General features: G+C 40.0%; 2 protein-coding genes across 21 annotated transcripts; one reads left to right on the top strand and one right to left on the bottom strand.

The window, feature by feature from the left end:
* The first annotated feature begins 1,516 nt into the window (after window positions 1-1,516).
* On the top strand, window positions 1,517-70,500 carry FIP1L1 (factor interacting with PAPOLA and CPSF1). Of its 19 annotated transcripts, none has more exons than XM_060109831.1 (19): window positions 1,517-1,852; window positions 3,034-3,078; window positions 3,182-3,221; window positions 6,724-6,781; window positions 7,895-7,998; window positions 12,794-12,858; window positions 13,401-13,511; window positions 14,205-14,335; window positions 14,627-14,695; window positions 21,609-21,712; window positions 28,577-28,684; window positions 35,885-35,978; window positions 37,938-38,094; window positions 47,577-47,603; window positions 49,634-49,688; window positions 51,082-51,137; window positions 58,827-59,040; window positions 66,791-66,928; window positions 67,677-69,149. In XM_060109831.1, the coding sequence occupies exons 1-19, from the start codon at window positions 1,768-1,770 to the stop codon at window positions 67,822-67,824; spliced, it is 1,809 nt and encodes a 602-aa protein (XP_059965814.1). In that variant the 5' UTR covers window positions 1,517-1,767; the 3' UTR covers window positions 67,825-69,149. The 19 variants fall into 19 exon arrangements, with proteins under 19 accessions (XP_059965814.1, XP_059965823.1, XP_059965796.1 ...); XM_060109840.1 differs by having other exon boundaries at window positions 13,404-13,511; window positions 67,677-69,148; XM_060109813.1 differs by having other exon boundaries at window positions 21,603-21,712; window positions 67,677-69,146.
* LNX1 (ligand of numb-protein X 1) lies at window positions 69,278-197,046 on the bottom strand. 2 transcript variants are annotated; one of them, XM_060109790.1, is made up of 10 exons: window positions 196,655-197,046; window positions 116,602-116,840; window positions 115,945-116,097; window positions 110,057-110,259; window positions 106,994-107,365; window positions 85,892-86,026; window positions 79,639-79,816; window positions 77,626-77,857; window positions 69,810-69,968; window positions 69,278-69,413 (listed from the first exon to the last, which is right to left on the bottom strand). In XM_060109790.1, exons 1-10 carry the CDS (start codon window positions 197,044-197,046, stop codon window positions 69,278-69,280), a joined length of 2,199 nt encoding a protein of 732 aa, XP_059965773.1. The 2 variants fall into 2 exon arrangements, with proteins under 2 accessions (XP_059965773.1, XP_059965782.1); XM_060109799.1 differs by lacking the exon at window positions 196,655-197,046 and adding an exon at window positions 182,397-182,488.
* Between the last annotated feature and the right edge of the window lie 46,747 nt (window positions 197,047-243,793).

Raw genomic sequence — 243,793 nt, 5'->3', positions numbered from 1 at the left:
TCATCTGTATATCCTCTCTCTCCCTCACTCCACTCCAGCTACATTTGGGTTCTTTGAATGCTCCAAGTACGCTTCTGCCTCCGGGTTTTTGCACTTCCTATTCTCTCCACCTGATAGGGCTTCTCCCAGAAATCCACAACGGTTTACTTCTCTCCATTCAGGTCTCTACTTTTGTACTACCTCATTAGAGTGGCTTTCCCCGGCCACTTGATATAAAATTGCATCCTATCCCTCTTCATCACTTTGCTCGGGGTCCCCCTTTCCTGCTTACACTACTTTATAATCCTTATCACTATCTGACATACTGTACACTTATATGTTTATTGTCTGTCTCCCTTTCATTAGAATGAAAGCTTCACGAGAGGAAGGACTTTGTTTTACTCATTGCTGAATCTACATAGTTTAGAAGCGTCCTTGGCACTTGGTAGACCCTCCATAAGTATTTATAGAATAAATAAAGAACTGGGGTTCAGGAAAGATTTCAAAAGTTGACTATATCTCAACAGACTTTAGAAATACGCAAGGGATTATCCTCTTCAGATAAAGGAGGCTGAGAATAGCAGTGGAGGAATGTTCAAAGGTTAGGGAGATTAAAACCACATGATTTGTTTAAATAGCATGAGATGGTGTGGCATTGGTGGTATAAAAACACTTTGTGCTCCTATTAAGACCCACTTTTCCCTTGTAGGTGAGTTAATTGTTTACCACCTTTCTGCCTTTCTCAATAAATTGAGAGCTCTCAAGGGCAGGGGCTGTGCTTTTATTTCCCAAGTTCTTAAGCAGCAGATATTCAATAACTGTTAAATAAACGAAAAAATATGATGAAGCACTTAAAAAATGAACATAGTTTGACATACACAAATATGGAAAGGACCTCCAAGACACTGCTGAGGAAAAAAACAAACCAACCAATCAAATAAAAAAATCTACACAATGATACATACAATATTGTACCCCTTAAGACTCATTAATCTCAGGTTCTTTCACCAAAACAATACACGTGTAGCAAATATGTATAAAATTTCATAATGCTGCACGTGAAACAGAAAAACAAGGGCTACTTCTGGAAAGGAGGGTAGTGGATGAGAAGGTCTTTGACTTTTTGACAACGAGAATGCATTATTCATTTTTTAGTTTGGCTTTTGTTTGCTGTTAAAATTAATTTTTCAGGAAAGTGGGCATGAATTATGATTTCTTCTCTAAGGAGAAACAGGGACTGATAAGGCAACGATTCTGGATCAAGTCTGATACAAGTAAAGAATGAAACAAGGCCTTCCGGAAGATTTAATAAAAACAAAACAAAACGAGAAAGCAAGCAACACACGCAGAAAGTAACCACGGTACACTCTCCAGCAAAAGCAATACAGGTTATCAGAAGGAACGTTGGGGGAGGGGAATCGTAGCCTACGTAGGACGTCACAGGAGAAAGCCACGCTAAAATGCAAGCGAGATCCCGTGGGGGCGGGGCCAACTACGGTGCGCAGGCGCAACCAGGCTCAGGTGGCCGCCGCCGCGGAAGCGAAGCCACCTAGAGACTCCGAGCTGCTTGGGTGCTGCTGCGCGTGCGTGTGCGCGGGCGGCGCGGCGCCGGAGTCGTGTTCTTTGCCGCCTCCGCCGCCGGGGCCATCTACCCCGGATTTGAGTCTCGCGCCTTCTTCGTTCGCTCGCCGGCGGGTTCGCGCCCCTCTCGAAACCCCGGGCAGCGAGGCTGGGGAAGGGTTGGAGGGGGCTGTTGATCGCCGCCTTTAAGTTGTGCTCGGGGCGGCCATGTCGGCCGGCGAGGTCGAGCGCCTAGTGTCGGAGCTGAGCGGCGGGACCGGAGGGGATGAGGAGGAAGAGTGGCTCTATGGCGGTACGGAACTTCCTGTCCCTTCTCTCTCTCCCGGGTTCTCTCAGGCCTCCCTTCCCGGCCCGCAAACGGCCGGCGTCCTGGGGCCCTCACACCGCCGCCTGGGGCCTCTTGCATGGGGCCTCATGCGGCCTGACTTAGGCCGAGCGCGGCGTGCGCGTCCCCCGCCCCCCTTGCCTCCTCCCGTTCAGCCCACGCCCCCAACACGCACCCACCAGGTGGCGGCTGGGACCCTGCTGGGCAGGGGGCTAGGGGCCGGGCCCCCAGCCTCGCCGTCCACTCCACCCGGGCTTTTCGGCCGCCTCGCCTCTGTGCTCTTTCCTCTTGTTTTCTTATATCGATTCTAAGCTGTGTTGGTGTGTCTCTTGCCCCTTGACTGTGGGATGCCCTTCCTGTCCCAGGAACAGTCATTCTGTAATAATAGATAAATAAAGTTGATGATGTAAAACTAACGTCTTGTTTCTTGATGGTCAGTTTGTATGGAATGCACCTGCAAGGGTACCTCCTTGTGTGAAAGTCGTGCTTTAAAAATAATTAATTAAAAGAGAGAGAAAGAAAGAGATGGAATACATTATGGCCCATAAAGAAAACCCCGAATGTCTCCTGTTATTAAGGTGAAGTTTTTCTTTTTTAAGAGACTGCGTTTTAACCCACATAGAAGTACCTCATGTCCCTTAGGTTCATGGATTTCAGTATCACCTCGTGTATATCTTTTTCATAAAATAAGTTTATTCATCTCTTACTTCCCCCTTGAAAGGGAGTTGTTTGACATCTGGCTTTTAACATCCATGAAGTCACAGTCCCTTCTTGTCTGTTGCCGGTACTAGATTTGAAAGTCAATGTTTGTTCCTTGCCTAAAATGCGTATTCTTGATTGTCTTTAGGATAGTTTAGTAAAAGTGCACGTTTGGGCACCACGCAGCTCCTTGATGATGTGACTTCGACAAACTTTGATTTTGATAAACTTGTAAAATACGTTATCTTTGGCGGCAAGATTTAGCATTTGTAGTACTGTTTGAAATGTAAATGTATAGGGTTTCTTTTACAAAGGTCTAGAAATCTTTAATATTTCTTAAGTTTATTTTTATAGAAGTAAAGTCTGATTTTTAAAATTTCTTTATTTTTCATAAAAGACATATCTCGTTAAGTCATTATAAGGTGATCTAACTTTGGATGTGCTTATAGGCCCATGGGACGTGCATGTGCACAGTGATTTGGCAAAGGACCTAGGTTAGTGCTTGTGATGATCACTTCAGATTTTCATAATACTGGTTTCTTTAAGAGTGGTTTGTTTGTTAATTTTATTTATTTATTTATGTTTTTTTTTTGGTAGATGAAAATGAAGTTGAAAGGCCAGAAGAAGAAAATGCCAGGTTAGTGAAATTTCTTGTTGATGCTTTTGCAGATTGTGCGGTACAGTGGTTCTGTCAACAGATCGTCAGAATTACTTTGTTATAATCATTGGCTTGATTACATTTTGACAAAGATAGCAAGACACTGAGTCCTTTATAGTTTATTACTATTTCAGGATGTAATCTTATACCAATTCTGTTTATTTGCTAGTAGCCCAGGGGACAAAATGTTTTTGAAGTACGGGTTTGGATGTTTTTCACTATTAAGTAACTTTGTACTCTTAAATGAGCTCAGTAGTGGAGTATACAGTATAACCATCAGACTACTAAGAAAAAAAGTTTTAACTTAAAAATTTTTTTTAAATAAAGAATTCCTTGGGTAACTACTTTTACAGCTTAATATTTTTGATGGTGTAATGCATTGTGGTTATAATTTCAATGTTTCGTATTTATTTAAAATTCGAAGTGGAATTAATGAATTTGTTATAGGATTGATTGCCTCTGTTAGATTACTAGAAAGGTCTGAGTATCATTTACAGAACATATCAGGGAGCCAGAAACTTATTCTAAATTTCAGAATAGCTCATGGATACAAGTACATGGATATGCTGACATCACTGACCAGATGCCTTAGTGTCTTATAACGGGGGAGGCGTGATTACAAAAAGGGCTTTTAAAGAATATTTGGGTTTAAAAAGAGGAAGAAATACGACTTCACACCCACTAGGATGGCTGTAATCAAACAGACAGATAGTTAACAGGTGCTTGTGAAGATAGGGAGGAATTGGAACCCTTAGACACTGACGGTAGGATTGTAAAATGGTGCAACTATTATGGAAGACAGTCTGATAGTTCCTCTAAAGGTTAAACGTAGAGCTACCATATATAGCAGCATTCTTCATAATAGCCAAAAAATGGAAATAACCCAAGTGTCCATCAAATGGATAGATTTAGAAAAGTGGTATATCCATACAGTGAAATACTATTGGGCAGTAAAAAGAAATTAAGTACTGATATGTGTTACAACATGGATGAACCTTGAAAACATGCTAAATGAAAGAAGCCGGTCACAAAGAACTACATATTGTATTTCTTATTATATTAGATGTACACAATAGGTACATCCGAAGAGACAGAAAGTAGTAGTTACCAGGACAGGGGAAAATGGAGAGCAACTACAAATATATAAGGTTTCTTTTTAGGGTGATGAAGATGTTCTGGAATTAGATACATACATACATACATACATACATACATACACTATTCTGTAAATATACTTAAAAACCTTTCAATGGACTGTGAGTGGTATAAACCTTCAAATGAGTGGATTGTGTGGTACATGAATTGTATCTCAAAGCTCTTATTTTTTAAAAAGTTAATGGAGGGAAGAAGTGAGAAGTGGAAACAGCTCAGGGGGTGCTGAGATTATTGTTCCTCGCTTAAAAATACCACTATGTTGGAAGATTTTTTTTTGTTTTTACTTATTTGTTTGGTTTGTTTTTTCTTTTATTCATTGCTGTATCATCTGAAATCTTGTCATTTAGGGTTTTTTGTTTTTTGTTTTTGTCCACCTTTGGTGGCATGTGGAACATCCCCCTGGGATCGAACCCCCACCCTCTGCAGTGGAAGCTTGGAGTCTTAACCACTGGACCACTAAGGAAGCCCTTGTCATTTAGTTTTGAAATGGATGTATCCAACCCAGTTCCTAACCCTACTCTCAGTTAACCACAGAGTTGGGATTTGTGTAGTTTAATAGTTATGAAAGTAATATTTCTTCATACCCTGTTTTTTCAGTTGATCAAGAAATTAATGATAACAATCAGATACACATTTTTGTGAACTAATTTTTATTTTACTTTGTTAATATTAGTTCTTGGCTACAATTCTTGAAGCTTGTTTTCTGATTAAGTATTCCTTAATTCCTCAATACACAGCTTGATTAAATTGATTGGAGAGGAACCCTTCTCCCTTCCCTATCACTGTCAAAATGTCTTCATATTCCTTATTAACACTTTATCTGGAAAGCTATTAAGTTTATTTCATCCAAAGGAAAAGATCTACCCTTAAAATGTTATTTTTCTAGATAAAGCTTATAATTTTATCATGTTTTAGTGTTTTAATGGTGATAGAGAATTAAAACTTTAAAAAGTCTATTGGGGAAGAGAGCTCTGCCAAACCTGTGTTCTGCTACACAGTGCGGTACCTACTTCGTTGCCCTAACTGAGCCGAGTCTTTGCTATTAGAGTTTTCCCCAGCTTCTTTGTGATTAGCCCATCGTTAAAACTGTTCTTAACCATTGCACTGTGCTGTCTCTGATTGTCTTGTTATATATCCAAGTTGTGGCTAAACATACTGTTTTGTGACATAAAGAACAAGCTCAACTTACATCTGAGAAATGTACTGTATAATTATAATTGCATTTTTGGGGGGGGGGTCAAGCAGTAGAACTCTGAAAATTTAACAGATAAGTTTTCAGGTTTTGTCCTTCATTTTGATTTGTTTGGAGATTGTGTTACAGAATACCACTATAGAGTTTAAATTGGTTTATATAGAAACTGCTTGACAAAAAGTGAAGTTTAGAAGAGATAAGCAGAAACCCAGTGAAAAGAGCTTTGAACTATATCAACATCTAGACATTTTTCCTAGAAATGCTACTAAATAATTGTCAGTGGCCTTGTATTTCAATTTCTTTATCTATAAAATGAGGTTAATGGTTAATTCCCACTTTCAAAATCATAATTATTAAAAATATAAGGAACCATTTGCACCGTGGTACTAGAAGTTTTATTTCATGGTTAATGGCCATATGCTTGAGTCTCTTGAGAATAAGTGTTTATTGTTATATGTCAATTTTGTTGTAACAAGGCAAATTCAAGTATTAACTGGCTTTTAAAAAGTAATTATTTTTTAATGCATCAAAATTAGGTCTGGAGCTCCTTAGTGTCAAATTGGAAGGCAGTCTTTACATGAAAGTAAACTTTTTTTTAAATCTTAAAATTTGTTTTTTATACAACAAAGGACATATATCCAATAAGACTGATGAAACAGAAAACTAGGAAGAAGCATGTGTGTTAACTCAGTACTGAGTTAACGTCATCATACCGCACATCTGAGTTCCTTGGGCACCAGGGAGAAGAGGAAACCGTGTGTGTTACATAGCCTTTGGCAATTCCTAGAGTACCTTGAAGTTCAGTGTAGCTTTAGGATAAATAATATTGATTAAGTATGATGCATATTTTAAAAATGTAAAAACTCAAATTATACCCCACCGTCAAATTGCAAATTTGGCATCATTAACAAATTGTGGAGGCAATTCCATTCTACTTCCAGTGTTGAGTGTACACATTTTATGTAGGGCATTAGGAATAGCAGAATAGGACAGGCAGTTTTTACCATCTTTTTTCGTCTCTGGTGGAGACAGTGATTTCAGGAAACTATCAGACATAGATTAAAAATACTAATACGCTCCATCTGTACTTCAGAAAAGTAATACCAGTTGTGTACTTATTTTTGTTGTTTGTAGTGCTAATCCTCCATCGGGAATTGAAGATGAAACTCCTGAAAATGGCGTACCTAAACCGGTAACATAAAGCTTTGAGATCTGGTTACTTATCTGTTTAAAATCTTTATCAATAGCTTCCCGTTCACTTAGGAAGAAAACCAAAATTTAACATGACTGCCAGTATTTTGTATGATCGGGCCCCTTTTATATCTCCTGTGTCATCTGGTGCCGTCAAAAAAGTGTAACCATGAGAAGAAATAGTGGGAGGAGAGTTCAGATGAAATGGGGCATGTGCAAAGGCTTGATGTTTATTGCTACCAAGGAACCTAGTGGTCATAGGTCAATTAGATAGATCATAGTGAGCCTGGTTTTCAAGGCAGACATTGAGTCTTTCAACCCAAGTTTGTCAAGTTTTTTAGCAAAAAATTATTTTTTATATAAGTGACAGTCTGACCTCATGCCTGTTAAAAGTGATGTTTTAGGGGGTGAACAAATCATTGGTCCCATGAGTATTTTAACGTTTTAATCTTGTAAAAAGAAGGAAATTCTTATTCTGCAAGCTTGAACTTGTATACAAAAAAGTATTTAGCCTTGGTGATCTACTTTTTAAATTTACTATTATGTGACTAAGCACAGAACAGCCTTTTAGAGCCAAAATAAAGCCTTCATAAACGTCCCTACTTTTACTCATAGAAACAAAGTATTCCCTCAATCACTTGCATGCAGGGCCTTTTCTATGTGTACATGAATGTCAGGAATAAGTGAGCTGCTTTTTAACTATTTGGTGCTTTTAATGGTGACACTGTGACCCTTAAAATTAGTTGTTTTCCTCTTACCTTCATGTTCTTTTTGCTAAGAATTCCTCAAATATTTTAAAAATATCTTCTAGGTATTTTAGTACATTGCCTTAGATCCTTTGTGCAAGAGGAGCAGTTATAAATAGTAGGAAAAAATACATGTGGTGTTATTTACAAAAAGACAATGTTGAAAAAAGGTTTTACTTCACATTCTTATCCCTTTTTATCATTGCAAAACATATCAAAGTTGTAAATGAGTTGAAGTAGGTAGTAGCACTATAACTTCTTCTCTAGAATTAGCTCAAAAAATGAAAAATGGTTACCTTTTCAGTTATTCATATCGGACGTTGAAATGGATTATTGAGTGTATTTTGTGGTTGTTTATGTTGATATAGAAAGTGACAGAGACTGAAGATGATAGTGATAGCGACAGTGATGATGATGAGGATGATGTTCATGTCACTATAGGAGACATTAAAACGGGAGCACCACAGTATGGGTAAGTTATTTTTAAATAACAACTGTGTGCTTAAATCAAACGTAGTGTGTCTGTATCAAACAATCAGTGGTTGATTCCAATGTTTTTACATTTTTTCATCTTACCATGATATGAAAGAACTCGTTAAAATTTCACATGATGTGTTGCTAAGACAGTAGGTAAAAGCTGTTGACACAAGAAAAAATATTTGTAACTATCTTTGGTGATGGATGTTAACTAAACTTATTGTAATCATTTTGGCAGTTTATATGTATATCAAATCATTATGTTGTTTACCTAAAATTAATACAGTGTTATATGTCAAGTATCAATATATCTCATGACTAAAAGGAATTTCACCATGAAAATATTTTTGTCTTAAACATAAAGTTAATTAGGTAAAGTTACATGGAAGCAGCAGTTTTTGATTCCTGAAATTGAAATGTTTTTCCAAAGAATTGAGTGATACAGATTTTTTTTTTTATTTATTTGTTTATTTGGCTGCATTAGGTCTTAGTTGCGGCACGCGGGATCTTTGTTGAGGCGCATGGGCTCTTCGTTGCAGCACGCGGGCTTGTCTAGTTGTGGAGCGAGGGCTTCTCTAGTTGCTGCGTGTGGGCTCAGTAGCAGTGCGCTGGCTCAGTTGCCCTGTGGCATTTGGGATCTTAGTTCCCCTACCAGGGATCCAACCTGCATCCCTTGCACTGGAAGGCAGATTCTTAACCACTGGACCACCAGGGAAGTCCCCAGATTCTTTAATTAGAATTAGAAAACCTTAAATTGCTGTTTACGTCTATATTGTTCTTACATTTTATTACTTATGCAGACTTCAGTTTAGGTTTTTAATTTTTTTGTCCGATAAAAACAATATCAAAAGTATTTCTTTTTGCTTTTCATAATGTATTTTTCAAGTGGTTAATTATCCTGTATGCTATTTATGCCAATAGGTTGTCTCAAAGTTTATAGTCTGTAAAGTTGGATCAAGTGAATGGACTGTCATTGACTCATTGAGCACATAAAGAATCTTACAGAAAGATTGGAAGGGAATAAAGTACAGATTCTGATTTTGTTATGGTGGTAGAATATGAGTTGAGGTTTTCTCTATCCTTTTCAGATTGGATGTATGATGTGGTACTAGGGCGTTGGGAATATAAACTTTTCATTAATTGCACTATAGTTCATTAAGCAGCCTTATCTGAAATGAACCAATATATACATAAATCCTTTTGAATATTTTATTTCTTCAGTAGAGAAATTTTTTCAAAAGTTATTTGAAAGAAGCTTAAAGGTAATTCAGTTGTCATAATCAGTTTTGCATTATAATAATGACTGCTGATGTAATTTTAAGACCCTAGCAACTTTTTTAGGGAGGAGGTTTGAGAAGAGACTAAATTATTCAAGTTAGGATAACTCTTGATGTTCTCCTCATCCCCACTTAAAGTAAATAATTAGTATTGAGCTATGATATTAGTAAGCCTTTATGCTAATAGGCCTTTATCCGTCTGCATTATGCAGAAGGAACACTTTAACGTAATATTATAATAATCAATTGCATATTTAGTAAATACTTATATTTAATATAAAATTATTTGTATTTTCAAGTACAGAACAATTAAAGCATATGGTGATTACTTTTTATTAATATGACCAATTTTGGGGTGGGACTTGCATGCAAATATTAAATACATATAGACTCCCATAGTACTTTATCTGAACTTTATTTCTTATAACAGTTTCCAGTTTCATGGCTTGAATTATGTTTGCATGTGTTTATGACCTTTAGATTCTAAGTTCTTTGAGTGGTTTATGAATTTTCCTATTCCTTACATTGCCTTAAATATAGTAAGTATTTAGTAAGTGTTCATTCACTAAATTGCGTGTTAAAAACACAGTTGTCTTTGAACTTTTTTTCTCAACATTTGATTACGAAAATTTCCAAACACTCGAAGTTTAAGGAATTGATGTGAACACCCATTTATTTACTCATCACCTGGATTATACAATTTACATTTTGCTGTGTTTGCTTTATCACCTATCTGTCTATCTACCTACCTGCCTACCTCCATGCCTCCACCCACTCATCAATCCATCTTTTTAATTTTGTTTTAAATTTTATTTATTTATTTAGTTGTGCTGGGTCTTAGTTGTGGCTTGCCGGCTTCTTAGTTGTGGCACATGGGCTCCTTAGTTGTGGGATGCAAAGACTTAGTTGCGGCTTGCATGTGGGATCTAGTTCCCTGACCAGGGATCGAACCAGGGCCCCCTGCATTGGGAGTGCAGAGTCTTAACCACTGTGCCACCAGAGAAGTCCCCTTATTTTGTATTTTTTATGCATTTCAAAGTAAGTTACAGATCTTTCTGAAGCGTATAAAGCTTGTTTGACCTTAATATCTCAAGATATATCCATTGAAAACTGAGAGAAAGCCAGGGAGAAAATAAAATTTGATGAATATTTACTTTGTTCACAGCATTTCAGAGGCAAATTTAAAGAGCAAATTGTTTTCAAGGAACAATACTAAATTGGTTTATTATAAGCTGTTAGAAGGTAAAGACTAGAATTTTTTTTAGGTGACATACTTTTGTTACAGAGTTTATTGTATCTGTAAGTAAGGTATGAGGAAAATCAAATCTTAGGGTAGGAATAATTTACCTTGTATAGAGGAGTGGTTTCTTAGCTGTATCTTTGAAATTCAGCCGCTCATTCATTAACACTTTTCAAAGGCAGTTTGTTTGGCACTCTAATAATTGATGATGGGAGTATCAGCTGTCCTTATTTATCAAAAGTAGTGAGGAAGGGCTTCCCTGGTGGCGCAGCGGTTGAGAGTCCGCCTGCGGATGCAGGGGACACGGGTTCGTGCCCCGGTCCGGGAAGATCCCACATGCCACGGAGCAGCTGGGCCCGTGAGCTGTGGCCGCTGAGCCTGCGCGTCCGGAGCCTGTGCTCCGCAATGGGAGAGGCCACAGCACTGAGAGGCCCACATACCACAAAAAAAAAAAAAAAAAAAAAGTAGTGAGGAAGATAGACATGTGAGCAGATACTTTACTTGCAGTGTAAGTGCTTGAATAGAAACATGTACAGGGTGATTTGAAAGCTTTGAGAGGACAGTTGCTAAAAGTCTACATGTGTGGAAGAGAAGATCCTAGAGGAGGTAATATATGAATTTGTTTAAATAATTCTTGAGACAGAAGGAAGAGGACTGATGATTTTGGCAGAGGAAACTACTTAGATGTAGTGGAAGCATGACTTAGACGAACCACAAGACTGGAGGATAAGGTAGATGAGAGAGGATGCTTGAAACCACAGAAGAGGGGAGTTAGGATGTTTTTGCTGTGTCATCATGGAACCCTTAAAGGTTTTTAGGCAGGTCACATTGTTTGAAAATATAACTCTAGCAGTAGTAGTTGAGATGGACTAGATAGAACTTAGTTAATAGATTTGAAGTAATCATCCAGATGGAATGATAGTCCAAACTAAACCAGCAGCAGTAATATAGGGGTAGATGGAAGAATTCGATGTATTTGAGTGAATAATAAATGGAAATAACATGGATAATGGGTTGGTTGTAGATGGAAAGGGAGACAAAGGATTCAGTGACTTGGAGCTTTCTAGAGTAGTTCAGTGTGTATATAACAGTGTATTACCATATATAGGTAATGTGGGAGGAGCAGGTTAAGATAAAATTTTTTGATACATTTATTTTTAAGTTTTTGTAGACATCCAAGTATGTAGGATCTAGCCCCTAGAGAAGCCTGAGACCTCATGGTGGGTGCTATTGAACGGTATCAGATTTACTTAAGTGCAGTTTTCCAGACAGCTAAGGTTCTGTACACACAATGAATGTGAAGGCTTGGAGGCATTAAAAAAGAAAAGTAATGTTTTAAAGGGCAGAATGGGGAAGGAAGGAAAGTAGCTGGGTGGGAAGCAAAGGAGTTCATTTAATGAACTATGGTAATCCTTTTATAAATACTGTTTTGGTTTATCCTTTAGCGGTTCTGTAAGAGGACCATTTGGAGACAGTCCTTGGTTTTTGTATTTTGACTGTCAAACAGCTAGGACTTTTGTGCATCATATATAGATACCTCAAAGCGCTTTGGCTGTGCTGAATTTAGCTTGTTGAAATGTAAGCATCATGGGGCAGGAACCATATTTGTCCAGCTCCTCATTCTCTCTCCTTGGCTTAGAACTATATGTGATGTATTGTTGGTGCTTAAGCACTTATTAGAGAATTAGTCAATGAGATGATTAAACCTTTCAAGTTGGTAATGATAGTACAACTTGACAGTAACAATATATTTTAGGCTCCTTCATACTTATTGCATTTATAGTAGTGGATCTTTATACAATTATTTGAATACTTTATTGAATCTCCTTATTTTTTTAAGCAGAATAACCTAGGTCTCATAAATTTAATACATTGGAGACAAAAGATGGAAATTGTTAGGCAGACCAGAAGCAGTGAGTTTTCACAAGTCCATTTGGATGATTGGGAGGCAAGGAAGTGAAAACAAGGCATATAAACTATTCTTCCCTTCCCAGCCAAATTTCTCGAAAGTTTGTTAGAGTGGGATATTGAGTTAATCGCAGGTAGGTTTTTGAGATGGAAAATTAGTCAGGCTTTTTAAAAATATTTTTTTTATCTTTTATTAAGCAAGTGACAGACTTTTTAAATTAGTTTAAAACATTTTCTAAAATGTTTGAGTTAGTGTCAGTCTGTCTAGTTAATATGTGGGTATATAATTTATGTGTACATGTTGAATATATTGCTGCTTTTGTTTACTTTAAGCATCAGGATAATTTTTTTTATTTTGCTTTTAGGAGTTATGGTACAGCACCTGTAAATCTTAACATCAAGACAGGAGGAAGAGTTTATGGAACTACAGGTAAAATTTGTATTTGCATTTGCATCAATAGAAAATAGGGCATATATCTGAATAGGTTATGAATAGATTTTAATAGCTATTACAGCTCAATTAAAAAGAGCAGTTTTTGACCATGTAGCATAGAATGGGCACTTTTCTGTAAATGGCTAGATAATGAATAGTTTAGGCTGTGTGGGTCACATAAGGTTCCTGTCACGTGCGTGTGGTTTTTTTGTTGTTGTTGCCGTTGTTTTTTGGTTCTACAACCCTTTCTTACAGCTCACAGACTGTACAAAGACAGTGATTTAAAACATGGAAGTTAACTTCTTGGTACAGGAATCCCTTATTATAAACAAGAAGTCTCTAATCTCTCTATTTTATCTTATAGCTACACCATAAACTTTGACCTCACTTTTTATTTGTGGTAACCATTACTACTCTGTTTGGAATCTTGGCCATATTTAGTGCTAATAGTATTAAAAAGGTGTCATTGTTTTCTGTTTGTCTGTGATATCTGTCAGCTTCTTATTAATATAGTTCCTTCATTTTGTAATTTTCTAAAGTAGGAACGAAAGTCAAAGGAGTAGATCTTGATGCACCTGGAAGCATTAATGGAGTGCCACTTTTGGAGGTAGATTTGGATTCTTTTGAAGATAAACCATGGCGTAAACCTGGTAAGATTATTGTGGATTATATCAGTTTCAAAAGATTTTTAGTCTAAACAATTATTAGAAAAGGTTTTTTTCAGCATCAGTTTAGAATATTATTTTTAAATGTAATTTTCAGTATCTTAAGCGCATGAGTAATAATGAACCTGTATTATTAAATCTTACAGGTGGCCTAGCATTGTATAAAAGTAGACTTGCATATTGTTTTATTATAATGCCAGTTTTTTTTTTAACATCTTTATTGGAGTATAATTGCTTTGCAGTGGTGTGTTTCTGCTTTATAACAAAGTGAATCAGTTATACATATACATATGTCCCCTTATCTCTTCCCTCTTGCATCTCCCTCCCTCTCACCCTCCCTATCCCACCCCTCTAGGTGGTCACAAAGCACTGAGCTGATCTCCCTGTGCTATGCAGCTGCCTCCCACTAGCTAGCTATGTTATGTTTGGTAGTGTATATATGTCCATGCCACTCTCTCACTTTGTCCCAGCTTACCCTATAATGCCATTTCTAAAGGGAGTAATTTTGATCAAAAATTTGTATAGTCCTGTTGCTTTATGGTACTAATTGGGAGAATTGGTAAAATTAGAAGATGAGACTAATAGAACTCTAAATTTATTTTTACAGTTTATTATATTTTATGTGCTGCATAAAAATAGAATTGAAATATTTGTACACTAAAAGTGTTTTATCTTTAGGTGCTGATCTTTCTGATTATTTTAATTATGGGTTTAATGAAGATACCTGGAAAGCTTACTGTGAAAAACAAAAGAGGATACGAATGGGACTGGAAGTTATACCAGTTACCTCTACTACAAATAAAATTACGGTAATTAGTAAATATTCCAAAATACCCCAGCCTTTTCTACCATCCCAGTTTTGCTCCCTAAATACATCAGTTTTTCCCTATAAAGGTGGTTAAATGCTATATGATAGTTTAAAAATTCCATTTTACTGTGTTTGTTTTTTTTCCCTTCCTTCCCTTTCAGAGTTTTATATTAATGATTATCTGATGTTTTTAGTTTCAATTCACAGACTAGCCACAGCTGGTTTGTCTTTATGTGGCCTATCAATTAAAAATTATGTGGTATCTTAATGGGGAATATGTTATTTAACTTAGGCCGAAGACTGTACTATGGAAGTTACACCAGGTGCAGAGATCCAAGATGGCAGATTCAATCTTTTTAAGGTGAATTTTAGTAAATTATCCTTGGTTGCTCTCATTTTTTGTTCTTGAGTCTGCTCCCATACCACTACTCGAGGGACAAGATTAAAGTGGAAATAGCTACCTTTTTTCCAAACCTTCAGCTTCCTGGTGACTTACAAATTTGCTGATTGTTGTTTTATCTCCACTTTTGCAAGCATGTGAATTATAGCCTATTATACTAACAAATGCAAAGTAAAACTATTCTTGCTATATGTTGTGATTTTATTTTGAGTCAAGTGTGTGTTTGCTTGTAGGATATAAAAGTTCATGCCAACAGGCTAAGCACTCATTGTACACCCCGCTATAATCTTTATCAGAATTGGAGACTTATTTGTCCTAATTTTCTGTTAAAAAATGGTAAGGTAGATGACATACTGCTTATTATCTGTATGAGACTGAAATCATTGGTATAATGTCTTCTGCAGTTTAAGATGGTTCAAGAATCTTAGGTGTTCTTTGACAGTCGCCAAGAAAGACTCAACAAAATTAGGATAAAGTCATAGATTTTTTAAATTAATATTAAAAGGAGCAGGTGTAATGAGGGACTTGCAGGTTGATACCGCTTGGGTATCAAGTCTGACTTCTGGCTTCTCCATTCCATAGGATCAGTCCCAAGAATAATAATATATTTTCATACTTGTGTGATACACAGCAACCTACAAACTTCTTTCAAAATCTGATTGTAAACTCTTCTTCCTTTACCTTAATTCTTAATTCTTGATTCTTGTATTGAGTGACACTGGGATGAAGACCGGGAGTGACTTTTAGATTGGGTTATATACCCAGGGAACTTTTGTGGGCAGGAACTTCTCTGTGTCCCATTTGGGGCTACAGCCCTGTCCACCAAAATACTGCCTTATGCAATGCATGTGCTATATCCGCAGATGTAGCCGCTCTGCTGGACACAGTTCTGTATAGAGAATTTAATTTTAATTTACATCCTACTTTGGGTAAGTATTTGGTTCTTGTTCTGCTGTAAATATTTTGGAAGTGTGTGATGATGTCTATCTTATTTTAAATGGTCATCAAGTTCTTTTTGGTGATACCTACTTATTGAGACATTGAATATATTGTTTTTCATGATTGCAATGAATAGTTAGAAAAGTTATCTTCATGAGGAAATAGTTTGTTTGCAATGGTGCTTTTAATTTTCTTCTAACAGAAATGAGAACTGCCTTTTTAAACTGCCAGCTTCTCTATACTTTGTCTTTTTGCAGTAAACTTCTAAAACTAAAGGATAAAAAGAAACTCTTAGGGTCTGGTCTCTTATTGGAGGTAGCCATTGTGAATAAGTTATATACATACAGTCTACTGAAAAATTATTTTGAAGTTTCTTTTGATCATGTGAGAGGAGGTCATTGTTCCATTCTGATTTATTTAATTCTGAATGAATAAGGACTTGAATTTGACAGGTATAGGCAAATTATTTAAGAAATCAGCTTTATTGGATCAGAGAGTTATTTCTGGAGAAGAACATCCATGGCTTTGTAGAGTGTGGTTTAATTTTAGAAAGCCTAGAAACCAGAAAGATGAATTGGAGGAATTACTCCCTGTTAGTGATCAGGAGAGTGACTTATAGTAACAGTATTCTGGCAGCAGTGTATGGTGTGGTTGGATGAAGTCCAAGCTCTTGTCCACTTATCTACCATTTGAACTATAATTATTAGGATTGGTGAGAAAGAGATAGAAGGAAAAAAGCTTGCCCAGCTTTCTTGATGTATCTGAGTACCTTCAGTGTGCCCAGCACTGTGCTAGATGCTACAGTAAAAGAGGATCTTTGTATTCAAGGAGCTCATGATCTGAAAGATGTGTACATGTGAACTAGTAACCATGATGTATTGTGACAAGTGTTATGTTGGTGTATTGACAAAATGCAGTAGGGAGTGTAGAGGAGAGATTGGGTTATCCTGCATTGCAGAGTCTAGAAGGATTCAAATGGGATGTGATAAGTGAAAAATGAGTGAGTTTTCGTTAGTAGGAGACAGGGGAGTATAGAACATTGTAGGCAGAGAGAGCAATGTGAACAAAACCAAATAGCATTAAAGGAGAGTTGGGGTAGATGAGAGATAGAGGAGAGAAACCTGGAAATGGTAGAAATGATGAGAAAGATCTTAATCTAAAACTAGCTTGCAGACATATGTATGGGCAGTAGGAAGCGATTTGAAAGTTTTTGGGTAGGAGAATAGTATGAGCAAATCTGGTTTTTAGAAAAAGAACTGGTACCAGGGTAAGCTATAGAATGTAAGAGGGAAAAAGGGAGACAGAGACTAGATAGGGAGCTGTTGGAGTACTATAGGTACGAAATGAAGAAAGACCCAGACTGATACTGGTGGATGGACAAAGGAACAAATTTAAGAATCAAAATTTAAGCTATTTTCATATCTACTACAAAGATATTTTTTCATCCTTAGTCAAGTGAGAGACAGGCAACTCATCAGCATCTTTAAAATAATTTTTTTTTTTTTTTACTTTTTATTAAGTAAATTTTCAAACATTCTAACAGGTAGATAGAATAGTACAAGTGAACTGCCATGTGTTTATTATGGCAGTGTCTCAAGTGATTTATCAACATTTTAACATTCTTGAAGTCTTCTTATATACTTCAATATAAAATATTTTTAATATATTTTTTAGCAAAATGAAAGATGAAATTTAATAAGTATAAAAATAAAATCACTCAACTGGGTACAAAAGCAGTTGTATAATTACATAATTTGGGGTGAGGGCAAGAGAGGAGTGACTAGTGAGAATGGGTGCACACCTGCACAGATTTTTTTTTTCCTCTGTGGAAGCATGTATGAGTTTTGTCACCAGTGTTGTGAATTTCATAAGCATGTGTCTTGGTCTGTTATCAGTCATTGTACCAAGCTTTCATTTGTACCTTTTTAATCTGGAAGTACATATCCTTCATTTCTAGGATATTTTCTTATGTTGTTATTATTATTATTATTTTACTTTTCCTCTGCTTTCATCTGCCTTTTGGACCTCTTATTCAAAAATTGGACCTCCTTATGCTGGTTCCTTTAATTTTCTTAGTTTTTCTCTTTTCCTTTCTCTTTATCTGGGAGATTTCTTCAGCCTTAGAATGCTTCTGTTCACTTTTTCATTCCTGCTGTTGTATTTTTGAATATCCAAGAAGATTTTCCTTCAGTATTTAACTTTAGCCTATTCGTATTCAGTAATGCAGTATTTTTTCCTCCCTCTATCTTTCGAAAGATCTTAATGATAGATTGTTTCTGTTAGGTTTTCTTTTTGTGCAAGGTCTGTTTTCTACAAGTTCATCTTTAAGTTTATTGCTTTTGGCTTCTGACTGACTTTTCTCAAGTATTTGTTGATCCTTGCCCATTATTAACTTATGAGATAATGGACCACTGAAAAGGTGATTGGAAGCTCTGTGCATTTGGGTAGAACTTGTTGATTGTAGGCTTTACTGTAGGGGTAAGTTTTTCTCACAGTCTCCTATGTCAGTATCTTTATCTTTGTTTTACTTTTTGTTTTTTCTTTTTGTGATAATCTGAGTTTTCAGAGAAGAAATTCTAGTATCCTGCCTAGAGGGTTTATATTTATATTTGGCTGCTTGAAATGTTCTGGGAGCTAGAGTTATCAGTTCCTGAATCTTTGCGGGTCTTGCTGTGAAAATCAATGTCTTTGCTTTCTCATTGCTGACTTAGGATTCCGATTCTTTGGTCTGCTCAGTTACGATTTTTTCATCTGCTTTCAAAGTCCTAACTTTTGTTGCCTTCCCAGTCTTTTTGTTCTTGTGGGTTGAAACAAAATTGTAATAAATAATTTATGTGATTTTCTATTTTTTCTTTTTTCATCTTAACATGTAAATGTTTTCCTAGGTTATTAAAGTTTTTTGATAAATAACACTTTATAAATAGTTGCATAATCCATCATTTGGGTGTTTCAGAATAATTTCTTTTTAGATATTATTTTGTAGTATTAAACTTTTATAAATAATGCTGTGAAGGGCAGTTCAAGGAAATTTTACAAAATAATAAAGTTTCAGCATAATTTGAGTAAAAATCTGATAATTTGTTTTTTTATAAAATCAGTCATAATGTCTTACAGTCATTTCTTAAAATATTAGATCATGTGGAAAAAATCTCATTATGTTGTGATTAAACAAGTTTTGAGTCTATGTAATGCTGAGTGCAACATCTGAAGACAGTGATAATGGTAATGCAGGTTGATTAGGAGGGTTGCTAAAATGGTGAAGATTTTCAGAATTGTTTAGTATAATGAGTATATTATGAAGAAATTAACAAGAAAAGTACGCTAAGTTAGGAAACACAAGCAATTTTTACATGTTTGAAAATGTACCATGTCTTCTGATACCTTTTCTCACTTCTTCCCCTATTGTAAATACTCTTTAATTTATAATCTCTTGCCCCTCTTTCTTCTACTTTCCAACCCTTCTCCCTTCCTCCTTCCCCATCTTTATTATTTATTTGTTTACTTATGTGTTTGTTTATTTTTAAGATTTAACCTATTATTCTATCTTTATTACTTTCTTTAAATTGCCTTTCCAGAGATATTCATCTTTATGTAGTTTTTGACAGAATAACATTAATACCCCACGTTTATGAAGTGGTTTCCCATTATCTCACCTGATCATCACAAGAGCTTGATGAAATAGACTGAGTAGTTGTTACTGGTGTTTGATAATAGGGATAGAAGGATTAAAGACTTTCTCAAAGCCTCAAGAGCAGAGACTAGTATCCTGGCCTTCTGGTGCCCAGCAGAGCTCCCTTTCTGTGAGACCAGATTTGCTGCTCTGCTCCGGTACTAGGGTTCCAGTTGCTCTCCAGATCCCAACTTTTTTTTTTTTTTTTTTTTTTTTTTTTGCGGTACGCGGGCCTCCCACTGTTGTGGCCTCTCCCATTGCGGAGCACAGGCTCCGGACGCGCAGGCTCAGCAGCCATGGCTCACGGGCCCAGCCGCTTCGCGGCAGTGGGATCTTCCTGGATCGGGAAGATCTCAACCACTGCGCCGCCAGGGAAGCCCCAGATCCCAACGTTTTTTTTTTTTTTTTTTTTGTGGTATGCAGGCCTCTCACTGTTGTGGCCTCTCCCGTTGCGGAGCACAGGCTCCGGACGCGCAGGCTCAGCAGCCATGGCTCTCGGGCCTAGCTGCTCCGTGGCATGTGGGATCTTCCCGGACCGGGGCACGAACACGTGTCCCTGCATCGGCAGGCGGACTCTGAACCACTGCGCCACCAGGGAAGCCCCTATTGGAGAATTTTGAGCAGGGGAGAGACATGAGCTGATTTACATTTTTAATAAGATTGCTTTGGCTATGTACAGAGGATGGATTTTAGAGAGGTAAGATCAAAGCAGAGAGACAGTGTAATAGAACAAATGAGATGTGCTGGTGGGTTTGACCTGAGTTTTAGGAGTGGACAGAATGATAAGTGGTTGAATTTGGTATATATTGTCAAGGTAAAGTTGACATTGGCTGTTCATATGTATTGGATCATTGCTAGGTTTTTGTTTTTGTTTTTGTTTTTATTTTCTTGAGCAACTCGGTGCCATTTACTCATAGGAAGAAAACTTGGAGAGGATCAGATTGGGGGATAGCGGGAAATCAGTAGCTTTATTTTGGCCATGCAGGTTTGAGATGGTTAGAAGACATGTGAGAAACTGGGTATAAATTATTGGAGCTCAGGGGAACAGTTGAGACCATAGTGTCAACTCTGAGTATTCCTGACATCCCCAGGAAGAATAGTGCATTTTTTCTTCTGTGTTCTCATAGTATCTTTTATCCCAACTGTTATTTCATAACAGTTGTTGTATTGCTTTGGTGGTTTGTGTCTGTCTTTTCCCACAGTCTGGAATTTTGTTGTATTTCTCTCTGTGGTCTCAGTTTCCAGTACATAATAGATAGTCAATAAATGTTTGATGAATAAATCATGTTTATTTCCCCTGTCACCACATTCGGTCAGTTTTACCTGTCAGATGTCTAACAAATCTGTTTCTTTCTTTCTGTCCTCATTGTCTTAGTGCTGATCCTCATCATCCCTCATATAATTAGTATTAACATTAATATCTTATTTGAAAATGAGTTCCACATAATGTTTATTTGAGTGGTAGATGGTTTCTGGAATTGAGTCAGTGGTTTGAATATATCAGAGTCAAGGTGTCTGAATTCTCTTAGCCTTTGCCTCATAGGGAAGGAGAGTGATGCTGAATTTAGACTGAACAGGGGCAGTAGAATTTAGATAGGGCCTAAGATATAGTGATGTTATTTAAGTATAGGGCAACTTGAACTTTATTTAAATTTAATAAATTAATGACGATTTTTAAGATAGGAAGGTGATTATAAAAGCAAAAGAGCATAAAGAAGATTTTCACCAGTCTAAAGGAATATGACTGGACCATACTTCAAAGGATCTGACAGGAGCACAAAGGATGGGTAAATATGGGAGAAATTATGAAGTAAGTAGATAACTGGCTTGAAAGTGAACGTAAAGAGTGAGAAGAGGGATTAAGGAGACAGATGATTGACTTCAGGCTTCTGGGTATACTGAATTCTTCAAGGCCTTTCTTGAACTCTGAAACATGGAGTCTTAACTGAGTATCTTGGACTTATTTGTAGTGATCTGAGGGAATTTATGAAAGTCCTTAAGAGTTATAGTTTATTGGACTTTTAAGTGACATTAATTTGAACTTTTTACTAGTTGGGAACATTTTGGTCCCATAATCCATCTTTGGTGCCTTTCACCTAATGCTGTTCTAAAATAAGTTTAATTTTATTATATACTGGACAACGAAGCATTCTTCATATTTAATTTCAAATCAAATGTTATGAATTTATTTTAACATCTTTACTGTATTAGGTTTGAGTGTTCCATTGAATAAACAAGCTAATAACCCTTTTTTTTAAGGTACAGCAGGGAAGAACTGGAAATTCAGAGAAGGAAACAGCGCTTCCATCTGCAAAAGCTGAGTTTACTTCTCCTCCTTCTTTGTTCAAGACTGGACTCCCACCAAGCAGGTTAGTGAGATACTGATGATTCAGTTTATTGAAGGCATCAGTATCTTCACCTTTAGTGCTATATGAAGTATAAAAACTGAATGATATACCAAAAAACTGGAACATTCTGCTTGGTTTTAGTACAAAATGAATTCTTTGTGAAAAACTCTTCTGGGTGCTATTTCATCTAAAAAAATCTAGGTAAGCAAGAAATGAACAATGGAATATAGTTACATGTATATATAAAGAAACAACAATCTCACATTCAGGACAGGTGGTGACAGCAAAGGTCGTGCTGTTTTCTGTGCTTATTATTCTTACATAAAGAATTATTGAACTTCCTAAGTCTAGATATACTGGCCTAAAGATGTTTCACTGATTTTAGTAAAAGAGTTTGTAGAAATTTCAGCCTGAGAAATTTTTCAAATTAAAACCATTTTCTTTTCTTTCTTTGGTTTGTTGTGATACCTAACTTTGAGTTCTACACGGTACCAAGTGTAAGAGGCAAAGATGTTGGCAAATGTCCTTTTAACTTAAACATAACAAGTGATTAGCCCATTACCAGGAAAATGGTAATGGATAAGCCAAGACTAGGGAAGTTTTATGTCAGCAGTTTAATCTTGGGTTAAAGATGACTTAAACCAGTTATTTCTCTGAACCTGAAACAAGTCAGTAACTCAACTATTACGAGTTCTCAGCCAGATCATTTACCTTTTGTGTTACTTTATTTTATGTAGTTTCCTGATTTTGTCATTCTGATATTTCATACTATATGAATGCAGAAAGAAAACTTGTAATTTAGCCCTAAAATAAAGATTTTTGAAACTTTCAGCCAAAATTCAATATCATAAAGCCATCTCAGATTTTGACTGTCTCTTCTTAACAATTTCTAGTCATGCATATATACACCACCAAATGTAAAATAGATAGCGAGTGGAAAGCAGCTGCATAGCACAGGGAGATCAGCTTGGTGCTTTGTGACCACCTAGAGGGGTGGGATAGGGAGGGTGGAAGGGAGACGTAAGAGGAAGGGGATATATGTATACATATAGCTGATTCACTTTATTATACAGCAGAAACTATAATACAGCATTGTAAAGCAATTATACTTCAATAAAGATGTTTAAAAAAAACATAAGGGGAAAAATGACTAAAACAAAAAAACAATTACTAGTCATGGGCTTTTCCAAATAAAGTTTTCTAAACCAAATGCAATCTCATAAAAGTGTTTGTCTAAGAAGTTATGATAGCTGAGGAATATTGATTCTTTTAATATGTAGTATTCTTTTTTTTTCATATTTTAAAAGAGGCCAACCTTCATTCATTGAGTTTATGGTGTTCTACATTCTAGAATGATACTAAGAGCTTGGACTCTAGAGCCAGACTTCTGGCTCAAATTCTGGCTCTATTACTTACTAGCTGTGAATTACACTAGCTGTGTATTACTAGCTAGTGTGTATTGGGCACATCGCCCAATCTTCTTGTTCTTTCATTTCTTAATCTATAAAATACAATAATAATACTACATAATACTCTAACTGGATAGTTATGTATATTAAATGGATTAATTTATGTAAGGTGTTTAGCACAGTGGTACATACATAATAAATATTCTATGGATGTTTGTTATTATCATAATTAAACTAATTGAACTTTTAAAAATCAATAGCAGTTTTTCTGTGTTTTGCCCACTTCCACCCCCTCCCCTCTTTTTAAAAAACATTTGGGCCAGATTATGTAGGACATTGTGCCATTATAAGGGTTTTGGCTTTCCCTGTAAGTGAAATACATGGGGAGTCACCATCAGATTTTGAGCAGAGGAATGAAATAATCTGATTTAGGTTTTTAAAGTCTCAATTTAACTGCTTTATTAAGCTCAGACTACAGAGGAATTAAGGGCAGTAATGGGGAGGCCAGTTAGGAGGCTATAACAGTTATCTAGACAAGAAATAATGATAACTTAGACCACGGTGGTAGTGGTGCAGATGGTGAGACGCAGTCAGATACTGGACACATTTCAAAAGACATAAAAGATCTTTTATACCTGAGGCGGAAAAAACTATAGGAGGAATGATTTTTGGAGGGAGGAGACCGAAAGTTCAGTTTAGAACCTGATAAAATTGAGATGCCTACTAGTTATACAAGTGGAATATTTGCATGGGAAGTGGATAAATAGATCTGGAGTAAGGGGAAAGGTATGGACTGGAGGTACAAATCTGGGAGTGATCAGTGTTTAAATAGTACTTAAATGAATCTGTGAAATTGAATTAGATTGTAAATGAGGTAAGTATTAATAGAGAAGTAGTTAAGAAGACAGAGCCTTGAGGCACTTCCATGCAGGTCAGAAAAATAAGGATGGAACAGTAAGAGACAAGTAGAGAAGAATGACTAATGAAATAGGAGGAAAACCCAGTGTATATCTTGAAAAGGGTGTGTTTCAAAATAGGAAGAATGTTTTAACTATCAAATAATATTGATTAACCAAGAAGAAGAGGACTGGGAATGACTTTTGGATTTTAAAATGCAAAGGTTGTGGTGATTCTGACCAGGACGTTTTCAGTGGTATAAGGTGAAGATTTAAAAAAAGACTTTGTGGAATGGATTCAAGAGAAAATAGGAGGAAAGGAATTAGAATGAACAATTTTTTGAGTTTTTTTCTTTTTTTTTTTTTTTCTTTTTTCTCTTTTGAGGGGGCAGAGAAATGGGACAGTATCTGGAGGGAAATGTGGGGTCAGGAGGAGGGTTTTTTGCCAAAATGAAAGAAATTACAGCATGTTTTTATATTTATGAGAATGAGTTACTAGAGGGGAAAATTGATGATGCAAGAATTGAGAAGGGACAGTTGTTAGAGCAGTGTCCTTAAGAAGGTCGGGGCGGGGGGTGGGATGTAATATGCAAGTGGAGGATTTAGCCTTAAAGAGAAGCATGGACAATTCACTCATTGTAATAGGAGGAAGGGCAGGTGAAGAAGGTAGGTGGGTGGTTAATGGTGATGGAAACAACTGAAAGTTCTCTTCCTGATTGCTTCAGTTTTTCCCAGCAGCATAGAATGCAGACTTATCTGGTGAAAATGAGAATAGTGGAAGAGGGTGTTGAATGTTTGAGAGGAGAGGAGAAGGTCTGAAATAGTTATTTAGAGGTGTGTGAATAAACCTGGGGGAAGGGAGCAGGATTGCTAGGCAGTTACCTGGAGGGAAGTGTGGGGTGAAGAGATGGCTTTTTTTTCCAGGTGGGAGAAATCACAGCATTTTTATATGCTGACGGGAATGAGCAGAGTGAAAAATTTATGACATGGGGAGAGACTGTACATTTCCAACTTTTCTTGAGGTTAATGGCCATAGGTTGAAAATGAAACAAGTCAGCTTGTCTGGGTGTGTTTGTCTTTCCCTTGTCAGGTATTCATGTGTTCGTGAAGAGTAGCTAGAGTTGAATTTAGCAGGGGTTGAAGTTATACCAGGCACATATGCCCAAGGGAGAGAGGGGCAAGGAAGGTGAGAGTGTACTTGAGAGAGTGATTATAATGATGGATCATGGATCTAAGGAGAGATGGATAAGGAGTGATGGGAGGACACTGGTGGATAAGGCACAGTAAGAAGGAGGTTAAAAAAAATGACAAAAATTAGCAGATTCATCACTTATGCTGAAAAGAATAGATGATTACCACCACAGTTTGTAGAAACAGACGTAGCATGTTAATACTGTCACTTTTGGATGCAGAGAACAGTACTCATTGCTCATTAGAAAAGTTTGTTTTCTGGATTCATCTTCGCTTGATCAAAAGGATACTTCTCAGCCACTGTGAAGTATTTCCCTAAATAAATATCTGTGTTTTATTCTTTATAAAGTATTTCCATTTTATTCTTTGTATTTATGGAAATTAGATGTTTTTGAAAGTAAAATTTTATTGACTTTAGGGAGAAGACAGTAATGTCATGTAAGTCATAATAGAGGCTGTACAGCAAATATTTAGCAGTAATGAAGTGTACTACTGACCTAATCATTGTATTTCTGTTGTTTAAAATCTTAGATTGCCATATTAATATATAAATGGCTAATGGTATGTTTGCAAAGAAAAAAAATTTTTTTTTACAGTTCTTTGTACTTTATCAGTAGGAATGTTGGATTTCTAACTTTCTGTACTGCCCAGCAAATTGTTAATATTTGATATATCAGAATTTTTTTTTAATCTTTAAAAGTTTTCATATAGATCAATAAGCAGAATATTACCATTACTACCAGAAGCCCCTGTTGTGCCCACTTCATTTTTTGTTTTCATTTTTTAATGTTTTATTTTGAAAAAAATTCAAACTTAGAAAGAGTTGCAAGGAAAGTATTAAAGTCTACACACTGTTCACTCAGATTCACCAGTTGTTTACATTTTGCCATATTTGCTTTATAATTTCTCAAAAATATTTTTTTCCTTAAACATTTGAATGCTAATTGTAGACATGGTGCCCTTTTACCCCTGAGTACTTCAGCATATATTTCCTAAGAACAAAGACATTGTGTTCCGTAATTATAGGAAACAGTTAATCAATGTCAGAACATCTCATAATGAATCAGTACTTTAATATACAAGCCATAAATTTTGCTGATTATTTCAATAATATCTTTCGTGGCAGTTCTTTTCTTTCCTCCTTGATTTAGGATTTAGTCCGGGATTATTCGTTACAATTAACTCCTTTATCTCTTTATTCTTTTTTGATCTGGGACAGCTTCTTGAACATTCTTTGTATTTGTTGACATTGGCTTGAAGAGTACAATCTGGTTATTTTGTAAATCATCCTTCAGTCTGGGTTTGCTTGATGTTCCCACGTTATTAGATTCAGGCTTTGCTTTTGGGGCAGGAATACTACATAAGTAATGTGGTATTCTCAGTGAATCAGCCTGTAGGTACATGATGTCAGTTTGTCCCATTTTTAGTGGTGATAACTTTAATTACTTAGTCGTGGTGGTGTCCTTTGCGTTTCTGCAAAGTTACTGTATAAATAAGTAATCTGTGAGGAGACTGCATAAATATTCTGTTTGTCTTTGAACTTTCCATGAATTTTAATGTCCGTTTATGATTTTTGATTTAATCAATTATTACTGTAATGACTGAAAATAGTCATTGTCTAACTCTGTTATTCCTGTTACATTTATTAGTTGGCATTCTACTTTAAAAATGAGCTTTTCCACCTCCCTCACCTACTTATTTATTATTAGACTCATTAATTTTTATTTTATGTGTGAGAGAGTTATAAATGGGGTATATAAACTATATATATACATATACACACACACGTATATGTATATACACATATATATATATACTGTAATTCATATTGATGCTCAAATTGTTCCAGATTTGGTCTGTGGGAGCCTCTTCAGACTGGCTCCTCTGACCTTTTGAAATGTCCCCATCATCTTTTTTTGAGGATTTCTTTATTTTCTGATGTTTCCGTCTTATGTTGTACTTTCCCTGCCCCTTCCCTAGAAGCAGTCATTTCTTGAAGGAATCCTGATGCTTTTTAGTGGGAAATGGTAATTAGAAACCACGGTCTTGGCAATAGTTATGCTCATTGCTATTAGGGTGTCACTATTTCTAGGTCTTTCCAGCACTCAGAGCTAGGAAAAAGCAAGCAATTTCAATGTGAAATTGCCATATGTATGTTATTTTTATAAAATTTTAATCATATAGTCATGTTTCTTTTACTTCTAGTTTGACACCACAGGTTCTACTCCTCTTTCCCTATTTTGTATTGCATCTTCCTTTTTCCCACAGTGAGAACCTAGTTCCAACAAGTTCAATATATACACTCATTTGCTTAATACTGAAATGCACACAAAATAGATTAGAACTGTGCACTTACCATTACAAAAAACAAACCTATTAAATAGAGTTCAAGATTTCTTTCAATTTTTCTTTTTCTTAGATTGAGGGTATATAGTTAAAATATTGTGTTCAAAAATTTCCTTCAGAGTAGTTATATGTATTAATCACTTAAAAGATAATTTGATCCATTGTTTGTTTCTGTTCAGTATTAACATTTCTTTTCCTCCATGCTTATTGACTTACTTTCTACATATCTAGAACATTTAACATAGTTCCAAAGGCAAGAGACTATCCAAAAGTATACTCATATTAGTCACTCTTTTCGCAATTTTTTTCACTCCTGTCAATAAACAATTTCATTTCATCTAGTTACTGGCTTGTTCTTCCTGTGTTGTTTTTTTTTACATAAATAAGCAGCTACATAAACATGTTTTTCCTATTGCTTTGAAAGAGTGTCTTATTACTCCTTTAAAGGATTGGCAAGAGTGTAAATAGGTGAACACCAGGGATAAAATTAACTTTTTTTAGAATTTTACTTTGAAAGACTTTAATTATTCTGAAATGGAATTTTAATGAAATATATATTTAATATAGGCTTTTATGAAACAGAATGTTGCTGTTAACTGGTTACACTAACAATATTTATTTCTATTATTGAAGAATTAGGGAAAGAAACACCAACATTTCAAATAAGGTTTTATGAAACTGCAGAAATTAATGTTATTAATTTGTAAAAGCACTGAAATTTATTTCTGGATAATATATATAACCTGAAGTAAGCCTTTGGTTCTTTTCTCATTTCTGCATTTTGACATCATACTGTCTATGTTGAGAAGTATTTCTAAAAATATTCTAGAATTAATAAAATGTTGATAACAAAGACATCTATATTTGAATACCACTAGCAGTCTTAGTTCCACAACAAGTATTTCATATAACTTGAAGAGAATGATACTATCGGAACATGCTAAAGGACTTTAGAAAAAGTATGTCAAGGAAAAAAGAAACAGAACAAGGGGGGTCAGAGGCAACAGTATGTAAGAAAAAACATAGAAAATTTATCTCACCAGAAACAGCACCTCTTCTCAGTCTCAGACAAGTACTGCCTCCAAAAAAGCCAATTCAAGCATTGGGAAGTGGCAGGATCAATATGGGAGGGCCGAATCACCTGATCTAAGGTAAGGCTATTTTTAAACATTGGATACTCCTGATGTTTAGGTCATCAGTGTTGTTTTATCTCATTAGAAAGATAATAAATTTTGACTAGGCTGTACCATTTTCCCCCCTGAATTACACTGTTTCAGTATAGAATTGGGGGTTTTTACACTTACCTTATGAATCAGCCCTTATCACCTCATGTCTCGCCCCTTGTCTCTCTAGCTTTTTATAACATAAATCGCCTGGAACCATGCTAATGGGTGCTCAATAAATGTTTTCCTTCCCCTTGCTGCAGGTTTAATTTTCCTTTCTCGTATCATACCCTATTCAAAAACCCCTGGGTGCTTTTCACTATCTGGAATAAAATTTAGCTCTCTGAGCCGGTCTTTAGGACGCCATTGAATCTTTCCAATCTTTATTTCCCAACTACAGTGCATAAACCTGCCATTCTATTAAGTGGGTCTAGGAAGTACTATCTCCCTTATTGTTGCTATGCTTTTTATTCATAATCCACCCTCCACAGAATTTTGGTTTGTGTTCTAAATCTTAAATTTACAAAGCATACAAACCTTGGATGGATATTGTAAACTCTGAGCCTGTGAAAATGAGAATAATAATTTCTATCCTAAGCGATATAATGAGAAGCAAGTGTTAGGGTATGAAAATGTTTTGCCAACAATAAGCAGTTATACTTTGCTTGACTATACAATCTAAGCAGTTATACTTTGCTTGACTAGAAATACAGACTAAGATACCTTCTTAATTTATCGCTTGAAGTTTTAAATAAGGTAATAGGATATGGGAGTGTATTTTGTTTGTTTTCGTTGGTAAAGAATTTAAAGCTTTCTTCCTGGGCAGCTTGATGCTGTATTAATGTGTGTTTTGTTTTGTTTTTTATGAATTTATTTTATTTTATTTTTGGCTGCGCTGGGTCTTCGTTGCTACGTGGGCTTTCTCTAGTTGTGGTGAGCGCGGGCTACTCTTCCTTGCAGTGCGCGGGCTTCTCATTGCGGTGGCTTCGCTTGTTGCGGAGCTCGGGCTCTAGGCACACTGGCTTCAGTAGCTGTGGCTCGCGGGCTTTAGAGTACAGGCTCGGTAGTTGTGGTGCACAGGCTTAGTTGCTCCCCGGCATGTGGGATCTTCCCCAACCAGGGCTCGAACCCGTATCCCCTGCATTGGCAGACAGATGCTTAACCACTGCGCCACCAGGGAAGTCCCATGCTGCTATTACTTTAACATCTGAAATTTCTTTTATATAAACCATTTGACTTATAATTTTTATCTTAAAATAGTTATGCTTTTGATATAACAGTTTATTTCTTGAAATAAATTGGCCATTTTATAAGGAAAATATTAGTTTTTAAATCTGAAAGTGATACATTTCAGTACTTAGACTATATAACTTCCCCCTCGCTTCCCGCCCCTGCTCCCCCCGTGCCCCAAAAGATGGTTTGGTAACTCAGAAAACTCCCTATTCTGATTTTGTGATTAGTCTCAGGGAGTATAGGTAGTAGGAAATTTGACACTGTATTTTCAGTATGTATTTTGTGCTTTTGAAAATTAAAAATTAAAAAGAAAAAACAACTGTAGATGAAAGCTACATACACTTTCTTATAGCATACGATAAAAAATGAGATTCCAGCTCTTGTAATTAATGTAACTGAGAAATGGGGAGTTTATTTTAAAGCATTCCTCAAGTCTCTTTGTAAAGGACGATTAAATGATGGTTGAGATCCTTTTCATAAATTACTGTGTTTGGAGACCCAGACTTTTCTCACCCTGTTACTCTTAATTTATATATTATTGTGTTTTTTAAATCTTTAAGCTAACTATAGTATATAACAAAAACATTTTATTGGTGCAAGTTTGTTTTGTACAGATTTGTAACTCTTGTAAAGCGAATTAATGAGAAGAATGAAGTCGTTTTAATGAACACAGAAAATTGGAATAGGCAATATGGATGATTGCTATAACCTTATGCCAGTGTCCAATTTATTTCTGTATTTTGTTTCCATTTTACAATCTTAAACTATGCTCCTTTTAGGTAATTAGTTGCAAATTCTAGGTTGTTTTATTAAGCTTGTTTTCCAATATCAGAATACTTTTAAACTAACCCAGACTCTTGAAGGAGGAATAGTTAAAAATTGCTTTACAATGTATAATCACTAAGATATTTAAACCTGCTCTCATGTTTTATAAATAGACAAACAAAACTTAAAAGTGGATGTTAAATGAACATTAAATCTAAGATTGACTCCCTCATTTGTTCTTGCTGCTTACTGTTATGTCTTGATGAAATCATTTACTGAAAAAATGTACCTGTACTGAATAGCATTTGAGCACTCTGAATGCATGTTGCTATATTGTGTAGCTTGTAAGATTTTATGTGATTGGACATATGAAGGCCTTTTTTTTTAATTACCTGTAGAAACATATCTTTTCCTGTCAGTGATACATTTAAAAAATGCAACTAAGCATAAATATGGCTGGTAAAGCTTTATTCCAAGCTCTGCACAAAAGTAAGTAAACTTGGCTGCCCTAATAAACACAATTTATGTCCTCCAGTGAGTCAAATTTTAGCATATTTCACCTTTAAGTATTCAAGGTTTTTTGTTTGTTTTTAATATAGCTTAACAAGTAACGTGACATTTTAAAAATTCAGGACCCAGAAAATTAGCGTGGAAAACATTCTGTGGGTAGGAGGGGTTTGGAGTTGGTCATACCCAAGCCTGAATATTGACGTTAGCGCGGTACTTCACAAAAGAGCCTCTTTCCACATCTGTGAAAATGAAACTGATTGGACTTACACCTTACTTTCAATGTACTTACAGATGAAATAATTTGTAAGCCTGTGAAAATGCTATTGCAGGGCACCACTAAAGTGTTAGTTCCCTTTGGATCTCTGCTCCCATCATAGGCTTTACCAGTCTCTTTGAATATGGTGTGATAGGAAATTACATGTCCTGAAGACAGTTTTTAAATTCTGTGATTTTTTTTTTTTTGGACGTGTATCACTTTTCTAGAGAGAATTATTTTTATTAAGAAGTCTCCACTTGAAAATAGAACGTAAGTATAGAAGCAGTACTGTCTGTCCACAGAACTCAAAAGATCAATATGAAAATATGTATGTAATGAAATCCTTACCATAATTGTTAAACCTTTTTAGATATGACTTTAAATTTATTGAGTAATAAAAACATTAATTTTTATTAACTACTTTAAGTTCTTTCTAGAAGAGGACAAAATATAAGTCTCTTCTTTGGGCATGCCATTAGTTGTAGTCCTCGACTTTAGCTCTGTATTGGAGTTACATGGCGAGCTACAAAAAATATTGATGCTTCGGCCTGAGAGACTCAGATTTAACTATTTGGTGTGCACTCTGGGCATTGGGGGCCTTAAACGCTCTCTAGGTGATTCTGATGTGCAGGCCAAGTTGAGAACCCCTAATCCATTAGTGGGGTGTGAAATCAATTTGCTGGTCTCAGCCACCAAATATTTCTTGGTTTTATTTTGGTTTTTTTCCTGTCTTATTTGTAAATATTAATAAAATCATATTTGATATTAATGTTATTTTTCCTTTATAGTAAGTGTAAGTAAGTACTGTTTTATGAAACTTTTTTAATATAATATATATACTGGATTGCTGTGCAAAATGTATTTCCTAAATAACTGTTTTGTGGCTTAAAAAGTTTAAAAACTACTCTGTCATACTTTCACTTAAGATGGACTCAGCGGAGAAACTTTTTTCTTTTTTACTTTCATCTTTAAAATGGGAATAATAATAGTTGCTACCTCATAGGATTATTATGAGGAGTAAATCTATATAAAGTGCTTAGAACAGTGCTTTCCTAGCACCAAAGTAAGTGTTCGATAAATACTAGCAATTGTTATTACCAAGAAAAGTAATCTTCAGAGCTAGTGCTTTGTTTTTCTCTTAATGCACATTAAAGACTTTTGTTATGAAGACTGTCCTTCATTTTGGCTGGTAAAAAATAAGCTCAGAGATAAATTGGTGGCCAAAGATTAATAACTAACCTTTTATCTGTTTTCCCTTGGTTCTGATTTTGTTACTCTTAGGATTTCTATTGTATCTATGTAAGCAGCTCTCATACCTTTCTGGAACATCAGAATCATCAAAATATGTCATTTTAATTTAATTCCACTAAAATTTCAGAGGTGTTTTCATATTCATCTGTGCTAGGAGGATAGGTAGAGGTTTTTGTGACTATTCACTGCCTGTATTAAACTGTAGATTAATGAAACTGTAGCTGTCCACTGTGGTTAGTTGCTCTGTCTTTCAGCTTTTTACTCTATGGTTGAGTCCAGTATAGAGAAGAGAATCTTGATAACTGCATTAGCTGTCTGCCTTATTGAACAAATTTGTAAACCCAGTTAAACCTGTGCTATGTAGAAATCCAAGTTACAGTAGATCCTCATGGTGAAGCTCTACTAAATTTTTTTATTCATTGAAATAGAAAGTGGTACCTCAGAAATTTTAATAATAATATGGTTCAATATTGTTTTCCATAATGTGACATCAGAATTGATGTTTAATTATTCACCTGTGTTAAATATTAAGTGATTTTTGTTACTTTGGTACATATGTGTCTGTTGTAAAATATTTCTAACAAAATTTCTGATTAAGGTAAATCAATTTGTGTGGTAAAAATGCTTGGGCAAGGAGCTGTTACTATTATGGACATGTAAGGAATTGCAATTTTCTAGACTCCCTCTAGTGATATACATTTATTAAGGCTAATTTCTCATTTGTATGTTTTCATTTTATTTATTTATTTTTAAAAATATTTATTTATTTATGGCTGTGTTGGGTCTTCGTTGCTGTATGCAGGCTTTCTCCAGTTGGCGGTGAGTGGGGGGCCACTCCTCGCTGCGGTGCATGGGCCTCTCATTGTCGTGGCCTCTCGTTGCGAAGCATGGGCTCCAGGCGTGCAGGCCTCAGCAGTTGTGTCACATGGGCTCAGCAGTTGTGGCTTGTGGGCTCCAGACCTCAGGCTCAGCAGTTGTGGCACACGGGCCCAGTTGCTCCGTGGTATGTGGGATCCTCCTGGGCCAGGGCTCGAAGCCGTGTCCCCCGCATTGGCAGGCAGATTCTTAACCACTGCACCACCAGGGAAGTCCTGTATGTTTTAGAAACACAGTATTTGCCATTTTGAATCTTTAGTGATAGAGCAATCCATTTAAAGCTGAAAAAGGTAATCAGACATCTCTGAACATATTGAAGATAAACTTTAATAAATGAGTACTCCCATGTGTCCCAGAATTTTTGAAAGCAGAAGTCATTAGAAATCCATGGTCAAAGGTTATAGAATCTTTCCCCTTTTGCTACTTTTAACAATTCAGAGAGTTTATAATCCAAGTTGCAAATCCAAACAAATTTGTGAGAATTTGTTCTTGATGGGAATAAATTTAAGAAGATGGAGAGGGGAGAATCCAGCAATTGAGAATAGAAGAGAATGGAAAAGAAAATGGGTAGAAATAAGGATTTTTACTATGAAGTTTAGGTAGTAATAAATGGTGAGGGAAATCCTGGTCTCAGAATATACACCTTTATCGTTTGGGCTGTTGGATCTGAGATGTGTTTATATATGGGAGAGCTGATGGCATGTGCTTTGATATGAAATTATAGTGGTCGTAGCTTTGTAAGTCTTTTAAGTTCTAGGCAAAAATAAGAGCAATATTTGTTTTGTCAGAAGTATTTCAATTTTTCTAATGTGTGACTGTTAGGGTAGTTTCCCAGCTGTACGGAAGGGTACACGTTAAGTAAAATCACTTTTGATCTTTGAGATCATGAGGGAACCTAGGTGGTCAATGACCTAGGCATAAAATCAGAAAGGCTTGAACATTTTTTAAATGTTATGAACAGAAATCTTAAGTGGCAGGTTAGTAAGCAGGAATTAAATATGTAGTTGCAGACATTTCAAATGCCATTTATAGACTTTTTATAGTTCTCTCTTCTTGTTTTTGTGAGCATAAAATTATTTATGGGACTTTTCAAGGTTTACTTGAAACATACTTTCAGTAGTGCTTGATTTCCCAAAGTCTTAAGTTTTTCAAAGGCTGCTTACCTTGCTAGAAGGCAGCATGGCTCAAGGGAAGGGGTCTGAGGCTTTGGAGTCAGGAGGAAAGTTAGTTTTGCCATGTAATCATTACTGAGGTCAGTGACATCACTCTGGCTCTAGCTTTATCATCTCTAACAAGTATATATTAATTTTTTAAGTTAAGGGTTATTCTGAGGTTTAGGTATAGAATGTAATCATTCAATAATTGGTAGCTGCTGTTATTAGTCATTTTAGGAACCTAACTGTGGTGACCTGAAGGCTCTATGGTACTTTGTTTTACTTCTATAAAATTTTAAAAACAGAATTGTTCGGAACTGAAATATAGGTGAAGAGAAATTCATCTAATTTGCATCCACTTTTCATTGCCAGTTCCTACAAGTGACTTCTGTTATCTTGTTAAGCATATATATTTTTATAAAGTTCTTAGCTACATGTAAAAATGGCTTTAAACGTTATTTTATTTTCTTTTATTGTTAGATTTTCCTATTAAATTTGCAGCATTATTTTGTGATAGACTGTTTTTCCATCTACTCACAAACTTTAATGGTTGTAAATACAATTGGAGGTGGGGCTGGCATTTAAATATTTGAATTTTTCTATCTAAAGGCAAGTTATCAAGAGTGAAAAAGTAGTTCCCTATTTATTTTTTCTAATTCTCAGAATAAATCACTAAGGAAAATAACCTTTATGTATCAAAGTGAGCATCATTTCTTTTCAAGCCCTTTTGAGGAATTTTTAAGATTTCTGTAATAGAACTATGATATGTGTTACAATTATAGTGGCCAAAAATTTTTATTTCCATTTGTTTAACATTTTCTACTGATTCAGTTCCACAAAGATAAATTCACTTGGAGACTATTAAAAAATAGTAAATTTTGAAGAAAACCTACAAAAATACTTAAAATTTAGCATTATGATCATTGTTGGGTGTGTTGGTCTTAGCTTATTAATAAAACTTAGTTTTTATGACTATGCAAAGTAGTGAGATCTAAGTGAAGTTTTTTCAATGTGTGTTGTGATCTGATTTTATTTTAAATTATATTGCAAAGGGTTTTAGCCTTTATTTCTCACCTAATATTTGTGTTATTGTCCAAACATCTAATTAGGTGAAACTGAAATGATTGAATTTTTATGTTACAGGAGATTACCTGGGGCAATTGATGTTATTGGTCAGACTATAACTATCAGCCGAGTAGAAGGAAGGCGACGGGCAAATGAAAACAGCAACATACAGGTTTAGTATTTTAAAAGTTATTATTTTTTTTAAATGAAGGATTATATCTGTGTTCTAATTTAATTCATTCATAGCACTATGCTATGTGTAAGGTGATTTAGATGCTACAAAGGGGATTTAAAATGTGGAATCAATCACCATGTTATTACAAAAGCTGTTCCATTTAAAATTTATAACCTTTGGATCTTTTTCAGTAAGATATTTTTTTCCTTGCTATAAATGTGATATATAGGCTCATTGGACTAAAAAAGGAAAATATGGGAAAAGTTTAAAGAAGAAAATAAAACCGTCGATAGTTCTGCCATCTAAAGATAACACTCTTAACATTTTGGTACATCCCTTCCTTGTCACTAAGCAAGATTGGGATAGATACTACTATGGTTATATTTTTGTGTATCCTTTTTTTTTTCCATATAAAATTATCATTTGCATTTTCCCATATTCTTAAAAATATTTAACAGCTCCTCATGATAGATTTATTGTATGGCTATACCATAATTTATTTAATGTGAGATTTCTCGGTGAAGTAGATCTCTTTGCTTTTCAAGTGAAAGAATGAAAGAAGATGAGTTATTAGTAGCTTATATAATTCAAGTTTGAACTTTGAGTAATTGAGACTTTCAGCTGTTAGCTTGACCACACTTTTTTCATTATTTATTTTCTTTCTCTGAGTACTTTAAAAGATGTCCAGTGTTTTGATTCTTTATTACCTTTAATAAATTATGTAAATGTTCTTTTTAGCACCTTTTAAGGTAAATTATTTCTAAGATGGAAGATAATCCTCTTTATTTATTTTTTTTTTTTTGCGGTATGCGGGCCTCTCACTGTTGTGGCCTCCCCCGTTGCGGAGCACAGGCTCCGGACGCGCAGGCTCAGCGGCCATGGCTCACGGGCCCAGCCGCTCCGCGGCATATGGGATCCTCCCAGACCGGGGCACGAACCCGTATCCCCTGCATCGGCAGGCGGACTCTCAACCACTTGCGCCACCAGGGAGGCCCGATAATCCTCTTTTTTACCCCCACCATTAAAATGTCATGCTTTCTTAAAATAATACTGCTTTCTACTTTAAAAACTGGCTTATCAGCATAAGCCTTATAAAAATTACTGTACTTAAATGTAGGAAAAGTTAATGAAAGGAGATTATATGTTTAGATGATATGCTTTAGCTAGCAAGGATTTGAAAAGTATAAATTAAATATATAACATCATGTTGCCTGTTTTTTCTAGTTTTCTCAAACATGTTTGCGCATCAGATTCCCTTGGGGAGCTTGTCAAAAATTCAAATTTCTAGGTGCCACTCTCCTGTAGGTTTGGTTTCTGTCCCTTACCTGTTCACATAGATCAATATTTTGTAAATACTTTTACTTTTTAAGTATAAACCCTTGTTCCTAAAGGTACAAGGCTCACATGAAGAAGTTTTTTTATGTATCTGGCTGCCTGTTAGTTGCACCCTATTGATGCATGCCTTATAGTCTCTTACTTTGCAACCTGATAATGACAGGCCTTGGTACAGTGAATATCTGGTTCTCTTGCCACGTTAATTTCTTAATGTTGGTATCTATGACTAATGATTATATCGCCTTAATTTGAATACTTTAACTTTGGTTGAGTAACAAAGATAATACTCATTACATTTTATTTATGAAGTACTTAATTGTCTCATTTAGAATATTTTTAAAACAATTATTCCTTAAGAATTTTATTTGTAATGATTCAGTTTTGTCTAGGCTTTGAATATGAACATTTTAGAAAGTGTGTTTGAGAGTGAATACTCACATCTGTATAATATCTGTATAATATACGCACACATCACACACATAGAAAAATTACTCCTGCTTTCCCAGAATATATGTAAGTGAATAAAACTTATTTCTTAGATTAAATGAGATTCATTTACTGAGTTTAATCTTAGATAAGAACATTTATTCATCTTTTTAATTAACTGTGCTCTAATTTTAGGTCCTTTCTGAAAGATCTGCTACTGAAGTAGACAACAATTTTAGCAAACCACCGCCATTTTTCCCTCCAGGAGCTCCTCCCACTCACCTTCCACCTCCTCCATTTCTTCCGCCTCCTCCCACTGTCAGCACTGCTCCACCTCTGATTCCACCACCAGGTAAATAGTAAATAAGACATTTGATTTTGAAAGAAAAATAACCTATGAGTGTTTTTAAAATTTTGAATTTAACAATTAAAGTATGTATTTTAAAATAGCATCTTCATTGATTGCACTACATTAAAAGTAATAGAATATGAAATTGATTATGTAAAATCTTCAGTAGATTCACACTGAAACAAATGTATACGTGTCTTACTTTTTCAGTAAAGCAAAGAAGCAATGTACTAAAATAGGGAAGAATGGACAGACACTAAAATTGTGATCCAAAAATATGATAGTGATCCTCAAATTAAAGTTTCTAGTTGTATATGTATAAATTCACATTGAATCATATTAACTTGTTTTGAAAAAAAATTTAAAGATACTTTCAGAATGGCGTAGGTCAGAAAAATTACGTCCTGTGAAGGGATTGAAATGAAAATCTCAGTCTGTCTGGTCATCTTTCTTTGTATACTGGTTTCCTTTTAGGAGACTGTTTCTGGGTGCCAGGTATCTGATATTTACTTCTACTACACAAGAGAGAAAACTAATGTCAATTTTTATCATATTCTTAGTCACTTGGTTATTTATTAAAAACTAGATCAGTGACAGTAGAAAAAAATTCACAAATAATTACCAAATTTTATACTTTCATCCTTTTGTCTGAAGACCTTTGTTATTTTATTCACGATAGGCTTTCAATATTTATATCCTTTAATCAATTTTTAATGAAACTAACAGGATTGATTGAGATAATAATTACTTTCTTCCTAGGGAGAATGCCAGTAGTAAATATTAAAAATTAGCTCCTGGTCCTAACCAGAACTACATGCGCTACATATGTTAAAATTTGCTTTCTATTAATAAAATCAGTTTATACTAGAGAGGCTTGTCCACTCACTTTGCATTTTCAAGAGAGTTGTCTTTGTTTTAAGCGGTGGTGATTGTAATTAGAGTACAGAAGCACTTAAAGGGTGTGACTAATCCTTCCCTGTAATACTCATCCTTGGCCTCGAAAATTCACTTACTGCATTAGCCCCACAAGCACAACGCCTTTGATTTTCTTCTGAGATTACTTCTGCTTTCAAAAAGGATAATTATGAAACCTGACTATGGCTTAGGGAACCTGTTGTCTCAAAAATAGAGGAAAGAGAAGACTGGAGAGGTTACTCCAGAGAACATTATTTCTAAAGTTCAGTGAATTTCTTGTTCCAACAATAAATTGCTTGTTCTGAATCCGAACCCATTCAGAAGTTGTGCCTGGATCTGTGACTCTTGAATCTTTAATGTGATGAGAATTAACTAAATGAAAAGAGAAAGTAATGATGACTAGTGATCCATAAATGAGTTCTTTGCCCAATGAAAAAGATAAAATGTAGAAATAGTTAGTTTTGAACGTATTCGATTTAATGAGACTAAAAGATGATCAATGTATGTGATTATAGTCTTTACCCTACATTGCTTTGTAATCTTATTTAAGCTTTACCAGCTACTAAAGGTGATTTAAAAGAATTTTTTGTTTACTAGCTAATATAGTATATTCCCAGATGGCTAACATATATTTCAACACTTGCTATTTATTAAAGTAAGTGAGAGAGAGGTGGTATGAACTAATGATAAAAAAATAAATACTTACCTGGTGTAAGAATATTTAGAAGCCCTGTAGTATATCGATAGGCAATGGCATTATCTGGATGTGCGTTCTTTTTCAAAATGGCAAAATCATTCCATTTCTTTGCTGTATAACCTCTGTTTATAAGGATGACAAATCTTTTAATTATGTTTAGCTTATCTATGGCATTATACTGTAGAGTACCAGTGATTATTGCTTAAGCTGTCTATTTAATATTAATTTTCAGCTACATGCTTTCCATATTTTAAACACCTGTCCAGATTTCCTTTGATGCTTATCCTTAGAGAATATTTCCATGTCATCCTGTCAGCATTTAAGGAATACATATTCAGATGAATTCTAATGCTGGTTAAGCAGTACCTATCTGTGGTATATTTGCTGGGGGTGGTAGTGAGGGAAAGATACCAATTCATATTAAAACCAAATATTTGTAAGTTGAGACTATCTGGATTACTCCTTATTTTACTAGATTGTGAGCTGTTGGAGAGAGCATAGGCTGTGTATTTCCATTTATGTTTCCCCGCAACGCTAATCACAGAGGCCTGTGTATACTTGACATTCCCTTAATATGTTAGCTAATTGAGTTAACAAGGTATTTATGTATCCATAACACCAAAGGGATTTTCAGATTGACAGTTGGTACAGGCACTTATTAATCAGAATGAGCACTGGCTTTAAACTACAGTATGGCTGCATAGATATATATATACATATACCAGATGAATGTAGGCCTTGATTAAAGCCACATTTTCAGTTACCACTTACCACAGTCACATAATTACAGTATATTCTGTAGAGTTTGCTGTAATTTAGATCACCTTAAGAAACATAAGCAACTAGTGAAAGAAAGCTGTGGTTCAGGAGTCTTTTTGTAAGTACTGCCTTAAAAAGTACTCCATTTGTCTTTGAGAAATCTTGGGTTATCTTTTTGCTTCCTTGAGAAATAAAAAAAGGAAAAATGAAAAAAAATCTTTGGAGAATTAATTTGAACATTTTAGTGTTGCATTTGTTAACATTAGCTTTCAAATGTTTAAGTTTTTAAGACTGTATAGTTCTGTATATGATGGAACAAATATAGTAATGATGTATTATGCCCTTAATTTGGGGTGTTATCCAGATTTGCTTGGAATAGTCCTATTATACGTTTTGTCCCAGCTTAATTATTACTATTCACTCTCAGAACCGCCTTGGTGTGGAGGATTAAATTTATGGTCAGCTCTTGGAGGTTTACAGATGTGGCTTCTTGCATGAGTGGACAGTTACTCCTTAGCAACGATGAATTGATAGAGACAGCTTCATTCAAGGGACTTTTACTTTCAGATAGTTAACAGAAAAGAAGAGGTGTGTTGCTTCCTCTCCCCCTCAAATACACATACATCTAGAACATACATGAAAGTGACAGGCCAAAATCGTATTTCTGGCCACAATGGATTTGTACGGAGAGCAGAGGAGGTTTTGTTTTGGAGAGTACAACAAACATGTAAGGTCCTAAATGAATGTTGTGAGTTCTGGATTAGCTTTTTTAAATGAAAAAGTATTTAATATGGTTCCTTGCCACCATATTAACAGTAGCTTGAAAACAAACACTCATTATTCAAGATCTTCCTTCATTTTCAGAAAATCTATTATTTTCATTTTCTAGTGAACCAGAAAATTAGATTATTAGATAATCTAAAATTAGATTATTTTCCTGTTAGCAGTATGGTTTCTAGCACAGCAGCTAGCAAACGTTTTGGTTACAGACCCCTTTATACTCTTAAAAATTACTGTAGACCCCAGAGGGCTTTTATTTATGTGTGTTATATCTATTTTTTATTAGAAATTAAACCTGAGAAATTAAAATATTATATTTAAACTATTATTTTGAGAGTATGCATAATAATCCCATTACATATTAAGATAACATTTTTATGAAAAATTATTTTTCCAGAATGACAAAAAACATTTAGTGCAAACAGTGGCCTTGTTTTACACTTTTGCAAATCTCTTTACTATGTGGCTTAATAGAAAAAAAACGGATTCTCTTATTTGCTTCCACATTAAATCTATTGTGATTTCACATGTCATGTAGCCTCTGGAAAACTTCATTGTACACTTGTAAGAGAATGAGCATGAAAATGGCAAATAACATCCTAGTGTTTATGAAAGGAGTTTTGACCTTGCAGATTCCTAGAAGGGCCTTTGGGATGCCCAGGAAGCTCCAGATAACACTTTGAGAACTGCTGCTTTGCCAGAAGCTTGGCCTGTATTCGATGAGTATTTTCTGCATCCTTGAGGAAGTACAATTTTGTCCCTTTATTTGAGAAGCTATTTTGTGAATATAACATTTATTAAGCTGATTTTATAGTTCCATGAAGATTTTTGGTCTTACACAGCAAATCCGCATATTAACTGATGCTGTTTGTCAAAAATGTAAGCATTATAAAAATGTAGTTTCTAGAAATACCTTTTGAAAAATAATTTCTTGAAGTTTTTGAGAACTGTACTCGTTTTCTATTTTGTTGTGTTTTTCTGTATTTTTTTTAAAAAACCAAGAGTCTCTCAGTGTTTTCAGTAAACTCAAAGTAGGGTATAATGCTAATTATCTGTAACGAATACTATTTTTTGGCACAATTAAAGGTAATTTAAATTTAAGTTTTAATAGAAAATAAAAGCTCCTTCAAGATGTTGATTTTTTTTAAATGTCTTTTTTCCCCATGGATGCTCCCTTTATAATAGTTATATTTTTAATACACCATAGATGCTGTATTTTGTAGAATTTAATTATGGTTTAATATTTGCCTTTTCTTTGTGCTACTCTTCCTGTCACTTTGCCATTAGATGTGAGCTTGTAGAGATTAATTCCTTTACAAGTTATTTGTAAAAATATTGATATTTCTATCAGACGTTTTTATTTGTCTAACATAGAATTTTTATTTTCCGTAGGCTTTTAGATTACTTTATAATAGGAGGAGTAAGAGATCTTAATAAAGATAAAATAGTTCACCCATTTTATAGTTAATGTAAAATAATCTTTTTTACTTCTTAGGTGTGGAGTATGCTGATAACTATTTTTGTTGCTTTAAGTTTAGTGACCATAGCACCTTATAACATATTTTTTCTTTAAAATTACTTCCGTTCCTTTTTGCACCTTTGTGATTATTTTACTTTATTAAGAAATAGTTTTATAGTAGTCTACATCCTGGTTTTTTTTAAAGGGTACATGGTAGATGATGTATGTGTATATATAGTATTTAAAATATTGATGAATAGAAAAGCATGTGGTGGAAGGTAATATTTAAAGATTTTTATACAACTTTTTGTACTCAGTTTTTTTGTGCAGACTTTACTTACGAGCTTGATTACTTGAAAGTAGAAATTGGTGAGACATAAGGAAAGTGATCAGGCTATCTATTTGTAACATACAAGTGTTGATGAAATTTGTAATTTACAAGTGAGAAATAGGAAGCATAGTTCACATAGTTCTTCTGCTGTGCTTTTTTCTTTCATTTGAACTGAATAGAGAAATGATAGGTAGTAACTATATGTATTAGTTAGCTCTTGCTCCATAACAAATTACTGTAGAACATAGTGGCTTAAAACAACATACATTTATTATTGAACAGTGTTTGTGGGTTAGGAATGTGGGGACAGCTTAGCTGGTCCTCTGCTTCAAGTTCTCTCACAGGCTTTGAGATGGTCATCTCAAAGGCTCGACTAAGAAAAGATTTCTGTTCAAGTTCACTGACCTCTTTGTTGAAAAGATTCACTTCCTCTCCAACAGGGTAGCTTGCTTCATCAAAGCGTGAATGCTGAGAACACAATAGAGGAAACCAGCAAAATAGAAGTCACTCTCTTTTGTAACCTAGTCACGGAAGTGACATCCCATCATTTTTGCTGTATTTCGCTTGTTAGAAATAAGTCATTATATCTAGCCCACACTCAAGGGGAGGATATAAATACCAGAGGTATAAAAAGACATGAATACCAGGAGGCAGGGATCACTGGAAACCATGTCAGAGATTGCCTATCACATAACTCTTTTTTGCCATAGCTATATAAAATAATGATGGGATACATTGAGAATGCATTCATAGATAATTTTTATTCATTTATCTTTTGAGTACAGAGCCTCTGTTAACTTTGTGAGAATTTTTGAAATATAGATGAGTTCCTTTTGATATGACGTTTTGCTGGTCTGCTGCCTTTCTGTTTCTTTGCATCAATTCCTTCAGTCCCTAAGTAGGATTTTAGGTGCTGTACTTCTTTACATTTACAAGTACTTATTATATACTGGAATTAGTTAAATCCTATTCTCTTTCTTTTGAAGATGCCAAATAGCATAGGCTGTCATAGAGCTGTACTGTTTTACTTAAGAATGTCACATGCTTTGTTTGTTTCATAAAAATTTGAAATGGAATTTATTTTATGTGTTTTGAATATTGAGGTGCTCAGCAGTGCAATTAGTAGAGAAGCTTGGATGTAATCCAGTGATTTGCAAAGTATGGTCTCTGGTCAGCAACATCATCATCTCCCTGTTTGGGATGCAAATTCTCTGCCTCACTCCAGACCTACTGAATCAGAAATTCTAGGGGAGGGGCCCAGCAATCTGTGTTTTAACAAATTCTTTACAGCCACTATGGAGAATAGTATGGAGGTTCCTTAAAAAACTACAAAGAGAACGACTATATGACCCAGCAATCCCACTACTGGGCATATACCCTGAGAAAACCATAATGCAAAAAGAGTCATATACCAAAATGTTCATTGCAGCTCTATTACAATAGCCCAGAGATGGAAACAACCTAAGTGTCCATCATCGGATGAATGGATAAAGAAGATGTGGCACGTATATACAATGGAATATTACTCAGCCATAAAAAGAAACGAAATTGAGCTATTTATAATGAGGTGGATGGACCTAGAGTCTGTCATACAGAGTGAAGTAAGTCAGAAAGAGAAAGACAAATACCATATGCTAACACATATATATGGAATTTAAGAAAAAAAAATGTCATGAAGAACCTAGGGGTAAGACAGGAATAAAGACACAGATCTACTAGAGAATGGACTTGAGGATATGGGGAGGAGGAAGGGTAAGCTGTGACAAAGCGAGAGAGTGGCATGGACATATATACACTACCAAACGTAAAATAGCTAGTGGGAAGCAGCCACATAGCACAGGGAGATCAGGTCGGTGCTTTGTGACCACCTAGAGGGGTGGGATAGGGAGGGTGGGAGGGAGGGAGACGCAAGAGGGAAGAGATATGGGAACATATGTATATGTATAACTGATTCACTTTGTTATAAAGCAGAAACTAACACACCATTGTAAAGCAATTATACTCCAATAAAGATGTAAAAAAACAAAAAAAACAACAACAGAAAAAAATTCTTGAGGTGATTCTGATGGCCACTGAAGTTTCAAAACCACTAATCTATTCATTCCCTTTAGAACTTGAATATCACTTTTCCAAAAACTTTTGGCCTGTAATAGAAATCTTGCTTTTACTATTGTATGCAAAACTTTCCAGGAAAACAAACATTTTTTTCCTACTCATTTTACAGATAAAGGATACAAAAAAGAAACACAGTGCATGCTTTGTGTATTTCAAACCTGTTGGCTGGGCAGCATGTATGTTGGCCAGGAAAGGTGGGATTGTTGAGGGAGACAGGACCGGGAATTTTGAGATGCATTTTCTTTTTCATTACACTGTTTCTTTTGTTAACAAAAGTCGAATACCAAATGGTGATTATTTTAGATGAAAATTGTGTTGGTTTAACATTATATCACATATTAAATTTTCTTAGTAGCATTTTGAAAATACATTTGCTAATTGTCAAACAATGGATTGTATAGTGTTTCATCAACTTTTAAGTTCTGTTTCAGTGAACACTTACCAATAAAGATTTGCATTGAATTATCTTAGGTGAAATATAGGTCTCACAAGAAGGACCCTTTATAAGTTCTCATGCCAGCTTTCTGATGTGTAGATACTGTTTGGAAAGACATCTATATCTGTCTATCTATGTTGCGTAATTTTTGTGTTCTTAATCCTTTTCAGTTGATTTTTTAAAAATCTGTCCTATGATACTACTGTAGTAAGATTAAAATTTAAAGCAAAATGTTTGTAATTTTAACTACCTTCATAGCATACTTAATAGTTTGATTATATTCTTTTATTTTTATGTTTTGTGAAGTTTGATAAATGTTTTTGAGGAATAAATTTTGAGAGGGCTGATTAGTATTTTCTTACTTCACATGAATTCACATTGTAGTTAGCTGAAGTGATGCATGTTGCTCGTGTATTTACTTAGGTAAAGTTATTAGGATTACAGAGTGGGTTGCTGAATTTGGTATGGTTTTTTTATCTTACACACCTAGGACAATAGTCATTCATTTAAATAGTCATGTATTTAAATGTGAAAACTAGGTCACATAGTGAAGTCCAGTAGTGCTCTAAAAAAATCTATACTGTTCTAAAGAAAATCAAGTAATAGTAGACATTAAGAACATTTAATATGCTCTACCTTCCTTAATTTCCCATTTAGTTTGGTGTCTGGGACTCTGCTAGTTTGTATTGTTTGCTGGATTCTTTTAGCTTAGTAATATAGGAAGCAGCAAGGTACCTCAGGATGGATGAGAATTACCATGCAGTGTAGCTCATTTTAGTAGACTTGTGGATGCCTAATGATTTTTGAAACATGATGGCTGCCTTATATATCTTTTTCAGTCTTCTTGGTTTTGTAAGTTTAGCATATCCTTTTATTGCATGGGTGGTTAAATAAGGTGCTTCATTCTCCATTTTAAGGCCACTTGCTGCTTTAAGATCTTTTTGTATAAACCTCTTATCCTGGTAAAACATGCACAGAAAAAGTTTAAATAAATTATTGGCAGATGTTTCATTGACAAGCAAACACTTGAAAGCAGTTTTTTTCATTATTTTTTCTTATGCATTTAGTTAATGAATTAGATTACTTTTTCCTCTTTGGGAAGAGTTTTGATGCAGTTTTTAAGATTGGATTTAGTAAACCATTCTGACTTTGTTGAAGTTATTATGGTATAAAATGTTCCTTGAAAAAGTTATTTATTTTTAAAATTTTTCTACTTAGAAATGTCGTTTTTCTTCAAACACGAAACTGTTATGATTTGCATGACACATAAATTTTAAATTAGGATTTATGGGCACATTTGACCAATGTAAATTGAGAATGTTTATACATAGCTTATTTCTTAAAGTTTATAATGTGTGCTAATGAGTGAGAGTCACTCAAATTAGTATTTACTGACTTCTATAGAAGTAGACTTAGTGTGCCCTAGGGGTTTATATATGTGAATTGGCTATACCCCCTATCCTCCCACAAGTCAAGGGAAGTAATAACCTTTCCACACTCGTGTCAACAACAGTAAAACAGTTCACACTAACACTTGAACCTCCCTCGTAGCTTTACTAAAGTGAATATCCATCATCTTCCAAGTTACCTTGCACTACCTACAGTATTTAAGAGCCCATTGATCACTTTCCCTGTTAAACTGTTAAAATAACAAGATCAGATGTTGATTATCAAACTTAGTGTTAATTTCATGGAGTTTGATATTTGTGTATGCACAAGTGTGCTTTTTTAACTGATGTCTCACTTCGTTTGTGATTACAACTAGTGGGGGAAACCTTGTTATGAAGTTGTTAGACTGGGATTTCATCAGGAAGTCTGACGTTACATTTGAATCGTTGGTCCTCTGCAAGAAAACAGAATGCTGCTTTTGACTGAATAAGCCAGGACAATGAGGCGAGGGGTTTTATTTCAAGGTTTTCTTTGGTGATGGCATAAATACATAACAGGTTATGAAATCCAATTACTATATTAAATTTCATCACTTGTTTTTTAGGTATTCCAATAACTGTACCACCTCCAGGTAAAACTTTTTTCATGTTTTCTCCATCATTGTTAATAAACATGAAATTTCAAGCTTACAGTTACAGGAGGGACAGTGTTGATGTGGTTAGAATGTGGAATAGGCTATTGGGATTTCAAGGTCCTATTTTCAGCTCTGCCTTTGCTTCATTCGAGTTTTGATTAAGATATTTAGTTTTCTTATACTTGTCTTACCCATTTCTGTAGAACTAGAGATTCTGAGAAAATTCTTACCATATCAATTTATTAAAGAAAACAGTATAGGATTAAAAATAAAATTTTTATTAAAAATTGTTTTTTCAGACCAATGAATTTTTTATGTATGAAGTGACTGCAAGAGAAGAGAAAGATCATTTATCTGATTTTATCATGGTTTCTGATTTTTTTATTTTTACCCTGCTGGCATAACTCAGTGTTGTGAGAAAGTATGTTCTGAACCACACAGATAGATTGACAGCTGGACAGATGGTTGTTCATAGAGCAGTGATTAAATTGTTCATTGTTGTAAGGATACGATCAATAGGAGTTTATATGTGGCCCAGTGTTTTTTACTTTTTTTTTTCAGTTCTTTTTAAATTTTTTTTATTTTTTGGTAGTGTGATACAAATATGATAGCAAGTGTATTTACTGAGTTCAGTATTAAAAGTCAAGAAGTATAAAGAGAATGAGAGGTGACAGTGCTTGGAAAGGTGGGTCTAAATTCAAAATGACCTTGATAAACAGAAAATAGTGGAGTTTAGATAGCATGGGATAGTATACATATTTAGATGTGGGATAGAGAGTCACTGATTATGTATGAATATGGCTGAAAAAGACTTATTAGGAAAAGTCATAAAGGAATCATTGGTGTGTCTTTATAGGTTAAAAAGAAGTGTGATTGTAAGTCTATATAAAGTAGGATTGTGACTCTAGGACTAATGTAGTAATTGCTAAATTTTACACTGCTAAGATGCTTAATAGAGGAGACCCTAAAAACTGGACACAGTGAAGATGAGCATGGTGAATTTGAAACAGCTTGAAGCAGGGCTAAAAATGGATTTAAATGGACTTCTGAGAAGGGTTAGGAGAACTGGGATTCATTTTTACCTAGAATACTAAAAAGGCAGCTTAGTGGAAGTGTTTTCAAACATGTATTTCAGTGGATTGCTTTTTGTCCTCATGCAGATCAGCATATGAATTGTAGTGAGAGAGATTCAAATTATATAATTTAATGTGCTTCCTAATAGGGTTATTAAAGCTTGGCAGGAATTGGTGTCATAAGGAATTGGTATCATAAGTTGTAGAATCTTCAAGTCTTGTTGGGATATTTTATTGCCTATCTGAATTTGAAAGTGCAGAGTAGATTAACTGTTAAGGTCCCTTGTAGCCATACCCTGTGGTATTTCATTTAGGTTTTGTGAATTATTCAGAATGCAGACCTCATGATATAAAGGTACAAATTATTTCCTTTCTAAACTAATTAAAAAACTATATTATGTGCTTTTCTTTATAAATTAGTTCGTTAGGGTTGTGCTATTTAAAACATATTTTATGATGGATGTTCTCAGCCTTAAGTATTTATATATTTACTGGTAAGATTTTATTTATAAATTATACATTTTAAGGAAATTTCTATACATGTAAACTCTCAAAATATTTTTTGAAAGAGGTAAATGCTATTTTATTTGCTTTTCTTCTAAAATACTTAAGATATATCTGGTGGCAACACTACTACTGTTTTATATATGGAAAAGGTAAGGCATTGAGATTAACTTTCTCACACTCACAAAATGGGCTGTGTGTGGTGCTGAAAATAAGACCGGGTGTCCTGACTCCCAGTTTGTGCTCTGTGTATTAGACCAGACTGTTCATGTAAAGTTATATTCCTCCAAAAATCTGTTCATAAATTTAAGCTCCATTTTTTTCCTGTCTATTATAACATAGAGAAGCACGTTATATCCCCAGAGAAATTTAGTGACACACAGCAACCTTAACTCTTGTCATTAAGTGTACGTTCTGTTAACTTTTTTTATCTTATATTGAATGTTTCAGGTTTTCCTCCTCCACCAGGCGCTCCACCTCCATCTCTTATACCAACAATAGAAAGGTAATCAGTATGGATACTGTAAACTTTTTTATCATTGATAGGCTTCTGACAGAAGAATCATATGTATCTTCGTAATATTTTCAAAGGTTTAATTTTATAAACAATAGTACCTGCCTTTTAATTCATAAGTCTAGATCTATATTAGTTACTTTTATATAAGATGTTGGACCTATAGCCTAATAACAAAACAGGACAAAGAAAACTAAATGATAGTATTTTGAAATATCTTGCTTTGATTTACAATACTCTTATTAAAGAAACCTCTAGATTGTAAAAACTTGGCTGTAGTCAAGTTTTGTGGGATGTACAAACATGACTAGTAATCATGAATAATGCATGTCTGTTTTAGGATTAAGTAAGGATAATAACTATTTTCAGGGACCACAGTAAAGCAAAGCTGCCTTATTCCTTGCTACCCAGTGCAACTCAGCTTCCACAGAGGAAGATTGGATCCCTTCTGCGTGGCAGTAGCCTTATTTTTTATACCCTGCGTTTATGGTTTGTGTTATTTGGAATGCTGTGGTAAAGAACATTTACCTCATGGATGGCAATACCATGTTTAACCCCATAGGTTTTGGAATCACACTAACCTCGTTCAAATTTGGCTTCAGAATTTCCCAGCTTTGTGTTCTTAGGCAAGGTTCAGAACTGTTCATTGAGACTCAGATTCCTCTTTTACCAAATGGGGGGTTGATAGAGTTGTGAAGATAAAAACAGCTAGTGAATATAAAGCATCAGCACCATTCTTTGCAGATAGAAATAACTAATAAATGGTAGCTATTATTATTTCCTCTTAAGTGGCAAATAAACTCTATAAAAAATACCGTATTTCTGAAAAAGTGATTTAAACTATATGAAAAGAAAAATTGTGAGAATTTTACATCCATAACATCAAACCGTGCATATGATTTTCAAACGAAATGATAAAACTCAGTGAAGTGTGACTTGTGAGACCATAGGATTTAATTTTAAGTTCTTGTTAAACATTTGTTTTCACAATCAAAATATTGATAAGTAGTATTTGTTGATTCTATCAGTAGGGCTGAATTTCTGATTTTTAATCATTAAAGTCAGTTTTTTAAGGCAAAATTTTAACTAAAGTCTGAAATACTTCGTTAGCCTCGAAGTTTCTGTTACTTATTGTGAGTCAGGCTGAATTGATTGGATTACTCATGTTAGTACTAACAAGCTGTATTTTCTTTACAAGTAGGTGTTAGGTTTTGAGGTTAAATAGCCTGTGTTTTTAAGTATTAAAAAATGAAGTTACAGAATTACAGGTACCATTATATGGTGGTTAAATAAAAGTCATAATTCTGCCTTATGTTTTGCATTTGCACCAAATTAAAATTCAGAACTTCCTTGCAACACATAAAAATATATTTTTCTTCGACAGTGGACATTCCTCTGGTTATGATAGTCGTTCTGCACGTGCTTTTCCATATGGCAATGGTAAGTGTTATTTTTCAATTGCCCAGATTCAGTTTGAATCAGTAAAGTACTTAAGTACTTTTAAAACAATAGAAACATACTTCCATGGTTTAAAGTACTATCTTACAGAGCAATTAAAAAATATTTACTACAGGAATAACTAGGTCTTACATATATTCCAGGTTACTTAACAGAATACTTTTCATTTCTTTATCAACTCTACTTTTAAAAATTAACAAATGGTGACACAACGGGGATATTTGTCCCTTGCCTTTTCTTAAAAGTATTTAGGATTTGTCACCAAATTGTCCATCTTCATTGTCCATAATCTTTTTTGTTTCTTAACTCATGGTATCTGACTAACCTCTTTCTCATCTTTCCCCCTCACTGGTTTATCTTTTCTTCTAGATCATTTGGCAGGTTCTCTTTCATGTTCACTCTTGACAACTTTATCCCTTCTAAGGCCTTCTGATACCACTTTCTGCTTAGATTTCTTGATCCATTAGTTTATTTTAAAAGAGCTGTGCATTGTACTAGGTTTTTTTTGGTTTTTTGTTTTTTGCGGTACGTGGGCCTCTCACTGTTGTGGCCTCTCCCGTTGCGGAGCACAGGCTCCAGACGCGCAGGCTCAGCGATCATGGCTCACCGGCCCAGCTGCTCTGCGGCATGTGGGATCTTCCCGGGCCGGGGCACGAACTCGTGTCCCCTGCATCGGCAGGCAGACTCTCAACCACTGCACCACCAGGGAGGCCCCTGTACTAGGTTTTAAGGATACAGTAAACTAGACATAGGTTTGCTTGCCTTCAACAAATTATAAGCTAGTGAGGAAACAACCAAGTGACAGAAGAGGGTATCATAGGAGCATGATGGAGGGGTCTGCCACTCCACTGGAGTGGGGTGTAGATGATTTGATTTGGGGTTCAAATCATGTTCAGAAACATGGGGGTGTGAGAGAGTGTGGTAGGCTTTATGAACTGAATGAAGTGTGGTGTGGTCCGAGTGTAGAGAATACGATGAACATCTAGAGATGAGATAAGAAATGGTGCGGGGCGGTGGGGGGGGTGTTACAGCCATGATGTAGAGTTTAGACCTTAGTCAGAGGGCTGTGAGGAGCCATTTAGTTTTATGCTGACTTGCATAATTGTTAGGTTTACATTTGAAAAGCATCCATTCTGGCTACTTACTGTGAGGAAATTGGGGATTTGTAGGGTGGGAGAAAGGTGGGAAGGGCAGAGATGCCTGCTTGATTGGGAGAACAAGAAGCTGTTAGAGTAATCCAAGGGAAGAAATTTATAGCCCTGAATTCAACTGATACCATGGGGATGGAGAAAATTAGTGGTTCCAAGGGCATTTATGGAGTAGAATTTGTAAGTCTTGGTGAGAGATCAGATCATAGTATCAGTCATATACTTTCTGTTAACCTTCTAGGTATCTGTGTCAGGGTTTTGTACTGTCCTTCAGACCCACCTTGTTCAAAGCCACATATTCCATTCATTCACATCAAAAGGTAGTCTTTCTGTTATTTGTTTCAGTGGTTATATCGCATTTTTTCCCCTGGGCTCCCAGGAAGTCACACTCTTTGGGTTAGAATCTTGCTTCCCCCTCTCATTATTTATGTGACTTTTGTAGATCTTTAACTATTAAATGGAGAGCATAATTCTTCCTCATAAGATCAGAGAGAATACACTGAAGCATGTTAGTCCTGCCATTTAACAAACACTCAAATATTAGCTGTTATTTTTCTGATTATCCCCATCTCCAACAAGCTCCAAGTTCCTTCCCTTTTCTGCACTTGGAGGCGGTTATTTTTCACATCTGTTAATTGAAGTTTGAATATAAAGGACTCAGCACAGTGCCTATAATATGTACATACTCGATAAGCATTACTTATAAAATTAATTAAAATTTATTTTTACCTTTTTTATGGCACTTAACATTTTCTGCTTTGTCATTAAATTCCTGTGTATTTGTTGCAGTACAGATGAACTTGAGGAATAGCCCATATCAGAAAGAATAAGACTTTATTCTTGAGATTACCTGCACAGTTTCCTTGTGGAAGATTTCATTTTAAAAAAACTGGCTAATTAAGCCTTTAACTTTTTCTCAAAGTAATACATGCACATTTTTAATAAAAAAGCAAGAGTTTTCTGCTCACTCTTTACCACCCCCTCAGAGATGAGCTTTTCCCCCCCCTTTAATGAGGATGTCTTTAGTACTAACAATGATAAAGCATAGCGCAAGAATTAAATAGAGGAAAGTTAGGTTTCTTTATCCCAAACAAAGCCTTGGAATGAAGATGATAAATACTACTTCCTCTTTATTGGTAATTCTGTTTTACCTTTGTTTATTTTAGAATTTTGTAGTTCATCCTCAAACACTACTAAGTAACTGTAGATGGAAACAATGATTTTTCTTGATGTGCATATTAAGATTGTGCTTATAAAGTAATACCTAGTTTAAAAGTAATCTTTGCAGGAATATTGAAGAACTGCAGAGACAAACATTTTTAATGGTTTTTAGTTCTTTTGATGGTCTGCATGGCATTTCTACATAGGCTTATCACCCTATTTCTTGATTATATAACTTTATAAATTTAGATCTGTTATCTTCCTAGTGTGATAGATGTGTATTTTACTCACTTACCATCATTACTCCTCTCCTATTCCCCTGAAGTGAAATTATATTACTCTCTTTCTTCCTCTTTTTATTTATATACCTACCCTCTGTTTCATGTACCATCAGTCTCTACTACTGTGTGTCTTTCCAAGCCTTCACCTCTTTTTCCACCTCTGCCTCCCTGCTTTGATCACCTATACTTCTAATATTCTGTCTTGTAACCAAAATTATCTGTGCCCTGACAAATACTTTATTCTAAAAGCTAAACAATAAACCATAGTCACATTATTATGACTGTGTAAATATTCTGTACTAAAGCGATAATTATACTCAAGCCCCTCAAAGAAGAAATTTTCTATGGCAAATACATTAAAAGTATCATTTTTTTTAACACTTCATCAACTGTGCAAAGTCATACCACATTTTAATTGGGTTCATATTTGAACCATGAGTTTCTCTACCTCAAGTATACAAAGATATTCTTTAATACATTTTTCCCCAAAAAAAGTTTTCAAATTTCTTTTTCCTGTGTAAGTTCTTAAGCCATCTGGAATTAATTTTTGCCTACGTTATAAAGTAAATATGTAATTGTCCCAGTGTTACTTGTTATCCTTCCTGAGGGATCTACAATGTCATCTCTCCATTCGTGTATCAAGTTTCCCTGCATGCATGGATCTGTTTCTTACCTTTCTAGACTATTCATTTGGTTAATTTAACTGTCCCTGTGCTAATAATGCCACACTACCTTAATTTTGAGTTCTATAGTAAATCTGATATCTGGTTCGGCAAAGTCTATCTACCTTATTCTGCTTCAGAAGTATTTTGGGGCCATTGCTCTTACATATCTATTTTAGAATCAACTTTGCAAGTTCCATGAAAAACTCTGTTGATTTTTATTAATAATTAACGCTTATATTATGCGTACAAGTATGACAAACACTGTTAATTCATGTAATCCTGACACTTATAAAGCAGGCATACTGTTATGACCCTCATTTTATGGACTAAGGAATTTAAGAACAGCCAGATTAAGGCCATTTTCCCAATGTCACACAATAAGTGGCAGAGGCAGGCTTTAAACCTTATAGCCTTGCTCCAGAGTCCTTTCTCTTACTATACCATGTTATTTGTTACATTGATGCTTTAGAACAGTTTGTAGGAATTCATACCTTACAACACTGAGTTAATGTATAAAGAAGTACTCTCCATTGAGGGAGGTGTATCTTTAATGTGTTTCAGCTGAGTGCCGTAATTGTCTCCATACACTTCTTGCACATCTTGGGTTAGATTTAGTCATAGGTACCTATTTTTTGTTCTTATAAATGGTGTATTCATTTAAGCTCCATGTACTGTTTGTATTTGCTTGTATTTAGAAATATAATTGTTTGTTTTGTTTTATTTGTATGTATATATATATTTATATGTATATATATTTTATTTATATGTATATATGTATATATGTATTTATATGTATATATATTAATCAATATATATGTTGATCTTGTAGCCTGTTACCTGTTGAACTCTCACTATAATTTGTTTGTGAATTCTCTTCAGGCAGTATCATCTGCAATTCCTTCCGTTTCAGATTCTTATTCCTCACCTCCCCCCACCCCCAACCCCCTTTTTTTGGTCTTATTGTTCTGGCTAGGATCTCCATATAATATTGAAGTACTGAAAGTGGAGTTCTTGTCTGGGGACACCCCCCCCCTTTTTTTTTTTTTTTAAAGGAAATGCTTTTATATGTATACTACTAGGTTTTTACTCTTAGGTTTTTGATAAAACCCTATGTCAGTATAAGGAAAATCTCTTCTTGTTTTCCAAGGGCTTTTAAACTGAATGGATATTGAGCTTTATCAGATGCTTTCTGAGTTGATCATATTGTTTTCCTTCTCTGTTAATGTGGCAGATTTCTAAATTTTTCTAATATTGAGCCACCTTTTATTTGCTGAGGTAAACCTAACTTGGTCATGATTGATTACCTTTTTATTTTTTAAAAATAAACACTGACTTATTTAGGATTTTGACAACTAAGTTCATATGTAAGATTGTTCTGTGATTCTCCTTTATTTGTACTGTCCTTAACTGGTTTTAGTATTAAGGTTATACAAGCCACATGGGATAAGTTAGGCAATAATCTTTTTTTCCTATTCTCTGGAAGTTTGTATATTATTAGAGTGATCTGTCGTAAAAGTCACCTGTAAAAGCCATATGGTCTTGTGGGTAGGTTTTAAATTACAGATTTAATGTCTTTAATAATTATGGTACTAGTCAAGATTTCTTTTCACTCTTGAGTTACTTAATGTGTTGGTCTGAAGTATATAATGTTCTCTGTATTGTTTAATCTCTGCAACATCTGTAGTTGTAGTCCCTTATTGGTTCTGATAATTTTTATGAGGTCTGTTTTTTCTTAATCTTGTCAGAAGATTATCATGTTTTATTCGTCTAGTCTTTAAAAACCAACTTCTGGCTTTGTTTATTGTATGGTAGTTTTCTATTTACTTGATTTCTACTTTTATCTTTATTATCTCCCTTCTGTTAGATTATTCTATTTTTTCCTAGGTTCATAAGTTGAAAGCTTAATTCATTCACTCTCCATCTTTTCTAATCTAGTGTTTTTTAAGATTAATTTCCCTCCAGAACAGTTTTCATTTCTAGACTTTTGATATATTGTGTTTTTGTTTATGTTCGGTTTTTAAACTATTTTAAATTTATGACTTTTTTGACCCCTGAGATATCAGAAGTGTGTTTTAAATTTGATATATATGGAGATTATTTTCCCATAATTTAAAATTTTTACTTCTAATTTAAATTGTATGGTGGTCAGAGAACATAGTGTCTATTATACTTATCCTTCGAAAGTACATAGTATATTTTTATAAATGTTTCATATGGGTGAGAAGAATGAGTATTCTTTACCTGCCCTGGGCAGTATTCTATGTTATGTCCATTAAATCAACTTTGTTAGCAGTATTTTGCTTGGTCCTCATATATCTATAGTGATTTTTTTGTTTGCTTAAAGTGTCAGTAATTGAAAAAGTATGTTAATCTCCCAATGATCATGGTGGATTTTTCTATTTCTACCTGTATTATTTCTATTAGTTTTTACTCTATAAAAAGTAAGGCAATGGTGTTAGATATTTGGAAGTTTAATTTGTTCTGTCTTCTTGGTCAGTTGCATTCTCCGCCTTCAAGTAGTCTTCCTTTCTTTCCCGAGTAATCCTTTTTGTATGAGTGTGCTTTAATACAGCTACTCATATGGAAATTGGGGGATATTAGTATTTTATTTTATTACTATTTTATTAGTATTTTCCTTTTTTCCCCCCATTCTTTTACTTTCAACCATTTTGTGTGTTTTTATGTCTCTTATCTTCAGCATTTATTTTTTTTATTTATATAGTTAGTTTATTAAATTTTTTTTATTAGTTTCTGCTTTATAACAAAGTGAATCAGTCATACATATACATCTGTTCCCACATCCCTTCCCTCATGCATCTCCCTCCCTCCCACCCACCCCCCATCCCACCCCTCCAGGCGGTCGCAAAGCACCGAGCTGATCTCCCTGTGCTATGCGGCTGCTTCCCACTATCTATCTACCTTACGTTTGGTAGTGTATATATGTCCATGCCTCTCTTTCACTTTGTCACAGCTTACCCTTCCCACTCCCCATATCCTCAAGTCCGTTCTCAAGTAGGTCTGTGTCTTTATTCCTGTTTTACCCCTAGGTTCTTCATGACATTTTTTTTTAATTCCATATATATGTGTTAGCATACGGTATTTGTCTTTCTCTTTCTGACTTATACTTCACTCTGTATGACAGACTCTAGGTCTATCCACCTCATTACAAATAGCTCAGTTTCGTTTCTTTTTATGGCTGAGTAATATTCCATTGTATATATGTGCCACATCTTCTTTATCCATTCATCCGATGATGGACACTTAGGTTGTTTCCATCTCCGGGCTATTGTGAATAGAGCTGCAATGAACATTTTGGTACATGTCTCTTTTTGAATTATGGTTTTCTCAGGGTATATGCCTAGTAGTGGGATTGCTGGATCATATGGTAGTTCTATTTTTAGTTTTTTAAGGAACCTCCATACTGTTCTCCATAGTGGCTGTACCAATTCACATTCCCACCAGCAGTGCAAGAGTGTTCCCTTTTCTCCACACCCTCTCCAGCATTTATTGTTTCTAGATTTCTTGATGATGGCCATTCTGACTGGTGTGAGATGCTATCTCATTGTAGTTTTGATTTTCATTTCTCTAATGATTAATGATGTTGAGCATTCTTTCATGTGTTTGTTGGCAGTCTGTATATCTTCTTTGGAGAAATGCCTATTTAAGTCTTCTGCCCATTTTTGGATTGAGTTGTTTGTGTCTTCAGCATTTAGGTAGAATTTTTAAAAGTACAAATCAATAATCTCTGTCACTTAACTGATTAATTAATTCAATGCCTTTTGTATTATTGTGATTTTTGAGCTATTCACACTTGTCTCCCATATCCCCGTTCTTTCTAATTCTGTTTTGAATTGACTGAATTTTTCAGGTGAATTTTAAAAAATTCTATTTTTCCCTACATTGTTTTGAAATAATATACTTATTTCTGTTTTTTAGTGGTAACTCTTGAAATGTAATATGCATATATCTGGTAGAAATTTTTTTTGGTGAACTCTGTTGTTTATAACTTCCGCTTATTTTTGTTTATGAATGCCTTTGTTTTAGTCTTATTCTTGAAATACAATTTTGAGTACATATTTCTAGGTTGATTGTTACATTCTTTCAGCACTTTGAAGATGTCCTTATGTATTCTGGTTTACATTTTTGATATATTGGGAAGTTTGTGGTGTATCTAATTCTCGTTTGCTGTTCACCTTGCAAAATGAAGTCTTTATATGTTAGATCTTTAGGGTTTGTTTTTGGGTATTTACCCAGACTGTGGGTATTCACCATATGTTATTTCTCTATTCTATGTATAAAATAATTTTCTTTTTAATCTAGTGAAGCATTTTTGTGGGATATTTACTTTTTTTGGTCTTTTTTGTTTTTTAAGTACCATAACTTTTGTTTTTAATTATTATTTTCTTTTCTCTGTAGTTGCCTTTCCCCACCTTCCTGGTTCTGCTCCTTCATGGCCTAGTCTTGTGGACACCAGTAAGCAATGGGACTATTACTCAAGAAGAGAGAAAGACCGAGATAGAGACAGAGACAGAGACCGAGAACGAGATCGTGATCGAGACAGAGAAAGAGAACGCACCAGAGAGAGAGAGAGGGAACGTGATCATAGTCCCACACCGAGTGTTTTCAACAGGTATGTTCAGCGTGCAGTAATTTGTACACCTGTATTTTATATGCACTTTAGAATTTATATTCAGTGCCAGGATGGAAAATCCACTACAATTGGGAAAGGATTGCTTGAAGAGTAGTTAGGATAGCCGTTTTAAAAGCATCAAGGCTGTTTATTCATAAGGATTTCCCACTATCTAAAGCAGCAGTCTTCAAATTTGTTTGTTCATTTCTTCCTTAAAACAATTTTGAAAACGTCATACCCCCTCACATATTTTTATCTTGCCATCAAAAATTTTTCACCTTAAGTATAAATAGTTGGCTATATAGATATAATTTCCAGTCTGTTATAAATCTCACAATTTTAAAATAAAGTTATCATTATTCTATTATCCAATGGATTAAGAATACTAAAGTGATTTGCTAAAGATCATTATCCATTTTTTAAAAATGTATAAACAAGCTCTGTAACAGTTGGAAATTCTGTGTTTCTTTTTGTGCTTGAATTCTTACTTCTGAGCCACGTCCCCCAAAGAATTTTATTCTAATGCAAAATATTTTTTTTCTTGAAAAAGTTTTTTTAATCCATCCTGTCAATATTCCCTGCAACATACCTATGTAAGTTAAAATGTATTTAAAAATTAATGACCATAAGATTAAGTATTTAAAATTTTTTTGATTTTATTTATTTATATATATAAATATAATACAAATTCTGAAAATACTTTAACAGAACTACATTCTTTAATGTGATGGAAGAGCTTCTTCCCATCCCTAAATAATATTTGTATCCATGAATGAATGTTACTACTGTTAAGGGAAAAAAGGCTCTGCCATTAATTATATTTCTTTTTTTTTAATATATAGATGTAAGCATTGAGAAACCTTGTTCACATAAAATATGTAAATAAGAATTGATGGAATTTTGTTGCGGCTCTGTCACTCAATTATTTGAGCACTTTAAGATTTAGTGATATGTCAAAATTACACAGCTAACCTGTCATCAAAAGTTATTTTTAAGAATCTATTAGCTCATGGCTCAGTTTTCTTAAAAGCAGATAATTGGAAACCACCTGATTGTTACTCGGTGAAATTGTTTTCTACGGCTGCTGCAATAAAAGTACCATAAACTGGTTAGCCTAGAACAACAGAAATTTACTCTCACAGGTCTGGAGGCTAGAGGTCTGATACCACAGTGGCAGCAGGTTTAGTTCCTTTTTGTAGGCTTTGAGAGAATTTGTTCCCTGCCTCTCTTGTAACTTCTGGTGGTTGTTAGCAATCCTTGGTATCCCTTGGTTTGTAGATGATGCTTCACGCCAATCTGTGTCTGTCTTCACACAGCATTCTCCTCTCTGTGTCTGTGTACAAATTTCCCTATTTTTATAAGGATAACAGTCTTTGGATTAGGGTGCAACTAAATCCAGTCTGACCTCATCTTGCCTTGATGATTACATCTGCAAAGATCCTGCTTCCAAAGTCTTTAGTTTTCTCAGTTTCTTGGAAGAACAACAAAAGGGCTTTACCAAGACTTATCAGAAGACTACCAATTATACTTAATACTCTTTATTTTAGAGGTACCCTGTTCAACTTAATATGCTTAGAAAGGGTTAGGAAAATGGAAATATATCTTTTCCAAAATGTCTTTTTTTTTTTTTTTTTTTTGGCGGTACGCGGGCCTCTCACTGTTGTGGCCTCTCCCATTGCGGAGCACAGGCTCCGGACGCGCAGGCCCAGCGGCCATGGCTCACGGGCCCAGCCGCTCCGCGGCACATCTTCCCGGACCGGGGCACGAACCCGTTTCCCCTGCATCGGCAGGCGGACTCTCAACCACTGCGCCACCAGGGAAGCCCCCCCAAAATGTCTTTAAAAAATGAAACACCTTTATATGTATTTGATATTTATTTTCATGCAAACCTGGAGCTGCAAATTTCCCCCATTCCATTTATGGAAAATAGTTACCAAATAACTTAATTGGTAAAAGACAGCTCCTATTGTCAAGCCAGCCAGCCACATCACACCCAATTTCTATGGGAAAAAAATCTGACTTCATTTTTCTGTCCAGTTAAATGAGTTAATCCGTATTTCCTATCTAAATCTAAGACAAAATAGTCACAGAACTCAAAATAAGGTGCTTCCCCCCCAGCACTTTGTTTTGCTTTCCTTCAGAAGGAATTTTTGGTTTTGTTTTTTTACTAGTTCAGGGAAAATTCTTATGACTCCACCACACTACTCTACACGATATCTGACGTTAGAACATCCCAGGACACAGGCCAAAATATTCCATTTCTTCATACTTTGTAGCAGACAGATGTATAAGAGAGAAAGGCCTAAAGCCCTGTAGGAGCTTTATGATTCTTTGAATAAAATAGGTCTTACTGACACTAATATTTTAAATTAGATCTTCTTGATGCCATGATGGTTTTTATACCCTGAGCCAATAATGTACTATAGTAAAATTGGTGAAAAGAATGCCTTTCTTCTGTAAAAGGCCAGGAACGTGATGGAGGAGAGGTTAGCCAGAGAAGTGGCATATGTGTTACCTGCAGGTGTATCATTAGGCAGTTCATGTTTAGGAAAGAATAAATATGGAAGTTGGGGACCTGGAAATAGATTCCCTAAAACTTTCTGTGCCATTGGAAAGAATTCATTTATTGCTAGCATAAAGAATAAAGTCAAAATTCTTTTTATGATCCGTAAGTCACAAATTCAGTGCACCTTTCTATATTTTAACCCTGGTTCTCTCCCAAGGCAATATATTGCATGCTCTAGCTACACTGAACTAGATAGTTGCTCTTCTGGAAAGCCTCATAGTTTAACACTTCCCTTCTTCATGTTATTCCTATCCTCTCTGCCTCACAAACTTTTACTGATTCTTCAAGGTTCAGCTCATATTTGTCTTCTGTGAGCAACTCTGAACCTGAAAGAAAGAATTAATTATTCCTTCACATGCTCCCTAAGCATTTTGTGTATTTTCTTTAAAGCATGTCTTTCTCTTTCAGGGTGTTGACTATCATTTTTCATCTCTGTATCCTCAGCACTTTGTACAGTAATGCCTGGAACATAATGAATGTGTCAGTGAATAAAATGACTTAACACGTATCAGGGAGGAGGGTGAATACAATAGAGAAAAAACAATCTTGAAAACTGTCAGTGAAACTGTATTAGCTAGATAGGTTTTGAAATGGATAAAAATCAACCTTTATATCAAAGCATTAATTTGGGCATCTTTCTAATTAACATATCCATTTAGGTACCTTCACAATGTAGAATGAAATAAGCTAAAGATAACTTTTTTTTGTTATCAGCTATTTTTATGGATAAGATAAATGTAAGGTACACAGTTTTCTGATTTTGCTGGATGAGATGAAGTAATATATCAGTTCAAGATGTGAGCATATGCTTGATTCAGACAGCATTTGTTTTGTTAGATGTGATCACGTAATCATACTTCTTAATCCAGAAAGGTCCTTAGGGGTTATCCAGTCTAAATTTTGATTTGTCAGATGAGGAAATGGAAGCATAGAGAAATTAAAGCAACAGTAGAGCCATACTATCTACTGGAAATATGGTTGAGATATTACTTAAAATCCTTTCTAGTCTTGAAATTAGGTAGTTTAAAAATTCTATTATTTTTCATTTGTTTTTATTACTCTTTCTGTACTTGATTTTTTTTTTTTTCTTTCGGGGGTGGTGGGGAGCCAGATTCATTCTTTCATTCATGTAACTGACATTTTTTTAAACATCTTTATTGGAGTATAATTGCTTTACAATGGTGTGTTAGTTTCTGCTGTATAACAGAGTGAATCAGCTATACATATACATATATCCCCATATCTCTTCCCTCTTGCATCTCCCTCCCACCCTCCCTATCCCACTGCTCTAGGTGGACAGAAAGCACCGAGTTGATCTCCCTGTGCCATGTGGCTGCTTCCCACTATGTAGCTGTTTTACATTTGGTAGTGTGTATGTGTCCATGCCACTCTCTCACGTAACTGACATTTTTTGAGTCCCTGTTATGTACCAGGCACAGAGTTGTGTGCTGAGGATACAGAATTATTCATACACTGTCGTTATAGATTTAACCATATAATATTGTCACGATATCTAGGACTGGTTAGAAGTTTAAAACTTTATGTAAAAAAAAAGTGCAAGAAGAAACTCCATAGGATTTATTAATCTTTTTCCTTCCTGTAGCTCCTAATAATATGACTTACACACTGTAGGCACCTGGTAACATTTTATTGACTAAATAAGTAAAGGTATGGTATATACATACGTGTTTGTGTGTGTGTGTGTTGAAGTGTATGTTTTGAGTTTGTGTGGTGGGACATGTGCTGTTAATAACTTCAGTCACATAAGTGCATGAATTCTGTTAAATTCAAGGGCATTACTTTCTGGGAAGTTGAATTGTTTCTAATGTAGTTAAAATTAATATATTTGAGATAGTACTGTTATCTCTAGAATGTACATGTTCACAAGGTAAGGAGCTTAATGCAAAACTTCATAGGAAAGAAGTCTGAAATGAATTGCTTTGCTAGAGCTTGTAACTTCTCTTTGCATAAATAATACAGTGTTTATAAAATTCTTTGTCCATTTCAAACACACTCATGCACAAATGCTACTTAATTTTTATTGAAGCTAAAAGTGTTAATGGTTAAATCATATTTGATTTTCATGTTGCTAGCTGTAGGGTATCAGGAGTAATGTTTACTTAAATCTGACTAAAAGTTCAAGGCCAGAGAAGGAAAAAAAGGTGGAAGAATTTTGTGTTGTTCTGAATTATCCCAGGAATAAAGTGTTCTCTGGAAAATCCAAATGAAGTATAAGTAAAGGCCATTTTTTTCTCAAGACTGAGATTTCAGCAATATGGCATGTAGTATGTGTTGTTACAAATAACAGAGTCATTGTTTTGAAAATTACAGACCAGTTTCAACATCTGTTTTTTAGGCCGCTTAATTGTGGGCCAGAGAGAAGGCTGGTCATTCTAGGGTGTTTGAAATGAGCTCTAATGATTTCCAGGCTCAGAGAAACCTTTGTGCTGCAGCTGCTTATCAGAGAAGGGGTCTTTATATTTTGTGTACGAGACCAAATCTTCCACCATCTGTAGGAAGGGACCCATCAGATGGCTGCCTTCAGAATCTTAAAGGCCTCAAAGCTAACAAGAATTGGTGTTAGGGTGAGAGGGAAAAAAGAGGGTTACAAAGGACAAATTATGAGATAATTGACCTTAGTTATTTTTAGGTAAATCCAGTTGGAATCATTACAAAGAAGCTCATTTTTTAAAAAGAGGATAATATTAATGCTAATATTCATTTGTCATGGTAGGTGTGAGTTTATTCTCCTTTAGAAACTTTATTAGAAACAGTCACCTTTACAAAAAGCGTTCTGCTTCTGAAAATTTTAACATTAAATTTAATGAAGATGGTGAGCCTGCCTGTTAGTGGCCATTTGAGGGCCTGCTCTTGTTCCAAACACTTTATAAATGTTATTGCCAGTTCTACAACAACCCTGAAAAAGACTGTTGCCAGTTTTACAGATGAGAAAACTGAGTGTTCACAGAGGTTAAGTAACTTACCCTGGGTCATACATTTAGTAAATAATAGAGTCAGGACATGTTCCTGGGCCTGTTCTGCATGGACTCTTCCTGCTACTCCACACTGCCTGTCGTGGTGCATTGCCTTTCTGATGACACGCTTCCACCTCCCCAGTACCAAGTACACATTTATGATTAGAAAAAAAATCGTGTTTGTATATATGTGTCCATATGTGTGTGTGTTTGTGTGTGTGTATATATATATATCAATATATGAATACTTTTTAAAATAACATTAAAAATGTATCACAGGGAATAATAACTTGGTCAGCAATATGACTTGGCTTTAGGTGTTGCACTCCTGAATTATCACTTTTGCTAAGAGACCACAGTTAGGCTTTGTTTTTATATGGCTAATACTTCCACCTGATTCTGTCTCCTGTTATTCTCTCTCAGATTCCTTAACATCTTGAGGCTATGTACAAATTCTAATTTAATAATTTGTATTAAACATACATTTCTAGAAACCAAAGCTCTTTAGCACACAGTGTTCTAAAAGATATTTTTATTCATTCTAAGAGAGTTTACTGACATTAGGCTGTAGAAAATGTTGACTTCTATGCTGAACAAAAAGAAAAAATAGACTTGAAGGATTAAGAGAAAAACAGAAGTATGTCTCCATTTTCACGAAAGGACATGGAGAGACAGGTCTAAGGAGGTAAAGATGACTACCGTCTGTCCCAGTTTCACTAGTCCACTCTCTCCAAAATCAGAAAATGGAGGCAGAGCTTAATACGGATTTGAAGTTGTTCCCATGGTCCCCTCCCTCCAGCTTCCTCCTCCCCCCTCCACCCCCAACCCCACCTTCCTCACCACACAGATAGTGTTAAGTTATTGGGATGTCAGAATTCAAGTATGTCCATAGGCAATTTTCTGCCTGCATTTTGTGTGGTTATTGTGGAAGTTGCTTTTTTTTTTTTTTCAGTCTTTTGTATAATACTTTATTATCAGCGCCACTTTTCGAACAGGATTTGCTCACTTCGTGTTTCTTTCACATTTTGGTAATTCTCACAATATTTCAAACCCTCCACCATCAAAACGTTATGACTTGCTGAAGACGCAGGTGATGGTTAGCATGTTTTAGCAATAAAGTATTCTTAATTAAGCATGTACATTGATTTTTTTTAGACAATAATGCTATTGCACACTTAACAGACTACAGTATAGTGTAAACTTTTATATGCATTGTGAAATCGAAAATTCGTGGGCTTGCTTTATTGTGATATTTACTTTATTGTATTGGTCTGAAACTGAACCTACGGTTCATATCATTGAGGTATGCCTGTATTCATAAATTTGCACATCTACTAAGAATGCCAATATATGACAGTTTACAATTGCCTGCTTTCTAATTTTCACTGGAAAATGGAAGTTGCTTTGATGTCACTCTGTTCTTAATGTTTATACCACTTCATTAGATGAATATATACTTTATGTGATTCAAAAGCTTAAGAACCTTTATCTACTTTCCACTATGTTGTCATAAGCCAATTTTTTTTTTTTTTTTTTTTTTTTGGCGGTACGTGGGTCTCTCACTGTTGTGGCCTCTCCCGTTGCAGAGCACAGGCTCCGGACATGCAGGCGCAGTGGCCATGGCTCATGGGCCCAGCCGCTCCGCGGCATGTGGGATCTTCCCAGACTGAGGCACGAACCCGTGTCCCCTGCATCGGCAGGCGGACTCTCAACCACTGCGCCACCAGGGAAGCCCCAAGCCAAATATTTTTAATATATTTTAGAATCTTAACTGTGTGCCTAAGATTTTATAAATATCATAAGAATTTTGGTTGGAAATCTGAAATATACAAACATGCTTTTAATTCTAAAAAGTAAAATGAAGCTGCTGATTAAAATTTAAATCAGCTACAGCTCCCAAATTTTGAAGAAAAACAGCATTTATATAAAATTTCTACCCTATAACAGCTGTGAAAGCACAGAACTTGGCCCTTTAACATAATGTGTAATTATTATATATTTTGTATTCTTGTATTATTAGATCTAGTACTAATTTGGGAACAGCATTGTTTTCCTCTCAGTTCAACAAATATATACTTTTCACCTATTCTGTGTAAGATGCTAACATTGGGACTTCTGGTTTGGACTCAGGTCACGTCTTTTGTAGCTTGAAGTCATTCAGAATCAACAATCCAGTTGTCAAGAAAACTTGTTTCTATTCTGATTTCAGTGATGAAGAACGATACAGATACAGGGAGTATGCAGAAAGAGGCTATGAGCGCCACAGAGCAAGTCGGGAGAAAGAAGAACGACACAGAGAAAGACGACACAGAGAGAAAGAGGAAACCAGACACAAGTCCTCTCGAAGGTTTGCTCTTTAATAGTGAATCATTTTGAAGCCAAGAGAAATTGATTTGACTTCAGGAAGTAAAAGCAAACATTTCTAAGTAACCACTAGAGCATATGTGTGTTCCTAATTGGAAGACTATAGTTGGTTCCTTATAGGTTTCAACAAAGATATTGAAATCTAACCAGATTATAATTCCCATAAGCCAAAATAAGCATGGAATAAAAAATGAGAATTAGACTTACTACATTATCTTGGCGGGGGGGAATTTGTCATATGAATCAGTTTTTAGTAGTAAATGTTATTAAACAAACTGATGTTCATTTTAATCAAAGAAAATTCAGGGCCTTGTAGCCCCCCCACCAAAAAAAAATCAGCATTAAATTTTAATGCCTATTGTTTGCCTAAAATCAACTCTAGGAAATATTTCCTGTTTTGATCTAGTGCTTCAGTTTCTAATTTGTAATTAGTCTTTTAGAATGAAGTATATGGGCCCTAGTGGCCCTCTTGGCACAGTGGGCCGTGCGTCGGTCTCATAATCTAATGTTTATGGTTCTTAGGGTTCTAGGAAAATATCAGTGAAGGTGAGCATTAAATGTAAATATAATCTCAGCATAAAAGTCACATAAAAAATGATTACTCCCCAAAATGTGTTTGAGAAAAAGAAAGTATTATTTAAAACCCACTGTTACACCAAGAATTTACCTAAAGTAGGTTGATCTGTCACTACTTAAACATTTTTAAGAATACACCTTTCTTTTTTCTTTAGTAATAGTAGACGTCGCCATGAAAGTGAAGAAGGAGACAGTCATAGGAGACACAAGCACAAAAAATCTAAAAGAAGCAAAGAAGGAAAAGAAGCTGGCAGCGAGCCTGCCCCTGAACAGGAAAGCACCGAAGCTACACCTGCAGAATAGGCATGGTTATGGCCTTTTGTGTACAGTAGTGCCAGAAATAGATACTATAAATCTTCTTATTTTTCTGGATAATGTTTAAGAAATTTGCCTTTAATCTTGTTCTGTTAGTATGAAAAGTTAACTTTTTTCTTCTAAAATAAAAGAGTGAATTTTTCATGTTAAGTTAAAAATCTTTGTCTTGTAATATTTAAAAAAATAAAAAGTAATGACTTTGTATCGAAGAAAGTAATGTGAATGAGTCACTCAGCAGGGAATTTAAAGAGCTATGTTTAGCTGTGTACATAATAGCTGATTGATAAAGGTCAAGGTTCCCTCTTGGCCAGTTTCCTTGAGTTAGTTAATCAAATACCAGTCTCTTAAGAAGTTGCACTGCAAAAATGCATCAAAATGCACCTCTGAGTCTTGAGATTAAAACTAGTCTTTTATCATCACTGCTGTGGCACTGTTGCTATGCATATTAAAGAACTCATACAGTTTTGATACTGCAACTTTTTGATAGCAGGTTTTCAGTGTTCTAAATTTGGGTTCATGGTGAAACTAAAGGGGAACTTTTCTATCCAAAGTAATAAAATCTAATGGCATTTGGGTGACCTCTGAAATAACTTGCCCTAAATGTAGTTTCTGGCAGGCACATGGACAAATACTCGTCACTGTGACACAAATTTGAATTGCCTCACCGCCATCTTTTATGAGCTAGGTCAAGCTGGTTTGGCCTTTCTTGATGGTTCTTCCAAGGCTTATTGGTTGAGCAGCACGTAGAGTTTGTATACAATTACTAGCTATACTGTGAATAAAAATAAATAAGAGCTTTAGATTAGTCATTTCCCATTACATTTAAGAAAATACAAGTTTATATAATTCTGTGAACATTTTTAGGGATAGCCCTTAGAAGATACTTGTCAGTGATGGTAGCAACATGGTTTTGAAAGAATGAATTACTAAGAACTTTTAAATAGTGATAATAGAAATGAACTTAGTATCACATACTAAAAGACAGCTGTATAATTTTTGAAAAATATTTATTTCTCATTTCATGAACATTTTTCAGCAATGCACTTTTTAAATCCTCTGTCTGGAAATTGTTTTTAAAATGCCCATAATGTACCCTTTGCAGACCTCAGCATATACCAGATTTTAATTTAGCTGTATGATTTGAATTCAGTGGGGGCATACAAACCATGTCAGCTGTTTAAGAGCTTTATATTGATAGAAAAATATAAACTTAAAGTTATGAGAAATGCTCCACACTGAATAAAAACTATTAGTAATGTTTATATTTTGTGAATTATATTTTCTGAGGTGTAATTGGCTTTTCATTAGATCCTACTTTTCCTGACATTAAAGTTTATATTTTTACATTGTAGCCTTCAAATACAAAAATTGATAAGATAAATACATTGTTTCAACTTAGCTTGTTTGTGATTTCCTGTTTTTCTATGACCCATCATTGATTCTATAAAAAAGTTCCAGGCCAAGAAGCAATGGTGAGAGTAATTTTTCCTTTAAGTTCTTTTAGCATCCTTGCCAAGCAAGCATGTATCATTCCTGATGTACTTCTGCCATTGACAGCAAGAAGAATATCACCACATCTAAAAAAAATAAAATAAGGTACATGATTAACATTTTGAGCCACAGCTGAAGTTAATGCAAGTTTTTTTGGTGGTCCTAGTTTTTGCTCCATCTGTCAGTTTTAATTATATTATCAATACTTCTAATTAAGGTTCTCCCTCACTTAAATTCTTCAAATTCTATCGTTCAGCTTGTTTTAGAAAGAATGCTAAAAGTATAGGACGTTGTTGTATGGGACCAAGAGTAACAAATCATTTTGGATTTCTTAGAAATGGAACGCTGCATAAATGTTTTATATTTCTTACCAATGAAAAAAGATATAATAGGTGCCTTATTTCAAATGGGGCCAGGCTTTTTGCATGTATAAAACACAATCTTTGGATATAAATTTTTTGTTAAGTAGTCATTATTATTACCTGATTCTTCCATCGTTGTATGCTGGTGTTCCTTCAACAATGGATTTGATAAAAAAAGGTTTGTTCCCGTTGTATTCTTCATAACCTCCTACAATGCAGAAGCCCAGACTTCCAGCTGTGTTTCTTCGCAGTATAACATCTTTACAGTTGTACAGGTACCTGAAATAGAATGAAATCAATGTAAATGCACAGTTAATTCGAACTCATAGTAATTACTGTGATTCATCTCCCATTCCCTTTATTGGCATTTTTTTTTAGGCTTAATAGCACTGGATGGGTCTCATTCAAAATTGTGTCATAGCCCAGTCACCTTTGTGCTTTTAGCTGGCTTTTTCTTTCTTTTTTTTTTTTTTTTTTGCGGTACGTGGGCCTCTCACTGTTGTGGCCTCTCCCGTTGCAGAGCACAGGCTCCGGACGCGCAGGCTCAGCGGCCATGGCTCACGTGCCCAGCCGCTCCACATGTGGGATCTTCCCGAACCAGGGCATGAACCCGTGTCCCCTGCATCAGCAGGCGGACTCAAACACTGCGCCAGCAGGGAAGCCCTAGCTGGATTTTTCTAATTGAACTTCTCTTTTCCAGAGCTAACCACCCTTTTAAAAGAGACACCATCTATTATGTTCTGTTTATATGTCTACTGGAAAAAAATCATTTCTGGCTTAAAGATTTCTGACTTAAAGGTTTAATTTCTCAACTTATATTAAAAAGTTAGTTATGCCTAAATCTTTACTGATGAACCACATTCAAGCATACTTACAGATATATTTTTATTTCCTTATGGATGTAAATAATTTTTAATGAAGGAAAAATTCTTTGAATAAATGGTTAATATCTCAGTGAAAAATGTAACCCTAATTAATTCATTGGCTGAAGTTCTGACTTTTGAAAGATACCAGTTTATACATAGTTTTACATGTTTGATAGGTTATAGAGAAGAATGCAGGCAGCATAATATAGTGAATGGAGATTGAGGTACATTTAAAGATTGTAAGAATGATTCATACTGAAGGAGAAAAAACTGGCGGTAAACTGAATAGCAAGTTATAACAGGAATGGGAGAAAGACCACAGGTCTTTTGTAAATGGGTAGAACCCTCAGCTAAAATAGAAACTTTGATTGAGGAAGCTGTTCCTTTTATTACTCAGTGGCAGTTGGATCAGTGTTAACATAGGTGCAGGCTAAGTACAAAACTGTTACAGTTATGACAGAGGTATGTCAGGAGCTGGATTTGACTCCAAAATACCCCAGTCCAGGAACTGGTTTGAAAGAGAATTAGCATTTTCATGTTGGTAAAAGTCAAGATTTGGTGATTTTGTTTATAAACTGTACCTTGAAATACTAATTTTTTTTTGAAAAACCAATAAAAAGTCTCTTGAGAAATGTTCTGGTGATGAAGTTGGTCATTACATTTGTTACTGACCTTGCTAATCAATGTAATATGACTTTTTTCATGGCATTTTGACTCCCATTTGAAGTAAAACAAGGTTTGGGTTTGTCTGGTGGGTAACTTTAAAATGTAGTCCTAAAATTCAACTCAATTTTGTATCTGTTGTCATACATATATATCATTTACAATAATTTCGCTGAAATTGCTGAAAAATATGAATTCATTAAATGAAACATAACCATATTTTTATTATAAAATACTCATTTGCTGTATTTCACAGTAATACTTGATATTAGTAAATTCATCCTGTAGGAGTTGTGGTGTGTTTGATACCACATTTACACAGTGGCTCACTGACTGCTCATGTTCAAAGCAGGTAATTGTTCCCCAGACACTAGAGCATTATGTTCCCACCTATGCCCAATGTCCGGAGGAGAGCTGGTCGGTGCTTCTTACCCAAGGTAATGATTAAATATGTCTTAACGTTCTTTAAAACATATAAATGGATACATGGAGCAATACTCGAAACTTAAGTATTTCTCACCCTTTTGACCATTGGGTTTTTTCATTAATTATCACTTTGGACCTTGACTCTTGATATTTTATTCCATGTGGACAAGCTATAAAAATAATCATCTAAAATTTTTATGTTACCAATACAAAAATTTCAACATAACATTAATGAGTCATTCTCATTTTCTTACAAGCATGTGGTGACATTTTCCAGAGGACATGTGATAGGTGATCTGGCACGACACTAGATGCAGAAGTAGATATGAGAGTCCAGAGTTATCTTGTATTAAGCCAAACATTAAAGAGGTTTGCAAAAAACATATACTGCCACTCTTGTAATTTTTTAAAATGCTGCTTCTTATAAAAGATGTTATTTATGTTAATAATATAATGGATTATTTTAAATAATTTAATAAAATTCTTCAGATTAATTTATAATAAGGTAAAATATTAATAGGTATAACCTATATAAGCAAAAGCTCTTGGGGATCATCAATACTCCAAATAACTGTAGGGGTCTTGAAAAAAAACTTTGGGAATTGCTGCTGTAGACATGTTTATCAAACTTGATGTTCCACTGGTATCTCAACCTCAGCAAGTCAGAAACAACTAATAACTCCTCATTCTTCCTTACTGTGTAAAATAATTACATTAATGGCCCCAAGTCATCACCCTTCCCTGGTATCATCCGTGCCACTTATTGTATAATTCTGTGGTGCCCCCCTCCAATTCTGGATTCAGCCATAAGATCATCAGTGGGATGTTGGCCAGAGCCAGCCAAATCTAGACACAGGAGCACGGCCAGCCAAGATTAGCAGAGCCACCTAAACGACCCAGAAAGGACTGCAAATGCATGAGGGAGCCAGCCAAGATCAATCACGCCTGGCCTGGATCAGCTGAAGCTGATCTGTGTCTGATGTTCCCTGCAGAACGGGCATTCTGCACATCAGAGGGGCCGCTCACTGGGGGCCCAGGGCTCTGCAGGCTTGGTCTGCACGCTCCAGATGTGGGCAGCCTCACTTCCATCTTCCCGTCTTTGACTTTCACTTTCTGCTACTGAGGTTTTGTAGCTAGTTTGTTACATAGCATGATTGTGAAAAGTAACTGATATTCTTAACTCTCCCAGTTTGGTTGTATCCTCCAGCTAGATGAAACATACCACCATTCACTCCAATGTATTTTCTAGGTTCCCAAAGCACCCTGTGCCTACATAATATTTTAATTATAACTTCTTTAATTCATAATTTTTAATAATTTACTATGACATGTTGTTGCTTACTGTATTACGAAGTCCATGAGGGCTATTCCTAGAACCTACTCTATTGATTATTTCGTTCAACAAATGCCTGCTAAGCAGAGCCATTTAAAGACCTACAGAGACACTAGGTATTCCTGTGGCGGCTCCACCCACTATTACAACAAACACATTAAAAGTGCATTCATATCCCACCATAAATATAGGTGAGTTTGGGGCAACTATAAAAGACTAATTTTGCTCCTTAAATGACTTCGCCAGGAGTTACTCATTTGATTCCTGATTGACTGTTACTTATTAGCAAACATCACACAGGGAAGGTAATGGTGGGAGGTGGGGAGGAGAATGGGAAGAAAATTGAGGCCTAAGAGGCTAAGCAATGAAGAAAAATACGCTGCTGGGTGCATGACACATCCACTGAATGACAGAGATCTGAGGCATTTACACTCCTGCAGAACTTGTTTACGGTAAAGAGAGAAACGGTTAAGACTCAAATTATAAAAGCTAAATACAGGCTTCACATCCTCCTAAGGGATGCTCACCAAACATTGCATAGTGGTTAAGATCCCAACCAGGCAGCCTGGTTCAAATCCCAGTTCTGCATATTAACTAGCATGTTACCTTGGGCAAGTTACTTAACCACTCTGTGCTTCAGTCTCCTATCTTTAAAGTGGGGATAATATTAGTACCTAGATTATAGGACTGAGGTGAGCTTTAAATGAGTGAAAAATGCAAAGAACATGTAAAGCTCTTAGCAGAGTGCCTGGCACACAGAAAAGGTTATATCAGTATGAGCTACTGTTGCAGTTGTTATTTCTATTCTGGGTTTGGATGTACTTGACACTGTCCCTGTCCTATAGTTAAAATGTAAACGTTTTTGACTTAAAAAAAAACAACAACATGATATTTGCCTCCTTGCTCTTCAATACAGACAATCCTCATCAAAATGCTTTATGAAGTTCAGGAAAGTGAAAGTTTACATACTTAGGCAAGAGAAGAAATGAGTTAATGAGTATCACTATCATACTAGTCCACATAAGAGCATGTTTTCAAAGACTTCCAGATGTGGAGTGTGGGCCCTGAGAGCCAACAGTGAATAAAGCAGAAGGTCTTCAGTGTTTTCTGAATCCCCTCCAAGTGAATGGCATCAGATAATTTGTATAGCTTAGAGCCCATGTCTGGAGCTACTGCCCAGGGGTGTACAAAAGGCACCCTGATAAGGGTGAGACATATTTGCATTGTCCTTAATAACCTACTTTTACTCTCTGCTACTATTTATTATATCTGACACCCACTGGTTCAGCATACTAATGGCACCCTCTTCATATACATTCATTCTACGTGTTGGACTGCACTTAAGGACGTGATCACAATGTCCTAGAAAAGAGATTGTTTCCAGACCTGCTGACATATCACTTTTCTTCACCGGTAGGGAATCTTAGGTAAGTGGCTGGATCCTACTTTAGGGCAAATAGTTTTCCCTCAAAATCTGTTAAGCAAAAGGGGAAAAGGTTTGACTGGGTAAATGTATAACTTGGAGGGAAATGTCTCCTTTGTGAATTAAAAAAAAAAAAAAAAACCAAAAAAAAAAACTATTTGCAGCCTAAATCTCTAGTGGTTCCGGCAGGTAAGTAACTTTTGCTAAGGCCTGAAACTCTTAGGACATCACTAATGCCAAATGACTAGAGACATTTATGCCCATGGTATTGCATCAGTGAGGGAGAACCTGGCACCTTTGGGGCTCTATGCAGTCAAGATCAGAAATGCCAACCTGCAAGATGGCCCTGGTTCCTTCCTTTTTTTATAAACCTCCAGCAAACAGCCACTCCAAGAAAAATTTAGCTCAAAGGTTTAAAAATGAACCAGAGACACATTATAAAAGAAAAGGCGGAGAGTAACAGTAAAAACAGTAACAGACAAAAACCACTCACCAGAAAAATGCTACCACAGAAATGAAATGCTGCTAGAGAAAAGGAAATTTATAACCAACCCTGTTACTGTGAATTTAAAATACTTCTGAAACAATGGCTCTGTAAAAGAGATCAAGGCAGAGATATAAGATTTCAAGGGGAGATATAAGACAAGAGGAGAAGAAATGGGCCGAGAAGAAAGACGTGGAAGGGAAAAATAAGAACACAGAAATGAAAGTGACTACAAAGGCAAAGATGTACTACTGAAAACACAGTAAGGGTTATGAAGGACAGATCAAAACAAGCAAAGAAAGCAGAATGAAAGTAAACAGAATTGAAAAGGATTCAAGAGAAAATGAAAGATATAAAACAAAAAGAGGTAACAAATACATATCTGGACTCCCTGAAAAGAAGACGCCAAATAACAGACATTTATCTTGAACGTTAGGTAGAAAGACCAAGCCACGTGGAGAAGGAAAGAAATGAGACAGACCTCACTTCTCCACATCACCACTCAGTGCGAGTCAGTGATGCGATGCCTATGAAATCCAAAAAGAGGTGATCAGATAGTTTTATAACCAGGTAACCTATCACAGGGTTGTACAGATATAGCATGATTTCTTTAACTAGTTCCTATTGGTAGTGGACACAACAACAGTGCAATGAGCATCACCGTACCTTCCTTATGAATTCTTTTTGCAACATTGCTTATGAAAGATGAAAACAACCCAAGTGTCCACTACCAAGAGGACTGGCTGAATCAATATGGTACTTCTATACAAGAGAATACTATCGGCCATAGAAAAGAATGAGGCAGCTTGATGTGTACTGATGTGAAATGATACCCAAAGTATATTCTTAGATTTAAAAAAATTGTTGTACATCATAGTGTATATGTTACCATTGTATGTGTGTGTGTACATATATACCTAGACTAGGGGTCAGCAAACTACAGCCCAGCCCAACACCCAATTTTATAAATAAACAGGCATGCCCATTCATCTATGTATTGACTGTCTATGGCTGCTTTCACACCACAACAGCAGAAATGAATAGCGGCAACAGAGACAGCATGACCCTCCAAATCTGCACTCTCTGGCCCTTTTCAGAAAAAGTTTACCAACCTCTGACATAGACACTCCCTGGAAAAGTACACAAGTCATTGGTAACTGTGACCTCTGTTGAGCAGATCTGAGGGGCCAAGGGTGGAAGACTCCCTTTCACTCTCTCTCTACCCTTTGGTGCCCTCTGAATGTTCACTGTGCTTATTACTACGAGGAGAGGAGGGGATGAAGGAAAGTAAAAATTGCCAGGGGGACTGCAAACCAGTGTTGTCTTTGCTGGCTTCACACTTTCTCTTCTTCTAAAGGAAATGAGCAAAATCCAGATTGGACTTCTGATAAGAGCAGGGAAGTGCTGTGCCCAAAGTCAAGGGCAAATGTAGAGGGAGAGAAAGCCATTCACTTGGTTGTACATGAAGTAAAACACATCTCACATTTGTTCTGTCTTTACATGAATGAACGGCAAGGAACTCTGTTTTATAAGACAAGTAGCTTTCAAGCACAAAAATATTTTTTAAATGATCCATTTTAATAGATTGAAGTTTTAGAAATTTTTTTTTCATATGATTTTAGTTAAAGTAACATTCTCTTCCACCCAGGAAGAAATTTTTTTAAAAAAATTAAAACATTTTTTAAACTCAATGCTCAGTTTTTAACTTAAAATGTACTCGTTTAAAAAATATTTTATCAACTAGTGAAGGCTAAAAAGGGAATCTCAGTGTGGATTTGAGGTAGGGATGTTTTCTAAAACCTCATTTAAAATTAAAAGAGAGAGAGAGAGAGAGAGAGAGAGAGACCAACCTATCTCCACCCTCAAGAAAAATGTACTAAAACCAAACATCCTACTTTCATTCATTTAATCCTCTGCCAGCATATCATCATCAGTGACTCTAATGTTTAACATTTAAGTCATGCATTTGGAATTATTAAGGCAATCCTTTGAAGGCCAAGAGTTTATGCTCTGATGCAGGTGAGCAAACCCCAATTTATCCGTCCTTCGAATATTTGATTTCTGTATCTAGCCATTTAGCAAGGCTGCCTTCAAATCCTTTCCTGAACTTTCCAAAACATTTATCTGGCTCCCCTCTAAGGCTCTAGTTACATCTCACTGAGATGACCAACTAGTTGCTTCCTGAAGGTTTACAGGAGGACTTTTCAAGAGTAGGAACAAGGGAGAGGTATCTGAGATAGGCCCTCAATCAACACAGGACCCAACATCTGGGCAAAGGCAAAATGTGCTGCTGCGTTGCTCTGGGTTTAGCTGGGGCCACCGGAGAGCTGGAGAGGTGAAGCCACAGATGGGTTTTACCTCCATGCAAGTTCCTAGGCCCGCCACTAGCCAATTGAGAAAAGGTGACCTTGCCCTGCTCCAGAGTGTGTGAAAACAGCGCCCTCTCTCTGTCGACTGAGCTTCCTGACGCACATACAACGCACACAATCAAACGTGGCGGCCCTACGAGCTCCTCGCCGTGAAGGCCAGTGTTTCCACATCCAGGCTTTCGTCCCTGCCCAAGAATTACTGCAGTTTCAGTTACAAAAGGGAACACAAATTCTTTCAAATAGACCCGCAACCAAGCCTGAGTCTCATTAACATGTCAGTGCCCTGAATCAGCCCAAGAGAGTGAAACAGTGGTCTAAAAACTATCATCGTTTCCTCCCACACCTCCCCAAGGACGTCACGCTGGGACTCACCGTGGTAATTCCAGCCACATGACCCAGGATGGGGACCGGTTGCCAGGTGGGGCCGTGTCTTTGTGGTTGGAGTCCAGCGCTGCTGGGCTGCTGCCTTCTTCCTGGGGCTCGCATTCTCTGACTTCCAAAGCTTTAAGTACCACCGAGGAGGATGTGCTTTTCAATAAAGCAACCGCCTCGCTCCGGCTGACCTCTGTTAGTTCAATCCCGTTCACATTCAACAGAACGTCACCTAGTGACCGGAGAAGCAGAAGCCATTCTTAGTAAGAGTGCAAACTGGAAAGGCAAAGGGGCAGGGACTGACTGGGATGCGGGTACGTGGGGAGGGCAAGGGGCACTTCCTTAGCCTCCCGTCAACATGCGGCTGGGTTTTCACACCTCATTCACACCTCAAATAGCGAGAGCGGTGCGCATGTGCCAAGGCGCTGGTAAATCATGTGGTGGGGGGGATTCTAAAGCACACCTATTGGTATTTGGCTCTTGCCTTAAAAAGGAAGAGAGGGAGGGAGGAAGGAAGGAAGGAAAGAGAGGGAGGGAGGGAGGAAGGAAGGAAGAGAGGGAGGAAGGAAGGAAAGAAGAGGGAGGGAGGAAGGAAAGAGAGGGAGGGAGGAAGGAAGGAAGGAAAGAAGAGAGGGAGGGAGGAAGGAAAGAGGAGAGGGAGGGAGGGAGGAAGGAAGGAAGGAAGGGAGATAAAATAGCCACGTTCACTATTTAATCAAAGAAAACCTCCTTTTTTTTCCTTTTCTTCCCATTTTTAGCACAAAGGCGGAGCATGTGGCCAAAGCGCCCAGCACCCACACGGAGCCAGGCATGTAGTAGGCACCCAATAAATAAGGGTTGAATGAATAAATAATAAGCTTCCCATGAGAGAGTCGGACAGATGAGTCTGCGGCAGTTAAGAACAGTGGGCCTGGAACTGTGTTCCTAAAGAGGTGGGAAGAAGAGGTTCCGTTTCTATTCAGTGCAAAGGTGCTGACAGCTACCACTGGTTAAGCCCCTACTGTGTGCGGGGCCATCCTATCATATAACCCTCTGCTCACGTTCTCTCACTAATAAGTCACTTCGTGGTTGACCTCATCGTTCTCCACCCGGGTGCTTGGGTGAAAAAGAAAAGAGAAACTAAAGTACATACCTCCCCTACCTCCATTTCCTATCTTTTTATCTCCCTCCTGTTTTTCTGCCTCCTTTGAATATCAACTTTCTCACACAGAATAACTGTAGCAAGAGTAAAAGGACAGGAGGAGAAAGATGGGAAAGGTCTTGAGTTCATCCTGAGCCCCAGAGAAGCACCGTTAGGTTGGCTGACTGAACCCCTTCACACATGCCATCCCCCTGTGACCCCTCAGGCTGAGCAACTGTACTTCAAAAACTTCACATTTTATTTCTTGAATCTGAACACCCTGAAAGGGCATATCGGCTCAACCATCAGCTACCCATCCATGTGAATTGACAATACTATCAAAGATACAAATTGGACATCTCTTTCCTTCACTTCAAGGAGCCCAAGTCACATAAGATTAAAGTAGTGAATCTACTTTATCATCAATGGGAAAGTACCTGGCTTGGTACTTTCACTTAATAAATATTCACTGAATCAAAATCTATCAAATTATTTCTCCTATCCAACCCATAAATGGAACGATTCATGAACAGTTTCATCACTGGATCAATCCACCAAAGAATTACTTAGAATGAATGGAACCAAATTATGCCAGTTAATCAAGGCAACTTGCTCATAACTGTAGCTCTTCCCTATTAATTCTTGGCATTGTTTGCAGATACTCACTTTACCAGCAAGCAAGGTGGCCCGCATCAACCCACATGAACCAAGAGGGGTGAAACCCGGTCCAGGAACTATACTCAAACCAATCACGGTCAATGGGTAACAGATGCCCTGGCCAGATCACCCTCACATTCTCTTGTTAATTCTGGAAACAGTTACCTAACCCAGTAAGCCGCTAATTCCTTTTAACACTCTGCTGCCCCAGTACCTTAAGTCTCTTTACTTTTTACCTGTTTTTATTCTTCCATCTCTGCTTATGACTCCTCCGGGCTCAACACTGATGACATAGATTGGCAAATTCCACTCCTTATGTGATGCTCCCCCTGCAACGGTCATGCCGAGTGATTCACTGGGGTCTTTTTGGACACTTACCACCTTCTCGTGACAAGTGACCGCAGAGTGGAGGGGCTGAAGGCACAGACAGAAAAACAAATATAGCACATTTGTTCATAAGTGGGTTTGCATTTCTTCCATACAAAAAACTACCAAGATTGCATAAATATATGATGGTGGTTCTTGGTTGTACATAGAGAGAAGGAGGGAGAGAGAGGGAGAGAGAGGCAGAGAACTCCTCACTTGGTCCTCACTCTCAACAGAGTTACATTATCCCAAATTCCATAGGCTGACTCAGAGAAAAGTTATATTCCAAATGGGAGAAGTAAAAAATGGGAAGAGGAATAGGTTGGAGACCACTGGAGAAATAGTAAGTATACAAAGTAAACTGCACCCAAAATTTTTCAGGTGACCCATTTATTCCTGATACAGTGAGTCAACATTTTGTAAAACTCTCGTCTTGCATGAACATCAGGAAGTTTTTCTAAGTTAAAATGTAACCATATTTAAATTAAATAGTTCCAGTTTAATTTATGCAGGTAATCAGAAATCCTCAAAGAAAAATAATGAATTTCCTAGATATTATACTCTAAAATCTCACCAATATCTAGGTTTGCCCCAGCTGACAACTTTACTCTTACTTTAGCAGTCCTAAATAATGTGCAGTTATAGCCTTTAATTTTATTACATAAAACATAATATATACATTATATAATACACATCGTAGACCAAATTTTCAAGAGCAAATTAATTGTGATTTGATTCAACAACACTAGATTAAAAACGTTGAAGCCACGTTCAACATTATCTTGAAGCAATAAGAGTAGGTCAAGGGTACTGCTTTATCAATGAATATGTATCAATATATATTGTTCAAAAAAGTTATTCTCCTTCCTGCTTGGGCAGTGACCTAGGAGACTAGGTGGGCATTTGCACTGCAAATAAATACTTATAACACTTGATCAAACCTCAAAGAAGTCTATGGCTCAAAACATAGCTTAAGTTCTATCTAAAGAAAGAAAATTTAAAAACACATCTGACAAAAATAACCAAGCTACAGAACAAAATATAAGTATACTACCTTTCTTTTTTTTTTTTAAAAAAAAGGAGGGAAATAAGAATTTGTACTGATACTTGCATTTTCATAAAGAAATTCTGGAAGAAAAAGTGGTTTCATGGGGGTGGAGGGGGAAACTGGGAAGATCAGGGAAGGGTGAGAAACTTAATATATACTTCCCATTTTTTTTAACCCTGTGAATATATTATCTATGCAACAAATCAAATGAACTATAATCAAACTTCTGTAAATTTGATGGTTGACATCATACAGAACTAATGCTTGCATGTACAGAATCAATTTTTAATGCTTCATTATGAAGCAAGATAAGCCTAGGATTTTTGTGCATTTGTTATCTGATGATTTCCTATGGTTTTAAATAACCCACGTCTGTTTTAATAGCCTTATTGTATACAGTAATGCCCTGTGACTGTATCCCTAGCCCTGAACATTGTGTTTAACACAATGATGATGGTAAGTACATGTTTGTCGAATAAATGGATAGATGAATTGCAAATTGCCACATTGTTTTTGATAGTAATAGAATAATAAATTGGAAATTAAGAGTATAGCAAGGTATATGTTACAATTCGTACTTGTAAGGTCTGGGTTGTGTTTATATAAACCTTAGAACTTTGAAGTGCCCTGTAGAGATTGGTTGTCAGATGAAGGCTGTAAAACTGAAATGGGGCTTTCTTCAGAGAAAAGTTTCAAGACAAGACAAGCAAGTAACAGTATGAACATAGTGGTTCTAGCATTCCAGCTGAGGCAAAGGAGTAGACTTGGAGGGGATCTCAAGATCTGTTCTTAGTACATGACTTTTCCTTTTTAAAAAGCAATTAGATTCAGGATGTCTCTTCCTTTAACCACAAATATCTCTCAAAAGATCCCAGCTTGGAGATGCAGGCAGTTCTGAAATGCCCCCAACTCAGGGCAAAGCTCTAAACCCAGAGACTCCAACAGGCTGCCCTGCTGCTTCAGCTTGTTCCTGGGGATATTCATAAGGCATGTATTCCCTGTGCTCTCAAAGAAGGGCTTAATTCCATTATTTCTAGGGGGCCTGGGGTATTGTAAGGGTAGTTAGTCAATCTCTCAAGGTGGTGCCTTATACACATATGGAATGCTCTGGAAAATAAGGACACCTTTTTTATGTAAATACACACACACATGCACGCACACACACACACACTTTATCTCTTCTTGAACAGCTGCCTAGTATTTCATTGTGTGAATATGCCATATCCACCATTAATGACCTTTTGGGTTTTTTACAGTCTTTCACAAAATTAAACAGTGTCACTGTGAATATCCTTAGACACACATATCTTGTGCACTTGTGTAAATATTTCTTCAGGCTAATGTCCTAGAAGTATAACTGCTAAATCAAAGAGCCTGAGCATTTAACATTTTGACAGATATTGATAAACTACCTTTGAAACGGCACTATAATTTATAATCTCAACAATACGCTGTGAAAATGCTAGATTCCCACAATTCATCGAGTACGGGGTTTTAGCAATACAGTATTTAGAATGTTTACCCAGGTGAAAAAAATTCCGATAATTTAATTGCCTTTCTAGTAGAAAGTCTGAACATCGTTTGTTGCTATTTAGGTTCTATATAATTTTTTTAAATTAACTAATTTATTTATTATTTTTGGCTGTGTTGGGTCTTCGTTTCTGTGGGAGGGCTTTCTCTAGGTGTGGTGCGTGGACCTCTCACTGTCATGGCCTCTTTTGTTGCGGAGCACAGGCTCCAGATGCGCAGGCGCAGTAGTTGTGGCGCACGGGCCTAGTTGCTCGGCGGCACGTGGGATCTTCCCAGACCAGGGCTCGAACCCGTGTCCCCTGCATTGGCAGGCAGATTCTCAACCACTGCGCCACCAGGGAAGCGCTATTTGGGTTCTAATAGTAATAAGCGAGAGATTTTATAACACTGTAATCACTCCAGGTTCCTCTGACTTCATCTATAAAATGGGTCAGAATGCCCACATACAGCAAACCTGTGGCTAAAAGAAATGCAGTTAAATGGAAGATATGGCTTTTATCTGAGAATACTTTGGTTAAAAAATATGTTGCTAAATTCATGTGAAAGCAGCAAAATTACATATCCTGTGAAATATTCCGGAAGTTCCATTGGCTTCTCTCCTGCCACTCCAGTTAATAGGGAGTGTTACTGAGGCCTTAATTATTTTGTCATGAATAAATATTGCCTGAATAATGTACAGACTGGCCAGATACTCCTTTAGGAAAAGAAAAAATTATTTGTTGTTTACTTCCATGTGTCAGGCCAGGCAAACCGAGGCTCACCATTAAAAAAAAAAAATTTGATCAATGAATCACAACTGGCAGGAGAAAGATTGAGTGCTGAAACCTAGGATGTCTGACCCTAAATCCTTGCTCTCCCCTGTACACCGCTCTGCTTTTAGAGGTACCATTTAAACACGTGATATAAATTGATCTATCAAGTTTCAGGTGATGGTCAGAAAAACACACATGAAAGAATTAATTACCCAACTATTCCAGAAAGAATTTGTCTCACTGAATAGAGAACTCAAACCAACTTCAGTGCTGTCAAATAAAATACATGACATATAAGATTTGAATGCTGAAAGCTATGTCCTCCTGGCTGCAGAGATGTGCTGTCTCTGCTTTCAGATACAAGTCCCTGGAGACAGAGTCTTTCCATCATACCTCCTCAGTGCTCACCAAGCAGTCTTGCTGCACTGAGCACAGGGATGTTTTGTTGAGCAGGTACAGGCTCAGCATGAATGTCTGGGCTACCCCAAATCAAGGTGTCCTGTGCCTCTAACAGCCACTCGGTTCCCCACCAGAGAGAGATCCATGTTAGGGACAGAAAAACCCAAGTCATCATCCCTCGACACCCCGAACCCTTCACATCCAGAGGTGCCTAACTTTGGTTGAAAGAAGAAGAGCTGCATACAACAGAGATCTTCTCTTCCACCCGTGTTCTGTTCCCACCCCCTTCCCTACTGTGGAGACCTCAGAATATTCCCTAATGTTTAAAAATATAATTTTTTATGACACAGTTCAAACTGATTAAAAAGTATCATGGGCACCTGAATACTCATCATTCAGCTCTTAAAATACATTATGGAATGTTTGCTTTGGATTTTTAAAAGAAAACATTTCAGACGTATAATAAAAGTATAAAGATGAACATAATGACCTACCCGTGTACTCTGCAATGCAGCACCAGAAATACAGGTTCTGTGTGCAGCTCAAGTCCCTCTGTGATTTTCCTCTGGTCACGTTTCCTTTCCTCTCCCACAGAGGTAACCACACTCCTAAATTTGATGCCTGTCGTTCTTTAACTTTTCAATTGGCTAACAACTTCTCTGTCTCACAAATCTTGGTTTGCCTTCTTTGGTATTTCTTTGAATCATTTAAGCTCCTGCTTTCAAAAAGCCATGTTGCTTTCTAAATAAAACTTTAGTAGGATCATAAAAAACTAAATCATCAAATGTCTATGTGTCTTAGTTTAATTTGAAATATGCCAGTGTGTGTGTGTGTGTGTGTGTGTGTTTGTACATTTCAGAAGGCAGATAGAACTGTAAATTAAAATGAAAATAATTACAATTTCCCACTAGGCCAGTCTGTTATATATGTTTTCCAGGAACTGGACACATGACAGGAGGTTGCAGCGAACACGTTATCAGATTCCCCAGCTGTTTCCATGATGCATGATGGTGAGGCGGAAGGGATTATACAGCCCACAGTGCTGGCGGAAGCTGCATTCTTAGTGGTGTAATGAACCAGAATACAGTATGGTCTAGTTAACTCAACTATAATTAGATTAAAACTTTAATTAATTGAGCTAATAAGCTAGTTTTCCATTAATAAATACCATTGGTTTAATTTAAACACTAATGGTATTTATTAGCAAAAAGACACCAGGGAGTCCTTATCCATAAAAGGTTTTAGCAGGAGGTACTTGGTTTTTCTAGATTGTTTATTGTAAATAAACCTGAAATTTATGGATTTATGGGGCATGGCTGTCTGACTGGCTGGAGAAAGGAGAGGTGGTGTAGCTTTGTAGGCTGTGCAGTTAACAGTATATAAAGCAGAGGTATTCCAAAATCAAAAATTTGAGTACTGTTTCTGTATCCACTGCTCAAAAACTCAAACTCATGAGTTATTCCAGACTGAAACACAGCCTTATGTAGAATGTAGGCATTCCTTAATCTCTGTTGCAAGAAGAATGGGCTACCTGTAAGATTTTAGTGACAAGTGATTTAATGAAACCAGGTCCCAGGAGGAATGATGGCTAGAAACTCATTGCCATCACAACAGGATGCCGAGCCACGGCTATAGGACTCTGAATTTGCACTAAACAAGGTTTGTGTTGCTTAGATACCCATCCAAATGGAGAGGTTACAGTATTACCTCTAATAAAAGCCATGACAGAAGTACATATTGTGCTGAGTCACCCTCACTTAAAGATAGGCTACACTTTGCTGCCCTGAAGGAGGCATTCTGCCTAGAGATGCATTCTGCTTCATCCACAGTGTTTTAAAATTTTTCTGGAATTTAACGCCGTAAGGACATATGCTCTCTGGTTTGTCCCAATCCCAATTATTACACGAACTTCATGAACTAATGTTACATGAACTTCAAGTGTTTTTATTATCTTCCTGGGTCCTTCTTGCAAAAACAAACTTACTAAAGGGGAATCATTAATTTTCAGGCAGACTGGGAACTTCAAAAACTAGAAACCAAGCAAACCTTGTTTCATTTCGAAGTGAATGGGAGCAGTCCTTAAGCCAAATGCCTGTTGGAAAAACACGACATCCATCTGGCTTAGGCTAGAAATTAGGTCCCTATATGAGGTCTGGTTTTCAAGATCAGGTTTCAAAACTCTCACGCACCTTCCTCTCTCCTGCTTGGATGATAGACACCTGTTATCTCACCAGTTCTCGAAGATGGGATTTGGGGCTTTCCATTTTACAAGACAAGTCAAATAGTGTTTAAGTGATGAAGTCCAGAGGTGACACTTAAAAATGTTCAGGTATGCAGCCTTCCCAAGAAAGAGCTCCCTGCAGGAGCTGTGGACATACCCTGGCTCGGCCTCACCTTAGGAGTGTTGCTCCTGTCCTCTGACCCTGGGGACCGGCTGCTGCTGCTGTTCCAGCCAGCTTCCTGAAAGATGTCAGGACTCTGCTGCCGAAGCTGGCGGGACACGACGAGGTGAATGCGCCTTTCACTGGCCTGTGTGATAAGACACAGGTGTTAGCCACTCTGAGCTTCCATTCAAAGCACCCAGCACCAGTGGCTTACCAAGATGAGTTTGGTTTTACCTTTTTTTATGAAAAAAAATTATTTCTAGTATTTTCCATGGCCATGCCCCCTTTGTAATTTAGCGAGAACTTGAGTTATTTCCTTTATCCCTAAATCGGGTAATGAACGTCGCTTCAAGGGAAAAACTAGGGAAGGTTTGACTCATTCAACAGTCTTTGTAAAGATACTGTTGGACATTGCTAATTTATTTTTAATGAATGGGTTCCACTGCACACAAGCCATGTCTGTAGGACTTTCCAGCTAGAACAGAATGTACAGCGTAAAGTGGTAGCCCAGCCCAAATCCCAGATCGAAGGTCTAAGACCACAGGTAAACAAGAAAGAAAAAGAAATGGAGTTGGTGGCAGCAACACTACCACTGCAGGAAGAGGAATCCTGTGTCTGACAGTTTCAAACATTTGCGCATTGGAAAGGATGAGCGTTTCAGAAATCTGAGGATGACGGCAGGTTATAATGCAGCCTGATTAAACGCCTTTGCCTTGATCCTTTTTTATGTGGCAGCCGCTAATTGTGATGACTAGTCCTCTCTGCTATGTACCCTGACACTTGGACAGAGCATTGCAAATAGCAAATGCACTGATTATTAGGAAGGTTCATTCCACACCATAAATTTACCTATTAGGTCTCTGCCACAGATGAGTTTCACTTGTGTCTGAGGGTGTGGGTCATTATTCCAGAACTGCTGACTACTGAAGTTCCAGATCTGCAGGCCAGATAGACTAGACCTTGGACCTGTGAAACATCTATAACAAGGCTCCCTGATGGTCCAAGATGACGTAGTCTGCTGACCTCCCTGTCACTTGAGTAAAAGCTGACCGTGGCTAAGTCATGACTAGATTTGATTAGAAACCAGGAAAGGCTAGGTTGGAGGACAAGGAAGGCGGAGAAGAGAGGAATAAGTTCTAGGCGTTCCCCTCTACATCCCATCCCCCAACGGCTGAGCATCACAGCCCAGATGGACAGCGGCCTGCCTACCCTCTTCCTTCACAGGCACGGTTGTCATACCATGGACAAGTCAGGTCGTGAAAGGGGGCCATGGAAAGTCCACGCTCTTCTCCATGGGCTCAGACAATGGGAGTGGAGATATTCGCTTCCTGCCTCTCTGCAACTTCCTTCCCATGACCCATAACTCACTCCCGCTCTCCGGAACAGGGACTTTGTCTTAAAACCTTAAGCAATAAGAACCCCCCAAATAAATCAAATCCCCACAGTTGTCCAGCCCAAATCTTCAAGACTTTACATTCTTATATTAATGTCTCTTCTCGGCCATCTCTTGAAGAAGCTTAGGGGTCATCAGTTGGGTGGCTGTACATTAGATGAATGTTTAAAAACACCTGCTAAAGTGCAGTGTCTACTGTAAACTTCATGGTGGATGGTGGGCCAGGAGAGTTGACTCATTTCACATAAATGTAGGAAACGCTACAAAGAAAGTCTAAGTCCTTCGCTCACTCTCCTTCACGTCAAGCCTGATCATCACCTCTGCTGCCCTGCCCAGTCATCACTTACATACCCTTCCTCTGCTCATTTGCCTATCTTGAATTCCCTGGTGTCTCTCATCATATATAAAGCCTGTGTCAGAACAGGATAAAAATAACAAGCCCAGGAAACAACAATGAAGCAAGCTGACATGAAGAACTATGGTATTAACCAACTAAACTCAGTTCTCGGAAGAGTATTTTGTAATAACTGTCTCTTTCTTTATACCGTAGGTCTCACTTATCCAAATGAGGTTATCTCATTTGGAACTTTCTGAAGGAAAAATTACTAAAAGATAAGAAGTGGCAAACATTCAAGTCAAAACCTCAACTGCTGAGCCCAGATGTGTTCCTTATCTTCAGGGAAATTCCGACGTTTTGAAGGATCTCGGTGGTGGTGGTGGGTTTGTATCCAGGCCCCCATGTTGCACCGTGTTCATTCTGGACCGGCAGCAGTGGCAGGCCTAACCACCTCGTGATAATTGAGAAAATCTGAGGCTTTTACATACTGAATCAACTTGCTAGGCAAAATCCCAAATACCAAGAAGTAGCCTAAGAGCTATTTAATTCACATTTTCCAGCACGAATTTCTCAGTGGATTTTCAAATGCTGACTTTGGCGGGAATACACCCCAATAAATAGCCCTGGTATCAACTTACTTGGAAATAAATTCCCTGCAAGGCTGGATCCCCAGCTCTTACCAGCCACCTTATAAATTGCTCTCAGAGAGATTCTATTTGATGCTCTTTCTTACCGAGCATTTGGAGTTGAAGGTGGAAAATGGGCTAATGTGTTTATCCTGGCTCTAATTCTCAGGAACAGCTGGATTCAGTGTCGAGAAATGGCCCTTAGCACTAGATAGCCTTTCTTTCCACTGGTGTGAGTGTGGGGTGAGTGTGAGAAGAGGGGAGTCACAGAAAGACTGAATGAAGGAGAGAATGGCAGGAACTTGTTTATTTCAGACTCACATAATCTGTGCCAGGAAGATGGGGGAAGCAGTTCTGTCATTTAAATAACAAACCTTGGGACTTCCCTGATGGTCCAGTGGTAAAGAATCCGCCTTCCAATGCAGGGGACATGGGTTCTATCCCTGGTCGGGGAACTAAGATCCCACATGCCATGGGGCACCTAAGCCCGCAGGCCACTACTACTGAGCTTGCGTGCCTCAACTAGAGAGGCTGTGTGAAGCAAACTGCAGAGCCCACGCACTCTGGAGCCCGTGCGCCACAACTACAGAGTCCACGTGTGCTAGAGCCCACACACCACAACTAGAGAAGAGAAAACCCACACGCTACAACTAGAGAGAAACCTGGGCGCTGCAACAAAAGATTCTGCATGCCTCAGTGAAGATCCCGCATGACACAACTAAGACCGATGCAGCCAAAAAATAAACAAACAAACAAACAAAAAATAAATAAAAATAACAGACACTCGAAGAGGGAGCACAGCAACTTTCTTGCATTTCTTGGGATGCTGTAATTTGGGCAAAAGGACTGTTTAACAATTGTGACTCTTTCAAGTGGCAGACCAGGCTATAGGTAAATCCTTTTTACTTTTTCCTCTCCTCTCTTCTCTTCTCTCCCTTAAACATTCTAGATTTTGATCTAGACAAATTCTGGACACAGTGGTTACCAGTTGCACCACCTGGCTGCTGTATCGTTTTCTTTCTACTCTAAGAGCCCAAGCATTAACTCCCTCTTCTCCTTTCCTTGGCTAGGGGGAAGGGATTCTGATGGCCTCTACGTTCTCCCCTGTGGACCTCTGCTTGTTGGCAGGTCTCATTCTACAAACATTCTGTCCCTGTGGCTGACAGGTGCCTGCTCTGGACCAGCCACTGCACTAAGAGCCTTGGGAACATGGCTCCTGCTCTCAGGGAGCTTGTTCTACTTCAGGGAGAGTCAGAAGCAGGTGCCAGGAAAGAGATATGGGTAGCACACAAAGGAGTCTCCTGAGGTGGGACCAACTGCTTCTAGCTGGAAAAAACAGGACAAATCTCATATTCAGAGAAAACCAGAGGGCTAAAACCGAGTAGCATTTCTCATGGAAAGGCTTGTCTTTGTTTTGTTTGATGACTTTCTCTCTGCTCTTTTGAGATTTGACTCAAAACTGCCTATAATGTTTATACGATGGGAGTAAGCAGAGGTCACAGAAGGCAGCCATAGGCCGGCAGCCTCATTTATATTTAGCCCATTTCAAAATAATACGATCCCATCTCTTACAGCTGGAAGGGAGAGTCTGAGAGCACTACACTAATGCCTCACAGGGCAAACATCTTCCATCGTGTTCAGCTTGGAAATGGCTCTTTTCTCTACAAAATCCACTATGGTTGATAAGAACTGCTCATATTGTCAGGATGAAACACGGACCAGAAGCTTCACAGAGAGACGTAAATCAAAGATGCTATTGCACGAGGGGCCAGGAGAGGCATTTTGCAGAGCTGTGCTTTGGAGCCGAGTGAGACTTTGTACTGACCCAGTGTTGCATGGGTCCATGAGGTGGCTGTTCAGCCAGTAATAACTAGGGCAGAGCAAGAGTTGATAGAGTATCTGTACTTCAAGGTGTGACCTAGCCGAAGGAAGATTGGAGTTAAACCAAATGTACTCTAGCATTTGCTGCTTTTTAACCACATATATATATGCATATGCTTAAAAAACACATTTGGTAAACTGTAACTCATGTGGGTTTGGTCACTGCATTGATATATTAGCTTCAGAAAATATCAAATTCAGAGCTACCACACTCGTGCCCCCTCAATGCCACAGGGTATAGTTCTACACAAACACATAAAACAGAGGACTCCAAACTGACTGTTGGGCATTGAGATTGTGCTGCCCACAGCAGACAGACCATGTACACGGCCCCCTTTATGACACAGTATAGACCCGCTTGGCTGGAGGTCCCTCTTCTTACAGAGATAAGAGCTGTAGTTGGATTTATAATAATAAGCTATTTACAGAGTTCGTCTCTACTTAGTGCTCCATCCATTAGCATCCGAGGTCTTTTTTTTTTTTTTTACAAATAATTATAGTTTTATTTTTTATTTCTGAAGACATTGTAGTACATAATAGAATGTTACATGTCAGGTGCAAGATGCAATAACTCTTCCTATCCCTCCGAAGGAAAATCCCAGCCATAGGTCACTCTGTGGGAAGATTGAAAGAAATTGCTGCTATATAACTCTTCCCATGGCATTATAGTTTCTATCCTCAAGAGGTCATAGACTCCACTGTATTTGATAGACTCTGGGTCTAAGACTGGCTCAGGTCTGGAATCTGAGAGAGGGATTGTGATTTCTCAATAGCAGCTATAAGCCAAGAGAATTAACTGTTAAACTATGAAAAGCAATGAGAGTTTGGTAATTTTACTGAATAAAACACCAACACACTAACAATCAACGATTTTCTTATATATCTTTTTTTTCAACGTAACAGTAGTGTTTTTTTTAATTGCACATGTCTATAAACCTAATAAATATGTTTCCTCTTTTTTTTTTTATACAGCAAGTTCTTATTAGTCATCCATTTTATACACATCAGTGTATACATGTCAATCCCGATCTCCCAATTCATACCATCACCACCATCCCCACTCCCCCTGCCGCTTTCCCCCTTGGTGTCCATACGTTTGTTCTCTACAACTGTGTCTCGATTTCTGCCCTGCAAACCGGTTCATCTGTATCATTTTTCTAGGTTCCACATATACACGTTAATAAATGATATTTGTTTTTCTCTTTCTGACTTACTTCACTCTGTATAACAGTCTCTAGATCCAACCACACCTCAACAAATGACCCAATTTTGTTCCTTTTTACGGCTGAGTAAAATTCTATTGCATATATGTACCACATCTTCTTTATACATTTGTCTGTTGATGGGCATTTAGATTGCTTCCATGACCTAGCTATTGTAAATAGTGCTGCAATGAACATTGGGGTGAATGTGTCTTTTTGAATTACGGTTTTCTCTGGGTATATGCCCAGTAGTGGGATTGCTGGGTCATATGGTAATTCTATTTTTAGTTTTTTAAGGAACCTCCATACCGTTCTCCATAGTGGCTGTATCAATTTACATTCCCACCAACAGTGCAAGAGGGTTCCCTTTTCTCCACACCCTCTCTAGCATTTGTTGTTTGTAGATTTTCTGATGATGCCCATTCTAACTGGTGTGACATGATACCTCATTGTAGTTTTGATTTGCATTTGTCTAATAATTAGTGATGTTGAGCAGCTTTTCAGGTGCCTCTTGGCCATCTGTATGTCTTCTTTGGAGAAATGTCTATTTAGGTCTTCTGCCCATTTTTTGATTGTGTGGTTTGTTTTTTAAATATTGAGCTGCATGAGCTATTTATATATTTTGGAAATTAATCCTTTGTCTGTTGATTCGTTTGCAAATATTCTCTCCCATTCTGAGGGTTGTCTTTTCATCTTGTTTATGGTTTCCTTTGCTGTGCAAAAGCTTTGAAGTTTCATTAGGTCCCATTTGTTTATTTTTGTCTTTATTTCCATTACTCTAGGAGGTGGATCAACAAAGATCTTGCTTTATGTCAGAAAGTGTTCTTCCTATGTTTTCCTCTAAGAGTTTTATGGTGTCCCGTCTTACATTTAGGTCTCTAATCTATTTTGAGTTTATTTTTGTATATGGTGTTAGGGAGTGTTCTAATTTCTTTCTTTTACATGTAGCTGTCCAGTTTTCCCAGCACCACTTATTGAAGAGACTGTCTTTTCTCCACTGTATATCCTTACCTCCTTTGTCGTAGATTAGTTGACCATAGGTGTGTGAGTTTACCTCTGGGCTTTCTAACTTGTATCATTGACCTATGTTTCTGTTTTTGTGCCAGTACCATATTGTCTTGATTACTGCAGCTTTGTAGTATAGTCTGAAGTCAGGGAGTCTGATTCCTCCAGCTCCATTTTTTCCCTCAAGACTGCTTTGTCTATTCAGGATCTTTTGTGTCTCCATACAAATTTAAAGATTTTTTTGTTCTAGTTCTGTAAAAAATGCCATTGGTAATTTGATAGGGATTGCATTGAATCTGTAGATTGTTTTGGGTAGTACAGTCATTTTCACAATATTGATTCATCCAATCCGAGAACATGCTATATCTCTCCATCTGTTGGTATCATCTTTAATTTCTTTCATCAGTGTCTTATAGATCTCTGCATAAAGGGTTTTTGTCTCCTTAGGTAGATTTATTCCTAGGTATTTTATTCTTTTTGTTGCAGTGGTAAATGGGAGTGTTTCATTAATTTCTCTTTCAGGTTTTTCATCATTAGTGTATAGGAATGCAAGAGATTTCTGTGCATTAATTTTGTATCCTGCAACTTTACCAAATTCACTGATTAACTCTAGTAGTTTTCTGGTGGCATCTTTAGGATTCTCTATGTATATTATCATGTCATCTGCAAACAGTGACAGTTTTACTTCTTCTTTTCTCATCTGTATTCCTTTTATTTCTTTTTCTTCTCTGATTGCCATGGCTAGGACTTCCAAAACTATGTTGAATAATAGCAGTGAGAGTGGACATCCTTGTCTTGTTCCTGATCTTAGAGGAAATGCTTTCAGGTTTTCACCATTGAGAATGATGTTTGCTGTGGGTTTGTCGTATATGGCCTTTATTATGTTGAGGTAGGTTCCCTCTATGCCCACTTTCTGGAGAGTTTTTATCATAAATGTGTGTTGAATTTTGTCAAAAGCTTTTTCCGCATCTATTGAGATGATCGTATGGTTTTTATTCTTTTATTTGTTACTATGGTGTATCACATTGATTGATTTGTGTATATTGAAGAATCCTTGCATCCCTGGGATAAACCCCACTTGATCATGGTGTATGATCCTTTTAATGTGTTGTTGGATTCTGTATTTTGCTAGTATTTTGTTGAGGATTTTTGCATCTATATTCATCAGTGATATTGGTCTGTAATTTTCTTTTTTTCTAGTATCTTTGTCTGGTTTTGGTATCAGGCTGATGGTGGCCTAATAGAATGAGTTTGGGAGTGTTCCTTCCTCTGCAACTTTTTGGAAGAGTTTGAGAAGGATGGATGTTAGCTCTTCTCTAAATGTTTGATAGAATTCACCTGTGAAGCCATCTGGTCCTGGACTTTTATTTGTTGGAAGATTTTTAATCACAGTTTCAATTTCATTACTTGTGATTGGTCTGTTCATATTTTCTATTTCTTCCTGGTCAGTCTTGGAAGGTTATATACCTTTCTAAGAATTTGTCCATTTCTTCCAGGTTGTCCATTTTATTGGCATAGCGTTGCTTGTAGTAGTCTCTGAGGATGCTTGGTATTTCTGCGGTGTCTGTTGTAACTTCTCCTTTTCCATTTCTAATTTTATTGATTTGAGTCTTCTCCCTCTTTTTCTTGATGAGTCTGGCTAATGGTTTATCAATTTTGTTTATCTTCTCAAAGAACCAGCTTTTAGTTTTATTGATCTTTGCTATTGTTTTCTTTGTTCCCATTTCATTTATTTCTGCTCTGATCTTTATGATTTCTTTCCTTCTGCTAACTTTGGGTTTTTTTTTTTTTTTTTTTTTTTTGCGGTATGCGGGCCTCTCACTGTTGTGGCCTCCCCCGTTGCGGAGCACAGGCTCCGGACGCGCAGGCTCCGGACGCGCAGGCTCAGCGGCCATGGCTCACGGGCCCAGCCGCTCCGCGGCATATGGGATCCTCCCAGACCGGGGCACGAACCCGTATCCCCTGCATCGGCAGGCGGACTCTCAACCACTTGCGCCACCAGGGAGGCCCATAACTTTGGGTTTTGTTTGTTCTTCTTTCTCTAGTTCCTTTAGGTGTAAGGTTAGATTATTTATTTGAGATTTTTCTTGTTTCTTGAGGTAGGCTTGTATAGATATAAACTTCCCTCTTAGAACTGCTTTTGCTGCATCCCATAGGTTTTGGACTGTTGTGTTTTCATTGTCATTTGTCTCTAGGTATGTTTTGATTTCCTCTTTGATTTCTTCAGTGATCTCTTGGTTACTTAGTAATGTAGTGTTTAGAATCCCCGTGTTGGGTTTTTTACGTTTTTTCCCCTGTAATTCATTTCTAATCCCATAGCTTTGTGGTCAGAAAAGTTGCTTGATATGATTTCAGTTTTCTTAAATTTACTGAGGCTTCATTTGTGACCCAAGATGTGATCTAACCTGGAGAATGTTCCGTGCACACTTGAGAAGAAAGTGTAATCTGCTGTTTTTGGATGGAATGTCCTATAAATATCAATTAAATCTATCTGGTCTATTGTGTCATTTAAAGCTTCGGTTTCCTTATTTATTTTCATTTTGGATGATCTGTCCATTGGTGTAAGTGAGGTGTTAAAGTCCTCCACTATCATTGTGTTACTGTCGATTTCCTCTTTTATAGCTGTTAGCAGTTGCCTTATGTATTGAGGTGCTCCTGTGTTGGGTGCATATATACTTATAATTGTTATATCTTCTACTTGGATTGATCCCTTGATCATTATGTAGGGTCCTTCCTTGTCTCTTGTAACATTCTTTATTTTAAAGTCTATTTTATCTGATATGAGTATTGCTACTCCAGCTTTCTTTTGATTTCCATTTGCATGGAATATCTTTTTCCATCCCCTCACTTTCAGTCTGTATGTGTCCCTAGGTCTGAAGTGGGTCTCTTGTAGAGAGCATATATATGGGTCTTGTTTTTGTATCCATTCAGCAAGCCTGTGTCTTTTGTTTGGAGCATTGAATCCATTCACGTGTAAGGTAATTATTGATATGTATGTTCTTGTGACCATTTTCTTAATTGTTTTGGGGTTGTTTTTGTAGGTCCTTTTCTTCTCTTGTGTTTCCCACTTAGAGAAGTTCCTTTAGCATTTGCTGTAGAGCTGGTTTGGTGGTGCTGAATTCTCTTAGCTTTTGTTCGTCTGTAAAGCTTTTGATTTCTCCATCGAAACTGAATGAGATCCTTGCAGGGTAGAGTAATCTTGGTTTTAGGTTGTTCCCTTTCATCACTTTAAGTATATCATGCCACTCCCTTCTGGCTTGTAGTGTTTCTGCTGAGAAATCAGCTGTTAACCTTATGGGAGTTCCCTTGTATTTTTTTTTTTTTTTTTTTTTTTTTTGTGGTACACAGTCCTCTCACTGTTGTGGCCTCTCCCGTTGCGGAGCACAGGGTCCAGACGTGCAGTCTCAGCAGCCATAGCTCACGGGCCTAGCCGCTCCACGGCATGTGTGATCTTCCCAGACCGGAGCACGAACCTGTATCCCCTGCATCAGCAGGCAGACTGTCAACCACTGCGCCACCAGGGAAGCCCTCCTTGTATGTTATTTGTCATTTTTCCCTTACTGTTTTCAATATTTTTTTTTGTCTTTAATTTTTGCCAATTTGATTAGTATGTGTCTCAGCGTGTTTCTCCTTGGGTTTATCCTGTATGGGACTCGCTGTGCTTCCTGGACTTGGGTGGCTATTTCCTTTCCCATGTTAGGGAAGCTTTCAACTATAATCTCTTCAAATATTTTCTCAGGTCCTTTCTCTCTCTCTTCTCCTTCTGGGACGACTATAATGCGAATGTTGGTGCGTTTAAAGTTGTCCCAGAGGTCCCTTAGGCTGTCTTCATTTCTTTTCATTCTTTTTTCTTTATTCTGTTCTGCAGCAGTGAATTCCACCATTCTGTCTTCCAGGTCACTTATCCGTTCTTCTGCCTCAGTTATTCTGCTATTGATTCCTTCTAGTGTAGTTTTCATTTCAGTTATTGTATTGTTCATCTCTGTTTTTTTGTTCTTTAATTCTTCTAGGTCTTTGTTGAAGATTTCTTGCATCTTCTCAATCTTTGCCTCCATTCTTTTTCCGAGGTCATGGATCATCTTCTCTATCATTATTCTGAATTCTTTTTCTGGACGGTTGCCTATCTCCACTTCATTTAGTTGTTTTTTTTGGGTTTTATCTTGTTCCTTCATCTGGTACATAGCCCTCTGCCATTTCATCTTGTCTATCTTTCTGTGAATGTGGTTTTTGTTCTGCAGGCTGCAGGATTGTAGTTCTTCTTGCTTCTGCTCTCTGTCCTCTGGTGGATGAGGCTATCTAAGAGGCTTGTGCAGGTTTCCTGATGGGAGGGACTGGTGGTGGGTAGAGCTGAGTGTTGCTCTGGTGGGCAGAGCTCTGTAAAACTTTAGTCCACTTGACTGCTGATGGGTGGGGCTGGGCTCCCTCCCTGTTGGTTGTTTGGTCTGAAGCAACCCAACACTGGATCCTACCTGGGCTCTTTGGTGGGGCTAATGGCAGACTCTGGGAGGGCTCATGCCAAGGAGTACTTCCCAGAAGTTCTGCTGCCAGTGTCCTTGTCCCCATGGTGAGCCACAGCCACCCCCCGCCTCTGCAGGAGACCCTGCAACACTAGCAGGTAGGTCTGGTTCAGTGTCCCCTGGGGTCACTGCTCCTTCACCTGGGTCCCGATACGCACACTACTTTGTGTGTGCCCTCCAAGAGTGGGGTCTCTGTTTCCCCCAGTCCTGTCGAAGTCCTGCAATCAAATCCCACTAGCCTTCAAAGTTTGATTCTCTAGGAATTCCTCCTCCCGTTGCCAGACCCCCAGGTTGGGAAGCCTGACGTGGGGCTCAGAACCTTCACTCCAGTGGGTGGACTTCTGTGGTATAAGTGTTTTCCAGTCTGTGAGTCACCCACCCAGCAGTTATGGGATTTGATTTTGCTGTGATTGCAAAATCACCCCATCCTACCGTCTCATTGTGGCTTCTCCTTTGTCTTTGGATGTGGGGTATCCTTTTTGGTGAGTTCCAGTGTCTTCCTGTTGATGATTGTCCAGCAGCTAGTTGTGATTCTTGTGTTCTCACAAGAGGGAGTGAGAGCACGTCCTTCTACTCTGCCATCTTGGTTCAGGCCTTAGCATCAGAGGTCTTAATGACCCATTTCTTTAAAAAAAAATTCATCCTGCGTCTGCATTCTCCACTGGTTTCTTTTCCAAGGATCCCAGAGTGAGACAGCCTAGCTTTAACTGTGGGGATGGTTCTTCCTGCACCTTTGGGGGCTGCCCCACTTTAGCTCCCCTTCCAGCTAGGGCTCAAGTATCATTTTCAGTTCATCTATCTTGTGCTCACAAAGCCCTGGGGAACTGTGGAGCACTGGTTGCACACAGCCAGGAAGCCACAGCTATGGAAGAGATGGCAGACATCATCTAATCCAACATTTCCTCTGTAGTTTGTGCTTTAATTCCACTCCAAAATCCTTACTGTGTTGTCACCCAGATCATGCTTCAGTGCCTCCAATGATAAGGAACTCACTGTGTCCCAAGGCAGTGCAGCACTAATTAGCAATTTTTTTAGACAGCACTAATTAGCAAGTTTGTCCTTAGGTTGAGTTTAAATTCGTCTTTCCCTTGCTTGCCCATTGGTTCTAGTCATGCCCTCTCGGGCAACCCCAAATCAATTTCCATGGGACAAGCCTATTTGAAAATAGCTCTCATTGCCCTCCCTGATCTCTTTTCCTTTCCAGATCAAGTATTCCTAGTTTCTTCACTATTTAACATGTTTTCAAGTGCCCTCAAAAACGTGATGAACTCTTGATGACTCACTGTAATAAAGCTGAGTTGGGTGTGCGTATGAGATTTGGACCTAGAAGACAAATCTTGGTCTGACCAGCAGAGCAGGGACTTTTTTTGGATGGACCAGCTGCACCCGGGACCTCACTGATGGAGTTCGCATTTTGCCATTTCACGTGTGCATAGGGATTGTCTCTGTGTTCTATGGAGCCAAGAACTCCATAGATGTCTGTCTTCGTTATTACTGCGTAACTGAAAGATGACAGGGAAGCTCCCAAGACGCTGCTGTGAAACACATCACAGCAGTGCAACCTGGCTCTGAGATCACATGTGGCACACAGACCCTACCTGGCAATACAGACAACAGGAGGCATCTGAACAGGGTTACCCACTGATATGCTAGAAAAATAACAAAGTTGTCAGCCATTCCTGTTGATATGGCAACATACTGCACAATGAGGTACAGAAACAAAATCCTTGCCTAACGGTCCTGCCAGTCAGCAAGAGAACATTTGAGAAACAGAAATCTCTCTCACTAAAAGGAAATCCTCCTACACTGTTGGTGGGAATGTAAGTTGGTGCAGCCACTGTGGAAAACAGTATGGAGGTTCCACAAACAATTAAAAATAGAATTACCATATGATCCAGTAATCCCACTCCTGGGCATATATCCAGACAAATCTATAATTCAGAAAGATACATGCACCCCTATGTTCATAGCAGCACTATTCACAATAGCCAAGACATGGAAGCAACCTAAGGGTCCATCGACAGATGAATGGATAAACAAGATGTGGTACATATATACAATGGAATATTATTCAGCCATAAAAAAGAATGAAATAATGCCATTTGCAGCAACATGGATGGACCTAGAGATTATCATACTAAGTGAAGTCAGACAGAGAAAGACAAATATCACATGGTATCACTTATATGTGGAATCAAAAATATGACACAAATAAACTAATCTACAAAACAGAAACAGGCTGCCAAGGGGGAGAGGGTACGGGGGAGTTTGGGATTAGCAGATGGAAACTATTATTTATAGAATGGATAAACAACAAGGTTCTACTGTATAGCACAGGGAACTATATTCATTATCTTGTGATAAACCATAATGGAAGAGAATATGAAAAAGAATATATATATGTATAACTAAATCACTTTGCTGTACAGCAGAAATTAACACAACATTGTAAATCAACCATACTTGAATTAAAAAGTTAAAAAAAAAAGTCTCACTAAGCAATAAATTAGGGCTCCAGAATTACAACTCTAGGATGAGCTAATGGTGTTGCTAGTCCCTATAAAATGAGCTTGGTGAAAGCAAATCTGGTGTGTGTTGATTTGTTCACCACTGAGACTTTAGCACCTGGCATACATAGAGCCTGGTACATTCTGAAAAGAATTCTGAGTATCTTCTCTGGAGAGGCAGCAGCTACTTTAGTGAGTTAAGGGTGACCAGAGTCTGGCCAAGGAAAAGGGAAATTAAGGAGGCTTTGAGGAAAAGTGCTGAATAGGACCTTAGGATTTGACAAGGGTAGAAAAGAAGATTTGAGACAGCAATTTGATCTATTTTTCCCACTAGACTTTAGCTCCAGGCACATCTTTATGTTTCCAGAAGCATATCTTTTAAGTGCTAAGAAATTAACGATGACAGTCTGACTTATACAGGGTCATACAGATGTCAGTGACAAGCTCAAAATAAGAAATTAATTCCTGAGTAAGCAGAATGACCTAAGTCCTCAAACACCATTTCTTTTATGGTATCTGGAAGTTACTCTGATTCTGTTCCGTGGTAAAAACAAAACAAAATCATGTCGGGGAATATGAGAGTTGGAGAAGGGTAATGAAGTTTCAAGATCCCCTAATATTTGGAGTGTAGCTGGGCAGGAGATTCACTCATAAAATTCTGAGTTGAAAGGCTGAACAGTTTTGCAAGTCATGCTTTAATCATGAATGCATGGAATTTGGAGCCCTATATAAAAATCATTTGGACTCTAAGAATTCAGCTCACGAGAATGTTTCTAAAATTAAAAAAAAACTGTTTAGTCTTATGTGCATTAAATTTACTACCATACTGAATTAAGAAAATTTGTTTAGATAGGGATTTGATTTGATATTAGCTGTGCTAATCTATAAAAAAAAAATCACACACACAGAACTGTCAGGTCTTATTTCTTGGCCATTCTTACTGGCTCCAGGGGACAAAAGTTCTGCCCCAGAACTCATGAGCTGGAATCATGTATTTAGAACAAATGTAGGCAATGGAGTAGTCCATTATTTAATTTCTGGCTCTGTGTAAAGGCCTATCACATTCTTTTAAAAAGTCTGAAGAAGCTGCTTGTCAATTGTTCTTTGGTGAAGTAACTTCTCATTTAAATATTAATTCATGTGAGGGGAAAAAAAATCACACGGGCCAGTATTAATGAAAACCCATGTATCACAACCTCTGCAAATGGCTTTGAATTATTTCAACTTCTGCATCAAGTCTGGGAAGCTGGCTAAGAAAAAAAAAAGGCACAAAAAAGAGATACTCAAATTTGAAATCCATCATTGCTTTCTTCATTTATTAACTGTATATATTTGAACTCCTAAATATGAATTCACTGATCCATAACTGCAGGTAGATGAGAGCATCTCAAAACAGGCATAACTCTCAGCAGAAATCTTTCTCATATTGAATATTGGGTAGATATATGTGGAACCTCCTGGGTTTGGGATGTTGAAATGTCTTTTTCCCCCCTAGGGTCTCAAACCTTTGGCCCATATATCTTTGTTCTATTATTTTAGGTATGACACCAGACAGTTCAGCAACTTTCGTAGAGAGATTCTAGTCGTGGTGCTCAAAAAGCTTAAACTGACAAGGGAGAAATATAAAGTTGTACTAAGTTGCTAAATAAGGCTATTGCCCCATAATTGAAGCTTCTGTCTCCATCAGGTGTGTCTCTGAGAGGAGTGCAACTCTCCATCTGTCTAAATCTGGAGTCTGGCCCTTAGGGCTGCTGCTGAGTAAGCCAAGGTTAGGGCTCCACATATGTAAAGCTGGTCAAATTTAAAACAGTTGTGGCTTCTCTGTAATAACTTTTCCCTGAAATAATGTAGAAAATGGCAGAGTGTGTGGGACTGTGGGAGAAAACATGACCAAAAGGACATGTTGTTTGGGAATTTCTTTGTAAGGCAAGTATGATTCATGCAGTGGACAAACAAGGCCAATGCAGCCAAGGATTGGTTGGAAATTTGAGTCTCAGCTTTTTGTGTGTGTGTGTGTGTGTGTGTGTGGTACGCGGGCCTCTCACTGTTGTGGCCTCTCCCGTTGCGGAGCACAGGCTCCGGATGCTCAGGCCCAGTGGCCATGGCTCACAGGCCTAGCTGCTCCACAGCATGTGGGATCCTCCCGGACCAGGGCACGAACCCGTGTCCCCTGCATCGGCAGGCGGGCTCTCTACCACTGCGCCACCACGGAAGCCGAGTCTCAGCTTTTGAAGGGCATTTAGTTTAATCGCCCCAGCTTGGTGTGTGTTACGAGTATCTCATAAATAAAATTCATGCTTGAGATCGCTTAACTGAGTTTGCCCAGCATTCTACTTTTTCCATTTCTTTTCCAACTAGTTTTGTCCAAGCTTTTTTTTTTTCTCCCTCCTCTTCCATTGCCTGTAAAGCACACTGGCTTTGTTTGGTAAGCAGAAGAATCTTTTAGGAAATTCCACTGTTAGGCAAGATTTTATTTCATAAATTAAGTTTCTCAGGGAAAAAATATTTTCCTCTTCTGTTACTAATCTACAAAATTAGAATGCCATTTGTAATCAAGAGTTTTCCAAGTGACATGAGTAAGGGAGTTTTTCTTTCACCTATTGGGAAGGATAGTTGGCAGATGATCTTCAGAATGTGAGCTGCACTGACTGACCTGCAGAGGGAGTTGACAAGTGTAACAGGGAAAAAAAAATTGATGATCACCCAAGAGTCTGCTTTTTAAGGAGAAAAAAATCATGCTTAGAGTGCAGTTTCTTCACAAAGAAAAAACCAAGGGCTTTTCTTTTTCCATGGATTAATATTTTCAAAAACATTGTCTATATCCTGTTCTCACCCATTGGCACATACAGGCTACACCACCGGCTCAGTGCTGACTTAATTGTATTTGAGGAGAGGTGGGAATGTATTCCAAGCTCCAAGAGGCCAGGACTGTGTCAGTCTTGTTCACCGTTGTACTACACACCTCTTGGCACTTAGAAGGTGCTCAACCAATAATAACTGAGCAAATACAAGGTGACAAAAAGTAGAGTTCTACCTTGGGGACAAATAATGTAAAAGTGGATTTGGTGCTTGTTCTTCAGTAAATGGTTTGACAAAAAATATCCTTATGAGATGGAATTAATGTGTGAATTATATATAATTATACATTTTTATAATTTGACTAAACTTATTCATTCAAATATTTATTAGGTGCCTATTACTGCCAGGCATATCTCTAAGTGCTTGAGATATAATACTCTACTGTACTATACTATGCTAGATTGGCAGGTAATAATACAATAATTTGTTGGTAGAAGATAAAGAAGATTAGGGACTTCCCTGGTGGTCCAGTGGTTAAGACTTAGCGCTTCCAATGCAGCAGGCATGGATTCGATCCCTGGTTGGGGAACTAAGATCTCACAAGCCCCGTGGCATGGCCAAAAAAAAGAAGATCAACTAGATTAGAGGATACAGAATTGAGAATTGAGGGTGGGAGATGCCACTTTAAGTGGGATTGTCAGCGAAGGTGTCTCTGAGGAGGTGACATTTGAGGAGAGACCTGAGTGAAGTGTAGGAGTTACATAGACATTTGTAAGAGTCTTTTGATCAGAGGGACAGCAAGAACATCAGCCTTGAGTTGAAAAAGTTCTTAAAAATGTTTGAGGAATGGGCTTCCGTGGTGGCGCAGTGGTTGAGAGTCCGCCTGCCGATGCAGGGGACACGGGTTCGTGCCCCGATCCGGGAAGATCCCACATGCCGCAGAGCGGCTGGGCCCGTGAGCCATGGCCACTGAGTCTGCACGTCCAGAGCCTGTGCTCCGCAACGGGAGAGGCCACAACAGTGAGAGGCCCGCGTACCACAAAAATGTTTGAGGAATAGCAAGAAGGCAGTGTGACTGAGCATGGTTAAACAAGGGGGAGAATACCAGAAATACTGCCCTTTGCTTAAGATGAGGTTGCAGAGACAACTAAAGACCAGATTAGTATGGCTCTGCAGGCCACTGTAAGGATTTGGAATTTTAATCTGAGTGCCTTGGGAAGCATCAGAGAGCTGAGGGCAAGAAAGCGACATGGTGGAATTGACTCTGTAAAGTGGTCATTCTAACTGCTGAGTAGAGAGAGAGGTGAGGATCATGGAATATGGAAGCAAGGAGACCAGTTAAGAGGTTCTTGCAGTGGCCTAGACCAAAGATAAAGGTGGCCTAGCTGACCCAAGCCATGGAGTTGGTGAGAGATGAATTGTAGGCTGGGGATGTAGAAGAGTAAAGATTCTTTTTGGTCCAAGTAACTGAGAAAATGGTGGTGCCATTTCTAGAGATGAGGAAAGACTGAGGGGGAAGAGCAGGTTTGGAAAGGAGTGGAGGGGGGAGAAGTCAAGGGTTCACTTTTGGACATTAAATTTGAGATGCCTTTTAGACAGCCACATGGAGATACCAAGTAGGCAGCTGTCTATGTAAGTGTGGTGTTCAGAGAAGTTGGAGCTGGGCATGTGAACTTGGGAATAGATGGTATAAACTCCAGAAGGGAAATGTCTCTTGTAACTCTGGTTTTGTGCTCCCCCGGCTCCACAGGGCATGACCTCAGGCCCCATAGGACAGATGGACGGCCATCAGGTTAAGAATCACCTTGGAACTGGGGCACCATCAAAAGTCCCAGCTCGGGGACCAAAGCACCACATGTACTTCCTGTCCTGGTAGACGGAGGAAGCAGGGTAAGTCCCCTCGCACCCTCTGCCTCAGGCTTTCCACCTTTAAAATGACAAGAATTTCAACTGCTACTTGGTTCTCCTCAAAAAAGAGGGATAAGATACCACACATACGACAGTGAAAAGAGTTGCCAACACCTGGAAGAACTCCATGACTGGAACCCAAGGGTAGGGAGATTTGTTTGTACTGAGATGATCAAGTCCTTGAGAGTAGGATCTGTCTTCTGAATGTCATCCTCCATGGAACTTGGTACAAGGACCAGTCAGCTACTGCTGCTGACTCTCTGTCTATACTTGAAGAATTAATACTTCAGTCACTAAGTGGAAGCTGACATGATATGCCAGATAACTGCAAACGCATCTTAAGACAAGGCCTCTGTTCTTGCCCCTCTCCTATCAGCTCTCCACTGCCTCTAGAGAGATCTTGCTAGAAAATCATGTCACTTCCTTTCTTAAACCCTTCCAATGACACCTCATGGCCTTGGGGGTAAGGTCTGAGCTCCTTATCATGGCCTGTAAAACTCTACATGATCTGGCCCTTGCCTACCACTCCTGACTTATCTATTGCTGCTTTTAAAAACGTATACCAGGGCTTCCCTGGTGGCGCAGTGGTTGAGAGTCCGTCTGCCGATGCAGGGGACACGGGCTCGTGCCCCAGTCCGGGAAGATCCCACATGCCGCAGAGCGGCTGGGCCCGTGAGCCATGGCCACTGAGCCTGTGCGTCCGGAGCCTGTTCTCCGCCACCAGAGAGGCCACAATGGTGAGAGGCCCGCGTACCGCAAAAAAAAAAAAAAAAAAATGTATACCACTCTCCAGGTGTTAACCATTTCTCTAACTGGCTTTTGGGGAAACATTCTTTTGTGTTGTGTCTCCTTAGAACGACCCTCCCTGCATCATGCACCTAGAGAACTTCTGCTAATCCATCAAAACCCCAGTTCAAGATTTTCCTCCTCTGTGAAGAATCTCTAGACCCCATCTCAGTAAAAAAAAAAAAAAAAATCTCTCCTTTGCCTACACCAGCACTATACTTAATTTCACCATTACACACTGTCACACCACATGGCAGTCATTTAGAAAAAGTCCACCTCCTCTACTAGACTGTGGACTCCTTTGGGAGACCAGCCTAAGAGGTCATCATCTCCCTGTTCTCTGCACCCAATCCAGAGCTAGGCAAGCAGCAAAAACTTAATACATTTTGGCTAAATGAAGTGGATTAAAGGGTTAGAACACAAGAGCCCAGAACAAAGCCTGTCTCTCTAGGGATAAAGCTGGAAGCTCAGAGAACATTAGAAAAGCTCATGATGAAGAATAAACAACCCAGTCAAAAAATGGGCAGAAGATCTAAATAGACATTTCTCCAAAGAAGACATACAGATGGCCAACAGGAACATGAAAACATGTTCAACCTCACTAATTATTAGAGAAATGCAAATCAAAACTACAATGAGGTATCACCTCACATCAGTCAGAATGGCCATCATCAAAAAGTCTACAAATAATAAATGCTGGAGAGGGTGTGGAGAAAAGGGAACCCTCTTATATATACTGTTGGTGGAAATGAAAGTTGGTAAAGCCACTATGGAGAAGAGTATGGAGGTTTCTTAAACTAAACACAGAGTTACCATATGATCCTACAATCCCACTCCTGGGCATATATCTGGAGAGGACTATAATTCAAAAAGATACATGCACTCCAATATTCATTGCAGCACTGTTTACAATAGCCAAGACACAGAAGCAATCTAAATATCCATCAACACAGGAATGGATAAAGAAGAGGTGGTACATATATACAATGGAAAATTACTCAGCCATAAAAAAATGAAAAAAGTGCCATTTGCAGCAACGTAGATGGATCTAGAGATTATCATACTAAGTGAAGTAAGTCAGATGGAGAAAGATAATTATCATGATATCGCTTATATGTGAAATCTAAAAAAAAAGATACAAATAAACTTATTTACAAAACAGAAATAGATCCACAGACATAGAAAAGAAACTTATGGTTACCAAAGGGGAAGGTGGGGGAGGGATAAATTAGGAGTTTGGGATTGACATATACACACTAGTATATATAAAATACGTAACCAACAAGGACCTACTGTATAACACAGGGAACTACACTCAATATTTTGTAATAACCTATAAGGAAAAAGAATCTGAAAAAGAATAAATTATACATATATATGTAAAACTGAATCACTCTGTTGTATACCTGAAACACAACATTGTAAATCAACTATAGTTCAATGAAAAAAAAAAACGACAACAAAAAGAAAAACTCATGGCGACCCAGCCAAAGTCAACAGGATGCATGCTGGGGCTTGGTAACATCACGTCTGTCTGGAGAGTGAATTAGTTTGAACTAATGTCAGGCTATCGTGAGCTCTATTTGCCTGACTAATGATAATTTGTATGCCTCTCTTATAGGGGGACTTCCTTAGGTTCATATTTGAGTTCCCTTGGGCTTTCAAAGCGGGCTGGACTTAGCCATGGAGACAGGTCTCAGCCTTAGCCAATCCTACAGTGGTTTCTTGTCCACAGGATCCCTGGAGGGCACATGGCACAGCTTCTTACAGGAGTTGGTACAACCAGATGTCTTGGAAGTGTCCAGAACACATCTAAGTGAGCTCTGGGTCTATGACTATCATACTAGGTACAGGGGTGACACAACCCTGCTGACCTTGAGTGATCTTAACCTGGTAAGGTTGCAACACCTTGCCTAATGTGTTTACCTGCAGTCAGACTGGATGACTGGCAACACCAACGGAATGGCCATGACCCCAAGACACACCGTTTGCTGGACTAATATTCTTCCCTGGCCCTCCACCCTCAACTCCTCGAAAGGGAGGCACTGTATGTCACACGGGGTAGTAACAGGGTAGGTGGGTCAGGGTGATGAGTGTTCCTGATCATGCTGGCAATTTCTGACTGGGATCTTGTAATGACCCGTGACCCACCTGAATCAGATGAGCTGCACTTTCCGGGCTGCCGTACCGAAGGTCATGTCCATTGATGGCTAACACACGATCGTTCTCCTCCAGCTGACCGTGTCGGTCTGCCACGCCACCATCCAGAACGTTGGAAATAAACACCCCAGGCTCATCCACCTTGCGTACTAGTTTTATTCCAAGCTGCTCCTCCGGGCTGCTTTTGTTGAGGATCACGTGGAAACTGTCATCCCGGGGCCCGTAGGTGTCCAGGGGCTGCCCATCAGTCCTGCTCCGGAATTTCTGCTCCCGCAGCACCGTCAGCCACAGCACCTGGCAGGGCTGCCGCAGGAGGTGCAGGGCATAGTTGTGCCGTACGTTGCCGATGTCCATCCCGTTGACCTAGGGCAAGGGGACCTCAGAATCTGCAGCGACCGAGTCGTCCGCTCCACCGGCCACAACCCTGCCCCAAAGGCCCAGCCCACAGACTCACTGGGGCCCTTCCTGAAGGACCACTCTGCTCTATCACCTTCTTCTCCGTCCAAATACCCCCCATCTTCCAACAGGACTTGTAACCTGGTTTCCTTGAGTATTAGCTGCACACCTTTTCAACTCTCTCAGCAGACACCATCTTTCTTCAGTCTGGTCCTTACACAGGCCCTTGAATTTATATAGTCCTAACCCTTCTTTCTGTTGCTTGCTAAGCTTATTTTTCAGCTGAAGGGGGGAGGAAAAGGAAGAAAAAGTGGGAAAAGGCAAAAGAAGAAAAGAAAATTTCCGATTAATGTTTACATTAAACTGTTGTTTAAATCAAACTGAGTTGGCATTTTCTTTCCAAACATCTCCAGATGAATTTTTCTCCCTGGATCACCTGTACTGGAACTTCCAGGCCCCACTACTGCGTGTGTGTGTGTGTGTGTGTGTCTGTCAAGTCTCCAGGTGTTCACCTACAAGTTCTTTTGCCCATGTTCTCAGCAAAGGAGAGAAAAAAAATCTCTACAGTTTCAAACAAACTGATGTGAATGGAAGCTTCTAGGCTCTTTTATTGAAAGGCTGGATCACATTATTAGGCCAGCTTGGCCCACTCATTTGTGCCTCACTAATGATCTTCAGGGCTGATGCTGCATGGGGCTTTCTGGTTTTAATTACTCTAGGCAGGCCCAGCCTGAAGGTTTCAGATCCCAGTTGTGGTCACTGCCTGGGAAGAAAATAATTTCACAGCAGCACTCCACTCTGTGCTTAAGGAAGGAGGCCTCACAGAAGAGAAACAACCTTCTTGAATTTCTATGGTTTGGTAAGATTTCCTGTACTTGCAGCCAGCTGTTAGAAGAATCTTGGAATGAGATTTCACGGGCCTGCCTGCAGCGTGCCATCGCTAGTCCTCCGTTGCATCTCCAGGGATGGATGGAGGCTCCCTCGTGCTTGGACAAGGCTCATCACCTTTGTCCAAGCACAGGTGAGCTCAAAGACCTGGCTCTGCTCTGACACCTTATCCTGGGTCTGGTTTTCCCCATCACACCCAGGCCAAAAGAAAGTCAGGGTCACCTGCTAAATACTCCTGGCAGCTCTTTTGCTTGCAAGTTCCAGTTGAAGGTCACAAGAATCAAAAAGGTTTTCCTTATGCACCCGTCCCAGGCAGCATAGTTTCCACAGAACTGGGAGGAAGCCATGCAGAGTGTCGCTGATTGCACGGCTGACTGTCCCTTGAGGTTGACGGGCCCTGCCTCATACTCCACCTCGGAGGCCAGTGAGAATATCAGTGTTTCTACAATAACTGCTTTAAGTTCTTTCTCCTCTTATTCCAAACAATAAGAATTTCTTTGCCAGAGAAACAGCTCATGATGTATCAGGAGCTGGCCCCTCAGCAACCCAGAAGGGATGGGATTAAACTGTCATCTGAGTATCAGACAGGAAATATATGACCAAGGCAGGGATTTTTTCTTATCACTTTTGGCACATGTTGGACTTCTGTCTGATAAACAACTCTTCCTTTATCCTTTCTCTTCTTCTGAAAATTCCTCCCTAGCATCCTTCCCCTCAGTCAAGCCTCAGAGGACAGTAATGCCCAACGTGTTCTCTTCCACCACCTGTCTCCCCTGGAATGTCTGTGGGTTGGCAGAATAGCTTAGGGATTTTTGTGTGTGTGTGTGTGTGTGTGTGTGTGTGTGTGTGTGTGTGTGTGTGTGAAGGGCTATTAAGCTATAGGAAATTTACTTTAGAGGGGTGTGTGAATGTAAGTGATTAGGTAAAATATAAAATGTTCCATTTATCTGCTCTAAAAACAATTTAAGAAGATATGTTTCAGTTTCATATTGTTTTATGTTATTCTACTTAAAGTGGGAGGAAAGGGTGAGAGAGGAAGAGAGAGGAGGGAGGAGGAAAAGGAAGAGAGAAGAACGCAGAGGTAGAGAAAAGGGAGAGGGAAGATAGCAGAAGGCAGAGGAAGGAGGGGAACACAGAGACAAAATGATACAGAGGGGCTTCCCTGGTGGTGCAGTGGCTGAGAGTCCGCCTGCCGATGTAGGGGACACGGGTTCGTGCCCCAGTCCGGGAAGATCCCACATGCCGCGGAGCGGCTGGGCCTGTGAGCCATGGCCGCTGAGCCTGCGCGTCCGGAGCCTGTGCTCCTCAATGGGAGAGGCCACAACAGTGAGAGGCCCGCGTACCGAAAAAAAAAAAAAAAAAAAAAAAAAGATAGAGACAGTATTTATACAGAGAGAGAAAGAGAGATCAAAAGAACAAGAAAGGGAATTCCCTGGTGGTCCGCTGGTTAGGACTCCGCACTTCCCCTGCAGGGGGCACCTGGTCGGGGAACTAAGATCCCGCATGCTGTGTGGCATGGCCAAAAAAACCAAACCAAACCAAAACAAAACAAGAAAGACAGAAGGGTTAGGGACCTATCTCAGATTACAAATCTTGTATGAAGAGCCATATCAACATAAGAACTATGGAAAGTGACGGCTCCACATTTATGTTAGTGCTTTACCCATGTGTCCGTCTGTCCGTCCGTCCATCCATTCATCCACCCAATGATGTGCTCTGAAGTGACTTTTGCTAAGACCCTCTTCATAGCTCCACAGCCGTGGTCTCTACCTTTAGGATGATGTCTCCTGGCAATAGCCGGCCGTCTCTGGCAATCACCCCATCACGATAAATGTGCTGGATAATGATATGGACCAGCGGGGTTTCATTGCCTCCCACAAGCCTAATGGAGAGGCTTTCATTGGGATCCGCTCGATTGATCTTGACTCTGGTAATTTCACCATATGGAATCAGGTGATACAGCCTTGGAAAGACTAAAATGGACAGAGACAGTATTTATTTAAGACACCCCCCCAATGGACATTTCCAACCACTCCTTTTCTTGCCAAACTTTGGTTCCAGCCAAACTAAACTATTCGTCGTTCCTTGTACATGTTTTCCATCTTCCTGCCTCTGTGCCAGCATAAGTTTCTCTGCCTGGAATGTTTTCCATTCTAGGCCTAAACCCAATTTTTCCTTCAAGGCCTGCATGAAATGATCCCTTCCAATTAAACTCTACCCTGACCCTTTTCCCCCTGCTCTCTCTAAACTTCCCATTTCCCATAAAGCTTTATTTCTCATGGCACTGAGCCTTCTATTATTATTATTATTATTAATTATTCATGCCCATTTCTTATACCCACCATTGGACTCTAAGATCCTTGAGGACATAATTTCTGGCTGTTTTGTACTTCTGTGCACAGATCTCTGTACACAGGAGACTTCAGCCTATGTTTACTGAATGAAGAGGAATGAACGAACAGTCATTATGGAATGGACTGCAGTTTGATCACTTACTAATCAACGGGCAAAACAGAACAAGCCTGTTCTGCTCTTTTTGATCATCTTGAAGATTTCCTCCTGGGAGGACCTGCTTTTCAGGCTTAGTGAATCAGTCCTCTCTACCCGACCCTGTTGTCAGTAAAGGGAAGTCAAATGGCCTAATTCATGATCAAGGAAAGAGGCCCAAGCCTAGCTGGTGGCATCAAGAGGTTCGTTCCCGATCCACTTGTATGGCTGGATTCAGAGCCAAAAGGAGATTCAGAGACCCAGGCTGGTGTTTCCAAACTTCATCTTTTCACTGAGGACTCTTTCCCCTTGAAATCTGTCACAGGTCCCCCGCCCTGCTGGGACCCCACACAGAAGAGCTTCTCAGGCTATGTAGTTTGACAGTGACAGTCAGACCTTTGTTTCACAAGGGAGCATGCATGAGCTCGGAGAGGAGAAGTGACACGACTGGCTGGAGGTGGCAGTTAGGTGGTTGTCCTCAGAGCCAGGTCAGAACCCGGGAATCCTGATGACTCTCTCTCCTGTCACCTTCCTCAGAGTCCCCTGAAGCCAGGGGTCCACAGCCGGCAATGGGTCCACAGGGGACTTGGTCTACAGACCCATAGCCAGCAGCAACGACTGGCGCTGTTCTCCACCTCAGTTGGAATAGAAGCCTACGCGGTGGGGTGGGGTGGGGGGGACACCAGGAAATGCCAGCCACGCAACACCTAGTTTGACGGGAGCTGCAGCTCCCTCCCAGTTGCTTGAGGCTCGAGTTAGGATGTTGAAAGCGCTGATGCTTTTGTCTCCTGTAGCTGCTGACAGCTGCCTCTGCCCTATGATTCTCCCCTAATTATGTCATCGGGAAAGATCAAAACTGCAGGCCTGGTTCTACATAAAATACTCTTTCTGACTGTTTTCAAAACCCATGACCTTAATGTATTTTCCCTAATGAACTATGAGTTCATGAATGAGTACTCAACTCTCTAGGAACAATACAGCAAGAATTAAAATTATTTCTAAGTATTGCAGAACATGATAAACAAAGCAATTTAGCGGCCAGAGGAAGCTGGAGACGTTGTAAATGTGGGTCTTTACCCCTCACTGGGAGTTAATTGATGTAAGCAATTGGGCTTTGCTGTAAGGCTGTGGGCAGCAGCCTTCATCTGTCAGCTCCTGGTGCTAACAGTGCTTGGGTGACTGAGTTCAATTAACGTTTAAACTATCTTGATTACCTTAAGTAGGCTCTATCCACAAGTATTTGTTGGAACAGGTCTGGTGACAAGGAAATGGAAGTTCTTAAAAAAAATCATCTTGAGCAAAGAAAGATTTGGAAATTATCATCAAAGCTGCTGGTTTTCTCTTTCCCCTCCCTCTCCCTTTCTACTTTTTTTCCCAACAGATTTACAAAAACCATGCTCCCAAATCTAACCAATCAAGGATGTTTGATAGTCTGAAAGGACATACCCAGTCACACTTGGAAATGTTAATTAGAGCTACAATAATGAGACCCTAGTGACCTTCCCTTCCAGAGTTAAAGTAATTTTTAAACTGCCAAACTAGTGCTGGTCTGAAAAGAAACAGTTTTCAATATTGTGTCCTTACTTAAGGACTAAGTGATATAGTATCATTTACCAAGTGTTTATTATATGCTGGCCATTGAGCTAAGCAATTTGCATGACATTTTGTTGTTTGTTTAGTCCTCACAGCAACCCTTTGAACTAGATTACTATCATCCCTGTTTTTTTGGATGATGAAATACTAAAGGTTAGAGAAGTCAGGTAACCTGGCCAGGTCACACAGCTGATAAGTAGTGAAGCCAGTCTCTTTACTGATATGAAAAGGATGGATAAACCGTGGGCTTTCACCGGGTTACTTACTGAAGGGATGAGATCCTAAGGCCATTTTTAAAAGCTTTGTTGCCTCACAAATCCTGTAGCAGCCTCACTGAGTCTTAATACCTCACCCCACTGTGGAGTAATAGCTTCCTGGAGCACCTGAGGAAATCCATTCTCTCCTACTTGAAGCCCCTGCACTCATAACACAGCTGCCATCTTCATCTTCCTGAAACACAGCTTCCATCCTGCTATAACTCTACGCAAAAGCTTTCAGGTGGGTTCACTGCCCCAAGTCAAGACTCCTAAATGGCATCCAGGACCCTTCTAATCTGGCCTTAACCTCATCTCCCACTACTTTCCAACACAGTCAAGATCCCCATGCCCATCCAGGTCATAATCACTCCTTAAACACGGATTACACTGTCCCACTGGGAAGTGGTGCTCCTCTCTTGACAGCTGCCATTTTCGTTTATTTATATCTCACTCTTTATGGTATTTTATTGTTTTAGTCTTGAATGAACTCCTTGGAGCCAGGAGCTGGATTTTATAATCTTTATATAAAAGTACAGAGCTTAACTATATAAACAGCTCATACAAGTCAATATCAAAAAAACAAACAACCTGATTAAAAAGTGGGCAGAAGTCATGAAAAGGCATTTTTCCAAAGAGGATGTACAGATATGGTCAACAGGCACATGAAAAGATGCTCAACATCACTAATCACCTCACGCCTGTCAGAATGGCCATCATCAAAAAGTCTTCAAATAACAAATGATGGCGAGGATGTGGAGAAAAGGGAACCCTAGTACACCGTTGGTAGGAATGTAAATTGATGCAGCCACTATAGAAAACAGCATGGAGGTTTTTCAAATAACTAAAAATAGAACTACCATATCATCCAGTAATTCCATTCCTGGGTATATATCCAAAGAAAACGAAAGCATTAATCTGAAAAGATACATGCACCTCAGTGTTCATAGCTGCATTATTTACCAAGATAGGTTGCTTCCATAGCTTGGTTAAGTGTTCATCAACAGATGAATAGGTAAAGAAGATGTGGTATGTATACAATGGAATACTACTCAGCCATAAACAAGAATGAAATTCTGCTGTTTGCAACAATGTAGATGGACCTGGAGGGTATTATGTTAAGTGAAATAAGTCAGACAGAAAAAGACAAATATTGTATGTTATCACTTACATGTGGAATCTAGAAAATAAAAACAAACAGAAACAGATACACAGATATAGAGATCAAACTAGTGGTGACCAGTGGGGAGAGGGAAGGGGAGAGGAGCAAAATGGGGTAGGGGATTAAGAGGTACAAACAACTATGTATAAAATAAATAAGCTACAAGGATATATTGCACAGCACAGGGAATATAGCCAATATTTTATAATAACTATAAATGAAGCACAATCTATAAAAATATTGAATCACTATGTGGTACATCTGAAACTAACATAATATTGTAAATCAATTGTACTTCAGTAAAAAAAAAAGTACAGAGCCTAGGCCAATGTCTTACACATAGTAATCTCTTATTTTAAAAGTTTCTGCAATAAACATGCAAATCAATCTTATTCAGGTAGGAGAAAACTTGACATGGAATGGAATTAAGGAGCCTTTAATAGGGGGGAAGACTGGCAGAAAGGAAGTTATAATCCTTTTACTCATTACAGAAACATTCAGCAAAAACTATTATGTGCCAGATATTGTGCTTGGCCTTGAGAACACAAAGACTTAGATAAAGAGCCCCTGCCCCCGTTGGTACAGTTACGATGAAAGGTGACATTGCTATAACAGAGATACAGGTGCTTTGAGAACACAAAGGAGAGGGGACTGAGGGAGTCAAGGAGGGCTCCCAGGAGGAGGCAAAGCCTATGCTGAGCCTGGAAAGAAGAATTAGGATGCCAGCTGAAGGGGCATGAGAGTACAGGACGGACACAACATGGAAGTGAGAGAGACACAGTATTTACAGGACGGCAATAAGTTCAGAGTAGTCAGAGCATGTAGCGTGTGTACAGGGTGAGAGGGGATAAGCAGGGGTCTTATACGACTGCTCGCAAGTTCTCTGAGGACATGATAAAGACGGTGGTTTTGGATTTACCTCCCAACCTCGAAGGAGTGGAGGGTGCTTAATCCAGTGGGTAAACGAGTGGGCTCTGTAGCCAGAGGACCCAAGTTAAAATCCTAGGTCTGCCATTTTCCAGCTGGGTGACTTTGGACTAGTTACCCAATCTCTCAGAGTCTAAGTTTCTTCTGTAAAATGAGAATCACGATCACTGTCCTTAGCACTGTGACCTTTAAATGACCTAGAGCACTACCTGGCACCCAGGAAAGCTCCAAAAAAAAATTAAGCTACTATTATTACTGCTGTAAAGGTCTAATATTAGATGAAAAGAAAGGACAGGACAGTATTTTCTCAGCTCCATTTATACTGGGGAAAACACATAGGATCTAAGATCCAGAAACTTCCTTTGCATAGATTCTAGAACTACATTAACCTGGATTCCAAGTTTAGAAGGGTAATTTGGGTCAAGCTAAGTAACCTCCTGGTGTCTCAGTTTCCTCATCTGTAAAACATAGATAATAGTAGTAGCTACTTCAAAGAGTTGTTGAGGATTAAATGAGTTAATGGAAAACACTCAGAACCACACATCACACAAAGTGGTAATAAGGATAAATACCTACATAGCATTTAGTATGTGCCAGGCACTGTTCTAAATGTTCTTCACTTAACTGTATTATTCTTGGGACTTCCCTGGTGGCGCAGTGCTTAAGAATCTGCCTGCCAGTGCAGGGGACACAGGTTCAATCCCTGGTCTGGGAAGATCCCACATGCCGCAGAGCAACTAAGCCCATGCACCACAACTACTGAGCCTGCGCTCTAGAGCCCACGAGCCACAACTACTGAGCCTGCATGCCACAACTACTGAAGCCCGTGCACCTAGAGCCTGTGTACCGCAACAAAGAGTAGCCCTTGCTCTCCACAACTAGAGAAAGCCCACGCGTAGCAACGAAAACACAAAGCAGACAAAAATAAATAAATAAACAAATAAATTGAGGCATAATTCAGTTAAAAAAAAACCTATATTATTCTTTATATGCACTAAGCTAGCACCTGAAGGTAAGGGTTCCAAAACCTTTTCCCTCAATCTATGTAAAAAGAGAACAATAATTTCTGCCTTTGGTTACTTATGCAAGAAGTAGGCTAATCAAGGTAAGACATATTTATGCCCTTGGGAAGAGAGGTGTCATAGAAAGCGGCGGGGGGGGGTGGGGGTGGTCTGGTTGTCATCACGCCTGGAGGCGTCATTCTGGAAGCCCAGCCTTACTGGGAGGCCACTTACCGTCAGGGGCAGTGGTGTTTTCAGAATTCTCTCTGCCCTGCTCAGCTTGGTTGACAACTGTACTTCCACACTTTGTCCTTCGAAGAACACTCAAGGCTCGGTTTATTTTTTTAAAAGATCTGCTTCTGATGGTGGATCGCTCAAAGGGCCGTGCTGAGGACAAGAGAGAAGGAAGGGAGAGTAGCTACGCATTCACAGAAGTCCTCTTTTATGGACACGGCTGGTAAGACACGCACAACCCATCGGGAACGGTGATTACTTCTAGGTGGTGGGATGATAGCATTTGCTTATCTGTATATTCTCAGTTTTCTACAAGGCAGTATGGATGGTTTATTTAAAATCTGCTTGTTTTTTTTTCCTGGGCTGGATGGAATATAACTGCACTTTTTTCGAGCCACCTGGATGGGAAGGTAGGGACACCGAGGGAGTGATGAATCACTAGGTCTAACTTCAATCCCTTTCGCCAGGTCAGATTACACACATTTCTAATGATCTCAGGTCCTCGCGGTTTCATTTCACTCTGGAGAACTGGATGTTGGGTTGCTGCCAAAACTACCAGAATGTTTTTCCCTTGAAAAAACTTTTCTATAACTTTCCAGAGAGGGCAATCCCAAGGCCAAGGAGCCCATTCCCGGACAACAACCCCCTTTGACTCACCCCTTGTTCGGTTGCTCCGGCCAGAGTCCAGGGGGCTGTTTGGCTGACTGTCCTCTGCTGTGGACACGTAGGCAGGGTTGTCTAGGCCAGGCTCGTCTGTCATTAAGGAGATGGTGGCAGCTGCAGAAACCTCTGGGGAGAGTGCTGTTGCTGTGAGGCTGGCACAGCCATCTGGACAGCCATCCTGAGAGTGCCTCTTCCTGTCTTTGGTGAGGCCATAGTGGGAGGCGCCTTTGCAGCTGCAACAAAACCAGCAGGAGGTCAGAGAAGGCTTTGCGCATTGTTCAACCAGGACTCTTCTAGTACATGTGCTTGCTACCCTTGGAAATTGACTTGCTCATACCTGGTTCCTCTCCCTCTTCACATGGACGTAAGTCAATATACACTTGCCAACCAAATGAATGAATGACTTGAAAGAACAATTTTTAAAAGATGTCTACAGCATTCTGTTAAAGCACTCTCTACACTAGCCCTTGGAATGCAAATTATGAGAGCTGTCATGGGGTCTACAAGACTAGGGCTTGAGGCTGGCAGTCTTCAACTATTTGGATGTGGTAATTCCTTCTTGCTGGTGTTTATTTTGACCATGAAAGTCCTTAGTCACCCTCTCAGTCCCTTCTTTTGGGTTTAGTTCCCAAACCACTGACCATAAATACAAAGCTCCTCCCAGATTCCATATTTAACTGTCCATGGAAACAGAAATGCCCTCACTACAAAGCCACAGGAGTTGGTTCAGCTTCACATTCTCTAGAGGCAGGCTTGCTGGTTTCCAGTCTCCACCTCTGGGCTGGTCTGAGTGGCCAGGACCAGGGTCTGGGGGCTCCCATGTGCTAAAAGTTTTCATGTCTTTTAACATTGGGAAGGTAAAAGAACATTCATGGTCTTTAAAAAACAGGTCTATATCCATTCACCATGCATGTTAAAGAGCAAACGTAAGGGCCAGGACACCGAGGTTTGAGCCAATCTGAGTCCATATTTTGCTATGGATGCTCTTCCACTGTCACTGGGCAAGTCGTCTCAGCTCTTAGGTCGGGTTTTGATCAGCAAATGGTGAGGATTTAACCCTCTCATTCACTGTGGTGAGGAAGTGCTGCAGACAGCCAAACCAGCTACCAGTGGTTATGAAGGCAAAAATCAAATGGGTGAGTCCCTTTAAGAAGTGGCCATTTGCATATAATGGATGTTAATTAATAAATTATTTTTACCAACTCAATACAGAAAACCTTATACGGTTGAGCTATTTTAAATAATGCTTTGGGAGCCCGTATGGAGTGATGCTTATGAATGGAATCAAACAGCAGTCTGCAGTTGAAATGCACATGATTTATATGGCCTACAGAACCAGATCTATGGTTTTTGTCTGGAGGGGAATCCTTGCTCTGAAATCTACCTAGATGTGTGATCTGGGACAATTTTGTTAACCTGGTTAAACTTTCTAATCTGCACATACATCTTGGGTTGCTGTAAGGTCTGGTTGACACTAAGTCTTGTTAAGAGTTTAGTTCTAATGTATCTTGCCAGATATATAGAAAATTCTCAACAGACTGTAGCTACTTCCATAATTCAACCATTCTAAGATGCCTGTTTTGTCACATTTTAACTTCTCTGAGATTAGGATGTGTGGGTGATTGATGGGGTCCCACAGCTTCAGGTTGCCAAGCTGCAGTCATGACACAAATGCCACTGTCCAAGGAAACATGGTTACAGGTGTCCATCATGTCCCTTCCATTGAGTTGCCTCCACTCTTGGTACTATGCCATTGAGTTTCATTGCTCTTCAGTGTCTTAGAAAAGATTACATTATGATTTAGCATTGCAATGAAAAGTTACTGTGTATATGGAAAGTCTCAAAAATGGAGCAGTGGCATGTACATTTGATATTGGTGGTAAATATTTGTTGTTAGAAGGAGCGCAGCGATTTCTGATTTTCTTGCAAAGAGACAAGCAAATGCTTTATTTGCTTAGCAAGAAGGATACCCCCAAGGAGATGAAAAGTGATGTCACACTTTGTTACTGAGATCATCCAAAAGGATAGGCCTAGTTCATGCCAAACAGTACAACCAGAGGGCAGGAGAGGTCACCATATTTGTCTGAATGGATTTCAAAGTCTGATCTGACCAACACATGCATTGCAGGGATATCTTTAAAGGTGTTTTGGGATGATTTAACCAGTGGCAGTTTTAAAATTTTCTTGTTAGGGGACTTCCCTGGTGGTACGATGGATGAGACTCCATGCTCCCAATGCAGGTGGCCCGGGTTCGACCCTTGGTGAGGGAACTAGATCCCACATGCATGCTGCAACTATGAGTTCGCATGCCGCAACTAAGAAGCCCTGAAGCCACAACTAAGGAGCCCGCGAGCCACAACTAAGACCGGGAGCAACCAAACAATTAAGTTAAAAAAAAAAAAAAGAAATAAAAATTTGTTTTCTTGTTGGTACATAAAATATGATGCTTCTTATAATCAATGATGATGATTTGATGAAATGTGGTGGGGTTTTTTTGTGGTACGCAGGCCCGGACCGGGGAACGAACCCGTATCCCCTGCATTGGCAGGCGGACTCTCAACCACTGCGCCACCAGGGAAGCCCTGAAATGTGGTTTTAATATTAGTAGAAAAGGACTCTGATTATACAACCCTACTTCCTTATCTTATAGAAGATGAAATAGGACCCCGGTTTCTAATGCTAGTTTTTCCCTCACTGAAAGAGTACAAGCTCCCTGCTTGAATTGGTGAGGTTTTACTGTTCTGATTAGCTTCTTTGGCTTTGAATTGTTCTGCTTAAAAATAGCAAAGTGGTTGATATGAGAAACTCAAAAATTGGAAGAAACATTGTGTGATGGAAAAAATGAAAGCCAGCATGCATTTGAGCAGCTCCAAAGTCATAAACATACGAGTGGAACACTTCTCTGTAAGCCAGCAGTATTGGGTTAACAACGCATGGTTAGGAAGTTCCTAGGCTATTTCGTTGGACTGGAAACAGTATTTCTTTTCTTGGGGCAGCAACGCCCTTGACCATGTGTCCTGTCAGAGCAGGAAATGAATTTTCTAATTGGACAAATGGCTGGTAAAGGCACAAGCCATGGCTTTCTGAGGGGACATAGCATACCCCAGTGGAAGAAAAGTAGCATCTTATTCTGCGGCCACATCTGTGAGAAGAGTTAAGGTATTTAAACATCTCTGAATCCCAAGACTATGCCATTAAGAGGCCATTTCTGTTTCAGATGCTTGGGGTTCCAAAGACACAGTTTAGTCCAGGAAAGGAAAACCTCATAAAATGACTTAGAAGTCTCCTCTCTGGCCTCGTATCTCAGACATCCTTACAATATCTGGGGAGGGTAGATTTAAACATTCAGACTCATAAACCTTGTATAAAAATGGTCTGCTAAAGAGGCTCATACTTGTGCAATGTTGCTTGTTTCAGCTTCTTGGCTTAGCTTGAATCTGAGGCACAGGGTGATCTATGAAGGTAGCAGCTTGTACTTACTAATTATCTCTTTTGTGTTGACTAATCCTGGGGCCTCTTGATTTACAGGCACAAGTGAGGGGAGGAGGGGGAAAGAGCTGATTAGCCTTGGCCAGTACAGGAACATATGCTGAACCCTGGGTTGTGTTCAAAGCAAGCAGGATTTATTCTCCCTTTAGTTATCCCTGAGCACTAAGTACTCTCAGGTGGTGATGGGCGATGGCCATGAACTTGAAGGATGCACACAAGAAACATGGAAAACCATTTTTCAACCACTTTGGATATGCCAACTGTTCAAAGCAACTCTGATGACCAGTTTTGTTAATAACACAGTTGAGATCCTGAGCTCCTATATCAAAGTGAGTAGAGGCAAATCTGTCTTAATATAAGAATGCTGACACCGGATGGGTGTGCCATGGAATTTTTGTCTTTTTTGCAAGGATAGGTGGGGGAGCGGGGCGGGGGAAGTAAGAAGAGAAAATGACCCTCCTTGCAAAAATTCCTGAGTCCATGAGTTCACTACTAATGGGGGTTGACCTGAAGCAGGATGGACCCCCGGCATACTTCACAGAGGCTCTGAGGGGCTCAGAGCTCGGCCAACCGGGTGGACACAAGCTAGTTTGCAGGGGAGGGCTCCTTTCATTTCTTTTCTTTTCTTTTCTTTTTTTTTTAAAGGTTATTTTGATGTGGACCTTTTTTTTTTTTTTTTTTTTTTAAGTCTATTGAATTTGTTACAATATTGCTTCTGTTTTATGTTTTGGTTCTTTGGCGCCAAGGCATGTGGGATCTTAGCTCCTGGACCAGGGATTGAACCCACACCCGCTGCACTGAAAGGCAAATTCTTAACCACTGGACCACCATGGAAGTCCCGGGGAGGGCTCCTTTCTGATGACAGAAGAATAAAAGTGGTCCATGACAAACTGAGCCTCAATATACTCATTATAACAGTCTGGGTAACTACACAACCTCCCCTTGAGCCTTCTAACTTCCTTTGCATTCTTTCTTTCTCAGTTCACTTCTGAATTAGGTAAACATTGAGTCTGCTCTCATACTGAGTTCATTAATTGCCCAGTCTGCTCTTACTTGAAACCAGGGCTTGCAAATTCATATGTTAATCAGGCCAGGTGGGGGACTGTGTCGAGCAGTGCTGTTCCATTTCAAGGGTGCAGCAACCTCCACAGACCTTCACTGAGTGTTGCCTCAAGAAGACCAGCCCAAGAGTCATTAATCAAGAAATGAAAGTTATCCAGATTGGAAAGAAAAAGTGAAACTGTCACTCTTTGCAATGACATGATATTATATATAGAAACCTTCAAAGGCCCCACCAAAAAAAACTGTTAGAATAAATGAATTCAGTAAAGTTGCAGGATACAAAATCAATACACAAATATTTGTTGCATTTCGATACACTAACAAAGAACTGTCAGAAAGAGAAATTGAGAAAATAATTCCGTGTACAACTGCATGAAAAGTATCTAGGGATAAATTTGACCAAGGAAGTGAAAGATCTGTACACTGAAAACTATAAGACATTGATGAAAGAAACTGAAGATGACACAAATAAATGGGAAAATACTGTGTGCTCATGGACTGGAAAATATTGTTAAAATGTCCATACTACCCAAAGCAATCTGCAGATTCAATGCAAACCCTATCAACATTCCAATGGCGTTTTTCATAGAAATACAACAAACAATCCTAACATTTGTGTAGAACCACAAAAGACCCCAAATAGACAAAGCAATCTTAAGAAAGAAGAACAAAGCTGGATGCATCACACTCCTTGATTTAAATCTATATTACAAAACTATAGTAATCAAAATAGTATGGTATTGGCAAAAAGCCAGATGTAGATAGATGGAAAAGAGTCCAGAAATATACCCACACATATATGGTTAATTAATTTATGACAAAGGAGTCAAGAATATACAATGGGGAAAGGACAGTCTCTTCAGTAAATGGTGTTGGGAAAACTGGACAGCCACATGCAAAAGAATGAAACTGGACCCCTATCTTACACCATACACAAAGTTAACTCAAATAGATTAAAGACTTAAATGTATGACCTGAAACCATAAAATTCCTAAAAGAAAAACAGATGGTAATCTCCTTGATATTGGTCTTATAGATGATTTTTTGAATCTGACACCAAAAGCAAAAAAAGCAAAAATAAACAAACTAAAAAGCTTCTGCACCACAAAGGAAACTATCAACAAAATGAAAAGGCAACTACTGAATGGGAAAAAATATTTGCAAATCATATCTAATAAGAAGTTAATATCCAAAATATATAAAGAACCCACACAGCTCAATAGCAAAAAAATAATATAATAAAAAAAAGGAATATCTGAATAGACATTTTTCCACAGAAGACACACAGATGGCCGATAGGTACACGAAAAGATGCTCAACATCACTCTCTAATCAGGTAAATGCAAATTAAAACCACAATGAGATATCACCTCACACCTGTTAGAATGGTTATTATCAAAGAGACAAGAGGTTACAAGTGTTGGTGAGGATGTGGAGAAAAGGTGAGGATGTTCCTACTGCTGGTAGGAACATAAATTGGTGCAGCCACTATGGAAAATGATATGGAAGTCCCTCAAAAAATTAAAAATAGAACTGCCATATAATCCATCATTTCCACTTGGTATTTATCTGAAGAAATCGAAAATGCTAACTGGAAAAGATATGTGCACCCCCATGTTCACTGCAGTATTACTTACAATACTCAAGGCATGGAAACAATCTAAGTGTCCTCTGATGGCTAAATAATGAAAACGTGATGTATATATATATATATACCATGGAATATTTTTCGGCCATGAAAAAGAATGAAATCTTGCCACTTGCAACAACATGGATGGACCTTAAAGGTCCTGCATCACCCGCTGCAGGAAGAAGTGATCACTGTCAGAGAGCGGCAGGCTCTCCTTCATGTCCTCGGACAAGGCACCTGGGAGACGGGCCATCGGGAGCCTCAAGGAATCACAGTGCTCTGGCTCAGAGAATGCCTGTGTCAGGGTGCTGGTGACCCTGGGGGCTGAGGGTGGGCCTCGGCCATGTGTGCCTGTCTCCCAACTCTATCTCCAGGGCCTCCACCCTGGCCCTCCTGACACCATGCCTCCAGGGCTTTGCAACACACTCTAACCCATCTCCCTGTTCCCAGTCTTTCCCCTCCTCCCCATCATCCAATCCATCCTAACCACAAACATACCAACACAATTTCTTTTTGCTCAAAAACTTCCCATGGAAATACTTCCCAGTGCTTACCGGGTCAAATGCCAACTCCCCAGGCTGACATCCCAGGCCATCCCTGAGCCGTATTGATCATGGCCTCACCACAGGGGCTGGCAACACAGAAGGGGGCTGGGAAGAGCTAACATCTATTGCTCTACTGTGTACTATGCGTTATGCTTCACGTACGTGGTCTTCTTAAACCCTCCCAGTGGTCCCAGCTGTCAAGTCAATTAAACCACCTCCACTTTGCAGATGAGGTTGCAGAAACTTGGATAAGGCTTTCTTCCCTTCTACCTATCAGAGTGGAGCTGGGATTTGAATCCAGGCTGTGAGGCCATGCTTTCTCCCCTCCCATGGCCTCGCCTCCAGCCCAGAGCATCCCCTGCACTCCAGACTCCTGCATCAAACTGCTTATGCCACATCTTCACTCCCATGTCCAATAGGCATCTCAAACCTCACACATCCAAACACCCCAAGCTTCCCTGCTCTTCCCACCTCTTCCCCGTTTTACCTTACATCCTTCTTGTTGTTCAACCCAAAAACCCCGGAGTCGGCCCTGATTCCTTTCTTTTTCTCGACACTCCAAGTATAACCAACAAGATCTATCCAGGATCTAACTCCTTCTCATCACTTGCACCGCCACGGCCCTAGTCCAAGCCACCATCATCAAAGCCTGGGTTATTGCAATGGCCTCCTGAGAGGTCTTCCTACTTCTACACTCTCTGCCCTGCCCCGTCCCCATCTATTCTCAACACAGCAGCAGTGTGATCCTTTTAAAATGGCTCTCCATGTTACTGAAACACAAGGTCCTCACAATGGCCCACAGGGCCCTGTATTCTCTGTCCCTGTTACTTGTACCCTCACCTCCATCCCCCGCTCATCTGGCCTCCTGCTGGTTCTCACATTTGCCCAGCACACTCCTGCTTCAGGGGCCTTGCATTCTGCTGTCTCTCCACGGCCCCCTCCACCCCTCTCCGTAACACTTGCTCCAGATTCCTGTCTGGTCTGCTCCCTCATCTCCATCAGGTCCGTGATTGAAGTCTACCTTCCCTGAGTACCCTTTTTAAAACAGCAGCTTTTTCCCTGGCACGTCTTAACCCTACTTATTTTTCCTTCCTCTTCCTCCCTGCTCATTTTTTCTCTATAGAGTACAAGCTCCCAATGGGGCGGGGGTGGGGGAGTCTAGTTCCATAATTAAGCCAATAGAACCAAACTTTGAAAACTTTATCCCTTTAGGATCAAGAGGGCTTCATCATATTGGTGCTTGGGAAAGAGCAAGCTCATGGATTCCCATGTCCCTCCTGGCTGACGGTCCAGACATACCAGCCCTGCTTCAGCTGCCCAGTCAGCTCTGGGCACATCTTGCTCCACGGGGCTGGAGGGGACTGGAGGGGACTGGAGAGAAGGGACAAAATCTTGCTCACCTGGTGCCTTTCAGAGGGTCCACATACCATATAGATTTCCTAGGGCGGGCACTCAGCAACCATTTACTGAATTGAGCTGAAGTCCCCTTTTGGGTGTTCTGTCTATTGAAATTACCAAACTGGGAATTGATGATTCACCCACACAGTCCTGCTAACATATAATTGTGGTTGGTTGTGATACCCATGCCAGGCTCCCTTTTTCCCTCAGCAAGCTCATGATTTCCCTGCACTCTGACTCGAGATGAGAAAAGTGAAAGAGGGAAAAGTGAGACTTTAAAAAAATTCTTCTTTTCACATACTTCCCTGATAACTTTAATAGGATTTTATTGGGTCTGGGTTGTAAAACTATCATGTATATAGGAGGAATAAATAGTTGCCATATACCTCCTTTTGATGGATTATGCTGCTACAACAGGATGGGTGATTTTGAAATACTTTGTTTTTTTCATTCAATGAGCACATAAGGAGGACTTGTTTCTTTCATTCAATGAGCACATAAGGAGGACCTCCTGAGAAAGAGGGCACAGTGATGTGGAACAAGCTCAGGCTTTCAAGTTTAAAACATTTGGGTGTGAATCCTAGGTCTGTCACTACCAGTCTGCGACTTTGGTCAAATTCCATGATTCCTCTGAGCCTCATTTTCCAGAGGTAAAATGGGCACAAGGTTTATTTACACTGAGATTTAAAGATTCATGCCAAGTCCCTAACAGTACCTGGAATATAGTAGCAACTCAATAAGCAGTAATCAACATAATTATTGTATATCAATACCGTGTACTATGCGTTATGCTTCACGTAATTATCATGCCCACTTTGCAGATGTGGAAACGTAATACAAGGGTTCACTTGCCCAGGGTCACACAACACCTAGACACTATGGATGCAAAGAAACATACTATACAGTGTACGCATGTGAGGAGACTGACATGAAAACAGAAAACTGCTATGCCACATTATCAGAGAGAGATGGAGGTACGAGCCAAGTGTTGGGAGAGCTCAGAGAAAGGGGCCATTCACTCTGCTTGGGGTAATCAAGGAAGGCTTCCCAGAAGAGGTGACATCTGAGCTGAGTCTAGGAAAATGAGTGACATTGGTCTGACAGACTAGGTGTGAATGCCACATTTAAAGACCCAAAGGATGCAAGTGCACGGTAGATGCCAGGTTTACTGAGTTCAGTGCAGACTTTATCCCAAGGGATAAAGTAGAAATGGAGAAAGTAGAAATGGAGAAAGTACAGAGCTGAAGTGAGACCAAAGAGGAGGACAGATGCTGGGGGTGGCGCTGGAGGCCGCCTGACTACCCGTCTGTTGCCGCTTCTGGGGTTCAGCAGGGCTAAAGCCATGCCCGTGGGCACTGAGAAGTCGGATGCCAACATGGGAGAGAGTAGGGGAGAGCAGGAGGGACGAAGGGGACGACAGAAAGCTCAAAGTCACCTCCTCACAGAGGCTCCGTGACTGTCCTTTAAAGTGGATCATCTCTCCCACCAGTACCCACTTTCACTTCCCAGCACTTAACATCTTTGGAAATGATTCTGTGTGTTTACTTACTTCTCTTTTAAATCACCGTCTCCCCCCAAAAGTAAAAGTCCAACGTGTCTTGCTCACCACTAAATCCTCGACACTGCACACAGCACTCACAGACACGGGGTCAGCCATGTGTCAGCCTGAGAGATTCTGGGAACAGCTGTGTTTCTTTCTTGCTCCCTTTATTAAAGGCTTTCTGTTTATGCTTTTAATTGTGTTCGCCTAGATACGTTTTATTCCCTTTGATAGATTTTATTGAGGTATAATTGACCTGTAACATTATATTAGTTTGAGGTGTACAACATAATGATTCGATATTTTTATATATTGTAAAATAATCGCCACAGTAAGTCTAGTTAACATTCAATTAAATTTTTTTTCCCTTGTGAAGAAAACTTTTAAGATCTACTCTCTTAGCAACTTTCAAATATGCTGTGCAGATTATTAACTGTAGTCCCCATGCTGTGTAATACATGCCCATGACTTACTCTATAACTGGAAGTTCATACCTTTGGGCCCCCCTCACCCCTGCCTCTGGTAACCAATCTATTCTCTGCATCTGTAATTTTTTTTTTTTTTAAGATTCCACATATAAGAGAGATCATACAGTACTTGTCTTTCTCTGACTTATTTTACTTAGCATAATGCCCTACGCTATGTTTTTTCTAGCTCCTTTTATTAGATGCTTTCTGTTTATACTTTTAATCATGCCAACCCAGATATGTTTTCATTGTTGCAGGCTGTCTTGATTCTTTTTTTGGAGGAAGACAGGCTATGTTTTTTAAATACGTGATAATGTTTCATGACTTTTTAAATGCAAAACACTAGAAATCTTTATTATGTTTAAGATAAAAAATAAACGCATCAGTCATCTTCTTCCAAAACAGATGCATTGGAGCTCTCCAAGCCCACACTCCAGCAGGACCCACCCTTGCTAATTAAGTCCTGATCACTTTACTTGGAAAAGACTCAACACTAACACAACTTCTAATACGACCACCCTGGTTTTCAGGCAGCCAGGTCCTAAGTACCAGAACTCTTTGGGGAATTTTCTGAGTTCAGATTGGATAATTATATTCTATATTTCACTCACTCTACCTGCAGCTTCTGAACTAATCTCTCTTTAGTTTAAGGATATTAAGTAAAGTAATTCTTCCTTGTTTGGATTACTTTTTCTCCTCTAGGTTAAAATTCATGTACCCTGGGATCGAATTATACATGGCCACTCATGAAGCTACCAGAAGCCATACATTACAAAAAAGTCATTAGCACTTTTGTATACTCATGGGTGAAGCAAACATCGGTTAGTAAGTAAAAGGGTCATCAGCTGGGCAAGCCCACCATCCGGGAGTCAACTTAGGCCCTGAGTATGAACTTGAGTGAAAGGCCCTCACCCTGCAGAACTGAGGGACTTCTTACATCACCACCAACCGTGCTGTCCTTCCTCTCATTAGCCCCATTCTTCTGCCTCCAAACCATGGGGAAAACATCCCCAGAAATTCCAACCGCCCCTGCCTCACTTGTTAATGAATCCCAGAAAGGGAAATTTAAAACAAACTGGAAAGCGACGTGGAAGCATAGGTCAAACTTTGGGCAGCCGGAACCCCAGTCCCTTGGGCCTGGTGAGGTGGGGTGAGGGGCAGGGTGCTCTTACGGTGGAATCAGCTCCACAAACAAATGGTCCGATGACAACTAAGCCAGCACATGTGACTCAGTTTACCAAACATGCCGATGTGTTCCTGTGGGATTGATGACCCGGTGCTGTACAGGCATGAGAAACAGCTGGCCTGTCTCTGCACAGTGTCTATTTTTATTTTGGGGGAGGCAGGGAAAAGCGGATACTCTTTTACCTAAGGTTAAGAGCTCTCCTTTATTTTTTTGTTAGTTTGCAGAGGTAGGTCTGTCAGACAACCTGTGGCTTCATCTTTTTATCCTTCAAATCTCAACTCACATATTAATAACAACTTATAATTACAGCCAGCACTTACTGTACACTTACTATGGACCAGGCACTATTCTATGTGCTTTATGCATATTAATTCATTCGGTCCTCACATCATCCCAATGAGGAAGAGCCCTATCGCCACTTTGCTAATAAGCAATTAAGGCACAGAGAGGTTAAGTAACTTTCCCAAGGTCACACAGCTGGTAAGTGGAGGGGCTGGGATTTGAAGCCAAAGCAGACAGGCTTTTGGTTGAGGTGTGCACCTCGGGACTGTACTCTGGTGGCTGATGATCTGGAGGCAACTGCAACGTAGCAGGCAGGGAAAAGGCAAGGAACATGAGAAGGTTCTTTATAACCACATACTCTTCACTACAGCTATCGTTCACTGCCAGCTACTGAGTGGCTGCTATGAGAAATACAAACAGCATAAGCTGGCAAGCGTGGCCTGTTCTAATCAAGTCGGCATCTTCAGGCCTGCAGCTGACAGCCGTGAGCTTTGAGCTGCTTGCGCCTTTGCTTCTGCCCTGTCAACAGGGACATTTGTCAGCAGAGCACACTTGGTGGGCCGGTGGTGGAGGAAGGCAGCTGCACGGTCCCCCTGTGCCCTGAGGTTTGCTGTCTCCCTGCCGTTCTTCCTCTCCAAGCACAACCTAATTACCTGAGAAGAGGTGCGGCTCCAAGCATCCTAAGAGGCAGTGGCTTAAAACGATCTCCACCCGGTGGGTGCCTAACTTCTTGTGATTTACTTCTTCCTCCTCTAGAGGGAGATCTTTAGTCCAGGTATTCAGATACTCAAATACACAGCATTTGTGGTGGAAACAATTTACCAGGGGAAAAGAGGCAGACGTATCCGGCCCATGCCAGCTAGGAGTGCATCATCTCCTGTCCTATTAATAACAAGTCATAATAGTAATCACCTGAGCTGTTACTTATTCCATGTTTGGTCTTTATCACCAGGCATAGTAGCGGGGCTTATGCTATCAAACACGGCCCCAGCTGGCTTATATTATCCCCATTTTACAGAGGGGGAAAACGAGGCTCAGAGAGGTTAAGTAATTTATCCAAGATGACACAGCACTAAGGCAAAGGAGCTGAAAATTAAACAGAGCTCTGTCTGGGATTTTGTTGCTGATTTAAACCATGTGTAACTATCAAGTTATCTTGGTCCTTAACATGGGTCAGGCGGTTTTAGGCACTTTCCCCTCTGTTCATTCAATCCTTACAACCACCTAATGAGGAAGACGTAATTATCATGCCCACTTTGCAGATGTGGAAACGTAATACAAGGGTTCACTTGCCCAGGGTCACACAACACCTAGGGTGATTGGCCGCCCGAGTTTGCCTTTGACTGGGTTCCTGAGATGTAGGACTTTCAGTTTTAAACCCAGGCCAGTCCCAGGCAAACCAGGATGAGCCGGTCACCTTATAAGGGGCAGAAACAGAGTTTAAAGTCAGAGTCATGACTCCAAGGAACATGCTCTTCACCATGTACTCTATGACATTTGTTCCCTTTTATTTGGCCCAAAGTTTTAATAGAAACAAATGAGTGAGGTGGGAGCTGGTGTGGTTTCAGGTGCCTGCCAGTGTGTGCTCAGATGACATCCTCTTAGCAGGGCCTCCAAAAGGCCACCCCCAAACCGCTGCTTCAGCTCAGCCTCACAGCAGCCCTGGCAGGTCCAAAACACACACAATTCCAGGGCTTTCCAGCAACTAGAAAAATCGACTCCACTGTTTAATTAGGAAGACCCACACTGATAGGCAGGAGTGTCTGATAAATACCAGTGCTGTTCCCTGGGTGATGCCTAAGAATTCCAAAGCCCAAACCAGATGTGAAGTTGACAGTGGTTAATGAGGGATGGTCGAGGGATCGGGCACAGTCCACTTGCCAGATCAATTCCTCACAGAGATGTCACAATAGTTATCCATTCTGTGAGTCTCCAGCATCTTTGGGGTCATGGAGTTGTTCTCCTGGACGTTTTGGGGGAGGGAGAGCAGACAATTCCCATACCATAGATGATTGGAGTTTTCAGTCAACTGTCCATGGATGAGGGGAGAGGGAGAGGGAGAGGGAGAGGGAGAAGGAGAGGGAGAGAGGGAGAGGGAGAGGGAGAGGGAGAGGGAGAGAGGGAGAGAGGGAGAGGGAGAGGGAGAGGGAGAGAGGGGAGGGGGAGAGGGGGAGAGGGGGAGAGGGAGAGAGGGAGAGAGGGAGAGAGGGAGAGAGGGAGAGAGGGAGAGAGGGAGAGAGGGAGAGGCAGGGCGGGGTGATGTTTTCTTCTTTTCGGCTAACATTTAGGTTCATACAATTCTTGGTTCCATTCAGAATTATCATCTTTACTTTTTTTTTTTTTTTTTTCCGTTGCGGAGCACAGGCTCCGGATGTGCAGGCCCAGCAGCCATGGCTCACGGGCCCAGCCGCTCCGCGGCATGTGGGATCTTCCCGGATCGGGGCACGAACCCGTGTCGCCTGCATGGGCAGGTGGACTCTCAACCACTGCGCCACCAGGGAAGCCCTATCATCTTTACTTTTAAAACACTTAGAAATGACCAAAGTCCAGCTTCTCGTTTTTGGGAAACTGGGCTATGGATAAATTGTGCTTTCTGTTTCAGGGTTGAGTAGGAAATGTTTTTAGGGGAATGGGAAAGGGTGGATTTCACGGTGGTAAGGGTTTCTAAATATCGGAACTGACCGCCCAGTGAGGTTTTCCGACCAACTCTGAAAGCAGCCGAGGTTTCCAGCTGCCTGGGATGAATCTTTGAGGGCCTCACATTTCTGTGAAGTCTGCACAACGCTGGGGGCTGTTCAAAGGTGACAGCTTGGCATAGGGATGGGGGAGGGGTGGGAGAAGGTAGCAGTGGAAATCGTTTCCAGATGACATTTTAAAGTGTTTCCTTCTTTCCTCAAAGTGCCCTCCATTCCAGCCCTTAGGATAATTACGAAATGCTCCAGTTTTTCCAAGCGCTTTTTGGGCTGGGTGTCTGGAACCCTCCTGGATGCACTTTACACGACTCTCAGGTACTGAGAAAGTGGGTTCCTCCTCACTGTGTTTGAGAATATGTCACACGAAGATATTTGGCTCTTTTGTGCCAAATCTTTTTGCATGAAACAAAACTCCTATCTTTCCAGCTAGCTTCTATTTGCTAAATGAGCTGCTTCTCTCCTGCAATATATTGAAAGGAAACAACCTGACTTCTGTGAACCATACTTCATTTCCCCCAAATTGTATTATGCAAATGGCAGAGGGGGCGGATGCAGGAAATCCTGACTCTCTTATTTACTTATTGGATAATAGAACACCTCTTTCTCCCTCTCTCTTGCCAGGCCTACTTTTCGGCTACGGCTCTGCCCGATTTCTTTGGTGTGGCACACAGTCACTGCACTCGACAAGGCTTCTGCAGTGGAGCACATCTGCAAACTGTCCCTCCTTATATGCAATGACCTCCACCACGGGCCTCTCACCTGGATCTGTTTGAACGGTGGCCACTCCGTCTCATTTTATCCAATGATAAATCTAATCTCATGTCTAATTTCTCCGTTGACGCTTCATAGTAATCTCTCTGTTCTCTGAACTCATTCCTTCCTTCCACAGATACCCGAGTGGCTTCCAAACATAAGCCCCAAGGCTAGGTGCTCCTAAGACTCTGCCCTCTAGTAGTGATCTAGCACAGAAACAAGACAGGCAGATGCACACACATGGTCTGAACCACACCTGCTTAACCCCAGGACTCAGTGTTTCATTACATGTTGACGGACACTGGTTACATCTCTTTGACTAGATTGCAAACCCCCTGAGACCATGTCTCCTGTATCCTCCACCATGCACACACAGTTGAGGGCATGATAGATATTCATGAAATACTTAGTTTTATTAGAATCAAATAGAAATAGTCCCTTTCTTAAATTTCAAAAGCAACAGAGGTTCAGAGAAGAAAGTTTTGAAAATATAGAAGAAAAAACCCATAATTCTACCCCCAAAGAAAATTCTTGCTAGTCTGTTAGTATTTATTCTTCTAATCTCTTTTTAATACATAGACACACCATATACATGCTTATGCTTGTGTTTCTTCCATAACTGGACCAAGTGAAATGCACATTCTTAAGCCATTTGAGATTAGTAAATAAATCTATTATCAGTGTATGGACGCGCTTGTTCCCCTATCCAGTGGTTCTTAACCTTATGAACAGAATAACCTGGGAAGATTTTTTAAAAATCCAGCCTATCAGGTACTTTCGACGAATTAAATGAGAATCTCTGCGTGGGTCTACCATACATCAGTGTTTTGTAAACCTCCCCAGGTGATGTCAATGTGTAGCCTGGTTGTGAACCACTAGTCCAATCCTTTCCATCTCACTGATTATTTTAACTGATTGAGTTACAGAATCTGCTTAGGACTGTCCATCGGCCAATCACTGCTGTGTGAATTCTTGAAATCATACATTTCTCACTCTTAATGTCTGAGTGACTAGGTGTCCTGGCTTCTAGGATACTACTGAGTTGTTTCCCTCACTCCTCCCAGAAGGCTGTGCTGGGAACCATCTGAGGAGATAATGTCTGGGGTAGTGGGAACTGGGTGTGCAGCTCCCTCAGGGAAAGAGGTGGGGTGGAATAGGGTTTCTTTCCCTGCTACGGCATCATCTGGACTTGCAAAAGGGAAGCAGCCATTTACTCCACTGGAGAGCATCCACTTAACCCTGACCTTCCACAGGGCATGGGCTGGGCCGGGGGCGTGGGAGTGTGTAGAGGGTGGTGGCTACAACGTGCTGCACAAATCAGCGTTTCATCTAAAATGCAACTAGTTGAATTCTTACAGTGTTCTTTGCATGATATAGTTAAGATATAATCAGGCAAACAACCCATCAAGAGATGGCCAGCATGATCACAGCATATTCCCAAAATTTACATATAGCTTGAAGGGTAAATCGAAAGTCCACCTCAATAAACACAGTGATGGATTTTTATGGCTTAAAATAAGCCACGTTAAAGTTTTCCCTATTATCCTAGATGGTTAAAACCTTTTAATACAACATATTGGGTTCTCTTTCAGCTCTAACTTCTATAAGCCTAAAATAATAAATCCCTTTTGGGAGCTATGCTGAGTGCTTGATATATGGTAGGCTCTCAAGGAACACTTGTTAAGTAATGATGCAGGAATATTTTATTAATTAGATTCCTGATTCCAACAACCTATATTAAAATGTCTCTCTGTTCCTGGTTTGATAGTTTCATTTAAAACTGAAATAACTTTAACAATACTCCTAACTTTTCCATCATCCCATTTATTTCCACACACTCTTTTAAAAATCTTCCCAGGGTGACTCCTGGGAAGATGGCGGAAGAGTAAGACGCGGAGATCACCTTCCTCCCCACAGATACACCAGAAATACATCTACACGTGGAACAACTCGTACAGAACACCTACTGAACGCTGGCAGAAGACCTCAGACTTCCCAAAAGGCAAGAAACTCCCCACATACCTGGGTAGGCAAAGAAAAAAGAATAAACAGAGACAAAAGAATAGGGACGGGACCTGCACCAGTGGGAGGGAGCTGTGAAGGAGGAAAGGTTTCCACACCCTAGGAAGCCCCTTCGCGGGCAGAGACTGCGGGGGATGGAGCGGGGAAGCTTCGGAGCCACAGAGGAGAGTGCAGCAACAGGGGTGCGGAGGGCAAAGCGGAGAGATTTCCGCACAGAGAATCGGTGCCAACCAGCACTCACCAGCCCGAGAGGCTTGTCTGCTCACCTGCCGGGACGGGCGGGGGCTGGGAGCTGAGGCTCGGGCTTCGGTCGGAGCGCAGGGAGAGCGCTGGGGCTGGCGGCGTGAACATAGCCTGAAGGGGGCTAGTGCGCCACGGCTAGCCGGAAGGGAGTCCGGGGAAAAAGTCCGGACCTGCCGAAGAGGCAAGAGACTTTTCTTCCCTCTTTGTTTCCTGGTGCGCGAGGAGAGGGGATTAAGAGCGCTGCTTAAAGGAGCTCCAGAGACGGGCGCGAACCGCGGCTAACAGCGCGGACCCCAGAGACGGGCATGAGACGCTAAGGCTGCTGCTGCCGCCACCAAGAAGCCTGTGTGCGAGCACAGGTCACTAGCCACACCTCCCTTCTGGGGAGCCTGCGCAGCCCGCCACTGCCAGGGTCCCAGGATCCAGGGACACCTTCCCCGGGAAAACACACAGTGCGCCTCAGGCTGGTGCAACGTCAAGCCGGCCTCTGCCGCCGCAGGCTCGCCCCGCATCCATACCCCTCCTTCCCCCTGGCCTGAGTGAGCCAGAGCCCCCGAGTCAGCGGCTCCTTTAACCCCGTCCTGTCTGAGCGAAGAACAGACGCCCTCCGGCGACCTACACACAGAGGCAGAGCCGAATCCAAAGCTGAGCCCCAGAAACTGTGCGAACAAAGAAGAGAAAGGGAAATCTCTCCCAGAAGCCTCAGAAGCAGCAGATTAAATCTCCACGATCAACTTGATGTACCCTGCATCTGTGGAATACCTGAATAGACAACGAATCATCCCAAATTGAGGAGGTGGACTTTGAGAGCAAGATTTATTATTTTTTCCTCTTTTGCTCTTTTTGTGAGTGTGTATGTGTATGCTTCTGTGTGAGATTTTGTCTGTAGAACTTTGCTTTCACCATTTGTCCTAGGGTTCTATCCGTCCGTTTTTTTGTTTGTTTGTTTTTTTACTTAAAAATTTTTTTTCTTAATTATTTTTTATTTTAATAACTTTATTTTATTTTATCTTACTTTATTTTATTTTACCCTCTTTCTTTTTTGCTTTCTTTCTACTTTTTCTCCCTTTTATTCTAAGCCGTGTGGATGAAAGTCTCCTGGTGCTGCAGCCAGGAGTCAGTGCTGTGCCTCTGACGTGGGAGAGCCAACTTCAGGACACTGGTCCACAAGAGACCTCGCAGCTCCATACAATATCATATGGCGAAAATCTCCCAGAGATCTCCATCTCAACACCAACACCCAGCTTCACTCAACGACCAGCAAGCTACAGTGCTGGACACCCTATGCCAAACAACTAACCAGACAGGAACACAACTCCAACCATTAGCAGAGAGGCTGCCTAAAATCATAATAAGCCCACAGACACCCCAAAACACACCACCAGACATGGACCTGCCCACCAGAAAGACAAGATCCAGCCTCATCCACCAGAACACAGGCACTAGTCCCCTCCACCAGGAAGCCTACACAACCCACTGAACCAACTTTAGCCACTGGGGACAGACACCAAAAACAACGGGAACTACGAACCTGCAGCCTGTAAAAAGGAGACCCCAAACACAGTAAGATAAGCAAAATGAGAAGACAGAAAAACACACAGCAGGAGAAGGAGCAAGATAAAAACCCACCAGACCTAACAAATGAAGAGGAAATAGGCAGTCTACCTGAAAAAGAATTCAGAATAATGATAGTAAAGATGATCCAAAATCTTGGAAATAGAATAGAGAAAATGCAAGAAACATTTAACAAGGACCTAGAAGAACTAAAGAGGAAACAAGCAACGATGAACAACACAATAAATGAAATAAAAAATACTCTAGATGGGATCAATCGCAGAATAACTGAGGCAGAAGAACGGATAAGTGACCTGGAAGATAAAATAGTGGAAATAACTACTGCAGAGCAGAATAAAGAAAAAAGAATGAAAAGAACTGAGGACAGTCTCAGAGACTTCTGGGACAACATTAAATGCACCAACATTCAAATTATAGGAGTTCCAGAAGAAGAAGAGAAAAAGAAAGGGACTGAGAAAATATTTGAAGAGATTATAGTTGAAAACTTCCCTAATATGGGAAAGGAAATAGTTAATCAAGTCCAGGAAGCACAGAGAGTACCATACAAGATAAATCCAAGGAGAAACATGCCAAGACACATATTAATCAAACTGTCAAAAATTAAATACAAAGAAAACATATTAAAAGCAGCAAGGGAAAAACAACAAATAACACATAAGGGAATCCCCATAAGGCTAACAGCTGATCTTTCAGCAGAAACTCTGCAAGCCAGAAAAGACTGGCAGGACATATTTAAAGTGATGAAGGAGAAAAACCTACAACCAAGATTACTCTACCTGCAAGGATCTCATTCAGATTTGATGGAGAAATTAAAACCTTTACAGACAAGCAAAAGCTGAGAGAGTTCAGCACCACCAAACCAGCTTTATAACAAATGCTAAAGGAACTTCTCTAGGCAAGAAACACAACAGAAGGAAAAGACCTACAATAATGAACCCAAAACAATTAAGAAAATGGGAATAGGAACTTACATATCAATAATTACCTTAAATGTAAATGGACTAAATGCTCCCACCAAAAGACACAGATTGGCTGAATGGATACAAAAACAAGACCCATATATATGCTGTCTACAAGAGACCCACTTCAGACCTAGAGACACATACAAACTGAAAGTAAAGGGATGGAAAAAGATATTCCATGCAAATGGAAACCAAAAGGAAGCTGCAGTAGCAATTCTCATATCAGACAAAATAGACTTTAAAATAAAGACTATTAGAAGAGACAAAGAAGGACCCTACATAATGATCAAGGGATCAATCCAAGAGGAAGATATAACAATTGTAAATATTTATGCACCCAACATAGGAGCACATCAATACATAAGGCAAATACTAACAGCCAGAAAAGGGGATATCGATAGTAACACATTCATAGTAGGGGACTTTAACACCCCACTTTCACCAAAGGACAGATCATCCAAAATGAAAATAAATAAGGAAACACAAGCTTTAAATGATACATTAAACACGATGGACTTAATTGATATTTATAGGACATTCCATCCAAAAACAACAGAATACACATTCTTCTCAAGTGCTCAAGGAACATTCTCCAGGATAGATCATATCTTGGGTCACAAATCAGGCCACAGTAAATTTAAGAAAATAGAAACCTTATCAAGTATCTTTTCCAACCACAATGCTATGAGACTAGATATCAATTACAGGAAAAGACCTGTAAAAAATACAAACATATGGAGGCCAAACAATACACTACTTAATAACGAAGTGATCACTGAAGAAATCAAAGGGTAAATCAAAAAATACCTAGAAACAAATGACAATGGAGACACGATGACCCAAAACCTATGGGATGCAGCAAAAGCAGTTCTAAGAGGGAAGTTTATAGCAATACAATCCCATCTTAAGAAACAGGAAACATCTCAAATAAACAACCTAACCTTGCACCTAAAGCAATTAGAGAAAGGAGAACAAAAACATCCCAAAGTTAGCAGAAGGAAAGAAATCATAAAAATCAGATCAGAAATAAATGAAAAAGAAATGAAGGAAACGATAGCAAAGATCAATAAAACTAAAAGCTGGTTCTTTGAGAAGATAAACAAAATTGATAAACCATTAGCCAGACTCATCAAGAAAAAAAGGGAGAAGACTCAAATCAATAGAATTAGAAATGAAAAAGGAGAAGTAACAACTGACACTGCAGAAATACAAAAGATCATGAGATTACTACAAGCAACTCTATGCCAAAAAAATGGACAACCTGGTAGAAATGGACAAATTCTCAGAAATGCACAACCTGCCAAGACTGAATCAGGAAGAAGTAGAAAATATGAACAGACAAATCACAAGCACTGAAATTGAAACTGTGATTAAAAATCTTCCAACAAACAAAAGCCCAGGACCAAATGGCTTCACAGGCGAATTCTATCAAACATTTAGAGAAGAGCTAACACCTATCCTTCTCAAACTCTTCCAAAACATAGCAGAGGGAGGAACTCTCCCAAACTCATTCTACGAGGCCACCATCAACCTGATACCAAAACCAGACAAGGATGTCACAAAGAAAGAAAACTACAGGCCAATATCACTGATGAACATAGATGCAAAAATCCTCAACAAAATACTAGCAAACAGAATCCAACAGCACATTAAAAGGATCATACACCATGATCAAGTGGGGTTTATTCCAGGAATGCAAGGATTCTTCAATATACGCAAATCAATCAATGTGATACACCATATTAACAAATTGAAGGAGGAAAACGATATGATCATCTCAATAGATGCAGAAAAAGCTTTCGACAAAATTCAACACCCATTTATGATAAAAACCCTGCAGAAAGTAGGCATAGAGGGAACTTTCCTCAACATAATAAAGGCCATATATGACAAACCCACAGCCAACATAGTCCTCAATGGTGAAAAACTGAAACCATTTCCACTAAGATCAGGATCAAGACAAGGTTGCCCACTCTCACCACTCTTATTTAACACAGATTTGGAAGTTTTAGCCACAGCAATCAGAGAATAAAAGGGAATAAAAGGAATCCAAATCGGAAAAGAAGAAATAAAGCTGTCACTGTTTGCAGATGACATGATACTATACATAGAGAATCCTAAAGATGCTACCAGAAAACTACTAGAGCTAATCAATGAATTTGGTAAAGTTGCAGGATACAAAATTAATGCACAGAAATCTCTTGCATTCCTATACTCTAATGATGAAAAATCTGAAAGTGAAATCAAGAAAACACTCCCATTTACCACTGCAACAAAAAGAATAAAATATCTAGGAATAAACCTACCAAAGGAGACAAAAGACCTGTATACAGAAAATTATAAGACACTGATGAAAGAAATTAAAGATGATACAAACAGATGGAGAGATATACCATGTTCTTGGATTGGAAGAACCTACACTGTGAAAATGACTCTACTACCCAAAGCAATCTACAGATTCAATGCAATCCCTATCAAACTACTACTGGCATTTTTCACAGAACTAGAAGAAAAAATTTCACAATTTGTATGGAAACACAAAAGACCCCGAATAGCCAAAGCAATCTTGAGAACGAAAAACGGAGCTGGAGGAATCAGGCTCCCTGACTTCAGACTATACTACAAAGCTACAGTAATCAAGACAGTATGGTACTGGCACAAAAACAGGAATATAAATCAATGGAACAGGATAGAAAGCCTAGAGAGAAACCCACGCACATATGGTCACCTTATCTTTGATAAAGAGGCAGGAATGTACAGTGGAGAAAGGACAGCCTCTTCAATAAGTGGTGCTGGGAAAAATGGAAAGGTAAATGTAAAAGTATGAGATTAGAACACTGCCTAACACCATACACAAAAATAAGCTCAAAATGGATTAAAGACCTAAATGTAAGGCCAGGAACTATCAAACTCTTAGAGGAAAACATAGGCAGAACACTCTATGACATAAATCATAGCAAGATCCTTTTTGCCCCACCTACTAGAGAAATGGAAATAAAAACAAAAATAAACAAATGGGACCTAATGAAACTTCAAAGCTTTTGCACAGCAAAGGAAGCCATAAACAAGACCAAAAGACAACCCTCAGAATGGGAGAAAATATTTGCAAATGAAGCAACTGACAAAGAATTAATCCCTAAAATTTACAAGCAGATCATGCAGCTCAATAACAAAAAAACAAACAACCCAATCCAGAAATGGGCAGACGACCTAAATAGACATTTCTCCACAGAAGATATACAGATTGCCAACAAACACATGAAAGTATGCTGAACATCATTAATCATTAGAGAAATGCAAATCAAAACTACAATGAGATATCATCGCACACCAGCCAGAATGGCCATCATCAAAAAATCTAGAGACAATAAATGCTGGAGAGGGTGTGGAGAAAAGGGAACACTCTTGCACTGCTGGTGGGAATGTGAATTGGTACAGCCACTATGGAGAACAATATGGAAGTTCCTTAAAAAACTACAAATAGAACTACCATATGATCCAGCAATCCCACTACTGGGCATATACCCTGAGAAAACCATAATTCAAAAAGAGTCATGTACCAAAATGTTCATTGCAGCTCTATTTACAATAGCCAGGAGATGGAAGGAACCTATGTGTCCATCATCGGATGAATGGATAAAGAAGATGTGGCACATATATACAATGGAATATTACTCAGCTATGAAAAGAAACAAAATTGAGCTATTTGTAATGAGGTGGATGGACCTAGAGTCTGTCATACAGAGTGAAGTAAGTCAGAAAGACAAATACCGTATGCTGACACATATATATGGAATCTATGAAAAAAAATGTCATGAAGAACCTAGGGGTAAGACGGGAATAAAGACACAGACCTACTAGAGAATGGACTTGAGGATATGGGGAGGGGGAAGGGTAAGCTGTGACAAAGTGAGAGAGTGGCATGGAAATATATACACTACTAACCGTAAAATAGATAGCTAGTGGGAAGCAGCTGCATAGCACAGGGAGATCAGCTCGGTGCTTTGTGACCACCTAGAGGGGTGGGATAGGGAGGGTGGGAGGGAGGGAGACGCAAGAGGGAAGAGATATGGGAACATATGTATATGTATAACCGATTCACTTTGTTATAAAGCAGAAACTAACACACCATTGTAAAGCAATTATACTCCAATAAAGATGTAAAAAAAAAAATCTTCCCAAGTGATTCTACAGTTCATCCAAGGTTAACAGCTACTAGAGAGGGGAACAGGCATGTTGATACACTGATACTAGGGTTCTTTCCACGCTCTTTCTCCCACTCTCCTCACTTTCTCTTACACACACACACACACACACACACACACACAGCTTATAATATCCTCGAAGTGGGTAAATGTCTTAAGGTACTATTTACCAACCATGTGTTCTTAATGATTTCCAATAAGCAGAGTTTAGGGTTTGCATCCTGTTAAACGTTCTGTCTGTACCATGACCCTTGAAAACTTCAGTGTTTGGTTTTGACCATTACTACCCTGACTGAATCCTAAACGTGGCAATAGCCCCGACTTTCTATCACTCGTGAGCTCAGAAGTTGCCTTTTTCATTTCAATCCATTTGATTCGTTTTCCTTTTATTTCTCTAGGAATTCAACAATCCCTAGGGAAGGGATAGCAAAGAAAGGGAAAAGAAAAAGAATGTAAGGGAAACCTAAATTTTGGCCGCTTGTCAACCATCTAATTTATCACTCAACCTGTTCACAACTAAAATCTATCATCGGAGAACTGCACTGAAATCAATGGGGGTCAAACAGTTTAATCTGTCCAATTATTCCACAGGGAGTAAACAGAGTTCCCAGATTTATTAGGACAACGTGGACTTCCAAGTTGTTCAATCCAGCTTTTACCCATCTGCCAACACTGGGAGCTGGAAATAGTGAAGTAAAGTCACAGAGTATTATATAAAACCACAGGGACTCACGTCTTTATAGGATGGAATTTGGTGCCAACATCCTTTGGATCTGAACTCTTAGATATTTCAAACTTTTATTAAGATGTTAGGCATTTCATTTGTTATGAGTTGTTTATTATCATATAAAAATTGCACAGACCTCCAAGTAGATTAAATAACAGGATCCTCCAGAAATCTTCCAAGGAAAGACCAACCTAGGCATGGATTTATGTTCCTGACTAAGAATAAGTAAAGGATTGTTATAGACAAAGAATATTATATTTTGATCTTTGAAAATGAGTATCTCAAGCTGTATAATGAGCTTTCAAGTATGAATATGCACATCTCATGTAAAATTAGATAGTGGTCTACTAGAAGGAAACTATGGATTTTCTGGTTCATAGGTGAACTTGGAAGTATAGTTTTGGCCTCTTCAAATGAAGACAGGCCCAGATACATTGCAGAAATCACTCGATTCAGATAGTTTCACACACTCTTTTCCAGTTGTCCTAAAATACCCGCTGAGGGCTCCATTTACACTGTTCCCCCATCTTCCTGCTTGCCTGTCAGTGACAGAGGATTTGGGTAATTAAAGGATTTCATTAATTATAATACTTAGAACTGATTTTCAGAAGAAAACTTTTTCTATTAACTTGTCATCTGGCTGGTCGGCCTATTCTTAAATTGACCATCAATTGGATTACATAAAACTGACATTTTGGATAAGAGTCTTTGTTCTCCCAGCAAACCAGGAGATTTGACTCACTAACATCTGTTCTCTTAATGTCAATAGCATTGATGTGTTTTGGAAGATATGGTTTGATAAGAAACACTCCAATGTTTAAACTAAAGTGGGCTTTCCCCCACTGCCCCCATTTTAAAATTATAGTCAACAAAGCTTTCATTGGACCTTGGTAGCACTATGGTCACTATCTTGTTGAAATTTTGTGGTGATTTGAAGAGCTAGTGATGGAAAGTGAGGTTTCCTGTCCCAGGAATAACCAGTGAACCAGGTTGGAAGCAGGACTCAGCTGGATGGACATTTGTTGAGCCCTGTACTACTCTTTCATATGTGGTATCTTTCACATTTACTGGGCAGCCTAAGTATTGTTGGGTCTCCATTTTATAGATGGGGAAACAGATTCAGAGACACTAAGTCACTCACCCAAGATCACACAAGAAGACCAAGATGATTTTCCTGGAAGCCATTCAATTCTAACAACTGGTAAATGCAGATCAAGAAATGAAAAACGGGTCCATATGACTTCAAGCCCATATCTTACTATCGGTCAACATTACCTCCAGAACTAATCCAATATCTGGGAAGTTCACTGCATTTCCTAAGGTTTAGGGGAAACATACACAGTTGGGCAGTTTGGATCTTGCACAAAAGTGCCCAAGCGAGGGCTTGGGGGGGTGGTGTCAACATCCAGCTAGTGCTTTGCCTCCCAAGCCAAGTGCCAGCAGAGGATTCATCTGCCAAGAGGTAGGGGCCCTTTTTGTAAAAAAAAAAAAAAAAAAATTAAAAAGTCTCTGTCCACTTGCGAAGGGGTTGATTTATTCTAATTTGCACATGATCTAAAGGAGGTTTAGTGTGGAGGGAATCTTAGAGTGCACAGGTGGGAATTTCTGCTTGATTTGGAAGATTCCAGAAAGCTCTCGTGTGTAGCACAGACAGTAGTCATCTATATTTTGTAGCCTCTGCAGCCACAGGGCCTTCACATACTTCACATGCTCTCATGCTTCTCCTTCACTCTCATTTAGAGCTCCGAGAGCCACTCTATGTGAGCTATGGGCCCTCCTTGTTACGGATTTTAAAAAACGAATGAAAGGCTCTGCCATTTGCCCAAAGTCATAGAGCTGGTAAACCAAGAGGATTTAAACATGTCTTTTCCACCTCCTTCCTTCTAGTTTTTCAGTTCTGTGCTTTCAGCTTAGCTTATCTAGCTAACCACACTTAAAGATGCTTGCTTTCTTCTCTGCAATTTCAGCTCTATTTTGATCTCAGCAAATCTCAGAAATATGTCTGTCCCTTAGTCTACAAAGCTGACTGGCCATCACCACCATAAGGAAAGAACTGTCAGTCAGGCTGGTGACTAGAAATAGCTCAAGTTTAAGATTTCTTAAAGGTAGAGACTCAGTCACAAAAGGTTCTTGAATCAAAAATGTGGTAGTGTTGGTGCAGCCGTTATGGAAAACAGCATGGACATTCCTCAACAAACCAAAAATAGAATTGCCATATGATCCAGCAATTCCACTCCTGGGCATATACCCAGACAAAACTATAATTCAAAATGATACACACACCCTTATGTTCATAGCAGCACTATCTACAATAGCCAAGACATGGAAACCACCTAAATGTCCATCAACAGATGAATGGATAAAGATGTGGTACATATATACAATGGAATACCACTCAGACATAAAAAGGAATGAAACAACTTTCAGCAACATGGATGGACCTAGAGACTATCATATTAAGTGAAGTAAGTCAGAAAGAGAAAGACAAATACCACATGATATCACTTGTATGTAGAATCTAAAATATGACATGAATGAACATATCTACGAAACAGAAACAGATGCACAGACATAGATAACAGACTTGTGGTTGCCAAGGGGGGGTGGGAGGGTGGAGGATGGAAGGATTGGGAGTTTGAGATTAGCAACACAAACTATTACATATAGATTAGATAAACAACAAGGTCTTGCTGTGTAGCACAGGGAACTATATTCAGTGGAAAAGAATATGAAAAAGAATATATGTATAACTGAGTCACTTTGCTCTACAGCAGAAATTAACATAACATTGTAAATCAACTATACTTCAGTAAAATTAAACAAACAAACAAACAAAAATGTGGTAGTGAATGCTATTATCCTGTGGCTGAAATAGCGCCTTCCTTTCAGGGAGAGGACTCGGAAGGCTGGGAAGGGGGTGTCCCTGGGGGAAGGCACTGGCAAGCTGGGCTGATTGTTAAAATAATGAGGTTCTTTGTTAGCTCAATCACATTTTTAGGAAATACCACCTGATCAGTGCTAGCATGTACCCTGTCATTTAATAAAAAATGGGCAAAGGGGTAATTTGCAAATTGGACTTTGCAAGTTGCCAGCGTCTATCTAATTACTGTTTAACCAAAATAATCGCTTGGTTATGGGTATTCAATTTTTTTTTAAATACAGGCTATTTGTTTAGAAACTGCCTAAAAGAAAATTATAGCATGTTTTGGAACTTTTTAGAAAGAAATAATGTAATAAAGATTCCAGGATAATTTAAGTCACATTCAACAAGAAACCTCTTCTAGTCAATGATGATATAAACAAACAAAAAAACTTAATCACTGGACACATACCTAAGTGTCCATTTCTATGTTTACGTTAGAAATTCAATTTGGGAAATTTATACATGTCGATGTAAGATGATGAGGACTGGTTACTGTGTAAGTGACACACAACTTCTGAACTTTTTCCATTACCCTGAATTCTCATGTCTGAATTACCATGAGTCAATCCACCCATGCCTGGCACCCACTGGGGAAATCAACAAGTGTAACTTCATATTAGAATGGCAATTTCTGGAAGAAATCTTGAAGTCGAACGAAAACTGTTGGCCAAGCATCTAGTAAAGGTACAGAAAAAACTACACCCCTTTGCAGCCACAGCCATGAGAGGCTCTCCCTCCAGTAGCCAAATGGCCACCACCTCAGTGCCTTTCTATCTGCTCTAGTCTCTGCTTTCTTAGCCTCTACTAGGCTTCTGAGGGTAAAATTATTCCCTTTTCTTTTGAAACTTTGTAACCTTTGGCATTTATTAGTTGTGAATTCCTCAGTCTCTCCAGTTAAATTGTATCTTAATGACAGAGGGTCTTAAAATCTTTATATCCTCAGCAGCTAGCTCCATGGAAGGCTCACAACGTTTGTAGAATGAATTAAAACATAGAGCAAAGTCCTCTTTGTAAGGTATACACTCAGAGAGTAGTAGAAAGTAAAGAATAGAATATGAAGTAATAGCAAATGAAGCCTAAATGAGGGGTAGGGAATGCATGAATTAGAGACCAAATACATGCTGGGTCAAATAAAGTTTCAGACTCCCTGACCATCCCTCCCCTCCCCCCACCAAAAAAACCCCCAAAAAACCCAAGGGGGGAAAAAGAAAACAAAAAAACAACCCAAGCTTGTGTTTATAGACCTTAGTTGCAACTAAAATATATCGCTAGGAATTTATAGAAATTCAGTTCTATATTCTCAGCACCAGGTCAACTTCTTCACTGCATCTTTATAAACTGAGATACAACTATATCCATTCACTGAAACTACTTCTACATATTCAATGAACTAGCTGACTTCCAGGTTTGTACCTTGAATGGTACAAATAAGCTATTTTTTTAAAGTCAAGGGTTGTTTAATTATCCATTGTAACTAACTTTCTTCTATTTTAGGAATTTATCCATTTAAATGTTTTCCTAATTTGGGGGCCTCCCTGGTGGCGCAGTGGTTGAGAGTCCGCCTGCCGATGCAGGGGATACGGGTTCGTGCCCCGGTCTGGGAGTATCCCATATGCCGCGGAGTGGCTGGGCCCGTGAGCCATGGCCGCTGGGCCTGCGCATCCGGAGCCTGTGCTCCGCAACGGGAGAGGCCACAACAGTGAGAGGCCCGCATACCGCAAAAAGAAAAAAAAAAAAAAAAAAAATAAATGTTTTCCTAATTTGGTGTGGTACTCACTATCTGATGGCTTCAAAATCCTTGAGAAGGGGTCTGCCTGATTCCCCGCACCCAGAATCAGCTCGCTCTCTCTCTCTCTCTCTCTCTCACACACACACACACACACACACACACACACACACACACACACACACACGCCTGGTTCGGCTCTGTTGTTATAAAGGTCTTCAGCCCCTGGGCATCCCTGGCTCCATTTTGCAGGCACAGTCCAGTCTCTTTTCAAACTCTTCATTGTGCGTAGGAAATGCTTTGATGCTTCTGGACACTTCCTGTGCCTTTACCTTCTTGGGCACTGTCCCCATCACTCAGCCAAGCCTGAATTCTGGCTCCTCACTGGATCAGTAAAACCCATGCCCACAGATCCAACAGCAGAAGGTGGAGAGTGCAGCAGGGGGTCGCAGCAGGGAAAGGCAGTGCTGGGGCTGACAGCTTGTGGACTCTGAAGACAAAGACCTTGTGAAAGCTACCCCCTCACTGAGAGACTCAGATCTTCCCCCAAAATCAAAGAGCAAGCAGAGGGATTCTAATCCCATTACATGGGCAAAATGCCTCCAGCAATTAGATGATGCTGATGCTGATGCTGATGATTGTGGTCTGATATAGTCTACTTCATTCATTCATTCATTCATTCAACCCCCAAAGTATTAATTTTGAGCCTACTACATTCCAGTTTCTGGGAATAAAGTTTTTAAGTTTTCTAAGTTTACCTAAACTTAAGTGCCCATGTTCAATTAATTGTCTTTCTAATTTGTCTTCTGAGATGCCTTAGAATCTTGCCTAAGGTTGTTGCCTAACCCTTTGTGTCTGTTTTCCCTCTGAGAATGGCTCCTCCATCTGAAAGGACTTCAAGCAATCAGTCATGTAGGCTAACCCGGGAATGATATGGAAAAGATTTAAAAATCTAGTGTGAGGTTCTGGCAGATCCTGAGTTCACTTCCTCCCAGAGACACACTGAATCTATAGCTACAGTTTCGAACAATCTCTATGGAAAAAAGACGAAGAACTAGCTGAGTGACTCCTGCACTGGGAGCAGATGAGAGGGAAACCGCACGGAAGCAGGAGAGAGAGGCTGAGACACAAGTTCGCCATAAGTCCCATCCCTGGCACAGAGTCCCACAACCAGGAGGGAACTCAAATCCGGAGCTTCTCCCTGAAAACCCCACATCAGGCACCCAGTCTTTTAAGACCTGCACCTGAACGATGAGCCCCTCCAAACACCTGGCTTTGAAAACCAGCGGGGTGCATGTGCATGAGACCCAAGAGGATGTAGCAAACTGAGAAATGACTCTAAAAGGGCTCTCAAGACCTGAATCACCCGCCCCAGGGCACAACACAGAAGCAGCTCTTTGAAAAAGCACCCAGACTTTATGGGAAAGACGTTCATTTGCTAATGTCAAAGCAGTGTCCGCCGGAGGGGCAGGGGCTTGCTGGGATACTCTCCAGGAATAGAGGCTGGTGGATGCAAGCCACACGCTCTCCCTCTGCCTTGCTAAAGCCTGCGGGTGCCATTGTTTCCTGGTGGGTGTCCCACTCCAGACTGCCAGTATCAGCTGGAGGGTAGCTTCTATATACACATCGGGTGCTGCGTTTACGCAGCTGCTGCCCACGGGACGTCCCTTGACTGGCTGGCTCTGAGGTCAGGGGAGCTTTCTTCCCTGTGTCCCATGGGATTGCAACGACTGGAGAGAGATCTTGGCAGGTCACCCCAAGGCACTGCCCAGACCAGACTGAAACACACCTCCAGTCTTTCTGAGAAAGGCGCCTACTGCTTGCCCAGGAGCTCGGCTTCGTGCAGCCTCTGGTGTGGCAAACTTCTAGGAGGTACGGAGGTGCACTCAGGGAATGGAGGCTGGGGTTGCAGTCTTTGCACCCTCCACCTGCCTGCCTCCAGCTCAGCAACATCTTCTAGAGACGGGCTTATACCCTGTTCTGGCACCCCGATTTTTTGTGGCTGGGTCCAGGGGGACACCTCCACATCGCCTGGGTCTGGTGGCCTGTGAGGCTGATTCTTGTGGGTCCCACAGGACGGTAACCACGGAGAAAACGTTCTTAAACTGCTACCACCCTCAGGGCACAGCAGCAGACTCAGGAGCTCATCCTCCTGAAAGAGGCCCATTAGCTTATCATCTTAGCTGCAGCCTGAGGGGCGGGCATTGAATTAAAAACACATCTGAGGGCTGACTGTAATCCCTTCAAGAGAACTGGGAAGATGGACACCATCTTCACACTCTCCAGAGCACCAGTATCACTTGGAGGGGAGTTCTTACAGGCCTGGTACCTCAATTTTTACATCTGGTGCCCTGATTTTTTGTGACTGCCACCCAGGGAATATCCATTGATCATCTGGCTCTATTAGTCAGGCCTTACAGTGCTGGGTCCCACAGGACAGTAACAATCAGAGATAGCTCTTGGCAGGTTGCCACCTCCAGGGCACTGCGCAGACAGCAGACTGAAACACACCCCCAGCCTTTCTATGGAAGAGGAATATTTGCTAGTCCTGGAGCTTTGACCTGAGGGGCCAGCTTCAGATTCGGCACACACCTAGGAGCCTACAGAGGTGCTCTCAGGGGGAATAGAGGCTGGGGGACACCATCTTTGTGCTCTCCCTCTGCCTCGCCATAGCTCACTGGTATCTTACAGAAAGCAGCTTATACACACATCTGGAGCCTTACTTTTTGCAGCTGCACTCAGGAGACATCTCCAGATCACTTGGCTCTGGTGGTCTGCAGGACTGTATATATTTGTTTACTTTAACAGCTTCTGCCTGAGGCTCTGGCTTCCAATGAACCTGAATCTAGATGCTGACTAAGATCCTTCTCGTTGAAGCACTGACAGGTCTTGGCATACCCTCAACTACGGGGAGCTATTAAAAATAAAATAGGCTGTTGGACAATCAGAAAGGTTTGAGACAACCAAGAGCTCAGGCAGTGTTGAATGATGAGGTTCTTCTCCTACATGAGCCCACTACTTCAAGACTGGGACAGGTGGCTGTTTCATCAAGTCTTAGAAACCAACAGAGAGAGTCAAGCAAAAGGAAGAAACAGAGGAATATGTTCCAAATGAAAGAGCAAGATAAAACCTCAGAAAAAGCCTTAATTAAATAGAATTCAAAGTAATGGTCATAAAGATGTTCACTGAACTTGGGAGACGAATAGACGAACAGTGAGAATTTCAACAAAGAGATAGAAAATATAAGAAATATAAGAAAGGACCAAATAGAAGTCATGGAGGTGAAAAATATAATAACTAAACAATAAAAGCAAAAAACCCACTAGAGGGGTTCAACATTAGACTAGATGAAACAAAAGATCAGTGAACCCAAAGACAGGGCAGTGAAACCAACCTAATCAGAGCAACAAGAAAAAAGAATGAAAAAAAGTGAAGATAGCTTAGGGACTTAGGGGATAACATCAAGCAGGCTAACATTTTCATTATAGGGGTCTCAGAAGGAGAAGACAGAGAGAAAGGGGTAGAAACTTATTTGAAGACATAATGGCTGAAAACTTCCCTAACCTGGGGAATGAAACACATCCAGATCCAGGAAGCCCAGAGAGTTCCAAATAAGAAGAACCACAGAGACCCACACCAAGGCTTCTTATAATTAAAATGTCAAAATTTAAAGACGAGGAGGGAGGGACTTCCCTGGTGTTGCAGTGGTTAAGAATCTGCCTGCCAATGCAGGGGACATGAGTTTGATCCCTGGTCTGGTAAGATCCCCCATGCCATGGAGCAACTAAGCCCATGAGCCACAACTACTGAGCCCACGCACCACAACTACTGAAGCCTACATGCCCCAGAGCACATGCGCTGCAACTACTGAGCCCATGCACCTCAACTACTGAAGCTCATGCACTCTATGGCCTGTGTGCCACAACTACTGAGCCTGTGTGCTGCAACCATTGAAGCCCGTGCATCTAGAGCCCGTGCTCTGCAACAAGAGAGGCCACCGCAATGAGAAGACCATGCACTGCAATGAAGAGGAGCCCCTACTCGCCACAACTAGAGAAAGCCCCTGTGCAGCAATGAAGACCCACTGCAGCCAAAAAAAAAAAAAAAAAAAAAAAAAAAAAGACAAGGAGAGAACCTTAAAAGCAGAAAGAGAAAAACAACTGTTACATACAAGTAAACCCTCATAAGACTATCAGGAGACTTTTCAGCAGAAACTTTGCTGGCCAGAAGGGAGTGGCACAATATAGTCAAAATGCTAAAAGAAAAAAGTGCCAAGAATACTTTACCCAGCAAAGTTATCATTCAGAATTGAAAGTGATGTGTTTTCTAAACAAGCAAAAGTTAAAGGAGTTCATCACTACTACACTGGCCTTGCAGAAAATGTTAAATGGACTTTAAGTTGAAAAGAAAATGTGCTAATTAGTCACAAGAAACATATGAAAGTATAAATCTCACTGGTAAAGGTAAATATATAGTATAGGTAGTGGGTTAATCACTTGTAAAGCTAATATGAAGGTTAACACAAAAAAGAAGGTAAAATAATAACTACAATTATTAGTTAAGGAATATGCAAGATAAAAAAAGATGTGAACTGTGACATCAAAAACATAAAATGTGAAGGGAGGGGAAGAGTAAGATGTAGAGCTCTAGAATGTGTTCAAACTTAAGTTTTATCAACTTAAAATAGACTGTTATAAATATGTTTTTATATGTAAGTCTCACAGTAACCACAAAGCAAGATCCTATGGTAGATACTCCAAAGATAATGAGAAAATAATCTAAGCATAACATTAAAGAAAGTGATCAAACTACAAAGGAAGAGAGTAATAGAAGAAGAGTAATTGCAAAACAATTAACAAAATGGCAATTAGTACATACCTATCAATAATTACTCTAAATGTAAACAGATTAAATGTTCCAATCAAAAGACAGCGGTTGAATGGATAAAAAGAACAAAACCCATCTACATGTTTCTTGCAAGAAATCCACGTCAAATGTAAGGACACACAGAGACTGAAAGTGAAGGTATGGAAAAAAATATTCCATGCAAATGGAAACCAATGGAAAGCTGGGGTAGCTATATTTATATCAGAAAAAACACACTCTAAAACAAAGACTGTAAAAAGTGACAAAGAAGGGTACTAAACAATGATAAAGGGGTCAATCCAACAACAGGATATAACATTTGTAAATATCTAGGCATCCAGAATAGGAGCGCCTAAATATATAAAGCAAATATTAACAAACCTAAAAGGAGGAATAGACAGCAATGCAATATATAGTAGGGGGCTTTAGTACTGCACTTACCTCAATGGATAGCTCATCCAGACAGAAAATTAATAAGGAAACACTGGCCTTAAATGACACATTAGACCAGATGGGCTTAGACATATACAGAATGTTCCAACCAAAAGCAACAGAATACACATTCTTCTCAAGTGCACATGGAACATTTTCCAGGATAAATCATATGTTAGGCAACAAAACAAGTCTTAGTAAATTTAAGATTGGAATCATATTAAGCACCTTTTCTGACCACAATGGTATGAAACTAGAAATCAATTATGAGAAGAAAACTGGACAATTCACAAATATGTGGAGATTAAACAAATGCTACTGAACAACCACTAGGTCAAAGAAAAAAAATCAAAAGAGAAATTTAAAAAACATCTTGAGACAAATGAAAATGGAAGTACAACATACCAAAACTTACATAATGCAGCAAAAGTAGTTCTATGAGGGAAGTTCATAGCAATAAATGCCTAGCCTCAAATAACAAACAAACAAACATAAAATCTCAAATAAATAGCTTAACTTTACACCTCAAGAAACTAGAAAACTTAAGAACAAATGAAGCCCAAAGTTAGTAGAAGGAAGGAAATAACAAAGACCATAGAGGAAATAAATAAAATAGTAACTAAAAAGACAATGGAAAAGATGAAACTAAGAGCCAGTTCTTTGAAATGATGAAAAAAATAGACCAATAGTAAGGAGATTAAATCAGTAATCAAAAGTCTCCCAAAAAACTGAAGTCCAGGACCAGATAGCTTCACTAGTGAATTCTACCAAACATTCAAAGAATTAATAGCAATCCTTCTCAAATTCTTCCCAGAAATAGAAGAGGAGGGAGCACTTCAAAACTCATTTTACAAGGCCAGCATTAACCTGAAACCAAAACCAGACAAGGCAAGGAAGACACAAGGAAAGAAAGTTACAGGCCAATATTCCTAATGAACATAGATGCAAATATCCTCAAAATATTAGCAAACCGAATTTGACAATACATTAAAAGGATCATTCACCATGATCGAGTGGGATTTATTCCCAGGATGCAAGGATGGTTCAACATCTGCAAAATCAATGTGACATGTCGTATTGACAAAATGAAGGACAAAAATCATATGATCATCTTAATAGATGCAGAAAAGGCATTTGACAAAGTTCAACATCCATTTATCATTAAAAAAACCTCAAAGTGATATAGAAGGAATGTACCTCAACATAATAAAAGGGCATATATGACAAGCCCACAGCTAACTTCATAGTCAATGGTGAAAAGCTGAAAGCTTTTCCTCTAAGATCAGAAACAAGAAAAGGAAGCCCACTCTCACCACTTTCATTCAGAACAGTATTGGAAGTCCTAACCAGATCAAGTAGACAAGAAAAAGTAGTAAAAGACATCCAAACTGGAGGGAAGAAGTAAAACTGTGACTATTTGCAGAGGATATATATAACATAGACGTTATATATATACATATATCTATATAAAATCCTAAAGTCTCCACCAAATAAACTGTTAGCATAAACAAATGAAGTAAAGATGCAGAATACAAAATCAATATACAAAAATCTGTTGCATTTCTATACACTAATAATTTCTCTTTCAGACAGTTCATTAAAAAAAATCCCATTTACATTTACATGAAAAAGAATACCTAGGAATAAATTTAACCAATGAAGTGAAAGATCTGTACACTGAAAGCTATAAGAGATAGATGAAAGAAACTGAAAACACAAATAAATGGAAAAATATTCCATGCTCATGGATTGGAAGAATATTGTTAAAATGTCCATACTACCCAAAGCAATCTACATATTCAATGCAATCCCTATCAAAATTCCAATGGCATTTTTCACAGAAAAAAATCCTAAAATTTGTATAGCACCACAAAGACCCTGAATAGCCAAAATAATCTTGAGGAAGAAAAAAGCTGAAAGCATCATGCACCCCGATTTCAAACTATATTATAAAGCCATAGTAATCAAAACAGTATGCTATTGGCATAAAATCAGACACACAGGTCAATGGAACAGAATAAAGTCCAGAAATAAACCCACATGTATGTGATCAATTAATTTATGACAAAGGAGCCAAGACTATACCATGGGGAAAGGACAATCTCTTCAATAAATGGTGTCGGGAAAACTGGACAGCCACATGAAAAAGAATGAAACTGAGACACCATATTACACCATACACAAAAAATAACTCAAAATGGATTAAAGACTTGAAACCATAAAACTCATAGAAGAAAACATAGGGAACAAGTTCCTTGACACTGGTTTTGGTGATGATTTTTTGAATCTGACACCAAAAGCAAAAGCAGCAAAAGCAAAATTAAACAAGTGGGACTACATCAAACCAAACTAAAAATCTTCTGCACAACAAAGGAAACCATTAACAAAATATCCTACTGAATGGGAGAAAATATTTGCAAATCGTATATCTGATAAAGGGTTAATATCCGAAATATATAAATAACATATAACTCAATAGCAAAAAACAAACATGAAAATAGGCAGAAGATCTGAAAACACATTTTTCCAAAGTAGATACACAGATGGCCAATATATACATGAAAAGAAGCTCAACATCATGCTCTAAATTGTCAGGTAAATGCAAATCAAAACCACAATGAGATATCACCTCACACCTGTTAGAATAGCTATAATCAGGCTTCCCTAGTGATGCAGTGGTTAAGAATCTGGAGACACGGGTTCAAGCCCTAGTCTAGGAAGATCCCACATGCCGTGGAGCAACTAAGCCCATGTGCCGCAACTACTGAGCCTGTGCTCTAGAGCCCATGCTCTGCAACAGGAGAAGCCACTGCAATGAGAAGCCAGTGCACCACAACAAAGAGTAGCCCCTGCTTGCCACAACTAGAGAAAGCCCGGGAGCAGCAACGAAGACCCAACGCAGCCAAAATAAATAAATAAAATAAATTAACAAGAACAAAAAAGACAAGAGATAAGTGTTGGCAAGGATGTGGAGAAAGGGAAACACTTGCACATTGTTGGTGGGAATATAAATTGGTGCAGCCACTATGAAAAACAATATGGAGGATCCTCAAAGAATTAAAATTAGAACTACCATATACCCAGACTCTAATTCTGGGTGTATATCCGAACAAAAACTAACTTGAAAAGATATATGCACCCCCATGTTCACTGCAGCATTATTTACAATAGCCAAGGTGTGAACACAACCTATGTGTCCATCAATAGATGAATGAATTAAGAAAATGTGATATATATACAACAGAATATTATTCAGCCATGAAAAAGAATGAAATCTTGCCACTTGCAACAAATGGACAGACCTTGCAGGCATTATGCTAAGTGAAATAAGTTACAGTGAAAGATAAATATCATATGATCTCATATGTGTAATTAAAAAAGAAAACCAAGCTCAGAGAACAGATTGACAGTTGCCAGAGGCAGGTGTGGGTGGGGTAGCACATGTGGGCAAAATAAGTGAAGGGGTCTGTCAAAAGGTACACACTTCCAGTTATAAAATAAATAAGTCATGGGGATGTAATGTACAGCACAGTGACTATAGTTTTTTTGTTTTGTTTTGTTTTGGGGTTTTTTTTGCAGTACGCAGGCCTCTCACTGCTGTGGCCTCTCCCATTGCGGAGCACAGGCTCTGGACGCACAGGCTCAGTGGCCATGGCTCATGGGCCCAGCAGCTCAGCGGCATGTGGGATCTTCCCGGACCGGGGCATGAACCCGTGTCCCCTGCATCGGCAGGCAGACGCTCAACCACTGCGGCACCAGGGAAGCCCTCAGTGACTACAGTTAATACTGTATATTTGAAAGTTGCTAACAGAATAAACCTTAAAAGTTCTTATCACAAGAACAAAGTTTGATAACTATGCATGGAGTTAGATGTTAACATTATATTAGCTTCAGGTATACATCATATGATTCTATGTTTGTAAACACTGCAAAATGATTGACACAATAAGTCCAGTTATATGTCAATTATATCTTAATTTTAAAAAATAAACAAAAAGCAAGAACAGCCTACACAGCAACCAGTGAGAATAGATCATTGACCAATATGAACTGAAGCCAGCCTATATGGACTGGTGGACCATTATCTACCCTGGCACCACCTTTCTTGGAGAAGGGAAGGGCAAGGCATGTGATCTAATTTACGAATCAGGGTACCCATAGCTAAACGGATTGTGTCCAAGATGGAGATGTGACTCCCATCAGATCAATCCAAGTTGGGACTCTGCATTTCAGTTGGTAGGAAGAGGCTGCCTGTGAAAGAAGCCATACTAGGGGAAAGCAGAGCATGAGACAGTGAGAGAGAACCTTACTGATGAAGGCATGGAGACCCAAAATCCAGTGATGCCTGATGTCTTCAGTACGAGCCGTCCTATTTTTGCTTGTTTGACATCTACAGCTAAAGAGTCCTGACCAACACACACACACACACACACATATATGAAAACAGAGGTCAACACAACACAATTAAGGCACGAGAGGTGGTTGGGGAGAGAGAATGAAAAAACTTAAAACACCAAAACTTAGGCAATGAACTGACACAGTCTAGGAGATAGGAGTGCTGGAGTTGGATTGAGAAACCCAACAGCTACTTTGCCCCATACGCACTGATTCATGAAAGAGAACAGAATCTGCCCAGGGTTGGGGAGGAAGAGAGAATTTTTCCATGCCTCTGTCTTCTCCCTGATCCAGAGACAGAGACCAAGAGGTGTTATTCCAACTGAAAAAGAGGATAGTACAGGTGCTGATTTTTGAGGCAACCAATCTACTAGAATCACATTCACATATTTCTACATTCATGTGGAGACTGAGGTTCCCAGGAAACAAGAGAACAAAGGTCAAAGGGAGAAGGGACAGCATGTACTTGGCCAGTGAAACAGAAGAAAAAAATTGTTCAATCTCACTTGTAATTAAAGTATAACATTATAATTAAAGAAACAACATGAGATAGTATTTTCATGTATCAAATTGGCATTGATAATATCCAAAGTACTGGTCAAAGTGTTTAAAGTGAAACACTTTGATAAAAGCTTATAGCAGGAACTTAAATTTTTAGAAAGCAACTTGGCATATGTATCATACTTTTAAAATCTCCTACTTTGAATAAGTAATTCTACTTCTAAGACTTCAGTCTAAAAAAATAGGGATTTATATTAAAGGATGTTCATCACAGATTACTTAGGAGAGTTAAAATTTGAAAATTTAAATATATTGCTAAGTAAATGTCACTATGTCTAGAGAATAGTTCAATCAATTATGACATGCCAAAAGACAGAATACTAGGCAGCCAGTGAAAAACATTTTGTTGACGTATTTCTGGGTAAAATTATTTATTTCTGGGTAAAATTACATAATGTCTGGAATTTGTTTAAAAATATTCCAGCAAAAAAAAGGGGGGGGGGGCGGTGCAGGGATGAAGTAAAATTGCAAAATGTTGATAATTGTTAAAACTGGGAGATGTTCACGTAAGAGTTCATTAAACTATTCTCTCTACTTTTGCATGTTTGAAAAACTCTACCTTACAAAGATAAAATCATAGTTTTAAAGAATAGCAAATAAAATAGAAACATGACTCAATTATGAATATTAAACATTAGGAAGTACAATATTAAATAAGAAGTGCAAGATAGAAAATTGCTTATATATTCATATAGTTTCTAACCTTTTAAAATATATTTTAATATATATTTTATATTTAAATATAAATATATATAAATATAAAAAATATACTTATATATTTTAAAAGGTTAGAAACTATATGAATATATATTTAAAAATATGTACTATAAGCTTAATTTCATTCAAGTCTTTTTTTCCATGCATAGTTTAGAGCATAGAGCTGTCCAAAAGAAAAATCAATGAAAGCCACATAGGTAATTTAAAATTTTCTAGTCACCATATTTTATAATGTAAGATTTTTAAAAACAAGTGAAATTTTAACATATTTTAACCTAGTATATAATTTTATCATTTCAACATCAATAGAAAAATTATGAGATAATTTACATTTTTTTTTCATACTAAATCCCTGAAATTGACTCTTTTACATCTACAGCTTATCTGGACTTGGAAGTGTTACATTTCCAGTGCCCAATAGCCACACGAGGCTTGTGGCTATCATAACGGCAGTACAGAACTAGCCCTTTTAAGCCTCTCTCCCTTCATACTGGACTCCTGGGTAGTCTAATTGCACACTAAATAAATCAGCTAGGACAATGATGCTCTAACCCCTAGCCTGTTCTCTTAGAAGACTGACACACCAAGCTCAAGTACACCCGGCCCTGTCGGACAATGAAAAGGAGTCCTCAGGGCCCATGTACTTGACCAGGTAGAAGCCCAGCTTCCCTTCCTTTCTTATTTCTTCTTCTTTCTCTCATTAAGGTCCTGGCATGAAATGATTATGCCTCTCTGACAGGCCTCCAAGGGACCTTGTTCATGTTCTTCTCTCTCTCTCTTTCTCTCTGTTACTCTCTTCCATTTTCTCTTTTGCACAAAAACATGCATGTACCTATGCTGTATGGACTGAGTTTTGTCCCTTCAGTTTTATGTTAAAGTCCTAACCCCCAGTACCTCAATATGACACTATTTGGAGATGGGTGTCTTTAAATAGGTAATTGAGGTTAAATGAGGTCGTTAGAGTAGGCTCTAATCTGACTGGTGTCCTTAAGGAAAATTAGGACACAGAGGGTAGAAAGGGAGGACCACATGAAGCCACAGGGAGGAGACGGCCGTCTACAAGCCAAGGAGAGAGGCCCAGAACAGATCATTCCCTCACGGCCCTCAGAAGAAAACAACCCTGCTGACACCCTAATCATAGACTCCTACCCCAAGAACTGTGAGAAACTACATTTCTGTTGTTTCAGCTCCCCAGGCTGTGATACTTTGTTATGGCAGCCCAACCAAACTAATACACAGTACATGCAACTTCAGCCTTCTCTTTCTTCTAGTAAGCTAAGTTCAATTGGCATTAGTTGAGAATTTTTCTCTACTTTTGTCTAGCGAGGAAGTGCTGTGGACATGACGCAGGGAAAGAACACTTTATGGGCAACAGAATTCTATGATTTGCAGAAAACTGGGTCAGAAATTAAGATATGCCACCTGTCCCTTTTCTGCACCAGCTTGCTGTGTTCTCTAAAGCAAACCACTTAATTTTCCAGGGACTCAGTCTTCTCATCTGTAAAGTGAAGGCTTGAATTAGATCATTTCTCTTGCCCCGAATAATCTTAACATTCCACAGCTCAGCTTGGCTCAGACACGAGTCTGTCTCCTATTCTACACCCACAGCTTCCTGGATGAGGCACAGAGAAACAGACAGTGGTTAGGACAATATTTAGCTTTCAAAATGTTTTTAGTATAAATTATTTTAGCTTGAAGCTGGTTGTTTGCTTTTGCCTGCTCAGATGCTTCCCCGCTATATAAACATATAAGCTTGGGGAGAATGTAAAGGGAGGTGAATGAACTTGCGATCACTGTGTAAACTGTGAAGGAGCATTAAACGTGAGACTGAAATGCCTCACGTTTGTGATACATTTGAACCACGCTGCTGGTAAACCACGATTTCTGCACTTCATTTTTCTTGACATGGGACCATAACGAACTCTTGGAGTTCTAAGAGGGAACTTAGGACTTGTCCTATCACGTCACCATCCTGGTGATGTATTTATTTCTATCTCTTCAGGGATGCTTAGGAGACACAGTGTGGCCTCTCTGAGGATTAGAAACCACCTTCTGCCTCAGTTGTTCTTTTTTCTGGAAAGAAGTTAAAAGCCTCTGGTGTTATAAGAAATATCTGAGTCACGGACGGACACCAAAGCATCTATTCCAGCCTTCTAATGAAAAACAAATAAAGGCAACATAATTTCTAAATATAACTGCAATGGCTTAAGTTCTTCAGAAAAGGTGGACCGGGACTTCCTTGGTGGCGCAGTGGTTAAGAATCTGCCTGCTAATGCAGGGGACACCAGTTCGAGCCCTGGTCCAGGAAGATCCCACATGCCATGGAGCAACTGAGCCTGTGCACCACAGCTACTGGGCCTGTGCTCTAGAGCCTGTGAGCCACAACTACTGAAGTCTGCGCATCTAAAGCCTGTGCTCCTCAACAAAGAGAAGCCACTGCAGTGAGAAGCCCGTGCACCGCAATGAAGAGTAGCCCCTGCTTGCCGCAACTAGAGAAAGCCCGCGGACAGCAACAAAGACCCAAGGCAGCCAAAAATAAATAAATTTATATTAAAAAAAAAAGAAAAGGTGGACCAAGGACACCAATGCCATCACCATACTCAGTGTCCTCTTAGAGAAAGCACCTGCTGACACAAGGCCACCGGCTATAACAGCTAAAGCCTCAAGGAAACCCACAGACAAGAAACCCTTGTGTTGCCAACTGCAACCAGGCTTAAACAAAATGTTCACTTTTGGTAAAGAGCCCTACAGAAGGCCTTCCCGCCTTGAATGCACCAGCTCGGCCAGAGCACAGCACTTATAGTCACCATAGGAAATTTTCCTCGTGCCAGTTGTAAAATAACATCCCCAATATGACTGTTTGGAGAGGAAGTTCCAACCACAAGAGACAGACTAAACAGCTGAATTCCTGAAAGCATCCAAGTCATTCACGCTAGAACAAAGGCGTCAGATTCGGCTTTGCTGGTGCTCAGCTTGTGCTGGGCTGCAGGCTGGTGGGTCTCTGCTGAGGCTATCTCACCTGCCCATGAATTCAGGCCCAGCCTTCCGTCAGGGAAGGCTCCAGGCTGCCCCAGGAGTTGCTAGCAAGCATCATCTGCTCTAGACATTTCCCCCTCCAGAAGCCAGCTACACCGATGCTCTTTTCTCCCTTTGGGTCCAAAGATCCCATCAGGGGAGCCTATTTATTGTTTTCCTGGCTTATACAACAACAGCAGGGACATTCCCCCAGAAAGGGCTCTGGTATTAAGTACATATGCTCCCTGGATGCAGAGAGGGCCACTCAAGCAGCACAGAGCAGGATTTTGTTTATTTAGTTAATTGTCTCTGGGCAGCACAGCTGGCCTGGCCTGGGAAGGGGAGAACCGAGCTTTACCTTTTATTAAGACTGTAGTAATCCTCTAGGTGACCGTGGAAGCAGGGGCTGAAGGACACGGGGTGTTGAAGAGAAGAAGAGGCCCAATAAGTCACACGCAGCAACTCAATTTGCCTGAGAAGCATGTTAAAAAGAGAATCCTGGGCTCCACTCTTCCATTAGGAATTAGAATCCCAAAGACAGTAGTTCTCAGCCAGGGACTCTCTTGCCCCCAAGAGACATTTGAAAATGTCTAAAGACATTTTTGGTTGTCACAGCTGGGGAGGGTGCTAGTGGCACCTAGTGGGTTGGGGCCAGGATTGCTGCTAAATATCCTACAATGCACAGCACAGCACCCAACAGCAAATTATCCAGCCTAAACATCAATACTCCAAGGCTGAGAAACCTTGCTCTGTGGGTTAGAGGGGTGCCAAGTACCTGTGTTTTTAAATAGACTCTGCAGGTGATGCCAATGTCCTCTGAGGTTTGAGAACTTCTACCCATGTGTTGTCAACTAGCTGACAACATCAGGTTGTCAGGGCAGTGAAGGTGGGTTGAGGTAGACATGGAATACACTCCAATCAGTAGCACTGAAGACAGTCACAACATACTTTACAAATTTATTCCACGTAAGACCCATGGGAGACTTTAATAGGACTTACAATGGGACCGTGGGCATGAGTAAACTTAGGGTCCAGTTACCCCAAACAGAAAAGCAAGGGAATGCTAAGCAGCTGTGCCTCTGAAACATCAGCCTCACTGCCAATTTTCCCATCATTATAGCTTTGTTGGCTTAATTGATTCTTCAAGAGTTTGCAAGTCCTCTTTGGCAGTGTGCTATGCTTCTGGGTAGGGCCGTATCTTCAACCTTAAGTGTCATAAGTGGACCGTGGGGAGAACAGGAGTTACATCTAGGTCTTGTATTTTAGTTATCTGTCATGTCACAGAAGGCTAAGGGAAAGATGTGAAAAAGTTCAGGAGAAACATCTCAACTGTCTTCTAGTGCTCAAGAGTACCATATTGAGAGTCAAATGATTTCTGCTCTACTTTTTCTCTCTCTTCAGCAGCCATACACTTGGGCCAAGCTGCTATCTCTGGGGGCCCTGGTGTCCTTGCCCAAGATAATGCTTGACCTGTCTAACTCGCTGAACTGCTGTAAGGATCATTGAGAGAAGTCTGAGAAAGGACCTCTTAAAAAATTAAAATGAGGACTTCCTTGGTGGTCCAGTGTTTAGGACTCGGTGCTTTCACTGCCATGACCCCAGTTTCAATCCCTGGTTGTGGAACTAAAATCCCACAAGCCACGTGGAGGGATCAAAAAAAAAAAAAATTAAAATGGAAAGAAGTGATTGTGCTTGTGGGTGGAAGGAAAGAAACCAGTAGCGGTAACCTGTTGTAAACGGAAATGTTTTTCTATTAAGTCATGGAGTTGAGATGATGGAAGGTGTTTATCATTTTCTTGGAATAATTATGATTCCTCATGGCTGTAAAGAATCCGAAGAGAAATAGAAGCAGACTTTTCTTTCTGCATCATAATTTGAAGGCTTAGACTTTTTTTTTTTTAAGGAACACAAAGAATATAATCAAAGTCATATGAGACCCACCAATATTTCCATTACAAGCTAAGCCTGTTTAATTAGGCTCTGTAGACCCCGAAAACAACTGAGGCCAGGCTTTGTTGTTTTGTTGCATAAGGCATGATTCTTTCTCCTTTTTGCAGATTCTACTACAATTGTTGTCTTCCTCCTGAAATATTATTTCCATGACATAAAACCTGCATCCTGATATGGCCAGAGATGAAATATCTCCCCTCCATCCAGAATAGCAAACTATTTTACTCTGTTTACCTACAAGGGCACATGAGAAATCAATTCAATAAAATAAATTGGCTCACTACATTGTAATGAAACTGAACATTATGTTTATTATTAGTTTTACCATTCTATTCTATTAGTGAATATTTTAAAACACCATGTTAATGTTCTCAAAGGTAAACATTATTATAAAACATGTTACTCCCTTGATATAGATTGGAATGAAATGAGGGATGACAAAAGCCAGGGAAATGTGGGTTGGTTCAATGGTCAGCCGCACGTCCCTGAATCAGCTCCCCAGCCCCAGCACTGTATGGACGCCAAGTAAATAAGTACTTCCCAGTCAGTCTCCCCTTCCTGCTACATCAATCTCATTTCCCCTGTGATTTCTCATTCATCTATTGGCTCAGATCATGAGCACACGGGGTTGGGACTATCTTTACTCCTACGTTTGGTAGAGCATCTAATAACTTGATAAAGGCACCAGCACCCCCATTTTGCAGAAGGGTAACCTCAAATACTGGAGTATTAGACTTAGTCAAGGCCAGTACTTCTGAGAGGTTTTCAGGGACTGCACCAGTGTAAGCCTTGTGGGTTAATCACTTGACCCTGACCTAAAGTCTTTCCACCTGCTTTTAATAAGTAACTGTCTTACCATTGTTTAGTTAGTTATTCCACATAAAATTGTTTTCCTTATTTGACCACGAGGAACTAGGTAGAGAATAACTAAGGCCATTTCTACATAAATGCGATGCCCTCTGTGAATATACCTCCTCTAGTCTCAAGTTCAAATCAAACAGACTCTCGTGAGAATCTCATGGGAAATGCCTAACAGGATTTCCTCCTTTAACTGAAACCACTCATCACCCAGTGGAGATGAAGAGATTCTCACTGCACCCCTCCTTTGGAAGACGATCCTAACACAAATGGTACGGCCCCTGAGGTTGCCCCCGAGGAACTGTTACTTTGGCAGACAAGCACAAAATGGTCATAGCAAAGTATCTAGAAATGTCCCTGAATGGAAGGGTGCCTAGAACAAAAGCAACTCCTGACCTAAAAAGGTTTCCCCTTTCTCCTCCACCTTTGTCCTAGAACTCAGTGTGTTCTATAATTGTGCTCTATCAAAACTTGCTTAGCAGTGTTAATGTACCAACTCCGGGTTAGATCTCAGGCCACGACATTCCTAGTCTAGTGCTTCTGTTCTCACGTCACTTATTTACAAAGAGTTTTAGATACTGAAGTGACACAGCTTCCTTGGATGAATGCTCTAAATGCCCCTCAAGAGACTTTGATTGCACTGAGGAAGCACAAAATGTTCACGAGAAATTTCTCCTTTGTTTTTCTATAATTAGCCAGCTCTCTTCCTCTTCTTGATTCCCCACCTAATGATGCATTGACTTGGGTGAACAACAACACAAAAGATGTGGGAGACTGCATTTATTATACTATGATGCAAATATTAGCATCAGGGTGGAATTTCTGCTCCAACCCCAGGAGCATTACTTACTTTCTCTGCTGGTAGCAGATTCTAAGTATCGCTAACATGGTTTCAGCAGTGATCACTTCCTGGTTACTCAGGAAAATTTACCCTTTCGTTTATTGCTTTATTTCTAGCCTAAGCTGGTCATTAGCATGCCACTAGTGAAAAGACTCACCTCTAGGTCTGTTCCCTTTGCATTTTAGGGTGGCAGTGGGGAAGGTACATTGATTTTCCTGTGAAAAGTGACTTGCCTTAAACTGTGCGAAAAAGATATATATTTAAAGGCAGCCACCTGCATGAACACCTGGCACTTTTTATGCAAACACCCAGCAAATCATAAAAGAATTGTGAGAATGCCTATAAATGCTTCGAAATGGTAAACAACACCCTTGAAGTTCTATGTGTACAATAGCCTTAGTTCCATCCTTTCTTAATCGAATGCATCTTTTGTCTGAGGGCCAATTTCTCATCCTATGTCCAGTCCTGCTCCTGGGTGGGGAAGGGAGGGAGGGAGGCTGTGGTGTTTCTATCAATTGGTAGCCAGATGCTGGTTCTTTGGAAAGCATTGATTCGTTTTATTCCTTTTATAGGAGGGCACGTGCTCATGCGCACATGCACACACATCGTGAGAGGTTACAAAGGATTGGGATGTGGCCACTTTTCAGGCTCCATTAGTATCTTCTCACTCCCTCTACTTTCTCTAACCCAACTTTGCACCCAGCCACCAGGCTCTGCCGTCAGCCTCATGAGACTCAGGGATGCCCAAGCCCCTCAGCAGTGGGCAGCCCTGGCACCTTCCTTTGCATTGCCTCCCCATCTGACAGGCGTCCCAGCAAACCACATCCTATCACACAGCCAAGGCAGAGAAGGTCTTTGTCATTGAAAATGGAAAGAGCTTTCCATGAGTAGCACTCCTTCCTCATAAAAATACGCACTCTGGTCCATCCAGTTCCTTCTTTTCAGGGGCTGATCTGAGACAGTATCCTAAGGCTGGGTGGAGCTCGGCCACTGTCAGTAACTGCTTCTCTATTCTCATTCAGAATGTGAAATGTTAGGGGACCCAAAGTATGTAATGAAATTTGCGTAGCAATTGGTTTCAATCAGCCACTGGCTAAATATAAATGTCTCCTAAAAAACGAAAAACAACCCACAAACAATCACAAAAAAACCCACTCCCAAGCCCATTACCCAGAACATAGAGGAATCGAAAGTGAGTAATACACAGGGCCCTCAGGGTGAGTGCCTGGATGGCTCCTGGGGCTCCAGACACTACAGTGTCTGGGCTTTATCTGCACCCCTTTCTACTAGCCTGGCCACAAACCCACTATTTTGAGTGAGACCTCACCTTCAAGCCTAAGAGCCAGGATCAGCAATGACAGAAAAACACCTTTGGCAGCACCGTCTTTTGCTGTTTAGAACAGCTTGTCTTTACAGTTCTGCTGCATTTGGGGCTCCTAACTCCAGGTGAAATGCAGGAAAGAGACACACACATAACTGGAGGTGGGGTAGGAGATCAGAACCCCTCTGCTTCTTTGCTGAATGGATCAGGGTTCATCTCTGGAAAACCACTAAATTACAAATTGGGTCCAATTAATCTGAGTTAAGTCTTACATTTTAGAAAAGCAGTCAATCCGCTTGCTCTGCCAGATGGCTTAAGCCCACTATCATGGCATGTGTTTGGATAAAAACTCTTCCCCATGTAGCCCAAGTCTTGCTGGATTCATCTGCAATTCAAAAGCTGTGATTGAAAGAGACTTCAAATTTGCTGGTGTACGGCTCACTGGGGACGTGACACAAGATTCAAAATGCAGGTGTCGTTAGCGTCTAGTCTCATGATTTTCACATGGCCAGGAAAGGCCAAACATGAACACACCGGAACAAGGGCTGTTTTGTGGGGGCAGGGAGAGAGGCGGGGTGGGGGGAGGAAAAAAGGTAAGTGAAGACCCTCAATAGGGACAACATGTCCTACACCTTCTGGAAGCAATAAGAGGGAGTAAGCCAAACAGCTGACTGACATTCATGCACTTTCACCTGCCCGACTCCCAGAGAGCTGACTGGCTGAAGGGGCTCCAGAAAGAGGATGAAATCAACTTGGTCCCACTGAAAGCAGGGTCAGTTCCAAGGGCTTAATCTGTTTCAATTCTTTTTTCTGCTTTAAATAAGGTAGATTTCCTGACTAAAATCGGATCAGCTGTGTAACCATCCTGCTTCATCTAAGGAGCCACACGGGTTAAGGGCTCCCTCTGGCACGAATGGGGACACAAGGACCCTCTGCCAGGTGAAGCTGCCCAAGGCTAGACCTGAGCTAGAGAGATGTCCGCTGTTCCCTTCCCAGAAGGTCCCCAGCAATAGTTCCTACCCTTCTGGGCCTCTAATCATGCAGAGTCTCAAGAAGTGGGAACATTATTTTACCTCCTGTCTGTAAGATGTACATAGATATTTACCCACGAGTTATGTCTGGGCTGATAAATGCTCACATATTCCTTAGTTCTTCTTTTAAAAATGACTCGTTTCAGTATAAGATTTTAGAACTTCGGTAAGTAATATTTTATTTTTATTTTTAATTTTTTTTTAAAGGTGAAAGCAAGTTTATTTAGAGAGATACAAATTCTGCAGGCAGAATGCAGACTGTCTCAGGTGAAAGTGGCCCTGAGGTGGAGGCATGGTTAGTTTGGGGCTCGGTAAGTAATATTTTAGAACTTTGACATTCTTCTTCTAGTAGCAGGAACAAGATTATACAAACATTCTTTCATTTGCAGAAACTGATTCAGCTCTCACTTGTTTGCTTTAACCACTGCTCTGATCCCTTTAGAGTGTGTGTATACAGAAGCCTCCAAATACCAGGACTTCTGTTATCTAAAACTGATGCTATCAAAGACATTGTTTACTGCATGTTTTTTTTTTTTTTTTTAGTATATATATATTTTTTATTTTACAAATTTAATCAGTTATACATATACATATGTTCCCATATCCCCTCCCTTTTGCGTCTCCCTCCCACCCTCCCTATCCCACCCCTCCAGGCAGTCACAAAGAACCGAGCTGATCTCCCTGTGCTATGCGGCTGCTTCCCACTAGCTATCTACCTTACGTTTGGTAGTGTATATATGTCCATGCCGCTCTTTCACTTTGTCACAGCTTACCCTTCCCCCTCCCCATATCCTCAAGTCCATGCTCTAGTAGGTCTGTGTCTTTATTCCTGTCTTACTCCTAGGTTCTTGATGACATTTTTTTTTCTTAAATTCCATATATATGTGTCAGCATACAGTATTTGTCTTTCTCTTTCTGACTTACTTCACTCTGTATGACAGACTCTAGGTCCATCCACCTCATTACAAATAGCTCCATTTCATTTCTTTTTATGGCTGAGTAATATTCCATTGTATATATGTGCCACATCTTCTTTACCCATTCATCCGATGATGGACACTTAGGTTGTTTCCATCTCCGGCCTATTGTAAATAGGGCTGCTATGAACATTTTGGTACATGTCTCTTTTTGAATTATGGTTTTCTCAGGGTATATGCCCAGTAGTGGGATTGCTGGGTCATATGGTAGTTCTATTTGTAGTTTTTTAAGGAACCTCCATACCGTTCTCCATAGTGGCTGTACCAATTCACATTCCCACCAGCAGTGCAAGAGTGTTCCCTTTTCTCCACACCCTCTCCAGCATTTATTGTTTCTAGATTTTTTGATGATGGCCATTCTGACTGGTGTGAGATGATATCTCATTGTAGTTTTGATTTGCATTTCTCTAATGAGTAAAGATGTTGAGCATCCTTTCATGTGTTTGTTGGCTGTCTGTATATCTTCTGTGGAGAAATGTCTATTTAGGTCTTCTGCCCATTTTTGGATTGGGTTGTTTGTTTTTTTGCTATTGAGCTGCATGAGCTGCTTATAAATTTTGGAGATTAATCCTTTGTCAGTTGCTTCATTTGCAAATATTTTCTCCCATTCTGAGGGTTGTCTTTTCGTCTTGTTTATGGTTTCCTTTGCTGTGCAAAAGCTTTGAAGTTTCATTAGGTCCCATGTGTTTATTTTTGTCTTTATTTCCATTTCTCTAGGAGGTGGGTCAAAAAGGATCTTGCTGTGATTTATGTCATAGAGTGTTTACTGCATGTTTTAAGAGTAAAAGTTTGCTTTCAGAGGACAGTGACAACAGCTTCTTGTAAGCTGCAGGGGAATCCACCCCAGCGAGGTTGCTCCCTCTTCTGCCATTAGCGGTAGTGTTAATTTCTGCCGTCCTTGCATGGATCATCTATGACAAAGGTTGACCTGGCCGCAGTTAAAACTGGAAGTTTACTATTTTCAGTTGTTCCAGTTCTGTTTGCTCAGGCTACTAATCAATACCAAATCCAATGCATTTAAATAAAATGGCACAGCAACTACACTGTTCTTGCCAATAGCTTCAAATGACAATGCAGCATCACTTAAATGTACTCTGACACCAACCTCCAAGTCAAATGCTACACCAGCTTGCAAAGCTCATTAAGAAGAAGGATTGGGACTTCCCTGGTGGCACAGTGGTTAAGAATCTGCCTGCCAATTCAGGGGACACGGGTTCGAGCCCTGGTCCAGGAAGATTCACATGCCGTGGAGCAACTAAGCCCATGCGCCACAACTACTGAGCCTGCGCTCTAGAGCCCATGAGCCACAACTACTGGAGCCCACGCACCTAGAGCCTGTGCTCCGCCACAAGAGAAGCTACTGCAATGAAAAGCACACACACCGCAACGAAGAGCAGCCCCTGCTCGCTGCAACTAGAGAAAGCTTGTGGGCAGCAATGAAGACCCAACACAGCCATAAATAAATAAATAAATAAATAAATATAAAGAAAAAGAAGAATTATTGTATCAGGAACAGAGCTTTCTGTTGGAGTCATCATTGGCAAAGAGTTGTTACAGATTTGTGTCCTTGCTTACTGGGGTCAAACATTTGTCTTTAGTAAAATAAAGGCATTGGAATAGATTCTAAAAATAACTGGCAGGAATGTGTTCTATGACTTGAGGCTTCTCCAGTGGTTGGGTGGAGGTATCGACCAAGTCAGGACACAGAATAAACTTCAGCAAAATGCTCTCTAAAATCAGTTGACTTGGCAAGGTCATGTTAAAAAAAAAAAAAAAAGAGAGAGGCTGGGTTGAATACAATGATTTCTCGGAGGAAAAGAGTGAAAAATCAGTGCCAAACTATTCGCATGGTGGAAAGTTCTACACTTTGGGAAGATGAGACTTGGTTTCTAAAAAGCTGATCAGCATATTCCATTGCTTTTTTTTCCGAAAGAAATTTATAGTTCATAATTCTTTAATTCCACTCTCTATTTATATCAAGTGGAAAAAGAGGACATCTATTCAGACATGTGTCAGAAACTCAGGATCACCAAACAGTTCTGAATACTTAAGACAAGAACAGTAACATGCTCAGACAATGGACATTATTAAGCTCAACAGAGAAGAATACACATAAGTTGAAACAGGAGGATTTAACACTTAGCAATAGCTTTAAAATCTGTAAGCTCACCCTGAGTCATAAAAAAATTAGGCCAAGAAGCTTGAAAGAACACAGATCTATGCTTTTAAAACACGCAAACACTGAAATGAAAATGTTAACACATGAAATGTTAAACTCCTTAAAAAATATCTTTATAAGTATAAATAAGTATAAGTAAAAATTTGGAGAATTAAACTAACACAGAGAAGTTTTGACAAGAAAAAATTAGGTACAGGAATATTTGGCAAATACACACACACATAAATCAGCTGCTCCAGATGACATATACCCCCGGGGAATAAAAGAATTTGACTAATATGCTTACTGAACAATGGTGCAGTAAAGATGAATAATTATTTCTGAAAAATTACCTTGCACACAGGGGGATGTCAGAAGATTGGAAAAAGACCAACAACATGTGATAGTGATGTAGAAAGAAAACAGAAGGAAAGGGCAGTGAAAAATTAGTGTATGATATATGCAATTGCTGGTTTAAAAGCTGTGGAATAAACATTACGGAGGCAAAATTTAAAAGGTTCAGAATATCAGGGGTGAATAAACAAAACAATCTGCATTTAGAGGACCGCAGATGAGCGGTCTGAGATTATGTTGAAGACATTAATACAGTTCTTGTTGTAGTTAAGACTGTAAAGGGATGGGGAGGGGGGCATTAAGGTGAACATGCGGTGTCTTGGGAAAGATTTTATTTCCACTATTAGTCTAAAGATTCAGAAGGGGGGCTGAAAATGGACAGAAATTTCAAACAAAGAAGGTATTAAGCCCAGTCATAGGGACGTGTTTCAGAAGGTGTCTTAACAATCCGCCATCACATCAGTCTCAATCATTACCCTGATGGACGACCCAAGATGGGGTGTCACAAAATTTATGGATGACACCCAGGTGGAGAGAGCCACAGAAGATGGGAGACAGGTGGATGAAAAAGAAATAAACTAGGTTAGGTTAGACACAGACACATCTGCAACTGGAGAGAATCCACTGAAAACAATGATATGAACAAGCTGGAGAAATAGAGAAAACAACACAATTTAGGGATGAGAAAATTAACCATGAATTCACACCAAGCAAGAATGGGGGTGTGTGGAGAGGGAGGTCATTGCTATTTGACATTCCAATGTAAGCTATATTCAGAGCATGAGACCCAGAGTAAGGTTTAACTAGGTACAAATCCCTCCCCCACCCTCGTTCAGGAATAATCCAGCAAAGAAAGATGAAAGTAGAAGCAACAGGAAGTTACATCGCCCAGCCTGCCCAGATGCCAGCTCTTCTTCTGTGGGTATCACTGGCTACTCACAGGAATCCTTTGCTGTAGGACTCACCATTCCCATTTCACAGATGAGACAACTGAGGCCAAAGAGGTTAAGGCCACATAAGGAGACGTAGAACTAGAAAGTGTCAGATCTAGGGTTTGCAAACAGCACAGCCTGACTCAAAGCCCACGCTCGTCCCAACGTCAGATGCCCTCACAGCTCCCTCCCTCACTGCCTTCTGGTTTCTGCTCAAGTGTCTCATCCTTTATGTAAGAGAGTCTTCCTTATATCAATAAACCAGGGCAAAGAGATGCTGTTTTATTTCACAACACTTATTTCTATTTGATATGCTATTTATTTTCTTGCTTATATGTTTATTGCACAATCCTCAGTCTCGAACATGACTGCCATTTCATAGGCACTCAATAAATATTTGTTATTAAATTATACGCATCCCAGAAATGAATGCTTTCTTTTCCTTACCTAAATGCACACTAATTCATCTACCACTGGTTGCCTAGTTTGGAAAATTTTAAAAAAAGAACCCCCCCCCACACACACACACACTTATAAAACAAAACGCTGAACAGAGAATAAGAACTTCTAAGAAGTGGGAAATGTCTTGCTGGATTTTTCCAGAATATTAATTTATGTCTACTGTACCAAGAAGTCAGTCTGTTTCTGTAAGGTACTGTTTTCATGAATAGAAATTCCCTTTTTTTGTTAAATAAAGAATCTAAAGGCGAACCAAATCATTGGATTCCTTGGAGGTCCACATGCCTTGATCTAACTCTGTCAACCAAACCAAGGAACTAAGGGGAGATGGACCTGTGTGCAGAGAAACTGAGTGAAAGGTGAGAAAATCAATTCATTGAACGGATGCTTTCTTTACTGATGTCAAGCAACTGAATGGGGGATTAAAAAACAAACAAACAAATTGACCACATTTCCCACAGAATAACCTATATTGTCTGGTTCTTTTGTAACTAAAGAAACAATGCCTGAGTTACAAAGAACGCTTTTTCATAGTCTCCTTTACCCTCCCCCATCCTGTATTTGAGTCCTAGATACCATTCCCGTCTAGTTGCTATTTGGACTTTTAAATTCTCTGACGTTAACTATAAGTGTTTGGGGCCTTTTCTGGGAGAATCAGTACCTCTCGGGTTGAATCGTTTTTTTGTGATGTTAAAAGGAATTATAATTCCCTGATGGAGTTGGGCTGCCATCCTAAGTAGAACCCAAGGAGATCAAAAGAGGGGAACCTCCTCAGGGAGAAGACTTTAGAACTCAGACACTGACACCACCACCCAATACCACCACATGGGTATCTTTTTAAAATAGAAAAATACGCAGGGAGCAAAGAAAGGAAGTTGGCCTGTAGAGTAGCAAAGACGGAAGCGTAAGAAGAGCTCACACTGGTCATTAATGCTCACGTGGCAGGCATGGTAATGGAGCTGCATGTGATCTCACTTAGTCCCCCATAAGGCTGATCTCGGAGGTTAGGGCAGCTAAGACGCACACTTAGCAAGTGACAGGTCCGGGGTCTGTCTGGCTCTCTGGAGTCTACACGCATGACCATAATTCTACATGACTTGCACATCCCTGATGACACTTCGGACCTTAGGGTTTGTCACATGGGGGGGAGTGAGGGTGGAGGGAGCTTCTACTTTTGATGGTGCCCAGATGTTTTTCTATAAAAACTGCAGCAGCATCTTGGAGGGAAGGGTTATTCCAAATGCATTTGTAACAGAATCCCTTTGATCCTCTTTAATCTATCGTCAATTAGCTCATGAGGCCAAAAAACATTTTTGGCTGACCACTTTAAAGAACGTCTTTGGGACCACTTGTAGTCTGCCCCCTTATGCCTACTCCAGTGGAAAAAATAGTTGTACATGCTAGAAAGTCTTCAGCATAATTTCAACTGGCCAGAGAAACTACCCAAATATTTCACCCAGAAAAGTTTCATCTATAAAGCAGTTTACTTTTTGGGTTCAGAATCCATCTCAGTCCCCCCACCTGGCTCTAGTGAATTGTAAAGGTCTGGAACAACCTGAGACACACCCCAGCAATGCCATCTCCATGGCAGCAAAGGGAGATGCAGAGGAAAAGCAGCCCTGGTCCTAGAATCAGGATGCCTGCATTCCAGCCTGGCTGGATCATCTTGGGGAACTTCCTTAACCTCAATGATGCTTAGTTGTCTCATCAATAAGATGGGGATTCACTACATTTGCTATGAGGTTCAAATGAGGTAGTTTATCATCACCATGGCTAATGTTTATAGTGTCCTTGCAATGCTCCAAGCATCTACTAAGTGCTTCATGTGTATATTTAATTTTTACCCCATGGGGTAGGTACCATCATTAAAAACTGATTTAAGGATGAGAAACTTGGGGCCCAGCTGAAGTAATTAATCTATCCAAAGTTACACAGCTGGTAAGTGATGCGCCAGAACTTGGAACTCAGATCTGAGTGACTTCTGAAGCCACGGTTTTAATCACTACAACCTGAAGCTTGTAACTGCTTCATGATTGGGCTCCGCCTCTCTGCTGCCACCATTTGTAATATGAAAGCCTTGGAATTATATGAAAATCCTTGGATTGCCACATTCCAATATGAAGCTTTATTATTGTCAAATGGCCTCAGGTTGCATTTGTACAAAATTGATCAAGGAAGTCCCACGATAGGCCTCTCTGAGCATGCCCAGGTGGTCATATACCCTCAGAGGACACTCACTTCCTTAAAGGCAACGTGTGTGGTCCCATGCATCATTATATAACATCTATGCCATTGCTTTGCCCAAAGCTGTTAAAGTTTTAACAACTAACTCCAGTTTTATTGTTTCCTGAGGAAACATTAGAATATTGAATGTGTTAGCATCGTTTCTCCAAAAATGTCATGACTTGTTTGAGGTCACACAGCTTGTCACTGGTAGGATTGAGTTATTTGGGTGAATTACTATACCTCAGTTTCTTCTACAAAATGGGCAGACTGGGCTGGATCATCTCCATAGCCCCCTTTGACTCAAAAAAAAACCCATGGCTCTGGGCCACGGACTCCACCAGCCAAGAGACACGCTGGATCCAGCGTTCCTATGCAAACTGGGGAAGGGGGAAGATGGGTTGGAAAGAGGAAAAGAGAAGTAGGATCTGCAATGACACGGAGCTAAGTGGTGAGGAATGACTGCAGGGAGGAAGCATGGAAGATGGTCCAGAGAGAAGGACCCACCACAGAAGCAGAGCTGTGTAGGAGGCGGGGCCCTCATCCACTGACAGATGGCTCAGGTGCCTCCCCAGGCTTCACCCAGGAATGCTAGTCACCCCTTTCTCAGCTCAGGTAAGGCACTTACCTACCTCTTCAGTGAGGGAGGAAAGGAGGGAGGGAATGTATGGTTTCAGCAACTCCATTTCCTTGACCTTAGCCCATCCCCGCTCACAGTGGATGAAGTTTAGTTATTATCAAATATCATTAAATCGAAGACTCCATCTATTGTAGGTGCACCATTATTTTACAGAAATAGAAAAAAGAAGCACTGCCCATTATCTTTGTATAGTGCCACTTACAAGATGCAGCCTACTCTCGTACTAAGAAGTATCTTAGAATTGATGAGTTGTTCTAATAACTACTGCTATTACTACTAATAAAACCCATAACTTAAGGGTTTGCTATGTACCAGGAACTGTACTAAATGCTTTATTTAACTGCATTCAATACTCACAGTCTGTGAGAGAGGTGTTACTACCCTCATTTATAGATGAGAAAAAGCTCAGAGAGGCTAAGTAACTTGCCCAAGGTTGCTCAGCTGGCAGAGACTGAATAGGAAGCTGAGTCGGCCTGACTCCTGAGCATGTGCCTTTAATCACCAAGTTATCTCACCTCCAACCTTCCAGGGGTGGGCCACTTGATTACGGATTTCAGGGTGACAAAAGGACTCCCGTCATAGTCTTGGGGCCCTGGTTTCTCTCTCTCTCTCCTATTCTTCTGGGTAGAACTGCCAATGAAGAAAGAGGGTGGGGAAGGGGCCACAGGTACTCCCTTGGCCCACTGATCATCAAGAAAGCTCTGGATACGTAGGAGTTAAACACAGGAGCAGTGGGCTTAGAGGGGCACCAGAGTTCCCAGAGCTTGTCGTATAGGGAACTAAAAGAGAAAGAGAAATGAGGAGGGGGAGGGACACAGACAGATGGTTGGTATCTCAGTGCTCTCACAGGAAGGGGGGTTACTCTAAGACCTATGATTATACCTCAAGGCATGCATGAGCCCTTCCAAGAACCTGACCAGGGACCTACCCAGTGCGAATTCATGATTCTGTTTGTTTGAAGAGGGCTCCTCTGAATGCATCAGTTTTCTGTATGAACACCAAAGGGGGGAAAGCGGGGTGGGTGGTGGTGGTGGGATGAATTGGGAGACTGGGACTGACATATATACACTAATATGTATAAAATAGATAACTAATAAGAACCTGCTGTATAAAATATAAATAAAATTAAATTTAAAAAATAAATGCTTCAGTTTTCATAACCCTGGAGCCTCCCCTGGACCCACTCTTGGGGTTTATGAAAGCAGGTGCAGTTCGGGGTAGAGGAAGCTGGAAGTGAGTGGGGTCCACATGGGTCAGGCAAAAGAAGGAATGATGCTCAGGAAGGGGGAAAATAACTAGGAGAAAAGATGTCTGATTCTCTCGCCTGCAAGTTTTCTTTGGCTTGCAGATAAGGGCCATTTCCTGCCCTTCCAAGGCCAATCCCACAGACTGGCAGTGGGAAATTTCCTGTTTACTTTAATGAAGGGGTTGTGTTCCGATGCCAATCGGTCTGGAGAGCCTGTTCCTCCACGGTGGTCTCCAAAGCGATGACACCCGTGAGGAATGTGGGGAGACTGTAATAGAACCCTTATGTAGAATTTCCTGATCCTTTAACAATATTTTTGTATGTCTTATAATGGATATAATACAGTAATACATGTGCATAATTTATAAATAATCATACGTATGACAGGCATATGAACAAATTTATTGATACAGGTCTGTGATGAAAAAAACTGGGAGATTATCACCTTAGGGAGAAGATATTTCCCCATCCTCTTTAAGTTCCCTCTCTTAAAGCTTCTGGGTGACAAGGTCATCAAAAACACCCATCTTGGTTAAATTCCCAAGATTATTCAGATTATTATTTGGATCTTGTCTTCCTTACATTTCCTTCAGTTTGAAAGGAAATTAAAATAATTGCTGTATTTTTCTTTTTCAGCTACTAACCCAGGATTAGGGAGTTTTCCAAAGTTATATTCCTCAGAATTTACCTCAAGAACACCTTTGCTTCCATGGAGTCTGGAGGGGGAAGGGAGGAGAACTCGGGATATGGCAACCAGTTGTAATGTGTAAAGTTTATTTAGCTCACGATTCAAACAAACTATAAAAAGTTATGAGGCAAAAGGGAAAATTTGAACTGGCTGCATATTTGATATTAAGGAATTATGGTTGTTTTGGTGTGATATTAGTGTTATGGTTACATTTCTTAAGACTCTTTATCCTTTAGAGGTAAATACTAAAACGTTTAGTATTAGCAGATGAAGTATGGTGCTTGAGATTTGCTTCAGAGGAGGATATAGAGGAAAACAGATATCCAGGAATTGTTAATTATTGGAGGTGGGTATTAGGGTACATGGGGATTCCTTATACTCTACTTTTGTGTTGAGATTTATCATAAAAATAAAATAAAATAAAAAAATCACCAAACATGAAGCAATCAGTGAAGCCTGATATTAAAAAAAAAAAAATCCCCACTGTCTTTCGTCCACCTGACATAGTCAGGTGACACCAAGAAAGACACAATTTGCCAAGCACTGAAGTGATACCTGGAAGCCCTCGGGTTTTGCCTTTTAGACCAGAAAGCAAATGGTTTGGGACTGGTGCTGCTTTTCTGCTGGCAAAAGAGAAATTGCTAATTCTCAAGGAGAAAAATAAAACCATTAAACAGGATCACTATGCTCTTTGGGCAAAGAATCATTACAAAGCACCATTTTGATGAGTGAAGTGTAAATAAATCAGGAACATGCGGCTTCAATTTCCTTCCAAATACACAAGTTGTAGCTTTAAGGAAAAATGCCCTATTAGACATGTGTGGAGCTGCCACGCTTTGAAAGACACTGAGAGTCACTGAACCCAGATGGGCCCTGGCTTTGCTCCTCTCCATTGGAGTAGGATTTCTCCACCTCACTCCATTTCCTCTGTAAACTCTCTCTCCTTCCTTCTAAGTCCTAATCTAAACTCAACTTCAGATTCTCAAAACATAGGATGAGAAATCCAGAGATCAGCAGGGTTTTTTTTTTTCCCTTTTCAATTTTGATGAAAAAGAAACAATTTCTTTGAGACTCAACTTGGAAAGCGTTTCCTGGCAAACCCATAGAGTTCACCCTATTGGTTTAAACTTGGAAAGTGTTGGGAGTCGTTAACACAGTGCAAATGAAGTGGGGAGGAAAAGGATGCTGAGGTCATCCCACTGCACTCCTCTCCCTCAACCCTCTTCCAAATCATTCACAGAAGAAAGAATCCAACAGCAACAATCTAGATATGCCTTGTGCCCTTAAAAAAAGATGCCTCCCGGGCTTCCCTGGTGGCGCAGTGGTTGAGAGTCCGCCTGCCGATGCAGAGGACACGAGTTCATGCCCCGGTCAGGGAAGAACCCACAGGCAGCGGAACGGCTGGGCCCGTGAGCCATGGCCGCTGAGCCTGCACGTCTGGAGCCTGTGCTCCGCAACGGGAGAGGCCGCAACAGTGAGAGGCCCGCGTACCGCAAAAAAAAAAAAAAAAAAAAAAAAAAAAAAAGCCTCCCCAGGCTTTGTAGTTCATGGTCAAGTCTGGCTGAAGCCAGCAGGGAGGAGGCCAGTGCTGCTGCATGACCTTTACCTAGAGAAGGGGAAATGGAGAAGTCGGACCAGGGCAAACCATCTCCGCAAACCATCTCCTCATTTGAAAGCCCAGAATGCCCAGCTGGGTGTGATTTAAGGCTCTTTTTAGCCCGTGAACCCCAACAAAGACAGTGGAATTTGTCAGAAGTGTGTTTTACAGGTTGGTTCAAGGAAGTTCTGCCAGGGAGGCTATGGGTGGTTGGGCTCCTTGGACCCAAGACATGTGTCCCAGGAACGACACACACAGGGCTGCCTCATAACTCCTGCTGCACTTGGCAGTTTCTCCAGGAGACATTTTTCCACAACCTTAAATGATTCAAGTTGCAAAACTGCAGTTGTTCATTTTAATTTCCCGAGCACAAAACTCTAGGGGGAATAAACCTTCCCTCCTTAGAGCTACTATCTCTACAGGAGTCAGGGGAGAGAGTGTAATTTTTGTCTCCAGATACGGGCATGGATACTGTTCATAGTGATGCCGGTTCCCAACCAAAAATATTTGACTGTAAGCTAGAAAGAGAGCCAGCATGCCCTGGCTTTCTGAGAAGCCACACAGCTACAGCAGTAGCACCAGTTTCAGGGACCTCTCATCCCCCAGCGACGATGCCTAGCTGCCTTATGGATACCTTCATCTCTAAAATAAAGGACAGTTACCTACTTTGAAAAACAGGGCACCAACTTACTGTATGCCTACTCAAAACTCACTCAGACTTTACACCATGGGCATGAACACAGCATCTACCAAAATAGGACACAAAGTAAGAAGTCTTTTCAGGGGCTGTAGGAGCTAGAAATTTGAAAGGCTAGGGAAAGATGGCAAAACTTTCAATTTTCTGGAAATGGCTCTTGAGAGTAGGGGCTGGACCATAAAATGCATCTCACCACCCCACCAAACTCTAAGGTTTTTCCCTGGGATTTTTGCTAAACAAAATATTTAAACAAATGTTACAAAAGCCATGGGAGATCACTGACCACAGAAGCAGCCATCTCAGTTACTCATGCCCGGTGCTGCTTTCTGCAAAACCTGAGATAAGACCAGCTTGCCAAGGAATTAGCCAAGACATGAGGCAAATCCATTTCATTTAGTTCAACTTAAGCTTATACCACGCAGAAGCTGGGTGTACAGAAATTAACATCTCTCAAAAAGCTCTCCTTCTAAGGACTCACCAGGCAGAGGAGACGGACAGGAACGCTGCAGGGGATACACAGCAGAGGAGATGCGGAGGAGACGCACAGAGATGATTTTCCATGGGCGGGGATGTCAGAGTGAGTCAACATTTGAACTGGATCTAAAGGTTCTTAAATTATAGTGCCCATAAGGATCACCTGGGGAGCTTGTTAAGAATGAAAATAGGATGGGCTCCATAAGAATCACCTGGGGAACTTAAGCATGAAAATGGATGCACCCTCCCCTGCCAAGATTTTTGTTTTAGTGGATTGATTTAGAGCCCAAACATCTGCATTTTAAAAGACAAACTGGGCCCTCGGTTCTTCTGTGGGGGGATCCTCAGAACCCACGCCGTTTCAAGGACTTCATTCATCTGTAAACCTTGTAATGCATGAGGCTGTAAGTAGACCCAGAACGATGAGAAGGCTGGAGTGGGAGTCCGGGGCTGAGGGCTTGTAGAAGAAAGCATTGCCCTTGATCCTTATGGCATGCTTTTTGTAGACCCCAGGAGCAGTCCAAGACTCCCTGTCCCCTAACCTCAGACTGGGACTCCTTTACATCAAATGCTCTGGTTTTAGGCTTCTTCCATGGAATTCACTCTCCTCTGGGTCATGGCAACAGGTGTCAATGGAAATGTTTAAAGCAGCAGCTGCCTAGGGTCATAAACTCTTGGCCCTCAAGGCCAAACCAGGCAGAAGCGATCTGCTGGATTGGACATGGTGTTTTTGTTTTATTTTGGGTTTAAATGCCTTTAGACATATACTTATTTTCTCAGCAGTTGTTCAGAGGCCTCATCTCTTCCTGTGGTCTTATACCTGAATGAGTCACATATTCAGATAACTCCTGCCTGGTTCCTGAGGCATTTGAGTTTGAGAACTCTAGGTGCCACCTCTTAAGTTTGAATCCATTTACTGGATTAGCTCCAGTTTTCCAGCGGGGCCCCAAGGGAACAGGACTCAGCCTGAGACAGCCTTCGTGTCAGAGAGAAAGGAAAATCCAGGAGGAGCTCTGCGGCTGGAAGCTCGGGACACAGGGCCAGCCTCACCGTAGGCCCAGATGCCAAAGCTCAGACGAGGGTGGCAGGGGGAAGCCTGGCTTCCCACGCTTCCCAGTGAGTGCCCTCCACCTTCGAGATCCCAGCGGCCTACAGTGGCACCTCATCACCCCACGGCCCCCGCTCTGAGAATGCTGAGCAGACTCAGCAGTGCCACTCGCTGCTGTCAGTTGCTTTCCAAACCTTTGCTGACCAGCCAAAGGCTTAGCCACCTCCTAACCCTTTTTACCAGTGCAACTGACCCTGCCTGAAATGCTTTCTCCCTCGAGCTCTGACTCTGCCTAATTCCTCCCTAATTACTTCAAGATCCCACTCAAACCCCCAACTTCTCCCCAAGCTTTCCCTGATCAATTTCACCAAAATGCACAATCTCCACCTCCTCTCAGCCGGTTACCTGCCCTACTGTTTAAAAGGCTTACCCTCTTATGCCTTGGATCATTGTTTATATTTCTTATCTGCATAAATGTTGTCTTCTCAATTAGATCCTCAGCTCCTCGAGGGTGGGTAGTGTGACTAATTTTTTACTGCCCATATTCCTTCCAGCACCTGCCACAGTACCTGCAATGTGTCATTAATTCACTGATTAGTTCATGATCACCAGCAGCATCAGGTAACAGCTGCACAGAATTCTCTTATAAAGCATCCCTAGCAACTGGAAGCTTCCAAGAAAGTTCTGTCAAATCAGTATGGGAACATGGTCTTTGCAATTTTCTGGCATCACGCTTCCTGGATTGCTTCACATTTCAGAAAGAATGGCCAGCTTGCATTCGCTCAGTTATTCAACAGAAAAGTTGCCTCTGATTCATGTATTTGCAGAAAAGAAAACTGTAAGCCAGTATGAAGAGCCTTCCTTTAATTAGGCTATAAAACAGAAAGTAACTCAATGGAAAGGCTCCTCATTAGCACCTGTCATGGGTTGAATGGTGGCCCCCAAAAGATATGCCACCCAGAACCTGTGAATGTGACCCTACTTGGATAAAGAGTCTTACAGATGCAATTAAGCTAAGGCTCTCAAGATGAGATCATCCTGGATTATCCAGGTGCGCCCTAAATCCAGTGACAAGTGTCCTTATAAGAAGAGAAGAAGATGTAGAATTAGAGAGCACACACAGTGGAAGGCCATGCGAAGACGGAGGCAGAGACTGGAGGGATGCAGCCACAAGCCAAGGGATGCCTGGAGCCACCAGAAGCTGGAAGAGGCAAGGAAGGATTCTCCCCTACAGCCTTCACAGGGTTACTGACACCTTGATTTCAAACTTCTAGGCTCCAGAACCGTGAGAGAATAAATTTGTGTTGTTTTGTGTATGTAATTTGTTACAGCAGCCCTAGGAAACTAATACAGCAACTAACAAGGAGAGCAGATGGGGGCTGGGGGTGGAGGTGGAGGGGTGCCGGTGACAAGGGTGGGGAGGAATGCTTTTTGGCACTAGATTTCACAGATACCTTCGGCATCCATCAAGAGAGAGGAAAGGGCCTCTTCACCATCCCAATTAATTCTGCCATTGTATATTTTTCTAGAAAAGCTTCCACAATGTCATTATCACCCCAGAGATGCTCACTATTCAGGCTTAAGCTAGATACTTTCTCTTTGAACCTTCTTATCCAAGGTGGACTGGGGTAACATTCCAATAAGGTAGGACCAGGAAATCCTGAAATGAAGAGTCCTCAAAAAGAATGACGTGCCTCCAAAGACCCAGGTCATTCATTCTTTTCTCTACTTATGGAGCATTTATTGAGCATCTACTGTGCTGGGCAAATTGGTTAGTCTGTCTAACTATAACAGAGGCACTGGTTATAGCTAAACATGTGGGGATCTCTATCTAAATCTGACCAGTCAAGCTTTTCTAGTCTGGGCTCTTCGGACTCTGTTTATAGAGTCCTCTTCACTTGCCCACTGACTCTAACTTATACATAAGCCAACTCTTGCCATTTTTACCTGTCTGGTGAGTAAGAAGAACTACATTTTTGTAAATTCTGCAAACACTGAGGCACACACAACAGCACCTTTCACCTGATTGCTAGAAGCTGTTCACATCAGTCTGCAATCCTCTTTCAAAGCTTATTAACAAAAAAGAGCCAGAAAAATATCACTGTAAAGGTTGGAGACATGAGTCATTTCCTCTTACAAAATGGACATAGGTCATGGAGGAAAATGTCCTTCTTTTTTAGAGATGCATAATGAAATATTTAGAGGTAAAACGCTATGATGACTGCAATCTACTCCAAACCACTTCTGTAAAAAAATAAAACAAATGAGGCAAAAGTGACAAAATGTTAATCATTAAATCTAGGTGACATGAATATGGGTGTTCACTGCAGCGTTCTTTCTGCTTTCCCACGTATAAAAATTACCAAAAGTAAAAACAAAATGGATGTAGATTTTTTTTTTACCTATAGAGCTATCTTGCCCCTGTACTGATACTCTTTGTGTTTGCAGGTATGGAGACCGACTGTCTCAAAAAAGGATGATATCTGCTCATAACTAGAAATGCCTGATAGAGACTGCACATCTATGCATGCAGCCTCTGTTCTTAACTGTTCTTTGGTTCTATTTATGGAAGGAAGAGAAGACACATCTATTGAGAAAAAGCAGAGTACCAAAAAAGAGAAAGCAGTGTTGGCACAGAAGCAGGGAAAAAAATGCCTTGCTGGGAAAGCACTGCATCTGTAAGATGGTGTTTTTTTGTTAAGTCACAGACAGCTAAGCACGCTGCTTTAAACTGCCGGCAGTGTGTTTTGTCCAAGTGCATCTAGTGCATGTGGAATTTATTCCTCTAAACCGACATACCAGCTGAGAAACAGACTCAGGTCCCACCCCCGACCATACCCAATATACAAACACAGGCAGGCACGGTGAGAGGGGGACTCACATTTCTGAGTACAGGAAGTGTAGGTTGCCCACATTGTCAGTGTAGTTGGCAGGGCTGAGCCAAGGCAGGACCAGCAACAGAAGCGCCTTCATTTTCCGATTAGAGGGCAGCTTTTTCCCCAGCCACCTTCTGTCTGTCAGCTGCAGGGGCCCAGCCCAGTCCAGTCCCTTTAAACAACCCTTGTCATGTTCCCACAATCAGTAGATCAGAGAGAATCAGACTTAAAGCCCTTAGCTGGAGCTGTGCTGATAAATCATGGGCTCATAAGAGGATTGTGTGCTCTGATTCTCAAATGGGGAGATGTGAGAATGGAGGGACCCACCGTGGTTGGTGAGAGGGCTTAGGCTGAGAGCAGGCAGCGGGGAAAGGGACCTGGGAAAGGGACCTGCCCCTCCTACAGGATGCCGACTGGTTCTTGGGAAGCAGCTGGTACATTTACATCACTGGCTGGGAGCAGATGGGCTGGAAGCTAATCTGTGTTGGAAGAGGGCTCGAACATGGGATATTCAGAGCCCACCGTGTGAATGAGCAGATACTCAGAAGCTGTCCTCCAGCTTGTTGGAGGAAGACACTGGATGAAATCAGCATTTTTGGAACACAGCTCGGAGCTCTGAGCTCAAAGTGAGTCTTTGGATATTGTGACACAGGAATGTTAAAGTGAACCAACTCCACCTATACATGTATATTTAGAATATGCATTTAAGGTATTTTACCTGTTGCTGTCCTGACTACACTGACAGAGGCAAGAGAAGTGATGGTTTCCTTGTTAAGTTGTAAACTGTCCCTATGTCAGAATAGGCTGTCATTCTCTCTGAGACTAATAAAGAGCCTTGACAGACAGACATAAAGCTCTGTCCACACAGTGTATATAGGCTCTTGATCTGTAAGAACAAGTCACTCCATTCATCCTGCTCCCCTGAATAATTGAATTAGGCTCTGATACTAGCTGTCAGATTCTGGGCATTTCACTGAAGCTCTGAGCTTCAGTCATCTCATCTTTGAAATGGAGCTAATAATGCCTTACCTACCTGGTTCTGTAGAGGCTGGGCCATATCACCCCTTCCAGCGCTGAGATCTGTGATTCTAGACTTTACTGTCTATCTTAACAATAGGGCTACTTTGCATGCCTAAGCTCTGGAATGCCACAGAAGCCCCAGACTCCTCTCTTTCTAGCTCATATTATATTTACGAACATTAAAATCCATTTTGCTAACTGAAGGCCTAAACCTTAATAGAAATGGCTCAAAGGGATGAATGGATAAAGAAGATGTGGCACATATATACAATGGAATATTACTCAGCCATAAAAAGAAACGAAATTGAGTTATTTGTACTGAGGTGGATGGACCTAGAGTCTGTCATACAGAGTGAAGTAAGTCAGAAAGAGAAAGACAAATACCGTATGCTAACATATATATATGGAATTTAAGAAAAAAAATGTCATGAAGAACCTAGGGGTAAGACGGGAATAAAGATGCAGACCTACTAGAGAATGGACTTGAGGATATGGGGAGGGGGAAGGGTAAGCTGGGACAAAGTGAGAGAGTGGCATGGATATATATACACTACCAAACGTAAGGTAGATAGCTAGTGGGAAGCAGCTGCACAGCACAGGGAGATCAGCTAGGTGGTTTGTGACCACCTAGAGGGGTGGGATAGGGAGGGTGGGAGGGAGGGAGACGTAAGAGGGAAGAGATATGGGAACATATATATATGTATAACTGAGTCACTTTTTATAAAGCAGAAACTAACACACCATTGTAAAGCAATTATACTCCAATAAAGGTAAAAAAAAAAAAAAAAAGAAATGGCTCAAAGGGATAGTTAGTTACATTAATGACAACCAAGCAATTACAGCAAACTCCACTTCACAGGAAGAAGACCAGACAAAAATCTCCGGGATGAGACCAAGTGCAATAAACAGTGTAGTCAGAGGGAATTTGGCATCAGAGATCTGCATTCACCCAAGGCAGGGCTGAAAGAGTTAACTACGGTAGACCCTGAGAATGTACAGATTTAACTCCGACACTTTAGATCTGAGATAAGCAACCTTGAGAAAGCATGGCATCTATTAATTTATAATTTTTTTGAGGTCCTAATTTGAATTCCATTCTCTTTGTCTGGAGAATGCAAGAGTGAGTCAGATCCAGTGTAGAGCCGTAAAAAGGAAATTAGGTTTGGAATTTAGATGCTGTAGTCAAACAGGCTTGAGTCTGAACCTTAGCTCTGCCACGAATGAGCTGTGTGACACTGGGCATGTTGCTTAACCTCTCTGAACTTCCATATCCTCCCCTGTAGAGGAAAGACAGTGATAGTATGCTTAACTCACAGTGTTGTTACGAAGGTGGAATGAAATAATGCCTGTAAGAACAAAGGACTCAATGAATGTTAGCTATTGTTATAAATGCTGTTATTAACAGCCACTAGTAATAGTGGATGAGCCTAGCTGCTATTCTGGTCCTGACCTTTCTTTCCTCCTGCTCTATTAGGGATGTGGCATGTTACAGTCTTTTCCTGAATATAGAGTTTCAGAGTCCTGGGACATACTCTTCTTGAATGTCCAAGATCTACTGTATAGAGCATAACTCATAAGCAACATCATATATAACACATGCTGTGGGCTTCAGAGTGTACTGGATTGTATTTCTGATAACCTTGGTAAGGTCAGATTGCTTCTCCAAGTCTTTGTGAAAAAAGAAGGATGTCTGCCTTTCACCTCCTTGTATTTCCATAGGATAAGATGCATTAATGGATATGATGCAATATAAAAATGAAGGTATTGTTTTTTGTTGTTGCTTCTGTCGCTCTTGCAGAAACTGCTGGTTTCTTATCCAAAGCTAATTTCCTCTTCTTCCTTTTAACAGCACCCAGGTTTTGTTCGCGGTGGTGATGCACTTCGCCTCTCCTATAGACAGGCAGCCATGTAACATGATACTAGCCAATGAGGTATAAGAAGAAATGACTGGGTTAGGCATCCCAGAAATCTCTTTAAAGGAGGGAATCTCAGTTTGTACATTGCATTTTGCCCTTTCTGCCTGGTTCTTTCTGCATGGAACTTGGATGTGATGATGGATTTTGAGCAGCCATCTTGCAGCCATGAGGTGACTAACTTGAGGATGAATGCTAATCGAAAATCAGGAGCATGGATTCCTGATGGCATCATGGCAACATCATACTGGTTGTGGGCTTCCTAGCCCCTGACTTTGTGTTAAATGAGAAGAAAACTTTTACATAGTTAGAACAATATAACCTGAATTTTTTATTACCTGCCATCAGATGTAATCCTATCTAATACAACCTTTTGGAAATAAAATCCTACCTTCAAATGCTCATGGATTGCTGTGTAGCTTCCTTGCTAGTAAACAGTCCTAACCCTAATCATTGCGCCCAGGATCTACCTGCCTGAGTCCTATTTATCCTTAAATGTCAGCTCAGACATCACCCATCACCAATCACCTCCTGTTTTCCTGTCTCTTTTCTCTTCACTATACAGGGAATTCATTGAGGGCAGGAGTTCTACTGGTCCTGTTCTCTATTGTATCCTTACCACAGTGCCTAGAATGCAGTAGATGCTCAATAAATATTTGTTGAATGAAAGAGAATTCAACTCAGTTAAAGAGAACATTTTTTGGACCAATCTTTCTTGATCAGAGGCAAATTAGCAAAAAAGGACTTCAAACTTTATGAGAGTGATGGGAGAGATTGAGCATGTATATGGATGGATAATAAAATGTCCAGGAAGAAAGGAAAAAGGTAAGGAAGATTTCTGGAAATAAGTGCCCAGGAGACTGTGGTTTCTTTAAAGAATGGCTTGGAGCATAATCTGATGGACACTCAATGGTTCTCTCAGAAAGTAACGCAAAGGCATTACCCCATCTCTTTTGTGCCCAGGAGAGCTAAAAGAGCAGCCCTCAGCCAGGTAGGGCCAGGAGAAAATTGAGTTCAGGGTTAGAAAGTCACATGAAGGATGTATGTATGTCAAACACAGGGTGGAGATGTTGACCCAGGCTGAAATGGCCAACAAGACTTGTCACCTCCCCACCTTTCTGTAGGGTAATACTCCCCAGACCTTCACTCTGGCAGTAAAATCTTCCCTGCCCTGTAGGCAGCTAGCTGAGCCTATGTTTATGGAACACACTCCAGAAAAGGGCCCCTGATAGAAGAAAAGGTCAGGAGAGGTTCCAGGGTAGGTCTTTGGGGAAGAAACTTCCAGGACATTGGGCTTAAAGTTAATCAAGAAAATAACCCTAAGAAACCTTCAGTCAGGTGTGCTAATGCCATCATGTTTTCATTCAGGGCTGTTTTCAAAACACTGAACAATGAGCTCTTTATTCGTGCCAGTAAATGCTGAAGGAGGGTCAACTTCACTATCTCCCATTTTTATTATCTCCCATGAGACAGAAACTCAAGAGGAACGTGACTTATCCCATGAAACAATTCAATGTGTGTGTATTTTCAAATTCTCTCTTTTACCTTTCAAAGGTCATTTTCTCAGAGGCAGAAATCATAGCTTATATAGATTTTTCTTTCATTTTGGGCCTGGCCTGTTGTGGATCCTTGTTAAATATTATATATGCAGATGATGATACTGCATAAAGCTGTAGCCTTGAGACTAAGGTAAGTCCCACTCAGGATCAAGGAAGGAAAAGCTTCGCCTCCACATGCCCTCTCACTGCTGGTCTGGGTCAAGAGAGATGCATTGAATTGACCCTCTACTGTGCCCTCACCATGTCCACTGCCAATGTCCCTTGGTTGGGGAGGCTGCCATGTGACTCAACAAGCCCATTGCCCTCGTGTGCATTCTTTAGAGTAGACCCACGTGGCAGGAGTCTGCTAGCATCTAAGAGGGCAGAAGTCAACAGAATTATCCAGAAAATTCCAAACATTAGCTCACATGCTCAGATCTACTTCCACAGAAGAACCCTCTAGTCTGAAGTCAGAAATAGTTGTCCAAGTCATTGCTGGTCCAGCCAGGCATGCACACTCACAGTTGGTCCTACATGTTTTACTTCAGAATTTACATTCAACCCAGGGTCTGAAGTAGTAAGATAACAATGTTTACAAATGACATGAATTCTGTAGAAAAACAGCCAGCATCCCTGGCTCAAGTCTACTGTTATTATTAGCGTGATCCTATGGACAGGCCATGAACAGAGACCTTAGGAAAACAGTTCTCGAACACATGTTCTTTTCTAAAGGGACAATGGAAACATTCTAAATGTGATTCATTTCTGCAAGAGCTTAGTATTCAAGGAGCCAACTGAAATAAATTCCCATTGTATAGGTGGAGAAACCTACATGCGGAGTTTCTCATGAAGCCCTGAACTGTTAGCTCTCTAGGACCCCCTGGAAGGGAGTGTGTGGGTCCACATCAGTCTCCTGGTGGTTCTCAAACAGAATTACAGTGAAGTTCCCCATTCTAGGTCGATTCTCAGCCTGCCTAGTTTACATTCATCAAAGCGCCATCAGCCAAAGAATTTTTTTTTTTTTAATCTGCACCACATTGCATGCAGGATCTTAATTCTCTAACCCAGGATCAAACCCATGCCCCCTTCAGTGGAAGCCCAGAGTCTTAACCACCGGACCACCAGGGAAGTCCGAAAGAATATTTTTTTTAACTCATTACATTTTAAATACTGAAACCAAGAATGCAAAAATGATAAATAAATCTGTCTTCTAGTACAAACATATGACCACCCTCACACACAAGCAGCCACCAACCTGGAGGCGTCATATAGGAATGTAAGGCAAACACTTGCCTCCTGGTAACCTCTGAGTTTTCCTAGTTTAAGGGACTCCAGTGGTAGTAACTACTTAATCTAACCTCTCTTCTAAGGGGAGGAAGAGGTAGTCTACCGACCCAGTCACAGGCCCAGGGCCCAAGAGGGCTCTAGAATCAGGCTCTGGATTAGGTCCAAATTCTGAATCCTGGCTAATGCTCAGGAAGCCTGAGGGAAGGAAGTGTATATTAAGCATTTGATGACTAACAAATATAACATATTTTTGGAAATGTTGGTTTCAACCTACTTAGGAAGCCGAAGTGTGGAGAGACTCACAGCAAGCATGGGGCCCAACACCTTCCTTCCATGAGAGTTTCCTCCTCACCGAGGGTGCTGAGTGGGCCTGTGAAGGACTCTGAGGCCGCAGCTCAGAGAGGTGATTTCAACTAGCTTTGGGTTCTTTCCTCACTGTTGTCTTTCACCTGTGCATCTCGTTATCAGCTGAGTGTTCAGCAGGTCTTGTTTCCCAGGCTTCCTTGAGGTGTGTGGGTCACACAGCCTGCGTGGGCAGGGGAATGAAATTCCCACTCTGGGCAGCTGAGGTGCACGTGTGTCATCTCTCTTCTGCACCCCAGCGGGCCCCCCACTGCCTCTTCCCAGCCCTTCCCCTGCACCACTTCTGCTCCGGCCTTGCTCTCAGATCCAGGTGCTATCTTACCCCAATTTTTAGGGATATTCGTGGCCCCAAATCAGTTCTTGATCAGGGGCTGAGGAAGGACTGCTGTGTTTCCACTTTCTCAGGGAGTGCTCCTATTTCTTTCCTTGTCTCTCTCCTCTCTACCCTTCCCCTTGCAAAACTCCAGCGGTGGGCAGAATAATGACCACCATCCCCCTCAAAGATGTCCACCTACTCATCCTCAGAACATGTGAATATGTTACCTCACATGGCAAAAGGGATTTGCAGATGTGACTAAGTTAAATCTTGAGATGAGGAAAGGAGCCTGAATTATCCAGGTGGATTCACTGAGTGGATCCCAGTGTCCTTATACAAGAAAGGCAGGAAGATTAGAGTCATAGAAAGAGATATGGTGATGGAAGGAGAGGAGAGAGAGAGAAAGAAGGGAAAGATGGGAGAAGAGAGACAGATATTTTATGCTGTTGGCTTTGAAGATGGAGAAAGAGGCCACAGGCCAAGGAACGCAGGTGGCCTCTGGAAGCTGGAGGCCATGGTGAAAGGGATTCTCCTCTAGAGCCAAAAGGAACTAACCTCCCAACACCTTGATGTTAGTGAGACCCGTGTTGGACTTTGAATCCTCAGAACTGTAAGATAACACACTTGCATTGTTTTAAGCCACTATATTTGTGATCATTTGTTAGAACAGCAATAGGAAACGAATACACCCCCCCCAAAACAAATATATAGACGGCAAATGTTGGGAACACAGGAAGGTGGGAGGGAGGTCTACCAGAGCCTTTCTCCTCCTCACCTCCTCACTTCCCCTACCCAGTGTGACCTCACTCTTGGCTCTGGCTCCCCATCAGCATCTGTCTGCATCTAACCTCTGACCCCAGACCAACTTCCCCTTCAGACAATGCCTCTCCTACCTGGGTAAAACTTGCAGCAAAGGTCACGCATAGACTCCCTTACCCCTTCTCCTCTGGCCACACTTCCTTCCGGGCAATCAGAGAAGAGCCACACCCTAGTTTACACACCAACAATCACAGAGGGTCAGAGGCAGCCCAGAAACCTGAGATAGATGCATTTGGTGCAACATCTTAGGGGAGAAAAGTGAGTTCACTGATGTAATTGTATGGAAAACATGTGTGAAGCATTACACCCAGGCCATTGCTTTGGACGCAAACTTCCATGTTAGAGATTCTGCGTGTGCCCAAAGACAAAGACTCAGATTCATGACTTAAGGAATGTGACCTTTAGAAAAAGCACCTGCACCTGCCTCTTGCCCTTGTTACAACAGGAACCAAGATAAATACCAGCTTCCAAATTTCCTCTTACAAAATAACTGTGGTATTATTGTTCACGCTTTATTAAGCACCTTAAATGCTCTAAGAGAGTAACTCCTATGCCCAAGACCCAGGGGTGCCCCTGGGCCGTCCACACGAGGAACATTCAGGACCATGGCAATGTGAGTGGACGAAGTAAGAGGTGAACAGGTGGAGTGGGTGATGTTGGCCACCAGCAGGAGTGGTCAGACCAGTGTTCTACCACCAGTGTGTGTACCTTGGCTGAAAAATTTGCAGAACAAATCACTTGAAGGACAAAAGGTTTCTAAATTTCTCCTTTTAAAAACTTAGTTGAAAATACCTCACATCTCCTCAAAGGAGAGATGGACGTTGCCAATTCTCATACAGAGAAAATTCTAATAATCATAGGCCAAAGTGGGAGACATTTTTTCCTTACATAAAAAGATAAGCAGACTTCCCTGGTGGTGCAGTGGTTAAGAATCCACCTGCCAATGCAGAGGCCATGGGTTCGAGCCCTGGTCCAGGAGGATCCCACATGCCATGCAGCAACTATGCCCATGCACCACAACTACTGAGCCTGCGGTCTAGAGGCCACGAGCCACAACTACTGACCCACGTGCCACAACTACTGAAGCCCACATGCCTACAGCCCGTGTTCCGCAGCAAGAGAAGCCACTACAATAAGAAGCCCGCGAACCACAACGAAGAGTAGCCCCCACTCGGGGCAGACATCAGAAGCAAGAAGAACTACAATCCTGCAGCCTGTGGAACAAAAACCACATTCACAGAAAGACAGACAAGATGAAAAGGCAGAGGGCTATGTACCAGATGAAGGAACAAGATAAAACACCAGAAAAACAACTAAATGAAACGGAGATAGGCAATCTTCCAGAAAAAGAATTCAGAATAATGATAGTGAACATGATCCAGGATTTCGGAAAAATAATGGAGGCAAAGATCGAGAAGATGCAAGAAATCTTTAACAAAGATCTAGAAGAATTAAGGAACAAATAAACAGAGATGAACAACACAATAACTGAAATGAAAAATACACTAGAAGGAATCAATAGCAGAATAACTGAGGCAGAAGAATGAATAAGTGACCTGGAAGACAGAATGGTGGAATTCACTGCTGCGGAACAGAATGAAGAAGAAAGAATGAAAAGAAATGAAGACAGCCTGAGAGACCTCTGGGACAACATTAAACACAACAATATTTGCATTATAGGGGTCCCAGAAGGAGAAGAGAGGGAGAAAGGACCCGAGAAAATATTTGAAGAGATTATAGTTGAAAAGTTCCCTAACATGGGAAAGGAAATAGCTACTCAGTCCAGGAAGTGCAGAGAGTCCCATAAGGAGAAACCCAAGGAGAAACACACCGAGACACATAATCATCAAACTGGCAAAAATTAAAGACAAAGAAAAATTATTGAAAGCAGCAAGGGAAAAAAGACAAATAAAATAAAAGGGAACTCCCATAAGGTTAACAGCTGATTTCTCAGCAGAAACACTACAAGCCAGAAGGGAGTGGCATGATATACTTAAAGTGATGAAAGGGAAGAACCTACAACCAAGATTACTCTACCCTGCAAGGATCTCATTCAGATTCGATGGAGAAATCAAAAGCTTTACAGACAAGCAAAAGCTAAAAGAATTCAGCACCACCAAACCAGCTCTACAACAAATGCTAAAGGAACTTCTCTAAGTGGGAAACACAAGAGAAGAAAAGGACCTACAAAAACAAACCCAAAACAGTTAAGAAAAGGGTAATAGGAACATACATATCGATACTTACCTTAAATGTGAATGGATTCAATGCTCCAAACAAATGACACAGGCTCGCTGAATGGATACAAAAAAGGGACCCATATATATGCTGTCTACAAGAGACCCACTTCAGAACTAGGGACACATTCAGACTGAAAGTGAGGGGATGGAAAAAGATATTCCATGCAAATGGAAATCAAAAGAAAGCTGGAGTAGCAATACTCATATCAGATAAAATAGACTTTAAAATAAAGAATGTTACAAGAAACAAGGAAGGACCCTACATAATGATCAAGGGATCAATCCAAGAAGAAGATATAACAATTATAAATATATATGCACCCAACATAGGAGCACCTCAATACATAAGGCAACTGCTAACAGCTATAAAACAGGAAATCGACAGTAACACAATAATAGTGGGGGATTTTAACACCTCACTTACACCAATGGACAGATCATCCAAAGAGAAAATTAATAAGGAAAGACAAGCTTTAAATGACACAATAGACCAGATATATTTAACTGATATTTAAAGGACATTCCATCCAAAAACAGAAGATTACACTTTCTTCTCAAGTGCGCATGGAACATTCTCCAGGATAGATCATATCTTGGGTCACAAGTCAAGCCTCGGTAAACTTAAGAAAATTGAAATCATGTCAAGCATCTTTTCTGACCACAATGCTATGATATTAGAAATCAATTACAGGAAAAAAAAGTAAAAACACAAACACATGGAGTCTAAACAATATGTTACTAAATAACCAAGAGATCACTGAAGAAATCAAAGAGGAAATCAAAAAATACCTAGAGACAAATGATAATGAAAAGACGACTATCCAAAACCTATGGGATGCAGCAAAAGCAGTTCTAAGAGGGAAGTTTATAGCTATACAAGTCTACCTCAAGAAACAAGAAAAATCTCAAATAAACAATCTAACCTTACACCTAAAGGAACTAGAGAAAGAAGAACAAACAAAACCCAAAGTTAGCAGAAGGAAAGAAATCATAAAGATCAGAGCAGAAATAAATGAAATAGAAACAAAGAAAACAATAGCAAAGATCAAGAAAACTAAAGGCTGGTTCTTTGAGAAGATAAACCATTAGCCAGACTCATCAAGAAAAAGAGGGAGAGGACTCAAATGAATAAAATTAGAAATGAAAAAGGAGAAGTTTCAACAGACACCGTAGAAATACAAAGCATCCTAAGAAACTACTAGAAGCAACTCTATGCCTATAAAATGGACAACCTGGAAGAAATGGACAAGTTCTGCAAAGGGTATAACCTTCCAAGACTGAACCAGGAAGAAATAGAAAATATGAACAGACCAATCATGAGTAATGAAATTGAAACTGTGATTAAAAATCTTCCAACAAACAGAAGTCCAGGACCAGATGGCTTCACAGGTGAATTCTATCAAACATTTAGAGAAGAGCTAACATCCATCCTTCTCAAACTCTTCCAAAAGATTGCAGAGGAAGGGACACTCCCAAACTCATTCTATGAGGCCACCATCACCCTGATACCAAAACCAGACAAAGGTACTACAAAAAAAGAAAATTACAGACCAAAATCACTGATAAATATAGATGCAAAAATCCTCAACAAAATACTAGCAAACAGAATCCAACAACGCATTAAAATGGTCATACACCATGATCAAGTGGGGTTTATTCCAGGGATGCAAGGATTCTTCAATATATGCAAATCAATCAATGTGATACACCATAGTAACAAATTGAAAAATAAAAACCATATGTTCAACTCAATAGATGCAGAAAAAGCTTTCGACAAAATCCAACACCAATTTATGATAAAAACTCTCCAGAAAGTGGGCATAGAGGGAACCTACCTCAACAGAATAAAGGCCATATATGACAAACCCACAGCAAACATCATTCTCAATGGTGAAAACCTGAAAGCATTTCCTCTGAGATCAGGAACAAGAGAAGGATGTCCACTCTCGCCACTATTATTCAACATAGTTTGGGAAGTCCTAGCAATGGCAGTCAGAGAAGAAAAAGAAATAAAAGGAATACATATTGGAAAAGAAGAAGTAAAGCTGTCACTGTTTGCAGATGACATGATACTATACATAGAGAATCCTAAAGATGCCACCAGAAAACTACTAGAGCAAATCAATGAATTTGGTAAAGTAGCAGGATACAAAATTAATGCACAGAAATCTCTTGCATTCCTATACACTAATGATGAAAAATCTGAAAGGGAAATTAAGGAAACACTCCCATTTACCATTGCAGCAAAAAGAATAAAATACCTAGGAATAAACCTACCTAGGGAGACAAAAGACCTGTATGCAGAAAACTATAAGACACTGTTGAAAGAAATTAAAGAAGATACCAACAGATGGAGAGATATAACATGTTCTTGGATTGGATTGTGAAAATGACTATACTACCCAAAGCAATCTATAGATTCAATGCAATCCCTATCAAATAACCAAAAGCATTTTTTACAGAATTAGAACAAAAAATCTTTAAATTTGTATGGAGACACAAAAGACCCTGAATAGCCAAAGCAGTCTTGAGGGGAAAAAAAGGAGCTGGAGGAATCAGACTCCCTGACTTCAGACTATACTACAAAGCCAGAGTAATCAAGACAATATGGTACTGGCACAAAAACAGAAATATAGATCAATGGAACAGGATAGAAAGCCTAGAGATAAATAGACACACATATGGTCAACTAATCTATGACAAAGGAGGCAAGGATATACAATGGAGAAAAGATAGTCTCTTCAGTAAGTGGTGCTGGGAAAACTGGACAGCTACATGTAAAAGACTGAAATTAGAACACTCCCTAACACCATACACAAAAATAAACTCAAAATGGATTAAAGACATAAATGTAAGACCAGATACTATTAAACTCTTAGAGGAAAACATAGGAAGAACACTCTTTGACATAAATCACAGCAAGATTTTTTTTGACCCACCTCCCAGAGTAATGGAAATAGAGAACAAAAATAAACAAATGGGACCTAATGAAACTTCAAAGCTTTTGCACAGCAAAGGAAACCATAAACGAGACAAAAAGACAACCCTCAGAATGGGAGAAAATATTTGCAAATGAATCAATGGACATAGGATTAATCTCCAAAATATATAAACAGCTCATGCAGCTCAATATTAAAAAAAAACCACCCAATCAAAAAATGGGCAGAAGACCTAAATAGACATTTCTCCAAAGAAGACATACAGATGGCCAAGAGGCATATGAAAAGCTGCTCAACATCACTAATTATTAGAGAAATGCAAATCAAAACTACAATGAGGTATCACGTCACACCAGTTAGAATCAGCATCATCAGAAAATCTACAAACAACAAATTCTAGAGAGGGTGTGGAGAAAAGGGAACCCTCTTGCACTGTTGGTGGGAATGTAAATTGATACAGCCACTATGGAGAACAGTATGGAGGTTCCTTAAAAAACTAAAAATAGAATTACCATATGACCCAGCAATCCCACTACTGGGCATATACACAGAGAAAACCATAATTCAAAAAGACACATGCACCCCAATGTTCATTGCAGCACTATTTACAATAGCCAGGTCATAGAAGCAACCTAAATGCCAATTGACAGATGAATGGATAAAGAAGAGGTGGTACATATATACAGTGGAATATTACTCAGCCATAAAAAGGAACAAAATTGGGTCATTTGTTGAGGTGTGGTTGGATCTAGAGACTGTCATACAGAGTGAAGTAAGTCAGAAAGAGAAAAACAAATATCGCATCTTAACGCATATATGTGGAACCTAGACAAATGGTACAGATGAACCCGTTTGCAGGGCAGAAATTGAGACACAGATGTAGAGAACAAATGTATGGAAACCAAGGCGGGGAAGCAGTGGGGGTCGTGGTGGTGGTGGGATGAATTGGGAGATTGGGATTGACATGTATACCCTGATGTGTATAAAATGGATGACTAATATGAACCTGCTGTATAAAAAAATAAATAAAAGAAAGAAAAAAAAAAGAGTAGCCCCCACTCACCACAACTAGAGAAAGCCCGCACGCAGCCACGAAGACCCAGCACATCCAAAAAATAAATAAATAAATCATATAAATAAATTTAACAACAACAAAAAAGATAAGCAGTGCCCTCCAGGAAATCTTTTTGGGGATCAGGAGCCTCAGAGAAAGCTGCTCATCAGATTTTCCAGTATCTTTCACATTTCAAATGGACACAAATGAACTAAGCCAATCACAAAAGTACAAGCATTGAATGATGATTCTTATATGAGGTGCCTAGAGTATTCAGATTCATGGAGACAGAAACTATTGTAGAATGGCGATTGCTAGCGGCTGGAGAGGAGGGAATGGGAGTCTTTTTGTGTTTGTTTGTTTGTTTTAATGGGTATGAAGTTTTAGTTCTAGAAGATGAAAAAAGTTCTGGAGATGGATGGATGGTAGTGGTGGATGCACAACTGTATGAATGTACTTAATGCCACCAAACTGTATATGAAAATGGTAAATTTTATGTGATATATATTTTAACAAAAAAACCCCAGTCCTATAAACACACACACGCAACTCACACCCCACAACTTTGCCACATACTGTTTCCTCACCCTGAACCACAGCCATTAATACCTAAGACCTTTCTTATTTTGAATGACTCCTTCCATTAGTTGCAAAGCAGAAGGCAGAGAAATAGGCATCTCGGGAAGCAGCCGGGCCCTGGAACACCCCACCCTTCCAGCGGCCGCCCTGAGGGTGGGGCTTCGCTGGATTGGCCGAGGAGAAGCCCCTCCCTACCTCATTTGAAAGTGACGGTCAAGGTCGCAGCGCTGCAGCACCTGTGCGCAGTGCTCTGTGAACGGGCAGGTCACCAGCAGCTTGTTGAGGAGCTTGTTGACCAGGATGCTCGATTTCTTGCAGTGCTGCAGAATCACAGGCTTGCGATCCACAGGGCAGAAGTCCTTCTCCACCAGGAAGTTGGTGAGGCAGAGTGTGCAGTAGGTGTGTCCGCAGGGAGTGTCCAGAGGGTCCAGCAGAGCTTGCAGGCAGATGTGGCAAATGAGGTCATCGTCCACTTCTTCCGTGTAGGTGTAGAAGTGGTTTTCCTCAAGGGCGTGGGCTTGGCCGCACACCACACACGGCGGGGCAGGGCCGGCATCTGGGTTCTCAGCGGGGTCCAGCTGGTTCATGGTTGACTGGGAGGGGGCAGGGCAGTGTGACAGGAAACCGACCCAGGAAAACGATGTATCCTCCAGAGAGAATCAAGATCTTCTAGAAGCCATCCACAAACCTAAAAGAGAACAAGACTGCTCATCTTGGTTATGGATGTGAGGCGGTGCTGCCAGTGGACAGAACTGGGCCGTGACTCAGAAGGCCAGGGCTGAGTGCCCACTCAAGGTGACTGACATGACCTGGGGCCAGCAGCCTTGCCTCCTATGCCTCAGTTTAACCACCTATCCCAGCAGGAATAATATTTCCCTTTAACGTCCTCATGTTGGTGTAGTGAAAATTATTGGGGTAAGATCTGGGAAATGCCCAGAAATACACCCTATGAAATGTAATTTGTTAATAAAATAGCCCAGTGATTTATAAAATTCTCTGTCAGAGCAGGACAAGAAGAAAACCAGTTAACGCTCTGATGGCTTTCTCGTATCTGTCTTCCCTACCGTTCTCCAAAACTCAGAAAATATGGGATCTCAGAGTCTTCAGCTAAATCATCTGAGAAGAAATGAGAGCTCTTTGGGCAATTGTATTTTTACGATGACGAAAGCATTGTTTTCTTCTGTATGCGTTTCATTTACTCAGTCATGTAGTGGTAAAGTGGGTTCTGGAACCACACTGCCTGGGCCAATCCCACCACCACTGTATGACAATGATTTAAGCCTCTGTTTCCATGTCTGTAAAGTGGGGATAATAACAGACTACCTCAGAGGGTTGTTGTGAGGATTAAATGAGATATGAGACATAAAGCTCTTAGAATTATGCCTGGAATATAGTAAGTGCCCAATAAATATTAACTATTCTTACATGTATTTGTTACTGAAGTCCTTCTGTCTCCAGTCTAGCTCAGTTGGCCTGGAAACGGAAAGCTATTGTTCCTCTAAGGGGTCTTTTTGCTTTGTTCTCATAGTTCTCTTTCATTCAATTATATATATATATATTTTTTCAAACTAGCAGAATACTATCACACTATGTATTTTCCTTTAGTATCAGAGTTTTTTTTTTTTTTTTTTTTCTTTTTTTTTGCGGTATGCGGGCCTCTCACTGTTGTGGCCTCTCCCGTTGCGGAGCACAGGCTCCGGACGCGCAGGCCCAGCGGCCATGGCTCACGGGCCCAGCTGCTCCGCGGCATATGGGATCCTCCCAGACCGAGGCACGAACCCGTATCCCCTGCATCGGCAGGCGGACTCTCAACCACTGTGCCACCAGGGAGGCCCAGTATCAGAGTTTAAAATGGAGTTTTCAACATGCCTGATTAACATCTAGGAAGTCTCCTGATCAGTCAATAAACATATTTTTTGGCCTTCAGTCATTTTTATTAATGAGCTGCAGTAATGTGAGATGAGTAACAATGATAATCATAAACATCTCTGTTTTCAAAAAACATTTTTTGAGCGCCAACCTTGAGCTAGGTAATGAGTTGGCTATGGGGGAGACTTTCAAGAGAGCTTTAAAGGACATGCCTACCCTCATGGAGGGGTGGACATGAGCACAGTAATGAGAAGCCCGGGTAAGCAGTGCAAACAGAGGTCAGCGCTAAGGGACTCTGGGTCAACGCTCATGACAACAAAGAATCCTGCAATACCCCAGCCCCCAACTCAACTTTCTTCTTTTCTGAAAGTAAATAAAATAACTTTAAGCTTTCCACAGGAACATAAGGACACATGAATAACCTAACAGGAAACTAGCCACGTTTGGAAACAGCACAGCAGTTATAAACTGCCTTGCAGTTTTTTCTTTTCCAAATAAAGTCCGAGGTTGTTTGTACAAACATAGCCTTATCTCAAAAAGAAAATACATCGGCTTCAAACTTTCACTGAGTCAGCTTCGTGTTTACATTTCTGTACTGCAGTAATATGGCTTGAAGAATGCTCTGGTCAAGAGGTGGAAGTAAAGTACCCTGAATGTGAAACATTTAGAAATCATAGCATTTTATTTAGCATCAAAAGAGACCACAGGCAGCTAAGGTAGAGGGTGCAGGAGGGGGTGAAGTTGTTTCTAGTCAAATTTCATGGAAACCTACACAGCTGCTCTTTGTCCTCAAGGCTGATAGAAGGTACTGGAACCACACAGGAAATGCTTTAAGTGGCATGAAAAACAGTTGAAAAATAAACATGAAAATGGAAATGGGCCACCCAAAGGTTATCATCTGCTATAGGAAAAGAAGTTCACCTATTTTGAACTAAAGCTCTAGATCTTTAGACCTGTAAGAGTTGGGTCAAATACTCCCACGTGTTCTTTCTTGTTGTGCAGTACTGGAGACTGATAGGAATGCAGGTGATAGCTCTGGTTGGACCAGTGGAAAAACAACGTCACATTTCTAGGCCATTCCCTTGTTGGTGAAAAGGTGGAGTTGGACCAGATTTTTGGTTTTCACTCTGCTCTGGAAGGTGTGTCAGTTGCCTCAGGGTCTTCCAGGGAAGGGAAGGGGGATGGTGGGTTGTGTCCACTTTTCCACTCCACCCAGACCCAGCTCCACTTTTATTTCACACGTTAGATTTCTCATAATATTTGGTTCAAAACACCACGGCTTAAGTAAAAAAAAAAAAAAAAAAAAAAAAAACACCATCAAACTAGATACTATGAAATCCCTTTCAGAAATAGAGTTCTATATATCTGTGCTAAAAAAGTGGAGGTGTTTTATTTTGGGGTGGTTGGCTTTTGGGAAAATCTTTTTTTTTTTTTTCTTTATAACAGCTTTTTGAGTATGCCAGGCACCATGTGCCAGGCACTATGCTGGGGCCTTATATGTATTATGTTATTTAATCCTTACAAATCCCCAGGGATTTTGTTTTGTTTTGTTTTGTTTTTGCAGTACGCAGGGCTCTCACTGTTGTGGCCTCTCCCGTTGCGGAGCACAGGCTCCGGACGCGCAGGCTCAGTGGCCATGGCTCACGGGCCCAGCCGCTCCGTGGCATGTGGGATCTTCCCAGACCGGGGCACGAACCCGTGTTCCCTGCATCGGCAGGCGGACTCTCAATCATGGCGCCACCAGGGGAGCCCTGTTTTGTTTTTAATTTAACAGATGAGGAAACTGAGGTGCACTAGGTAAGTAACTTGTCAGTTGCACAAAAAAAGAAACAAACCAGCACGGGCTCCTGACTCCTTACTGCTCTTCACCATTTTGCCACTTTTCTCCCAGCATCTTTTTTGATTATGACCAGTGAGAATCCCAAAATGTAACTAACTAAATAAAAGAGCCCCAGGAAATTAGAAGGTTAAAAATCTCTTTAGGCCATATTGCAGATGGGTTTTCCCAAGATCTCTGAATAAAAAGATGCTTTGACTTTACTGAGTGTTAAAATGCCTGACACAGGATGAGTGAATTGGGGCAAGCAAAAATGGCAGGTTTTAACTCCAACGCTAATTTGTTTTTGTTTTCTTTCTTTTTTATCTGAGACGAATTTGAATTCCCTAGCAATTGTCCCTATGAGAAAACCAGATTCTTCACATAATATTAATGTAAACACTGCTGTATATATTTTTCAACTTCTCTTTAGGCTAAATAAAGCCTATATGTGTGTCTATATGAACAGACACAGATTAAAAGAGAACTGGCTGACAAAACAGTTTGGGCTCTAAAGAAAGAACTAGGTAGACTTTAAAAAAATGCGATTCATATCATTTACCTGACGTTTCTTATTTCCAGTTTACATCTTATAAGCATGTGTGATGTATCATGTTTTTAGACATATATGTGCCTTGCTGATGAGCTGAGAAGAAATTATCAAAAATCATTAAGGCTTAAAAGATAAACTCTTTTCTCCCCTAAAAGTGAGTGAGAGGGCCTATCCATCCACATCAGTCAGTGTGTCAGCTGTCAGCACTCTGATCCTGGCTGGGGTAAGGCAAGAGAGCTGCAGGGTGGTTTTTTTGCAGTTTGGAATGAGAAAGAGCAGGAAGTAGATTGCCTCCTTGGGTGTGTGGTTTGGTGTGGAACTCTTATTCTGCCTTGATACAATGCTCTTGTGACTTAGGAACCATTTTTCCTCCTTCTCCTCTTATGTGGGGTAGAAGAGACACCTGAGGGGACTTTTATAGAAATGTGTAGTCCACCAATGTCATGCCAGGAAGTGCCAGGGAAAATAACAAAATCTCCATTTCTGTTTGTCCTTAATCCCTGCTTCCTTACCCACTGGTTTATCTTGCCTGAAATCTGTCCAGAACTTTTTTCTACCTAACTTTCAAATTCTAAACCTTTGTGGCTTGTCAACAAAGACACATTTCATAGCAAAGGTGAATCAGCACCATGCGCAGCCAGGAGGATCGTTAGAGGTCATAGGTACACTGTCGCCTGCACTGGAAAATTCAATAGAATGAAGACTTAATATCCTTAAGAACAGGCTTCAGGAGGGAGATTAAAAGGTATAAACTTCCAGCTACAAAATGAAGGAGTCAGGGGGTGAAATAATATAGTCAATAATAATGTGTAGTATCTTCATATGGTGACATATCATAATTAGATTATCGTGGTGATCATCTTGTAATGTCTAGAAATATCAAGTCACTATGCAGTGTACCAGGAACTAACATGGTGCTGGAGGTCAATCATACTTCAACAAACAAACAAACTCAGAGAAAAAGAGATCAGATTTATGGTTACCAGAGTGGGGGGAAGGGGGGATGGGTCAAGGTGGTCAAAAGATACAAATTTCCAGTTATAGGATAGATAAGCACTAGGGATGTAATGTACAACATGATTAATAAAGTCAACACTGCCATACGCTATATATTAAAGAGAGTAAATGCTAAGAATTCTCATCACAAGGAAAACAATTTTTTCCTTTATTTTATATCTATATGAGATGATGAATGTTCACTAAACTTACTGTGGTAATCATTTCATGATGTATGTATGTCAAATTATAATGCTGTATACTTTATACAGTACTGTATGTCAATTATATCTCAGTAAAACTGGATGATAAAAAAGCACACACACAAAAGAACAGCCTTTGGGATATAGCCTATTTGGAAGTAGAAAAAATTTTGTATGAGATAACCTACCAGAACAATGGGGTCCCTGGTGGCTATTGTCCCACTAAGTTTCCTTTAAATGCACACTGCCTTTATAGAAAATGGTTAACTGATGCAGTCAGAATAATCCATGTTCTCCACTTTGGAAAGGTGCTATAAACATGTCATCTGGCATGCTGTACTGACAATTTCACATTTTCCTTCTACTGAAAAGTCAAGACATGACTCTAAAGCATCTCTTGAATAGTTGCATGAATCCCATGTGCTATTCAAACAACAGTAATGGGACCTCATAATATTAAAAAGAATGTATCCTTGTAGTCAAATGGCAGTGTGTCCTGCATTGGTACTTTACCCTTGACAAACACGAATCATGGTAGCCAGAAACTTTTTGGGTTGAAAGGGAGCCTTGAGAGATGGTCCTTAGATGAAATAGGCCTTTATTACTTTATAAAATAGATCATTCTGCCTTTGGATAGCTCTAATCTCCTAGGGAGGGAAAGTCCATATAGTGACCAAAAATTTGCCTCCCTGGAACTCACCCACCCCCTCATGGGTGCCATTTAGAATATGTCTAATTCCTTAAATCCCTCAATTCTATGAAGACAGCCCCCAAGTCCTCTCCTAGGTTCAGTAGCCTTAGGTGCATCTGACATTCCTTCAGGTTTCCTTCAGACTCCAAGAGGCTGACCACGCTCTTCTGAAAGCTCCCAACTTAACAGTGTCCTTCCTACAATTTATGGATAGCATCCAGGACAGAATGAAGCGGGAATAACCAACTGCTCCCACAGCCAAAGACTGCATCTGCTTTCTTGGTGGCAATACACGCCTTGGCTGTTGCTGCAGTCCTGACGGGGCTGAGCACAGGACGCTGCCCTGAGGCCTGAAGGAATCTATTAGCTATTCTTGACCACAGAGGGAAAAAAAAATTAAGGGTAATAAGGTAGAGAAGTAGATACTTTTTTTTTGTGGCCTCTCCCATTGCGGAGCACAGGCTCCGGACACGCAGGCTCAGCAGCCATGGCTCACGGGCCCAGCCGCTCCGCGGCATGTGGGATCTTCGTGACCGGAGCACGAACCCGTGTCCCCTGCATCGGCAGGCGGACTCTCAACCACTGCGCCACCAGGGAAGCCAGGGAAGTAGATACTTTTAAAAGCAAAAGCAAGGGCTAGGAACAGTTTAGAAAATGCAAAGATATTTAGTGGCACTAGTTAGATTTACATAAACAGAATAAAGTCCTCAATGGTTAAACAGTTCCAGTATTAGAATTCTCAGCGTATAATCTGATCTGAAGAATGGATGGTATTTGGGGAATTTGGGGCTCTCCCATTTGTTTGTAAGCATTCCTTTATTTTGACAACTCTTGTTGTTCTAAAATATCCTGACATATGTAACACAAAAGAAATGGAAATCATTTAAACAAATGGTAAATCAGAGATAATTTTTCCTATCCAGAGCATTAACGTTGATGAGCTTTCACTGAAATTCACTAATAAATGAAAACATTACAATAGTGGCAGGCCAAGGGCAGCTGACGGAGGGGTGGGCGATGGGATAAACTAGAAATCCTGAAGCTCCAGATGATCTTTGAGAAGGAAAGTGTGTGAGGAGCCTTATTAGTCAGGCACCTTGGACCATTAGCGTTCTCCCCTTATCTGTCAGAAAGCCTTGCTTCTGGAAAATTCCTACTTAGCCTATGACAAACAGTGTCAGAAAAAATCCACTGAAGACATTCCTAAATAACAGATACTTTTATCCTATCAGCACTATGTGGTCCGTGTTGCAGCCTAAGGCAAAAGGAAATGTGAGTACTGATATACATGTTTTTGTGTATTTTTTTAATGGTTAATTTTCCCCCAGATCATTAAGACAGTTGTAAAAATGTGGGAGACATGAAAAATATGTATATTAAGTGTACAACATTATTTTAAGTTTAAATGTTTTACTTATACTAAAACCAGAATTTTTCCCCCATAGTTTCATCTTCCTGGCTTTAAAGGACGCAAGCCCATCAATACTATTTTCAAAATCTACCTCTTTGCCTGTCTGATCTTCAGTTGAGGAAATTGCCATGTCTGACAATTTCTTTTGACTAAGTGATCATCTTAAATAACCTTTAGATAACTTGAGCTACCAATCCTTGTCTTTAGTTAAATTCTGATCACCATGGATTTCTTTTGCATTAATTTTGGTTTTTAAAACTAATACATTACAATAGTATTTATAGTGACCACGAAGTTGTTTTTGGCGCCCCCTTAAAATCTGCACCCTAAGGTGAGTGCCACATTTGCCTCACCTGCTCATGGCCATGTCACTGTGATTTTCAGAGACTCAGGTAGAGAGAGTAGGGTGTTGAGGCTGTGGTTAGGACCCAGATCAGCTTCCAACACCTCCTGTGGGCCTCAATCTTTTCCTTGCACCCGCCCTGGTTCCCAGCCAGGTGCAACGGCAAAAGTGGAGAATTACAACCTTGTCACAGGTGTGCCACTAAATTTTAACCAAGGTCTAAACTGACTGCTCTAACTGATTGTTAGGCTTGATAGAGGCACCAGGTGAGCCGTCTGCTGAAGGGCTCATGAGGCAAGAGGAAGAACTGGCTTCAAATGAGAGGAAGAAAGTGTAACCTACAGCCAGGTCCCCAAAACGATCACAAAACTATTGGATCCTGAAAGAGCTTTGTTCTGTGAGTGTATAAGAGAGCCCAGTCAAGTGATAGAAACCATTCTCTAGAGCAAGGACACTCTGTGGACTGTGGCTATACAAACAGCATGAGACTCTGCCCTACTGTAGTCAGTGTGCTTCATAATTTTTGCTGACTTATTTAATGTTCCAAATCTTTGAATCCCTTCAACCAACCTTAATGTTTTACAGTGTGTCTCAAACACGTAAAGACTAAGAATCCCTTAGTCTTTCCCTTCAAGAAACTAAGCTTGTGGGGAGGGATAAACTAGGAGGTTGGGATTAACATATACACACTACTATATATAAAATAGATAACCAACAAGGATCTACTGTATAGCACAGGGAACTATATTTAATATTTTCTAATAACCTATAAGGGAAGAGAATCTGAAGAAGAATATATATATTACTGAATCGCTGTGCTGTACACCTGAAACTAAAACGATATTGTAAAACAACTATACTTCAATTAAAAATTTTTTTAAAAATCCAAGATGAATTAGCCATCAAAACAAAACTGAGCTTAAGGTTTTCCTGTTGTTGATGATACTTTAAAACCTGGATGAAGCTGCGCAGGGCAGAAAGGCTGCAGAGTTGGTTTGAAACTGGTCACTAAGGCCACACCTTAGTGCAGAGATCACAGTCACAGGAACACCATCTGGGACCATGAAGACCAGAAATACACCCCCAGAGGAATAGGGTAGACTAGTGCCAATAAATTCTTCACACCAGTAGCCTCGTCTCTCTTTCTAAAATGATTATCTAGCAGGCATGTTTGTCTAACCACTGCCATAGCTCTGGCTTCAACTCCTAAATTAGATTATTGGGGGAAAGTAATTGCCAAAGTTAGGGCAAACTCTATCTTCCTCTATTAAACAAAGTAAATTTACAGTTACATTTTAAATTATAGATAAATTATGTGAGACTGGGAGGTATCAAAGTGCCATCAATTTTTTAATAAATACCAACTGTGAACTAAGGTGTATAAGAGGATGAAGAAATGCTCTGTGGGCTATTCCTTAGCTTATAGACACATATGTAATAGGGAGAAATTAGTGCTTTAGTGACCTGAATAAAAATAGTCACACACTGGATAAAAACTGTCTTTGAACAAAGAGCCTAGGTTGGAAGTGGAGGCTGGGAAGGCAGGGGCGCCATATGCATTGCAGAGGACACACAGAGGGAACAGAGGGAGGGCAGGTGCATACGGGCTGCTGCAAAGGTCAAGGTTAGCTCTGCTCCTACTTAATATCTAAACCAGTGGTCTCCGAGAGAGTAAGCAATTCACTAACGCAGTCTGTGAATGACACTGGTCTGCATAGTGTTGCCAACACTAGAAAAGACAGAAAAAATATATATAAATGGTCTTTAAAGAAGTTGAAATATGGTCAGGAAATGAAAGAACTGAACTAAAAGGAGACAATGTAATATATCTGGAGTCAATAACTGAGAACACAGATGTTCAGAAAGTGGGAAAAACAAGGGAAGTGTTAAGTGAGAAGAGTCCCGGGTGGCAAGCCAATGAGATGCAAGTTTTAGAAGTTAGTGATGGACTTTCACAAGCCCGAGGAGCTTTGCCTCTTTTGACAGATTTTACTGTCTTTCCCCTGGGGTGTCATGGCACACCTTTAAAACTTGGGTTTGTTTGTAAGAACTCTGGCCCAGAAGACATATCCTTCCAGTTCCTGGTCTACAAACACGGTGAAATGGAGCAGATCTCCTGCCAATAACACAAATGAAAGTAGAGTATTTTGCATTGACCAAGGGCTCTGTTCATGCATCTAGTTGCCATAGGGTCCTGAGAAGTACTGATGTCAGAGGAGAAGCATGGTAAAGAAGCAGGCTGGCCTTCTTCCACTCAAGGCTGAAAAACATACTCAGGAAATGCTTATGGTTTTTTTTAAAACAGATAACCAAGCTTTAAGGAAGGAAGGACACGGTGGAGGAAGGTACTTGAATTCTCAGCATTTTTCTACTGTTTCAATTCTACAGGTGTTCACGTATCATCTATTACCTGCCTGACATTTGTCTGCATTTCTGTGGGAGTTCCCATAGCAATTCAATTTCATCCTCAATGAGTTTAAGTCTATTATGAAAATGGAGCTTACATATAGAAAAAAAAAAGTTAAAACACTGCAAGAGAATCCACAATGAGTATGGTCCTCCAAAATAGGAGCCAGGGACATAAGTGTGGAGGGAAAGAAGTGAGAGAGCAGTGTAGTCTGGCCCAGAACAGTCAAGGAAAGTTCATGGAACAGATGGTCCTCAGGGAGGATCATGAAAGATAAATGGGATTTGGACAAGTGGGAAGAAATCCAGGTGGGAGGAAGAACCTGAGCAAATTCCTCAATCAAGGAAGAGGAATCCACTCGGTGGTGTCTGATGTTCCCACATGATGATCTGTATTTGAGATTTTAAAATTATTTAGAAGTCACAGGATTTTGAGTTGGGTAATGATCTTAGGTTCTCACCAAGTGCAAGAATCCTCTTTACAGTATCCCAGACAGATGACCTATCAGCTTCTGTTTGAAACACCTCCAGTGATGGGGAGCTCATCAGTTTGCCAACAGCTGAATGCTTCCCTCTTGTTAGTATAACCTTTGGCTCTTGTTCCGCCTTTCAGTGTAACATAGATCACATTCATTCCCTCAAAACATGACGGCCCCCCAAATTAAAGACAGCATTGTGGTTTCTCTCTTGTCTTTTTTTTTTTTTTTTTTTTTTTTTGCGGTACGTAGGTCTCTCACTGTTGTGGCCTCTCCCGTTGCAGAGAACAGGCTCTGGATGCGCAGGCTCAGCAGCCATGGCTCACGGGCCTAGCCGCTCCACGGCGTGTGGGATTTTCATGGACCGGGGCACGAACCCATATCCCCTGCATCGGCAGGCGGACTCTCAACCACTGCGCCACCAGGGAATCCTGTCTCTCTTGTCTTTTTGTCTCTGGTTCTTCCAGTTGTCTTCCTGGGTAGTCCAGGTAGTGCTAAAGTGTCCACCCAGGATGCCCTCTAGTTTGTTAAGGTCCCTTTGAAAACATGGCTCCTGGAAGTGAAAACTTGTGGTTTGGGCTCAGGGCTCAGTGGAATAATCACTTCCTTAACCAGGATATTACTTGTCTATCAAAGCAACCTAAAATGACCTTTACTGATTTGCTTTTGTAGATAAATTACACTATTGACTAAAAAAATTCGGTAGGTCTTTAGAATATAAAACACTTAACTATTGTACTTTGAACATAGGAATAAATAAGGGTAGTGGTGAAGGCTGCCAATTCTAACTCTCCTTGCTGGATTCTGCACAATATTTCAGCCTCTAAGTGGACAAGGACTTTCTCTATAAGTAGTGGGAGGGGCCTATGTGAAGGAATGTCCCCCCAAAAGATATACCCACATCCTAACCCCCAGAACTTGTGGATGTGACTTGATTAGAAAAAGCTTTTGATGATTTAATTAAGTTAAAGATCTTGAAATGAGATCATCCTGGATTATCTGATTTATCCTAAATCCAATGACAAGTGTCTTTTTAGGAGACAGAAGAAAAGACACAGATACAGAGGAGAGGGTGATGTGAAGACAGAGATAGAGACTGGAGGGATGCAGCCACAAGCCTGGAATACCTGGAGGCACCAGAAGCTGGAAGACGCAAAGAAGGATTCTTTCCTGGAGCTTCCAGAGGAAGCAAGGCTCTGCCAACACCTTGATTTCAAACTTCTGGCCTCCAGAACTGTGAGAAAATAAATCTGTGCTGTTTTAAGATGCCAAGTTTAATTTGTTACAGCGGCAATATGAAGTGAATACAGGGTCTCTGTATTTCCAGGGGTATTCCCCAGGAATGGGGTACACATTCTGCAGGATCCTCTCCAACGCTTGTCTACACGGTTTAGGGTTTAGGAAAAATATGCTGAGTGGCAGCCACTTAGATAGCTACATACTTAGGGATAGCAGTTCTGCCCTGGTATAAAAACCTAATAATTTTCTTTTAATCCATTGCTAAGTTAGAACACAGATGTCTTCAGAGATGACTGTTAAACCAAATTTGCTAGGGCCCCAAAGGGGAAAAAAGACTACAGGTAGAATAGCTGAGTTTGTATGTGTGCTGTGGAAGACATAATACAAGCATAATGATAATAATTAATGAGGAGTTTGAAAACACCAGATGACTCATGTATTAACATGAGTATGCAGAAGCCTAAGCACTCAGCATACTATTCAAACTGGCCATGCGACTGACCGAAGTAGTCATAAGCAAGTTATGTAAATCATCTCAACAAATAGCAATGACATATTTAGTCCTCACCATCATATGTGTGCTGTTGTCATGCTCTACACCAAGAGGCTACTAAAGAAAATTCTTGGAGAGTTTCCACTCTGCTGTTGGTGAAGTCTTTTATGTCCTTGTGACAAATGCATCAAACACAAGAAGCGACTAAGAGTCATTGGAAAATAATGGTGGAATTTAAGTCCACACATTTCAAGTCACATATTAGTGATACTAAAAAAAAAAAGTCTCTGGTTAATTGGGACAGAATCTAACAGTGGTTCAATCTACCATGTCAAGGAGCATGGCTCCCTGGAACAGTGGGGGAGAAGTTCTCCTAGAAAAGCAGACACAGAAGGGCAGGGGTGAAGAGAACAGGAATAAAGAGATAAGCACAGAAACTGCAAATCTCAAATTTGGAGGTCATCTTGTCTACCCTCTACCTGAATCCCAGGAATCCCTTCTCTCCTCTCCTTTTAGAATATAATATAAAATAAAACATAATGATTATTACTATTTAATGAGCAGTTCACTAAGTGCAAGATACTATGCTGGGTACTTTTCATGTATTATCTCATTTAATCTTTAGAATGATCCTATGAGATCAGTGATTATAGTCTTTATTTTACAGATGAGCGGTATATGCTTCTAAAGAAACACAAATCTTCTTTGTCACTCATTCATTCAGCAAACAGGTACTAAATATACCAAAAAACAATCACCTTCAGTGACAGGGAACTCAGTGCCCTAAAAGGCAAACTACTGGATTTTTGGACAACTCGAATTTTTAGAAAGTTCTTCCTTATATTGGTCTGAAATATATCTGTGAGTAACTAAGGAACAGGTCACTGTTGTGTCCTCATGTCCCTTAGAACAAAGTAAGAGGAAAAGATGGATGTAAAAAGTTTATAGGGGACAACCAACATTTTCTGTTTTTGATTTCAGCTCAGTGCAGTTTTTGTGCTTTGCAATTTGTATGGCTTTCATGTAAACCTTTATTCTTTGGAGATAATAGACGGTTAAATTCTATTAACCCAGAAAGAGTGATGTAGTCTTCCTTCCAAATGGTTTTGAAAAGCCCTTGATACTTTGAAGGCCCTGTCAGAGGACAATAAATTTGCCTCCCACATAAAAGTGAGTCTACGTGTTGCCAGCACAGAAATATCAAGAATAGTTATGTACCCCCAGTGAGTCCACGGATACTGAGACAATGAGGAGGACACATTTTAGAGCATCCCTCATATGTCCCCTCTTGGTAGCATCTTACAAAAATGGCCTTTTAAGTAGTCAGAATCCTAGCAGACCCTATTTCTCCACTTTAAGTAAGGAATCCAAATCTAAAAAGGGGACACTGCAAGCCAGGAGGCCAGGAATCACTGCTCTAGGAAAACCCACTGTTTATTTACATCGCAGAATCCTACTGCCCACAGTTCTGCAAAGGTTCAGGCATTTCAGCTGGCAGTTCCCCTCCCCTGGAAGTCCAAGATAAACAAGATAATCTTTGTTAATCAGGTTCTCCTTTTAAGCCTTAGGGGGCCTTTTGGGAAGTCTGTTTTGCTCAGAGAATCTTTGGTTCTCAAGTTACTACTGTTTCCATCATTATCATATCCAAACTGTAGCATGACCTTAGAAGTCTAGCTGTATCCAATATAATAATTGTTTCCTATAATAATACATGATTTAACATTTATTGAGTGCTTACTATATACCAGGCACTTTATATAAAACCATTTCAGTTATTCCTCGTGACAGCACTGGGTTTGGTAAGTATTCTGTTTTCCAGATGATGAAACTGAGATGAAGAAATATTAAATTGCTTTAGTTTAGTAATTACATGGAGGTACTGGTTCTCTAACCCAGATCTGACTGATTTTACCCATGGTGCCTTCCTTTCAAGAAAATAATACTAATAATAGCTGACATTGTGCCAGGGACTATTCTAAGCACTTTGTACCTTTCAACTCATTTCAAACTTCACAATAAGCCTATTTTACAGCTGAGGTAACGTGAGGTTAAACAACCCATCCCAGGTCACAAGGCTAGTAGGAGGTGGAGCTGGGTTTTGAACCAAGGGAGTCTGGTGGCTAAGACCGGGCCACTCTTCTAAAGCAGTAGCACTATTCCACCTAGAATTCAATAAATAAGACTAATATTTCCTAGGGAGGCATTGCCCGCTCCCCTGCAGTCAATCTGACCTACCCACCTAGGTGTGCAGCCCATCCAGCTTCTGTTATGGGGCCCAGGGGCGTGTGAAGCACACCATGTTAGCATCCCTTTTGAGGGAAAAGGTAAACAAGGAAACTGATGGAAAGGGAGGTTGAGGGGCTTCCCCAGGTTCCCCTAAGCAAGCTAGCTGTCAAGGTCAAGGTTTTGAACCCATGGTGTCAACCCACTAAGCTGTTACCTTGCTCTTGAATGGTGAACAGGTGCCTTATCTTTTCAGGATGTGGTGACACCTGGAGAAGGTCCCAGGGCCCTGGGAACATGCCTGCCCTCATGCAATGGCTCCAGGTCATCAAAGGACACATGATAGTCCACTGAGGGAATTATCATATCCCAAAGACCTACAAGTCCCCCTTCTTCAGTCCAGGGCAGGCTCCTCCTCCCAGCGACTTGGCCCTGCAGCTCACCAGGCTGTGGCCAAGGGTGTTTATCTGCAAGCCTGGAGGAGACCAAGCACCAATCTGCCATGCAGATAGCACAATTGAAGGCAGCGAGGGCTGCCTGCCAAGTCAGATTACAGCAAATGACAGCAGGACATTTCCCCCAGAGGCCTGCGAAGGACCACATTTTGTTGTGGGATGAGAGCCTTGAGGAGGGAAAAGGCAGGAGTAACAGCGGCAGACAGCAGCTCCTAAACCCTGCCTGGGAGGTGGGTGGAGACAGTTTAAGCATTTTCCTGCCTCCTGCCTGTTTCCTTTCTCTGCACTGTGAACATTGGTGTTAATTACTTACAATTAATAACCATAACAAGAACTATCAGGGCCCCTAACAATTGCAGTCACATTAGACCTTTTATCTTGGTAAGGCCAGACTATCTCTTCCAAGCAACCCAGATAAATGCCTTAAAAAAGGATGTATATAGATGCTCTCTATATGTTACCTCATGTACTTCTCAGGAACACTTTATATTGTAGGGATTATTAGCTCTTGTTTTACTGATGAAGAAACTGAGGCTCAGAGAAGTAATATAAGGAAGTTGTAAATGAAAGAGACTGTACATTTTTCAATCAAGTCTTTTTGCCACTTAACCAAGGGATGGAGTTACTACAGGAAGGGAACCACTGTGGGTCTTTTCATACCTTTGGACAAAACTCATGTATACATTATCCAAGACACCAACTGCATTCTGGATCACTGTGAATTCCAGTCTCTGTAATTTTTTCCCTTTCTTATATCTGCGGGTGTAAGGACTTCCCTTGTGGTACAGTGGTTAGGAATCCGCCTGCCAATGCAGGGGACACGGGTTCAAGCCCTGGCCTGGGAGGATCCCACATGCCGCGGAGCAACTAAGCCCATGTGCCACAACTACTGAGCCTGCACTCTAGAGCCTGTGAGCCACAACTACTGAGCCCACGTGCCACAACTACTGAAGCCAGTGCGCCTAGAGCCCGTGCTCTGCAACAAGAGAAGCCACCGCAATGAGAAGCCTACACACCACAAGGAAGAGGAGACCCGGCTCGCTGCAACTAGAGAAAGCCCGCACGTAGAAACGAAGACCCAACACAACCAAAAATAAATAAGTAAATAAATAAATTTATATCTGTGGGTGTAGTGTCCTTAGCTTTTTTCCTTTAATAGCCAGGGGCTCTGACATATAGTGATGAAATGATTGGTTTAACCATACATGAACTACTATGCAAAGAACTAACAAACCATGGTCAACAGAGGAAAGGCAATCTTGCCGAGAGGTTTGTGACTTTAAAGACACAATTTTCTGGAAGATTCAGGATCTAAGAGATCTTTTTCTCTTCTGCTGACAAAACTCGGAATCAAGTGAGCACACTGGTGAGGGACAAGCAGCCGTCACCACCCAAGGACAAGGCTCAGGGGAAAAGGACAGACTCGAAGGTCACTTGAAGAGCTACATAAGCCTCTGAGGAGTAAGAGAACCTGGCAACAAGTGCGGAGCAGAGTCTCTGGAGAGAAGCAACTGTCTGAGACAAAAGTGTTCTCAGCTTGTTTCAATTTATACTTTTGGAGAACTGCCATGCACTTTGAATTTCTGGGTGGAGGAACATGAGTATTCACAGGAATATGAATATTCCTAACATATTATTCCCTTGCTAACTGAAATCTCAGAAAAATAGCCCATGAAGGAATCCAGAATGAAATGCCTCCCTCACAGGTTGAGTTTTCTCCCCCATTTTTCCAGCTCTTCCCGGCGGGGACCTGGGTTTGGAGATGGCTTCTTTTCCCCTAACAACAGAACTGAGTGCAGAGTGTGGCTATTGGGCTGTTAAGAACAGAAGTAGCAACAGGCTGTGTGGTCAGGATTAGGAAAGCAAAAATGGATCCTAGAGGTAAAATTACTTAAAAAAGCAAGGTCCTGGCAGAACAATCTCCTTGGTATATTTGCTAAGAAAAGAAAGAGAGAAAAAAATGGAAGAGTTCCAAAAAATTAAAAATCAGACCTGAATTTATATTCTTGTAAACACTGAGGAAATAATCTTTACTTTAACCAAAGGTCAGCAGGCAGGCACTCAGGGTCTAAATGCAAACAATTCTAATCCAGACTGCAAAGTGGTTTTAAAAAGAACAAAGAACAAAGAAAATAGTAGACTTTTTTAAAGAAGGAGGGAGGAACACTGGAGCGCAGGGCTGCTGAGTAAGGGCAACAGAGCTTACCTGCTGGAGGAACAGACTTTCAGGAGAAAAAAAATTGAGGTCATCTCACAGGTTTAGATGGAAATTGCCTCTGGTGAACGCAGAAGGGAAGACAAAATAAGGCAAATAGGCAACTCTGAATTCAGCCCCCTCCCAACACGGGCTGAACAGGTCTGCATCTTTGAGTTAAGTTTCAAAAAAAGTCCCCACTCCACTTCAGAGTTTAAAAAAATAATAATTAGTTCAACTTCCCAGACAAGCAGAGGCAGGATTAATGATTAAGAGAAACAAAAAGGATTAAATATCTGGACTGGGAGAAAGTTCCGGTGCCACCAAAATGTCAACGGCATCTCTTTTCCTTTCAAAAAGGACTTCTCCCGCTGGGTCAAACACCCAGGGCTAAACCATTCAGCTTATATTTTTCATTCAAATTCTTCCTTCAGATCCGTCAGGGGCCAGTGGTCTAAATGCCCGGAGAGAAAAATGGAGGGTTTCAGCTCACCTTTTGAGTGCTGCCTGGGGCTCTCAAAGCAGCAGCAACCCTGCAGCTCTCTCCCCTTGTGGGTTAATCCAGCAGCTCCTTGGGCCACCTGAGCAGGACTGGCCTCCACCGGTCATACAGGTGCCTTGAGGAAGGAGGAGGGCACTGGTCGGTGGAGACCAGGAAATGTGTGACATCACGGGAGCCTCGACAGATAAAATATTGCTGGGACCTTAGCTATTGAAACTCTCAGGTAGGTCCCGCCCACTTGTCATTTACCTGAATACCTGTGAGCAGGTGGGTGGCGTCTCTGCGTGGACAAATGAATCAGAGCAATTTGCCCTGTGGAATTTACATTCTTTCCTGAGCGCAGCACATGTACAGCTCCGTGGATAGATCTGAATTTATACGCCTGGTTGCTTCCTCAGTCCCCTCCTCCCACACCCCCCCCAATAGCTGCCTACAAAAGAGTTAAAAAGAAAGTTTATTTACTTTTTTCATTTTAAAAACTTTATTTTTTAAAATTGAAGTATAGTTGATTTACAATATGATATTAGTTTCAGGTGTACGACCTGAATATTGAATCAGGTGTAGTGATTCAATATTTTTATAGATTATATTGCATTTAAAGTTATTACAAAATAATGGCTATACTTACTTCCCTGTGCTGTACAATATATCTTTTTTGCTTATTTATTTTTTACATAGTATTAGTTTGTGTCTCTTAATCCCCTACCCCTATCTTGCCTCTCCCCACTTCCCTCTCCCGACTAGTAGCCACTAGTTTGTTCTCTATGAGTCTGTTTCTGTTTTGTTATGTATATACAGAAACAGACTGTTTTATCTTTTAGATTCCACATATAAGTGATAACGTAGGATCTTAAAACAGACAGTCATTTAATAAGCATAAAAAGGAAGTGTGTGAAGATTGACTGCTTGGAATATATCTGAGATTTATCCCTAAATTGCCTTTCTTGATGGCATCCATTTGGATCCCAAGTGCTTCTCTGTTCCAATAAAATAAACGACAGGTGACATTTCAAATTCATTAAAAAAAAATCTAAATATGATGCTTGTTAGCAGTTTCAGAGTTAAGTTTTCAAACACTTTTCCCCACACCCTCCCCCTCCCAGCATTTCATCCCATATTCAGGAGTTTGTGAAACGTCCTCCTATCTCCCTGGCCTGGCAGAGTCACATGGAGGTTACAGTTCACTGCTGGCCTGCAATTAGGAGCAATTTATTTTTTATTTATTTATTTTTACATTTTTATTGGAGTATAATTGCTTTACAATGGTGTGTTAGTTTCTGCTTTACAACAAAGTGAATCAGTTATACATATACATATGTCCCCATATCTCTTCCCTCTTGAGTCTCCCTCCCTCCCACCCTCCCTATCCCACCCCTCTAGGTGGTCACAAAGCACTGACCTGATCTCCCCGTGTTATGTGGCTGCTTCCCACTAGCTATCTATTTTATGTTTGGTAGTGTATATATGTCCATGCCACTCTCTCACTTTGTCCCAGCTTACCCTTCCCCCTCCCCATATCCTCAAGTCCATTCTCTAGTAGGTCTGTGTCTTTATTCCTGTCTTACCCCTAGGTTCTTCATGACATTTTTTTTCTTATATTCCATATATATGTGTTAGCATACGGTATTTGACTTTCTCTTTCTGACTTACTTCACTCTGTATGACAGACTCTAGGTCTATCCACCTCATTACAAATAGCTCAATTACGTTTCTTTTTATGGCTGAATAATATTCCATTGTATATATGTGCCACATCTTCTTTATCCATTCATCTGATGATGGACACTTAGGTTGTTTCCGTCTCCGGGCTATTGTAAATAGAGCTGCAATGATTCAGATTCGAATGATAGTACAGTAATAAGGTGGTTTTGTCAGCTGTTTAGAGCCCAGAAGGAGCAGTTAGGATTATTTCTGTCCCAAGCGTGGTATGTGTGACCCTGGGCAAGTCATTGTGTTGCTTCAGCTTTTCCAGTAGGAAAAGATTGGAACACTACAACTCATCTGGTGTCACAGCGGCTGCTGTGAGCTATTGCGACTGACTGTTAAACCCTTTCATCTTTCAGATGAAAGGCATCTTTCAGAGGACTGTAAACAGCTTCCATCACTGTATTTAAATGTCGCGTATTTCTGTGGCCCCCGTCCAGTATCTCTGGACAATTTATTTACTCTCTGGAATGTACTACCTGGGGAAATCGTGGGTTCTCCCTCCCGGGAGGATGGCTTGCTTGCCCAGAGATATACTCTATTTTTTTCCCTTGAAGAAAGAAAAAAAAAAGTTGAAATTCCGGCTTTTCCCCCCTACTCTAGCTCCCTTTTCTCTTGATACTGGAAACGCTTTGGTTCCATAGTTCTAACACTGTCCTTCTTCAGAGGTTTTTGGATTGGTTGGTTGGTGTTTTGGCTGGGGGGAGGGGTGGAGGAAGAAGGATAAGTGGGAGGGGGAGGGGAGGGGGAGGGGAGGGGAGGGGGAGGAGGAGGGGGAGGGGAGGGGGAGGAGGAGGGGGAGGGGGAGGGGGAGGAGGGGGAGGGGGAGGGGGAGGGGGAGGGGAGGAAGGTGTTGATTCCATTCTCTTGGCCTCCACATTGACTGGGTGCCGCCAGTCATTCGATACCTTGTAAAACAACCAGGGAGGGAAGGAGGAGAAATTCTAGTCAGGGGCTGGGGTGCAGGGCGGGCTCTGGATACTTCACTTGCAAAAGAGCTGGCTTCTCGCCCCAGACGTCCCAGAGTGCTCTAGACTACCTGCCCCGCCTGGGAACTGGGTGCCCTTTGTAGAGAGCTGAAGTTTAAAAAACAAAACAAAACAAAACAAAAAAACCCATTCACGTTTTTATCCAATGGAAAGTGTGGTAGGTGTGGCTACTACTTTATTATTAACAATGACAACAAAATAAGACTAAGGCAGCAAAACCTTATACTTGCCGGTGTTTCCGCAATAAGTACCGGCCCGCCAGTAGGAGGGCCAGCCCAGCCGCCGGCCTGGTGAATCATCCGGAAGGCCTGCGTACAGTTGCCTTCCGTGTGTGTCAATCATCTCTGAAGGGCGCCAGGCCCCACCGGGGAGGGGGAGAAAATCACAGACTTAGGGAGGGTAGACGGGGAACACGGTTTCTGAGTAAAAGAATTTGCAGGAAGTGACAGCGCAGAAAGCGTTTTCTAAAGCCATCGAGGTGATGGGGCTTCACTTGCTGTATTCAGATACACAGCCTTCTGCTCCTGTGGTTTGATGAATAAAAATTGAGAACAGAAGTGGAACCATGAGTGGAGCTTACTCCCAGAAACGGTGTATAAAAGGAGAGGAGGGCTTCCCTGGTGGCGCAGTGGTTGAGAGTCCACCTGCCGATGCAGAGGACACGGGTTCGTGCCCCGGTCCGGGAAGATCCCACATGCCGCGGAGCGGCTGGGCCCGTGAGCCATGGCTGCTGAGCCTGCACGTCCGGAGCCTGTGCTCCGCAACGGGAGAGGCCACAGCAGTGAGAGGCCCACGTACCGCAAAAAAAAAAAAAAAAAAAAGGAAAGGAAAAAGTAGATGTATCTCTCACACAGTAAGCCCCTCGACTTGGTACTCCTGGATTTAGAATAATCTTTAAAGATCAAAAAAATCAATATGGGCTTCATTATTCCATTAGTGCTGTTGCATTATTTACGGAAATGCTATTTCTAAAGTACTGGTGGAAAGATATACACAATAATCATAAAAAACAAACACTGAATAAGTGCTTAGCTGGTGCTACTTAGTGTTGTAAGCACTTTGTACCACAATCCTATAAGTTAGGCACTATTACTATTTGCATAGACGCTGGAAAACCGAGGCATAGAGATGCTGAGTACTCACTGAAAGCCAGCACAGCCAACAAATGGCAGGGCCAGAGCAGTTTAACCCACTGGGAAAAAATGGGGAAAGGTTCTGATTTCATGCTCCCTGGACAACTTCCTGGACACTAATCAAAGTTCTTACCCATCCTCTATTCAGAAGGAAGTGTCTTGTAGAAGTAGCCCTGGGAAGTGTAGTTTCTGGGAAGGACTGTCTCCAATTGCAAATGAATTACTAATCTGGTTTATACACTGAGTATGTAAATATAGAACATATAGACATATGGATACATTTATACATATATTTATGAGAAAACACACCAGGAAATCCATCATCCCTGGGTGCATCCTCAAAATCATCTTTTTGGGGTCTGTCAAACCAACCCCAAGCAGGGAAGGCCAACTTGAGGGGCCCCTCCAGAATGATCGGTTGTAACTCTCTACGACATCATTTATGGTTATTTCTCTCTAAAACTTCAACAGTCTATCCCTTTAAAATCTGCAGATGTTATCAGAAGGGTCATAAGAGCATAGAACTACATACAACTGGATTATATGGACAACATAAAATTAAGTTCCAATACAAACACTACCAAGTTAGATGGTTTAGACCAGGCTTGGCAAACACTAGACACACGCCACTCAGTTTCCTCTTCCCATATCATTCTCACTGTCATTGCTAGAAGGCCGTGGTGCCCTTGAGCTCAGAGGTAACCTTGGAATCTTCAAGACCCAAGTCCAAGCACAATAGCAATTTCTATCCTTGGTTTGAGAGTAAATGGGAGGGATAATCAGGAAAGGAAAAGATTGGTGTTGGCTGGTGTCATTAGGCAAGATTTCATGGAGAATGGAACATGAATCAAACCTTTTAGGATTTGGAGAGATAGCTGAGAAGGGTACACAAATCCAGGCAGGACAGCAGGGATGATCCCAACTTGTGTGTGTTGGGGAGGAAGGTATGAGAGGGGCATGAGGGAAAGGACAAGACAATGAAAAGTGCACCTTGCTGGGGTAAAGAGGAGCCATCCTGTGCTTGGTTTGGATGGGTAAGGTGGGCCAGATGATAAAGAGCCTTAAGCGCTGACCCTTCACGTCTTCACATTACTGCTGGCTACTTCTCTCATGATGATTAAACTGCGAAAGGAAGAAAGAAAGACAGAAAGAGGGAGAAAGAAAGACAGGAAAGAAGAAAGGAAAAGAAAGGAGGGAGGGAAGGAAGGAAGGAAGGGAGGAAGAAAGAGAAAGAAATTCAGCATCTAGGGCATGGGTCATTTATTAAGAGCGACAGTATTTTTGGTGTTGAGCTAAACTTCTACGATATGCCATTTCGGCTACCATATGGTCATCTCACTCTTTAGAAGCAAGCCTCCTTTGCCATCAACATATCCTGTAAACTTTGTTCTTTGGAGAGACAGGTGGAACACATTAGAAAGCTCTCTGAACTCAAGGCTGGGCCTGTCCTAGTTAGCCAGCCAGCTCACTTGGGCTTTTTGATTAGTCTGAATTCTTTTATGTATCTTGACGGGGAAATCTATGGGGGGAAAGGAGGTCTGTTTTCAAAGCTCTTTCCTTCTAGATCACTACAATGAAGGTTGGCATTCTCAAGGATTCTTCCCGGCAATGAACTATTGCTAAGACCATACCTCAAGATTCGTCAGAACTACTTTAGCCCCTCTTTGCTTCCTTTTTCTTCCCCCATGGCATATTTGTAGAGTTGTCTAAGATGACTGAATGCCACAACAAAAGTGAACATATTCCATCTGATTTTAATAAAAGGCATCTCTTTAGCTGAAAGTATTTAGCGTTATGAGATGGAATTGCTGTACATATTGCATCATGTTGGCCTCAGTTTCTTTTTTTGAACTAGCTTAGCTCCAAATCTTTTATTGGATAATTACAAGTACTTAGCAAGGTACAAGTAAGCAGAACCCAGAGGGCAGTTATAGAAAATAATAGTGATAATCACAGGTGTCAGCTGATGGGATAGAGGCCGTCTGGTTCTGTGTATGTGGAAGAGATTGCATTTCTCTCACAAACTCACAGACCATGTGTTATCTGGCTTGCAGATGAGCTTCTAGGATACTCGATGGATGTACAGTTTGGGAGCACTCTCTGGGTTGTCTGCTTTTGGCGAGAGAGCGTGTACATTGGTCACTGGAGGTGGCACACACTTTGTGACTGTTTCCTACACAGACCTGCGGCCAGCATGGCACTCTTCTTCAGTAGAAAAAAGAAAAAAAGACATCATTATTGCTCTCTCTGTAAATGTCACAAGGCCTATATTCCACAAATGTAAATATCTATGTTTTTATGACTCCATCCTTGCATAAACCAGGTGGGTTATTCAATTTTTTGGCTGATGGTTGTTGCTATTTTGAAGGTCTTCGTATCTTTCTTTCTTGGTTCCATCATATATAGCTACTATAACTGACCCAATACCATGTGTCAAAGGTGTAAAATGTCTCCTCTCCTTCTGAACTTTGGCCTCATCCTGGGAGCTTCCATGGCCTTGTAGACAACGCTTCTACATCCTTGACCTTGTCAACTCTAAGGACATTTATCACTACTCCTCTTAAGCTGCCCATTTTGGGGGCCACCCCTTGCATTTTATTATCATGCAAAAATCTTCAATTTCAAGAAAAAAAATCTGAGAATGCTGCTCCCTCCTATATTCTTTTAGCCATTCAGATTTTCCACTCTCCTACCCAAATTTTACCTTCCTCTTTGAATTGATTGTGATCGCTGGTTCTTAATTCCTAGAGGCTGCCCAAGAATATTGTTCCCTACTGTTTTCACTTCAAGCCTGTCTGGTCCAGATCCCACTTCCTTGCCTGCATCCTCAACTTCCTAATGGCCTGGCAGAACCAGGGTGCCAGGCTTCTCTCTTCCTATAAGCACGATGGTTGGTGCCACTCTATCTGTACGCTCTGCAATGCCAGCCGCGCTAGTCAAGTCTCCTCGGCAATCCTCTGTGACTCTTCTCTGCAGCCATCCCACCTTCATTTCATTTGCCTTGCCTGGCACACTAGGCTTTTCATGACCTGGCCCCTGCCTGCCAATCATACCTTATCAACACCTCCACATCCTTTCCACCCACAGAATACCACTCACGCCCCAGCCCCCATGCCCTGGTAACACTGTGTTAGAGGGACTGCCCCCCCCCATACCCCCATTTCCACAGGAGAGTGGTTTCCAAAGCAAACTCCGACCATGCTTTGCCCTTCACGCATTCTGCCCCTGCAAGTCCATCACTGGAAAAATGGGAAAAAAAAAACATAGGCAAGCTTGGCTTCTCTCCTCCCCTTTCTGTCTTGGGAGTGAGCCCGAGTTTTCCTCTGCAGCTCCACCTGCTGAGTCTTCCCCAGGCAGGCTTCTGTTTGAGAAGCTGCCGTGCCCAGATCTGCTCAGGCTGGGTGCCTTCAAGCTCTGTTTTCCCTTGTTCCAGGCCTCATTCTCCAATTTAGCTATTACCATTTGAAAGGCGATATTTTGGCCTCCATAATTACTCCTTTGAATTTTTCTCCAATTATTCCAAACTTAGGAGAGTCACTGTTCGTTGGGGTCCCCTTGGATATCCCAAAAAACCTGAGTGTGGTTCCCCTAACAACCAGGGTCTCTCACTGCTAGGCTCGTACCCATGCAGCACCATCTTAACAGTTCTTGCTCATTTACCGTCGCCTGGATTGATGTTATGCACTTTTATATATTCTCTTACAGAATCCTGGCAGAAACCCCATGAGCTAGCTCTACTTAGCAGATGAGGAAGCTGAGTGTCTGAGTGGTAAAGTAACTTGTCCAACATGCCCAGCAGGTTACAGGCAAACCTGACACTCAGGTATTTCTCCTCCTTCAGCTTGGGTAACTCCTTCTCCCTCTTCATGTCTCAGCACAGATGCCACTTCCTTTATAGAATCTCCTGGCTTTCCGAAGCCGACATCCGCACCTGCGCTGTGCTCTCCTCATGCCCTACTCCAGCAGTTATTGTTCTGATTGTAATTTATTACAGACAATCCGCTCTCTAGACAGCCAGCTAATGAACACGACTTTTCATAGACCTTCAGGACGTAGCCCAGGGCCTGGAAGGAACACAGCCCAGTGCCTTCAATAAATATTAGTTAAAAGAACTAAAGATGACTATAAAACAAGGGAAGGAATGAGGGAAGGGAGGGAATTCCCATTATTAGGTTAAATTTGGAAGTATTCCCTCCTTCCTTTTCCCAGGCGTCTGGGCTTGTAGACTTTGGGAAGGGAACTAACTTTATTACATCTAATTTTCACAGTAATACTACATTCTAGACATTCATTCTTCATTCATTCACTTATTCAAAGAAAACTGGTAAACACTGTTAAGGATGAGAAGAATCTCTGTTTTCAGGAACTCATAATCAATGGAGAAGCAGAGTTAAAGACAAAGGATTAAAGCACAAGTGGAAATTACCGGGTGCTTGTGCAGTTGCAGGAAAGAGGAAGGTCAGCTTGTTTCTTCTCATGTAAAGGCTTTAAGTTGTTAAAGAGTTTTGCCCAAGTTCACCCAGCTAGTAAATGACGGTGCTGACACTGGGGTGCAGATCTGCTTACTTTAGAGCCTGTAGCTTTCCCAGGCTCCACATAGCCTCGCCTTGGCCCTTAGCCAAGAAGGGGGCTCATGGGAACAGGGACTTGTCCTGCTTCTAGATTCTGTGTGTGTCACTCCAGAGAACCTGAGGCTTCTTACGCCTTAACAATTTTCACGAATGTAGAGGCGGGTTCTCTGAGTGGGTAGAAAAACTAACAACTTCTGAAATGTGGTCTCAGAGTTTCATGCCCAAAGTCAGGACTGGCTGGCACCTTGAGAAGAACTTGAAAAAGACTTGTGCTCTCAGGTGACAGTCACATCTGTAGATATTTAGACGAATTGAAATTCCTTTAAAGAGGAGTTGACAACTTCGGTAAACCTTAGTTAAAATCCTCACCTCAAACTTCATAAGCTTTTTCAGTGTTGTATAATTTAAATCCCACTTAATTCTATTTTTTGTATACTCAGTCCTCAGTGAAGAAGACCATATGACCATTCTCTTCACAAGCCCTCCATATACTTGCTGTCTTTTATGTTGTCTAGTAGAGCGCTCTGTCTAGGCCTAAGGGCCCAACTTCTTCAAACTTTTTCCTGAGAAAGTTGAAAGTTCATAATAACTAGTAACATACAGTGACTCACAGATACATACACAAAATGGCCCAGTAAGGGATGGAGTGGAAAAGGCAAAAGCAAGAGGGGAATCACGTTGCTGATTCCTTCGGGTGTGATGAGCACAGAAGAAGCTAACTTTCTAGATAGGGAAGTGTTTTCCTTCCCACTGAACTTTTGCTTCCATCCAAGAGAGGGCAGGTTCTCAAAAACGGGGATCATTGCCAAGAATCCTGTCCTTCAGTTCTCCTAAGTCAAAGAATATAAGAAAGGGTATCAGGAAAACCACTCACCATTAATGTGGAGACAGCTCTTGGTCTGAATCTGACTAACAGAGTCTCAGCAAAGGGAAGTTCGTTTGTCTGTTCTCACATCATGAGCAGGTGAAGATGCTCCTTCTCAGCTTGGACAATGAACCTGGATGGTTGCCTCTCTTTTCAGCCCTTCTTAGAGCTGAACTTCCCTGGGCACCTGCCACTACTCCATGATGAGGTGCCTGGAGTAAACAAGGGCGCTTCCTGGTGGTCGTGAAGCCACAGCAAGGTGGAGCAGTAAACATGGATTCCGGTGATGTGGACGAAGGCATCTCCATGGCCAGTTCTGGTAACTCTGGCTCCAGGAGCTGCCAGCTCCTCCCAAGTTCAGTGTGGAAGCTGCATTTCCAGTTGAAGTTTAGATTATCACAGAGTGATGAATACTTTCCCCTCCTACTCTCCCTCACCAATTATGAGAATGTGGGGTTGTTGTCATCATAAACCTTTCCTGGAGTCCCTCATTACTGGGTGGCTCAACTAATCCTGCATTGGAAATGTTGACCTCAACTGCAACCAAGGTGCCAAAGTGCAGACAGCAGAAGCTCATTCTCCCTGGGGTATGAGACTATCTGAAAGATGCCTGCATTTTATTTTCAAATCCATTCAGCTCAGTTCAATGAACATTTGCAGAGAGTTAAGAGCTAGAAGTAGTGTTATAAACTGGCCCGGGTAATAGAGGCCCCAGATCTCCAAGTTCTCTGTTTGTACTGCTTTAATTGAGGCTTTGTCAATATCAGTACTGGCCATCAGCCTAGGGTGGCTAGGCTGGTCTTTTCAGCTCAGCCTGTCCCCCTGAAGTGGCATGATCCACGTGGCAAGGGAGAGGCTGGCCTTCAGTCCTTTCTCCCACTTCCTCTGAGTCGCCCCAGGAGATGGACTGGAAGTATGGCTTTGACAAATCCTGCCACGGGTGTATTCCCACCTCTGAGTTGGGTGACTCTCACTAAAGTGTCTCCCCAGGGTGGCCATTCCTTTTACATGATTTGGCTGCACCTGGATCAACACTGTTCATGTTCCATCCACCCACCTATAAACTCGCAGCTGTGACTATGGAGTGTGTGGGGCAGCAAGCCAGGTGTACCTCAGGATGCTTTTCTTCAATGTCATATAGTTGTGCAGTTTTGGCAGAGGGGACAGCAGTCGTGCTGGGCATGTCCCCTCCTCATCTCTGCCCCAAAGGGATGCTGCACACACCAACTCCTTTGAACTTGAACGTGGAAGAAGACCCGTGAGTCTTCTGATCTACCCTCTACCCATCTGAAGGTAGCATCATCTCCAGAATAAAGGAATAAGGAACCACATGCCAGAGGTCACCAGCAGGTCAGTCCCAAGTGCTAGTCATCTCAAAGCCAAACGTTCTAAACTGACTGCCATTATTTCTCCCTGCCCCCATCCCCTCTCCTACAAATCTCCTTGTTCTATAGAAACTGTATACTACCTACCCTCTTCATCCGTGCTTAAATGCAAAGAGGAACATAGAAAGAGTAATCAGGGTCTGTCAATGCGCATGCCCAAAGTAATGGAAATGAAGTAACCCTCTGTAATGATCCAAGGATGGATTGACCCAAATGTAACAAGAGAGCTCTGCTGTCTATGATCCTGACACCACCATTAGGAGTTAGTCTGGGTCCTGTGAGAAACAGATGCCAGGATGAAGTTAAGCACACAAGGACTTAATTAGGGAAGATACCTGTGTGAGCGACAACAGGACAGGAGCTGAGAAAGGTTGGGAGAGCACATGGAAAAGCTTAATCATGTGTTTGTTGAATGAATGGGTGGATGGGTGGATGGATGGATGGATGACTGTATGAATGAATGGGCAACGTATAGTTTGGAAAGGGAAAGAGAAAGGAAGCATCTGGGTACAAAATGATGTGAATTAGCAGAGTTGCTATTAAGTTATAGGCAGGGTAGATATTCAGCTGAGGCTGTACGGGCTGTTTACTCCTGACATCTCTTCTGATTGTTCAGGTCTATTCAGACTGGTTGATGCCTGTGCTGTACTGATTGTTAAATATTTTGAGATTCATCCCTAGTTACATGGACTATCATATCACCTAGAATATCTGGTGATGTTTTCACAAACGGAAAGTTACTTATTTCTGATGGCCATTCCACCGCAACATGGGGCCACCACACATACTAAGAATTCTCGCAGATGGTGGTGGTGCCATAATCAGGGGAGCCACCCAAATTCATCTGTTGTTCTGTGACTCTGATGGAGGGCAATTTATCAAATTGAGGCTATGTCCATTCCAAGTTTCTGAGGAGCTGCTGAGTTTTGTTCTACTCTCCCTAGGAAAGAATTTATATTACTTTCCCACCCCCTGCCCCAGTAAAAATATACCAGCAACCAACGCTGGTGGACTTCATTGTTCTCTTATCATAAGCACGGGATGGCCTCTTTAAACTGGAGAGTATTTGAAGAAAAAATAAACTGAGACCAAATGAAATGTGACCTGTTATTAAAGTTTTTATACTCACAACATGCTGAAGTAATGAGAATACCTGAGGGGCAAACTGATGAAATGTCTAGACTTAAAAGCCAGGTGGACAAGAAGCAGAACTGGCAGATCCCATGAGGATGTGGGAGTTGGAGACAGGGGGGAACAAGAGAAGGGAACCCAGGAACCCCCGGAGGTTGTACCAAGGACTCTGAACTCTCATGGACGGTGGTATTGGGGTTTAGGCCAAGTTTAACTAGCACTCCAAAGAGTATATAAGAGGGTACACCTGGTATCTGGGGTGTACTTAGGCTAGCTGGATTTGTTGTTGTTTCTTTTTTTTTTTTTTTTTTTGCGGTATGCAGGCCTCTCACTGTTGTGGCCTCTCCCGTTGTGGAGCACAGGCTCCGGACGCGCAGGCTCAGTGGCCATGGCTCACGGGCCCAGCCGCTCCGCAGCATGTGGGATCTTCCAGACCAGGGCACGAATCCATGTCCCCTGCATCGGCAGGCAGACTCTCAACCACTGCGCCACCAGGGAAGCCCTAGAATTGTTGTTTCTTGTAACCAGAAATGAATTATGAATATCAGTCCAAAGTCAGAGACAGACTAATTTGGCTTTCATATAATTCTCCAAGACTGAAAATCTGTGCCCATGTCTGGGATGGGGCTGAACCACTTGGGTGGGAATAGCAGGTCACAGGTCACCAAGAAAAGAGCAATGCAGGAGCAGGAAACTGGAAAAGATGACGCTTTGGAGGTATAGAATTCTGAGGGAAGTGACATGCTTTCTTACGTGCATTTAAACTCCCCTTCCAGAGTAATAGAGTGGTTTCATTTTCTGACACAGGGCACAAGCTCTCTTTCTCTCAGAGTTCTAGTCATTGCTTCTCTCCTGCATGGTAATGCCTTCACCCACCCACTGAAACACACACTGCCGGTAGCCCGGTAGCCCTGAGTCTGCACTGTCCCTCTGCTCATCCGGGAAATGGCCCCTTTTCATAAGCTGTTTTCAATGACTGGATTTGACTTCAGCACCTGTTTGCCACCCAGACTGATACAGTGGCCCAAAGTCACACACAGCCCTCTTCTTTCCTCTGTACCAAACGTCTGCAGGAAAGAATAGCTAAAAATCCCTGCCTCTTTTTGTGGCAGGTGAAGACAGAAATGAGTTTAGGGCTGGGCAGCAGAAAACTCAAGGAATTTAGACTGGAGATATCCCACCTCAGATATTGATCAAACTTGTGAAAATTAGGGAAAAGAAAAAGCTTAAAAAATAAAATCAAACCAATCATAAATGAATTGGAGAGAAGAAGTAGAATTAAGCATATCCACCATCATGAAGAACATGGCATTTCCTCGTCACTCCATCAAAACCGCACACCCTCAGCCAAGGTACCAATGACGTCCTGTTGCCAGATCCATGCCGATTCTCAGTCCTCATCTACGACTTTTCCCTTTCACTCTACTCCAGCCACTCTGGCTTCCTGGCTTTTCCTCGTACACAGCAAGCATACCTCCACCTTATAACTTGGTATTGGCTGTTCTTCCTGCTTGGAACACTTCCAGGTTCCAGGTGTCCACATGGCCTGCTTCCTCCCTCCTTTAATTCGGACTCAAATGTCACCATCTCAGTGGGGTCTATCATGACCACTCTATTTATAATTACAAACTCCTCCCCCTTGTACTCCCAATCTTATATACCCTGCTTTACTTTTACTTTTTTCCACATCATTATCACTTCTAACATGTTATGCTAATTGCTTATTTATTATGTGTATTGTTTATTGCCTGTCTCCTCCCATAAAATTTCTTGAGATCAGGGATCTTTGTTTTTTGCACCAATGCCCAGATATAGTCTAAGGCATAGTAGGCGCTCAATAAATATTTGCAGAATAAGTAAATTTCAGAGGCATTCAAACACAAACTTTAACTAAATGCTGTTAACATGATGAAACAAGGGCAGGAAAAGAGGCAAACGAAAAGATAAAAAGACCTGAAGTAGCATATTAACATCAGCAAAGGTAAAATTTAAGTTTAAAATCACTAAACAGGACCAAAAAAAGATATTCCATTATGATAAAAGACACTTTTTATAAGGAAGGTATAACAGTCATAATCCCATTTGCATCAAACACTAAAGTATGCATCAAATGTTAAACATCTAACTATAAACCAAACACTTTTAGAAATATAACAGCAACTTGATTTTTAAAAAACACAGTGCTGGTGGATAACTTTAGGATGCCATTAGAATGACCTTGGAATTTTGAACAGAAAATCAGACAAGACAAAAGAGATGCGCAAAAATAACGCAAGGTGATGTAATGATCTATAAGAGTTGTTGAAAGGATCTAAAAATACTTGAGAATAGAATCAAGTAACAAAAAGATGAACAGGCTTTAAACAAGTGCTAAAGCAACTTCTCTTTCCTCACATACTCATCAGAGAATTAAGGGAGAATCCAAGGAACCTGGATCACAAGATCACTGCAAGACTTGGAGTCTCCATTAGCCTAGTGAAGTGGAAGCTGCCAGGTCAGTTATGGTCTATGACCAGAACTTGTATAGCATAACTTCTCCCATATTCTAATGGTAGAAAGAGTCACAAGGCCACCCAGATTCAAAGGGATGAAAAAATACTTTCTATTTTATAATGGGAAGTGTCAAGGTCACATTGAAGAGCATATGGGATGGGAATTGGTAGTGTGGTGTGGTAGCCATTTTGGAAAATACAATCTACTACAACAGATAATTGGAATACTTAAAAAGAAATTTTAATATATTATCTTTACAATTTACCATGCAGTTGAACATGTTAAAAAATTTAATAAGTTAAGTTATAAAAGTACCCTAAGAAGGGATTATATATATGTGTGTGTGTGTATATATATATATTTTTTGCTAGCTTTATAAATTAAATAATAATGTTTGTAAATTACACTTAAAATCTAAGTAGGTGGATTCTTCTTAGAATATAACAAACTGGAGAGAACATCACTCACACCCTAAGAAAAAGTAGAATAATCTACAAAATCATAACTCTTCTGGGGTCCATTAGTGACCTGAAGTTGTAGGGCAACCAGCTAGCCTGAAATCTAAGAGAAGATAGGCACTTCCAAGGAAAAAATATGAGTACTAGCTAATCTGAAGCAGAGCACGGGAAGAAGGCAGATCTGCCGTGAAAGCAAGTAAGAAAAATTCAGCTAAAATCTGTAGTAAATTTCTAAAGTCAAGTTTGGGCTATCATGAGAGTATAGACACCCTGGAGTCACAGGCAAAAAGAGGAGTCATACCTAATGTGGAGGCTCTTCTCCACAGACCTCCTGCGAAAGACTGGTGCAGGGTAGAAGGTGGGAGAAATGCTTCCTCATGGATCAGGCCTGTGGAAGTAAGATAAGAAAGATCAAACTTCTCATCAGAAAGGAATAAAGCCTAAGGCAATGGGGGAACATCTTTAAAATGCTGGAAGGGAAAAACTGTCAACCCCAAATTCTACACCCAGTGAAAGAGCCTTGCAAATATGAAGTGAAATTCAGACTTTTTCAGATAAACAAAGACTTAGATCATTTATTACTAACAGACATGAACTACAAGAAATCTTAAAGGGATTTCTTTAGGGAGAAGGAACATGATTTGAGACAGAAACTTGGATTAACACAAAAAATGAATGGCACTGGAAATTGTAAGAATGAATGGACTGTGGAACTCAGTACACTTGACATCATTTTGGGAGCACATCTGTAATCCAATGTGATTATACAGGCTACTTAATTTGCCTGAACTGCTCTGAAGGAAATTCAGCATTCTAAAGTATAACGAGAATGGTTATTTATGTATTATTTTGGGGAAAAGACAACTTAGTTAAGGAAGAATGAGATTGGGACTAAGTTTATTAAAGGGCAAAGAAATTTTAATTTGTGTGGTCAAATGTTAAAAAAAAAGTAATGGAGATAAGAAAAATGCAAGGAAGTAAAATGAGCATTGAAAATCTAAAGAAAAAAAGGATTACATTAAAAAATCTATCACTTTAATAATTTAAAGCTTAAATTAAAAGAAAATAGTACCAGAATAATGTTCTGACACATGAGCCATCCTCAAAAACACCTAAAACTTATACTAACCCAAAATATCTCTTTGACTGTATTGGACAATTCTGGAGAAAGAAGGAAGTAAGGACATAGATGAATTGACTAATTCTTTTTGTTTACAAACAATTAATTTTATAGCATTTGGTATGTGCTAATGTCTATTCTAAGTACTTTATGAATATTAAATAATTTAATCCTCACAAAGACCCTATGAGGTAGATACTGTTATTTACATCTTACAAATGTGGTCAAGGTCACATAGTAAGTTCAAGATTGAAAATAAACATATTTCCCCTAAAGTCTTTGCTTTTAATCTCTGTGCCATACTGCTTCCCAATACAATAATTGAACAAAACTCTACATTTCAAATAAAGATAATTTTCATAACTTTTTATATGCTGCAGAACACTTATAAAGACTGATCATGTAGCTGGCTACAAAGAAAATTTCTGAAATTCAAAAAATAAAGATTTTATAGGTTATATTATCTGATCCTAATTCAATGAATAAGAAAAAAAATTATGAAAAGATGGCCAAAAACTGTCTACTTGAAAATTAAGAAATACTTAGAAAATATTTGGCTTAAAGAAGAATCAAAAGGGAAATTACCAACCATCTTGAAAGGTTGCCTTGAAAAGGCAACCTTTGTAAAATACTCTAAGACTCTATGAAATTATACTAGAAAAATTTTACAACCAAAAGCCCTTCCTTGTGAAAGAATAAATATGAGAAGTAAAGAAACTAAATCCACATTCTAAGAAATTAGAAAAAGAACAATAAAGAGTGATTATAAAGGCAAAATCTTAATATAATAGGAAGGAAAAAAGTAGTTGAATACATAAATAAATTTAAAATCTTGTATTAAAAATCTGTACACTTGATAAACAACCTAATTTTTTAAAAGGAGAAAAAGCAAAATTATAAAAGATCAGGAAGTAGAAAGAACATATTAAAATGACTAAACTTATTAAAAGAAAATATAATTTGAAACTTTATGGCAACAAATTTGAAAACTGGAAAAAACATTGAAAGGAAGAAGAAAAATGATCTATTTTTGCAGATGATATGATTGTAAACCTAGAAAACCCAAAGGCATCTGGTAAAAATCCCCTAGAATTAAGCAGAGAACTTTGTAAAGTAAATGGATCCAAAAATATGCCAAAAAAAAAAAAATCATTAGCTTTTCTCTACTCTAGCAATAAAATAGGAATGGAAAAAAATCATTTAAAATCAACCCCTATGGAATATTTGGATATAACAACAAAAAAAGGAAATAACAAAATCATACTAAAATATGTAAAAGGAGAAATGGAAAGACATGCCATATTCTTGGATGAGAAAACTCAATGCCATAAAAATGTTCCCTCAAATTGTGTATGGATTTCATGAAAACTCACAATAAGGTGGGTACTTTGGTTGTTTGTTTTTGGCAATTGCATAAAGTGATCTTAAAGTTTCTAGAAAAAAATTAAACACTAAAGAAAAGCTAAGTAATTTTAGAAAAGTAAAAATGGGGCAGAGACTTCCTCACCAGTTATTAGAACTCTGTAGAAAGCCACTGTATTCAGATAAGCACCTTATTTGATCCCAGTTTGATTGCACATCCAAAGATATAGTACAAATATATGAGTAAAAATATAAAGATAAAGCAAAGCTCTTGCGAGAAAATCTATTAGATTATATGTACTATATTGTGCAGGAAAACTTTCCTGATCAAAACTGAGAAGTCAAAAGCTACGAGAGAAAAGATAGGCATATTTAACTCTAAAATTATAACTTTTAAAGCAAAGATATCATAAAAATATCATTGACCATAGTAGGTTTGCAGAAATACATATCGTGCAGATACTATATTTAATTTTTATAATATACAAATATTTATTATAATTTGACAAGAGAAAGAAGAACAAACCAGGGGACTTCCCTGGTGGTCCAGTGGTTAAGACTCCATGCTCCCAATGCAGGGGGCCCAGGTTGGATCCCTGGTCAGGGAACTAGATCCTGCATGCCGCAACTAAGAGATCCTGAATGCCTCAACAAACATCCTGAAGATCTGTCATGCAGCAATTAAGACTCGGTGCAGCCAAATAAATAAATAAATATTAAAAAAAAAAAAAAAAAGAACAAACCAGTAGGAAAATGGACAAAGTCTGTGAATGGGCAATTTACAGAAAAGCAAATCCAAATGTCTGAGAAACAAGGAAAGATCCTCAAATTCACCCAAAGTGAGGGGAATGCAAATTAACAATGAGATATCATTTTATACCTACCAAATTGTCTAAAATTTAAAAGATCTGAAACACTTCTTGCTGGCTGGGTTGTAGGAAAGGGATCACTTTCATGGTCAGAATGAAAAATGCTACAGCCTCTTGGGGAAGCAGTATGGCGATATCTACTTCAAATTTAAAATACATATACTTTTTAGGCCAGAAATCTTTTTCCTGGGAAACTCTCCAATAGAAATAAAGTCACTAGAACATAAGGGTTCATATAAAGTGTTTTCTTGGAAGGAGGGAGTTGTTTTATTTTTTTCAAATTGTCTGTGAAAGCTACAATGTTTCAAGCAATAGGGAATGGCTGAATAAACTATGGCATAGCCTATGATAGAACAACACAGCCATCAAGAAGAATGACATAGAGTTCTGCTAATTGACAGGAGGAATTTCAGAAGGTATTGTTGACTGAGTAAAGCACAGTGCAGAAAAAAAAAGGGTAATATTTTTCTATTTTTGTAAAACAAACAATGATCAGAAAGCACCTGTGTGTGTTATGTGTGCATCTTTATATGATTATATAGCCATGGGTAAAAATAGGAAAGATACATATTAGATTATTAATAAGGGTTATCTGGGTAGGTGGTGGGTTGGGAATTGATATGCTTGTAAGAGAAGGGGAGGCGCCAAGCCTAAAAAAAGGAAAACAAACAACAAGACCACCCACACATGACCACACACATGTACCTATGCTTAAATCCATCACATACATGCATTTGTGAAAATGTATGAATGTGTATTGTTCAGATATATAGAGCTCACCGGGCCAGTTCAAAGGACTCTGCCTCCCAGATAACTTTTTCCTTTCTAGGAACATTTGCTATTCCATTTGTACCCCTGTACCAAAACATTCCCCAGGCAAGAATTTCTGATTCTGGGATTCCCATTCTTAATTCTAAGACCTACCCACCCATGGCATAGTGTTTCATCTCGGAAACAGTGCTCAGAAAGGCTCCAACTTCCTTCTAGAAATGAATATCTTTTGGCCTTTCTACCTCTGTCCCTTCTTGTCCATACTTCCTTCTGTGAAATGATTCCCAGGTTAACCTTTGTAAGTAAAGCAAATCACACCATTTGGGGCAGCTTCTCTAGGGGGGGGCCGGGTCATGGTTCTTCTTTCCCCACAACAGAGAAGCCAGAAGGCGAAGGTACCTGGATAATGACCAGTTGCTCTTTAGGTCATAAGTCCAAGAACTTTAAGAGTTGTCTAAGTTGTGAACTTCTTCAGAATCAAATATGAGGTAAAATATAAGAAGACAAGAAAATGAACTCGAGATACCATTGGTCAGCCCACGCTGCTGACCGCCCCCTCGGTGTTTACAGAATGTTTACTAGTTTCACATTCCGTGCTCACATCCACCTGCTTCCCTCCGCCTCCTTGTGGTGGAGCAATTTCCTTCACTTCAAAGGAAGTTCCAGGTGCAGGGAGGACCCAAGGGGTGTGGCCCACCCTCAGAATCTGGCTCCTCTTCTTAATGAAACATGTCCTCTCTTCATCTTATCCCAAGTTGACTTTTGGAGCTATTCCTCAATTCATTCATCTGCTTTTGAACTCTGTGAGAAAGAAATGTAGTTTTCTTTTTTCCTCAAGTCACTGACCCTAGATTTGTCATGACGTTTCAAACTGATTAACCGCAGAAACAGGAGGGATAATTACACATGTCACTAAAGAGAAAATGACACAAGTTAAAGGAAGGTGAATAGGCTGTGGGAGATTAGTTTTAAGCCACAACTTTTGGGATGGTTTGTTAATGCAGCATTAGTTAACTGATGCTGTGTCCAACCTCTTTGCCATAGGATATGCTTCTCCCAATAAGAATTGGGGACCATTTCTCCACCCCTGTGAATCTGCCTGCACTGGCCTTGGCATGCCGTGGGAGTTTCAGAGCCTAGGCATTGAGGGACTTTGCAGCTTCCACTCTTGCCCTCCTGCAACCCTGAGATAGCCCTGCTGTAAAGAAGCTCAGGCAAGTCTACTGGTGAATGAATGAGAGACCTTTGGAAGAGAATGGAGGCTCTCACGAATGGCCAGCACCTACTCCCAGACATGGGAGTGAGGCCATCTTGGACGTTCCAGCTGGAGGCAGCCTCACGAGTGATCCCAGGCAAAATCTACAGACAAGTAGCTCAACCAACCCCCAGAATTATGAGGAATAATAAACGGTTGTTGGTTTAGTCACTGAGTTTTGAAGTGGTTTGTCATACAGCAATAGCTGATTAATAGAGTGGCTTGGATGTTTTAATTCAGTATCTATCTTTTCTTTCTCTAGTCTAGTGTTTCATGTATAACAGGGCTCCTTTTTTTTTTATTTTACAAATTTAATCAGTTATACATATACATATGTTCCCATATCCCCTCCCTTTTGCGTCTCCCTCCCACCCTCCCTATCCCACCCCTCCAGGCGGTCACAAAGAACCGAGCTGATCTCCCTGTGCTATGCGGCTGCTTCCCACTAGCTATCTACCTTACGTTTGGTAGTGTATATATGTCCATGCCGCTCTTTCACTTTGTCACAGCTTACCCTTCCCCCTCCCCATATCCTCAAGTCCATGCTCTAGTAGGTCTGTGTCTTTATTCCTGTCTTACCCCTATGTTCTTCATGACATTTTTTCCCTTAAATTCCATATATATGTGTCAGCATACAGTATTTGTCTTTCTCTTTCTGACTTACTTCACTCTGTATGACAGACTCTAGGTCCATCCACCTCATTACAAATAGCTCAATTTCATTTCTTTTTATGGCTGAGTAATATTCCATTGTATATATGTGCCACATCTTCTTTACCCATTCATCCGATGATGGACACTTAGGTTGTTTCCATCTCCGGGCTATTGTAAATAGGGCTGCTATGAACATTTTGGTACATGTCTCTTTTTGAATTATGGTTTTCTCAGGGTATATGCCCAGTAGTGGGATTGCTGGGTCATATGGTAGTTCTATTTGTAGTTTTTTAAGGAACCTCCATACCGTTCTCCATAGTGGCTGTACCAATTCACATTCCCACCAGCAGTGCAAGAGTGTTCCCTTTTTTCCACACCCTCTCCAGCATTTATTGTTTCTAGATTTTTTGATGATGGCCATTCTGACTGGTGTGAGATGATATCTCATTGTAGTTTTGATTTGCATTTCTCTAATGAGTAAAGATGTTGAGCATCCTTTCATGTGTTTGTTGGCAGTCTGTATATCTTCTGTGGAGAAATGTCTATTTAGGTCTTCTGCCCATTTTTGGATTGGGTTGTTTGTTTTTTTGCTATTGAGCTGCATGAGCTGCTTATAAATTTTGGAGATTAATCCTTTGTCAGTTGCTTCATTTGCAAATATTTTCTCCCATTCTGAGGGTTGTCTTTTGGTCTTGTTTATGGTTTCCTTTGCTGTGCAAAAGCTTTGAAGTTTCATTAGGTCCCATGTGTTTATTTTTGTCTTTATTTCCATTTCTCTAGGAGGTGGGTCAAAAAAGATCTTGCTGTGATTTATGTCATAGAGTGTTCTGCCTATGTTTTCCTCTAGGAGTTTGATAGTGTCTGGCCTTACATTTAGGTCTTTAATCCATTTTGAGCTTATTTTTGTGTATGGTGTTAGGGAGTGATCTAATCTCATACTTTTACATGTCCCTGTCCAGTTTTCCCAGCACCACTTATTGAAGAGACTGTCCTTTCTCCACTGTATATTCCTGCCTCCTTTGTCAAAGATAAGGTGACCATATGTCCGTGGGTTTATCTCTGGGCTTTCTATCCTGTTCCATTGATCTATATTTCTGTTTTTGTGCCAGTACCATACTGTCTTGATTACTGTAGCTTTGTAGTATAGTCTGAAGTCAGGGAGCCTGATTCCTCCAGCTCCATTTTTCGTTCTCAAGATTGCTTTGGCTATTCGGGGTCTTTTGTGTTTCCATACAAATTGTGAAATTTTTTGTTCTAGTTCTGTGAAAAATGCCATTGGTAGTTTGATAGGGATTGCATTGAATCTGTAGATTGCTTTGGGTAGTAGAGTCATTTTCACAATGTTGATTCTTCCAATCCAAGAACATGGTACATCTCTCCATCTATTTGTATCATCTTTAATTTCTTTCATCAGTGTCTTATAATTTTCTGCACAGAGGTCTTTTGTCTCCTTAGGTAGGTTTATTCCTAGATATTTTATTCTTTTTGTTGCAATGGTAAATGGGAGTGTTTCCTTGATTTCACTTTCAGATTTTTCATCATTAGTATATAGGAATGCCAGAGATTTCTGTGCATTAATTTTGTATCCTGCAACTTTACCAAATTCATTGATTAGCTCTAGTAGTTTTCTGGTAGCATCTTTAGGATTCTCTATGTATAGTATCATGTCATTTGCAAACAGTGACAGCTTTACTTCTTCTTTTCCCATTTGGATTCCTTTTATTTCCTTTTCTTCTCTGATTGCTGTGGCTAAAACTTCCAAAACTATGTTGAATAAGAGTGGTGAGAGTGGGCAACCTTGTCTTGTTCCTGATCTTAGTGGAAATGGTTTCAGTTTTTCACCATTGAGGACGATGCTGGCTGTGGGTTTGTCATATATGGCCTTTATTATGTTGAGGAAAGTTCCCTCTATGCCTACTTTCTGCAGGGTTTTTATCATAAATGGGTGTTGAATTTTGTCAAAAGCTTTCTCTGCATCTATTGAGATGATCATATGGTTTTTCTCCTTCAGTTTGTTAATATGGTTTATCACATTGATTGATTTGCGTATATTGAAGAATCCTTGCATTCCTGGAATAAACCCCACTTGATCATGGTGTATGATCCTTTTAATGTGCTGTTGGATTCTGTTTGCTAGTATTTTGTTGAGGATTTTTGCATCTATGTTCATCAGTGATATTGGCCTGTAGTTTTCTTTCTTTGTGACATCCTTGTCTGGTTTTGGTATCAAGGTGATGGTGGCCTCATAGAATGAGTTTGGGAGTGTTCCTCCCTCTGCTATATTTTGGAAGAGTTTCAGAAGGATAGGTGTTAGCTCTTCTCTAAATGCTTGATAGAATTCCCCTGTGAAGCCATCTGGTCCTGGGCTTTTGTTTGTTGGAAGATTTTTTATCACAGTTTCAATTTCAGTGCTTTTGATTGGTCTGTTCATATTTTCTATTTCTTCCTGATTCAGTCTTGGCAGGTTGTGCATTTCTAAGAATTTGTCCATTTCTTCCAGGTTGTCCATTTTATTGGCATAGAGTTGCTTATAGTAATCTCTCATGATCTTTTGTATTTCTGCAGTGTCAGTTGTTACTTCTCCTTTTTCATTTCTAATTCTATTGATTTGAGTCTTCTCCCTTTTTTTCTTGATGAGTCTGGCTAATGGTTTATCAATTTTGCTTATCTTCTCAAAGAACCAGCTTTTAGTTTTATTGATCTTTGCTATCGTTTCCTTCATTTCTTTTTCATTTATTTCTGATCTGATTTTTATGATTTCTTTCCTTCTGCTAACTTTGGGATGTTTTTGTTCTTCTTTCTCTAATTGCTTTAGGTGCAAGGTTAGGTTGTTTATTCGAGATGTTTCCTGTTTCTTAAGGTGGGATTGTATTGCCATAAACTTCCCTCTTAGAACTGCTTTTGCTGCATCCCATAGGTTTTGGGTCGTCGTGTCTCCATTGTCATTTGTTTCTAGGTATTTTTTAATTTCCGCTTTGATTTCTTCAGTGATCACTTCGTTATTAAGTAGTGTATTGTTTAGCCTCCATGTGTTTGTATGTTTTACAGCTCTTTTCCTGTAATTGATATCTAGTCTCATAGCATTGTGGTCGGAAAAGATACTTGATACAATTTCAATTTTCTTAAATTTACCAAGGCTTGATTTGTGACCCAAGATATGATCTATCCTGGAGAATGTTCCATGAGCACTTGAGAAAAATGTGTATTCTGTTGTTTTTGGATGGAATGTCCTATAAATATCAATTAAGTCCATCTTGTTTAATGTATCATTTAAAGCTTGTGTTTCCTTATTTATTTTCAGTTTGGATGACCTGTCCATTGGTGAAAGTGGGGTGTTGAAGTCCCCTACTATGATTGTGTTACTGTCGATTTCTCCTTTTATGGCTGTTAATATTTCCCTTATGTATTGGGGTGCTCCTATGTTTGGTGCATAAATATTTACAATTGTCATATCTTCTTCTTGGATCGATCCCTTGATCATTATGTAGTGTCCTTCTTTGTCTCTTCTAGTAGTCTTTATTTTAAAGTTTATTTTGTCTGATATGAGAATTGCTACTCCAGCTTTCTTTTGGTTTCCATTTGCATGGAATATCTTTTTCCATCCCCTTACTTTCAGTCTGTATGTGTCTCTAGGTCTGAAGTGGGTCTCTTGTAGACAGCATATATATGGGTCTTGTTTTTGTATCCATTCAGCCAGTCTGTGTCTTTTGGTGGGAGCATTTAGTCCATTTACATTTAAGGTAATTATTGATATGCATGTTCCTATTCCCATTTTCTTAATTGTTTTGGGTTCGTTATTGTAGTTCTTTTCCTTCTGTTGTGTTTCTTGCCTAGAGAAGTTCCTTTAGCATTTGTTGTAAAGCTGGTTTGGTGGTGCTGAATTCTCTCAGCTTTTGCTTGTCTGTAAACGTTTTAATTTCTCCATCAAATCTGAATGAGATCCTTGCTGGGTAGAGTAATCTTGGTTGCAGGTTTTTCTCCTTCATCACTTTAATTATGTCCTGCCACTCCCTTCTGGCTTGTAGAGTTTCTGCTGAGAGATCAGCTGTTATCCTGATGGGGATTCCCTTGTGTGTTATTTGTTGTTTTTGCCTTGCTGCTTTTAATATGATTTCTTTGTGTTTAATTTTTGACAGTTTGATTAATATGTGTCTTGGCGTATTTCTCCTTGGATTTATTCTGTATGGGACTCTCTGTGCCTCCTGGACTTGATTAACTATTTCCTTTCCCATATTAGGGAAGTTTTCAACTATAATCTCTTCAAATATTTTCTCAGTCCCTTTCTTTTTCTCTTCTTCTTCTGGAACCCCTATAATTCGAATGTTGGTGCGTTTAATGTTGTCCCAGAGGTCTCTGAGACTGTCCTCTGTTCTTTTCATTCTTTTTTCTTTATTTTGCTCTGCAGCAGTTATTTCCATTATTTTATCTTCCACCTCACTTATCCGTTCTTCTGCCTCAGTTATTCTGCTATTGATCCCATCTAGAGTATTTTTTATTTCATTTATTGTGTTTTTAATTGATGCTTGATTCATCTTTAGTTCTTCTAGGTCCTTGTTAACTGTTTCTTGCATTTTGTCTATTCTATTTCCAAGATTTTGGATCATCTTTACCATCATTATTCTGAATTCTTTTACAGGTAGACTGCCTATTACCTCTTCATTTGTTAGGTCTGGTGGGTTTTTATCTTGCTCCTTCTCCTGCTGTGTGTTTTTCTGTCTTCTCATTTTGCTTATGTTACTGTGTTTGGGGTCTCCTTTTTGCAGGCTGCAGGTTCGTAGTTCCCGTTGTTTTTGGTGTCTGTCCCCAGTGGCTAAGGTTGGTTTAGTGGGTTGTGTAGGCTTTTTGGTGGAGGGGAGTACTGCCTGTGTTCTGGTGGATGAGGCTGGATCTTGTCTTTCTGGTGGGCAGGTCCACGTCTGGTGGTGTGTTTTGGGGTGTCTGCGGACTTTTTATGATTTTAGGCCACCTCTCTGCTAATGCGTGGCATTGTGTTCCTGTCTTGCTAGTTGTTTGGCATAGGGTGTCCAGCACTGTAGCTTGCTGGTCGTTGAGTGAAGCTGGGTGCTGGTGTTGAGATGGAGATCTCTGGAAGATTTTCGCCGTTTGATATTATGTGGAGCTGGGAGGTCTCTTGTGGACCCGTGTCCTGAAGTTGGCTCTCCCACCTCAGAGGCACAGCACTGACTCCTGGCTCCTCAATTTGGGATGATGTGTTGTCTATTCATGTATTCCACAGATGCAGGGTACATCAAGTTGATTGTGGAGCTTTAATCCACTGCTTCTGAGGCTGCTGGGAGAGGTTTCCCTTTCTCTTCTTTGTTCTCACAGCTCCTGGGTCTCAGCTTTGGATTTGGCCCCGCCTCTGCGTGTAGGTCGCCGGAGGGCGTCTGTTCTTCGCTCAGACAGGACAGGGTCAAAGGAGCAGCCTCTTTGGGGGCTCTGGCTCACTCAGGCCGGGCGGGAGGGAGGGGCACGGAGTGCGGGGCGAGTTTGCAGCGGCAGAGGTCGGCGTGACGTTGCACCAGCCCGAGGCGCGCCGTGCGTTCTCTCAGGGAAGCCGCCCCTGGATCCCGGGACCCCGGCAGTGGCAGGCTGCACAGGCTCCCGGAAGGGCAGTGTGGACAGTGACCTGCGCTCGCACACAGGCTTCTTGGCGGCGGCAGCAGCAGCCCCAGCGTCCCACGCCCGTCTCTGAGCTCCGCGCTTTCAGCCGCGACTCGCGCCCGTCTCTGGAGCTCCTTTACGCGGCGCTCTTAATCCCCTCTCCTCGCGCACCAGGAAACCAAGAGGGAAGAAAAAGTCTCCTGCCTCTTCGGCAGCTCCAGAGTTTTCCCGGACTCCCTCCCAGCTAGCTGTGGCACATTAGCCCCCTTCAGGCTGAGTTCTCGCCGCCAGCCCCAGTCCTCTCCCTGCGCTCTGACCGAAGCCCGAGCCTCAGCTCCAGCGCCGCCCGCCCCGGCGGGGGAGCAGACAAGCCTCTCGGGCTGGTGAGTGACGCTCGGCACCGCTCCTCTGTGCGGGAATCTCTCCGCTTTGCCCTACCCAGGTATGTGGGGAGTTTCTTGCCTTTTGGGAAGTCTGGGGTCTTCTGCCAGCGTTCAGTAGGTGTTCTGTAGGAGTTGTTCCACGTGTAGCTGTATTTCTGGTGTATCTGTGGGGAGGAAGGTGATCTCCGTGTCTTACTCTTCCGCCATCTTACCCGGAAGTCCAGGGCTCCTTTTAAAAATTTTTTTCCTAGAAATCTGGGAAAACACATTCTCTGCATGGACACAACTAACTCCTAAATACCATGTATTTAATAGTTCCTGGGAGGTAGATGATTGCAAAGGCAGGCACTACATCTTATATCTACTCTTCAGTATCCCATACACAGGGTAGTATGGCTGGTGGGAGGTTAGCACATGTTGACCAAATTAAGTGTCTCCTGGGACACTGTTGCTGCTTCCATCTCATTTTCTTAATAACTGTGTGTGTCACAAAACGAATAGTGACTTGTTGTTGATTTGGTTTAGCTGGCCAGCTCTGCAGATGTTCCCTTGTTGCCTCACTTTTCCACATAGAAAGCTCTCAAAGATCCCAACACGGAAGAAGACAGCCTCTCTCCACTTGTGGAGGAACTGATCTCATTGGTCAAGAGTGTACTGATTATAGTACTACTAGTGACAGGAGCGGCAGAAGCAGCAGCTAATGTTTACTGATACCTTATCAATATGCCAGTCATCACGCTATTCACTTTACATGAATTAACTAATTCAGTTAATTAGTAATCTATCATTTCCATAAGGCAACTGAGGCACAGATGGGCTAATTTAGCTGCCGAAGCTAGCACGGTTACATGGCAGAGCCTTAGTGCTTAGCAAACACTCTGACTCTTCGTGGTTAATTGTATAGTTACAGCTGAAAGGTTTAAACTAAGGAATATTAAACATAGTCATTTATAAAAGTTATCTAACAAGAAATCACCTACAAATGACAATCTCCAAAACTTTTAAATATCACTGTACTTCTCATTAGTCAAGAAACAAGTATTACTGAGAGTATGTGTCTGTGTGTGTACACAGAAAGTTATAAAACGTATAAACAAATACAAAAAATAACATCATATAAGAATCTTGGCTTTAAAGGCATTTACACTGTTTTGAAGAGAGCAGACCTATACGATGAAATGGCCAAAGAATAAGACAAGATACAACTAAAAAAAGAGCAAAGTAGTTCTGAGACCTCACCTCTTGCAGGGAAGGATCTGAGTCATATTTCAGATCTCCCTTTCACCTCGAAGCAAAACCACAGCTTTCATGTTTGGATGTCACGGCACTAAAAGATGGTTCAATAACCCAGACTAACCTGTGTTAGCAACTAGAGTAATCTCCAGGAAAGAATATTTACTTTGGGATTAAGATGATCAAAACTGATTACTTTTCAAGAAGCTTAGCAACCCAAAGCTGAAAATACAGCTGGGGAAACACTTGAATGTGGGTCCATAAAAACTCCAGTGAAAAATCCATCCTTCTGCCTCATGATGTGGATACTACACAACATACATGAGCCTATGGGGAAGCAGTTAATATTTTTATACAACCTTGTCGGTGAAGAGAAGAGAAAAATGTAGAGAGACATGCCCACCCACATCTTTGATGTGTGTAATGTAAATATCTTTCTTGTTTTATTGAAGTAAAGGCTAAAGGATTCCGTTAAGTCCACCTAGTAAATTGTAACATGGGGATATTATAACCAAACTTGTAAAAATCTGATTTATCTTCTCAAAATTTAGTGCCAGTAGAATTATTTTTGTTGGGTGAAAAATAACTGTTCTATTTTTTGACCAGCAGTTAATAGAATTGGAGCCAATTTTCTCTATATAGGATTATTTTGACCTTTCTGTCCCTGGAAGGATAGGCCTCTATATATTAACAATGATTATCTCTGGTAGTATGATTAGGAATTGTTGGTTATTTACTTCTCTTTGCTTTTCATTATTTTTGAAATTTCTCAAAATAGCATATATTGTTTTTATAACAAAAAGATATTGATTTTTTAAAAGCAATCAACCTACCTAATTTCCTTACTGATAGACATTTCTACAGTATTCAAATAATTTGCCCTTAACTACTTTGCCTACCAAATAAATCCTCATCTTCATTTTATTTAAAAACAATTTTCCAAGGAGGATGGACCTAGAATCTGTCATACAGAGTGAAGTAAGTCAAAAAAACAAATACCATATGCTAATGTATATATGTGGAATTTAAAAATACGGTACTGATGAACCCCGTGGCAGGGCAGGAATAAAGATGCAGACGTCGAGAAGGGTCTTGAGGACACGGGAAGGGGGAAGGGTAAGCTGGGACGAAGTGAGAGAGTGGCATGGACATATATACACTACCAAATGTAAAATAGATAGCTAGTGGGAAGCTGCTGCATAGCACAGGGAGATCAGCTCGGTGCTTTGTGACCACCTAGAGGGGTGGGATAGGGAGGGTGGGAGGGAGACGCAAGAGGGAGGGGATATGGGGATATATGTACGCGTATAGCTGATTCACTTTGTTGTACAGTAGAAACTAACACAACATTGTAAAGCATTTATACTCCAATAAAAATGTGGAAAAAACAAATTTTCCCTTCCAGAAGAATTCTTATGATCAATTTTCACTGATACCTAGAAATTTATGCCAAGGCTAAAAAAACTTTGATACAGGACTTGAGC

Source organism: Mesoplodon densirostris, chromosome 1 (genome assembly GCF_025265405.1).
Source record: "Mesoplodon densirostris isolate mMesDen1 chromosome 1, mMesDen1 primary haplotype, whole genome shotgun sequence".
Classification (NCBI taxonomy): domain Eukaryota; kingdom Metazoa; phylum Chordata; class Mammalia; order Artiodactyla; family Ziphiidae; genus Mesoplodon; species Mesoplodon densirostris.
Note: the sequence above shows the minus strand (reverse complement) of the source record. Positions and strands in the feature narration are given on the sequence as shown.

Excerpts from the sequence above, each read along its gene's own strand:
- FIP1L1 (XM_060109813.1), top strand. The coding sequence starts at position 1,768 with ATGTCGGCCGGCGAGGTCGAGCGCCTAGTGTCGGAGCTGAGCGGCGGG. Across the intron at positions 3,222-6,723 it reads CCAGAAGAAGAAAATGCCAG|TGCTAATCCTCCATCGGGAA; the intron begins GTTAGTGAAATT and ends TGTTGTTTGTAG. Across the intron at positions 6,782-7,894 it reads AAAATGGCGTACCTAAACCG|AAAGTGACAGAGACTGAAGA; the intron begins GTAACATAAAGC and ends ATGTTGATATAG.
- LNX1 (XM_060109790.1), bottom strand. The coding sequence starts at position 197,046 with ATGAACCAGCTGGACCCCGCTGAGAACCCAGATGCCGGCCCTGCCCCG. Across the intron at positions 116,841-196,654 it reads GACCGTCACTTTCAAATGAG|CTGCAAAGGCGCCTCCCACT; the intron begins GTAGGGAGGGGC and ends GTTTTGTTGCAG. Across the intron at positions 86,027-106,993 it reads GTGCAGCTCATCTGATTCAG|GCCAGTGAAAGGCGCATTCA; the intron begins GTGGGTCACGGG and ends CTTATCACACAG.